General features: G+C 45.6%; 2 protein-coding genes across 5 annotated transcripts; both read right to left on the bottom strand.

Annotated features, from left to right (window-relative positions):
- Positions 1 to 25,263: 25,263 nt before the first annotated feature.
- Positions 25,264 to 125,726, bottom strand: RIC8B (RIC8 guanine nucleotide exchange factor B). Of its 4 annotated transcripts, none has more exons than XM_043965746.1 (11): positions 125,531 to 125,726; positions 112,215 to 112,262; positions 78,733 to 79,341; positions 66,845 to 66,939; positions 59,403 to 59,634; positions 52,549 to 52,644; positions 48,369 to 48,513; positions 46,746 to 46,890; positions 38,051 to 38,170; positions 34,422 to 34,529; positions 25,264 to 26,652 (listed from the first exon to the last, which is right to left on the bottom strand). In XM_043965746.1, exons 1-10 carry the CDS (start codon positions 125,612 to 125,614, stop codon positions 34,460 to 34,462), a joined length of 1,644 nt encoding a protein of 547 aa, XP_043821681.1. In that variant the 5' UTR covers positions 125,615 to 125,726; the 3' UTR covers positions 25,264 to 26,652; positions 34,422 to 34,459. The 4 variants fall into 4 exon arrangements, with proteins under 4 accessions (XP_043821681.1, XP_043821680.1, XP_043821682.1 ...); XM_043965745.1 differs by having other exon boundaries at positions 34,445 to 34,529; positions 125,531 to 125,725; XM_043965747.1 differs by having other exon boundaries at positions 34,489 to 34,529; positions 125,531 to 125,725.
- Positions 125,727 to 143,100: 17,374 nt separating this feature from the next.
- RFX4 (regulatory factor X4) lies at positions 143,101 to 274,264 on the bottom strand. The gene is given in 21 exon segments (XM_043967160.1): positions 143,101 to 144,008; positions 156,953 to 157,091; positions 157,788 to 157,950; positions 166,452 to 166,613; positions 168,721 to 168,840; positions 174,099 to 174,150; positions 174,152 to 174,186; positions 174,534 to 174,544; positions 174,792 to 174,910; position 176,690; positions 178,039 to 178,181; positions 181,899 to 181,957; positions 184,201 to 184,301; positions 187,156 to 187,319; positions 192,274 to 192,351; positions 196,162 to 196,375; positions 199,947 to 200,008; positions 214,559 to 214,682; positions 224,203 to 224,263; positions 231,743 to 231,829; positions 274,049 to 274,264. Coding segments are annotated over 21 exon segments (2,211 nt in total). The 5' UTR covers positions 274,092 to 274,264; the 3' UTR covers positions 143,101 to 143,735.
- Positions 274,265 to 288,358: the final 14,094 nt, after the last annotated feature.

Here is a 288,358-nt window from a genome sequence, read left to right as displayed (position 1 = left end):
TATGATCCTACAGTTGTATTTCAAGATTTGCAAAGCACAGTACAAATGTCATCTCATCTGATCCTCACAGCGATTCAATGACATGGATGTTTTTATTATCTTCATTTTACAGATGAGGAAACTGAGGCTGGAATGACTTTCCTAGTGTCATACAACTTTATGTCAGTATTCAAACTCAGATCTTCATGAGTTCAAGTCCAGAATTCTATACATCAATCACACCAATAGTTGCCTTTTGGCCCTTTCACCTAGGGTCCCTACCCCATCCCATCCCAGTTCCTCTAGGTGCAATGGATAGAGCACCAGCCCTGGATTCAGGAGGACCTGAATTCAAATCCAGCCTCAGACACTTGACACTTACTAGCTGTGTGACCCTGGGCAAGTCACTTAACCCTCATTGCCCTGCAAGAAAGAAAGAAAGAAAGGAAAAAAGAAAAGCATGACTACAGTCATTCTCTTTTTTTTGGTCCAGACCTGTGATATCATTTATGTAGGGGACGACCAGTGAGGATCCCCATCTCCTCATCACCAATGCAGATGATAGAATCATAGACTTAGAATCAGACATCATTTATTCCAACCTCCTCATTTTCCAGATGAAAGTTGAGTGGCATGGCCAAAGCCCCCAAGTAGAAAGCCTCAGAGGGGGGATATGAACCCTAGCCCTCTGCCTCCAGTGTTCTTTCCACCATCACAATGACCAACTTGAGGAGTCATCCTATATTATTTCAATCACCTAAACTTGTATCAGGGTGGCTAGTCTATTCACTGACACAGATTACCACCCCTCTATAACTTAGTAGATGATCTTTGAGAGTTGCTATGGAGTACATGTAATTGGAAAAAATAAAATGCTGTTTTAAAAAGAGAGAGAGTTTCTATGGAGAGAAAAAACCAATTCTTCTGTAGCCGATCTGATGACAAACTTCTTTGAATTTATCCAGGTCCTAGGGTAATAGGCCTACAGTTTATCCCTGGCACCCCTCCCTACTTGAAGCCTCTCCATATTGATTGCTGATGAATACTAAAATAGCTTTATATTTATAGACTCGGTGAATTAGGTCTCCACTGAGGAAGGAGTCTAGAGACAAGGCTCCCATAATTCATTAACTTCATGATCCTCAGTAAGTCACCATCTCCCCATGCCTCAGTTTCCCTATCTTTAAATTGGTAGGATAATCTCTTCCATCCTTCCCCCAGTGAGTTTAATAATAGTAAGATGATATCAATAGAAGCACTTTGAGCCAAATGGCATCCAAAAGGAGTCTCTGTCAATTCAAGATTCCATTTACTGACTGACTATGTGACGTTCAGCAAATCACTTTCCGTTCCTGGATTTCAGGTTCCCCATCTGTAAAATGGGGAGTTGAATCTGAAGAGGGTCCCTTGTACTGTGGAGAAGGGAGGGGCGCTTGGATAACAGATACTCTCCAAGCGGGGATGGGTGGCTGAGGATGAGGGTCTATCCCTTCCTGGCATGCCCCTGCTTTCTTCCAGATGCACCTGCAGCTTACGGAGGTTCTTGGCAGGTGAGGAGGATGGTGGAGAATGGGTTCTTTTCTAGAGCCATCCCCCAGAATAACATCTCTTGACATCTGGGGAAACAAATGGTGGGAAAGGCCTGCCGTTGCATGTTAATCCCCAGCTCCTGAATGCCCTGCCAGGCGGGAGGCAAGGAGAGGGCTTGATGCTGAAGAGTTCCTTGGGGAGCCATCCGCTTGGGGCTGAGCACGTTCCGGGTGCTGGGAATGAGATGGCTGATGCTTTGTAGCATTTTAAAGTGGCCTCTTTTCAGATTGCTGGCACGGGAGGCCGATGACCAATCAGGCCAGAGCCCAGAGTCTCTCCGGGATCTTGGCACAGCCAAATGGGTGGCACTGAATCGAAGCTCTGTTGCATCAGCTGCGGGGGCTGCTGAGGACTCAAGAATCCTCTTGTTTTGTGGACCCTGGGTCTGGCAAGAGAACTGACCTGCAGCATCACAGAATATCGGAGTAGGGAAGGACCTGAGAGGTCATCTAACTCAACCCCTTCTTTTTACAAATTAGGAAACTGAGTCTAGCCGTAGCGGCACAGTAATGGACTTGAAGGCTGGAAATCTGGGTTCAAATCCTGCCTCAGACACTTACTAGCTGTCACTCTCTGGGACTCAGAGACAAAAGTAGACCACCCTGCCCTAGAATTCAAGGGCACCGAGGAATAAAGGAAACAGAAAGCATGGGATAAAATAGGATGGGCTGGAGGACAAAGTTTGCAAGAAGAACAGATATTATAATAAATGACAATTGTGATAAGTGATAAGAGCTGAGATTTAAATAGCGATTTGTGGCTTGTCAAGCACAGAATGTAGTAGATATCTAGCCCTTGAGACAGGAAAACCTGGGTTCAAGGTCTGCCTCTAACACACACTGACTGATCATTTCTCTGGGTCTCAGGGGAATGGCTGCTATGGAAAGTAGTGAGCTCCCCATCACTGGGAGTCTCTAAGGACTGGCTGGATGATGGTTTGTTGGGAATGTTTTCAGGGAGAGCCTAGCTCAGTCATAGGTCAGCCTAGATGACCTCAGGGGTCTCTGCCAACTCTCAGGTGCCATGAGTCTGATTCTGTGAATGGAGAGGCTGGCCTCACTCATCCCTCCCTCTTCCCCTCCCAGACCCGAGGGTCTCCGGTGCCAAGAAGGAGGCACTAGTCAGGGCCGTGGGCGCCAGTTTGTCCGGCAGCTGTTGTGACCGCCAAACCGTCTCCAACATGATTAGCAGGGTTCCAGGAAGGGGCTGGAACTAGCAAGTCCTATCAATTCAGGCAGCAGCCAAGCCAAGAAAGCTAATGAGAGAAGTAGGGTCCAGACACAGGGAGGCGGGAGGTGCTGTAACCTCTGCCTCACCCGGACCATTTATGGAACACTGTGCTCAGGTCCGGACCCCACGTATGGCATCGGTAAACTGGAGCATGTCCAAGGGAGAGCAAACTGGGATGGTGTGGGGACTAGACACCATTCCCCGTGAGGGTCAGTGGACAGAAGACCCCACAAACAATAGCTGGGCCATGGGCCAGCTTGACCATCCAGCAGACAATCGTTAAACACCTATTGGCTAAACATGGTTGTCGGAGGAAATCCAAGTTGAGAGGATCCCCTCCATGTTAGCCTGGGGTAGTGTGACAAAGTCAGGAAGACCTGAATGTGAATCCTGCCTCAGATGCTTCCTTAGTTGTTTGTCCCCAGGCAAGTCCTCTGTCTAATCTCCCTCATCCCCAAACTCCTCATCTGTACAATGGGGATGATGATAGCACATATCTCACAAGGTTGCAGTGGGGAACAAAGGAGATAAAGCATATATTATACAAATATATCATATATTGCATAAATTATACAAATATGCATATGTATATTTAATACATAGAGCAACCTACATGCAGGATAAGCAGGAAATAATGAACAGAAGGAAGGCACTGGAATAATGAGGGGTTGGAGAAGCCTTATGGTGGGAGGTGGGTTATTAATCATTAGTATTATCTGTCTCTCTGTAATTTCTACCCATTCATTACTGCTAGTTTTGTTCTTTGATGTCAATCAGAACAGACCTAGCTTTCATTCTTATGACAATCCTTTCAAGTTTTTGAAATAGCTCTCATATGTGAACTATGAAAGTAGCTAGGTGGTTCAGTGAGTAGGGAGATGGGCCCAGAATCAGGAAGACCTGAATTCAGATCTGGTCTCAGACATTTAATTGCTGTGTGACTTTGGGCAAGTCACTTCATAAAGGCTGTCTGCTTCAGTTTACTCATCTGTGAAATGGTGATGATCATGGTACCTACATCCCAGGGTGGTGGTGAGGATTATGTTAGATTTTTGTAAAGAACTTAGCACAACGTCTGGCACATAGTAGGTGCTGTGTATTTCTTCTAGTAACCACTATTTCAGCACTGGAAGTTTTTGCAAAGTGCTTTACTTGTGTTATCTCATCTGTTGCCCACTACAACTTTGTGAACCATGAGGAAGCTAAGGCTGAGGGAGATTAGGTGACTTGCCCAGGGATGCATAGCTAAGTAGCTGAGGCAATCTAGCACTGTCTCTTCCTCCAGTTAAATTCTATTGTCTATTTGCAGTGTCTGCTCAAGATTCATATACTGATGGATGAACACTCTAGGTCGTCCATTGGACATAGGATACTATGGATAGAAAGTATTCTTCATCCACTCGGTTTTTCCTGCGTGGATAGTTAGGTCAAATACTTTAGAATGATCAAGGATCTCATTGCAGAGTTTCTCCATGGTTGGAGGCTGGATGGATTCAACACAATGGCATCTTCAATTAGGGGCATCAGGAAGAGCTCACCATCTTTAGGGAGTCCTCTCAACTTGGATCTCCTCCACGACAGTAGTCTTTACCATATGATATAGTCATTTGAAGCTTCATGAGGGCAGGGACCAGTCTTATCTCAACTTTAAATTTCACCCAGTACCTAACACAGTTCTAGATATTTAACAATTGTTTTCTGAATGATTAAATTGGCCCAGAAATTGTTTGCAGAGCCTCCATCAGTCTGTGGGGGATTGTTGCATAATTAATTCCATTAATTGAGTACCAAAAGTCCCATGAAGGGGGCAGCTAGGTGGTGCAGTGGATATAGCACCAGCCCTGGATTCAGGAGGACCAGAGTTCAAATCCTGCCTTGGATGCTTTCTAGTTGTGTGACCCTAGAAAAGTCCCTTAACCCTATTGCCTTAAAAGAGGAAGGAAGGAAGGAAGGAAGTCCATGAAGACTCAGTTGTGGGGGAAGAACAGAACATCCTGGAGTCCCGAAGAGCTGAGTTCAAATTTGGCCTCAGACACTTAGTAGCTGTGTGACCTTGGGCTTTAAAGGGTGGGTCAGTATGCACACGTCTGGGAATATTGGTTGGGGAAGAGAGTATTTTAGGTAAAAGGCACCATGGTAAAAAAAAATCCTTTTGGACCAGGACTAGGCTGACCAGTATCATCAGCAATGAAGGAATTGCTTTTTCTTCCAGTCCCTTCTGCTTTTTAGTCAAAGCTGGGGATAGTTCTTGTCCCCCTCCCAGTCAGTGCTGGTTTTTTAATGTAGTCAAGGCTCCAGAAAACAAGGGAGAAGTTTTCTGAGCTCCCCAGCCCTCACTCACTCCACCCCTAGACTCATTGCCATGCACCCTCTCCACCCACTCCAGCCCAGAGGGCTCATTTGCACAGCCCGAGGGGCTTCCGGCAGCCCCTGGCACTCTTTGTCCCAGCCAACAAAGGGCTCTGGGAGGTTATTTTTTTTTTTTAGGAAACCAGGGCCAAATTTTCAGAAAAAATCCTCCTCTCCTCTCCTCTCTTCTCCTCTTCTCCCCTCTCCTTGCTTTCTCTTCTTACCTTTCTTTCTCTTTCTGGCCCTTCCTTCCTTTCTTCCATTTATCTACCTTTCTTCTCTCCATACTTAAACAAACAGTAGTGAGACTATCGCTCATAGGAAAATGGTCCCATTCCCTCCCTAATCATCTTCCCCTTGAGGTGCATCACTGCTCCCACAGTAAGTGCACAGACCCACAACATACCATTTCACCTACTTCCTCTTCACTCTTATTTGGGACATGTGGCAGCTTCCTCACCTATTGGACCTTGGGAACCTTTACAACTCAGTCCATAGAATAGCCTATTTTCATCACTGCCCTTACCTTTGGCTGAGCTCAGGCATCCATAGCAGAGACTCAAGGTGTCTAGCCAGTGCTCCCAGGAAAGAAGTTCGAGCACTATAAGCAGGAACTAAAAAGGCTCCTGGATAAACCTGGAGCCAGGAAGACTTGAACCGCTTCTGACATTTACTGACTGTGTGACTCTGGGGAAGTCACTTAACCATTGTCTTCCTCAGTTTCCTCATTTGTAAAATGAGGGTCATAATAGTACCTCCCTCTTAGTGTTGATGTGGGGCTCAAATGAAATAACATCTGTAAAGCACTTTGCAAATCTTAAGCACTATATTATTATCATTTTCATCATTATTATTATTTTTTTAGTGAGGCAATTGGAGTTAAGTGACTTGCCCAGGGTCACACAGCTAGTAAGTGTTAAGTGTCTGGGGCCAGATTTGAACTCAGGTCCTCCTGACTCCAGGGCCGGTGCTCTATCCATTGCGCCACCTAGCCGCCCCCATTTTTGTTATTATTAAATCTACTCTTGTGTCTTATGTCCTGGCTCCCAAGGAGTACCCAACTCAACTGTGGATCCTTTGGGTAAAACAAGCATGCACACAAGCTAATGCCCAGCTATCCTCCTGAAGTGAGGTACCACAGTGCCATGAGGGAGGAGAGGAGGAACCCTGCCCACCTTGGCCAAGCTGCAGCCAGTTTCTTGGAGTCTTACCTTCTGTCCCCTTGCTGCTGGCTTATGTTCCACAAGAGAACTCACAGAAGAGTTGGGCAAATCTGACCAAGGGGAATCAATACCGAAGATAGTGCTCAGCTTGCTCATCTCTGGTTCGTGTCCTTGGTTAACTTTCTGTGTTATAGTTTAAAATTTTTTTTTTCAATTAACAAAGAGCAATTTTCTCTCCCAATCCTTACCTCCCTGGGGGGTGGAGGGAAGAAAAAGAAAAACATGCAACAAGCATGCTTGGTCAAGCTAAAGAAGTGAGTCCAGAGACTACCAGAGTCCAGACCAGAGTTCAGTTTTCCGGATGACATCCCACCACTCCAAGAAGACAAGATCTCAAAGACTTTGAATGAACAGTTTCGTTTTGTTCTTTTTCTTTTTTGCCTTCTGTTATTATATACACCATTTGTAATATGTATTCTCTGCAGAGGGTCTCCCTCTGCAGGCCAGTGTCAAAGTGCTGGTTCATGAGGGACCACCCCTCTGGACAAAATTCCCTCTTTCTTCTTTTCCTATATTGTTATTTACATATTGTTTGTTAGCACAGGGTGTGTTTCATCAAGAAACACCCCGTTCCTCGAAGAAACAAAGGGGGGAATGTGTCAAGATAATGGAATGTGATAGATGAGATTTAGCAGATACTGTGGGGCCCACCTGGAGATTACTAGATTGTAAGCACATCTGGCTGGTACTTAAGGGTACTTGAGAAGGCATTGTTCTCAGAAGCTAAAAACTTTGAACTTTACATTGAGAACACCTTCAGGTCCAGAGAACCAATGAATTTGAATGACACTGGCCAATCAGCTTGAAGAACCTCCCATTTCTGGGAGGGGAACGTGAAGGAGGAAGCGGACTCTGGCGAGAGGTTTCTTCCTCTTTTGGTGCAAGACTTCTGCGTGGTGGCCGAGAACTTCAGAAGTGAGAGGTTTAGGAAGGTGAGGATTTCCAGGCTATAAGAAATCTGTTCTCAATCTTTCTCTTTCTTTTACTCTCTTTCAATAAACCCTTAAAAAACCTAAACTCGTTTATCAATGATTTTAGTCAGTTCCCCCCAAAACTGGGGGGACAGATTAGAACCCACATTTAGAATTTTAAATTACACAGTTGCCATCTTCCTACAGAATAAAATCCTCAGATGAACTGTAGTTTGTACCTTTTCGCCCCAACCTCTATCTAGCTCTAGACTTGGGTTTAGTTCCTGGCTCATAGGACTGTAGTTCCAGAGTTGGAAGGGAGGTCATTCAGTCCAACCCTCTTATTTAATAGAAGAGGAAAATGAGGCACACAGAGGTTAAATGACTTGTTCTGGTTCACACAGCTAGTGGCATCTGAGGCACAATTTGAATGTGGGTCTTCTTGATTCCAACTCGATCCACATCACTTTTTTTGTTTTTTAGTGAGGCAATTGGGGTTAAGTGACTTGCCCAGGGTCACACAGCTAGTAAGCGTTAAGTGTCTGAGGCTGGATTTGAACTCAGGTCCTCCTGACTCCAGGGCTGGTGCTCTATCCACTGCACCACCTAGCTGCCCTACATCACTTTTTTAAGTGTCTTCAACATATGCCTACTCTCTCATCTCTACTCCATGGGAAACTTGGCCTTCACTGGTCTTCACTTGGTCTAGCTCTAACAGGCAATTTTTTTGCCTTATCTTGTCAGGGCCCAGGACCCCATTATGCTTTTCTAGTCTCCTCACGGCATCTCCCTCCCCTTTATATATTGTCCAGCATCCCATCCCTCCGCCAACTAGTCTAACCTCCTTATTTTCCAAAGGAGGAAAATGAGCAACAGAGAGTCAGGTGACTTCCTTGAGGCGCTGTGGGACTCGATTTGGGTTGACCCAATTTGGAATAGCTTTCCCTCAGATATTTTGTGGGGGAGTAAGGTTTTAAGGTCTTCACAAATCATTCTTCCTGCTCAGAACAGTTTACACTTCTTTCCTAAAGCTCTCAACTCCACTACTTAGTGTGATGCCTGCCCATAGTAGGCACTTAATAAATGTTGATTGATTTTTTTTGGTGAGCTAATTGGGGTTAAGTGACTTGCTCAGGGTCTGATTGATTGATTATTGATTGACCTAGTACTCTATGAGGGGCAATATCAGAGCCCCCCTTGGATCTCATCCTATCCAATGGATCCCTCCTCCAAGGTCTTCCCAAAGCTGACTTTCCACAAAGAATGGGGACCCAGCAGAAAATTCCTCTTGGGGAAAAACTGGAAGCCCCAAACAGGGGTAGAGCAGCCATGTGCACTTCCGCTCTTCTGCTGCCCTCAGTCCCTCCAACCCCCACCCTCCATTTCTTTAACCCGCAAAGATGCTGGTGGAGTTCGTCAGTGATTAGCATGCAGGGGATTGTCCCTAGGCTCCAGTTCACTGCTCTCTTGTTGGCCCATTGTGACTCCCAGCCCATTTGTCCTCATGAGCCATTCATTCCCCCGTAATTGGATGGGATTGGATTTCACTGCCATTGTGGGAGGCATTCAGAGCCCCCAGGGGGGATCAGACCAAGGTCGGGGAGGTTTCCCTGGAGCCCAAAGTTTAGATTTCTGTCAAAGAAGCTTGTATCTTTTTACAGAAGCCCCTTACTGTTGGACCCACTTAAACCTCATTTGCAAGTCTGTCCTGTGTCTTGAAGATGCTGGGGAGGCTGCTTGGCCTATGTATAGCTGCTCCAATGGAGAGTTTGCCCTTTGCAGACTTCTGGGTAGATGTATGTCTCTGACTGGTTCTGTCTCACAATAAAACCAGGGTTTATCTGGGTGCCTCTGTCTCTAGGCCTCTTTTTAGAGATTCCCTTCTTCCATAGTCACCATTCATTCTGTCAAACTAGTGCTTACTGTGCCCCTGACGTTGACACAGCTGGAGGTGTACCTAAGGCAGGAGAGAAGGTCTCAGCACCAGGGTGTCTGATTTAGTGGGAGCCAGTAGCTCTTGCAGAGAGTTGGCAGACTGGGTTCAGTATTTCCCTGCCCAAACCTTTTCTCCCTAAAGCAGTGACCTTGAGCCGGGGTCCTAGGGTCTCTGTCTTCTCCCTACATGGGGCAAGATTGTAGCTGGCACTCAGCTGGGGGGTGGATTAGAGTGAAATTGTGTTGTTTGCCTTCTGTATAATTTATGGCATTTGTCCCAGGCACAAAAATTCCTAGTTATAGCCCTGGGAACAGTGCCAGGTAAGTCCCTCAAAAGAATAGTCATTCAGGTACAGCCCTTGAGTGGGATAGGTAATCTCTACGTTTTTTTCCTATTCTAAATCTTTTAAAAATTTTCTTTTTAAATTAAATTAAATTTTATCTTAGTTTTCTCATTCATGTAAAATGTCTTTAAAATTAATTTTGTTAAATTTTGAGTCCCAAATTATTGTCTTCTCTTTTCTCTCTCCCCTCCCCAACCTTGCCTTGAGAGAAGGCAAACAATTTGATATAGTTTATACATGTGAAGTCATGCAAAACATATTTCCATATTAGTCATGTTACAAAAGGAAACACAAACCAAAAGAAGAAAAGAGAAAGAGTCTTTTTGATCTTCATCCACACTCCATTGGTTCTTTCTCTGGAGGTGGCTAGCATTTTTCATCAGAAGTCCTTTGGGATTGTCTTGGATCATTTTATTTTTAAGAATAGCTAAGCCATTCACAGTTGATCCTCATACAATACTGCTGTTACTTTGCACAGTGTTCTCTTAGTTCTGCTTAATTTACTTTGTATCAGTTCATGTCAATCTTCCTAGGTTTTTCTAAAAACATCCTGATTGTCATTTCTTGTAACACAATAGTATTCCATCACAATCATATGCCACAATTTGTTCAGCCATTCCACAGTTGATGGGCATCCCCTCCATTTCTTTTTTTTTTTAATAATAGTTTTTTGTTTGGTTTTGTTTTTAGTGAGGCAATTGGGGTTAAGTGACTTGCCCAGGGTCACACAGCTAGTTAAGTATTAAGTGTCTGACCGGATTTGAACTCAGGTACTCCTGACTCCAGGGCTGGTGCTCTATCCACTGCGCCATCTAGCTGCCCCCCCTCCATTTCTAATTCTTTCCCACCACTGAAAAGCTGCTATGAATATTTTTGTACATATGGGAACTTGGGGATTCCCATTCTAAATCTCTAGATCATAGAATCTATCCTAGATTGCCTGGTTCACTCCCCCATTTTTTAAAATAGATGATGAAAATGAGGCCCAGAAAGGAAGCAATTTGCCTAAGGTCACAAGGTTAATTATAACAGCTAATGTTGGTAGAGTATTTTAAAGTTTGCAAAGCACTTTAGGTACATGATCTCATTTGATCTTCATGATAACCCTTTGAGGTAGGTATCATATTTATCCCATTTGCAGATGATACAACGGAGGCTGAGAGGTTATTGTTTTGCCGGTAGTCACAGAACTAGTGCCATAAACAGGATTTGAATCTGGGTCTCTGCTGACTCTAAGTCCAACATTCTCTATTATAGGTAGTAGAATATTTGAACCTTGAGCTTCAGATTCCAAATCCTGGCCTCTTTCCATTATACAATACATCTTTTACTACACCACACTACCTCAAGATCAAATATTATTTTTACTCTTCACCTCTGTTGCTGACAGGTGCTATGCTATACTACCTTCCTCCTCTCTCTATATCCCATTTTTCCTTTCTCCTAGAAGGCCTTGTCATGTTGCTTACTAACCTGCTAGGTTTTCTCATCTGTAATTATGAGGAAATTGAAACAAATGACCCCCGAAGTCTTTTCCATTTCTGATACTCTAGTGTTCTAGAATACCAGTCTCATAAGTTATATCTCTCACCTGGACTATAATGGCCTCCTAATTGGTCTCTTTCTCTGCCGTCCCCTCTTCAATCCACCCTCCCCATAGCTCCCAAAATAATCTTCCTCAGGCACAGATTTAACTGTCATTCTCCTGTTCAACGAAACTTCAAGGATTCCCTGTTGCCCCCTCAAAAGCCATCCCCCACTTGGCTCTAGCCCACCCTGCCACTCTGATTTCATCTTGCTATCTTTTCATCACTCCATGTTCCAGGCAAATTGAGCTGTCTGCGATTACCCTGATCTTATCCTATATTCTTCATGCATTCATTCAGACTCGTCAATGCGTTTCCTTTTCATCTCTGCTTATGAAATCCTCTTCCTTCTGGACTCACTTCTGACTGCCTGCCTTTTTTTTATGTTTCCTATCTCTACCCCAAGCCAAAAGTGATCTCTCCTCATGTTATCCCAGTATATTTTCTCTGTCTCTTCTTTGTCCTCATCACACTTTATTGTGTTTTTTGTTGTTGTTGTTTTGGTTTTTTTGGGGTGAGGCAATTGGGTTTAAGTGACTTGCCCAGGGTCACACAGGTAGTAAGTGTCAAGTGTCTGAGGTCAGATTTGAACTCAGGTCCTCCTGAATCCAGGGCTGGTGCTCTATCTACTTTGCCACCTAGCTGCCCCCCATTCTATTGTAACTGCATGCAGAATACCACATTCTGGTTAGCAAGTAGGTTATTCAAGCTTAATTACAGACAGGTGGAGAATCACTCCTTTTGGAACCTAATTCCAAAATAGCAATGGACAGCTATGTGGTGCAGTGGATAGATTGCTGCCTTGGAGTAAGGAGGACCTGAGTTCAAATCTGACTACGGCTACTAACTAGCTGTGTGACCTTGGGCAAGTTGCAAAACTCTTGTTTGCCTCAGTTTCCTCATCTGTAAAATGAGCTGGAGAAGGAAATGACAAACCTCTCCAATATCTTTGCCAAGAAAACCCCAAATGGGGGATCAGGAAAAGTCAGACATCAACTAACCAACAACAACACTCTCATATTTTAAATGATTATATATATATATATATATGAGAAACTACATCAAATGTAGGAAGCAAGCAGGCTTTTAGGAGCATCAGAAGCAGGAAGGGGCGAACACAGATAAGGAGGACAGTTTTGAAATCTAAATCTATGATGCTATTGTCTGTACCCTTCAATAGGCTACAAATCAAGTCCTTCCTTGTGACCTCTTTCCTATTATTGGCCATAACTCATAAATATTTTAGCATTATTCAGTTTCTTGCTAGCTTAGGTCTTATCTCTCTAATTAGGCCACAAACCTTTCAAGGCCTGGAACATGTGTATATGCTTTATACTTCATTATATACCCCATCCCACCAGGCATCACCCTTCAGAGGAAGCAGGCATTCAGTAAATCTTGGCTTATTGGTTAGTTGGGTTGGTGGGTGGGTGGGTAACTGGAAGGGGATAGAGGAGTAAGGTATTTCTAAGCTGCCCTTTGACCTGTAGGCTTTTAACCTTTTCACAACACTGGTGTTCATTCCAACACTCTCATTATAATGGACTGATTCTGGAATCTTCATCAGAATAAGACTGATTCTACAATGAGAGAACATGGGTTTCTTTTGGAGGCTGCATCTACATGAATTCACAGGGAGAACATTTTCTTTGTTGGGATGCTAACAGGTACTGGTCCCTATAAGATTAATATCATGGCAATATGAAAGCATTGAGGGATAAATGATTCTAGAGAAATGAGTTTACTAGACAGATAGATTTATCCCTTCACCAATTCCCCCTCTATTTGAGGATCTTTTCTCCATTTCATTTTTATTGATGCCTTTTGTTTTTACATCATCCACATTTTCCAGTGTATCCCATCTCCTCCCTCTCCCAACAAACCATCCCTTATCATAAAGAATAAAAATAAATAAGACAGCTAAAAAAAATTAAAGTTAAAAAAGGGGGGCAGCTAGGTGGTGCAGTGGATAGAGCACCGGCCCTGGATTCAGGAGGACCTGAGTTCAAATCCAGCTTCAGACACTTGACACTTACTAGCTGTGTGACCCTGGGAAAGTCACTTAACCCTCATTGCCCTGCAAAAGAAGAAGAAGAAGAAGAAGAAGAAGAAGAAGAAATGATGTCTATCAATGCAAATCAGCTACTGCTCAGCAATTTATAATCTTAATAAGTTGCCACAATCACTGAGAGGTTAAGACACTTGTGCAGGGTCACACAGCCAGTGTATGTCAGAGGCACACATACCCAGCTCCTCCACTGGCTCTTTAATCACAATCTTAGGATCAAATCCCATTTTCTCCAGGGGGCCTCATGTGTACCTAGATATTTACATGTTGTCTTCCTCATTAGAATATGAGCTCCTTGAAGGCAGGAATCTGGGACCCAGGAATTACAAAGTTAAAGGTCCATCTAAAAATGGTATGATTCTTAGCAATCTCTGCGACCTTTGCCACCATCCTATCCTTGTCAATGTAGAAGAAAAAGAAGACTGCACAGGGCTTTGGACAATTATAGATTTGACTTAGTTTCCTGGGTTGCCATGGCTAAAGAATTCCTCATCAAATGGACAACCTACCTGTGATGAGCCCCTTTATATTTGAATGAATATAATCTATGGCTGGGACCATAGGTCAGTGTCTCTTAAACTTTTTCCACTTTGACCCCTTTTCTCCTGAGAAATTTTTACTTGACCCCAGGCATATAGGTATATAAAATAGGTTTACATAACCTTTTACTGTTGCCAAATTTTTTGCAACCCCCCCCCCAAATTCAGTTAAGCGACCCCATATGAGGTTTCAACCCACATTTTTAGAAGCTTTGCAATAGGTGAAGCTGATCTTGTTTTTGTTGTTCTATATTTCTTTTATTTTATTTTATTTTTCGCGGGTCAATACGGGTTAAGTGATTTGCCCAAGGTCACACAGCTAGTAAGTGTCTGAGGTCAAATTTGAAGTCAGATCCTCCTGAATCCAGGGCTGGTGCTTTATCCACTGCACCACCTAGTTGCCCCCAGGTGAAACTAATCTATCAATTTTCTGGTCTGCCTCAGTGGAAGGAATTTCCTCATTGATGAAATGGAAGAACTTTGTTGTATTCTTCTGAGAATGTCCTGAGGCTCTGAGTCATAGAATACCATACTCTCCAAAGGATGATACGTGCAGATCATTTAATATTCTTTTCTCAAATCTCATCCTCGAGTTGCCACATTTGAAATTGCCAATCATCCTCAGGTTCTAGAAACTCTTTGGGTCTTGTGACAATGCTCTCTCTTTGTCCTTTTGTTATTATTTCCCCCTCAATCTCCTTTGTTGGTTCATCATCCATGTTGCATTCTATAGCCATGGGTATATACCAAAGCCCTGGAAATATAGAGACAAAAGTGAAACAGTCCTTGTCCTCAAGGGGCTTACATTCTATTGACGTTATCATTCATTCATTCCTCCAACAAGCATTTATTGAGCACCTAGTATGCATCAGGCACTGTTCTAGGTGCTGGGGATACAAAGATGAAAGTAAGATAGTTCCTGCCCTCAAGGAGTTTATAATCTATCCAGGTGTTTTATTCATTCATTTATTTTGCACCTACTATGTGCCAGGCATTGTGCTAGGTGCTGGGGATAAAAAGACAAAAAAACCTAACCCACAACCCCTGCCCCTCTCTGGGGAACTGACATTCTTTTGGGAGTGTCACAGATCCTTGATGAATTCAAGTTGCATATAAAATTCAGCTCTCACCTTTATAGTATCATCACCCTAGGGTCTCACTGTGGCATGGGAGGACCCTGGGCTCTGGAAGGCTTTGCCAATGAAATGCAAGTTCTTCCAGGCCCCACCAAGCTGGAGAACCTTGAAGGACCCAGCGATGGACAAAGGACCAGCTCAGCTAAGTATGGATAGTCTCATCACTAGGTTGGTTGCAAGGGAATGGATTTTTTTTTTTTGGCAATAGCAACTCTCCAAGACCATCTACTTGGTGGCAGAGTAGCTGTGTTCTGTATCTAGGGAGAGGTCCTGCAGCAGTGAAATCACAATTCTTTGAAATTATCATTCTTATTAATTATCTGCTAGTCTTAGGATCAAAGGACAATGAAATTTAGAGCTTATTAGAATCTTAGAAGCCACTGGGTCAAACACCTTCATTTTATAGAGCAGGAAACTGAAGTTATTAAGTGACTAGTCCAAGCTCATACAGCTGATAAATGTCTAAGATGGGTAAGGAAGTGCTGAAGCCTGCTTGAACTGGCTTGAATAGAGGTGGAGTTCTTGTTTTGTTGGTTGTCTAGACTTAAGAAAGTGGTAGTCGTTGTTCAGTCATGTTGGACTCTTCCTGACCCCAGGGACCATAGCACTCCAGCACTATCCATTTCCTTCTCCAGCTCATTTTACAGATGAGGCCACTGAGGCAAACAGACGTTAATTGACTTTCCCAGGATCTCTGTGTCTGAGGCCAGATTTGAACTCACATCTTTTTGACTCAAAGAAAGTGATGGAGATGATGTTAATAAGCAAATTAAACTTAAAGTTGTGATGTATGTACATTGTTGGAGGGCTGTTTGTTAAACATTTCCCAGCATGCCCTTGGAGATGAAATTTGAACCCAAGTCTTCCTGACTCCAAGTCAGTACTCCATCCACTATGTTACCAGGCTATAAACTCTTTGAGGGCAGGGATCGATTCTTGTCTTTTTTTTTAATCTCCCTACAGTGCCTAGCACCATACTAGAGAGAAAAAACACTTATTGATTTCAGACTTCTAGGATGGCACCAAGAATGGTGCCCCTGGAGGGGGATGAAATTCTGATGTCTTCATTTTGGAAACATTTATTCTTTAAAAAATATTTTTACTGTTATCTTTTGTTTTTATATAACCTATGTTTCCCAACATACCCCTCTCGCCTCCCCCTCCCAAAAATCCATCCCTTAGAACAAAGATAAGAAAACAGGATGGGAAACAATTCAGCAAAACTAGCCAACATCAAAAAATTATACACACTGTTCCACACCTGTGGGCTCTCACCTCTGAAAAGAAGCGAGGAGAGGAGTCTTCTACTATCTTGCCCTTGGGGCCAAGCTTGGTCACTATAATTTAATTTTGTTTCCATTGTTCTATGGTGATCGTTCTTTCCATTTACACTGTTGTAGTCATTGGATAGGTAGGTAAGTGGTGCCATAGTGGATAGTGGATAGAGTGCATGTCTAAGCTTGCAAAGCGTGTCTGGGCAAACAGTAAACTGACAAGACGAACCAAATTTGCTGTCTATAGAGCATGGGTCCTGAGTACCTTACTATATGGCAGCAAAACATGGACTACATACACTAGACAAGAGAAGAAGCTTAACAGCTTCCACATGAGCTGCCTTTGGTGCATCCTTGGCATATCTTGGTCAGATAGGATTACCAACACAGAAGTGCTCCAACATGTGCAACTTCCTAGCATCTACATGCTACTGAAACAAAGATGGCTGTGCTGGCTCAGTCATGTGCACCACATGCAAGATGGGCGCATTCCTAAAAAACTACTCTATGGAGAGTTAGCCTCAGGCCAAAGACCTGCTGGACTCCCCCAGCTTTGCTACAGAGATGTATGCAAGTGAGACTTGAGGGCTCTGGGAATAGACACCGGCAGCTGGGAGAAGATGGCCAAGGACCAAGCCAGAGGGAGTTCAGTACTCAGGAGCAGCTTGCACGCAGCTGAGATGGGCCTCCAAGCTCTGGAGGAAGAAAAACGAATGAGACGCAGGAACTGACGGGCAACAGAGAGCGCAGTTTTCCGATGTCCTCCTTGTGGCAGGAGCTGTGGCTCCCATATCGGACTGCACAGCCACATTGTGGCCTGTGGCTCTTCAAGGCGCTGATCCATGGTTGTCTGCAACTGGCGGAAGCCTACTAGTGGATAGAGCATCAGGCTGAGCACAAGGAAGACCTGAGTTCGAATACAGACTCAGACACTTAGCTGTGTGACCCTGGGCAAGTCACTTAAACCTGTTTGCTTCAGTTTCCTCATCTGTAAAATGAACTGGAGAAAGAAATGGTGAATCACTCCAGTATCTTTGCCAAGAAAACCCCACATGAGGTCACGAAGATTCAGACACGACTGAAAAAGCAACTAAACAACAACAATAGTCATTGTATATGTTCTTTTCCTGGTTATATTTATTGTACTTTGCATCAGTTCAGATGAGTCTTCCCTTGCTTTTCTGTATTTTTCATATGATTTCCTATGGCATAATAATATTCCATGACATTCATGGGGACAAAAAAAGTATTTAGTCATTTCCCAATCCATGGGGGCTACCTTGATTTTTATAGAATGTTTCCAAATAGTAATAATAAGTCACATTTTCTATAGGATTTGGGGATTTGTAAAGCACCTTCCTTTTAACACTCCTGTGAGGCAAGTAGTATCAGCATCACATTCCTATTTAGAAGGATAATGGAGTCTCAAAGAGATGAAGGGACATACCCGAGGTCACACAGATTTTAAATGTCAGGGCCCTTTGGGCGGTCAGTCTGGTGAAGCACAGGCATCCCTTCTTAGAAGCAGGTTTTTAGATGTATAAAATAGACACAGGATTATGAAGGAAACCAGAGATTAGTGAAAAGAAGAACATGATTTTTTTCCTTCTCTGAGTTCACGACTCCCCTGAAATTTACCTAGGAATATTTCCAGACCTCAGGTGAAGAATCCTAGGCTAGATCTCTATGAGTTCTTCATCCTATGAGACCCTGAGCAAGATGGCATTTGTCCTTTCACACCAGGTCAGAGCAAATGCCACAGATGGCTTACCACAGTCCTTCCTGGAAAGGAAGATGTTGATGTTTGGATGGGGAGCCCAAGAAAGTGCCAAGGATTCTGGGAGTAGCTGTGGTTCTATTCTACCTATAATTCTTATGGGTTTGAGAACATAACCAAACTTACTGTGACAATATCAGAGCCAGAAGGGACCCTTGGGTACCATCTAATTTGCCCCCACCCCCATTTGATTCACAAAGATGCTAAGGTCCAGGAAAGAAAAATGACTTGCCCAAGGTCACACAGCAAAACTAAATCTCCATCCAAAGACTCTGGGCTCCCAGTCAAGTGTGATCAGGGATCTCAATCGATGACTGCCATTCATCCCTAGTCCCCTCATTTCCCACCCATGGCTATCGTGTACAGAGCTCTGTTGTTTAACCTGTGACCTTGGACGAATGTCTCAACCCCTCTGGACCTCAGTTGCTTCATTGTAAAGTGAAGGGATTGGCCTGGAGGATCTCCATGACCCTCTCTTCCACCTCTAAAATAACATGAACCTATGGGGGTGTGAAGTAGAGGTGAGTCAGTCGTCCCGGGCTTTCGTCGTCAAGCAGGGCACCCCCCCCCCACCTCTCATGCCCTCTCCAGCACTGGGGGAGCCTTGGCCACTGTCACAGTTTGCCAGGATGGGCTTCTGTTGTCTCCCTTGGCTGAGAACACCCAGCCCTGCTCCCGCCCCCACCTTGTCTGCGGTCACTTTTGCTCATTTCTCTTGAGATCTGTCTGGAGAGAGGAGAAGAAAGGCTCCCCCTGTGGGGCCCATCTCTTTTCAGCCAGCCTTTATTGAATTTGACCTCCATTTTCCCCCCCTTCTCCAAACAGGAGAGCGCCATTTATCTTGGGCTCCAAGTTACAGAAGAGGCCTTGGAGGGGGCTTCCTTTTCTCTTTTCCCAGCTGCATCAGTTGACACACGGTCCATCTGCTTTTGGCCTCCTCGCCCGCCCGTCTTCTCCCCCAGCAGGCCATAAAGTATCCACAGCTGCGTCCTTTATTACCCTTCCCATTCTAAGCTCCACAAGGGAAAGCCTGAAATATATTACAGCCATTACCTTTGTCAAAAAGGGGACAATTTTAAAACATTTTGGCTTTTCACTGGGAAAGCCAGTGGAACAAAAGGATGTGCTATCATTTTATTGTAAATGCTTTTAAAATGTGGGTCACTTGGCCATCATCAGCCAAAAGGATGGGATTGTTCAAAGCCTGAAAATGGGTTTGGCCAATAGCTGATTTTCTTTTTCAGAAGCTCATCTTTTAAAACATGTTAATTGGTACCACAGCAAAGGAGAGAAAAACAACAACCTCCCAACCATCACTCAATGGTGAGGAGGGTATGAAATAGGCGCGGCAGAACTGAAACTAGGGCGGGGCAACTAGGGCTGTGTCCCAGGATGTGGAAATTTAGAGTGCTTGCATTCCTTTAGAAATGGCTGTGGCTGGTGTTAAGGCAGGAGGAATACTTAGTTAAAACAAGAAACTAGCAGATGATGTATTTCCTTTCTTGATGGCTATATCCCAAGTAAGTTCCTTCTTCTGACTCCCCTCCTTTGGCTTTGTGTCTTGTATTTCCCTCTAACTCAGTCAATCAGTAAGCATTTATTAGTGCTTACAGTGTGACAGGCACTGGGTTAAGCACTGGGGATTCAAAAAGGGACAAAAGACAGTCCCTGCCCTCAAGAATCTCAGACAGACAAGAAGTCAACAAATCTAGGCAAAGCAAGCTAGAGGCAGGACAAATAGGAAATCATTAACAGAGGAAGGCACTGGGAGTAAGAGAGGTTGGGGAAAGCTTCCTGGAGAATGTGGGATTTTAGTTGGGACTCAAAGAAAACTGAGTGAATTTAGCTAAGCGTGGGTTTGTGCTATTTGCCCAGGGCAGCAGAATTGATAGCTATGGCTCTGGTAAGCCTTGAGAAAGCCCCTTTGCCTCAAGCTGTACAATGAAGGGGCTGGAGTAGAGGATCTCTAAGGTCCCTGCTGGCTCTTATTATATAATTCTACTTGGGGATGCATAACAGGGGGCCCTTCAACCACCTCCAACTTAAAAGCAGGCACCAGTATGTCCAACTTCTTCCTAAAAGCCATGAAGATACATTTAATTGGTTGCTGAGCCATCGGTCTGTGGCTAGACTAAAGGTCTCCCCTTTCTGGCAGCCTTGAGATCTAATTTCCTCCCTGTGTTTGATGCCATGATCACAGTCTAGGCTTCGCAACTTGGACCAATCTGAGTTTTTAAGCACATTGTCTAGTATGCAGTAGGCACTTAATAAATGCTCATGAAATTGAAATGTGGACAAAGGAGGCAATGGGTAGAAAGCATTTTGCGGCGGTAAGCTGTTATTTTATTAGCATGGATCTCTGATGGGAAACTCCCATGTGGAAACTCCTTTCACTGATAAAGATCATCAACTCATCTGTCATTACAATCTTAGCTGTCTAGGGTTGACCCTGAGATGAAAGGATTTGCCCAGTAGTCAGTATATGTTAGAGGTAGGCTCTGAACCTGATCCTTCTGACCTTAGGCCAGTGTTCTGACCAGCACCTCAGCCAGTCCGTCCATAACATATCATGTGCCAGGCACTTTGCACAGTGTTGAAGAAACACAGCCTCTGTTTTCAGTGAGCTCACAGTCTAATGGGGGAGAAAATATGGAAAAAAAAACCATGTCCAAAAGAGATGTGTACAGGATGAATTGGAAATAATGAACAGAGAGAAGGCATCAAATCAGGGGGGTTGGGGGCAGGCTTCTTGTAGAAGATGGGATTTTAGCTGGGACTTAGGTAGGGGAGCTGGAGGGTAGGGATGAGGAGGGAGACCATTCTAGGCTTGGGTGGGCGCAGCCAATGAAAATGCCTAGAACTAAAGGAGGGAGTGTCTCATCCAAGGAATGGCAAGGAGACCAGCATCCCTGGATTGAAGAGCTCGTGGTGGGTAGTGGTGGTGAAAGGCAAGACTGGAAAGGGGGGATAGGGCCAGTTCTGGAGGGCCTGGAATGCCAAACAATGGCATATTTGATTCTGAAGGTGATAGAGCTATGAGAATTTATGGATTAGGGTAGGAACATGGTCAGACTTTGACAGCTGAGTGGAGGGTAGACCACAGTGGGGAGAGATCCACCAGCAGGCTTTTCTGACAGTCCAGGTGTGTGATGAGGAGGGCCTGGACAAGGGTGTTGGCAGTGTGAGAGGGGAAGGCACACATCGGACAGATGACAAGCCTTAGCAGTTGTGTCCCATATCCTGTCATCATCCTTGTCACCATGACCACCGTCCTCTTCCTCATTAGATTTTCCTTAGGTGCATATCTAATATTAAATTTTATTTTTTTTTGCAGGGCAATGAAGGTTAAGTGACTTGCCTAGGGTCACACAGCTAGTTAAGTGTCAAGTGTCTGAGGCTGGATTTGAACTCAGGTCCTCCTGAATCCAAGGCCAGTGCTTTATCCACTGTGCCACCTAGCTGCCCCCGTGCATATCTAATATTAAGAAAATACAGCCCCATTCACCCTAAGGCTATAGGAGTTAGGAGTTGTCCCAAAGGTGCTTTCAGTGAGTCCCCAGATGAGCTTATGTCCTAAAATATCAACTATAAAAAGCAGTTATCTCAGCAACCTATGCATCTTAAATATAAAAGGAAACGAACAGGATAGATGGATGCTGAGATGCAGGAAAAAGACCCCAAAAAGACAAAAATAAGAAAATTATAATTGCTGATTTATTTAGAATTTGAAGATTTACATTTCCCCCCATCTTGTCTTATTTGTTATTCTCAACAACCCTGTGAAGTTGGCACTATCATTCCTATTTTACAGATGAGGAAACTGAGGCACAGTGAGGACGGAGCAATTAGCCCATGATCACACGACTAAAACAGATTCAAACAGAAGCATCTCCTTAATCCAATTCTAGCACTTTACCTACTCCCCATTCCACCACTGGCTTAAATGGAAATGAATTATCATTTTCCAATTGCTATTGTAACTGTTTGTGTATTGTCACATTCATCCTATAAGATGAAAGTCCCTTAAGTAAAGGTAAAAATGATTTCTTCTCTTTGTATGCCAAGCGCCCAGCCCAAGAAAGTCAAGCTGCTTGCTTAGTCAATATTTATCGAATGGTAAATGGCAATGGATAGTTCCACTTGTAGTGGGCATGGAGAAAAATACATATCAGATTTTTTTATGGTCTATTCCACATCCAATAAACACATTTTCTTCCTTTCATGAGTCTGGTTTTGGGACCATGAAAGTCTACTTTTTCTTGGTACAAGAAGAGAAACCAAAAGCAATAGAAAGTTCTATTAGGCAGGCTGGACTAGCATGGATTTCCTTTTTTTTAAACATCCCTTTTAAAAAACTTTCCGTTCCAAATTCTCTCCCTTCCTCCAGCTTCTCTCTCAACTGTTGAGAAAACAAGAAATGATACCCATTATACATATGAAGTCAAGCAGAACATTTTTTTCATATAATCTATGTCAGCATGGACTTTCTAATGGGTGATTGATGATGACCGATTAATTGACAAGCATATATTAACACTAACTCTCTGGAGATCTAGGTGGCACTGCGTACTAGGTCTTGAGTCAGGAAGAACTGAGTTCAAACCTGGCCTAAGACACTTAGGAGCTGTGTGACTCTGGGCATGTCACTTAACCCTGTGGGCATCAGTTTTCTTCATCTGTAAAATGAGCTGGAGAAAGAAATGACAAACCACTCAAGTATCTTTGCCAAGAAAACCCAAAATGGGGTCCCAAAGTCGGATCATGACTGAAACCACTGAATAACAATATGACAAGCGCTGTCCCAGGTGCTGGGAATACAATGAAAATAACATTCCTCTCCCCCTTCAAATGGTACATTCTCAGAGGTCCTTCTAGTTTTTTTTCCCCCCCAGGGCAATGAGGGTTAAGTGACTTGTCCAGGGTCACACAGCTAGTGTCAAGTGTCTGAGGCCAGATTTGAACTCAGGTCCTCCTAAATCCAGGGCCGGTGCTTTATCCACTGTGCCACCTAGCTGCCCCAGTCCTTCCAGTTTTAACAGCTTAGGGTCTTATCTTACCTGTTGCAACACAGAGGCTCTGGGTCCTTGGCCCCAATGGGTTCAACTTTTTCATCTCTAACTTGGATGAAGGCACAGAAGATTTGCTCATCAAATTGATGGATGACACTAACTGGAACAGCCAGGGCATTAGATGACAGAATCTAGACAGGGATCTTGGTAGGAAGAAACTAACCAGCTGAAATTTTATAGGGATAAATGAATAGTGTCCTGTTCTCTCTCTTCCTCTTGAAATTCTTGTCTCCACTCAAATCTTAGTTCATGTACCTCCTGCTTCCAGAGACCTTTCCTGGTTTCCCCTTGGTGTTGGTCCCACCCGCTCTATCACTTTTAATTTTATTTTGCATATATATTTGAACATGTTTTATGTGGATAAGCTCCGTGGGGGCAGGAACCATTTCACTCTCATATCTCCAGCACCTAGCATAGTGCCTAGCACACAGTAGGTGCTCACATGCTTATTTCCACTTAACATGTTTAAAAATGAACTGCCCAAGTACAGGTTGGAGCGGTGAGTAAAAGTCAAGATTTTAGCTGTTAACTCAATATGAGTAAATTATTCGGGGACTTCCTGCCCTCCCTCTCGTCTCCCCCAAATGGAATGAGGGCTGCGTTCCAGAACAGCAGCTTTCAGAACAAAGGAAGGGACAGTTCCACTCGATCCAGCCCTGGTGAGACAGCACCGAATCTGTCTGGGATCCTGTGGGCTACAAGGATGTTTACAGGTTAGAGCTCATGCAGAGGAGAGTGACTGTGATGGTGATGGGTCTTGACAGGATGCCATATGAAGAATGGGTAAAGGAACCTGAAAAAGAGGATGCTTGGGGGGAACAGAATGGCTTTTTGGAAATATTTGAAGATATGGAAGAGGATTAGATTGATGCTATGTCAGATCTGGAGCCCACAGGTGGAGTAGGGAGGGGGTCAATTTTAGCTTGGCATAGAAGCCTTCGGTCTCCAAACACTTTTGATCATTTAACTTTATTGGTAATCATCAGTATTTTTGTCTACTACGACACTAATAATTGTGTAATTATAAAACTTGTACAAAAATGGAAATTAAAAAGGGGGGAGATAAAGATGAACAACAGAGAGTCCTTGGAGTTTATTGAGGGGAATGTCATGTTCATTGGGAGATGACATTGCAATTTAGGAAAATCACTTGGGCAGCTGAATGGAGAATTGGAGATTGAGAGATGAGGTAGACCACTGCAATGGTCTAGGGGTGATCAGGGGCTGAACTCAGAAGTGATATGCAGGGGAGCAGCTAGGTGGCACAGTGGATAGAGCACTGGCCCCTGGATTCAGGAGGACCTGAGTTCAAATCCAGCCTCAGATGCTTGACACTAGCTGTGTGACCCTGGGCAAGTCACTTAACTCACTGCCCCGGGGCGTGGGGGGCGTGGGGGGCGTGGGGGGGGAGTGATATGTAGGCAGAACTGACAAATTCTGGCAGCTGATTAGAGATTGTGAGGTGAGGAAGGGTAAGGAGCTGAATGAACCTGGGTCACTAGTAATAGGAAGTTGGTGACTGGAGGCCCTGGATGTAAATAGGGAATTCGGGGAGAAAGGTGGTTTGGGAGAGAAAGAGAATAATAAGGAGACCTGAGATCCAGACCAGAATCCATCCATTCTGTCCCACCCAAAACTAAAAGGGAAGGTGAAACTCTCTCTTACTGGCTGCTGCACCCAAATGCAAAGCTCTCTCCAAGAGCTATTGCTGTCAGGAGGTGGCTTAGGGACAGGGGTGGGGGCATAATTTTGCCATCGGTATCCTCACCATTGCTCTGGGTAGTGGCTGATTTAGGTTTTAACTGGCCTCAGGGACCAACATCAGGCTTAGGAAGGGGGAGCTTGGGAGCTCGCTCATCAAAGGGGAAAAGTGGGGGAGCACCAGAGGGTGAAGGTAGATGTGGTTGTATTGGCTCTACACTTGGCCAACAGAACAAGGGTGGGATGCAACTTGGGGTCTCTCTCTCTCTCTCTCACACACACACACACACACACACACACACACACACACACCCTTCAGGGACTCCTGACTCCACTTCCTAACAATGACAATGTTCGAAGGATGGAACATATCACCCTATAAAGTGGGGGTCCCTTTCAGTGTAGGGGTTCAAGCCCAGACTTCAAGATCCTCTGGACCCTACAGATGGAATTCCTGTAGTCAGGGGACCCTTCTAAACTGAAGAACTTTTGACTCGACAGCACTAGCATTTCCTCTATCTATCCATAAAGAAAAACACCAATGGCCAAGCGGAATCAACCCCAACATTTTATTTAATTTAAAGTTTTAAAAGGCAGTGGTTAAGCACATTATCTATATATGTATAAAAAGGAAACCAAACTCCTTTTGACTTGATCTAGTAGGTCCCTCATCCTATGACATGATTCATTTTTCTACCCTTCGGTCCTAAAATCCTGACACACTCTAAAAATAAAAATGAACATCCCTAATAAAATCAGCAGTAACCAACAACTGTGTGGTCTTACTCGTTTTTTTTTTTTAAATATATAAAGTTACCATTAACAACCTGATTATGTACGGTAATGAATGGATCTCTAGGGACACAGACACACAGAGAGGCGGCCCCTAACCGAGACACCGAATAGGCCTAAGCCCTTGCCTTACTCCAACACCAAAGTTGGTCTCCCCTCCTCAGCCCTCCCCACCCCCAAGCAGCTGCCATTGCCAGAGACCCTAGCCTGAAGCCGCTGCTGGGGTGAGGCCAGCTGGTTTGGAACTCAGAATGCACGTTCCCCATAGGGGCAATATCAGCTAGAAACTAATCTATTATTATGTACAATACATCAGGGACACTGCAGGTTAAATAGATTTGGGGGATTAAATAGGGGTTGGTTGGTTTGTCTGGGCTGATCTAGGAACCTAACCACCATGCATAATGACCAGTCTATGGGAAACTGCATTCTGAGTTACAAACCATGCAGGTTGGGGGCAGCCCTTGTGCAATCCCGTGCATGTGCGTGTATACATAGATATTCATATGATAGATTTCAGTATAATTGAGATGTGTGAGTGGGGAGATGGTACTGGGGTCATGGAGCAGCCGCTCCGGCTTCACCTAGTCAGGCATGAGCTAACACATGTAACATGATTCGGTCCTCGCTGGAAGCCACTTTCCGAGGAGCTTGGAAGGGGAGGAACTTGTCTGACTGAGTGGACCGGCACCGCCATCCTTTCTGACCGGGCCCGTCAGACCAACCGTTCAGAGGCAGCCCGTCAGTCCCACCCTGATGAAATGCAATAACTTTTGTCCCTACACATCAACCCTCCCCCCCTCCCCAGCTCTTGGGTAAACTGCAGCCCACTGACATTTTGTACCAATGCTTATTTCAATATTGCAAATCCCACAGAATCACCCCTTTCAGTATCCCGGATGCTGGAGAAGTAAACCAGTTAATAATGTGCTTCCAGCCAAAGCAAGGGCCTAGATGTTGGAGAGAAAGGATTCCCCCTGGGGCTACAGAGAAAGATGCTGATGAAAGCGATATTGAGAGTGGAGCAGGTGATTCTTTCAGTCGGAGTCAGAGCTGTTCTCCTTGGTGACGTGGTACTGACAGAGAGTTTCCTCCAAAGGAGCCATTGTCCCATCCGGCCTCACACCCATTGGCTTAATCACCTCCTCTCTGGAAAAAGGAAAGAGAAGAAAGAGGGGGGAAAAGTATTCACCAGCGTCTCCTGCTTGCTTTCGCGTGGGCGCACACGCATGCATGCACACACACACACACACACACACACACACACACACACACACACAGCCGCCCCCACCCCCCACCCCCCACCCCCCAAATCCGCATCCTTTTTAAAAAAAGAAAGTCTTTAAAACCAAAGTGTTTTTCCTGAAGCTCTCTCTGTGTGTTTGGAACAAGAAAGATGAAAGGGATGCTGGAAAGGGGGTGGGGGTGGGGGGAAGGGAGGAAGATAAAAGGCTTCATTCACAGAGGCCAAACCTACTAAGCCAATTAAAAGGCATGAAAAGTCAGGGCCTAAGTGGGCTCTGGACAAGGGGCAGGTCTCTTCTATTTTCAGTAAAAAGCCACCTCCATTTTCTCTTTTGTGGATCTGTTTTGTTCGGGGGGGAGTGGGGAGGGAGCTGTTAAAGTTTCACCTGTCCCCCATGAACCAGGCACACCATTAAGTGGGGCCAATAGAAACATTCATCTGGCGAAATACATCAGCATTTCCCTGTCCAGTCTCTTGTGGTGCTGAAGTACCTGTTGCTCCAAGTTGAATTAGCCCCCTCCCCCCTGCTCACTGGGTCTTTTCACCCTCCTCCTCCTCCCCCCCTCTTTTTTTTTTTTTAAACAAGATTGCTTTTATTTGTGGTAGTTTTAATTATGGGATTGACAGCCATTTTAATCTCTTCAAAGCTCCCCAGTGGCCTCTCCGTGGCTAATCCAATTATATCTACTCCACAAGTTACAGCCTCATCTAAAGATGATTAATTATTGATTAAGCCAATCAAAAAGTATTAGGAAAGATTTATTTAATCCTTTCATATGCTCTTATTTATTACACGGAGATTATGGCAAAGAGAGTGCTGAGCTAACCAATTCAGATCCTTTCCCTACTTAGAAAACCAGCAGCATTTTCTACAATTCCCTTCAAATGCCCGAAAGCTGCCAACTCCCAGACAAAAAAAAATAAACAAACCCACTCCCCCCAAAACCAACCAAACCAAAAACCAAAAACCACATCTATAACCAGAGACTACATGGTAGCGGCTGAAATGATGGGGAAAGATTTGGAGTGGAGGGGAAAGAACCTTGCTCGGAAACCTGACTCAGCCCAACCTTGCTTTGTCTTGCAAGTGGACAAAAGAGGAGAGCTCTGACTCGGCTAAGCGACGAACAGTGGAACGGTGTGTTGCAGAAACAGCAGGAGCACAGTCCGTGGACAAGTTAAGAACAGCTTGTCAGCTGTCAGATACCCCAACAGAAATGTCACAAGGCAGCCGCCCACAGTCACAGCCCAGGGGCTGATTCCTGAAGTCTGTGAAAAACCAACTTGATTGATGCCAGTGGCAAAAACTCCAGCTACTAAGTTCAAGGCTCCAACCAAGACTCAATCCTCATCCTTCTTGAGCCTCCTGTAGCATCCGGCTCTTGGTCACCCTCTTCTTTTGGTTGTTTTCTCTTCCCTGGGTTTTCAGGACGCTGGTTCTGGTTCTGTGCCTCCCTGTTGGGCTGATCCTTCTCCGGCTCTCTGAAGCATCATCCTGCCTTTTTTCCATGAGTGTGTCCAAGCATTCTGTCACAGGCCTATCGTTTCTCCCTCTCCACCCTCTTAGTCATCTTTTCAGCTTGATGTGGCCATTACCTCTGGGCCAACGACTCCTGAATCTACACATTCTGCACTCCTCTCTCTCTCTCTCCTAAACTCTATTCCTGTATCTCCAACAACATGCAGGATATCTCTATGTGAATGTCCCAAAGGCACCTCAGACCCAACATGACCAAAAGGGAATTCATTATCCCTTCCCCCAAACATCCGTATTTCTGTCGAGGGCACCCCCATTCTTTTAGTCACTCAGGTCTGCACCCTTGATTCACTCGCTGCCCCCTCCACCAAATCCACTCAGTCTACCTCCCTCACCATTTCTCCCCTCAAAACTGTGACCACCCTAGTTCAGGCCCTTAATTACTTCTCACCTGGACCACTGCAATAGCTTTCCAACCGATGCTCTCTCCCCATTCCGTTTCATCCTCCACACTGTGGTCAAAGTGACAGGCAATGCGGTGGTGCAATGGTTAGTGTTGGACCGAGGGTCTGGAAGACCCAAATTCAACTCATACCTCAGACACTTACTAGATCTTGAACAAGCCACTTTACTTCTGCCTGCCTCAGGTCCCTGTCTACAAAATGGGGACAAAAACAGTGCCTGTTCCTCAAGGTTACTGGAAGGTAAAAATGAGACATTTGTAAAGTGTTTCACAAGCCTTAAAGTACCACATGAATGCTAGTTACTATATTCCTCAAGTACTTGGCGGATTGGCACTCCACCACTCAAGAAAGTCTGGCGTGGGGCATCCTTTCCAATGCGGCTCCAGTCTGTCCTTCCAGACACTCTGCACAGGGCGTCCCTTCTCTCACTCTACACTCCAACCAAAGGCCTTGGGGGAGGTGAGCCCTACTTGTTCCCTGTCCTGTATCATGCACCGGTGCTTTTGCTCAGGCTGTCTCACACTGGGCATGCCCTCCTCCTCTTGGAACCCCTTCAGAGCGCTGCTCAAGGGCCACCTCTTTGGAGAGGCCTTCTCCTGATGTCTCCCTTCTTTAAAGATCACTCTGCATCTCCTTAGTGTAGATCCTGCACCCAAAGGCCAAGGCAGCTTGGTGTAGGGGCTAGAGAGCTAGTCTTCAAGCAAAGAAGACCTGAGGTCAAGCCCCACCTGGCACATGCTGGCTGTGTGACCCTGGGCAGGTCACTTCCCTTTTCACTGCTACAGGCAACTAAATTGCAAAGTAGAAAGAAAATATTAGTAGAAAGAAATTTCCTCACCCGGGAATTCCCTATCCCAATGAAATCCCAGGTCTAGTGCTCATCCCTCTCCTTTCTTTCTTCCTTCCTTCGTGAGCCTCCCTGGCAGAAGGTTCTTAAGGGCAGGAACCACCTCACTTGAGTATTTATTCTCCTAGTGTCTGGCACACAGAAGGCACTTAATCTTTACCATTTGGATAACACTGGGATCGCACGATTATTAGGCACAAATATTCACGTGGTACATGGTTATGTTTGTGGGGAATTAAAAACTACACACACTGATCCCCCAGAATCAAAAAGAATTCTGCCTATTTTTCAGTATTCACATGAAGAACAGAGTCACGTTTGGCACAGTGGCCAGCAGATGACTGAAGTAAATATGGATCCATGCCATGCTACAGTGTGTGACCCAGGTGCGTGAGCAACAGGGCTCCCTATAAAGATGTAAAAGCATAGAAAACACATCACTTGATGAATTTTTAATTACTGGGAAGGGGCAGCTGCCAAAGCTCATTCACTACTATCATAGTAAAATGTAGTCTTCTTATGATTAAGATTTTCACATATTAACAACTCTGTCCCATCCAATTCATCTTAACCCAAAGTTATGGGAGAGTCCCCCCCCTTTATTAATTAGCCACAGAGAGTGTATGCTAGAAACGTACACTTGTTTGGATATTTTACTTGACTGGACAATTAGAAGCACAGCCTTCACTGGGCTCAGCCCAGAAAGCAGCTGTATATAGGGTGACCACCTTGGAGGAGATAAGCCTTAGAGGTCATCTAGTTCAATGCCTTCATTTGACAGATGGGGAAGCTGAGAGAGAAGTGACCAGATTCACCCCAAGCCACATCTGGGTAAAAAGTGGCAGAGCCGGGGATTCAGCTCATTCCAAAATGTCCCCTCTTGGGCATGATGGGAAAACCCCAGTAAATGTTTTCCTAGTAATCTAGGGACAGGGGGAACTTTTTTGTTTTCTGCCCTCGACAGATACATTTATTTCCTTAAGCAACTTTTCCAGCTCTGAATCTCTATTCCTATGATCTTCTGGGATGGCCTGTCCCTTTACATCTGCCAATCCCGGGGGCTTCTAGTCTTCTCTAACACGTGTACTGAAGATTGATGGGGGGAGAAGAGAATGGTAAGGCACCGTTTGTCCAGCATGGATTTGAAATGGTTTTCACTTTTTTTTTTTTTAGTGAGGCAATTGGGGTTAAGTGACTTGCCCAGGGTCACACGGCTAGCAAGTGTCAAATGTCTGAGGTCGGACCTGAACTCAGGTACTCCTGAATCCAGGGCCAGTGCTCTATCTACTGCGCCACCTAGCTGGTTTTCACTTTTTTTAAAAAAATGGTCTTCACTTTAAAAAAAAAAATGTTTTTCACTTTTGACCATTTTTCTAGACATCAGATGGAGGGCTCAGGTGCAAAGGGCACTGCTCTGTCCCCCGAGACAAGCTTATCAAACGCCTTACTTGACCTGGGAGAGGGAGAACAGTCTCGCCTGCAGCCTGTGTTTTCTGCTCTACACACAAAACACTTGTTAGAGAACGGGACACAATTAAGTGGCTGGTAAAATGCATTCTTGGGCTCCTCCCGCAGGTCTCCAAGAGTCCCCTTCGAATTTACCTATACAAGTCTCAGACTCTCGCTTGCCATTTAGCTTGATGACGACTCCAACCCGCTCCCTTGTTTTCAAGGGGGGAGCTTCTTTCTTGTCGGCGCGGTGAACGCCAGGGCAGGATCGACACATGCAGACTTAATGACGGGGGCCGTAACAAGACGGCGGTCATGCAAACACCAGCCTGCTCTTTTGACAAAGAAGCATGTTAGGGACCTATTCACCTCCCTCTAATTGAGTGCAGAAGAATAGTTCCGATCCTTTTATGTAACATGATTTTGTTCTATGATTAGAAAAGAAGAAAATGGGGGTGGGGGGAGAGAAAACTCTACTGCGCCACCGCCACCGCTTCCTTCAATCACTCCCTGATTAATTCTGTGTTTTTAATGAGCGTGGCTGCTATTTAGCCAGGTTCGGTTACATACTTGTTTTGTTGACTTCTGTTCAATGTCTAACAAAACCCGAGCCGGGATAATTGGGAATCATTTCATTGGCAGTGGGATTCTTGCTATTAATATGAGGTTGGCTTGGAAAAAGAGCCCTGACATTTTTAAATTAGGCATTTAATATTTAATTCTTCCTAACATTTGTAAGATGGGAGGGGGAAGTTAGTATAGAAAGAAGACATTTTAATTAATGCCAAACCTCTTTTCAACAATGCCCCATAAGAAACGAGGCCCCCATTGAATCCAAGAGGCACGGGGCTGGATGCACTTTGGTTGAAATTCCAGGTTGGAGAATGAAGATCTTATTCTGAGGGCTGAGTCCCAGGGGTCATTTAAAAAGAGATGCCTGAAATCCCCACATTTACAGAATCACAGGAATAACTCTGCCAAGTCTGGGGCTTGAGGCGGCCGGCTACAACCGGGCCCCTGCTTTTCATCCCATTCCCATATAGAAATAAAGAGCCCCACATGGCTATGCCAGGTTTTCCAAAGGCCCAGCGGTCTGTGAGGTGGTGTTAAGCAAGACAGCTAGTTGGGCCTGGTTTTCCAATCAAATCTAAAATGCGTTTATTAAGTGCCTATTGTGTGCTAGTGCCTACTAGATGCTAGGAAACCCAAATCAAAGTCATCCCTGACCTCAAGGAGCTGACTCTCTCCTGTAGGGGACACAAGATGCGAACAGAGTCATCTATTCGGATGAAAATCCCACATCAGACACTCAGTAGCTGTGGGACAAGTCACTGACCCTCCAGACACTTGAGTTTCCTCATGTACAAAATATGAGGGGGTCGGACACACCGTCCTCCAGGTTCCTTCTGTTCTGAATCAATGATCCTGCAATCCCGGGGGGTAGGGGGGGGGGGCCGAAAGACCAAGAGCTGAAGGGATCAGGAGAGACTTGTCATGGCTGTGGCCCAGAAGCAGAGACAGCAAGGGCTCCAGAGAGAGAAAGAAGGGGGTGTGAGGGAGGAGAGGGAGTGCAAGAGAAGGAGGATAGAAGGGCGAAGGATGAGAGACACAGAAGGGAGAGAAGTGGGTATGAGGGAGAGGGAGCAGAGAGAGATGAAGGGAGGGAGGGTGAGAGACAGAGAGGAGAGACCCAGCAGCTCCCGTTGGCATGCAAGGAGATTCTCTGTAGATTTTAAATCCCACACTAGCTTCCTTTTCTGGGCTTTGGGTCTCTTCCCTGACCATCAGTTAGCACGTGCACCAGGAAGATAAACTATTCTTCAGACATTAGCCTTCTTCTTCATCGTCTTCCACCTGCTCAGGGTGAATCGTCCCACCATAGACCAAGACCACCACTCTGCCCTTTGAGGAGCTGCTGAAGCTATGGCTCTGTGGGACCCTCTGAATGCAGATAGTCTGGTCCTCAGGTGACAGACACACCATCTGTTTCCTGGCTGCTGCTGGGTGTGCCCCAGCCTGGTGGGGTCAGCCACCCCTCGAGGGGCCGACAGTGCCTTTCCAGAGCCCAGAGTCGCTGCCACGTGAAGCTTCGATGGCTCGGTTGGGGCCTTCTTGGAGCTTGGCTCTGCAGAGCAGAGAAATGCAAACACATGCTCGGGGAAAATGGGTCACCTGGAGGGAGGTGGGGAGAGAGAAATGATTGGGATGGGACGACATCAACAAAACATATGAAAAAAGGGAAGAAAGGAAAACCAGCATGCCCGCTGGCACCGGGGAATACGGCAATGGCAGTAGTGACTGACCACGCTCTTACCCTGATGGGGGAGACTTAGGAACTGAAGAAGCAAAACAACCGAGTGAGTAAACATCCAGCGAAGAGCGTCCTCTTTGGAGATCTCTCTCCTGCTGAGAGAGCTCTGGAGCAGAGGCCTGAGATCAGAGCTCCCGGCAGCCACGGTCAGCCAAATGGGAAAGGACGCTGGTGGGCAATGCCCAGGGCATCCAACTTACCGGGCTCTGATGGTGGCATCGGCCTCAGCGGAGACCTTCACAGTCATTCCACCCAAGCCCCTCGTTGTACACTCACAGACAAGGGAGGCCTAACATCCTTGAGGGGGTCAGTGGCAGAGGCGGGACCAGAGTGCCCAGGCTTCCCGCTTCTCATTCCGATGCCCCTTCCACCACACACACTGTCTCAGGGACCCCTCTGGTTGGCAGAAATCAATCGCTAAACCAAGAAGTCTTTATTAAATGCCCACTGGGTGCCAGGCACTGTGGAGGTGGTGGGGATGCAGAGAGAGAATGAGACAATCCCTATTCTCCAAGGAGCTCATGTTCTAAGGAGACGTTATCGAGTTCAGATTAAGGACATGCAAAGACCAGTTTCCCCCAACTTATCATTCTCCTTCCCAGCAATCTGTGTGTCTCTCCCAAACAGAATAAAGTCACTTAGACTATAACTAGCCTTCTCTTCAAAGCCTAGCTTTACATTTTTCTTGAAAATTGCTATAAATATTGTAACAATTTATATTATTCTACATTTAACTACATTTTTAACATGAACTTTACAGTCGATTAACATGAACGTTTGTTTCCATATACAGAAGAGAAAAAGAGGCTTGCCTGTGAAACCACGAACCTACCATCAAATTTAAAGTGCTAGCACCGACCCTGCGCTTCTCGTGTGTGCCCCCTCTGACCTTGCCCAAGGCTCGGTGTGCCAAGGCTCACGCTCTCCTGGCCTGCTCTGATGCCGCTGCCCTCTGCCCTCTCACTCTCTAGAAGGGGACTGCGCTTGAGTGAGGGATGCTGAGCACAACTAGGGGTGGGGGACAGGGAGGAGCGGGCGTTTCTACATGCACCTGAGAAGCGGCTGCTGCCCCATCTTTGAGTCTGAACATGGTCACTGCTTTGTCACAGAGTTGGAAACTGAACCTCAGAAAGATGGAGAAACTTGCCCAAAGTTCCCACAGCTAGTCAGTGTCAGAGCTGGGATACGAACCCAGGCCGTCAGAGTCCAGCGTGATATAGTGGAGAGAGCATCTGTTTTCAACAGAAAGGATAGATTTTACTGAAAGAGTCAAATGCTGAAGAGCCACCCATACAACCCTCCATAAGGACTCGACCCGCGTCTACAGAGGAGGGGCATTTCAGAAGGAATCCTGGGACGGCAGGGAGGGTCGACAGAGGAAGCTGCCACCGCCACTGCCCACACACTACGAGGTATCTGGCCAAAGAGCTCTGGGAGCTGACCGAGGGTCAGAGATGGGGGGAAGCAGGGATGGGGATCCAACCGATCTCTGTTGGGGGGATGGGTGTTTTGGAACAAAGACGTTAATGGTACAACGTGTCCACGAATCCGCCTTGACTTGACTTTGTAATTCCTCTAGTCTCCAGGACAGCATTCTGCACACAGAAGGTGCCTAATAAATGTCTGTCCTTTTTTAAAAATTGGGTTTATTTTAATCCAATGATCGAAGCATTTATTAAGTGCCTGCTGTGTCCCTGGCACTGTGCCAGACCCCAGGACTACAGAGGCCAAATTCAAACAGTCCCTGCCTTGGAGGGGCCTACACTCTACCGGTCAAGCCTTTACCTGTCTGGGATTGGGGCTTACGGCATGAATTTACCCAAGACGAATACAAAAAAATGGAAGCTAAGAGGACTACTTGGGGGAAGAGTGATCATCGCCAGGCCCAATGGTCCCCCGCAGCCAGGGTGATGGGACTGGTGCGGGGCTTTTGAGATGAAAAAGAGAGGGGGTAAAAATAAAACAGTTAAGAGCCCCCAGAAAGGCCAACGGGCCTTTCCTTTTCGTCCGTTTACTCTGGAAGCCCATTGGTCTCACCATTTTTTTTTTCTGCAGGGGGTGGACAGTAGGGGGCATTAGGGGCTGTAGTCAAGGCAAATGCAATTGGATTAGCCACACTGGCTTTGCTGTCACCCCACGCAAACCCTGCGCCTGCTGGAGCTACGAGTGGCCTTTTCATCTCCTCGGATTTGGGAAGGGTGAGATGGGCTACAGAGGCAGAAGGCCTCCCCTCCCTTTCCCATCTGGGCCCCCTTCGCTGAGAGAGAAAGCATCTAGTGACTTGGTTTGTTCCTGTCTCCCACCTCAGGCCTGGAGATGGTAAGAAGGGCAATTGCAAGGCTGGCTAATAAGAGTCCGGCAGGGCAAGGATCAAAGGAGCCATTCATTGGATGAGAGTCTGTAGGCAGAGAAATAGTTCCCCCTCCCCTCCATAAAGCAAACCTGCAAGGGCTTTCCCACCTCCAACCTGTCTGTCTAGGATGCTTTTCAGGGCAGCAGTCTGACCTCCAAATTGAGGAATCAGTCACTCTTAGGACTTCCACCGTTACATACCACGCAATCCACAGGGTGCGAGGCATTCTTCGTGTACCGAGATAGAGGGAATACGAGTTAGACCACTGGCTCTCAGGCCTGCCCAGCCCCCTCTGCCTCATATCACCTTGGCACTGAGGAAGTTATGAAAGTGCAAGGCACAAGGTGCAAGGTGAGGAAGGTAAGCACGGGCCTTGCTTTCTGTAACACCCTGGGGATTCAATGGAAAATGAGGAGGGAGACTATCGGCTTCACAGGGTAGCACCCGGACCTAGGAAGAAAAACACTATTGCCCACGGCCAACTCTTGCTCTTTCCAGCCTGGAGTCCCAGATCTTTAGGCAAGAGGCAGGATCAATCGGCTTTCTTTGTGCAAAGTCCACAGGGGTTGGTCATAATCATCTTGGCCATTTCTTTGGTTAGTGCTTTAGCGAATGCTCAGGGCCCCCAGAAGGCACAACATCCCAATGGAATCCAAACTTCTGCCCTTCCTTTTCCCCATCTACAAAACTAAGATGGCGGCAGCTATAGCTGACTGAGGGGTGACCTGCTCTACCAGGCCCACGAGAGTGATGATGTTGTTCTCAGAGCACCTTGGGAGAAAGACACCAGAGTGAAATGGTCAGGGAGCTTAGGATTAGCTTAGTAAAAACTCCATTCTACTCAAGCTTTTAATCTTTCCGCCCCTAATTTTTTTTTCATAGCACCAATACTGATGACCTTTAAACTTAAGGAATTCAGCAGAGACACCTAGTTCATGAGGAATGATTTAAGCCTCTATGGTCTTTCCATACATCATCCCCTGTAGGTGGTCCCACCCTGTGAAGGATCATTCCTATTCCCCCACCCCACCCCCCACTGTTGATCTTTTAGTTCTGAGGACAAGTATACCAAACGTGGACCCCACAATGAGCCGGCAGAGAGTTTCCACTAGTACTAATCTAGGCCCCCTTATGCCTTTAACCTAACACCCCCAACTTGACAGGACCAACCAAGTGATGATGCCGTCAGCCTGGTGCCCACCAGGTGTTCTGAGCTGTGTAGTTCTAAAGACTACCGTCTCCATGGAAAGCCTGGTCTCATGAAGACTGGATCCTCCAAGACTAGGTGCCACCCCCGCCCCATACACACACAGCCTCTGGAAGGTCCTTCACTAAGGTGGAGAGGCAGTGAGTCACAAACAAGGTGACTGTGTGTCTGACCCTGGCAGACCAGCCTCGCTAAGGTGGGAGAGGCTCATCACCACAGCACTGCCCACCCCAGCACCGATTTCTTTGGCCACAGCAACTCACAAAGGCTATTCACTAACGCACACACAAGCTACAATCTGAACCAGTGGAGAAAGTGCCAATAAAACCTGAGGTCCCTCAAATATCAGAGTAAGCAGCCTCTGAATCAGATCCCCTAATGTCAGATGTCAAAAATGAAAATTAAACGTTATGATTGGAGGGGGGAGGGGAACTACTAATGATTAGCAAAAGCATTGGTTCCAATATAAGGCCCCTTCTGAAGACTGACAGGCTCAGATCAGTGAATGCTCCATTGAGCCGGTGGCCACCTTCACAGGCAAAATCAAAATAGCAAGAAGGCACATCCACCATATGCAGGGAATGGGAAGCCTTGGCCGATTTTCCTTATTTGTGCTCCCTCCCTCTTTTTCCAGTGGTCACAGAAATCAGGGATTTTTAACCCAGGGGCGAGGGGGAGGGTGACAGAGGGCTTGGATGGGGGAAAAATGACATCTTTATTTCAACATCATTGGCTTCCTTTGTATTCCTATGTATTATATTTGATGCATTTAGAAACATGATTCCGAGAAGAGGTCCCTAGGCTTCCAGACTGACTGCCCCAGGGATCCAGGACACAAAAAAGGTGACTCATTCTTTATGTATGCGCTTGCCTATTTATGCAGGTTGTATCCACAATGTAGAATGCAAACACCTTGCGGCAGGGGCTGTTTTTCATTTTTCTTTATAAAACCAATGCATACAGCAGGGGCTTAATAAATGCTTGTTGGATTAGCCTGATCCAGCAATTGCAGGGATGACAAGCCACAAGGGCCGTGAGAGATGTGGCCACCTTGTCCCCATTCGTCATGGAAGACTTTTGGAATCCTAAGGGCACTCTCGAGGAGAGACAAAGAGACGAATTTAAAAAAAACAAAAAACAAAAAAACCCAACAAAAAAACAACCCCGAGCAAACCCCGATGGGAATACAATACCTGGAAAGTTTATCAAGCATGTTGACAAGTTTCATGGCCTCGTATTCCTTTTGTTCTTCTGTCATTTCATCTATGGGGTTTGGCATGGGCTCCTCTAAATGACCAGTGATAAGATTAATGCTATGAAAAGAAAAAAAGGTTACGCGGCATGTTTTAAAGGAACGTTACTTTCTCTGGTCCTCGTTGTGAAAGTCGATTTTTATAAGAAAGAGTCTAATAGCCAAAAAATGTGGAAGTCATTCCCATACTGGTCTCAGAAAGACTCTCAAGTTAGGGCCATAGTACTTCTGTGAGAGCCTTTTTTTTTTTTTTAAATCTCCTTTGCGGGATTTGGTAAGTGATCTTTCATTACGAGGAGAAAAATTAAGACTGACTGGCCTACAGCGGGGCAAGGGGAATTGTGTGGCTGTTTGTTAAAGGCACACATTTTAATGGACTTGGGGCCGGCCATTACAAAGTATCATTCTGTATACACGAGTCTTATTTATTCATAAGGAGACACCTCATCTCACAGAAGGGAGAAAGGAGGGTTAGATTTGCAATACAACATAAAATATAAACATCAAAAAGCACACTGGAAAATGACAACAGAGTCCTTAATCAGGAAATGATAGCAAGCCAATTAGTAATCCCAGAAGATGAATTCATTAACTCTACTGCTTCAAAGAAAAGCAGTCATCAGTATTTAGTACAAGAAAAAGAAAAAAAGCAGAATGAGTTTTAGTGTGTTTGATTTAAATTAGGCGAAAGGGAATAGCATAAGATTTGTCAAGAGGTAGGTAACATGCTCAAGAAGTTGGGGGAGGTATCATTTTATTCAGTATCTAATTATTATTTTAAGTATTTAATTTTTTTTTTGAGGCAATTGGGGTTAAGTGACTTGCCCAGGGTCACACAGCTAGTACATGTTAAGTGTCTGAGGCTGGATTTGAACTCAGGTCCTCCTGAATCCAGGGCCAGTGCTCTATCCACTATGCCACCTAGCTGCCCCTTAAGTATTTAATTTAAATTTAATTTAATCATTTTATACAGTGTTGAATCCTAGGCATACTCTTGGGCTTAGCGGCATCTTCTAGCACCTGTTAACAGGTCTGCTTAGATCTCAGTCCCATCATTTTTTCAAACTGGGAGGGATTTTCCTGCCGGCCAGAACAATAATCTGAGGCCTAGAATGGGAAGAGTCTTTCCCTAAGTTACACAAGTAAGGAACAGCACCATTTGAACTCGAAACCCAGTTCCTCTTCCACTACACCAAAGCCTGGGCTGCTTTTTAGGGGGTGAAAAATAAAGGGACATAATTATTGTGCCCTTGAAGGCTGTTACTATTCTGTGTACTCTCCAGCTTTATTCGGGAGCAGGAGGAGCCAGAAGCAGGTTACACCGCCCTGTACTGGTTAGGCAGAGGTCAGTGGTGATAGATATCCCTCGTAATAACTGATAGTACAGTTTTTCCTTTCCTAATTAGGGCTCTTGTCTCTCACAGTTCTGATTTGGGCCCTTTACCCCCCCAACTTCAAATGTTCAACCTTCCTTGAAAACATACCTAGCAGGCACTCTTATTAGAAGGCTCAAGAGAAAACTGGCTTCTGGGTCTTAACCGAGTAAACTCAGACTGGGCCTAGAAGCATCTTTGGAAATGTTTCTCGTGGAGGGCCCAAATAACTCAAAAGTTAATTTTCTATTTCCCTTCTGTTCAGCTGCCCCAAAGAAACAAGATGAGAAGAATCCTGCTGTCCCAAAAAGGTATTCTCTGGGTCCTTCGAAAGATAATTTCAGTGTCCACAAAGGAAGAGTGAATGCAGAATTCATCCTTCCTTGATGCCAAGAGTTGGGAAAAGGGCCAAATTACAGGCCTTTGTAAGATAGTGCCTGAGAAGCGTTCCACCTCCACAATGGAAAATGTAGCTGCTATCTATCAAACATCTGCTTAAATATACATGATACCAACAGAGCAATTTCTCTCACTGGCGGAAGAGTCAAATGGAACAAATAATTATCTTTCTAACCAGAGAACCCAGAGTGGGAAGGGCCCTCTAAGACTATGCAGTGCAATCCCCTCTTTTTACGCAGGAGGAAAAGGAGCCCAGAGAGGGGAAAGAAAGGTCAAACCTGTAGACTCACAGGTCTGGAGTTAGAAGGGACCTCAGAGGTCATTTTGTACAATCCCTTCATTTGCAAAGGCTCAGAGAGGGCTCACACAGATGACATGTAGCAGAGCCAAGAGCAGAACCAGCAGGATCCTGCCTCTGACACTAGGTGACTGTGTCCAAACCCCTGCATCTCTCTGAAGTCTTCTGACTTTAGGCCATTCCATTCTTAGGCTGAGGCCAAGAAGTAGAGAATGAAGGAGTCAGGCCTTAGGTGAGGAAAAGTGAGGGAGGAGCACTGTATCAAATACATAAGATATGTTCAGAAAATGGCTGGCTCCAAGCCTGGCTTTGGTTACCAAGGAAGAAAGAGCATCCCATTCCCGAGCAAAGAAAATCCTGATTTTACCATCAGAAAAGTGGTGGATGTTTCTCCCACAGTGGAACACAATTAGCCCAACAGAAGATGCTGTCCCAGGGAGTCTGACTCATGAAAAACCAAGGGATGTGCCATTCAGCTTCATCAGTAGTAAGCACTATGTCATAGCCGAAAGGAAAATGGCAATGATGACGATAGAACATCAACACTGAATGAGGCGTGATCTAGAACCTCTGTGGGGATTCCTAAGAATCAAGAACTTGGGAGAAATAATGCCTAGCCTGGAGGGGGTCCCCTGAAGATCACAATGATTGTCATTTACAGCAACTCACTCATCAAGAGACTTTGGTCTTGAAGGGAGCTGTTGGCAGCTACCTTATAAAGAAGATGCCCGCGGTTAAAGAGAGAAGCCAGAAATGAAGTCCTGGAGAGTCGTGGCTTACTCTCTGACCTGTACTCTAGTGAGCAAAGAACGCTTGATGCTAAATGAGCGTGGGAGAAATGAATGTCTGCACTCAAGGAAAGAGCCACCATGGAGAAGTTGACATTCCAAACTTTTTCTGTGCATTATCTCATTTGAACCAAATAGCTTTGTGGGGGTGATACTGTAGGTAATACTTGCCCCATTTTAGAGATGAAGGGCCTGAGGCTCAGAGAGGGTAACGTGCTCCCGGTCACACAGCTGCTAAGTGCTGGAGGTGGGCTTCACATTAACTTCTCCTGACCTGACACCCAATCCTCTTCCCTACAGAGCCCAGAAGGACTGGCTTAAGCCTCAGCTCTTATGACCTTTAACTCTCTTGCTGCAGCAACTACTGATTTTCTAATAGAAAACTGTTCCCTCAACTGCCAGCAATGAATGATGAGTATGGGCACTGACGAGATCAGTCTAAGTCAGAGGGAGGAGGTAGGAAAGTTAGAAATATGTCCAAGGCAGCTGAGACTTCTTGATGTGGAGTCAGGAGACACCAGATTTGGATCCTACCTCTGCCACTGTGGCTGGATCCCTCCATTTCTCTGAGCCTCAGTCTCCCTCCTCTGTAAAATGGGTGTAATTGCTACAGGACTTGCCATACAGGACTATTATGAGACTCAAGAGAGACAGTGTGGGTAAAACACTAGAAAAATGGTGATCTTTTATTGTTCTTCAGTAAACGGAAATTTCAGGGATTGGTGGTAGGACGGCGGAAAGGAAACTAGAAGCCCTGGATTTGATTTCTGATTCTAACACTAAGTCAATTCACTTCTCGGGAACCATAGCTGCCTCTTCTATAAAGTGGGGGTAATGTGTAGGGTCTACATCTTGCCAGGCTGCTACAAGGCCAACACTTTCGTTTCTGTTTTTGTTTTTTTGGTGAGGCAATTGGGGTTAAGTGACTTGCCCAGGGTCACACAGCTAGTAAGTGTCAAGTGTCTGAAGCTGGATTTGAACTCAGGTCCTTCTGAATCCAGGGTCCGTGCTCTATCCACTGCACCACCTAGCTGCCCCTAGGCCAACACTTTCTATGTCTTAAAGCATTATATAAATGCAAATTATTATTTTGATGATCATTATGGCTACTGCCAACTCTACTAATGGACAGATCAACAGGAGCACACCGAGTGTGAGAAGAGGGCACTGGGAAATTTTTTTATGTGCTGCCATAAAATAAATCTACTTGTTCAGAAATCTTATTCCAAATGGCCCTGTCAAGATAAACAGTCCCTAGGAATGCATTCTGCCCAGGAGCCAGGTTACACCCTCACTGTGTGGAGCTAAGGGAAGAAGGGTCGTTCTAAGGAACGTGCTAACGCCCTCTGATTGTCAAGAGCTCATCACAAGGGCTTCTGGGGTCCCCAGAGCCGCACCAGATTTTCCCAGGGTTTTTCCTTCTGTTTTTACTACACGGGAGAAGGCAGATGGATGCTCCGAGAACAGCAAAGTTAAAAGGCAGACAAGTGCCTCTCACAAAGGCCGAGCTGCCCCAAGGGGCTCTGGCTGAGACCTTGGGGTACCTGGAGCACCCAGAGCCCATGCGGTGGCCCTCCTGGGGCTGTGACTTCAAAGGCTCAGCTCCCTCATGAGGCCCTGTAAAACAAAGGCTGATATAACAGCTTGATGCAGCAGCCCGAGGTCTGAAAGAACCCTGTGGCTGGGGAGCCCATTCATTAGCACTGCTCCACAGAAGAAGGGGGCTGAGTTATTAAAGCTTATACTAAGGAAAGGCTATTCAATTAGCTTTAGAAGAAGGGATGAAAAGTCATGGGTCTGATGGGAAGGGTACTTAATTGTACCAAATTAGTGGACTTATTATTTTTTTAAAAGCATTTCGTATCTACAATTATGATGTATGATAATTTCCCACATTCCCCTGTAGAACAATACATTTGATCAATGAAATGCAGGAAAATTCACAGTTATCATGCTGGAGAAACTCAGATCTAACGCAGAACGCCTACCATGGCACAAGGAGAGCAGAACACCAAGGGTGGCACAATGCTCAAAGTGTAGGCCCAAGCACTTAATTAGGGGGTTGGGGTGGGGTAGAACACTGCAAAACCAAACATCTCACAGACGGGTTAGCGGTTGTTTGGAGACTGCAAACAATATTCCATCTCAACCTTGGCCTGGTACGAGATACAAGCTAATAGTTAACTGCACTAAATCACCAGATTTGGGATTATGATTTCAATCCCATAACAACATGGATCATCACAACCCAAATTATGTCTAAGACAGGCTTCTTCTCAACCTCAGCAGATGGGATAGTTTGGGGAAGCAATATCCTATAAAGCACAAATACAGAATTTGGGTGGCTGGGCCTTGGGAGTTTTCTGTGTGGAGCTTACACCTTGCGGTAGCATCCTAATTAAAAGGATAATAGTGCTCTTATCCTAGCTGGGCAGCATGATATACTAGAGAGAAAGCAGACCCTGGGCCTAAGAAGGTCCCATCTCAGACCCATACTGACTCCAGACACTACTCCATCTGCCAAACAACTCTCTAAGACTGTAAATTGCAGAGGGGATGCTGACCTGCACTGGTAGATAGAATTCCCTCACCTGGGAGGGTCCCTATACCACTGAAATCAATTCCCTATTTTTTTTGGGGGGGGGCATGGAAATGAGGGTTAAGTGACTTGCCCAGGGTCCCACAGCTAGTAAGTGTCAAGTGTCTGAGGTCGGATTTGAACTCAGGTCCTCCTGAATCCAGGGCCAGTGTTCTATCCACTGCTCCACCTAGCAGATCCCCATAACACTGAAATCAACAGGCCAGTCCCTACCCCTATCCTGGGTAGAGGTTGTTTGGAGGAAGACAAGAGAACCAGCTGCAGGACACACTAAAATTAAATTAAAACAAACAAGAGAGAATGAAAAGTTTTAAGCCAAGGCTAGCGAGGTAGAGAAGTGAGACCAAGGTCAGTTATATCTCCTCCAGGGCATGAGCCAGGTCGTCTTGGAAGCACAGAACCTCTAGGTTCTGCTAGAATCCAGAATTTGTTGTTTCTCCCCAACACCCAACCCAGGGCTTTGGGGGAAAATTTTAAAAGACTGGGCTGGCCGGACACACACCAAATGCCTGTGTGGCAATGTTGCTTGAATTTGATTCTAAGCCTGTGATTTCTGCAAGTGTGCCAGCAGCAGAAGGCTGGCTTCCAGTCCATTAAATACATTTATTTTGACACAAAAAGGATTGCTGCGATATTAACTGTCCCCCGTAGCATGAATGTAAGCTTCACACAATTCGGGGTCTAGATTCCTCTCAAGGATTACAGGTTACCTTGGTGCACTAATCAGAATCCACTTACATTTTTGACAACTGGGCTCGGGCCGACTGGATGGATGGACAGATTCCCTACCTCTGCGTACACTAGCAACTGTGGGGAATGAATGTATAGTGTCGGAAAATCAGCCATGTTTGCTCTTGGGAGCTCGAAGGGAGGAGGGAACAAGGGGTACCTTGTGGATAGAGGGATAATCGATTCTACCCGAGACTGACTTTATAAGCTTAATTAGGTTGGCAAAGCTCCGTGGGGCGTCAACAAAGTTTTCATTTCCCCTGCTGGGGAGAAAGTTCCTGAGGTCCAGTGGGATCATTTCCCAGTGTATAGCTGGTCTGTTTCCTGGACAAGCCTTTGCTTAGCAGCTCTTTCAAAACGAGACTGGTTTAGGAGGCCTTTTCAAATTTTAGGCAATAAATAAATGAAACATCTAACCAGTGATTTCTTTTCCCCTCAAATAAGGGAAGGAGAAAACTTAAGATTAAACAGACACAGACCTATCCGAAGAGTAAAGCAATGAAGAGTCTTGAGGATTAGACAGAGAAGATTATTTTGTTTAGACAAAGACCCCAGTTCTAGGTCGAGACAGACCTTCAAGATAGGTCAGAAGTTTCTAGATATGAGGACTCAAGGGTTTGATCCCCAAAAGGATGTGAGAGACAATAAATACGACCACAGTCAACATCCTATTTTTTACTGTAAATGGGCTTTCTAAGAAAGCTTAATATGCTCACATAGAGGGGCCCTTCACCAAGGGCCAGTCCTGACCTGGGTTCTCTTTAAATTCTTTATTCCTATGTGGTTGTGGTGCATTCTGGATCTTTCTTTGACAATACCACGCAAGACATAGATCCCGTAGGAGATTTCGGCTCCGTTCCCAATGGCACACAGATGTGGATGCGAGATTACATACTGTAATTCTGATCACTACATCGTCATGCTGTTAGGAGACACTGAGAGATTTTAAACCTGGGACTCTCATCCCGGCTCACTGCTATATGTACCCTCCCGGGATACAGGCCTCCAGTAGTTTTTCTTTCATTTAAAATTCCTGGAATTCTTGATTGATGGATTCTAAGGCCTCACATTCCAATATGGTTTTTGATGAGTTTGGCATGAAAATGTCCTTCCTATGGGAACTGACTGATGGAATCCAAGAAACAAAGACTAATAAAGACTCTGACTTGTCTGTGCGCAAAAGACACCAACCAGGATCCCCTTGTCTCAGGGACACGATGCTTCAAGGGAAATATCCCTGGGAACTACTCTGGTGAGCGGAAAGGGGTGCTGATGGTTTCATCTGAGCAAGTTCTGTCTCTGAGTACACACCACCCAGGAGCCAGCTGGGGCTGACTGCTTCAGAACTCTGCCAAGAGCCCTTCAATCAACCCGCTCTTCCATAAGGAGCTAGCCACAAGAATCCCGAACAATTAGAAGCTTAGACACATTTTCACAGCCCACTTCCAGGGTGATGACTGAGAAGTTTGTGCTAGGAGGATTCAATAGGAGATAAACACATTCGTTTTAGTTTTGTTCTTTCTTTCTTTTTTTTTAAAAGGGGGATAAAAAAAAACCCATTCTCACTTGGCAGATGTCAATTTTCAATCTCCAGGCTCCCACTGTGTGTCCCCAGCAGTGTCTGAAAGATGGTAGGAGGGGACCCGAGACTCTGGGCACCGCTGATGATGGCCAAAAGGAAGAGCATCACCCTCCAACATTATCTGGGTCAGCAAATCCGAAAGACCAGAGAGGAGGTCATTCCCCAGTGGTGGAAGCCACAAACACCACAAGCGAGGAAGGCATTCGGACTCAGGATAAAATACTGCAGCTGGGTAGAGCCTCTAAATCTTATCCTCTGACGCCAGTGAGGCTCCCTGGGGGCCCTTGGTTTCCTTACCCGAGGCACGAATGTCATTTAGGGCATTTGGCAAAGATGATTCCCCAAGTTCTAATCTGATTAAAGCTCTTCCCATGGCAACTAGTGACCATCACTTCATGAGCCTGTCCGTACAGAAAGACTTTCCAGGGGAGATTCAAGAAAGGCTGGAAGTGGGGGGAGTCACCAAAGAAAGAGTTAAACCTGAAATAACCCAATAACTAGACTGTCTACTTTACAAGGGCTTAACGGATGGAAAGGAAACCAGCGAATGAGAAGAGGCTGCTTTCGGTATGAGATAATGGGCCTCTTGAATACGGGAGAGCTACATCGGGGACCACCGAGGAGAGGATGAGTCACTTATTGGAAAGGCCACCCTCTCCCTATCACCTAAAACCAGCAGTCCAGGGGAAGCCTGGGAAGCTGTTGGACGATCCATCAGAGCTAAGCCTGGATCACCACCTCCCAGTGCACATGAGCAAGGAACCATTTGGAAGATGAAAGAAAAAGCGAGAGAAAGAGACAAATAACCGAAAAACAGACAAGCTAAGGGCATGGGGAGGGGGGCTCCAGACAATGCTTGATACCGTACTTGGGCTTTGCAGACTTGTACTCTTCCGTGTCTGTGTCCTCATCATCCGAGTACCAGTGGTCTCCTCTTCCTCCCGCCAGGAGGCCCCTGGCTGCCAAAAGGCCTGCTGCGTTGCCGTATCCGGTGTATTTCAGGAGGCTGTCCACTGTAAAGTCACAGAGAGCAGGACGGTTGTCAAAGTCAAGTCAACCTGAGTGTGCACCTGTGCCCACGGCCATCTGCAGCCCTGCCCCTCCTGGCAGGCGCTTCCAGGAGGTTCTAGGGTGGGGAGTTCGGAGCCCCATGTATGCTGCCAACAGCAGGAGAAGGAAGGGGGAGGGGAACCAACATTTATCAAGCACCTACTGTGTGCTGGGCATTTTACAAATATTATCTCATTTGACCCTCACAACCACTTCAGGAGAGAGGTGCTATTCTTACCCCCATTTTACTGCTGAGGAAATGAAGGCAAGCAAGGTTAAGTGACTTGCCCAGGGTCACACAGCTAGTTAAGTGTCTGAGGCTGGATTTGAACTCCGGTTTTCCTGACTCTAGTCTCGACTGGCAGGAGGCAGGGCTGAGCTATTATTGCTGAACTTTTCAGGCCCCTCTGTGACAAAAGACACACACATAGGGATGCCCTGAACTTCCTGGGGGGCCCAGTGATCAATGAAACATATTTTTTAGGTCATAGCTCCCCACACAGAGAATCATGGAGTTCAGAGACGGCCATGTGGGGATTTTCCCCACATGTAATTCTGCAGATGGAGTCAACAGAACCTGCCTTTCACCTCTTTTCTGGGAAATGGAGGGATACATCATCAAGACTAAGAATAAATTGAGGAGTGTTCATAAGTAAAACCGGATAATCCCAGAACCTTGGGGCTGGGAGGGGCCTTAGGCCCTCTCTGCCAAACAGTCACAACACCCCTGAGGAGAGTTTCTCAGCCTCTGCTTGTAGATCTTGGAGGAGGGGGAGCCCATGACCTATGAACAAGGCAGCCTCTTCTCTGGGCCAGTGTATTAGCACTAATAATATTGAGCTTAGACCCTTTTCCACTGGGGCCTGTGGAATCAACTCTCATCCCCAGGGCAACCAAGCCTCCAGGTACTGAGGGGCTGCCGTCTTGCTGTATGGGAGCGGAGCATAATTGAATCGGGCCAAGGACCCTCTGGGAGCTTTGGTAGAAATCACAGCAAACCACGGGCACCAGTCTTGGCAGGCGGAAGAAACAAGGAGACAACAGTTACGGAAACCCTCTGGCGTTGGTCTACGCCAAAAGCTAACAAAAAGAAGGCTGTGGTAACGGATGGACTATTTTGTCATGCAGAGATGGGGCATGGGCTATGGGGCAGAAGGTGAAGCAGCCTGGTGCCCCCACCCCACTCCCCGCAGCAGTGGGAAGTCCCAATCAGCTGTGCTGATCTGCCCATTTTGTTAAATTCTGAAGCCAAACACAAATTATTACTTCAGCTCTTTGGTGACATCTGATTTCTATCTTCCATCCTTGGGGATCTGACTGTTGGTCTAGCCTCCTTTTATTCCAGGAGGACCAGTGAGGACCTCCCATTCAAAACTATGTTTCTCCTCTGTCCCCAAGGAAGAGAATCAGCTCAAAGCAAGGGCCAGCGGCTCCCACCTACCTCTCTCTTTGCAAAGGACAAAGAGGAATTCGGCTGCGATCTGCTTGACCCCAAGGTCAACATGAGTCATGAGGCGCACCAGCTTGTTCCGCACGGTGGTGCCGACTTCGGGGCGGTTGGTCACATCTCTCAGAGGAGGCAGGACCTGAAGACACAAACACAACACTGACTGTGGCCCGGGTTCCTGTGGGCATTCTCGGATACTAGAGGTGAAGAACCTACCTAATCAAGGCCTTTGGAGTTGGACGGAACCCGAGAAGCCATCTGTCCAATCAGCTCATTTTACAGATAAGGAAACTGAGGCCCGGGTAGGTGACAAGGTGGACCAAGGTCACACAGGCTGTACATGTCAAAGTCAGGATGAAACCTCGTGCTCTGTCTCCAGAGCCGTGTTCTCTCCACCCCTAATCACCCAACAACTGATGGGCTGGAGTGACCCAGGCAGAGGGGTAACATGGGACTCAGGCATAGCCAGACACAGGTTCAGTTTCCTAAGATCACGTGCCCCTACCTCTAGGATGAAAAGAGGGAGCACCAGGAACGATGTGCCTCCCTTGAGTCCAACAAAATCAGACCCCAAATAGTGAAGCTGGGGGGTCTGGGACACTTTCTCCCTTGAATGTGTGTCCCACCAATGTACTGAAGGATGCTGGGTTGATCATCTGGACAAAAGCTTCTCCCCAGGGTCCCCATGTCCTACCCCACTGGTAAACACACACACACACACACACACACCCCATCTTCATTCCCTCCTCGCCAATCAACACCTTAAGGTACCAACCTCTCTTCATCCAAGGCCAGGCCCAAAATGATCGTTCTCCCTTCTAAACTCCCCTAACACTTACAGACTGAACCACGGGATTTCTAAGTCACACTATCTGATATGTCTTTCCCAGTCTCCCCAGTGAGACACAAGTAGGAAAGCCAAGTATCAATACTTCTCTTTTAAGCTTGGGGGCCCGCACAGGGCAAGTGCTCAGTAAATCCCTGTCAGTTCTCTGAGTGGAACAAAGTGATTTTCAGTCCGATTTCTGGAGGAAGAAACACCAGAAGAGTGTGGCTTTGCAGCTCTGGGAGACAAAACTTACTTAAAATGGGTATCAGTTGGAAAAAAGAAATGGGAAAATTCCGTTAAGTCATCTGGAGTCAGCTTGAAAATGAGTTAATTTGGGGGCAGCTAGGTGGCGCAGTGGATAAAGCACCAGCCCTGGATTCAGGAGGACCCGAGTTCAAATCCCACCTCAGACACTTGACACTTACTAGCTGTGTGACCCTGGGCAAGTCACTTAACCCCAAATACCTCACCCCCCCCCCCCGCAAAAAAAAAGTTATTGATTGATGGATCCTGCCCAAACACCAAATTCTAATGTGTTTTTTCTCTACTTTATGATTCCAGCTCACCACCTTGTGGGTCATAAATAAATAATGGAGGCTTGATTTGTTTCCTTGATTAGATGTGTCAGCACGCCAAAATCTTGCCTGAGCCTGGCTCCTCACGTGAAATGTAAAGCATGTGGAAATTGACATATATGTTCATGCAGTAATGGCCACTAAGGCTCCTGAGAGATAACATTAACAATGATAACAATAGGAGGAAAGGCAGTGAGCTCTTGAATTCATGACATGATCGCTCAAAAAAATAATGATAATAATAAAAGTGTGAGATATGTCTCCTCCATATAGTCCAATACCTTCACTTCATAAATGAGGAAAAAAAAATCCAAAGTGTAGTACATGGTGTTAAATAAAGGATTTGAACTCAATTGCTTTGACTTCAGAACCGATTATCTTTCCATTGTACCAAGAAGCCTTCTTTAAACTGTTCCAATTGTTATTTTTAATTAAGTGCATCAGGATGTGAGTCATTATGCTATAGTGGTTTAGAATACTTGGCCTAGAATCAGAAAGATTTGTTTTGAAACCTGTTTCAGAACGTGTGACCAAGGAGAAAATATTTAACTTTTCTGATCCTCGGTTTCCTTATAAAAATTTCCATAGTACCCAAGTAGCAAGGTTGATTTGAGGCATAAATGATATAATGTACATGAAGGGTTTTACAAACTTGAATAGGTCATATAAATGTTAGTTCTAATTACAGCTTATCTAGATGGTATAGAATAAAATATTAACCTATCATGTTACCATAAGAACCGAATGATTAAACTCAAATTGGAGATGTCCACCATGATTTGGCAGCTCATGGTCACATTAAATCACCATTAATTGAGAAATAAAAATAGTGAAATTTGTCCTCTGACATTGTACAGGTTAACCAAGCTAGATGTTTGACTACATTTTACACTTTTGAAACTGATTTTTGAGTGTGATTATTTTGTAAGTGAGATCAATTTGGCTAGACACAAATTCTAAAAGTAGCTCAGTGCTTCCCTAAAGTGGTAAATAATTCAGGTAGAAGTCTCCCCAACTTGGGAAAATAAGCTTAGTTGTCAATTTAAAGCAAACAATCTTATATGACTGATTTTTTTTCTGTCAAAATCAATTTTATGAGAAAAAGCCATATAATCAATGACTACTAAAATAAATTTTGTAACACCAAAAAAAAAAAATTAATGATAATAGTGAGCAGTTACATAGCGCTGACTGTGTGCCACACACTATGCTAAGAGCTTTACAATTATTATCTCATTCGATCCTCACAACCACTTTGGGAGGGAGGTGTTATTATTACCCCCATTTCACAGATGAGGAAATGGAGGCAAATGAGGGTTAAGTTCTTCCTAGCTCCGAGCCTGGCATTACACTCCCTAGCTGCCCCACAGTAGATATTCTAGGAAAACAAGGAGTAGAAAGCGAGGTGTTTGTATTCCACTTGAAGGAGCTGGGGAAAGAAGGCTTCGCGTGGTAATTCTTTGGAGGATTTTTGCAAAAACATGAACTAGAGTCAGAAGAGGAGAAAGCATGGCTGGGTCGAGGAATGAGCTATACAGTTCATTTGACAGATTAAAGTTATCTCTAGCCCAGTGGGGAAGATTAGGAGTAGCTTTGCATGTGGAATTGCTAAAGGGAAAAACTTGTAAATTCATCAATGGAAATTGTTTCCATTTACTTTGAAAAGGTTAATCTTGGGGTGGCTAGGTGGCCAGTGGATTAAGCACTGGCCCTGGATTCAGGAGTACCTGAGTTCAAATCCGGCCTCAGACACTTGACACTAGCTGTGTGACCCTGGGCAAGTCACTTAACCCCAATTGCCCCGCCAAAAAAAAAAAAAAAAAGAATGTCATGAAAAGGTTAATCTTTTGTTTGAAGTAAGGCATGAGGGGCAACTAAGTGGGGTAGTGGATAAAGCACCAGCCCTGAGTTCAAATCCAGCTTCAAACACTTTACACTTACTGTGTGACCTTGGGCAAGTCGCTTAACCCTCACTGCCCCCTCCCTCTCCAAAAAAAGTTAAGTAAGGCATGGGGTGTTGCAGTGGATAAAGCCTCAGGGCCTGGAGTAAGGAAAACCTGCATTCAAATTCAGCCTCAGACACTTACTAGATAAGTCACACAACCTCTGTCTGCTTTAGTTTCCTCAATTATAAAGTGGGGTAATAAAAGCACCTCTTTCTGAGCATTGTTGTGAGGATCCTTAGCATAGTGCCTGGTATATAGTGTTATATAATGCTATTATTATTATTTTATTGTTGTTTTTGTTATTATTGTTATTGTTACCACCACTACTACTACTACTACTGACCTCTGTGCAGAGTAGGATGTGCTCATTATATATATATATATTTTGTTTTGTTTTGTTTTGTTTTGTTTTGTTTTTTAGTGAGGCAACTGGGGTTAAATGACTTTCCCAGGGTCACACAGCTAGTAAGTGTGTGTTAAGTGTCTGAGGCCGGATTTGAATTCAGGTACTCCTGACTCCAGGGCCGGTGCTCTATCCACTGCACCACCTAGCTGCCCCTATATATATTTTTTGATCTGGCAGATCCACAATTCCCTCACCTTCACTAACAAACAAAAAGGAAGAAGGAAAGGTGTGTTTGTCAAAGTGGCAATAGGTGTATGTTTCTCAATTGAGAGGGGGGTCAAAAGAGAAAAACAATGTTCCCTGGTGTTTTTTTTTGAGCTTGAAGAAAGAATCAGAGGCACAAAGAGAAGACAAGTAAGAGGTGACTGTTACCAGGCATGGGGCTTTCCCCATCGATAGGCATCCAGCGGTTGGTTACCTGGTCTTTAATGAATTTCCGGATGTTACGGTGAGCTCGGGAACATTCAGTTAGTAAACTGAGCACTGGAGTCAGGCCCTCCCGATAGCAGCTTCCCTAAAAGAGAACCAGAGAGGGCGAGTTAGCTGGTTTGTAGGATTGCCCAAAAGAGAGACAGACAGACAGACAGACAGACACACACACATTTGAGCTTCAGGTTGAAGAGGAGAGCCTCCAGAATTAAAAACCGAGGGGTCAAGATCAGCTTATGGAGGGGGAGGGGAACGTTGATGATGCTCCAGAGTCTGGAGCTCAAAGGGACTAGCAAGTCTAGCCTTTTCCTTGGACATCTGAGGCCCATGACTTGCTGGTGATCGCACAAACTCACAGCACGTTAGGGATTCAAACTTTAATTCTCTGAGCTCAAATCAAGACCTCTCTTCAAGGCACCGCCATCTCTTTCTTTGATGTTGCTCCATTCCCATTAATCCACAGTGATTTCCATCCTTTCTTGGAATCTTTGCCTCATTTTTTTCTACGTCCTCTGTCTTCAGCAATGGCTTGCCTTGGTTACAAGCATGGTGACCACGAGGTCCACGCTCATGGCCCTAGTGGCTGCTCTGTTTCACTCTCAGTCCAGCTGACTCCAGTAGAAGCCACAGCTCCAAAGGTGGCCTGAGGAGAGTCAGCCAGGGCACAAACAAAGCCACACTCAACACACGAGAGAAGATGGAAAGGCAGCAATTACATCTGCCCAGGAAGCTAACAAAACAGATTTCCCGGGATACCCCAACAAAAGGGAAAAGGAGAAAGAGGGAAAATTCATTTCCTTTAAGTTAACTGCCTCACTTTTTTTTTTTAAAAGTCGGTGTTTATTTTGAAGGGGAAAATAGTAAGAGTGGCCACTATAAACATGTATATGGTGCTTTACAGTTAACAAGTTACTTTGATCACAAGACCTTGATGAGGCAGATGGCATCAGCTTTATTATTTCCATTCAACAGATGAGTAAACTGAAGATCAAAAAAGTTTGGTGATTTTGTCTAGTATTACCCAGAGAGGTGGTTGAATTTACACTCAAACACATGCTTTTGACCAAGTATGGGGCTCTTTCTTTCTTTCTTTCTTTTTTGGCGAGGCAATGGGGGTTAAGTGACTTGCCCAGGGTCACACAGCTAGCAAGTGTCAAGTGTCTGAGGCCGGATTTGAACTCAGGTCCTCCTGAATCCAGAGCCGGTGGGCTCTTTCTTTTAAAAAACAATTAATGTCTTTTATTTTTATATAATGGTCACTTCAAGATATAGTACCAGCTCCCAACTGAACCACCCCCTTTAACAACAACAACAAAATAATAATTATTATAAGAACAGTCGACAGAACACCTGCATCTGACAATGTATGCCACATTCTGGCTTCCCTAGACTCTATCTTTCCGATGAGAGGACGATGAGTCCTGGGACCGAGACCGATTAATATATACTCTGTGCTCAGTGTCTTTAAATGACTGTTTCCATGTAAATTTCTGTACTTACTGTGAAGACTAGAATGTCTCTAGTTCTGCTTTCTTCACTTTCCATCGATTCAAACAAATCTCCTTATAGTTCTCTGAGTTCCTCATATATGCTGTTCCTGCTCTACAATTATCTTACATCTTTTTTTTTTTTTTTTGGTGAGGAATTGGGGTTAAGTGACTTGCCCAGGGTCACACAGCTAGTAAGTGGTAAGTGTCTGAGGTCAGATTTGAACTCAGGTCCTCCTGACTCCAGGGCCAGTGCTCTATCCACTGCGCCACCTAGCTGCCCCCTATCTTACATCTTAATTTGTGACCCAAGATGAGACAGAGAACATTATGAAATCTGGAGTAGATCATTTTGACTACATTAAATGAAAAGGTTTCTGCACAAACAAAACCACGGCAAATATGATTAGAAGGAAAGCAGAAAGCTGGGAAACAATTCTTACAGTGTTTTTAATAAAGGACTCATATCTAAAATACATAGAGAACTGCATCAAATGTATAAGAATACAAGTCATTCCCCAAGAGAAATGGTCAAAGGATATGAACAGGCAGTTTTCATATGAAGAAATTAAAGCTATCTACAACCATATGAAAAAATATTCTCAATCACCGATTAGAGAAATGCAAATTAAAACTACTCTGAGGTACCACCTCACACCTATCCAATTGGCTAATACGACAAAAAAGGAAAAGGATAAATGTTAGTGAGGATATGGGAAAATTGGAACACTAATGCACTATTGGTGGAGCTGTAAACTGATCCAACCATTCTGGAGAACAATTTGGAACTATGCCCAAAAGGCTATAAAACTGTGAATACCTTTTGACCCAGCAATACCACTACTAGGGTCTATACTCCAAAGAGATCATAAAAAAGGGAAAAGGACCCACATGTACATAGCTGCTCTTTTTGTGGTTGCAAAGAATTGGAAATTCAGGGGATGCCCATAAATTGCAGAATGGCTAAACAAGTTGGGGGTATAAGAAAGAAATGAAATACTATTATGCTGTAAGAAATGATAAGCAGATGGATTTCAGAAAAACCTGGACTTACATGAATCAGTGCTGAGTGAAATGAGCAGAACCAAGAGAACATTGTACACACCACCACCACCATTGTGTGATGATCAACTGTGACAGACTTAAGTCTTCTCAGCAATACGATGATCCAAGACAATGCCAGAAGACTTATGGTGAAAATGCTCTCCACATTCAGGAAAAGAACTATGGAATCTGATTGCAGATTGAAACATATTATTTTCACTTTTGTTGTTGCTTTTTTGCTCATGTTCTTATTTATTCTTTCTTGTGTTTTTTTCCTTTTGTTCTGTCTTTTCTCTTATAACATGACTAATGTAGAAATATTTTTAACATGATTGCAATGTATAACCTATATCAGATTGCTTGCTGGCCTTGGGAGGGGGTAGGGAAGGGAAGAGGGGGGGATAAAAATTTGGAGCTCAAAAAAATATCTTTAGATGTAATTTGAAAAAAATTTAAAATAAAAATAAATTTAAAAAAGAAAGGAGAATGTTTCTTGATCTTACATCATTACTCACACATCTTAAATATTATACTTTTATCAGGGATATGTGAGGCAAAGTTACCCACCACTACCCCTTGATGATTTCTTTTATTAGTCTCTATATGCATTGGCTGTGTTTGTGCAAAAGCTTTTTAATTTTATGCAATTGAAATTGTCTCTTTTGTCCCTTAAGGTTATCTACCTCTCTGTGGGTCAAGGATTCTCCCACTAGCAACACTTGTAAAAGGCAACTTTAAATTTTATGACGCGACCTTTTATGCTGAAGATGCACATCAACTGGAGATTACTGTAGCACATGGTCTAAGAGTCTGGTCTAAATCTAATTTCTTCCCAAAAGCTTTCTAGATTTCCTGGGAGCTCTTATCAGCTAAGGATAAAACTTTCCCCAGTAAGTGATGGTGTTAAGTTTATCAAACACTGTGTCTTAATTGTCCATTGCTTCTGTTTTTTACTTACCTAGTCTATTCCATTTCTCTGCTTTTTGCTTTTAGGCAAACAGTTTTGATAGTCACCACATTTTAGTTTATAACTTGAGTTTAGATACTGCTATTCCTTCTTCATTTCCATTTTCCCACCATATGAATTTCATTATTCATCTAATTCCTTTTGGGGGGGGGGGCGGGGCAATGAAAGTTAAGTGACTTGCCCAGGGTCACACAGCTAGTAAGTGTCAAGTGTCTGAGGCTGGATTTGAACTCAGGTCCTCCTGAATCCAGGGCCAGTGCTTTATCCACTGCGCCACCTAGCTGCCCCCTATTCATCTAATTCTATAAAGTATCTCTTCCCCCACCATCACCTTGGTAGTATTAGTGGTATGGAAATAAATCTAAAATTAACTCATGTAGTATCATTATTTTTATGGTATGGGCACTTCATACCTGGACTACTGCAATAGCCTGCCGGCTGGTCTCCCTGCCAGGTCTCCCCCCACTCCAGCTGTCAAAGTGATCTTCCTAAAGCACAGGCCTGACCGTGTCACTCTCCCCTATTCTATCAACTAGAAAGTCTTCTGTTTGCATTCAGAGCCCTTCACAGGCCAGGCCCCCTCCCACTTTTCCAGTCTTCTCACATTTAATTAGGCCCTTGCCCCTACCATGCTTTGATCCAGTTACACCTGCCTCCTTGCTGTTCCTGGAACTAGACACTTCATCTCCAGATGAGGTCTCTTCAATGGCTCCTTCATGTGGGAACTTCTCTCTTCTCCTCTCTCCCTTCCACCTTTCTTCCTCCCCCACCCCATTTCTGCCTCCTGACTTCCCCAGCTTCTTTCTACTCTAAGCTAAAATTCTTCCCTCTATGAGAAGCCTTTTCTAACCCCGCTTAATGCTGGTGCTCTCCCTCTATTGATTATCTCCAATTTACCCTGTCAATATCTTGTTTATACAGTTGTTTTGAGACCTTCCTCCCTCCCCCTCATTAGGCTGGGCAAGAACTGGCCTTTACCTTTCTTTATACTTCCAGTACTTAGCACAGTGTTTGGCACATAGTAATAAAGGTTTGCCGACTTGACTGACCACCAAACAATAAATAATGAGAATCTTTCCAGTTATTTACAAATTTTATTTGGGGGGAAAAAATGTATAGTTGTATTTGTGTAAATCCTATGTGTCTTGGTATGTTAACTCTCAGAGAGTTTGCGTATTCTGCAGGGTTTTTAAAAAATCAAACTTCTCTTCATTCCTTCCGTTTCTGTTAGTACTTGATAGAAATGTCAGCAGTCCCGTGAACACATTTTGTATCCTGCTGCTTTACTAAAGCTATTAATCACCTCAATTACTTTACTAACAGGTGCTTTCAGGTTCTCTAAGCAAATCATCATCTCGTCTGCAACTTTTCCCCCTCCTGGTCAATGTTTATGTCTTTTAATTCTCTCTCATGTCACGCTCCTACAAGTAGCAGTTAGAACTTTGTCTAACTCCCACTAGAGGGGAGAGAGGGGATTCCTGAATATTCTTGTTTGTCCGTGGAAAACTTCTAGTTTTGCTTTTTCCTTCTCTCATTCCAAATAATGCTCCCAATTGGTTCCAGATAAACAATTTTGATCAAACCTAAATACAACCCTTCCATATCTATGCTTTTCCAGGTTTTTAACACAAATGAGTGGCGGCTTTTGTCAAAAGGCTTTGTCAGCACCTACTGATATAATGATGAGGTTTGGTTTATACGTATAATTGTTCTCATTATTTTCTTAGTACAAAACCATTCTTGCATTCCTGAAATAAATGCCAATCCGTCCTGGTGAATCATTTTTCTGGATATCTCACTGTAGTTTCTTTGCTTGGGTTTTAATTTTTAAAATGTTGTATCAATATTCACTAGTGAAATTGATCTAAAGTTTTCTTTCTCTGCTTCGCCTGTCCTTGGTTTGGGTATATGGATCATATTTGTTTCATGAAAGGCATGCATCTCCTTTCTCTAGTTTGGAGGTAGAGGTATTAGCTCTTCTTTACACATTTGAATTTAAACATGGAATTTAAGCATTAGAATTCACATATGAAAAATCTTTCTGGATCAGAGGCTTCTTTCTCAGTTTATGCATACAGAATTTTTCTGAAATTGCACTGGACCACCACAACCTGTTTTATTAATTTGGGTACTTTATATCTTTATAGGTAATTATATATGGCTTTGAAGTCTCAAGTTCTGTTGTTGATATATTTCTGTACAGAAATTCACCATCTCTTTTATTTTGGTAATTTGATATTTCTATTAAAACATGTCAACTCATGTTTCATTAATTTCATTAGTCTTTAAAAAACCACTCTTGAATTGTCAAATTTATAACCTTTTTTGTTTGTTTGTTTTTGTTTTGGCAGGGCAATGAGGGTTAAGTGACTTGCCCAGGGTCACACAGCTAGTAAGTGTCAACTGTCTGAGGCCGGATTTGAACTCAGGAACTCCTGAATCCAGGGCCAGTGCTTTAGCCACTGCGCCACCTAGCTGCCCCCATAACCTTTTTAATTTTAAATTTTACCTATTTTTTCTACAATTTTCAAAATTCTGTCTCATATTACTTTTAGAATTGTCAATTTATTGATTTTTCTACTTTAAAAATGGCATCCTCATCCGGCCTCAGACACTTAACACTTACTAGCTGTGTGACCCTGGGCAAGTCACTTAACCCCAATTGCCTCACTTAAAAAAAAAAAAAGGCATCCTCAGCTTATTCTTTTCCTACTTTGTCTATATAAGTTTTCAAAGATAGAAATTTTCCTTTGAGTACTGCTTTAACTGCACTCTATAACATTCAATATCTCATTGGTATTCTTCTCTTTAACATAAATGTTTTTTGTTTACAAGACATTCTTTGGCTGGCTTATTATTCAGGATGTTTCCATTTAAGTCAGTACCTTTCCCTCCCATTTCCTTTACTGAACACTCTTTATTAAATTATGGTATGTAGAGAGAATGTGCTTATATTAGCTCTGCCTTTTTGTACTTGTTTATGATTTTATTATGCCCTAGTACATGTTCAATTTGTAAAAATGTCATGTGGGATACAAATGTTAAATTTTTGCAAGAGTACTGTGGGATGGGGGCAGCTAGGTGGTACAGTGGATAAAGCACCGGCCCTGAGTTCAAATACAGCCTCAGACACTTGCCTGGGCAAGTCACTTAACCCTCATTGCCCCACCAAAAAAAAAAAAGTTCTAAAAATGAAGTTATTGGCCTAGTTCATCACCAAGATCCCTTCCAGCTCAAAAGTTTATGAGTTGTAAGATTCATTTCCTAAGCTTCTGGTGATGTACATCCCTTAGCAAGCAGCTTATTTGGGGGCACCTCCCAAAGCCTCCCCACCATGGGTATTACCTTGTCAATTCTCTTCTCCATAAAGTCAAGGAGAACACGAATTGCCTCCATGTTCATACCATTGTATACCATGGTATTGTACTTCAGACTGGCTTCTTCTTCCCTCGTTTCAGCTTCTTGGGCTGACTCATCCAGAGTTGTTGCCTCCTGGGCAATTTCGTCCTGGGCTAATGGGCTGATGAGGACGTCCAAGCAAGAGACTGGAACATTGCTTAAAAGATTGACTGCATTGCTGGGTGATAAAAGAAAAAGGATTTAAAAATGTTTTGCTTTAAATATTTGTGAATTACACTTTAAAAGAAAAACCAGGGGCAGCTATGTGGCGCAGCCCTGGATTCAGGAGGACCTGAGTTCAAACCCAGCCTTAGACACTTGACACTAGCTGTGTGACCCTAGGCAAGTCACTTAACTCCAATTGCCTCACCAAAGACAAAACAAAACAAAACAAAAAACACCCCAGAGCACAATGAAAAGTTTTTAAGTGACTCTAAAGAGATAAACTAAAAACAAAAAACTGAAAAGGTGCTATAATATTTGATAATAAGTAAAAGAAGGGGAATAAAGGAACTTCCATCCCAATAAATAACCCATAAGATAAATAAGGAGGGTAAACAAGGAGGGTGGGGTGGGGCATTGAGGGTTAAGTGAATTGCCCAGGGTCACACAGCTAGTAAGTGTCAAGTGTCTGAGGCCAGATTTGAACTCAGGTCCTCCTGAATCCAGGGCCAGTGTTTATCTTCTGTACCACCTAGCTGTCCCTGAAAATGAGAATTTTAATGGGCTTTCATACATACTTTTCATCTTACTCTTTCTGAGTAAAACGGTTTTCTAAATGAAGGGGCTTTGCCTCCTTTTCCTTCACCCAGTTTGTAAGAGAAGCTGATGTGGCTGCTTCACATCTCTTTCGCCATCATCTCTCCTTTCAAGAATACAGAGCAGACATGAGCTTGGGCCATACACCAGCAGGGGGAACTCACACACAGTTTTTGAGCCATCATCGACATGCTGTGGGTGATTCATCCTACAAGTGAATTCACTGCAAGGATGGTGTGAACTACTTTTGCATTAATTTGGCCTGCTCTCCAATCCCAGGGTAGCCTTCTCACCAGAAAGGGAAACTATTCTAGATGCTGCCTTAATCTGCAGGAACTTCAGAAAGAACCCGGAGCAGAAATAAATCACATTTCTGGCTTTGGGCTTCAAGCTGCGTCCTGAATAGCTTAAATCCTGAGTAAAAAATCATCCTCTCCTCTTGCTCATCTTGGGTTAAAGCTCAAAAAGCACAGGAGAGTTCAGGACATGATCCCAATTAAGGTGACCAGTAGTTCCTTTAATTAAGATACCCCCCCAAAAAAAAAACCCCCCAATTTTTGAAAAATGTTTTTCTTGCCCTTCTGAATCTTGATGTTTCAATTTCCTCCAAATAGGAGTTTTACCTTTCTTTCATCATCAGAGATTTCATTTCTTAGTGGGTGTATTTTATAAAGAAGGAAAAAAAAATTCTAATTGAGGCATCGCAGCCAGAACCAGGCTAGGAAACAACTCAAGGCAGTAGATGGGGGCCTGCAACCTGCCCCGAAATGAACTGCTCTCATCTTGATTTGCCTGCTCCAGACCTGCCTGACCAAAGATCTTCCAACTGTGGCTATTTATTAGGAAAGAAAACCTACTAAGAAGGAATGTATTTTTAAAAATCCTTTCCCCACCCTTTACTTCTACAAATGCTTTCTTTAAAAAAAAAAATGTAGCTTAGAAACCTTCCCTGATTAAACAAGTTTCTTTTTTCTTCCGAATTTGACAAGCATTTCCATACTGAAGAGAAAAAGGATTTGGATGCAAAACTGTCAATCTATGATGTTCAAATGGGTTTTTTAAAGTATACAACTTAAACAACATTGCCCGACTGGGTCTATCTTGTTCTGAATTTCCTTCTGCTTTTTTCCTGTGAATTTTCTAAATATTTCAATGATATTTAAAAAAAAATAGAATTGTCACTGCTTCTTGTAATCCCCTGAGAAGTCCTCCCAAAAAATCCCTTCCCTTGTTTTTTGTTTTGTTTTTATCCCTTCCCTTGTAACAAATAAATATGGTCAGGTAGGACAAATTCAGACATTGGCTATATCTGAAGATCTATGACTCATTCTCCAACTTTGGGGTCACCACCTTTTTACCAAGAGGTAAAACTACCCCTACTGGCTTTTTTCTCCTAGATTCAACAGGTGGCAGCTGGGATTGAGCCTCATATTTCCAATGGAAATAAACAGAGGGGGGTAAAATCCCCTTAAATACTAGAACCAAGAGGGTAATCTCCTAGTACTGGCCCAGAAATCTCAAGAGCTGCGCTATTATTGCTCTTCCACTATTAGGGTGCTGCTAGGTTACAGGGAGGGTGGCTGGGATCCCAGGACTCTGATCGACCACCAAACATCCCTGGGAAATGGAAGACTTTCAAATTGGCTTCTTCCTTGACTTCATCTTAAAGGACCATCTCCCTTTTTTAAGCGATGTTAAGTAACCAGTTTCCAATGGTAAGAAACCAAATTTGGCATTCGATTCGACAAATATTTGGTGGGTATTTTTGGCTTTTCAAGGAAAAGCCTCCTGTTTGCTGGTTTCTTATTAAAGCACCGAGTCCCCAAACAACTACGAAATTAATTTTCTGGATCACTGTGTCTGAGCTATTCTTTTCAAGTCACAAAGTGTGGCTTTCTGATCTCGTCACTTTGCTGACGGTTTCATTTGTGGTCAGAGAGGGTATGAAATTCTCCAGCTACCAGGAAGTCGGTGAGTGTGCGGAGAGGAGCACAATGGGGCTGGAATGCCTCCTCAGGGGGGAGAAATCCTGTGTATCTTACTCTCCCCTTTCTGGCTGCCGGGAGATCATTAATCACCGGGACAGGACATCCTCCCCCTCGTGCTCCCAAGCCCCTCCTGCTATGCAGACTCCAAAGCAGGGCCCATTTAGACAGACAGGACTCCTCAGTGCCCGCTTAAGCAGGCCCTTGTTTGCGGAGGGCTGGAGAATGGCCTTCTCATGCATAGTCCTGGGTTCTGAATCAGAGACACTTTACTAACCAACGGAGGGATGAATATTGCAGTGAGTAACAAGGACGGGAAAGTAGCAATTCAGGCTCTCTCCTTTCTCTGCTAATTCTCTACTGTTTGACTGTATTCTTTTTAAAACTGCAGCTGAATATGTCTTTTCTCCATCACTGCCATCACTGCTCCCCCTCCCCCTCCCCCTGACCCCTTGGACACAACTGCTGATTCTGGCGCTTTCACAGGGCGCTGCTTCTACCAAACCACTGCCATCTACAGCCCCCCGAAATGGCTTCCTGACTCAAGACCAGGCTCCTCCACTGGAGGTGACACATGGTGATTTTTATAGAACATAATATTTTTATTTAAAAATTTAGAAAAATGGGGGCAGCTAGGTGGCACAGTGGATAGAGCACTGGCCCTGGAGTCAGGAGTACCTGAGTTCAAATCCGGCCTCAGACACTTAACACTTGCTAGCTGTGTGACCCTGGGCAAGTCACTTAACCCCAATTGCCTCACTTAAAAAAAAATATATACATATATATAAAATTTTTTTTTAGAAAAAAAATGTATAAAATTTATACCAATCCCAGAATGCACTTGGAGCTTTTGCTCAGGTGACTTTGCCCATCTGGAATGCCTTGCCCAACCTCACTCACCCTTTCTAAATCAATCCTGTTCATCAAGTGGAAAACCTGCTTTGGGAGCCCAAAGGCGTGGCCTGAAGTTCCAGCGGCACCACTTACTAGCTGGGTGATCTTGGACAAGTCAGTTAATCTGTCTGATCTTCAGTTTCCTCATCTAAAAACACTCCTTAAATTCTATGTAATTTGACATCTCTTTATTAAAGACCTACTGTGCTCAGTAGCTGAGGTTAGAAAATCTGCAGGAGGGGGCAGCAACTAAGTGGTGCAGTGGATACAGCATTGACCCTGGATTCAGGAGGACCTGAGTTCAAATGAGGCCTCAGACACTTGACACTTACTAGCTGTGTGAACCTGGGCAAGTCACTTAACCCTCATTGCCCACCCTCCCCAAATCTGTAAGAGCCAAAACAATGGCCTTGCCCACATGGAGCTTATAGTTTAGTGAGGGGAAAATCAGGACAATACGAGATCTTACCATGCCTACAAAAGTAGAGAGGGGCTGTGCTCTCCATCTTGAGGGGCACTACCTACCCAGAGATGCTAGCAGAAGTATTTGTACCTAAGGCCTAACTTGAACCTCACCTGAGCAAGGAAGAAGTGGTCCTTTGCTTCCCTCCCACAGCAACTACTGTCTGTGCCTTCTTCTACTGGGGACTTTGAATCATTCCATCATCTCGGATTCTAGCTTTTGATATTTTTAGTTTTCTTTTTTTAGTCTGAATTTAATAAACACCAAAAAATGCTTTCCTATACCTAAGTATGGGAGAAAATAATTATTGATGACGGATTTCTTGTGGGGGGGCCCAGAGATCACTTTCTCAGTCCCCACTCCAGAAAGTCAGTTCTCCTGGAGAAACTTCAGCAAATCTCATCTGAGACAAACCAAAGGGAACAAAAGGAATGGAGAGGGGCAGCTAGGTGCCACAGTGGATAAAGCACCAGCCCTGAATTCAGGAGTACCTGAGTTCAAATCTGGCTTCACACACTTGACACTTACTAGCTGTGTGACCCTGGGCAAGTCACTTAACCCTTCATTGCCTTGGAAAAAAAAAAAAAGGAATGGAGAGATTCTTTGGTCTACATCTGGGAAGGAATGGTGGGACTAGACCACACCCAGATAATGGGCTTTTGCCTTTGCCCTTCAGCAAGGGTCTTTGACATTCTTCTCCCTGACATCATCTGTAGAGTTCATTTTAACGTAGACCACCTTCAAGTCATGCCAACCAATGGAATTGAAGGATGCTAATCAATTAGCTTTGATCAATGTATAATGACTCGCCTCTATCAAAAGAGTTATGATAAAAAAGCCCTTGACAGACACCACGAAAGGTCTTATGGGGCATCTTCAGAGCTGAGACCACGCGCTGTCCCTCTGGGAGACAGACTGCATCTTCTGGGGCTTTTCTCCTGCTTGCACTAACCACCATGCTGAAGCTCTCTCCCTGCTTTCTCTTCCACAAGGTCTGAGACCATAAGAAGTTAGGGAGACATGTGGTCAATCCTTTACTGGGATAATATTGATAAATAAATCCCTTGAGACTCCCCAAAGGAAGTAACCGCATTTTATTCCTTCTTGATTCTTTGTACCTGTGCAATGCTGTAACATAGGGAATGAAAATCCTAATATTCCCACTTTACAGGTGAGAAAATGGAGGCCCAAGATCGTGCATGGGGGCCACAAACTCAGATCCTTTGGCTTGCAGATCCAGGACTCTTTCTTTCCACAACATGCCGACCTTCTATGTAAAGTGGTGGTGTGTGTGTGTGTGTGTGTGTGTGTGAGAGAGAGAACCCCCTGCTATTACAGAAGCACACAATTAGCAGAGGTCATCCTGTCCCACCCAAACCCAAAGCGGGATTTCTCCCCCACTCCCACCCCACTAGAACAGTGCAGACACATGGTCACCTAGCCTTGGCTGAAGCCCTTCATTGAGGGGAACCCACCACGTTACAAAGAAGCCCCCATTTTCAGTGATTGTTAGAAGTTTCCCCTCCTATCAAGGCCAAACCTGTCTCTTTGGAACTTCTAGTGTGGAGTTTTTGTCCTCTGGGGACAAAGAACACAAGTCTCTTCTGTCTCCTGTGCAGCAGCCCTTCACCTTTCTGAAGACAGTGATCAGGGGCTGTCTGTACCCCACCACCAGGAGTGCTCCCTTCTCCAGCAAACACCCCTTCTCCCCATAAGTGAAAAGTAAGTACGAGGCCCTCCCCTTTCCTGGCTCCCCTCCCCCGGAAGCTGCCCAGCTAACCACTCCCCTTGCTAGAATGGGGTGCCCAGGACTGACCACCATATCCTCACTATGGTCTGACCAGGACAGAAGACAGTGGGACTCTCGCCTCCCTGAGTTTCCCCCACATGGAATAACATCTTCATTATGTACCTCGGAGGGTTGTTTCAAGGGGAGTTTGTAATTACTGTCAGCAGCATTCCCTCTAAGACCAGCCTCCTAGAAAAGGGCCACACACATTCTCTGGCAAGCCTGAGAGTCCAGCAGCCCCAGACTTAAATAGTAACAATAAATGATAGAAATAATAACAACGGCACTTTCAGGTTTGCAAAGTGCTTTACGTATACTGTCTCATTTGATCCTCACAACAAGGCTGGGAGGGAGGTACTGCTGTTGTCATTCAGTTGTTTTCAGTTGTGTCTGATTCTTCATAACCCTATCTTGGGATTTTCTTGGCAGAGATACTGGAGTGGTTTGCCATTTCCTTCTCCAATTCATTTTACAGATGAGGAAACTGAGGCAAGCAGGGTTAAGTGGCTTGCTCAGGGTTACCCAGCCAGTAAGGGTCTAAGGTCACATTTGAACTCAGGTCTTTCTTGAGTCCCGGCCCAGAGCTCTCCACTGCACCACATAGCTGCCCAGGTGTTCTTATTATCCCTAATTTTACAGACAAGGAAAATGAGACAGATAGGGGTTAAGTGCCTTGCCCAGGGTCACATAACCACTAAGTGTCTGAAACAAGATTCAAACTCAGGGGGTGAGGGGATGGCTAGGTGGCACAGTGGATAAAGCACCAGCCCTGGATTCAGGAGTACCTGAGTTCAAATCTGGCCTCAGACACTTGACACTTACTAGCTGTGTGACCCTGGGCAAGTCACTTAACCCCCATTGCCCCGCAAAAAAAACAAACAAAAAAACAAACTCAGGGGGTGTTGATTCCAAATCCAGGGCTCTACACCAGTCAGATCATGGGTAACTCACAAGCAGGAATTCATTTTAATTTGCTTAACTCTGATGGTGATAAATCTTACTATACTCCATCAAAAAAATTCTGAGGAAAAATTCACAGAAAATCAATGTGCTTCTAGTGGCGACTTGATCTTTTAAAAAGTCCTTTATGAACCACAAATGCTCAATCAAACCCATGGGTAAATAATTCTTATGCTTAAAAAAGAAGAATTCTTAAGGCTAGCATCAGTTCAGTTCTTCAGTTCTTGATCATTTTGGAAGCAGCAAACAAACTCATCCTTTGCTACTTGGTGGTAGTCACCATGGTTACTAATCAAGGAGCCTGGGTGAAGCAGCTCTTTTATATCTTCCATTGGGCCACTGTAATGACTTCTAGCCTGCTGGTGACTTTGTGTTTATTTGCAAAGCTGAGGATTAACTCCTTGTGGTGTTAGACTTACCTTAACCAAACAACCACCACCAAAAAAATCAAAGCAAAGAAAAAAGAAAAGGAATGAAATCTAGACTCATCTGAGCCAGCCCCAGTGAGGAACAGCCTCTCCACCCAGAGCTCACCCACCTGTGAAGCTCCTCTGTTTTGTCTTCAGTTGGACCCATGGTGAGTAGGCAGTAGCGCAGGACCGCGGCCATGACACGGAACTGGTGAGAATCACTCTACGGCAAACACAAGACAAGAAGGAACAAAGACAAGTTTTTATTTGGAAGGTCTGTCCTTTGCTCCTAAATAATACAGAAGTGGCCTCTATGGGACACCTGGTGAAACCAACCATGCCTTCAGGTCTGGTCATGGGCCAGTGGCCAAGGTGACCAACTCCAGCGAGGAAGAAGAGCTAGACAGGGCTGGTACCAGCCCCTCCCACTACAGCTTACAGATAATTCCCAGAGGGCTGGTGGAGGCGGAACCAAGAACCAGCAAGGTGGGAAAAGACAAGAAGACACATATTTGTTAACTGTCCCATGGCTTACAAGTATTTCAGGCAAACACGATAATTCTCTCCAAATACTGAAAGGGCTGCCTTGTAAAAGAGGGAGGGATCAGACGTGCTTTGCTGTGATGCAGAGGGCAGAAGTAGGAGCTGTGTATGGGGGAAGGGTTTGCAAAGAGGAGGATTTAGGGTTGACTAAGGATTAACTTCCTCATAATGAGAGCTAGCCAAAAGGGGAAAGGGCTGCCTTCGGGGTTAGGAGGTTCCTTCTTTCTTCAAGGAAAAGCTCATCCATCCATTCAGCACTTGTTGGGGGTGTTCACACTCACTGAGCTCCCTTCTGCTTGAGATCTGATGACTCAGGATCCCAATGAGATGGGATGATGACTCAAGCCCTTCTGGGAGATGCTTCCACCATCATGCCGCTAACTTCCAACTACTAAGAGCAACTGTGACGAGGGCTAGCCCAAGTCATAGAAATTCACGGAAAATCTCCCAAACTCATCGTGACCAATGTCCTTTACCTGCCTCACTCAACCAAGGCTGATGGTCAAGGCATTTCTTGTCCGCCAGCTTTGGGGAAAGCCAAAGGTTGGGTGAGTGAGCAAGAGCTCAGTCCTTCTTCCTTGGTCTCCCTGATTCCTACAAGATATTAAAGAGCCACCACATGCTCCAAATGCTTGGTTTGGGCCGTCATCATTCTTCATCTGTTAGAATACCACAATTCCTTTATTCCTCTTGATCGAGGTACAGACTTCCACAGTTACTTGGGGCTAAAAGCTTTTAAATGGGGGCCTTATGAGTAGCACCCAGAGCGGATTGAGGATTACAAAGACATTATGATTTAGGGGCAGCTAGGTGGCGCAGTGGATAAAGCACGGGCCCTGGATTCAGGAGGACCTGAGTTCAAATCTGGCCTCAGACACTTAACACTTACTAGCTGTGTGATCCTGGGCAAGTCACTTAACTCTCATTGCCCTGCCCCCCCCCCCAAAAAAAAAGAATATGTGGAAATACTTCTATCTTTTTGTCTAGACCTGCCCAGGACACAGTGAACCCTATGGGGCAGCCTGAAGCATTTGTAACCCCAGTCTAATGCCCTTTTGCTTGATTTCCTTGGACCAACCAGGGAATATATTTCCCCTTATACCAGATGTTCCTTTACTCTTAGAAATTACCAGGAAAAAAAAATGATCTTTCCCTGTCCCTTTGCCTGATTCTGTACACGCAAGCTGCTTGCAAAACAAAGCAATTTGGCTTTCCCCCACTTGGCAAAGTGCATCTGACATCTAATTTTTCCCTTCCCCACCGCCCATTCCCAGTCTGGTCTATTTCCAACATGGTGGAATTGTTCTCACATCACAAGGCGCTGCTCAAGGAGCAACATACAACTTACTTACTCATCAAGCCTTCCCCTTGTTTGAAACAACTCTGGAAACCCCACCTCCCCAACCACTTTGTCAATATGGTGATGATTCCCCAGGAAATCATTCGCCATTCCAGCAGATGATGCATGGACTTGTGCTACCCTTTTGTTAAGCTTTACTGGAAGATGTTTAACAGAGCCCTGGGTCACTGCAGTTTTAAACTGTATGGTAGAGAGCATGCCCAAGCCACTAGGTGTGGTATCTGGTGGCACGTCTCTGGCAATATCAACATCAGATGCCTCATATTTCCAGCCAACTCCTAGACGCCATCTACTAAAGCCTCTACAGGATGCTGGTCAAATGAAAGAATGGATTCAACTTGTTCTGCTTGGCCACATAGGCCAAGACCAGGAGCGATTTTTGAAATATTTAAAAGAGAGAGAGAGAGAGAGAGAGAGAGAGAGAGAGAGAGAGAGAGAGAGAGATGCTTCAGCTTGATAAAGGTCAAGCTTCATAATAATTAGAACTATCTAAGTATGGAATGGGCTGCCTCAAAACACAGTAAGTGGGGGCAGCTAGGTGGCGCAGTGGATAAAGCACCGGCCCTGGATTCAGGAGGACCTGAGTTCAAATCCAGCCACAGACACTTGACACTAGCTGTGTGACCCTGGGCAAGTCACTTAACTCTCACTGCCCTGCAAAAAAACAAAAACAAAAAACAAAAAAACCCACAGTGAGCTCTCCTCCCTGGAGGTCTTAGGTTTATTCAGGCTCAGGTTGAAGTAAATGACCTCTAAGATGCTGTGATTCTGTACACAAAGGGAGATTAAATCTTCGATAATGATAATGACAACAACTCTGATGGTGATGGTGATGTGATGGTGACGTACAGGGTTTAATGTTTATTGAAGATGACACCTCACACTCATTTCCTGGACCACATCCAGAGTTCCGGTATCTCTCAGACCAGATTGGCATGGTGGAGAAAGCACTGAATTAGGGGTCAAGAGTCTCTCTAGGGGGCAGCTAGGTGGCACAGTGGATAAAAGCACTAGCCCTGGATTCAGGAGGACCTGAGTTCAAATCCAGCCTCAGATACTTGACACTTACTACCTGTGTGACCCTGGGCAAGTCACTTAACCCGCATTGCCCGCCCCCCTCCCCATCTTGTCAGCAAATTTTCAAATATCACAAAATGCAAACTTTTTGGATTAAGCAAGATTTCCATTTGGCAGATATTTACATTTTTATCTTCTCCACCCTTTTGTTTTCCATTCCTATGGAAAGCCATCCCTTTGAAAGATCCAAGATCATGTTATTATTGAAATGTGGCTACCCATTCAAAGGCACAAAAAGTTAAATTAGACAAAGCATTGAGATAAAGAGGAATAAAAATGTCCAAATAAAACTTGAGTGGAAATATCTATTTCTTAAATTCCCCCTAACAATATACTTAAGAGTCAGCAGTTCATTCTGTTGTCCTGTGGCCTATACCAATAATATCTCATTTCAAATAAGAATAACAGACAATTAGGAATCAGCCATTCCATATACAAATTAGTACGCATGCTCCTTGTAGTTGGTGAATAAAAGGCTGAGAGCCCCTAAACAGGGAATCATCCCAGAATTTGGGGGACAAATTTAGAAAAAAATGTCATCCTCTGAAGCTAGGGTGAGTCAACATCAGATATGGGGTATTAGCAAGCTGATTGTTTACTCTTAACATCATTGGGGTGGGGATGGTCCCAGAGAATTTTCTAAGTGAAATACATGAAACTTCCCATATCTGTTAGATTTGGTCATTCCTTAAACATCTTCCTTGGACCAAAGTCTTCCCCTCTTGTATCTCACCCAAATCCTGTCCTTAAACCTCTCAGATATTTGTGGTTGGTACTTTGTTCTTTGGAGCTGGTGGTTGGCTTGGAAAGACTGTTTGGTCCCTGTGTTTTGCCTATTTTAATGACCATCTTTAAGGTTTTAAGTTTTGCAAAGCGCTTTCCATAAGGCTGTCTCATTTGATCCTCACAACCACCCTGGGAGGTAGGTGCTATTATTACCCCCATTTTACAGATGAGGAAACTGCATCTGAGAGGCCACATGATTTGTCTGTATGAAGCAGGATTGGGACCAAGGGCTTTCCAAGTCTAGGTCCAGCACTCTATCCCCTGCTGCTGTTTGTTAGGGGATGGAGTGGCAATGCCAGGATGCTGGAAAAGGTAAACAAAATCCAGAGGCAGAACTGAAAGACTGATATAGCCTTGGACTCAGCAGAGGCCTGGGTTCAAACCTTGCCTTCTCATTTTACGAGCTGGGTCACAAGCAGGCTGACCTTTCTTTCTTTCTTTCTTTCTTTCTTTCTAGGGGAATGAAGGTTAAGTGACTTGCCCAGGGTCACACAGCTAGTAAGTATCAAGTGTCTGAGGTCAAATTTGAACTCAGGTCCTCCTGAATCCAGGGCCAGTGCTTTATTCACTGCATCACCTAGCTGTCCCTAGGCTGACCCTTCTGAATCTTGGGTTCCACGTTTTTTGTTTTTTGGTTTTTGCAGGGCAATTAGGGTCAAGTGACTTGCCCAGGGTCACATAGCTAGTAAGTGCGTCAAGTGTCTGAGGCCAGATTTGAACTCAGGTCCTCCTGAATCCAGGGCTGGTGCTTTATCCACTGCACCACCTAGCTGCCCCTTGGGTTTCTCCTGTACACAGCAGGTGTAATGATACTCATAGTACCCACCTCCCAGGGCTGTGCTAAGGATCAAGCAAAAAGCATAGGTGTCCTCCAAATGCCAGCCTAGCCCTGAGGGCAGCTTTCGGGCTCTTCTTGGTGGGCCGTGGCCAGGATCCCCTGGCATTCTGGTCTGCCCCTGGGCACATCCAGAGAGAAAACTGATCCTGCCTCCTGGGGAGCGCTCTCTGCCCTGGCAGTGGCCCCCATTTCAACAGCACTGGACAGTTCACCAAATGCCAACACCTTGGCCTCTCTGGCCTTCAGTTTCTCCAGCAGTTGAATGAGGAGGTAAGACTGCAAAGCCCAGGGCAGTTCTAAGCCTGACCTGCTGCAAGGGTGTTTGTTGGTAGAGGCTGAGAGTGAGCAGGAACTCACGGAATAACCCTGATGGGAATGAAATGAAAGCCGGGCCCCGGGCCCCGCAAACACCCAACATATCTGGCTATCTGCTTTAGGAGATCTGGGCCAGACCTCTGCACCCCACCTCCCTACAGGAGGACAGACTATCTCTCTAAGAGACAGCTGACCTCTCCCGGATTCATTTTCGGGAGCCTGGGAAACATGCCTGAATCCAACCACAGCCCATCGCCAAATTTAGCACAAGAAAGTTCCTAGGAGATGACACCAGGTCCCCAAGCTCTCTCCCAGATCAATTACCCAACCAGTTATTTCTGGGGCACCAATGTGCCCAGGACTGTGTTAGATTATGCTTGGCTGATTACACTGTGAAGATGGAAAGTTTAAGCATGTTGAAAAAAAGAAATTCTATGAGCTACGGGACATAACGCAGATGAGCACCGGAAAGCAACAAAGAAGGGAGAAGTACAGAACACAGACACGGTTCGGAAGGTCTCTGTTTACAGACAGCAGAGCTACCGCGAGAATTTCTCAGCTTTTTCCACGGATGAAGTGGTAAAGGCTCCTCCTAACGAGGGTAGTTTTAACTTGTTCAAAGGGCAGCCACCTCCTGCTGTAACACAGCCCCGGGAGGTCAGACATTCCACGGGGAATAAGAGAGGCCCTGTCTGCTGAGGGGAAAGGGTTGCTTGGAGATTTCCAGGAGTCTCCGTGGACTGACGAAGAAACAAAATAACAGCTTCCCCAGTCACACTCGCCATTCAGACAAGAAGCTGCAGGCGAACGGCCAAGTAAGGGGATGTGCCCTGAGGCAGCTCCAGCGGCTGTGAAGGCAGAGCAGGGACCCCAAAATGTTGGCCAATGGAGCTCCAAGGGCACTCCTGATGAGACTGGCATCAGTCATGATCGGGGCGGTGCCATTTCTCAGAAAGGTCAAAGAAATAGACGGCAAGACATAGAGTTCCAAGCCTGGAGACCATCGGGATGATCAGCTTGACAAGGAAGATGGTGGAGCCAAGATGCCGAGAACAAACTTAGAAACACCAAATCCACCACCTGCAGGCCAATCGTAAACATTAACTACAGTCCTCAGCGTGGATTAGTTAAAATGAAAATGGAAGAAATTACTAAATTCTGAAGGAGGGAAAGCTGAAGAGCCTCGATTCACTGAAATTCTTTCTTCAATGTAATTTCTAAAACTTATACCTAAAAATGAAGGAGATGACCCCCTCCCCCAAAGAAGTCTTAAATGATTTTGAAAAAAGGAAAGGGATACTTAGAATGGAATTCCCAAAAGCTCCTTTAGAGTTTGACAGCATGAATCTAACTAAAAGATAAATTATACTAATTTATACTAAATTATACTAAAAGAGTAATTTTTAAAAAGTATCTCTACTGGGACAGCTAGGTGGCGCAGTGGATAGAGCACCGGCCCTGGAGTCAGGAGTACCTGAGTTCAAATCCGGCCTCAGACACTTAACACTTACTAGCTGCGTGACCCTGGGCAAGTCACTTAACCCCAATCGCCTCACTTAAAAAAAAAAAAAGTATCTCTACTCCTGATGAAAGTTTACCACATTTAGGCACCCTCGCAAATATCAAACTGTACTTTGGCCATGTCCCTGGCAGGCTACTACCACTAGACATATCTACCTTTTCCTCTTCCTCCAACCAGAACCCAGTGTTCTAGTTCCTATCCAGGGGCCTTGAACTCCTAACTGGTGAGAGTTCACTACATCTAGGTATCTTCAGACCCACCACAATACATTCTGGCCATCTCCAGATGTGTCAGACCACAATGCACAAAACCACACCCCACTTCCCATTTAAAATAAACCACCAACACAATAATGTCAAGAACAATTAATATAAAAGGCTGCACGTTTCAGAAGATAGTTTAAAGCCATGGTGGCTCAGACCAGTCTTCCCCTATTAGAATCTCTCCTAAATAGAACTGAGTATGGCTCCCTAATGGAAGGAGTTGAGCCAAAACATTTTTTATAGAGATGACATCAAACTATGTGGTTCTAGGGAAAACAGATTAAACAGCTCTTTTATCTACTGATATCTCCCTTTAATGATATCAAAATATCATTTGCACTTGGTAAGTGTAAAAATTCTGAATTCATGCCAAGGAAAGATAAGAGAATGAAGGCTTGAACCTGGAGGTCACAGGTGATACCTGTGAATACCTTGGGTCTCTTTCAAGCAGAACACATAAAGAATAAAGCTATCGGGGCAGCTAGGTGGCGCAGTGGATAGAGCACCGGCCCTGGATTCAGGAGTACCTGAGTTCAAATCTGGCCTCAGACACTTAACACTTACTAGCTGTGTGACCCTGGGCAAGTCACTTAACCCCAATTGCCTCACTAAAAAAAAAAAAAAGAAAAGAAAAAAGAATAAAGCTATCAAGAAGACAAATGTCTGAACATGTTAAGAGACTTGCTGGCAACCTGAAATCAAAGATGAATGAGATGAACACATTTAAAGAATGGATTTGTCACATGTAAATGAAAGAGGTTACAGCTTATGAAGAGAATGAGTTTCAAGATTGGAATTAAAAGGCCGGTGGGAGGGGGCAGCTAGGTGGCGCAGTGGATAAAGCACTGGCCCTGGATTCAGGAGTACCTGAGTTCAAATCCAGCCTCAGACACTTGACACTTACTAGCTGTGTGACCTTGGGCAAGTCACTTAACCCCCATTGTCCCACCAAAAAAAAACCAAAAAAAAAAAAAACCAAAAAAAAAAAAACATAAAAGGCCGGTGGGTGACATCTGCACAAACTCAACCAATACACTATGTTGATAGAGAAACACTGAACAAATGGCTGAATCAGGCAGGTTTGCTTGTGAAAACAGAGAGGGTTATGACAGAAGTTTAGAACCAGGTCACTGCTGTTACACCCTACAGAAGGATACCTCAAGGAGTCCTGACTCCATGATTGGTTTAAAAAAATTGTTCTGAATTCAACCCACAACTACACATACATAGCAGAAGAAAAAAAGAGCATTGCGTAGGAAATCACAAGCTTGATCAATGTAAATCATGCAAGGAAATGAAGACAGTACCACACATCACTGCAGACTGTGAAAAACCTACGACCTACTCAGTACTTAAGAAGAATTAGCCTGGTAGCTAGACTTATACATCAGGAGCTCATTATATTTCATGGACTGCCTGACAGATGAAAAACCCCCCATTCTACAAACCCAGACCACAAGATAACAGCCAGAGATACCAACAAAACAATAAACTGTACCGGGACCGAACACCATCAACACAGACCTAACTCTTGTCCACAATCAGTCGGACATAACATTGATTCATAAAAATTTAGGAACCGTGTTTTTGAACAGGTGACACCATCCTAATATCCATAACCCCCAAGGCTTATGGAACAAGAAGTTATTAAGACAGAGAGACCTGGCAAAAGAGATCAAAACCACGTGGGCTCCGCCTCAGGTCTGTCTCGATCCCATCATCCTGCTGGCCACTGGAGTTGTACAGATGACGGTTTCAGCGAGCCACAGAAGATGAGCCTTGATCCAAACAAGAGTCCAGTCTTCCGAACGAAGCCCTTCCTGACCCCTGAGGCCAGCGCCCTCCCTCTCAAATGACTGGGTTTATTTAACCACCTCCTATCTATTGGTATTTAATCACTTTATATTTATGCTGCTTTTATGTATATAAATAAGTGCTTGTTGTCTCCTCCATTAAAACGAAAGCTTCTTGGGAATAGGGACCATTTTGCTCTTAGCTCTTCTCTCCTTAGTGCTTGCTGGGCATACATGCATGACAAACATTTGCCTTTGTATCAGCTCGAGAAGCCGTGTGGAGTGCTAGGCAGAGCTGGCTTCCAAACCAGGAAGACGTGGGCTCAAGAACCACCTTAGCTCCATCATGGCCGTGTGGCCCTGGACAAGTCATTTAACCTCTCAGCGCTCTAGGCACGGCTCAAATACTGTTTCAGAGAAGGCCAGGACACACTGAGAGAGAGAGTTTCTAAGCTCATGAAATCCCAGGGCCCGTTCAACCCCGACAGCTCTACCAGGGTCTCATTCTGCTCTTGGTCCTGGGCCAGACGGACCCTCGGATGTCTCCAGGATACACCTGCATGGCTTCTGGCAAACCACTAGGGCCTTCCTGTTTTGCATGCCGGAGGGAGCCAGGCAACTGCAAGGAGAGCTAATGACAACAACGGCAGCAACAAAAATCCCCAAACAAATGATGCAGAAGGAAAATAACTGTGACGAGGACACTGAAGACGTCAAATCCTTCCCAATATCTGTTTTCAAAGAGTAAAGAGAATGGCCTCCCAGGCCATCCTTTCCAGCCAAGGCTGAGTGTGCCATGGCCACCCCTAACAGCTACTGGAATGTATCTTTGAATACAGGCTGCCAGGGCAGGGTGGCTAGGAGGTGCAGTGGATAGAGCACTGGTGCTGGAGTCAGCAGGGCCTGGCTTCAAACCTGGCCCCTTGCGAGCTGGGTGACCCTGGACAAGTCACTTAACCCTGGTGGCCTCAGCAAAAACAAAACAAAACAAAAACCCAGCTGCCAAATGCAAACCAATTAGCGCTGCAAAATCCAGATATTTACATACTCCGAGACATCCCTGAGCTGAGCCGATCCTTTCAAATGTAGCCTGTTGGGAGAAACGGACCTTTAATCATGGGCAAGGATGATACAGAGTAACACGTGAGCAAAATTCCTCAATTCCATATGAGGAGAGCTGATATGTTACTGTGGATAAACTGCCCCGCATTATTTAGGCCAAGATTCAAAGGGCCTGGGCTCCCACTGCTCCAGAGGTTGCGGGGGAAGGAGGGGTGGAGAGGGTTCAAGAAAGTGAATGAGACAAAGAGGAACAATCCAATAATCACAGGAGGACGTAACAGAAGTGTCTATGACGACCCTTCTAAGCAGAGCTGGCCACTTAACATCTCCCACTTTCTAGCACTCACGGCCACTGTCGGCCACACTGTGGACTCTGATCCTGAAATGTCGGCCCTGCGTTGGCCTGGGCTGAAGGGATCTGGGAACACGAGAAGGGTTCCTTGGCCCATGAAGGAAAGGGGCAAGTCAGCGGCTAAAAACCAGAGTGGAAAGAGAGGATAAGCAGACTTCTGTCTCATGGCTATGGATCAGATGCAAGCGGCCAGCCAGTTCTGGTCACTCTTCCAGGGACAAAAATCCCTAGGCTGGAGAGAGTGATCTCCAAAGTCCTCGAGCCTAACTCAAAAATGAGCAAGAATCCGGGGGCAGATAGGTGGCTCAGTGGATGGAGCACTGGCCCTGGATTCAGGAGGACCTGAGTTCAAATCTGACCTCAGACACTTGACCCTTACTGTGTGACCCTGGGCAAATCACTTAACCCCATTGCCTGGCAAAAACAAAAAAACACCAAACAAAAAATGAGCAAGAATCCTCTCTAGAACAACTGACGGGTGGCCCCTCGGGCTCTGCCTGAGGACCCCCAGGGAGGGGACTTCTGACAGCAGTCACCCCACTTTGGGCAGCCTAAACAGGCAGGTAGGGAGCCTTCCCTTACACAGAGATGAAATCAGCCTCAGCGAATCCTGCACCCCCTGCCCCTAGCTCTGGACTCTAGGGCCAAGCAGAGCGGGGCTCTAGAGCGCTCCATCTCTGCCATCTTAGTTCGGGCTCTCACCAGCCCTGGTCTCCTTTATCATGTCAGCCTCCTAACTGGCCTCCCCGCCTCAAGTCTCTCCCCACGCCAGCACAGGCTGCGAGCACTGACTGACCGTGTCACTTGTCCACCCAATTAACTAACTGCAGTGGCTCCTAACTGCTTCCAGAATCCAATCTAAACCCCTGTGCTTAGCTTTGAAATCCCCACACAGCCTAGTCTCCCAGCTTCCCCCGACGTTACTCTCCCAACACACGCTCAAGACAAACCAGCCTTCTTCTTTCTCTTGTTCCTCACACAGGACACACCAGGTCTTGGCACTGGCCATGGCCTCTGCCTGGGATGCCTGCCCTTGTCCCCTCTGCCTCACAGAATCCTTCTCTTCCTTCAAGATGAAGTCAGGCAAGAGGGCAGCTAGGTGGCGCAGTGGATAAAGCACCGGCCCTGGATTCAGGAGGACCTGAGTTCAAATGTGACCTCAGACACTTGACACTTACTAGCTGTGTGACCCTGGGCAAGTCACTTAACCCCCACTGCCCTGCAAAAAAAAAATTAAAAAAAAAAAAAGATGAAGTCAGGCAGCCTCTTCTACATGATCCCCCCCACTGCTAGTGGGCTACAGTGTCCATATTTGTTCTCATTCACTTGATACCGGTGTTGTACACATGTATAGCTGTCCTCGTTGTCTATCCCATTAAAAGAGAAGTTCCCTATGAATAGGACCTGTCGCTACCCTCGTAGCGTCGGCACCCAACACAGAGCCCTGCACACAGGAGGGGCCTAATAAATGCTTGTGGTTAGTTGGTTGAGCCTGATCCCCCAAGTCTTCTCTTGTTTTTTCTTTTGTTTGTTTTGTTTGTTTTTTCAGGGCAATGAGGGTTAAGTGACTTGCCCAGGGTCACACAGCTAGTAAGTGTCAAGTGTCTGAGGTCACATTTGAACTCAGGTCCTCCTGAATCCAGGACTGGTGCTTTATCCACTGCGCCACCTAGTTCCCCCAAGTTTTCTCTTCTTAAGGCTAAGTGCATCCCGTTCCTCCAACCAATCCCCGCTTGGTAGCCCCAGCTCCCTGCCCAACTGGTCAGGCTCCTAGGGATCCCCTTCCTCCAAATTCATCGGTGCTTTGGCTCTTTTGTTCCTGTTTTGTCAAAGATAACGCACCCTCAACCCCTCAGGTTGGTGAGATTTTTAATCCCCTTCAAAAGATGCACCAGACAAACCACATTTAAAGGGGGAAACAAGCATGCTGGTGACAAGCTGGTGAAACAGGCCAAACTGGGCATCTCACAGAGCGGTCAGTGGCCTTGGCAGCCTCCATGGGGCGAGCAGAGCTTTACTGAGGGAGACGGAAATACCCCCCAGGTTAGGAAGCCGACTGTGGCCCTGGAGAAGCCCGAGCTGCCTCCGGGGGCTGGGCGGCCTACCTCGCTGTGGACGTTCCAGCTGTCGACTGTGACGTTGAAGAGGGCCTTGAGGGCTTCGATGGCACAGTCCGTCTCCTGCGGGGACAGGGGCGGCCCGTTGTGATCTATGGCGGCCTCGTACTCGTCGGCCCACTTGATGCTGAAGGCACTCTCGAGGGCCTGGGTGAGCAGGGGCAGCCCCTGCAGCTCGTAGCGCAGCTGGGAGCGGATGTCAGCCTGCAGGAGGGACAGGAGGAAAAGCAGACGCAGGTCGAAGCACTTAATGTCGCTGATGACCTGCTGGTCCTTACACTTGCGCAGCAGGTTACACAGCATGGCGGCCAGATTGAGTTCCAGGCTGAGCTTTTGGGCCATCTGGCTGTTGAACACTATGTTGCACAGGCATTTCAGCGACTCCACGATGACGGGGAAATCAGCCACCTCCTCCAGAGAAGCCTCCGAGTCGTCCAGCTTGGCGAGCCGCATCAGGATCTGCATGTTCTCCTTGGTGGTGACCGGGACGAGGACCTTTTTGTCTCGGGAGAGGATGCGCAGGGCTTCCAGGCAGGTCACCTGGCATGACGTCGAGATGTCTTTCTCCAGGACCTTAAATATCCCTTCACACAGTTTCTGAAAAAAAGAAGAGAGAGGGGAAACAACAAAAGCGGAATGTCAGACAAAGGATCGTCAAAGAGACTTTTCACCTGCTGAAGCTCAGCATCCACAGCGAAGGGCTCTCATTGTCCAATTTCAGACCCATTTCTCTTGGTTTTAACCCAAAAAGGAAAATTATACGTGGAATAAGTGGGATCGATATAAAACATAGCTCTGTGTTTTTCTCCCAAACCTCACCAGGAAAGACAGACATCTCTTTAGTGATAAGCCAGGAATTTCTATGCAGAGACCTGCCTCATTGTACCAACCAAAGTCGCTTCACACTAATACAGTATAACCAATGTCAATCTCACCACCAAGAGACCTCGTGTGGCTCATCACCCATTTAAACTGTGATTGTCATGTAGTAAACTTCACCTTGTAATGTTGTTTCATCTTATGCCATATTTCCATGGGCCAGTAACAAGGTTAGGCTGTCTGTCTATGGAGACAAAGCTTCCTCAAACTAGAGGTGAAAGGGACCTTAGAAATTATCTAAGTCAACCCCTTCTTTTTTTTTTTTTTTTTTGGTGCCCAGGGTCACACAGCTAGTAACTGTCAAGTGTCTGAGGCCAGATTTGAACTCAGGTCCTCCTAAATCCAGGGCCGGTGCTTTATCCACTGCACCACCTAGCTGCCTGCCCCCCAACCCCTTCTTTTTACAGAGAAGGAACTGAGGCCTGCAGAGGTAATGCAGCTTATCCAAAGTTACACAGGCAGTAAGCATCAAATGCGAGACTTGAACCAGAGCCAGAGTTCAACATATTAGCACAGGAAGCAAAACTATTCTTGGTCACATGAAGAAACCTCCAGAATGAAGAGCTCAGATGCCCTGTGGTCCAATCCCCTCGTTCTTACAAAGGAGACATCCGGGGCTCACCAGGGAATCATTGACATCAGACTTTTTAAAAAAAATCTATAGTCTACTTTTCTGTTATTCTTGTTTCTGAATGAAACTTGGGAGCCCTTTCCCTCTTTCTGCTAGAGTAGAAACCCCTCACTTAGAAGGAAAGCAGAAAGCTGGGAAACAATTTTTACAGATGGTGTTTCTGATAAAGGCCTCATATCTAAAATATAGAGAGAATGGAATCAAATATATAAGGATATAAGTCATTCCCCAACTGAGAAATGGTCAAAGGATATGAACAGCCAGTTTTCAGATGATGAAATTAAAGCTATCTATAGCCATATGAAAAAAATGTTCTTGATCATTACTGATTAGAGAAATACAAATTAAAACTACTCTGAGGTACCACCTCACACCTATTAAATTGGCTAATATGACAGAAAAGTAAAATGACAAACGTTGGTGAAGCTGTGGGAAAATTGGAACACTAATACACTGTTGGTGAAGCTGTGAACTGATCTGACCATTCTGGAGAGCAATTTGGAAACATGTTCAAAAGGCTTTAAAACTGTGCATGCCCTTTGACCCAGCAATAACACTACTAGGTTTATATCCCAAAGATATCATAAAAAAAGGAAAAAGGACCCACATGTACAAAAATATTCACAGCTGCTCTTTCTGTGGTAGCAAAGAGTTGGAAATTAAGGGGATGCCCATCAATTGGGGAATGGCTAAACAAGCTGTGGTATATGAATGTAAAGGAATACTATTATGCTATAAGAAATGATAAGCAGGGGCAGCTACGTGGTGCAGTGGATAAAGCACTGGCCCTGGAGTCAGTAAGACTCCTGTTCAAATCCGGCCTCAGACACTTGACCCTTACTAGCTGTGTGACCCTGGGCAAGTCACTTAGCCCCAATTGCCTCACCAAAAAAAAAAAAAAGAAAGAAAGAAAAAAAAAAAGAAATGATAAGCAGATGGATTTCAAAAAAACCTGGAAAAACTTACATGAACTGATGCTGAGTGAAACGAGAACCAAGAGAACACTGTACACAGTATCAACAACATTGTGTGAGGATCAGCTGTGATAGACTTAACTCTTCTCAGCCATACAATGATCCAAGACAATGCCAAAAGACTTATGGTGGAAAATGCTCTCCACATTCAGAAAAAACTGTGGAGTCTGAATGCAGACTGAAGCATGCTATTTTCACTTTTGTTGTTGCTTTTTTGTCATTGTTCTTGTTTATTATTTTTTGCATTTTTTCCCTTTGTTCTGCTTCTTCTCTTACAATGTGACTAATGTGGAAATATGTTTAACATGATTGCAATGTATAACCTATATCAGACTGCTTGCTGGCCTTGGGAAGGGGAAGGGAAGGGAGGGAGAAAAAATTGCAACTCAAAAAAATAACTTTACATGTAATTGGAAAAAATTTTAAATAAAAGAAAAAGAAAGGAAAAAAGACGTGATTAGTTTATTACTGAATCCATTTACATAAGTGAAAATGAAACTCCATATGCTTCATAGCACACCTATGATCTCTTTCCTCTTCAAGTTAAAAAAACATTTGCAGGTACCTTATTTGTTCTCTTTCTCCCCTTTGCTGCTAGTACCCCAAAGAAAGGAAGATTAGACCCAAGTGGCAAAGGCAAGAAATCTAACGGATGGCAACGCTCTTGAACAGAATGAAGAAAGAGATGAGAGAATCTTCATGACCCCCACAAAAGTGACGGTCAAAGGCCGGCCTGATCTCAAGAGCTCCTACTAGGGACATTACCCAGCAACCAAAGGCGAGAGAGGTCTGAGTGTCTGTCTCTCAGTAGCTGCTCCCACCTGTTCTTACTTTAACATGCAATCTCACAAACTTAGTAAGGTATTCAACTTCAGACTCCCATAGGTTGGGACCTTCCAGTGATGACAAGAGAGGAAGAAAATCCAACAGAAGAATCTCTTCAAGAAAAATATACTTGAGTCCTAAGGTCCACAGCAGGGGCTCCTGACCTTTGTGCAGTAAACAGCTACTCTGCTGGCCACCTGGAGACTCACAGTAAGTTAGGCTCCATGAGTGCTGACAATCCATCATGGAGGAAGTCCAACTTGGGGGGGAGGGAGGAAAGGGGAAGAGAAGTTCCTGCTTGGGAGGGAATGGTTTCCAGCTACCCCATTTTCCTGTAGCCCAAGCAACAAGAACAACATCATCGTCACCATCATGATCATCATGATAATAATAACAGCTAACGGGGCAGCTAGGTGGCGCAGTGGAAAAAGCACTGGCCCTGGATTCAGGAGGACCTGAGTTCAAATCCAGCCTCAGACACTTGAGTGACTCTGGGCAAGTCACTTAACCCTCATTGCCCTGCAAAAAATAAAAAATAAAAAATAAGAACAGCTAACATTTATATAGCACTTATTATGTGCCAGGCACTGTGCTGAGCACTTTACCGTTAGCTATTCTCTCATTTGTTCCTCACAGGTAGATGCTATTATCATTCTCGATTTACAGATGATAAAACTGAGGCAAACAGAGGTGAAGTGATTTGCCCAGGGTCACACAGCTAGTAAATATCTGAGGCTGAATGTGAACTCAGGTCTTCCTGTCTCTAGGCCTAGAGATCTATCCTCTGGGGACAGGCAATAGCCTGCAGCCAAACAGGTCACACTCTGCAAGTGACCAGTGAAACCTGGTCAACCAGATGGGGAAGGCTGCTCTCTGGGAGGATGCCCCAAGCTTTGGGATGGGAGAAAGTAGACTTCTAAGCTAATAATGATGATAGTTCATATCTTGTGCCTCAGGCTTGTGAGGCTTCTAGGGACACAGTGGAGACAGGGCTGGCCTGGGACCTGAGTTCAATGTTGGGCAAGTCACCTGTGAGAAAATAAGGATTAATAATGGATTTCATGGGGGACACAGAGATCATTTTCTCAGTCCTTTCTCTTTCCCCACTCCAGAAAGTCAAGTGAAACTTCCTCAAATCTTAGCCAAGGGAACAAAAGGAATGGAGATAGATTCTTTTTTCTAGATCAGGGAAGGACTGACCTGATTAAACCACACCTAGATAATGGACTTTGCCTTGAGCAACTTCAGTGGGGGTGGGGGGATCTTTTGGATTCTTTTCCCTGATGTCATCTGTAGAGTTCATTTTAATGTAGACCACCTTCAAGTCATGTCAACCAATGGAAGTGAATGATGCTAACCAATTAACTTTGATCAATGTACAATGACCCACCTCTATCAAAAGAGGATAAAACCACAAAAGGGCTTTTAGGACAGCACAGCTCTTGGGGGCTGGGTGGGGGCTGGGGGTGTCTTCTGAGCTTCTCTTGGCTCTCTGGGACCACCCGATGGGTCTTTGGGGGCTTTTCTCCTGCTCTTGCTAACTGCCATGCTGAAGCCCCCTCCCTGTTTTCTCTGCCACACGGCCTCACGTAAGAAGTTAGGGAGACATGTGGTCAATCCTTTACTGGGCTAATGTTGATAAATTAATATAACTTGTGGATATAGGAATAGCAATAGCATTTAATTTCAAAAACCACACCTAACCTCTGACTGAGTTTCCTAAGGTTTGTATGTTAGCACAATCAAACCTCAAAATAACCTTGAGAGGCAGATTGCTATTAAAATCATCCCCATTTCACAGGTGAAGAAACTGAGGCAAACAGAGGTTAAGAGACTTGTCTGAGACCCAGGGGTCAAACTACTATTCCACAGCCCCTCCCTAGGAGTTTGGGGGAGGCTGGGCTCACCCACGTGAGACAAAAGACAATACAGAATCCAGGGGTAAATTGTGTGGCAAACCTGCTAAGTACAGACCCCTGGAGGGCAGAGAGGGGGAGATTGAGCAGAAGAAATGGGAAGGAGCTGAGGCATGAGGAGGCATTTGGGTTGGGAGGGGAGGGGTTCGGGAGACAGAAGAAGGCTGAGCATTTCAGGCTGAGGCCAAAGGAGGCAGTGGTCCATGGATTTCTGCACCTATTTGCATGATAATCGGCTTGGACTAGCTCTGGTCCCTCTTAGAGATGGGAGCATTCAGTCTACACCAGCAGCATACCAATTTGGCTTAGGCACTCACTCCTACACCCCCCTATTTGCTTCTAGTTCCTTACTGACAAGTCTCAGAAAGATGAAGAGTGAGGCTGTCAAACAAAACCTGAGGCACGGAAGAAATCATTGAGACTTTCTGGCCTAGCAGATCACCATCCAGTAGATGCAATCAACAACCAGCCAGGGGCAGCTAGGTGGCACAGTGGATGGAGCATTGGTCCTGGAGTCAGAGGACCTGGGTTCAAATCCCACCTCAGACACTTAGTAGCTGTGTGACCCTGGGTAAGTCACTTAAACCCAATTGCCTTAGACATCTGGGGGTGATCTCCAGTCATCCTGAGTATGCATTTTGCCACTGGACCCAGATGGCTCTGGAGGAGAGAGTGAGGCTGGTGACTTTGCACAGCCCTCCCTCACTTCAATACGATTCCTTGAAAGTCACAACACCACCTTCAGATGTCATGGTCCTCTTTGAGAATGAAGGACAAACAACTACAGTAGGGTTGTGAGAATCCCATGGGATAATACAGACCATAAAGCCCTGAGGAAATTATTAGCAGACCTCTGTCTTCCTTCCCAGTGTGCTTACTGAAAGGAAACTTTATTAACTTCAGTCAAACATGAAGGAAGTGAAACAGCTGTCAATTCCAAAAGTAAACACACAAACAAAAAAGACAGTCAAAGGAGGCGCTCAGGGTGTCCGGGGTACATCACTTTCCCTTGCCAGACCTCCAATTCCTCATTTGGAAAAACGAGGGCATTGCCCAGTGCCAGGCACAAAGTAACAGCCTGGAGCTGTAAATCCCCTGATCCGATGACTTTTGGAATCTGAGCTGCTTTGAGTGACTTGTTCCATCAGCACCAATAATGAGAACTAAGCCACGAGAACAATCTTCACTATTTTGTTTTGGTGTTGAATTGTTTGCAGTCTTGTCGGACTCTTTGTGACCCTATTTGGAGTTTTCTTGGGAAAGGCACTGGAGTGGCTTGCCATTTCCTTCTCCAGCTATTTTTGACAGATGAGAAAACTAAGGCAAACAGGGTGAAGTGACTTGCCCAGGGTCATACAGCTGGTAAGTGTCTGAGGCTGGATTTGAACTCAGGAAGATGAGGCTTCCACACTCCAGAAGCAATGCTCTGTGCACTATGGCGCCACCTAGCTGCCCCTTTCACTATTCAGACCCATGAGGAGATGAGCTTAAACCCCAGTTTGGTTCAGTCTTGAAGTCAAACTTTAGCATGTTGCTCTTAAAGCCAGAGCAATATAAAGGGAATAAAATAGTCCAAATTCCATGTACTAACAGAAGCCCAGGGACTAAAATGCTAAATTCTTTACCAAGTTGAAATTTTAAGTAAATGGTTATGTAGGGTTTGGGTTTTTTTTGGTTTTTTTTGCGGGACAGTGGGGGTTAAGTGACTTGCCCAGGGTCACATGGCTAGTAAGTGTCAAGTGTCTGAGGCTGGATTTGAACTCAGGTACTCCTGAATCCAAGGCTGGTGCTTTATCCACTGCGCCACCTAGCTGCCCCTTGGTTGTTTTTTTTTAAAAAGACTTACGCTAGGGAGCCAAGATGGTGGAGAGGAAGCAGCAAGCTGCCTGAACTCTCCTTCTGCTCCCTCAAAAAGAACATTAAATCAAGCCTCTGGACAGATTCTGAAACTACAGAACCTGCAAAGAGACAGAGAGACACAGTCCTCCAACCAGAGATAATTTAGAAGACTTCAGGAAAAGGTCGGTCTGACTCGGGCAAAAGGGAGGCCCAGCGCAGGGCAGCAACCCAGCGCCGAGGGGGTCAGGGCAAGTCAGCAGGAGCTGTGGGCCACAGCCGAACAACTGAGGCCCCTGGAACCTGGTTCAAAAATCTGGTGGCCAAGAAGGACAGTGGAAAAACCTACCTGCACCGGCCGAGAGGGCCACGAACGGCGGGATCAGACGCCAGGGTCTGGTGCCTGGCTGGCCGAGCACAATCATACAGGAAGTGCAGGGCGGGGGATCTCCACACACCATAAAGGCCTCAGAGTAAAAGCCTGGTCACACAGCACCTAGACCCCTGCACAAGAAGCCCAAAACAGGGACCCTGGTGCCCCCAGAGCAGACCTCAACTTAAAAAATAAATAAATAAGCTGCAATAATGAGTAAGAAGCAAAAAAGGGCCCTCTCCATTGAGAGCTTCTGTATCAATAGGGAAGAAGCCAACACAAACTCAGATGAGGACAATAGCCTCAAATTGTCTACATCTGAAGCCTCACAAGGGAAGGTGAATTGGTTGCAAGAACAAAAGGCCCTCCTGGAAGAGCTCAAAAAGGATTTTAAAAATCAATTGCAAGAGGTAGAAGAAAAAATGGGGAGAGAAATGAAAGCAAAACAAGAAAACTATGAAAAAAGAATCAGCAGCTTGGAAAAGGAAGCACATAATTTCACTAAAGAAAACAATGCCTTAAAAATTCACTTGGCCAAATGGAAAAAAAGGTGCATAATCTCATTGAAGAAAAGACTGCCTTAAAAAATTCACTTAGCCAAATGAAAAAAAGGTGCATAATCTCATTGAAGAAAACAATGCCTTAAAAATTAAAGTGGGACAGTTGGAAGATAAGGATTCCATGAGACACCAGGAATCAGTCAAGCAGAATAAAAAAAATGAAAAAATAGAAGAAAATGTGAAATACCTCATTGGAAAGACAACTGATCTGGAAAACAGATCGAGGAGAGACAATTTGAGAATCACTGGACTGCCTGAAAGCCATGACCAGAAAAAGAATCTAGACACCATATTCCAGGAAATTATTAAGGAGAACTGCCCTGATATCATAGAATCAGAGGATAAAATCATCATTGAAAGAATCCACCGATCACCTCCTGAAAGAGACCCCAAAAGGAAAACTCCAAGGAATATTGTAGCCAGATTCCAGAATTATCAGGTGAAGGAGAAAATACTCCAAGCAGCCAGAAAGAAGCAATTTAAATATCATGGAGCCACAGTCAGGATTGCTCAGGACCTGGCAGCTTCAACATTAAAGGACCACAAGGCTTGGAATATGATATTCCGGAAGGCAAAGGAGCTTGGATTGCAGCCGAGAATCTATTACCCAGCAGAAATGTGCATTTTCTTTCAGGGGAAAAGATGGACATTTAATGACATTGGGGACTTTCAATCTTTCCTGGTGAAAAGACCAGAACTGAATAGAAAATTCGATCTCAACATACAAGACTCAAGAGAAGTTTAAAAAGGTAAACAGAGGGGGAAAAAAAAGGTTACCCTATTAGGTTAAACTGTTTATATCCCTACACAGGAAGATAATACTCATAACTCTTAAGAACTGTAAATGTATCTGGGCAGAGAGAAGGACTTTACATAGAGGGTATAAATATAAATTGTCTTTGATGTGATGATTCAAAAAAGAATTAAGGGGTTAAAAAGGGAGTCTATGGGGAGGAGAGGAAAGGGGAGGTGGAATGGGATGAATTATATCATATGAAGAGGTGAAAAAAAAATCTATTACAATAGAGGGAAAGAAAGGAGGGGGGAACATTGTTTCAACCCTATTCTCATTAGATTTAATTCAAAGAGGGAATAACATACATTCACTGGGATAAAGAAACTTAACTCATTCTTTAGGGAAGCAAAAGGGGAAGGGAAAGGGGAGGGCACTGATAGAAGGGAGGACAAAAGCAAGGGAGAAAAGGGTAAAGAAAAGAGAGGGGGGTGATAAAAAGGGAGGGCAGATGGGGGAGGCAGGGGTAAGAAGTAAAATGTCAGTGAGGAGGAATAGGGTGAAAGAAGGGGGGAAAAGTACAAAGGGGGTAAATAAAATGGAGGGGAATAGACAGTCAGTAATAATAACTGTGAATGTGAATGGGATGAACTCTGCTATAAAACGGAAGCAAATTGCAGAGTGGATTAAAAAACAGAATCCTACAATATGCTGTTTACAAGAAACACATTTGAAGTAGAGAGATACACACAGAGTAAAGGTAGAAGGCTGGAGCAGAATATATTATGCCTCAGCTAAAGTAAAAAAAGCAGGGGTAGCAATCCTTATCTCAGACAAAGTGCAGGCAAAAATAGATCTCATTAAAAGAGATAAGGAAGGAAATTACATCTTGCTTAAAGGTACTATAGATAATGAAATAATATCAATATTAAATATGTATGCGCCAAGTGGTATAGCATCCAAGTTCTTAGAGGAGAAGTTAAATGAGTTACAAGAGGAATTAGACAGTAATACTATACTAGTGGGGGATCTGAATCTCCCCCTCTCAGAATTAGATAAATCTAGCCAAAAAATAAATAAGAAAGAAGTAAAAGAGGTGAATAGATTACTAGAAAAGTTACACATGAGAGATGTCTGGAGAAAATTGAATGGGGATAGAAAGGAATATACCTTTTTCTCAGCAGTACATGGCACATTTTCAAAAATTGACCATATATTAGGGCACAAAAACATCATAGTCAAATGTAGAAAGGCAGAAATAGTAAATGCATCCTTCTCAGATCATGATGCAATAAAAATTACATGTAAGAAAGAGCCAGGGAAAAGTAGAATGAAAATCAATTGGAAACTAAATAATTTCATTCTAAAGAATGAATGGGCCAAACAAGAAATCATAGAAACAATCAATAACTTTATCCAAGAGAATGACAATAATGAGACAACATACCAAAATCTATGGGATGCAGCCAAAGCAGTGCTTAGGGGAAAATGTATAGCTCTAAATGCTTACATGAATAAAAAAGAGAAAGAGGAGATTAATGAATTGGGCATGCAACTTAAAAAGCTAGGAAAAGAACAAATTAGAAATCCCCAATTAGACACTAAATTAGAGATCCTGAAAATTAAAGGAGAAATTAATAAGATTGAAAGCAAAAAAACTATAGAATTAATCAATAAAACTAAAAGCTGGTTTTATGAAAAAACCAATAAAATAGATAAAATATTGGTTAATTTGATTAAAAAAAAGAAAGAAGAAAACCAAATTACCAGTATCAAAAATGAAAAGGGTGATGTTACCACCAATGAAGTGGAAATTAAATCAATAATTAGGAATTATTTTGCCCAACTGTATGCCAATAAATTTGACAATCTAAATGAAATGGATGAATATTTACAAAAATACAAACTGCCCAGGTTAACTGAAGAAGAAATAAAATCCTTAAATAAACCCATATTAGAAAAAGAAATTGAACAAGCCATTAATGAACTCCCTAAGAAAAAATCCCCAGGGCCAGATGGGTTTACGGGTGAATTTTACGAAACATTTAAAGAACAATTAATTCCAATATTATACAAATTATTTGGAAAAATAGGCGAAGAAGGAATTCTACCAAATTTGTTTTATGACACAAATATGGTGGTGATACCAAAACCAGGCAAAGCAAAAACAGAGAAAGAAAATTACAGACCAATTTCCCTAATGAATATTGATGCTAAAATCTTAAATAAGATATTAGCGAGGAGACTACAGCAAGTGATCACCAGGATAATACACTATGACCAGGTGGGATTTATACCAGGAATGCAGGGCTGGTTCAACATTAGAAAAACTATTAACATAATCAACCACATCAATAAGAAAACCAAACAAAATCATATGATTATCTCAATAGATGCAGAGAAAGCTTTTGACAAAGTACAGCACCCATTCCTAATAAAAACACTAGAGAGTTTAGGAATAGGGGGAGCTTTCCTTAGAATAATAAACAGTATCTACCTAAAGCCATCAGCAAGTATTATATGCAATGGAGATAAATTAGAGGCCTTCCCAATACGATCAGGGGTGAAACAGGGATGTCCATTATCACCCCTATTATTTAATATTGTCCTAGAAATGTTAGCTTTAGCAATCAGAGAAGAGAAAGGAATTAAAGGAATTAGAATAGGCAAGGAGGAAACAAAACTATCACTCTTTGCAGATGATATGATGGTATACTTAAAGAATCCTAGAGAATCAACTCAAAAATTACTTGAAACAATTAACAACTTTAGCAAAGTAGCAGGATATAAAATAAATCCACATAAATCATCAGCATTTCTATACATGACCAACAAAGTCCAGAAGCAAGAGATAGAAAGAGAAATTCCATTTAAAGTAACGGTAGATAATATAAAATACTTGGGAGTCTACTTGCCAAGACAAACCCAGGAACTCTATGAACACAACTACCAAACACTCTTCACACAAATCAAATCAGATCTAAATAATTGGAAAGATATCAATTGCTCATGGATAGGCAGAGCTAATAGAGTAAAAATGACAATACTGACTAAATTAATTTACTTATTCAGTGCCATACCAATCAGACTACCTAAAAATTATTTTATAGAGCTAGAAAAAATAATAACAAAATTCATCTGGAAAAACAAAAAATCAAGAATATCCAGGGAAATAATGAAAAAAAATTCACAGGAAGGTGGGTTAGCGGTACCAAACCTGGAGCTCTACTATAAAGCGGCAGTCATCAAAACTGTCTGGTACTGGCTAAAAAATAGAGTGGTAGATCAATGGAATGGGCTAGGCTCAGGAAATGCAGTAGTAAATGACACTAGTAATGTAGTGTTTGATAAACCCAAAGACTCCAGCTTCTGGGATAGGAACTCAGTATTTGACGAAAACTGCTGGGAAAACTGGAAGATAGTATGGAAGAAATTAGGCATAGACCAACATCTTACACCTTATACTAAAATAAGGTCAAAATGGATACACGATTTAGACATAAGAGGTGATACCATAGGTAAATTAGGAGAGAAAGGAATAGTCTACCTATCAGATCTTTGGAAAGGAAAACAGTTTTTGACCAAACAAGAGACAGAGTATATTATAAAATGCAAAATGGATGATTTTGATTACATTAAATTAAAAAATTTTTGTACAAACAGAAGCAATGCATCCAAAATTAGAAGGCAGGCAGAAAGCTGGGAAACAATTTTTGAGGCCAGTACTTCTGATAAAGGCCTCATCTCTAAAATATATAGGGAACTAAATCAAATTTATAAGAACCCAAGTCATTCCCCAATTGAGAAATGGTCAAAGGATATGAACAGGCAATTTTCTGATGAAGAAACCAAAGCTATCTATTCCCATATGAAAAAATGCTCTAAATCTCTAATGATTAGAGAGATGCAAATTAAAACAACTCTGAGGTACCACCTGACACCTATCAGATTGGCTAAAATGACAAAAAAGGAAAATAATAAATGTTGAAGAAGCTGTGGGAAAATTGGAACACTAATTCATTGTTGGTGGAGCTGTGAACTGATCCAACCATTCTGGAGAGCAATTTGGAATTATGCCCAAAGGGCGATAAAGCTGTGCATACCCTTTGACCCAGCAATACCACTTTTAGGTCTTTTTCCCAAAGAAATCATGGAAAGGGGAAAGGGACCCACATGTACAAAAATATTTATAGCTGCTCTTTACGTGGTAGCAAGGAATTGGAAGTTGAGGGGGTGCCCATCAATTGGGGAATGGCTGGACAAGTTGTGGTATATGAATGTAATGGAATACTATTGTGCTATAAGAAATGATGAGCAGGAGGAGTTCAGAGAAACCTGGAGGGTCTTGCGTGAGCTGATGATGAGTGAGATGAGCAGAACCAGAAGAACATTGTACACAGTATCATCAACATTGAGTGTTGATCTACTGTGATGGACTAGATTCTTCTCACCAATGCAATGGTACAGAAGAGTTCCAGGGAACTCATGATAGAAGAGGATCTCCAAATCCAAGAAAAAAAAAGAACTGCGGAGTATAGATGCTGAATGAACCATACTATTTCTTTTGTTTTTGGTGCTGTTGTGTTTTTTTCTATTTTGAGGTTTTTCATCATTGCTCTGATTTTTTCTCTTATAACAGGACTAATGCAGAAATAGGATTAATGTTATTATGCGTATATATATATATATGTATATGTATATAGATATATAGATATAACCTATATCAGATTACCTGCTGTCTAGGGGAGGGAGGAGGGAGGGGAGGGAGGGAGAAAAATCTGAAATTGTAAAGCTTGTATAAACAAAAGTTGAGAACTATCTTTACATGTAACGAAAAAAAATAAAATACCTTATATGTAAAAAAAAAAAAAAAAAAAGACTTACACTAGGTGGTGTAGTGGATAGAGCACCAGCCCTGGAGTCAGGAGGACCTGAGTTCAAATCCGGCCTCAGACATTTGACACTAGCTGTGTGACCTTGGGCAAGTCACTTAACCCTCATTGCCCAAACCCCCCCCCCCCCAAAAGAGAGACTACATACAGGTCACTGTCCTGGAAATATCCCCTGCCTGCTTAGGACCATGGGTATGGATCTGGAAATTTACAAGAGAAGTGGGGACAAGACAATTCAAGGGCAAACAGAGGGTAGCCATAGAGTGATGGATGGAGAGCTGAAAGGCATCAGCTCTAGAGAGGAAAAGGTGAAATTCAAATGGAAATGGGGCCATTAAACTATATCCCTATGGGATCCCTCTGGGCCCCATATTGACTTTGTTTTGTTTTTTTTTGCAGGGCAATGAGGGTTAAGTGACTTGCCCAGGGTCACACAGCTAGTAAGTGGCAAGTGTCTGAAACTGGATTTGAACTCAGGTCCTCCCGAATCCAGGGCTGGTGTTTATCCACTGCGCCACCTAGCTGCCCCCCCCCATATTGACTTTGAAAACATGTATTGATATTATCCATATTCCATTGCCTTTGTATTTACCTGGTCGGATATTTCCTGATTATATTTTAATCTGTCATGGGCTAGATTTAGGAGTATTGCCTACAATTAAAACTACTCTGAGGGGAGCTAGATGGTGCAGTGGATAAAGCACCAGCCCTGGATTCAGGAGGACCTGAGTTCAAATTCAGCCTCAGACACTTGACACTAGCTGTGTGACCCTGGGCAAGTCACTTAACCCTCATTACCCTGCCGCAAAAAACCCAAACAATTACTCTGAGGTACCACCTCATACCTATCTAATTGGCTAATATGACAAAGAAGGAAAATGATAAATGTTGGAGAGGACGTGGGAAAATTGGAAAACTGATATACTATTGGTGGAGCTGTGAACTGATCCAACCATTCTGGAGAGCAATTTGGAACCATGCCCAAAAGGCTATAAAACGATGCATACCCTTTGACCCAGCAATACCATTACTAGGTCTATATCCCACAGAGATCATAAAAAAGGGAAAAGGACCCACATATACAAAAATATGTATAGCAGCTTTCTTTGTGGTGGCAGCATTGTGTGAGGATCAACTGTGATAGACATAACTCTTTTCAACAATACAATGATCCAAGATAATTCCAAAGGACTCATGATGGAAAATGTTCTCCACATCCAGAAAAATAACTATGGAGTCTGAATGCAGATTCAAGCATACTAATTTCACTTTTGTTGTTGCTTTTTTGTTATTGTTGTTGTTTATTCTTTCTTGTGTTGTGTTTTTCTCTTTTGTTCTGATTCATTCTTCTCTTAGAACATGACTAATGTCGAAATATGTTTAGCATGATTGTAATGTATAACCTATATCAAATTGCTTGCTGGCCCAGGAAGGGAAGGGAGTGTGGAAGAAAAATTCAAAACTCAAAACAAATCTTTTCGTGTAATTGGGGAAAATTAAAAATAAAATAAAAATTTTTTAAAGTATTGCCTGCCATGGGCAATGTTTTTGATACCTCTGATCTGGTCCAACCCCATAACTATACAGACGAGGAAACTGAGGCCTATGTAAGTGAGATGACTCGCTCAAGGTCACACAAGAAGAATCAGAGGAGGGAACTGGAACTCAGGTCCCCTGACTTGAGTCAGTGTTCTTTGGCACTGCTCTATGACACCTCCCATACGATGGTAGAGAGAATGCCAGTTAGAGCCCAGCTAGTTCAAAACTGTCAGATGAAGAAACCAAGGCCCAGAGAGTGTCAATCTGCCCAAACCCGTACACCAGTCTGATGGAACCAGGGACTGAGCCCAGGTCAAATGGCCCCAAAGTCAGGGCCCTTTTCACGGCCCCCCAGATTGAGGGGTTCCAGTGACAGTACAGAACCTCAAGGCTTACAGAGCAGTTTTCACCAGCATGGGAAGGGGGTTGGGAGACTTCTCCAGGACAGTGATTACAAATCATTATTGTTTGCACAAGCTGCAGTATTTGCAAAACCAAACTACCCCCTACACTCCGTAATGCTAAAATATCATCCAATTAGACTCAATTGAGCAGAATTTATTAAACCTCTGAGTTCCGGGCAAAGCAACAAGAAAGAAGCAGTCCCTGACTTCAGAGCTGCCATCCTCTGCAAGAATCAGGAGCTGATGGGATTGGGGGCTGGGGGAGAACAGGGGTCTGAGGCAGTCTCGTACCCCCCGGCTCGGGCACCAGGCCCCGTGGCTTACAAATACATGGCCTTTAAAAAATTGTTTGCAGATGAGGAATATTGAGGGCACATTCATAGAAAATCTAAAAAACAAAAAAAGGGAAGTGATCCCCCCCCCACACACACACACACCCCTGAAAGTCACTGGTGGATGGGCCAACAAAGCCAGAGGCCTTCTTTCCAGGGAGACAAGTGATGGTGCACATATGTTCCTTGGGCTAGGAGGGGGAGGGGAGGTGGTTCCCTCTAATCTCCCATTAGCATTTGGGCAGGAATTCTTTCATCAGATTAGCTGGTTATCAGCTTGGAAGGCAGCAGGATCTTGACCCAGTGGAAGTCTCAAGGGCTCTTAAAGGTTAATCTAATCCAGTGGTCCTCAAAAATTTTGTGGTCTCAGGACCCCTTTATAGCTCTTAAAAAACGACTGAGGGGGCAGCTAGATGGCGCAATGGATAGAGCGCCGGCCCTGGAGTTCAAATCCGACCTCAGACACTTAGCACTTACTAGCTGTGTGACCCTGGGCAAGTCACTTAACCCCAATTGCCTCACTAAAAAAAAAAAAAAAATATGACTGAGGATCCTCCTGGCAAAAGAGCTTTTTTGTTTATGTGGGTTATATCTATAGACGCTGCATTAGAAATGAAAACATTTTAGTGTTATTATGAAAAAAGGATCTCCTCTGCCCAGGACCACATTTGTTATGCTCTTATACTCTAACCCGCACACTCTACAGATGAGAAAACTGAGGGGGGGGGGGGGAAGTGACCTGCTCAATTGCATAAATGCACAGACCCTAAGTGTCTTGATGCCCCCAGGCCAGTGCCCTTTCCTTTCATCCAGGGACTTCATGGAAAAAGGTTCCATGTGGGAGCAGATAGTGATAGGAAAAAGCAAGCAGGGAAGCCCTTGGGATGGAGCAGAGACTAAGGGGAAAGAAGGGCAATTGGGAGCCAGAGAAGAGTCCCAGGAGGCTGTGTGGTTGGGGGGCGGTAAACAAAGGTCCAAATAAATGGCAGTCAAATTCTTCTTCACCTGAGTCAAATGCTGTGGCCATTTGTTTTCTAAAAACACACTGAAATTTGGGTTTTGCATATGAAGGAAGTTACTTTGCTTAAGAAGGCAGAAACTGTCAGTGAATCAGATTACTGGGAAACACTCAGATTACCCAATAAAGGGTGTCCCAATCAGAGATTCTGATCTGATGGAATGTATGTCTACTGACCTCATTCACGGGAAACTCAGGCCCAGAGGGGTGGGACATGCCGGTCTCAAGCTCTTCTCAATGCAATGAAGAAAGGCTGGCTTTTCCTAATATCCCACCTTAGAATATCAGAAACTCAATGAAGGCAGGTCTCCTATCTTAGCCAAGTGACCCCGCTCTGACGGGTGGGAGAGGAGGTTACAAAGACATTGTTGCTAAACTCTGGGGACAGGCACCCTCTCTCAAGTTCCCATCCACTTTGTCAGACAATAGGAAGAATCCCGAGTTCAAATCCTGCTGCCATTTTTTTTTTGGATGGTCAAAATGACAGTCATTTTTTACCATCAAGTCTGAGACCCGGATTTTTAAAATGAGGGAATGGAGGGCCAAAGAGGAGGAAGTGACTTGCCCAGGGTCACACCTAGTAAGTATTGGAGATAAGGTTTGAACTCAAGTTTTTCTGATTTTAAGTCTACTCCCTAACCACTATTCCACACTGCCTCTCCTGGTTTCAGGGCCAATTTACTAACTTAATAACGATAACTAACCAACTAACTATATATATATGTATGTATGTATGTATGTATGTATAGACACACACACATGGCTGATCATAAAGTCACTTGACAAAGCATAGATAGATGGGAAATTCCATTTCAATTAACTGGAAAAATAATACCAGTGCATGTTTCCCTAAGAGTGCAGAGACGGTGACAGCATCTATGTCTATAGAACATAGCGCATCTGGGGGGCAGCTAGGGAGCACAGTGGATAAAGCATTGGCCCTGGATTCAGGAGGACCTGAGTTCTAATCTGACCTCAGACACCTGACATTCCTAGCTGTGTGACCCTAAACAAGTCACTTAACCCCCATTGCCCCGCAAAAAAACAAAAAAAACCCAAAAAACTATTGTTAACATTCATTTTTAAAAATTTTGAATTCCCAGTTCTCTCCTTCCCTTCCCTCCCCCCTGACTGAGAAGGCAAGCAATTTGATATAAGGTTATACATGTTCAGTTATGCAAAACATATTGACATATTAGTCATGTTATAAAAGGGAAAGATTAAAAAATCTGCTTTGATCTACATTCAGACTCCAGTTCTTTCTCTGGAGATGGAAGGCCCTTTCATTATGTCTTAGATTGTTGTATCGCTGAGAAGAGCGAGGTCATTCACAGTTGATCACTGTAGTAGACAGCGCCCTCTTGGTTCTGCTTATTTTACTTTGCATCAGTTCATGTAAGTCTTTTGAGGTTTTTCTGAGAATATCCTCCCTATCATTTATTTTAGTATAATAGTATTCTACCACAACCACATCATACTTGTTCAGCCATTCCCCAGCTGATGGGCATCCCCTCAATTCCCAAATCTTTGCCACCACAAAAAAAGGTGTATTCCTGTAACTAAAGGTTCTTTCCCTTTTGTCTGCTCTTTCTCCCTTCATTCACATCCCAAACCCCACAAAAACCTCAAACCTGGGAAGACTGTACCCCTGAGGGAGAAGAAGTAACAGAGAGAAAAAGAAAAGGAGGGGAGGGAGACAGAGAGAAAGCAACAATCCTTTATTTATTTATTTGGGGGTGGGTGAGGCAATGGGGGTTAAGTGACTTGCCCAGGGTCACACAGCTAGTAAGTGCTAAGTGTCTGAGGTCGGATTTGAACTCAGGTCCTCTTGAATCCAAGGCCAGTGCTCTATCCACTGCGCCACCTAGCTGCCGAACAATCCTTTATTTATAATAAAGTTTGGTGTGAGTTCTCTCTTAATTAGGAATTCCAGCTCTAGACTGGGGGGAAGCATCTACTGACCAAGCTCCCAGCCATAAATGCCTCCTCCCCACCCAGGCTCTGGGGCCAGTGGGTGTCGGGCCTAAGAGTGGGAAAGCACTCAAAAGCGCAGTGTTATTAGTATCACACTGCAGGAACTAAGGTTCCTATCCTGACCTTGTCATTAAGGAAAGGTTAGATTATATAAATGAATAAGGGTTACATTCTATCTGTCTGTTCAAACCTCCACTAAAAGGCTCCTTTCTACAGTGGGGAAGACAACGTTGAGTTCCCCAAGGGTGGCTGGGTCAGGAGGTGTAGACTCTGACAGGTCCTACCCCAAGCGCGAGAGGCCGCAAGCCCAGATCCAGCGACAATGCCCTCCACGTTTGTGGTGAGGACCAGTGGAATTGTTTTATTATATTAACTCCTTGTTCTGGATTCCACCATTCTTCCAGGCTCTCTACATGTGGCCAAACCCTGACCCTGCACACACACACTGACCATTTCTGATCAGCTCTACCTCCTACCCTCAGTTTCCCCCTCCTTTAGGGAGGAATAATCAAACCAACACAACTAAATCAGGGAAAGGAGGCATCAATCCATTCTCCCATGGCTACACCGATCTTCCCTGTGACTTCCTGGACCCAAATCTCTCCTCCTTGGTCACCAGTCCCATAGATGAGTTGTCTTCCCCTAACAGAATTAAGTGACTTGAAGGAAAGGGGAGTCTTGGCTTCACATGTGTATCTCCAGTGTTTAGCACAGGACCTGACCCATAGCAGGCACCAAATAAATGCATTTTCATTCATTCATAAAAACCATCGACTAAGATGCGGAAGACGTCTGCTTTGTCTGACGGTACTTGAAATCATAGGTCCTTGGAATACTGAAGACAAGGACCCTTCTGGATTCACAAAGGCTGGAGTTAAGCAGAATTTGGGGGCTTAAAGGGGCAAGCTTCAGGTATATGGAAAGGTCACTTCTAGGTCACAACCCAAAGATGCTGGATAAACGAAGCATTCCCAGGAGTGGCAAAAGGAGCTGCCCATCTCTCTTTGTGCTGCTGGTTGGTGTCGTGATGGCTCATGCCAAGAAATCCACCAGGCTATTCTGACAGGTAAGTGGCCTTTTATGAGACATGTCACATAACATGGTTTCTAGGTCTAGAATTCTGAAGATGGGCAGCTCTCTGTCAAGGGCAACACCACATTGTGGCCTGTTTTCCTTATTCAAATAAGCCCTGTCATCTGTTTTTATGGTCTAGATCACAGGTGCTCTTGAATGTTTTTAATTAGCTGAGATTCTTTCCCCCCTTTATTATTATCCTCACTGGGCCTGGGAGAGTGCTGTAAAGGATTACAAAGGTCAACTGCAGAACAAAAACAGACCAAGGGTCAAACGGAACCACCACATGGCGGGTGATAAAAGGGAATATGGCACAGGACACCAAGAGAGGGAGGCAGGCTTTAATTTGCCCCCAGGAGAGGACAAGTATTTCCTTATCCAGGCCAGACACAAGGCCCACCCACGAGAGGACAGTCATGGGACGCATAGCAAGGCAATGCAGTTTACAAATCAAGTAAGTTCTGCTCAGTGTTGAGTACCAACTAGGTACCTGGTATTGGGCCAGGCACTTCGGTTAGAGAGAAGAGAAGGGTGAAATAGTACCAGGGCCCAAGAAGCTTATGATACACTGTGAGAAACAAATTATGTTATGAAATGATCAGTGAAAAAAAAAAAAATCACCAACCACCAATCGTGGTAGATAATGCTATAAAGTCAATGGATTTGTTTCCAGACAGCTGGGAAGCACAGTAGATAATGCTAGGTTTGGAAAGCTAGCTGAGTCTCCTCGGGCGAGTCACTTAACCTCTGTCAGCCTCAGTTTCCTCATCTGTGAAATGGGAATAACAAGAGCACCTACCTTACAGGGCTGTGAGGAGCTAAGAAGCTAAAACCTTAAATGCCAACTAGACGCCAGCAGCTGTTGTTACTGCTATAGTATTGGTCACGTGCAGTGTGTGTGTTCAGTGAGGGTAAAGAATCATGGGGTCAAAAAGATGATTTCTAAAAAAAAAAAAGATAACTTCTTAGCATGGATTCAAGAATGAAATATGCACCCAGTCCCCCCTTCCTTCTTTCTCTGTCACCTGAAGGGGACCCAAATCCTACCTCAGGGGTGAGGAAGAGGAAGTAACAGAGAGAGCAAGAAAAGGAGGGGAGGGAGACAGAGAGAAAGCAACAATCCTTTATTTATAATAAAGTTTGGTGTGAGTTCTCTCATAATTAGGAACTGAAAGGCATGTTGCAGCAACAAGTGCCCCTTAAACAGATGGGAGTTTACACACATATACCCCCCTCCTCTTCCTCTCCTCCCCTAGAAATGGGCTGGTCCATTGTTACTTCCCTCCAGTCCCCTGTCCCCTCCCCCCCAGTTCTGCTGCTGCCTCAGTTGTGCTGAGCTGATAAATGTCTTTTTACTAAGCCCTTTCTGGGCTCCAGTGGACACAGATTTATTTTCTGAGGACTCACAAGCAATCTGTTTCATAATCTGCTCTGGAACTCTGCCAGTGAGAAGCACCATGCCCACAGGTAGGTCAAGTCAGTTTCTGGAATCTACTTTTAGCCCCATTTGGAATCACAGAATCACAAAATCTCAAAGTTGCCAGAGATTCCTGAGGTTGGACAGCACAGCCCAGACTGGCAAACACTATGACGACCGCAGGGGATCATCCAGCCTTGAATTGAAGGCCTCTGGTTTGGGGGACGCCACAGGCTCCTGAAGCAGCAATGCACTGTGGGGCAGCACTAACTGGCAGGAAAGTCTTCCTGAAATCAGGCTGAAGTCTGTCTCTTTGCTGAACACTCACGCAATGCTCCTAGTTCTGGTTTCCTGGAAACGAGTCAACTCTCTTTCAATACTTGAGGGAGGGGCCAGCTAGGTGGCGCAGTGGATAAAGCGCCAGCCCTGGATTCAGGAGGACCTGAGTTCAAGTCTGGCCTCAGACACATGACATTTACTAGCTGTGTGACCCTGGGCAAGTCACTTAACCCTCATTGCCCCCACTAAAAAAATTTTTAAAAAGGAAAAGAAAACAAATACTTGAGGGAAGGCATCCTATCTAAACATCCCTGGTTCCTTCATCCAGTCTCATACAGAGTGATCTGGGTTGTTGGTTTGTTTTTTTCAATGAACAAACATTTATATTCTCTCTCTCTCTCTCCGCCCCCCCCCCATCTCTCTATGTGTCTCTGTCTCTCTTCCTTCCCCCATCTGAATAATAATAAAAGCCTTTTGTCACATGCCATGAACTGGAGACCCTTCATCACCACCCAGGCAGTCTTGTTCCTTGGAGCAAGGATGGATCCATCCATCCATCTATGTGACTTCTCAAAACTCCCCAACAGAATCTCCCTGATCATACCCAGCAGTCACTTGAGCATCCCGGGCAGGGAAGTCATCAGGGCACTAAAACTCAAAGAGGAGAAGTGTTGTCTTGGGGTCTCCTCACCTGGCTGAGCCTTTAAGCCTCCTTAATGATGCTTACCCCCTTTTTTTAGAAGGTGAAGACGACAGAAGGTAAACAATGTGATCGTTCAGCTTGCTCTGTCCTCTGGGAACACGACATAACGTTCCCTCTTCTTCCTTTGTGGATCATCTTGCATCAAGCATAGCTTTTAAAAGTCCTTTTTGAGGCCACCCTCTCCCCCCTTATTTACAAGGCTCAGCTCCTTCAGGCCTTACCCTTTCTAACAATATTCTTACAGGCCCTGGTTCACTTTTCTGTATTCATCCTTTCATCTTTTTTTTTTTTGGGGGGGGGTGAGGCAATTGGGCTTAAATGACTTGCCCAGAGTCACACAGCTAGTAAGTGTTAAGTGTCTGAGGTCGGATTTGAACTCAGGTCCTTCTGAATCCAGGGCTGGTGCTCTATCCACTGCGCCACCTAGCTGCCCCTTATCCTTTCATCTTTTATCCATGTTCTTTGACAATTTGACCTCAAAAAAGCTCCCAGTGAAGCCACATTAGTTTCCAAGACACCCAATTTTGTTCATCAGGCTCGTTCACCACCAAACAGTCCAAAGTGCGTTCATGCCTCTCGTTCACCTTTAGCATATTTCCTCAATATGATCCTATAGGTATCGTTTTTACCTTTTCTCTGAATGTGTGGGAATCTCTTCTGAAGTCTGGGGACATGTCTGCCTAGGACTGAAATTCCTCTCCTTCACTAGTTATTACAATTTCATGACAACACAGATGTCTTCTCTCCAAGTTCCGATCATTCCTACATCACTAACTAGTCTTTCCCTGTTGGTAAGAATTAAACCCCAATTAGTGTATCTCACTCTTTTTATGATTATTATTCATTTAATTACTAATTGCCAAATGAATGAATAATTTAGCTAATTATAATTATTATATTGTTAAATAAGATTGCTAATTAGTTACTTACTGACCTATGAAACTTTCCACAAGATGTGTCAAGAATTTATAAGATGCTCTTTTCGGAAAATCAGACTTCCACCAGATGTGCAAGCAGCTAAAATCTTTGTATTACTATTATGTACTAGTTTTATAATCCATACTTTGTATTAAGAAAACAGTATCGGGGGGCAGCTAGGTGGCGCAGTGGATAAAGCACCGGCCCTGGATTCAGGAGTTCCTGAGTTCAAATCCGGCCTCAGACACTTGACACTTACTAGCTGTGTGACCCTGGGCAAGTCACTTAACCCTCATTGCCCCACAAAAAAAAAAAATAGTATCGGGGGCAGCTAGGTGGCGCAGTGGATAAAGCACTGGCCTTGGATTCAGGAGGACCTGAGTTCAAATCCAGCCTCAGACACTTGACACTTGCCTAGCTGTCACTTAACCTTCATTGCCCTGCAAAAAAAGAAAAAAAAAGAAAACAGTATCCATATCCCCCACCTGACCAGTGGGCTGTAGCAAACTTCCATGATTACATCCCAAAGCCTAACACTGTGCTTCCACCCTCAGGTTTGCGGATTTCTTAGACAGCATATATCATTCAGTATGAATCTCTCTTCTGCATACACCATTCAGTATCACTCTTCCCCTCTATCAGATCTGCTTCTAACAAGCAAAGAACACCCCTTCCATGGCCTTATTCCAGTCTCGAGTCCATGTCCCAACAAGTCCTATGAGACTTTGTAAGTTTATTTCATTACCCATACTCCATGCATTGGCAGCTGAGGCCAAAGGTATTTACTCCTAACCCCTTTAACCCCTTCTGTTTCTTGCCAATAATTGCTTAGTACTTTCTCTAACTCATGCCTGTCAACATACTACAGTGGAGGGGGGGGGGGCAGCTAGGTGGTGCAGTGGATAAAGCACCAGCCCTGGAGTCAGGAGGACCTGAGTTCAAATCCGATCTCAGACACTTGACACTTACTAGCTGTGTGCCCCTGGGCAAGTCACTTAACCTTCATTGCCCTGCAAAAAAAAAAAAAAAAATTCCTTCTAATATACTATAGTAGGTAGTGGTAGCTTTGTCTGAATATTTCCTGTCCTCCTTACATTTTATATGGAAGGGTGATAGATTTGTCTGATCAATCATACATTCCCTAGGAGGTTCCTGATAACTTTCAAGAGTTCCTAAAATAGGAGAAGCTAGGTGGCACAGTGGATAGCGCACTGGCCCTGGATTCAGGAGGACCTGAGTTCAAATCTGGCCTCAGACACTTGGCACTTACTAGCTGTGTGACCCTGGGCAAGTCACTTAACCCCAATTGCCTCACACACACACACAAAAATAAATAAAAGAGTTCCTAAAACGTCAAGATCACCTTTTTACTAGAAGGACATATTATCAAAGTGGGTAAAACCACTGAACTATAGGAAAAAGACATCTGAAGTTAAATGGGGTGGGTAACCCTGAAAGAATCAATCACCAGTCTGATTCAGGAAGGATCAGTACCCCAAGGCCACCCATTTGATTTCCCGCAGAGAGAATTAAAGTCTGACCTTGGGACTTTTTTCCCCTGATAATTTATTGTCCAGCCCCCACCATCCTCTCCAATGGAGATCCCGGTCATCCGCGTCACTGTTAACGTGGGTTCTCAGTTTGGCATCCGAGCTTCTCTTCCTGCTCCGCATCAAAAGGCTCAAAGCTTTGATGTCTAAAGCCGGAACCTGCCCGGATTCCCTGAACTCTCTAGATCAATCCAATTACTATACATGAATATTCTATTTAAAAAGTCAGCTTGGGCCTCCACGACCCCACAAGCACTGGCATTTAAGCAGATGTCACAGCAAAACAACATGGGCTTTAGGAGGACAGAGCAGAAGGCTGACGATAGCACTAAGCCCCCTATCTGGGCTCATCTGTGACACTGCTAAGTCTCTCCAAGCAAAGTCTTTGAGTGTCTGGATACAAGGACTTTAGGGGAAAGGAGGGGATCACTGACCACCCACCTGATGAGCAGGGTTATTATGGGATATGACTAAGTAGATAGCTTACAAACCTGAAATTCTATAAAGAAAAATGACAAGGCACCAACCACTGGTTTAAAAGGGAATTAAGGGTAGCTAGGTGGTGCACTGGATAGACCACTGGCCCTGGATTCAGGAGGACCCTAGTTCAAATCCAGCCTCAGACACTTAATAGTTACTAGCTGTGTGACCCTGGGCAAGTCACTTAACCCTCATTGTCCAGCCCCCCCCCCAAAAAAGGAATTAAGAGAACAGTCAACTAAAGCTGAACAAAATCATCTTCCTTTATGTGAATCATAAAAGCCATCCTCCCTCCCTCCCTCCCCCAAGAGTCACCCGATTGAAGAAGCTGCCAACAAAGTTTCTCTGATGTTAAAAAGAGCTGCTTCAAGGATAAATATCATAACTACCTCTCTTATAACGTGCTTCCTGATTGGCTCAGCTGGCGATAAATGGCAAAGAAACGGGTGTATCTGCTCCAGGAGGAAAGGCGCTAGACTAGGGGCTAGAAGAAGCGCCGCCAACACTGGCTGATGGGACACTCTACAAGGGTTTCGCCTCTAAGATCTCCCTGGTTCTTGACAGAGGGCCTGGAGAAGGGAGGAGAGAGATGGAGCGAGCCATTGAAGTCACACTGAAGTGAAGCCCAAAGCGGGCTCTTCTAAAGCCTAGGGCCCTTTCCACTGTGCCGCACTGCACTACAGCAGGGGGGAAGGAAGCCTTTCAGAGGAAGAAACGACAACCCTGTCAGAAATCAAGTGGCTTTAGAATAATTATCGAGCCACAAGACAGTATGTTAGCCAGAGTAATTATGATGAAGTCAAACTGAATACTTGAATAGGCTAGCTGCTACAGCCACAGACGCTTCAGGGAAGATGTGTCTTTTGTATGAGATCTCTCACCTTGGCCCTTTATCTTCTTTTTCTTGTTTTGGTTTTTTTATAGGGCGATGAGGGTTAAGTGACTTGCCCAGGGTCACACAGCTAGTGCCAAGTGTCTGAGGCTGGATTTGAACTCAGGTCTTCCTGAATCCAAGGCCAGCGCTTTATCCACTGCGCCAGCTAGCTGCCCCGGCCCTTTATCTTCTGAATAGGACAGACCCAGAACACTGGATTTGAGGCAGAAGAGGCCTAGGTCCAAATGCCGGCTTCCCTGCTCACTACCTACCTGTCCGAATCACATCACTTCCTATTGCTGAGTCTCGGTCTCCTCTGTGAAAATGAAGCAGGTGGCCTTGATGGTCCCGTCCAGCTCTACATCCTGGGGTCCCTGTGATCTCTCAATAAGGGGAGATCCCAGCATGCTGCATGCAGAAGGTGCTTTGTAACGAGGGCCGGCTGCATGACCGAGGCCTGCCTGGCTGGCTCGTGGGTTAAGGTAGGGTAGTGGCCTGGATTTTTCAAAGTAACTTCTACCTATTTGTTACCCAGAACCACTGGGCTTTAAAGATCTTGCCAAAGATCTGGAAACAGAAGCCAATCGGGCACCAAGAATCTTTCAAAGGCTCTAGGTCCAATCCCTGGTGACCATCTTTCTGTGCGTTTTATACTCAGGAACAATAATTAGTAAAAGAAGCAAAACCTTCCCGAGTTACTTCTTGCTCTCCCTACCCAACCCAGCAGCCACCACACAGGGGCCAAGAATCTGGCCAATAAAGATTCAACGGCCTTTGAGAGATTTCAAGGCTTACTGGAATGAAAAAATCTCCAAGCATGAAAGCTGTGCAAGTGCAACAGGCTCCTCCTCATTCCGGGAGGCCTTCAAACAGAGGCTGGATGACCACTTGTCAAGGACGCTGGAGGCAGGAGTCCAGTTAAGACAGGAGCCAAACAAGATGGCCCCAGAGGCCCCTGACAACTTGGATGGAACCGGATTGCATCCAGAGGGTCACTCACTTCAGTTCAATGACAAAAAAACTTGGGACTTTATCTCAATGAGGCCTAATCAAACATCCAAATTCTCCCACTGAAGGGACATTACACTGGCTAGTTGACATTTCTATAACCCTTTGTGGCCTATAAAGAGTACAGCTATTATTCTCCCCATTTACTAGACAAAGAAACTGAGGTTCACTCTTGGGTGCCTTGCCCAAGGCTAGTAGCTAGTGCAGACCTTCAAACTACAAAGCTGGGGCTCTCTGCACCAACCTAGCTGGGGAGGTAGTTAGTGGGTTCCCCCGTCCCCCATGGAGGTCTTCAAAGGCTACTTATCAGGTGGACTGCAATGGAAAAGGCCTTCAGGTAGAGTTAGTAGCAAAGTCTCTGCCATCCCTTCCATCTCAAAAGCTCAGTGTTTTTGTTACAGAGGAGAGGTGTGTGAGTGTGAGTATGAGTGTGTGTGTGACAGAGAGAGAGAGAGAGAGAAGGAGAGGGAGAGACAGAGAGGAGAGAGTTTATGTTTGTGTGTTTGTGTTTGTGAGAGAGAGAAGGGAAGAGAGGGAGAGAAAAGGGGGAGAGACAGAGAAAGATTGTGATTTTGTGTGTGTGTGTGTGTGTGTGTGTGTGTGTGTGTGCATGTGCGTTGAAGAGGTGCTGGGGCTTCCGACTTAGCACCTCCATGGAGCAGGGGAAGCTCTCCCTGGGGTGAAATCAATGAATAAATAGATTCTGAGTCAAAATGGGGAGAGACCTGAAGATGGCATTAGTTCTGGTGGTAAATCGAGCCACGTCTAACATGAGCCCAGAAGGATTTTATAGCAAGCCGCCGTCTCTCGGGCTCTAGCTTGGCAGGCTCCCAGTGGACCCGGAATAGAAAGTTTCCCCATTTCCCATGGTCCCCTAATGGAAATCTGTGGCACCTGTGTACACCTGGGACCACAAAGCCAAACACTAGAGGTGAACAAGCACTTACCCAAGCAAGGGCTTAGAAAAACAGGTGTTTGATAAATGTGCTAATGAACCAATTGAAGGCTCCTCAGAAGAAAACAGGAAGTAAGGGGTGGGGAGGAATGAGGAGGAGGGGCCTTTTATTAAGCTCCTACTAATCTGCTTCAGTGAATTTAAAGAAGCCCCTACTATGTGCAAGGAACTATGGCTACAAAGACTAAATTAAAAACAGCCCCTGCCCTCGAATAGCTCACATTGTCTGGAAGGAGAAAGTGTGTGAAGTCTGCAGCTGGGAAGGCCTAAGGGCCACTGATAGGAGAAAATAATAAGGCCTCCTCTGAGAACCTGCTAACCAAGACTTGCCCAGGCAGGCGACTGCTCCCCTGCCGGAGCTCTCCGCCTTTGGTGAGAGAGACCATCCTCCCATCCTATTCTGAAATCAGCCCCTTTCATGAAACACTTGATGTCACACGGGCTCCAATATACCAATATTTTCGATAGGTCTGCGGCAGTTTGGGATTAATAAGGAATCTCTGTGCTCCCACTTCTTCAATTTAACTTTTCAGGTTTTCTTTTTTAAATTTTTCTGACCGCCCCCCCCCTCCCCAGCATCAATCACCCCAGGAGCTCTGATGGGGAGAAGGGCCTGACAGCTGGATAAGCTCAGGTGTGAACAAGCCAACGCCCAATGCGAAGCCCACTTCCAATGCAAAACCACTGCCCATTCACAGACCCACAAGCACCAAATTTCATTTTGCTTCACACCAGGAGTTTCGGTTAATTCTCTTTGACATTTCCCAGCTTCCTGAACACCATAGGCTGCATCCATCACTCAGGATAAAAGGTCTCTCTCTAGGCTCTAGCCCCCTTCTAGACTATAAATGCCCAGAGGGCAGGGAACACCTACCAGTTCCTCTTGGTCTCTTTCTGGGTGCCTAGCACGGTGCCCTCTGTATGCAGTAGGTGCTGAATGTTTGTGGAGATTGGTGTTAGAGGTGATAATTCCATGCACGCAAACACGGCCCCCCTTGGGAACACTGATTTATGCCACAACTCACAACACGACGCAAGTCCCTTCACCTTAAGTCTGAGGCCCTGCTCAAGGTTACCTTTTACCAGCTTCTTGTACAGACTATGGGCATGTCTCCCTCCTTAAACAGAAGCTCCCTGAAGGCAGGGGCTGTTTTGATTCTTCTGTGTAGTGCCCAACCCCCACCCCCACCCCCACCCCCACCCCACAGTGCCTAGAACAGTGTTTAGCATCTAGCTGAGATCTAATGAATGCTTGCTGATGGATGGATATCCCCTTTCTTTTTTTTTTTTTTTTGGCTGGACAATGAGGGTTAAGTGACTTGCCCAGGGTCACACAGCTAGTGAGTGTCAAGTGTCTGAGGCCGGATTTGAACTCAGGTCCTTCTGACTCCAGGGCGGGTGCTTTATCCACTGCACCACCTAGCTGCCCCTGGATCTACCCTTTATAGATTGCAGATGCCCTGTTTGATTTCTCTGACAATGAGAAGTGATGAATGGGAAGCAGCAGGGGGAAGCCTGAGGTCGAAAGACCAGGGTTCAAATCCCACCTACTACCTGTGTGACCTTGAGCGAATCACTTCACGTCCTGGGCCTCGATTTCCTCATTCATGATTTCAGAAGGCGAGACAGAGGGCAGGGCACTGGGTGTCTTCCAAGGGGCCTTCCAGCTCGAGTTCTGGTTTTGTGTGTAGGTGAGAGTCATGCTTTGCTGAGATTTGCATTAAATGGCTGCCTGTGTCCCGCGTCAATGGAAAGAACGGTTTAAAAAGCACAATGAGTGGAATCTGCGGGTTTTCAAACTAGCTCTACAGGAGACTTATTTCCAAGTAAGCACAAAGGTCTTAGGAGCTTGTGCAAAGAAGGTTATGCTGGTTCTCTTGTGTGAGGGAGGAGAGAAAAAGAGAGAAGGGAGGGGAGAAGAGAGAAAAGGGGGAGAGGGAGAGAGGGGGGAGAGAGGGGGGAGAGAGGGAGAGAGAGAGGGAGAAAGAGAAAGAGGGAGAGAGTGGGGGGAGGGAGAGGGGGGAGGGAGAGAGAAAAGGGGGAGAGGGGAGGAGAGAGAGAGAAAGAGAGAGGGGGGAGAGAGGGAGAGAGAGGGAGAAAGAGAAAGAGGGAGAGAGTGGGGGGAGGGAGAGGGAAGGAGAGAGAGAGAAAGAGAGAGGGGGAGAGAGGGAGAGAGAGAGAGGGAGAAAGAGAAAGAGGGAGAGAGTAGGGGGAGGGAGAGGGAAGGAGGGAGAGAGAAGGAGAGAGAAAGAGAGAGGGGGAGAGAGGGAGAGAGAGGGAGAAAGAGAAAGGGGGGAGAGAGGGAGAGAGAGAGGGAGAAAGAGAAAGAGGGAGAGAGTAGGGGGAGGGAGAGGGAAGGAGGGAGAGAGAAGGAGAGAGAGAAAGAGAGAGGGGGAGAGAGGGAGAGAGAGAGGGAGAAAGAGAAAGAGGGAGAGAGTGGGGGGAGGGAGAGGGAAGGAGGGAGAGGGAAGGAGGGAGAGAGAAGGAGAGAGAGAGAAAGAGAGAGGGGGAGAGAGGGAGGGGGAGAGAGGGAGAGAGAGAGGGAGAAAGAGAGGGAGAAAGAGAAAGAGGGAGAGGGGGGGAGGGAGAGGGAAGGAGGGAGAGAGAAAGAGAGAGGGGCAGAGAGGGAGAGAGAGAGAGGGAGAAAGAGAAAGAGGGAGAGAGTAGGGGGAGGGAGAGGGAAGGAGGGAGAGAGAAAGAGAGAGAGAGGGAGAAAGAGAAAGGGGGGAGAGAGAGAGAGGGAGAAAGAGAAAGAGGGAGAGAGTAGGGGGAGGGAGAGGGAAGGAGAGAGAGAGAAAGAGAGAGGGGGGAGAGAGGGAGAGAGAGAGAGGGAGAAAGAGAAAGAGGGAGAAAGTGGGGGGAGGGAGAGGGGGGAGGGAGAGAGAAAGAGAGAGAGAGGGAGAAAGAGAAAGGGGGGAGAGAGAGAGAGGAAGAAAGAGAAAGAGGGAGAGAGTAGGGGGAGGGAGAGGGAAGGAGAGAGAGAGAAAGAGAGAGGGGGGAGAGAGGGAGAGAGAGAGAGGGAGAAAGAGAAAGAGGGAGAGAGTGGGGGGAGGGAGAGGGAAGGAGGGAGAGAGAAAGAGAGAGAGAGGGAGAAAGAGAAAGAGGGAGAGAGTGGGGGGAGGGAGAGGGGGGAGGGAGAGAGAAAGAGAGAGAGAGGGAGAAAGAGGGAGAGAGTGGGGGGAGGGAGAGGGGGGAGGGAGAGGGGGGAGGGAGAGAGAAAGAGAGAGAGAGGGAGAAAGAGAAAGAGGGAGAGAGGGGGGAGGGAGAGGGAGAAAGAGAAAGAGGGAGAGAGGGGGGAGGGAGAGGGGGGAGGGAGAGAGAAAGAGAGAGAGAGGGAGAAAGAGGGAGAGAGTGGGGGGAGGGAGAGGGGGGAGGGAGAGAGAAAGAGAGAGAGAGGGAGAAAGAGAAAGAGGGAGAGAGTGGGGGGAGGGAGAGGGAGAAAGAGAAAGAGGGAGAGAGGGGGGAGGGAGAGGGAGAAAGAGAAAGAGGGAGAGAGGGGGGAGGGAGAGAGAAAGAGAGAGAGAGGGAGAAAGAGAAAGAGGGAGAGAGGGGGGAGGGAGAGGGAGAAAGAGAAAGAGAAAGAGGGAGAGAGGGGGGAGGGAGAGGGAAGGAGGGAGAGGGAAGGAGAGAGGGGGAGAGGAAGAGCAGAGCCAGAGGCTGCCTGCAGGGAGTGTGGTGGCTGTTACTAGGGAGTCACTGGCAGAAGACTCCAGGGAGAGGCCACAGGACAAGGACAACAAAAGCAACCTGTATAATCTGAGCATCTCTTCTGTCCAAGCTGAGTTCCTCGTCAGTGCTTTTTGGATGACTGACTGACTGACTGACTGACTGACTGACTGCTGGGTAGGCCAGGAGAAAAACACAGCAATCGCTTTAAGGGTTGATAGAGCTCAGCAAGTAAAAAAAACCCAACCACCTCAGGAAGAATGAGGACAGAGAAGAGACCATCCTGTTTGGCGATCTGGGACTCGTCTGGTCATTCTGAGGGAGATTTTGAACTGAAGGATGTGAGATCAGAAACCAGACTACAAAGGGATGAGTGGAGAGTGAGAGAGGAGAAGAAAGGAAGGCCATGGGTGTGGGTGCTAGCGTTTTCTGGGAGTTTGGTCAATAGATGGAAGGGAGATACAGGCCGACAGCTTGAAGGGATGTTTGGGGTTAGTGAAGGCTTTTTAAGGATGAAGGAGACTTGGGTATTTTTGAAGGCAATGGGTAAGGGACTGGGAGGGAGGGAGGGAGAGAAGGAAGGAAGGAAGGAAGGAAGGAAGGAAGGAAGGAAGGAAGGAAGGAAGGAAGGAAGGAAGGAAGGAAGGAAGGAAGGAAGGAAGGAAGGAAGGAAGGAAGGAAGGAAGGAAGGAAGGAGGGAGGGAGGGAAGGAGGGAAGGAGGGAAGGAGGGAAGGAAAGGAAGGCAGGCAGGCAAGGACATTAGGGAAGACATGGCAATGACCTTGGGGCTTGACAGAAGAAAAGGACTTTGCTCAGAAATGGAGGAACAGGAGATGTCACAACGAAAGAATGACACGCAATAATAAGCAGGCAGGATGAGAGACACGGAGGCCTCATGAGGATTCCCGTTTGGCCCAGGTGTAGAGCACACTAGGGAGGAATGAGAAAGTCCATGACACCCAGAGACCAGGCTGACTGTTTCCAGGGCCTTGAATGATAAGACAGAATTGCTCCATCCGTCCATGAAACAGCCTTCTTCTGCAATCTGCTAAGCCACAAGGGGAAGCAAACCTGGGGAGGGGGTACGCTGGGGGTACCACCAGCTGCTGGCCTTGGCCTTGCCACCGTCCCTAGGATCACTAAGGCTTTATGAGAAGCTGGAGGCCCCACTCAAAAAGGATCCAAACTCTGCCTTCAAAAAGAATGGCTTGCATTTTTCAAAGCCTGTAAGGTTTCCAAAGTGCTTTCCTCATTCAGGACAACCCCATGAGGTAAAGGCGTGCCAGGATCTCTGCCCTAAAAAAGAGGACCTGAGATATTTGTGGGTAGTGAGAATGCCTTCAAAGCCACAACCCATGGAGATCTGACTAGCAGAGAAGTCCTAGGCATTTATCTGAAGAACAGAGAGATTAAGTCAGATGGTCAGTAAGTAACAGGAAGGACACTGAGCCTCCCCAATCATTCATTCCACTGCTGCACCACCTGGCCTCTTGGTGGAAGGGGGGCCCATGGGGGTTCCCCCCATTTTCAAGAGGAGCCCACCTGTAAGGAATGTTCCGAGAGGGGTCCTTTTGTTCAGAGGTTGGAGGACAAGGCCTTTCTACTGCTCAAATTCTAGGCATCAAGCACCCCCCCGCCCCAAGCCAGGCTCCTGCTTACCTTTCTCTTCTCTTCATCCTCAGGGTCGAATTTGAAAGTAGCTCTGTGCTGTGAGGGAAAGAGTATGATACAGCATTAACTTCTGTTGCTGCTGCTGCTGCTGCTACCAAAGAAATGCCTGAGACGGGCTACTGGTAAAGGGCTACCTCTCTCTTTCCTATGGGGATAACAACAGGAAAATTCCGGGACTTTTCCTCTTCCCTTTTTTGGGGAAAATCATTCTTTCTCCTATGACAGTTCTCAGGATGAGGTGAGTGGGAGGGAGTCTGGGCAATTTCAAAACAAAAGATAGTCATGAAAATCTGCTGTTGTTTTCAATGTAGGAGAAAGGACAGAAAACCAAGAACTTCCTTTTTAAAAATGTTTTTATTATTATTTTAAAAAAATTTTTAGGACTTCCTTTTTAAAAAATTACTTAATAGTAGAACATTTTATTAATTATTAGTTTACTTTTGGAGGGGGGGAAGGGCAATGAGGGTTAAGTGACTTGCCCAGGGTCACACAGCTAGTAAGTGTCAAGTGTCTGAGGTCGGATTTGAACTCAGGCCCTCCTGAATCCAGGGCGGGTGCTTTATCCACTGCGCCACCTAGCTGCCCATCCACACTCCTCTTTCTTAAATACCTACTGTGTGCCCAGCACTGTACCAAGGGCTTTGGAGATACAGAAGCAGCAGTAGAAGACAGGGGTCCAGGCAGCTAGGTGGCACAGTGGATAAAGCACTGGACCTGGATTCAGGAGGCCCGAGTTCAAATCTGGCCTCAGACACTTGACACTTACTAACTGTGTGACCCTGAGCAAGTCACTTAACCCTCACTGCCCTGCCAAAAAAAAAGAAGACACGGGTCCTGCCTTCAAGGTTCTTAAAACTGATGGTGAGAACAGGTCCAGAAAAATGAAGTCCTACATCTGAGATCACTTTCATGATCTTGCCCTTTATGGGTTGTTCCCAAAGGACTTAAGTCTATGTGTCTATGAATGGACTTCTCAACTCCACGGGGTGTGCAGATACATAATCCCACAGCTCAGTGGGAAGGGGAGCAGCGGGAGAGCTGTTGAGCACTGGGAAAACACGGTGGATCTGAAGTCAGGAGAGCTGAGTTGGCTGTTGGTGCCACCACCAATGACCAAGGTGACCTGGGTCAAAACATCCCATTGATATGGGCCTTGGACTCCTTACCCACAAAATGAGAGGGCAGGGCACTGGGTGTCTTCCAAGGGGCCGCCCAGCTCTAAATCTATGGCCCTATCACCTTCTGGATGCTTCCACATCTCCCTCTCCATCCTACTGTTGGAGCAACATGAAGAACCAGCGATGGGTATGGGTGCTCACCCAGAATCACAGTGTGTGATGGGACAGAAAAGAGGACATGAGACTCTTAAAGCCAAGCCAAAGGCTTTCTCCATATACCCAAAACTCTAGGAATTCTCAAGTACTTCAGACTTTCAATTGAAATTTCCATTGGTTCAATTTCTATCTTTCCCTTGTGTTTTGTTAGTTAGTTCAAGGACAAGCATTTACTGACACCATCTTGGATGTCAGGAACTTGGCAGATGGTAGGTTATTGTCAAGTCAAGAAACATTTATTAAGCACATGTTATCTGTCAGGCACTGTGCTAAGTGCCAGGGAAACAAAAAGTCTTTTGGTTCCTGCCCTTAGGGAGCTTACATTCAAACGGGACAGACAAAATGCAAACAATCATGTACAAATTATACACATACATACACATACAATAGAAACTAGGGCCAACCAAGAGGGAAGACCTGGGAAAGGTATCAGAAGAGAAAAGTCCTGGAATTATGTTCAGTGCCGAAGTAACACCTCCTTGGAAAACAAAGCCAGTTTTTGAATAGATGATCCAAAGTCAAATCATCATTACAAGACTTACTGGTGGTATGACCTTGTGTTGGCCACTTCCCATCTCCTCACCTCAATTTCTTCACTTGTAAAACAAGGGGACTGGCTCAGAGAGAATCCCTTCATTCCCTCCTGGTCCTAAGTCTATGACCAGAGACAAAATGCTACAATGGGGCAATCAAGCTGTATGAGACATCACCAGAAGGAACCAGGAGGTAGGAGATCAAGACCATGTGTGGGAATCCTCGAGAACAGCTTCGATGGATCACAAACCCCACATCTTAATCAACTGTTTTGTGAGAAAATGACAATGAAGATGATAATGAAGAATTAAACGAAGTTGATGATAATTAGGAGATGAAGAAGTAGAAGTAGAAGAAAAAGAGGAAGAAGAGTAAGAAGGAGGAGGAGAAGGAGAAGGAGAAGGAGGAGAAGAAGGAGAAGGAGAAGGAGGAGGAAGAGGAGAAGGAGAAGAAGGAGAAGGAGGAGAAGAAGGAGGAGGAGGAAGAGAAGGAGAAGGAGGAGAAGAAGGAGGAGGAGGAAGAGAAGGAGAAGAGAAGGAGGAGGAGAAGGAGAAGGAGGAGGAGGAGGAAGAGGAGGAGGAGGAGAAGGAGAAGAGAAGGAGGAGAAGGAGAAGAAGGAGAAGGAGAAGGAGAAGGAGAAGGAGAAGAAGGAGAAGGAGAAGAAGGAGAAGGAGAAGGAGGAGAAGGAGAAGAAGGAGAAGGAGAAGGAGAAGGAGAAGGAGAAGGAGAAGGAGAAGGAGAAGGAGGAAGAGAAGGAGAAGGAGAAGGAGAAGGAGGAAGAGAAGGAGAAGGAGAAGGAGAAGGAGAAGAAGGAGAAGGAGAAGAAGGAGAAGAAGGAGAAGGAGAAGGAGAAGAAGGAGAAGGAGAAGGAGAAGGAGAAGGAGAAGGAGAAGGAGAAGAAGGAGAAGGAGAAGAAGGAGAAGGAGAAGGAGAAGGAGAAGGAGAAGGAGAAGGAGAAGGAGAAGGAGAAGGAGAAGAAGGAGAAGGAGAAGGAGAAGAAGGAGAAGAAGGAGAAGGAGAAGGAGGAGGAGGAGGAGAAGGAGAAGGAGAAGAAGGAGAAGGAGAAGGAGAAGGAGAAGGAGAAGGAGGAGAAGGAGAAGGAGAAGGAGAAGGAGAAGGAGAAGGAGGAGGAGGAGGAGGAGAAGGAGGAAGAGAAGGAGAAGGAGAAGGAGAAGGAGAAGGAGGAAGAGAAGAAGGAGAAGGAGAAGGAGAAGGAGAAGGAGAAGGAGAAGGAGAAGGAGAAGGAGAAGGAGAAGGAGAAGGAGAAGGAGAAGAAGGAGAAGAAGGAGAAGAAGGAGAAGAAGGAGAAAGCAGCAGCAGTCTGATTTTCTGGCCGGTCTGAGCTTGGATAGGCTAGTCCTAGACAACAGACACATAGTCTGATATCTCTAAATCAGTCCCACTTTTAGGAACTATAACAGCTTGTACTCTCTTGGCAAAGCCTTTGAGAACCACAAAGAGGCACAGGGAGGTGAACTTAAATAGGGGAGCAGAAGAACACGGCAGAAATAGGCATGTCCAAATATTAGAAGGATGGGCAAAAATGTGTTCCCCACTTCCAAGATGACTGACAACCAACAAAGGGCACAAGAGAAAAGACCAAAATGCTCTGTCTCAGGGATGAGTGCCATTCAAGCTGGAAGAGAGGCAAATGAGACTAGAGAGAAAGACAGAAACTTGGAACTGGACCCAAAAGGCATCCAGGTGTGAGGGGACAGGGCCTATAAGAGGGTTCTGGCAAGGGGAAAAAAAAGAGCAATTTGGGAGTCTGAAAGGTATTGTAATACAAGGATCAATGAGGCTTGGAGAAGGGCTTAGATGGGAGGGAAGTACACACAAGGAGGCACCGAAGATCACCCCAAGGTTACTGGCTTGGAATGGGGAAGTATGGCTAGGATCCATATATAAAAAGTTAGCAATAATAGCTCCTTCGAACCCAGGCCAATCTAACCCCTCAGTTATCACAGTGTTTGTTTTATTACCACTAAGCAAATGGCTGTCAATTCAAGTAGCTATTAGACAGAAATGTGCGCAAATGCCAAGTGAATGGGTTTTTTCTGGTTTTTTGTTTTGGTTTGGTTTTTTTTGGTGAGGCAATTGGGGTTAAGTGACTTGCCCAGGGTCACACAGCTAGTAAGTGTCAAGGGTCTGAGGCCAAATTTGAACTCAGGTCCTCCTGAATTCAGGGCTGGTGCTCTATCTACTGCACCACCTAGCTGCCCTGTGAATGTTTTTTAATAGAACCTTTTGGCATTTGGAGAGAAGGGACAAAGAAACACAAGACTTTTGAGAGAGGAAGACACCTGCTAGGTGAGAAGAAACATCGCACAAGCATTCGCTATACACTATTTGGGATCGTTCTGATTCAGACAGAGGACTCGTTTCCTTCAGTTGCTTTTTCAAAAGTGAGGATGGGGGCAGCTAGGTGGTGCAGTGGATAGAGTACCAGCCCTGGATTCAGGAGGACCTGAGTTCAAATCTGGCCTCAGACCCTTGACACTTACTAGCTGTGTGACCCTGGGCAAGTCACTTAACCCCAATTGCCTTACCAAAAAAAAAAATTTTTTTTTAAAGTGAGGGCGTTCCTTTCACATCAGTATGAACCACTGGACACACAGGAGGCGATATAAAGTCTCTGACTCCTATCAGGAAGACTCAATTTAATGAAAAATATATAGTGCTATGTGAGACAATACAGAGTGTATTTTGAATGTACTAATCCATTTGCCAAGGCTGTACCCAATGCAGAAGTTTCTGGAGTCCACATCTGGGCTTCTTTCTGGGGCCAGAGGAGGTTAGATTCCAAGTCTGGCTTGCTTTAAGCATCCTCTGCCCTTTATCTCTTAAGTGGCTCCCTCTCTTCAATCCCTGCCCACGTCCGAAGAGAGGAGAGGGCAGGGGAGGGTAAAGGCCATTCTCCCTGTGAGAGCTTGTGGGGCACTTTAGCCTGTAACCACCAACCACATACATGCCCTCAATCTATCCGAAGCTTTGAGATGAATTGGGAGGGATCACAGAGAGAAAAAAAAGAGGGACTTGGGACCTAATCATTGCTCAACTGGAAGATGAGCCGGAGCCCACCCAGAGGGAGACCCTGCTGTAACCCCCACTGCATTTCCCACCAAGCCCCAAATGAAATCACTTCGGGGCTCCTGCAGTCACTCCATCTATACAACGTAAGAGGGTTATTCTTCTGTTTTGCTAAGAAGCCCCCAAGGCAGAGCTACTGCCTCTGTTTTTCCTCATTTCCCAGTGTTCTGAGCGAGCAGCCTGTTTAAAGATGCCAGGTAAGACCTGCTTTAGTCACTGCACGCAGCCACCTTCCCCTGTGGATTTTCTTTCGGCTCGAAGCAGGTGACACCAACAAACACACCAACCCATCTCCCAAGGCCCAGGCCCAGAAAGGTGACAGACCCCCAAAAGATGAAAGAATGAGGTGAGCGGCCCACTAGGCCCGCCTTCACATGAGCCCCTGGATTCAGTAACAAAGCTGGGAAGCAGACGCCCCTTGACATAGTTATCTGCATCCGGGATGCTCCGTCCTGTCAGAAGCTGTTTCCAGGGCTAACCCCCAGATGAGTGTTTTCCAAACAGTGAGTCAGAGGCATCAGCAAAGACCTGGCTCTTATCATGCAAGGAGGGTTTCCCCGTGGTCCAGGTTCTTCTAAAAGATCAGCCCCTAGGCAGGGCACTGCTGCCTGAGGCCTTGCTCTTCCAGACCAGAAGGAGATCCCTTCTCCTCGCTTGGCACCTTACTGGCAAGCAGGAAGAAGACGTGGGTTCAAATCCTGCTTCTGATGCTTGTTTGGGTGAGTCACCCCCTTGGTGGGCAGTTTCTGACTATATAAAATGAGAATTGAAACAGGACCCTTAAAATACCAAATCAATGATCCTATAATAATCCCTGCTGGGGAAATCCACAGACAATCAACGATGTGCCCCTCAGATGCTACCAAGTGTCTCTTAGGAGACAGGGTTTAATGAATAAATGAATGAATGAAAAGACACGCATTACATTCTTTCTGTGTGCCAAGCACCAACTAAACAAACAGGAAAACAAACAAACAAGAAAAGACATTCTCTTCCCTCAAGGAGCTCACATTCTAATCGAGGGAGATAGCAACAGAAGTGGGTTGCACTACAGTGGGGATGGAAAGGCCCAAGAGAGCTTGGGGTCTTCAGTGGCATGAAATCCTTCCTAAAGGGTTTTATTCTTCTCTCCTGCTGCATCAGCACCTACCCAGCTTCTGAAATAACACCAATTTCCCCCTTTACACAAAGTCTGGGTTCAAGAGCCCTTTCCTTGTTTCAACAGACATATTTTCAGGGTTTAAAAAAAAAAAGACCCACATATTTTACCAGGCAATTGGGAGAAGGGGGGTAAATAAACTAAACCAAAGAGAGTGAAATGTAGAACTGCTCCCTTCACAAAAGTACACAGAGATGCTCAGTTACGCCCCAGCTGGTCCTGTGTCTAAGGACTAATTCACCGCAAGATGTCCAAGGAACAGCTATGGCAGCACCTTGACTTCCTGGTTGTGGAGCCAGAGGCTCAGCCACGTCCTGTGTAGCCTGGGCAAGTCACATCCCCAAACTGGGCCTGTTTTCTCATCAATAAAATTAACAAGGGGGAGAGTTTGGACTCAATGATCATCCCATCAATGTACACAAAAGTATGACCCTCTTTCTCTAATTAGGCCTGTACTCAAGCATTTTTTTCAAAGGTTTAAGGAAATCCCCGTGTTCTGTCTTAGCACCCACCCACCCTTGCAGGATTCTATGTGAGAAGGGACTATTTAGAGGCATGCTCTGGACATGTGAGACCCCCAAATGTGCCACAGAATGGAAGAATCTAGGGGAGAACCTCCCCTCTAGATTACAAGGTTCCCGAGGGCAGGAGCCAGTTGTAACCAGACATGACAAACCCAAGGGCATCTACCATGTTCCGTAAATAACAGTACTTGTGGTCGATGGCAACCCAGAGTTAGCACCAGGCATCCTTTACTGGGTCTGTTTTCCTAACAGAGGCTCAGAGAACAGGAAGAGGAGGAGTCCCAATGATTTGGAGCAAGAGGCTGTCGTCACAGGGATGACGTGCTTTGTACCATCAATGTGAATGACCTGTACTACCCGAAGCCAAAGGAAAACACTTGGGTCTCCCTCAATAAACCTCTTTCATTTCTCTGTTTTTTCCTCTAGCAGACCGCTAGAAGGGAAAAAGAAGAACAAAGCTCACAGGAATCATTAGACGTAAGCTCCTTAAGGGAAGGACCTCTTTCTGCTTCGCTGGATTTTGGCAGCCCCAGGTTTGTCACATCCGCTTACAACCAGTCCCTGCCCTGAGGAAGCTTGCAATCCAGTAGCAAGCTTGGGGAGTATCCACCCAGCCCTTTCCATAATTTGGCACATTTTTGTTCTTTTCTTTTCTTTTTTTTTTTGTGTGTGTGGGGGGTAATGAGGGTTAAGTGAATTGCCCGGGGTCACACAGCTAGAAAGTGTTTAGTGTCGGAGGCCGGATTTGAACTCAGGTCCTCCTGAATCCAGGGCCAGTGCTCTATCCATTGCGCCACCTAGCTGCCCCGATTTGGCACATTTTTAATGAAAAGTCACAGTGTATGGTATGCCATCGGTGCTTAATAAATGCTTTCTTGATTGATTGCATCATAGATTTAAAACCAGAAATGACCTTGGAGATCATTTAATGGAGGATGAAATTCAAAGAGGTTTAGCGACTGGTCCGACATCACCCAGATTACTGCTGCAGTAATTTCTGCGGAAAAAAGCTGAGTCAGGAACCCAGGGCCTTCAATTCCAAACCCAGTCTTCCTTCCAGGGCAAATGGATTCCCAGAACTAGTGCTCAGAGGATCCTAGATTTAAAGGCTGCAAGATTCCACAGAAATCCCCTAGTCCAGTCCATGATGACTTGTTGAGGATGTCAGAAAAGGGTTTTCATAGACTACCCAGGACTTCTAAAGGCCTGAGATCCTGTGAGCTAGAATGGAAGATATAACCAAGCAGGTTCCATTGCTTTTAGGACATCTCTGCTTCAACCAGGGACAGTAACACACCCATGGCCAAAGAATAACGTCAGGTGACTTGGAAACTAGTCAATGACACAGTCTATATGGCACTGCTGAAATCCATAGCTTCCATTCCCCAAGCCCCCTGCCCCACCAGGCAGAGCTGCCCGACATTCAAAGCTCAAGTTAGTTGGCCAAGCTCCCTGGCATCCATTAGGCTCTGATGAAGGGGTGGGGGCACCAGCAAACATACATGTTCATTAGCTTATTTCCAAGGACTTGGGGAGGTGATGCCATTCAATTGTCCCCCCTTTTTGAAGCTAAGAAAAATAAGATACTAGAATATCGCCTACCATGAAAGTCAAACAGTTAACACTAATCTCCCCCACATTGGCTCCAAGTTACCCTTCCCTACTTCTGTTCATTATCATCAGGCCCTTTCTGCTCCTCCTCAAACCTCCAAGCGTCTCACCTAAGGGAGAGGACACCTGAGGGGCAGCACAATTACATGGATAGGGTGTCTCCCCCAATAGGACGTAAGCACCACCAGGTCTCTGTATCCCCGGCACTCTGCACAGTGCCTGGCATATAATAAACACTTCAGCGACACGTGCTGATTGACAGGTCGATGGGCAGTTAGCGCCCACCCCAGCCAGTATGGAACATGGTGGGAAGCTGGCTCAGCATCCCACAGCTACTCAGTCAGTGGTGTCATCTGACCTCCTGAGAACATCTTTATTTATGCTCAGTCCACGAAAGACCACGGATGTGGGCAATCTCCTAATGCCACAGAAAGAGGGCCTGCCCACCCTTCCAACTACTTTCATTTTAAACTTTAAGAAGGATTCCAAAGGCGGGAAAGGGAGTTAGAGATGACCTGGAAAAAAGCTTCTACTTGGAGCCAACTAAAGCTTTGAGAGGAGACCAATTTCCCTGAAATTGGAGGGATACTGGAGGCAGGAAATGAGAGTGTAACCATGAAGGATCATGGGAGCTTAGATGGGAAGAGAAGGGGGGGGGGCAATGGGAATGGTTCTTGAACAGAAGGAAAGCCCATGATGGAGAATTTCTCTCCTCCCTGCCCTTCAAATCCATCCATTTAAGTTCCTCCTCTAGAATGATAAATGGTGAGAGCCACAAGCCCCCTTGGAAGTCTCCTGGTCCAAACCCCTCACTTTACACAGAAGGGGTCGAAGGCTTGGAGGTGGTAGGGCAGGAATCTAAATGCAACCCTTCTGACTCCAAGAGCAAGAGCATCGGCCCCGTAAAGAGGTCCAAGAGGTAGCACTTCTATTGATGCTCCCACGGGCCTCCCTATGGTCTCACTGATACTCATCCCAAGGCTGCCACTCACAGTATGCTCGTTCATGGACTCCCGAGAAGACGCCCAGCAGTGTGCTCGCCTGAGGACTGGCCATCTCTTTTGAGCTCTCACACACAAAAGCACCCTTGACCCCACTTCTCTGGACTTCCTTGCTTGTGATGTGCCCGTCGTCATTCTCTCCAGGGGCACTAGGGAGACCTTCAAATGTGATTCTTTCCAGACTGTAAAGCCACAATATGGCACTGGGAGAACCTCGGGGTTAGAGAAAGATGGGAGGTCTGGGGTCATTAAAATGACAGTGCAGTTTCCCAAAAGCGAGGCAGCCTTTGGACTGAGAAAGGGATTGAGGGCAGGTCTAGCTCCTCTTCATTTCACTGTGGGCCTGATGGACAAGTTCTACAAGGCATCTATCCACTATATACAGCAGTCCAAACCAGGGGAATCCCACTTGTGGCCAGCACCAGATTAAAGTAGAATTGGGAAATATTTAACAAAAGAAATAAAAATACAGGGGCAGCTAGGTGGCACAGTGGATAGAGCACCAGCCCTGGAGTCAGGATGACTTGAGTTCAAATCTGACCCCAGACACTTGACAACTTACTAGCTGTGTGACCCTAGGCAAGTCACTTAACCCCAATTGCCTCACCAAAAAAATTTTTTTAAAAATAAAATAAAATAAAAACACAATGCAACATAGATGTTAATGTGTGGTTTTCTAAGTTAATATGCAGCCCCTAGGGATCACTTCTATTTGAATGTGACACCAGTGGCCTTGGAGTCCATAGACTTTCAAGGATTCTGTAGAAAGAGTTCAAAGACTCTTTTGTCTTGGGTGGAAAATATAAAAGTTGTACATTTTTATTTCATTTTATTGCTTTCTTTCTTAATCTTACATGCATTATTCAGAGAAGGGGCCCATAAGCTTCACCCAACTGTCAAGGAGGTCCAGGACATAAGAAAAGTTCACCACCCCTGGTCTATATATTCTTCAACCACTTGGTTTTTCAGTGTTGAAAGGCAAGCCAAACTCTTGAGTGATTCTACATCTCCGGGTACCAATTTCATCCAAGGACAGGAGCATTTGAAGGACCTCAGAGGCTATAAGGACTCAGCGCTGGCTCTCTCCATGCCTGCAACACACTACGGACAAGCACCTGTCTCCCTGCTTTATGCCTCACTTAGAATGAAGGCCCAGGAGCTTGTGAAACAGTTATATCTGTGGTTAGCACTTTCAAAGACTACTGTGGGCATATGCATGAGCCTTATCTCCTTGGAGGACCGTCTAAAAGGTGGTGCTTTGTTTTACCAAATCAATTTTTTTTTAAAATCCTCAAGAAACAACAAGCACAGTGGGATCCCATATTTGCTACATTCTCCAGTCAAGTGAAGGATGGTTAAAAAATGGGTTTGACCAGGGCAGCTAGGTGGTACAGTGGATAAAGCCCCAACCCTGGAGTCAGGAGGACCTGAGTTCAAATCTGGTCTCGGACACTTAACACTTACTAGCTGTGTGACCCTGGGCAAGTCACTTAACCCTCAATGCTCCACAAAATAAAAAAATGTGTTTGAGTGCAGTACACAGCTAGTCTATTCTGTTCTAAAGCCTTCATTAAGGAGGCCCTCATCATTTGTGTAGCTAAGTCTCACACAGAGATGGCAGAGAAGTACATGTGTGTGGATGCCATGCTCCAAAAGGAAGGGAAAAGATACAAAATGGAAAACGGTGTGCCCAAAAAAGCAAAGCTCAGCTGTAGAATATAAAGGGCATCACCATTTAACCAATCCAAGACAGAGAAAGATTTGACATTCAAGGTGTGGGAGTATATGTTTTCACACGAAGTCAGATCTATGTCGAATAAAGAAAAACAAAAAGCTCTTGAAATTACCCCCCCCCCCCCAGACAAGCTGGTTCCTAGAGAATGCTAGGTTTGGAATCAGACAACCTGGATTCAAATTCTGGCTCTCATCCTCTTATTACCAGTGTGACCTTGGACAAGTCACTTCCCTGGCATTCATTTTCCTTCTCTGTAAAATGACTAGATGATCCCAACTCTGTGCTCTCTGACACCTACTAGCCAAGCTTGCTTCAAGCTATTTCACCTTAATGATTGTCAGTTTCAACTGTGAAATGACTTGATTTTGCTTTTACCTGCCCCACCTAGAACCTTCCTATGGTTCTGGTGAGTTTCAAAGGAAAGACATGAGGAGGAAAACAATCAAGTCAAGACAAGACTGCTAATAGATTTTAAGGGTGTCAAAAGTCCAATTTCAATTCTACTGAATAAATATTTCCTTGGTAGTTTCTATATGGGAGGCCCAGGGCAATAAGGAAGGCCCTGGGAGCACAGAGATAAACAATCCATAATCCAGTCTAGAAAGACCATTATTAGGTGGGGGAAAGTCCAGGACGTAATTCCTTCTAGAAGCTGTAGATGATAGGGCAATAAGAAAGATTCAAACAAAATGCTGGGAGACTCCCAGAAGGAGAGATTGTATCTGGAGAATGGGAAGGAAGATAAAGGACTCCAAAGGAAGTCCTGGGCCCTGCAGGGTGGGATTCTCCCAAGTGAAGCTGGGCAAGGGACAATGTATTTGAGGGGTGTTGAAGGACACCCCAGGAAAAAGAACACTAACCCTGAGGCCATGTGGTGACCAACCAGAAGGCTGGTTGGACCTGAACCTAGGGTCCCAGTAGAGTGTCCCCTTCTCACATCACTTTTCATCTTAGCTGGGAGATCTCTTGAATGTGCCAGGTTATTTCCCTCCTGGACAATGCTCGATCCTTGAGGAAAGGAACGATTTTTGCCCTTTTTGTAACCCCAGATCTTAGCACAGTGCTTGGTACCTAGCAGGTGCTTAATGCTTGTTGACAGGGACAAGGGCTCAGAATTTGTAATGAAGAGGACTTGAGTTCAAATCCCACTCTGCTACTTACCTTTTTCAGGACAACTCACTTAACTTTTCTAGATCTTAGTTTGCTCTTCTGTAAAACGAGGGGGAGGGGGGGGGATTTGAATAGATCAGGGTTCTTAACTCGATGTCCAGGAATTTTAAAAAATATTTTGATAACCATATTGCAATTTAATTGATTTCCTTTGTGATTTTATGCATCCAAAAACATGATTGGGGGAGGGAGTCCATAGGCTTTCCTAGACTGACTGTCAAAGGGGTCTGGACTAGGTGGTATTTAAAGTACCTTGGGACCCTACCCTACCCTAGTGAGATAAGGCTTGTAGATTAGAATCAAAGGAAGAAATGTCCACACTAAATTTGCAGTCTGACACCCCCAGTTTGGTTCTGTTATTCATTCCCTGTGTGACCTTGGGCAAGTCCCTACTCTTCTGGGCCTCAGTTTCTTCATGTGTAAAACGGGGGGGGGGGGGGTCGCGCAATAGCTGGACTAGAGGATCCCAAAGGTTCTAAATCCCTCAGATTCAATAAATCCTTGTTGATTGCTTGATCCGACTGGGAACCTGGAGTTTGGGTTTTATTTCGGGGAGCAGCAGGGAGCCGCTGAAGGTTTCTGAGTAAGGCAGCTGCTCCCTGAAGCTGTGATTGGGGAAGATTGATCTAAGCAGGGGAGGGTGTGCAGCGCAAGGAAAGACTTGGGGGGGGGGGTGCGCGGAGGGTGGAGGGAGGGAGGGGTGATTTGCCATCCTGGTTGGGAGAGGTGAAGACGGCCTGCACTAGGGTGGTGGCGGGGGGTGGGGGGGGTGAAGAGGGGGGGACTGATGGAGGGGGAGAGTGATGGAGGGATGGAAAGCGCTGGAGCTTGCAATATGAATCAAGGAGAGGGAGGGAATCGGAAGGAAAGGCTCCGTTATGAGCAGGGGGGGCCGCTGGGGAGGCGTGCATGGGGGAGGGCTGGGGGAGATCGCTGGGGGTCTGGAGGGGGTGGGGAAGGCGGAATCCCGTGCATGCAGAAGGGGAGGTCAATTGCACGGATGGGTAGATGGGTACACCTCGGCGTACACTCGCGTGCCCGCTCAGGGCCAGTCTGGGCTGGGAGCGTTTTGGGGAGGGGGGCGTTCTCAGGGGGCTATGCGACACGGCCCGGCCCTCCCGGGGAGGGGGCCCGCGCTGGCTTTACCTCTTCGCTGTACTCCCGCAGGACCCTCTGGATGGCCCCCGCGTCGCCCCCTCGCAAGGTGTTCAGCGCTCCCTCCGCATCCATCGCCGCAGGTGCGGGACGGCCGCGTGCAGCTCCGGGCTCCGGGTCAACGCCTCGCGCCCCCTCCCTCTCGGGCCGCTTGCTCGCCCGCTCTCTCCCCCTCCCTCCCACCAGCCAGCCTCCGCCTGGCTCGGCCTGACGTCACCGCCCCTCACCTTTCACCTCGGTGACGTCAACGTCCCCATAGCAACCGCCGCGCTGCGCCGCGCCCGCCCGCCGAGGGAAGGAGGGCAGCGTTCACCGCGCGGATTGGCTGCGGGCTGGGGGTGGAGCCCTGAGGCATCTCCCTCGGCAGAGCAGACGGAAAGTGGGACTGCAGACAGAGCACAGAAGGCAGACAGTGCTCCTCGGCGCTTCTTCCCACCGGGCCCGTTCTTTTTACATGGTCCGGTGGGCTCCGAACCCTTTTTTTCGGTTGCCGCGGCTTCGCTGAACTACTTCTCCCAGCATGCATTGAGGCAGAGCTGTCGCGTTCTTCGTCAGCCACCCCGCCCACTCCCCTCAAGTTGATAGGGTCCGAACTGCATGCTGGGAATGGTAGTCTCCCTGACCCACGGAGAAGCTTCGCCTTCTCGCCGCAGGGCATGCTGGGAATTGTAGTCTTGTTGGGAGCCTGGGGACCACCTGGGCAGAGGGAGGAGCCCATGGCACCTCGGGGGGTTGGGAAGGCTGGAGATGATCCCCCAGGAAGGATTTAGGGACCCTTTACAACTCCATTCCTCACAGGGTAGCTGCTGCCCAGGAATAGCTTTGGACTGAACTTGTTAGGCCCAGGGTGTTAACCAGGACTGATCCCAGGAACTGCGAGAGCTGGGCACTCAGGGCTGGTCTGAACCGGTTTGTTCCTCTTTTTTTTTTTTTTTTAAAGTGGCTTTGGATCCCTTTGATTGTCGCTCTCAGAGGTTTGGATTTGGGGTCCGCACCAACAGCCCTGTTACTAAACTGCTGTGTGACCTGGGAGGAGTTGCGCAACCTCTCTGGGCTCAGCTGTAAGACAAGCTCAGGGGGCTCTGAGTCGTCGCCTTGCCTCCCCGGGCCTCAGTTTCTTCCTATGTAAAATGGGTGAGATTGGCATACACGATTTCTCCAGTTCCAGTCATTCCCCTTGTCTAGAAGCTTCAAAGGCTCCTTATTTATTACCCTAGGATAAAATACAAACGCCTGTCTTTGGCACTGGAAGCCCTTCACCACCCGAATGGACTACTGTCCATCTTTCCAGACCACTTCCACCTGGCTCACCTCCGCCCTCCTCCATTTCAGCCAAGCTGGCCCCACCCCCACTGCTGCTTCCCCCATCCTGCCTCTATGCCCAGAATGTTCTCTCTTTTCATCCCCCAGCTACCTCCTTCAAATGTGCTTCCTGCGGATCCCCCAAATTATGAGCATTCTGGGCTCCCCCGGAAGTTGTATCTATTTTGTATCCTACGGATTTCTGCCTATTTCTTCTGAGGGGTTTGGACTAGGTGATCTCTAGGGTCCCCTCCAGTTCTACATCTAAGAAGGTATAATGGCATCAAGACCGTTAAGGGCCAGTGTTGTTTTCAGGTTTTGCCTTGGTACCCCCCCCCCCAGCCTCCTAGGGTGCTTAATAAATGCTCGTTAACTTGGGTTGAATGGAATTGAATTTCACGTCTAACAGGCCTTGACCCTTTAGTTGCCGCGCCCCCCCCCCAAACCTCCATCAGTGGAGGGGTTGGTGGTAACTGGTTTGGGTGTTGTGGCCAGGATTCATTCTTTAGGGGGCCGTCAGGGAGGGAGCAAAGTACAAAGGAACCTTGAGATCACAGATTTGGAGAACTACTGCTCTACACCTTAGAAAATAGATTTTTTGTTTGTTTGGGTTTGGGTTTTTTGTTTTTTGGCGGGGCAATGAGGGTTAAGTGACTTGTCCAGGGTCACACAGCTAGTAAGTGTCAAGTGTCTGAGGTCATATTTGAACTCAGGTCTTCCTGAATCCAGGGCCGGTGCTTTATCCAGTGCCCCACCTAGCTGCCCCCTTAGTAAATAATTTTTGTAAATTATTGTAGCTCAGACTTTTGTTACCTGGTAGCCAAGCTCCTGGGGATCAGTTTCTCCAGATTTGCCTTCTCTTTTACATACCCATTCTTTTTTTTTTTTTAAGTGAGGTAATTGGAGTTAAGTGACTTGCCCAGGGTCACACAGCTAGTAAGTGTTAAGTGAGGTCGGATTTGAACTCAGGTCCTCCTGATTCCAGGGCCAGTGCTCTATCCACTGCGCCACCTAGCTGCCCCTTACATACCCATTCTTGACACCTTTCCAGCATGGCAGGATCTACAGAGAGTTTATGCTCTCCCGGCATGACCTAGAAGGACCCAAGATCATATCCTTGCCAAGATGGATTTTAGTGAGGGCCACATGTATGTGACATGATTAATTTGTCCAGAATTTCAAAATTTTAAAGTAATCAGCCTCCTGGGAAGCACACTTCTTAGGAAGGAAGTAGATAAGTCAAGTGATATAGCAAGTGTAAAATTAAAATGTATCATTAAAAATTCTTCATAAGAAATTAGTCAAAGATATTAGCATAATAATGTAACCCGAGCCCCAAAGCCTATTGGTAAGTGTGCCCCATGTCCACCTGTGGGGCAAGGCAGAATTAGTGAGAGTAGGAGAGAAGAAGGATCTGGTCTCTTTAGTCTTTGGGGGGTTTTCTGGCTTCCAGCTTTGACAGAGAAAATGTGTGATGCTAACCTCTCTTCAGGTCACTGGAGGGAGAGAAGGTCTCTGAGAAGAAGCCTACATGTAAAACTTTGATCATGTCTCTTTCTCAGCTAAAGACGTCATGGAATTTTCCCTTTGGGTGAGATCTGAGACTCTGTCTTCATGGAGCTGAGATATCTCACTCCCAATGGGAGAGCACCTTCAGTCTGTATTGTCTCTATGTGTGTATGTGTGTACATGTATGCACATATAATAAATGTGTGTATATTTGTATATATGTATGTGTATATACATGCATGCCTTGCATACACACTTTCTCCAATTTCTGTATTGCTATTGACTTGTTAAATGGGCTTCATTACTAATTGCTATCTGTGTTCATTGTGGAACTGATATTTAGTGGGCCTGGATATAAGACTTGGGGCCCTCCTTCCCCCATTAATGAATAGTGATCAGGAATTTAGCTTGAACCTTACAGTTGTTTCTCCTAGACTAGTTAAGGGAACTGACAGATCTAATTCTAGCCCCGTAGCCCCTCTCTCTAAGGATGGCAGAGTAGCCAGCCTCTGGCTGGAATCGATCTCCCTTAGAGAAGAGGGGTTGCTAAAGATGTTTATTCTTGTTTCTGCAAGCCACAGAAATCAGCCACATTAAACTGACATATGCAAAAGCAGTTGTTGGCTTTCTTGGCAGTTTAATTTCATTCCCTCTCTATCATACTTTTCTATGCTGATTAATTACATAATGTAATTCATTAAGACTTGGAGTGCTTACTTTGTGTCCAGCAATATAAGCAGTGCTTAATAATGACTTTATTTATGCCTAAGAACCACCTCCTTACTATTCCCAGGGAATGAATAGATTAGGGACTGACTTCCTGACTCCACCTAAGTTACTACTCTTTGGAAAGAGCCTCCAAGGATCTGTTTTCTGGAAATAGACTGACTGACTGCAAATTCTTGGGGTCCAAGAGTTACGCTTTTAAAAAAGGCAAAACAAATGATAAATTGTTACCTTATTAAGGATCCCGTATACAGAACTGAAAAAGATGGAAGAGACCAACTACTCCAACATCCTTATTTTATAGATGAGGAAACTGGGGCCAGGAGAGATTAAGCAAATGTCTCTACAACATTTTTTACATGTTCACCCCGCTTTCTTTTTCTGAAATCACATAGCTATTGTATGATTCCTCATCCTTACGGCCTCTCGCCAGGATTGTTGGAATAAACCATTATTTGGTTTGTGTCATTTGACTGTGTATGTGTGTGAGCGAGAGATCGTATGTTTGTGTCTGTGAACGTATATCTCTGTGAATGTGTGTTATGTGTGTGTGTGCGGGGGGTGTATACAGGTCTTGGGGCCCAGCCAGAGAAGCCAACATGTGGGGCAGGGAAAGGAAGGAGGATCTTCAGCAAATGCCCTCATCCTGGGGAAGGACCAGCCCTCAGACCATTATGTATAACTGCAAAAACCTGGAAGCAAAATCACTTTTGTTATAGTAATGAATGGGATGGACAAATATGAAGAATACAAAAACACCAGGGTAAGCTGGAAGGTCTGAAACAAGCCAAGGCAGACAAAGCAGAGGCCCCACGGCAGTGGGCTCAACACTCACTATGGTCCCGAAAGGAACAGGGAGGAGGACTGGGCAAAGTTTCCTTTTGGTGGTGGGGCCGGGGCAGGGGGTCCCTAAGGCTACATGGACTGAATCTCCTTCCCAGGAGACATTGCTTCTCTGTAAGCTGTGGGGCCACTGGGGCTCACCCATCCCTGCCTGCCCATCTGAAGCTCCTTTGTGGGCAGTGATGGGGGTGGGGGGAGGTGTGAATGAGTCCTAAAGTCCTACCCCACCCCTCCCCCAGCACTCTGTAAATGAGGTTCACATAACAGAAAAAACAGCCTTGCCCAGCCCCCATTTTCTCCCTAATTTACTTACCAACATTTGATTAAAGCTTTAAGGCTGCAACCTAGGTGGAGGTGTCGGTGACAAAAGATCATTGTCATTTGTCATCACCATGTTTTCATCTTCCTGTTGGGCGAGAAAAGATTAGATGCTGGTGCAAGGAGAAAGGGATAAGTGGCAGCCAGGGCCAGAGAATGACCAAGCCCTTTCAGCCAGGGAGCTGCTGGTATGCTGGGCGGCTGGAGCTCGGCCTTCTGGGCAGGCCCTGCGTGGGAACGCTAGGGGCTGCAGGGGCTGCAGGGGCCACAGGCACAGCCCACCTGGAGGGTGTGGTGGGGGTCAGAGGCCACAGCTGTCAAAGGGTAGTGACCCTCCTGGCCAGGGAGCCTGTTAGAAAAGTGACCACTCTGTGAAAGCACTGCCTGCCCACTGCTCCCTCCTACTGGGCCTTTTTCTACCTGTTAATCAAGAAACATCTTTATGGGACCTAGTTCTCACACACACACACTATATATATATATATAGAGAGAGAGAGAGAGAGAGACAGAGAGAGACAGAGAGAGACAGAGAGAGACAGAGACAGAGATAGAGAGACAGAGAGACAGAGGCAGAGAGATGCGGTTATGTTGTTACATTATGTCATGGCATGTAATATCATATCATAGAACGTATCACTATTCTTTTGTTCCTGCTGCTTGTTCTAATGGTTGAACCTCGCTCTTTAATAAGACCTTGGCTTGTAGCGTTCTCTGAACAATGATGAATGAGCCCAAGGCAGGGAATGGGAAGGCGGCTATCTCAGACTGTTGTCAGATTCCAGATCTGGAGGAAGGGAACATGGAGTGTTCAGGAGAGGAATGGACTCTCTCCAACATATAAGACATTTCCCCGAATTTCTGCAACTCTCCAGGTCCCTAATTTATTTCTGCCAAGTGTGATTTTCAAGTAGAAAAACAGTCTAGGAGGAGAGTGGGCAGGACTGAGGGGAGAGGTGAAGAGGAAGACTCCACGTGGCATAGAGGGGAGAATGCCAGACTGGAAGTCCAGAAGACCTGGCTTTGAATCATGCCTCTGAGGTTTCACAGCTATGTGATGTGGGTCATGTGACTGCTACGAGCCTCAGTCTCCCCATCTGTAAAACAAGGGCATTGGATTGGATGACCTCTGCAGTCCCTTTCTGCTCTAAATCTGTGATCCTAAGATTGGGGCATGGGGTGGGGGTGGTAAGAAATAGTGTCCTATGAGGCAAGTCTGTCTCTCCAGGGTGTCTGGTCCAAGTCAGAGCCAGGGCCTTTGGAGAAAGCGGTTTCTGAGTCAAAGATTTTCCATTTGCCTTTAATTTGCCTCTTGCCCCCACAGAGGTTCACGATGTTCTTATATTCTTTGGACCTCATCCTCATTCTCAAGGGCACAGTTTGGCAGCTCCTCCAGGACTTGTCCTGCCAAGCCTTCCAAGACTGACCTTTCTCTTCCATTAGAGGAATGTCCTAAAAATCAAAGAATCATAGAGAGAGCCCCTCGTTTTACAGTGGAGGAAACCAAGGCCCAGAGAAAGGACCCATTGTCCATGGGGCACATGGTCAGTGTGATGTGGCCACCGGGCCCCTTTAGAGTCCATTGTACTTTCCGTGTAGCCCTTGCAAGCATAAGGGTCACATGGATCAGCAAATGAACAGGTTTACTTGTAGCTCAGATTAAACAAGCAAGGCTCACAATGTTGCTTATGGCAATAATTCCCTATGAACATCCTTCCCAGAGGCCAACTTAGCCTTGGTCCATTGTATTCTTACTCTTGGTAGGTTCCCATCAGGCACCACCTCTAGTGTGGCTTCTCAGTATATGTCTCTGAGGGAGGCTCTCAAGGCCACTCCTTGTCAGTGTTCCCATGCTCAGTTCCCCTAGGTCTTTGCTTGGGTTTGGTCCTATATGTTGTTCTCTCTATAGTTTGCAGCTCAGAGTACCTGGAGGTATCGTCATTACCTGCTATGTCCTTTTATAGCTCTTCCATGTTCCTGAGTGGCATTTAATTGGTCCATAATTCTCGAGTAAATGGCATTTTTCTCTTCCACCCCTCCTTGTCAAAAGCATCCTAGTCAGAGGTCACTTTTTTTTTTTTTTGGTGAGGCAGTTGAGGTTAAGTGACTTGCCCAGGGTCACCCAGCTAGTGTCTGAGGTCATATTTGAACTCAGGTCCTCCTGACTCCAGGGCCAGTGCTCTATCCACTGCGCCACTTAGCTGCCCCAGAGGTCATTTAAAAGAAAAAAATTCAGCATTCTCTTTTTCTTATGGAGATGCTTGGCCTCCTTTCAACCAGCTCTGAATGTAGGGTCCTAAGGGGTTTTGCTCCTGATTCCTCCCTTCTGCTTTAGTTCTGTCGATCTCTGACCCCACAGGAGATACCCTTCAGACCTTCCAAGTAGGTTTCCATCTCTAGTATCAGGTTGGGTTATGTTTATGATAAGGTCTGCTGTCCCTTCTCGATAACCCCTAGAACAGGCAGCCTCCTGCCCACTTCATTCACCACCTTCAAGTCAAAAGATTTAGCAAAGCTTCCGATTCAGTGTGCTTCCCAGTTGTCCCTTCTGGACCTCAAGATCCAGCTAAGAGATTTGTTCACATTGACCTAGGGTGACTCACTTGCCATTCAGGGGAGAGGGGTGGAACTGGGAGAAGCTAAGACCCTCCCCATCATGATCACGAAGACCAAGGAAAAGAAAATTGTATTGCCCCATCACCCATTTGGCAACCACAGTCTTAATAGCTCTTTAAGAGTTTAAGATAATGAAAGGAGGAAAAAAACTGGGGAGGCTTCATTCTATCACCCCTTCTCCAGAAAGCCACACTCTTTCCCTAATCTCCTCTGTCCTACTCTTCCTGTCCAACCATATCACCAGCAACACAATCTGGCCAATGACTGGGAGTCATGAAATTGGAGAGGGGCTGCTCAGTGAGCTGACAAAGCACAAAAGGGGGTGACCTCCTTGGAGGGACCTCGGCCAAGCTGCCTGTTCTAAAGATATAGCCAAGGAACCAGAGCAGAGGAGACAGGCTGGAAGGGCAGGAATGCTACTGAGAATCCACACAGGGGGAAGGGTAGAGTGAAATGCAAATGAAACAAGGAGGTAAAGGATGGGGAAGGGTCAGGAAAAGCAAATGAAACAGTGTTGTACTGGTTCTAGAAAAGGAGTAAGAACCCTCAGGGAGAAGCCTTCTTAAAAAGGCAGTGTGTGCGTGTACATATGTTTATATACAAATGTATGTATATATACAAATGTGCCTTGATATATAATTACATCTGTAAGTATACTATCATCTGTCTATGTGTACATATGCTTATATACACACCCATATATGGATATATGTATAAACATGTGTATATATGTATATCTATGAATATACACATCTATAACTATATGTATACATGTCTATGTATCCATAAACATATATATGTGCATAGCTTTAGATACATAGCTCACATATATTTGTATATGTATATATGCTCATATATATTTATACACACATGTACATATATGTGTATATGTATACACATACATACACATATGTATGTGCATGTATGTGTGTGCATGTATATATATACACACACGCACACACACACACAACGAGAAAGAGCCACATGTATATAGAGATATACACATGTCAAAGAAGTCAGACAAATGACTGTCATAAGGATTTCTTTGTGGACATAGAGGGGTTCACAATAAAGAAGCAAAGGAAGTTATCTTTAAGAAGTTTGATTAGAGATTGATGTTGATTAATGAAGGAAACAGAAAATATGCTACATATTTCACATCAGACTATAAAAACTTATTCTTATTCAATACCTAGACCACCACAATCTGGTGGCTAGGATTACACATTAAAAGCTCTAATACTGTAAATACAGACCTCAAAAGATCCTGGAGGACTCAACCAATAAACTCTATTGAACTGGAGAATTATCACAAACCAAATTATTGCACTTGATCTGTAAATTTAGATAGTATTGTTGTTTTTACTATTTTAGCACAGCCTAACCATGATTCTCTTCCAGTTATTTATCTTCCTTTATTTCTGTAAAGAATGATTTCTAGTCATAGTCATTTAATTTCTGTGTGCATGTTTCTTGGTAAGTGAACTCCCAGGTATATTAGATATTCTGTAGAAATTTTGAATGGACTTTGTCTATTTGTGTTGGGTTTTATTGGTAATGTACAGAAGGGCTGATGGTTTTGTGAGTTAATTTAAAATCCTCCTACTTTCCTGAAGTTTTTAGTTGTTTCAATTAATGTTTAGTTAAATCTTTTAGATTTCTCTAAGTGAACCATCTACAGAAGGGAACATTTCCTTTCTTTCTTTTTCCTTTTTCACTATCTTTTTTGGGGGGGGAGGGGCAGAGCAATGAGGGTTAAGTGACTTGCCCAAGGTCACACAGCTAGTAAGTGTCAAGTCTCTGAGGCCAGATTTGAACTCGGGCCCTCCTCAATCCAGGGTCAGTGCTTTATCCACTGTGCTACCTAACTGCCCCCTCTTTTTCTTTTCTTCCTTCCTTCCTTCCTTCCTTCCCCTTTCTTTCTTCCTTTCTTTCTTTCTTTCTGTTAAAACTGCAGCCTAAAGACCACAGAGGCCTTTCCATATGGCTTGTAGCTAAAACCCTTAAGTATCATCTCCCTCTTTTTGAATATGATCTTCCTAACTGCAGGGACTGTCTTGTTTTCCTTCTGGTATCTCCAGTGCCTAGCACAGTGTTTTGTACACAGTAAGTCAGGTGGTCAAAACAAGCATTTATTATTCATGTATTATGCTGAGTATTTGGGGTACAAAGCAAGGCAAAAGCACAGTTACTTCTTTCAAGGAGTTCACATTCTCTTGGGAGAGACAACTTCTAAAGAACTCTGTACATTCAAATTATATACAGAATGGGTGGAGAGCAATATCGGAAGGAAAGCGTTTGGGAGGTGAGGTCTGGGTGAGGCCTCCTGTAGAAAGTGATTTTGAACTGAGTCTTGAAAGAACCAAGATATCTAAGAGGGAGAGGAGGGGAGGGAGAGCACCCCAGGTATGGGGAATGCCCTGGGCAAAGGCACAGAAATGTGAGATGGCTGAATCAGAGAGTGTGTGGAGGGGACTAAAATGTAAAAATACTGAAAGGGTGGAAGGGGGCCTGGTTGCAAAGGGCTTTAAATGCCAAAGAGAGTACTTTGTATTTGATCCTATTAGTAACAAACAGGGAGCCACTGAAGCTTTTGAATAGGGAGGTGACATGGTCAGAAATGCACTTTAGGAAAATCACTTTGGCAAACAAGTCAAGTACATCTTGGAGTGGAGAGAGACTTGGAGCAGGGAAACCAATTAGAAGGCTATCACAGGGGCAGCTAGATGGCGCAGTGGATAAACACTGGCCCTGGAGTCAGGAGGACCTGAGTTCATATCCGGCCTCAGACACTTAACACTTACTGGTTGTGATCTGGGCAAGTCATGTAACCCTAGTTGCCTCACACACACACACACACACACACACACACACACACACACACAGAGAAGGCTATTGCAATAATCTAGACAAGAGGTGATGAGGCTTGGATTAGGGCAGTGGCTGTGTCCCTGGAGAGAAGTGTCACAGAAGACTTTTGTGAAGGTAGAAACAAGAACATTTTGCAATAGATTGGATTGTGCAGTGAGTGTGAGTGGGGAGGAGAGGATGATACCAAAGTTGCAAGTCTGGCTGAGATGATGATGGTGCCTTGGAAATGTACATTTATATACATATAAATATACACATTTATATTTAATAAGAGATCCCTGGTAACTTTAGAGAAGGCAGTTTTCAGTTGAATGATAAGATTGGAAACCAGACTGAAGAGGGTTTAGAAGCGAGTGAGAGAAGATGAAGGACAACCCTCCTGTATAAATAATGTTTTCAAGTTGGTTAGAAGAGAAAGGGAAGATATGAGACAATGGCTATTGTGGCTAATTAAGTTGTGACTAGATTGTTTTTACAGAAGATCATCTTACAATATTGCTGTTATTTTGTATACAATACATTTCACTTTGCATTAGCTCATGTAGGTATTTCCAGGTTTTTCTGATAGCATCCTGCTCATCATTTTTTTTTAATAGTAAACTACATTTATATAGTACTTTTATTTTTTTCTTTGTTTTGTTTGTTTTTTGCAGGGCAATGAGGGTTAAGTGACTTGCCCAGGGTCACACAGCTAGTAAGTGTCAAGTGTTGTGAGGCCGGATTTGAACTCAGGTTCTTCTGAATTCAGGGCCAGTGCTTTATCCACTGCACCACCTAGCTGCCCCCTATATAGTACTTTAAAGAGAGATTTCCTTAAAATAAACCTATGAGGTTGATTATTGTAACAACAGTAATAGATAACATAGTTTTTTTTTTTTTTTAAGGATTAGGGAGACATGGGTATATCTGCAGGCAGCAGGGAAGGAGCCAGTAGAGATTGAAGATTAACTGCTTGAAAATATTTTTCCATTCATTCATTCATTCATTCATTCATTCATTCATTCATTCATTCCCCTCCTCTGCATATTACCTCAATTTATTTTTCTTATTGCTCTAGCTAGTATTTATAGAACTATATCGCATAATAGGGATGATAGTGGATATTGTTACTATAAAACTGATCTTACTAAGAAAGAGCTCTAGTATAAAAATTAAATGTAAAAGAGAGAGAGAGAGCGAGCAGATAACAAGTGGGGAAAAGAACAAGATTTCAAGTTTTTCTTGGTTATATGTAATGCTAGCTCTTGGCTTTACATGTATGTTGTTTACCATATTGATGAAAGGGCCATTTTTCCTATGCTTCCTGGTGTTTTAAACCTTAAAAGGTGTTGCATTTTGTCCAGAGCCTTATCTCCATTTATTGACATAGTCATATGATTTTCAGTATTTTTATTAAAATGTTCTTTTATGCTTTCAGCTTTCCTAATCACGAACCAACTCCACATTCCTGATGTAAACCCGCCTGGTCATAATGCATGCTCTTTCATATGTTGCTGTATCCTTTTTGCCAATATTTTATTCAATATTTTTGTATAGGCATTCAAGATATTTGTATATAATTTTCTTTCCCTGACTTCTCTCTCTGTTTTAGGTGTCAAGACCATATTTGTTTCATAGGAGGACTTTGGTAGGATGCTATCTTTGTTAGAAAAATGTTTGCTAGAATTTACTCATAAATGGTTCTGGAGTCTTTTTCCTTGAGAGTTCATTTATAACTTTTTTCTATTCCCTTTTCTGTGTTTGGATTGCTTAAATTCCCTATTAATAATTCTTGTAATCTGAGTGTGTTATTTTTTGTAAATATTAATCCATTAAAAATAACATTTTTTCATCATATAATTGGGCATAGTTTCTAGCAGTTTCCGAAATTTCATCTTTGTTGTTCTTATTGTTATTCAGTTTCAGTTGTGACTCTTCATTACACCTCTTTTGGGTTTTGTTGGCGGAGATGCTGGAGTGGTTTGTCATTTCCTTCTCCAGCTCATTTTACAGATGAGAAAACTGAGGCAAACAGAGTTAAATGACTTGCTCGGGGTCACACAGCTAATAAATGTCTGAGGCCATATATGAACTCAGTTCTTCCTGACTCCAGGCCTGGCAGTCCATCCACTGTACCACCTACCTGTCCAGCCATTTGTTATTTGTTCTCCTCTTATAATTTTTGACATTGGCAATTTGGTTTCTCTCTCTCTCTTTCTCTCTTTCTCTCAAATTAGCTAAATTTGTGCATTTTATTTTTTCTAAAAGACTAACTCCTAGATTTATTAATCAACTTAAAATATTTTTGTCTTCAATTTTGTTTATCTTTTCTTTGATTTTCAGAATTTCTGTTTTTGAAAATTTATTGCTTTTATATTTTTCTTCTTAAAAAATTTGTAGCTTCTTAAATTTTGAACTTAAATACAAAATGAGAAAAGAAAAAAAAAACATGTACCCAGCAGAACATAGGAGAAGATTCAGTATAAAAAAATATATTTCCATTTCAAGAAAACCTATATAATAAACACTATACATTGTTTTCAAATCTGACCAGCTTTTCTTTGCTTCTTTGTTGGTTTTCTATTTATTTTTTTATTTTTTAGGATTTACTTCTGTGTGTATGTGTTTGATTCTCCTAATAGAATGTAAATCTTTGTATTTGCAGTGCCTGGTGTGACACTTGACACATAGTAGGCTCTTTTTTTAAAAAAAAGTGAGGCAATTGGGGTTAAGTGACTTGCCCAGGGTCACACAGCTAGTAAGTGTTAAGTGTCTGAGGCCGGATTTGAACTCAGGTCCTCCTGACTCCAGGGCTGGTGCTCTATCCACTGCGCCACCTAGCTGCCCCACATAGTAGGCTCTTAATACAAGATTGATTGATTGGTATAACTGGAGTAGGCCAAGTTGTTCCCCATTTTGTTCTCATTATCCCACTGCATTTACACCTGAAGTACAGACACAGGGCCAATGGGCTCTGGACACTTTGGAAGAACATTTTGGCAAGTAAAAATTGTTCATACACGGGGTGAGAGAAGGATGGAACCACAGGAGAAGAGGAAGACAGGCTTCTGATCCTGTCCCAATCTTCTGAGTCACCAGTCAATACAGAATAAAAGCTCTGCTATTCCCTAACGGACAAATGGACAGACGGTATGAACAGGAAATATTTCAAGGAAGACTGCTCCGAAACACCGATAAGAAGTCAAATAAAGTCCACAAGCATCACCAAGTGTCTCCCCCGTGCCATGTACTGAAGGTGAAAACAACTCTGGGGTTTTACCTGATGCCCATCAGATTGCCAACCAAGGCCTACTGAGCTGCCAAGCCCATCAATTCTAACCCCGGGGTTTTCTGCATGGGATAAAAGCCACTGCATGATCACCATCTGGGAGGCCCTTTGAGAGTGGCTGGTCCAATCCCCTCATTTTACAGAGGAGAAAGCCAAGGCTCAGAGAAATTGTTACTTTTTAGGGTTATTCGGGGAGTAAGAAGATGAGCCAAGATTCTATCCCAGGTCCTCTATCCAGGGCTTGTTCCCACAGACAGATGCGCTCTGTAGGTGAGTCATCCAAGCTAGAATTCCTCTTTTTTCCACTAGGTTGTGAGCTCTTTGAGGACAAAGACTGTCTTTTGCCTTTCTTTGTACTCCCACATTTAGGAAAGTGTGGTGCGTAGTAGGTGTTTAATTGTTGTTGTGTGTCCTTTATTCTCAAAGAGGACCATGACATTGGGGTGATGTCATGACCTACAGTAAATTGGGTTTAAGTGAGGGAGGGCTGTGCAAGGTCACCAACCTCACTCTCTCCTCCAGAGCCATCTGGGTCCAGTGGTGAGATATATATTAGTATGAGTGCAGATAGCCCTAGATGTTTAAGGCAGTTGGGGTTAAGTGACTTGCCCAGGAACATACAGCTAGTAAGTGTCTGGGGTGAAATTTGAACTCAGGTCCTCTTGACTCCAGGGCCAGTGCTCTATCCACTGTACCACCTAGCTGGCTTATTGACTGCCTGGCAGGGATTCTTTTCAGGAACAGCTCCTGGCTTGTCTGTAGCACAGAGCATACCTCTACTGTCAGAACTCCCCAGCAATTCTTTTAATGAGTGATGGACCCCAAGCAATGTTTGCCATTCCTATTGACCATCATATAACAATATCTGATACCAAATGCATATTATACCTAATATCTAATTATATCTAGTTATAAGAGGGAAAGAAGGTAGATGCATGAGATTTCTCTGCTACCAGTGACCAGTTCTCACTCCATCCCTATCCTAAAGTCAAAAGTTTTCCATTGGGCAGCTAGGTGCTGCAGTGGATAAAGCACTGGCTCTGGATTCAGGAGGACCTGAGTTCAAATCCAACCTCAGACACTTTAACTCTTACTAGCTGTGTGACCCTGGGCAAGTCACTTAACCCTCATTGCCCTAAAAAAAAAAAAAAAAAGCTTTCCATTGTTGGTGGCTTATTGTGGATGCTTCCTCTAGCTCTGATGGCTACTGACCCCACTGCAGTGAGCTAATGTTGGGGATGAGGTCTTAGCCATCAAAGCATTGGTTTTCCCTTTTCAGGTGGTGCTGGAATAGCTTCTACCCATCCTCTGTGTCTACCATCTTTGTAAAACTGATAGAGTTGGAGATCTTTCTTTGTTCATTTACTTATTCGTGCATTTATTTATTTATTCCCCTATTTGTTTATTTACTTATCTATCTATCTATTCATTCATTTATTTATCTTGTGGGGCAATCAGTGTTAAGTGACTTGCTCAGGTTCACACAGCTAGCACAAATCAAATGTCTGAGACCAGATTTGAATTCAGGTCCTCCTGAATCCAGGGCTGGTGCTCTATCTGCTGTACCACCCAGCTATCCTGAGATCTTTCTTTTTAAACACTTTGCATCAAACTGATTGCAGGACTAGTAGTAGTCAGCCAAACCTTTGTGGACAAGTGAATGTCTGCCTTCTTGGGAATTTCTCGTGTTTATAGCATTGGTCCTGAATTAGCAAGAGGGTGTTGCTTTCCTAGCTATCAGTGTTCTTCTCTGATGCCTCATCATGGCTGGGATGAAGGGCCACCCTGGGGGTTCTCAAAGGCTGTGGCTACAGTGCCAATGCCAAGCTGCGAAGGCTTTGAGTCCAGGCATGGCTCCAGACTCATTCTGTCAGCTCATGGCCAACCTAGCTAATGTGAAAGGACTCAGCACCAGAAGTTTGGTCCCCAGGGGATGAATTGTCTTTGGACCACAGCAACTCATGAAAACTGTTCACTGAGGCATAGCAGGGACCATATACCACACTGGTGAGAAGAAGACCACCGACAGTGAAATTAAAACTCTCAGAAATGTCAAGGTGCCCTGTTGCCTTCTACCATCACTGGGCATGCATGGGTTATAGAGTCTCTTGGTTTAGTCTCAAAGTTTTAGGAAGTGGAATCTCTTTTGAAACCATATATCCCAAATGTTGCTAAGCCTGACAGCTGGTGGGAATGAGCACCAAGTAATTAATAAAAATAAGAAATTAAAATAGGTATTCTCACTTCATCACCCACCATGATATAGCTAAATATTTTAAGTGGATTCTATGTGCAGATATCATAATGTAATCTAGAGTTGATTTTTTAAAAATTATAAATTCCAATCGAAATGGAAAGCCTTAAAAATAATTTCACGTTAACACCTCTCCTGATGGGTTTCAGAATTCTTATTCCTTTCCTAGCTCCTAGGATTGTTAATGAGGATAAAATGAGATAATATTTGTAAGGCACTTATGTACTTGGCACATAGTAGGTACTTAATAAAATGCTTGTTTCCCTTCCTCCCAGGCAGTGATTTTCGACAGTCTGAATCCTTGCTCCAGATGGGTCAAAGGTTCTAGATTCTTCAATCCCCACCCACCCTCAATGATTGAAGAACTTCAGATTATACAGCTCAAGGGGACCTCGGAGGTCATCTGGTCCAACTCCCTCAACTTACACATAAGGAAACTGAGGCAAGGTCAAAGGACTTGCCCAGAGTCACACAACTATTATGTGTCAGAGCCAGGATTTGAACCCAGTTTTTCCTGACCTGGAGGCCAGTTCTCTGCTATTGCTTTTTAAAATGCTAAACAGGATTTTGCTCTTCTCCTCAACCTTATGAATGTTTTCAGACTATGAATTTTTTTTATCTTTTTCAATTATTTTAATTGGTAAAATAAGTGGTTTTTAGAAATTAACCAATCACATACCCGCTCCTTGACTGTTAAGACAAAATGTACTAAGTAAGGGGGAACCTCGTTAGGACGACCCGGTGTTAAAGAACAAGATTAGCACATGTCTGATAGGTCAACGATATTGTGTCAGGTTTTGTGTGTAAATGGCAGATAATGTTTCTGGGGACATCTTGGGATGGGTGCCAGTGCCCACTCTTTTGTCATAATTAGGGTAGTAACACCCTGCGATCTAGCGATGCTCAGAGATGACTTTATCTTGTGCTCTCTGTCCACCATCTGAGCTGCCCCAGCCAAAGGGCTGTCGGGATTATGTACAAAAACCAGCTCATGCTTCATGCAGGTGGAAGAATGAAGAAGTGATTGAATCTCAGGAGGTTTTTATTATTATTATTATTATTTGAGTGTGAAACCCTAGCTATCTTCCACAAATAAAACTGCTGCCTTGGATTTTAGTCACACGCACACACATGCATGAATGTCACCCTGGGTGGTGCTATCAAAGATTTTATTTACACAACAATTGCTACAACAGCCGGTGTCATATTTCCATTTATGTGTTTCTTACCCATAGGGTAATAGGTCCACCATAATTGTTCGGTGCATTTTATAATACAGAAGGAATGCCTATGTTAATAACCTCTAACAAAGTTCACAGACTACTACCAACTGAACAAAAAAAAGTCTACGGAAAGTTCTCCCGGGAGTATGATATGCTTTGTTTCCACACATATGCAGGACAGTTGGGGCTCAAAGGCACATCTTTGAATTTTTTTTTTCCTACCAAAGTGTCGGAAAGTGTTACAGTCTCGTGAAGGAACGAGAGGAGCCTTTGTCACCCCTGGTGCTTGGCAAGGCCGAGTTGGCTTCACTTCATTTGCTGGAGTGTGACGTTCAATGCCAAACCCCTGCGATCTCAAAAAACATCCAAGATCCCTCTTCTTCCCTTCTTTCCCTGACTGACAATAGCAGTTGTGCAAACTTGGGGCCAACACATGTAGAAGAATCTTCTTCAACTTAAGGCAGGACAGAGCAGGCCTCTCTCTCTCTCTCTCTCTCTCTCTCTCTCTCTCTCTCTCTCTCTCTCTCTCTCCCTTTCTCTCTCTCTCTCTCTCCTTCTCTCTCTCTCTCTCTCTCCCTCCCTCTCTCTTTCTGCCGTGTGCAAACCCTCCCCTCCCCACCCCATCCCCCCAGAAACAAGACAATGCTTACAATGAAAGATAATGCAGGTGCTATCACAAATAACAGTGTTTAGGAGAATATGAAGGTTTCAAATCATGCAGTTCCATCCAGGTGTAGCAGAAGGGAAGACACCATGGGACTCTGCAGAACACCTTTCTCAAGTGCTCACTGGACAATAAGTAAAATGAAGGACGAATATCAAGGCTTCTCTTCTTGGTGAACGTTGGCCAAACCGAAGAAGACCACGTTCTGTCTCCAGCATCCATCCCTCAAGACTAAAGAGTGTTTGTCAATATGGAAGGGAGTGGTTCATTGGGCTAGGCACCACACAAGACACAGTCCTGGCACAGAGGGAGCAGGCATGGGTTAGCCTCCTGCAGACAGAGCTCTACAGAGATAGTCCCAGCTGGCTGATTTACAGGAACGCTGCCATGCTGGAGTTTAATGAGTCCTGTTCCTGAACTAAGGTTTACTCATCGACAGTTCTAACCCAGCTTCATGTATATTAGGAAAGCAGACATCTAGGTATAGTCCCATGAGTTCTAAAAGGTGAAGAGATCAAGTCTTCTGGTGTTGGTTGGAGTTTTAATTATTATTATTATTAATTATTATTAATATTAAATATGGGTTCATACTCTACCAGTCATTTTCATTTTGCCCAGCCTGTCGAAGCTTCTCCATTGATATAAGCAAAACCAGGAAAGTGTTGCATGTGCTCATACTCGGAATTCCGGCGGGTGGTCAGTGGGGTATACATGTCACTAGAGCTTCCATATCTTGTGGAATGCACTGGTGGGCTTGGGTAGCATGTGTTGGCTGAGGGTACTTCTGGCCATCGGGGAGTGACTGGCGTAGGGTGTAGTCTAGGGGCACTGCTCATCAAACAAGGCTCCATCCGGGAGGTGGGGCTGTTGAAAGGATACTTGGTAGGGTAGAAGAAAGAAATTCAAGGTTAAAAAAATAAGCTGTGCTTTAATAACCAGGTTAGTCATATTCACAGTCTGTTTCAAATTTGATTATTTTAGGATGCCGCAGTGAGGAATCAATGCTCTTTAAAAGACACTGGAGGGAACCATTAGCAACAGGCAGGGGAGCATATTCACAGCCTGAGAAATCCTGGTGATTTGGTTCTCCTAAGGAGCCAGGCCCTGTTCCCTTCTGCTGGCCTGTGGTGTTTGGAGTCCTGCCTTCAAGGAAGAAGGGGAGGTGCTGTGTTTTTGAAATATTTTAATTGCTATTGGTATAGACACAAGTTTTGGGTGAGCATTGATTATTTATCAATATTATCCCAGTAAAGGATTGAGCACGTGTCTCCCTAACTTCTCATGGTCTCTGGCTGCGTGGTAGAGAAAGCAGAGAGAGAACTTCAACACGCCAGTTAGCTCTAGCGGGAGAAAAGTCCTAGAAGACCCAGAAAAATCAGAAGATGCCACGAAGACCCATGTTGTCCTAAAAAAAACAGCTTTCTGGTGTTTTCCAAGGGTTTTTTATCCTCCTTTGATAGAACTTTGATCAAAACTTATTGGTTAGGGGGCAGCTAGGTGGCACAGTGGATAAAGCACTGGCCTTGGATTCAGGAGGACCTGAGTTCAAATCTGGCCTCAGACCCTTGACACTTAACTAGCTGTGTGACCCTGGGCAAGTCACTTAACCCTCATTGCCCTGCAAAAGCAGAAACAAACAAACAAAAACCAAAAAAACTCTTATTGGTTAGCATCATTCAATTCCATTGTTGACAGGATTTCAAGGTGGTCTATGGTAAAGTAAACTCTAGAGATCTAGACATCAGGGAAAAGAATGCAGAAGACCCTCCCTCAAGTTGCTTAAGGCAAAGTCCTTTATCTAGGGGTAGTTTAATCCCATCCGCCCTTCACTGTTCAAGAAAGGACTGAGAAAGTGATCTCTGGGTCTCCCCAAGGAATAACTTTCTCACAGTGCTTTGGATCTAAAGGAAGGGACATGGATAAGGGGAGCTTCATAATTTATGGAACCAACTGCATTCCATTCCCCCCCTCCACCCCCAAAAACAAGACTTCCAAATAAAATACAGTGACCCTCTTTAAAGCCACATTTCCCAGTTGAACTCAGCCGCTGTATGAACTGGTGCTGAAAGGGAAGATTTAAGAGGATGAGGATCAGCAACCCCAAAGTTCCCCCTGACGGTTTTTGCTAGAGATGGACGATATTCTTGTTTAAAGAGATGGCAGTCCTCGGCAGCCAATGGAATAATGAGTGACAGCTGCTAGGGTTTGCTGTTAGGATGAAGGAGGAAGGATATGACAGAGGAAAAGGAGGATCGTAGGGTGGAGATCAGATTATCTTGGGGGCCGTGGTTGGAGATCGGAAGTATAGGTAAAATGGCTCCTAGGAGAGATTTGTTTTAAGGACAATAGACACTGCTGGGCTAGGCTCCCATTCGTTCTCCTCAGCTGCCACAACTGCTATGCAAATTTTTGAGCACCAGCCGAGGAGAGGGAAGGGAGGAGGTGCAGGCTCCCCTGGAAGGCTCTTGCACCAGTTGGTACAAAACTAAGCCTTGCTGTGCTAAGGGCCACCCCAATGTGGAGGGGAGCCAATCCTACAGGGTAGAGGGAAGGCAGGGAGTAAAGGAAAGTGTTCGAGTGTGGATTCTTCTGCTCCCCATCTGTCTTTGCTGACAGTTGGAAAGTAGGGACCAGAGAGATTAGGTAGGGGTCTACCTCCTGTAGGGGAGACAGACAGGCTGAAGGCTGGACAGCGGGAAGGAGAGAGAGAGTGACAACAATGGCTGCTCCTTCCACTCAAGGCAGCCAAAGGGAATCGAGTCTTTCCCTTTGCGAGGAGCCCAAGGTTGGAGAAAACCTGGAAAGCAGAGGAAGAGTGTTCGGGCCAAAGATGGTGGACGGAAAACTAGCCACTTGTGGCTCAACATCGAAAGGAGGAGCTCGGCCTGGGGATGGATTCCCAAATGGGGCTAAGCCCACCTGACCCAGCAAGCCTGCTGGCAAGTGAGCAGCTGGGTAGGAGGGAGGGCGTAGGTGGTGACTGGGAGCACCCGGGAGAGAGAAGCAGGGCTGTTGCCAAGGAGACCGGAGAAGAGCAAACCCCATCTCTTGGGTCTCTCCGGCAAATCTTTAACCCTGAGAGATGGCTGATCTCTTTTTCCTCCTTCTCTGTGCTGCGACAGAATTATTAACGTGCTGTGGCTTCTAGGGAATTGCAAGGGCCCACAGAGAGGGCAGACCGGCACACCTCCCAGCCTCCAATAGTAGCCCCCTAGCCAGGGAGCCCGGCCGGGGCAGCCTTTGCAAGGTGGGCCTCGCTTTCAGAAAACAAAACTCCAAACAAGAAAATGAGAGATTGGGGTCTGTCACTGACAGTTCCTTGTGCTCCTCCAAAAGCCTGTTTCTACTTCCCAGTCCGTCCCAGGTGCCCCCATCCTGCATTTTAAATGGAGAGGATGAGCACAGGAGGTGCGTCTCCTTCATTGTCATTTCAGCAGCCCTCGCTGCTGCTCTACACAGCCTCGGAGCCTGGACAGGGGGATCCCCTTATCCAGTGGGTGCCTCTCTTATGAGCTGGACAGCCTATGAATTATGACTAGGCCTATCCCTGCCAATGCGGGGCTAGTTTGTTCTCACCCTTCGGTTCCTCGGTGGACTTGAAATGTCATCCATGAGGGTACTGCTACCACCAATGTAGATTGCAAATATCTCCATAAACCTGTGGATGGTCTTGGAGAGTTGCTGTGGCCAAAAACTTCATCCCCCTGAAGGCCATTCAAATGGGTCCAATTCAATAAGCCCACTATGTTTCAGGCACCACGCCATACACGGCGTGTACAAAGACAAAAAATGAAAGTTGCCTGTCCCTGCTCTCCATGAGCTTACATTATACCAGTCAACTTGATAATGAAACTCTCTGAACTAGGCTGGCTCAGAGAGCAGACACAGCCGGTACTGAAAGCATTTCTGGCTTGGTGGGTATCACCTTCCATCAGGGACTCAGTGCAGCAGTGGCAGTGCCAGGAGAGGAAGGGGAAGAGAAGAGCCAACTTTAGAGCTGCTAAGGGCCTTAGAAATCGCATAATCCAACGAGGTGAAGTTATGTGCACAGAATAGAAGTTCTTGCTTGATGCTTGTGGGTGGATACTTTGCCCATGGTGGTAAGGAATGAGGCCAGCATTCACACTGAGGTCATCAGATGCCATATCTAGCGGAGACTTCCCCCAGCCACTCTGCCTCTCACTGGTAACATACCTGGTTGTCATGTTAGATGCCACCTGATGCACCAGAAGCGCTGCCAGAGCTCTCATTCTTTTGTCTTTGACTTGAAGGACTGAGAACCACTTGCTAACCTTGATTTGACCTCTGCCTCTGCCCAGAATCCCTAGCATCTTCAAGACTCAGCTCAGCCCAAACCCTCACCCTGTCCCCCTCACTGCTAGCACCTCCTCCTTTAAAACTACCATGTCTATTCAGTGAGTGTTTATATGCCTGATGCCTTCCCCACTAGACTATAAACTCCTTGAGGGCAGGGACTGGTTTATCCTTTGTATTTCTATTTATAACATTTGGCACAGTGCTGGTACATAGGGAGCAAAAGCTCATCGATTGACCAGATGACTGATGACAGGGCTTCGGAGGAGGACCCTAGTAGAGTTACCATGTGGACTGATTGCCACCAGATGGAGTGTTTTCCTCCAAGGGAATATGACACAAAAATTTGTGGGTTTTGTCCTTGACCAAGCATCCTGTATGCAGCTGTGCCCAGGGGTTGGGTCATGAGCTCAAACAAGAGAAAAACAACCGGGCTTTAAATATCTCCTATGTGACAATCAAATTCTGTTACGGCTTCTTTGGACATGGAAAGTTTTGTCCTGGTGGGTCAGCTAATTGCAAATGAGTCAGTGACTTATTTTCCCCATAGTGAAGAGACCATTGAAAGACAATATTTGTGAAGTGCCCATTGGCCCCTGCCTAGTGATTAACTCAACCAAGGAAGCCTCTATTCAGCCTTGTTCAAGTATCTGCAGCAAAGCCATCTGCACGGATGCCGACCCGGGCCGCCTGCATCACCTCTCACACTTTGCATCCGGCTTTAATGAAGGGTCCTGTAGCTTGCAGAACTCCAAACACTGGAGCCTGGAGCTCGGGGCCAGGCATAAAGGCCATACTTGTTGGAGGGCTCTTCACAGGAAATTGCCATTTTTCTGGGTCAAATCCCACTTGTTGCTGGGACCATGGTTAAAGTGAGATGAGATGCACGGCTTCCTACCCCTGGTAAGTGCTGTGTGTGTGTGTGTGTGTGTGTGTGTGCGCGCGTGTGTGTGTTTATGGAAGATCAAACAGTTAGAATTAGGTCCTTCCAAACTTTAGAATGAATTTTGGCTTTTTTGTGGGGGGCAGGGGGATGGGGGAGCCATCTTAGAACATGCTATTTTCAGAGACTATTTCCAGTACCAAAGGCTTCTTTTTCTCCACACAGAGGGAGAAAGAATGACTCCTTTATCCCTGTCCTCTGCCAAGCTGGCTGCTGCTTGTGCAACAGGGTGAAAGGTGCCCCTGTGAGCACTGCAAATTGTTTTCCTAATGAAAGCTGTGCTAACATCCCCTGACATGTCACTTAAGGACTTAGGGATAATGGACCGTCCAAGATCAGTGACCAGCTGAGCTCTCTTAGGTAAAGATCAAAACCCTTACCTGGTGGAAGGGGATGGGGGTTCATGGCATGGCCCTACCAAAATGGGGAGCTGCTCGGTGTCCACTGGATTGGAGACACTCTGGCTCCTGGTTCTAACTGATCCACTTTGCCAGACCCTATCTGAATGCCACGTGAAAAGTGACATTGGAATTTATGGGTCCCAACATGTGGCACAGCCATAAGGACAAGTCATAGGGAGTCTGGTGGGCTTTATGTTAGAGTCTCATCTGGTTTGGAGGTCTTTGTGCCCATGTAACCTTTGTTGATCCAAGACACCTGCACAGTCGATGGTCCACAAATATGGGTTGAATGGCGTCCAAGAAGAAAGATATTTACCGCGTGTGTGACTCTGCAAAGTCACATCCACTCTCTGGCTCTTAGTTTCTTCTTCTGGAGAATTAAAGGATTGAATCAGATGATCGCTGATGTTCCTTCCAATCCTCGCTTCCTGTTTTAACCCATCTGGTCTTTTAGTTTTGATATTTGTTGTTGGAGACAGAGAGTTGCAGATAAACGGCTAGAGAAGAGACTTCAGAAGTCATCAGCTCCAGCTACGTGCTACCATAGTGCACAGAGTGCAGGTCCTGGAGTTAGGAAGAGCCAAGTTCCAATCTGGCCTCACACATTTACTGGTTTATGAACCCGGGAAAGTTACTTAACCTCTGTCTGCCTCAGTTTCCTCATCTGTCCTCCCAGGGTAGCTGTGAAAATCAAAGATTATTTGCAAAGTGCTTAGCACAGTGCCTGGCATCCAGTAAGTGATGTATAGATACTTATTCTTTTCCCATGGCACAGAGGAGAAGACTGAGGTCTGGAGAGATCTCTTCCAGACTTAACATTCCACATTCTAAGGTTCCACTAAGTTCTTACATTCTAGGCTGGAAGATTCCTTTCAGTTCAGACTTTCTTTTATCCTAAGGCCCCTCCCAGCTCTAAGATTCTATGTTTAAGTTTCTCTTCTAGCTCTGATACTCTAGGTTGTAAAATTATATATTAAAAAAAAGGTCCTAGAGAGTAGAGATCAATTGTTTTTTAGTCTCTCCAGCGCTGGGCACAGGGCTGGACATAGAGGAGGCACTGGTGAGTGCTTGCTGATTGAATTCTCGAGAAGTTTGCAATAGCCATTCCTTTGGACACCGGCAAAGAGAGAAAGACATCTCAAATGCTCTGACTACTTAACTCCTCGGTTTATCCGTCCTCCTCCATTTGCTCACTTTCAAACAAAGCTGCTATTGAAGTGATGAAAAAAGACCCCGGCAGGGGAAGCTTTTCGGCAATCCACAGCAAAGCCAGCCCAAAGGACTCTACACTTCATCTTTAGACACTGGCCTGCCAATCCTCATGGCCATCCATGAAGGTACCATCCATTGCTTGGTAAATGGAGAAACCATGGCATGGAGGGCCTGGTCTTACAGTCACTGAGGCGTCAAGGGAAGAATAGGGACCCACTTCTCAGCCTCAGCCCTCTAAAGGAGATTTGATGAGTCGGCCTCTATCGGTGACCTGGAACCCTCTATAACTATTGGTTATTAAATAACATCGTTCAGGTATATGTTTTCTCAGTTTAAAAAAGGATTACTCATTTGGGGGTAACTCCTAGCTACCATTAAAAAGATAGCCTTGGGGGCAGCTAGGTGGCACAGTGGATAAAGCACTGGCCCTGGATTGAGAAGGCACTGAGTTCAAATCCGGCCTCAGACACTTGACACTTACTAGCTGTGTGACCCTGGGCAAGTCATTTAGCCCTCATTGCCTGGTCAAAAAACAAAACAAAACAAAAAACAACAACAATAGGACAACCTTGGCAAAATGTGACTTCAGGAGCCTTAGAAAGCTGCCCATTTCTCCCTGTGTCAGTGAATTAAGCCCCAATCCAGGTCAGCTTCTGGGATTTCATAAAGGAGGGAGGAGGAAGGCAGGAAGGAAAAAAGGAAGGTGGGATCTCATTTTCCCCTTCATTTTTTCTGGTTTTTGTTTTTAAATATGAACTTTTTTGGTTTTTTTTGTTTTCTTTTTTGGTTTTGTTTCTTTCTTTTTGCGGGGCAATGAGGGTTAAGTGACTTGCCCAGGGTCACACAGCTAGTAAGTGTCAAGTGTCTGAGGCCAGATTTGAACTCAGGTCCTTCTGAATCCAGGGCCAGTGCTTTAACCACTGTGCCACCTAACTGCCCCCTCCCTTTCATTCTTAGTGCATCCATCCAGCACAGTTTTGATTTCACTGACAAGCTGGACCAAAACTCAAAGAGGTTCTGTTCTCCATTACCGGTGGTCCTCACACGGAGTCAGGAGCATGATAGAGGGGAGGGACAGGTTGGATTCGACGGCCTCCAGGGCTCCTCTGAGATCCTGTGATCTTTCACAAGGCAATGCCCAGCCATCATGAGGATCTCTGATCCCTGGAGCCACAGCACCTCGGCTGCCAGCCTCTCCCCCTGACGCAGCCAGAAGCCTGTAATGAATGCCCCAGGTGATGACCTAGTGGAACCGATGCCCACACTCATCTGGAGATTCCCCAAAGGCTCTCCCTTGGCACTGCGGATGGAAATCAAAACACACCCATGAGCGTTGTGGCCGTCTTCTCCTGCCTCTCTCCAGAACATGATGTCATCAAAGAAGCTTTTCGTGATCTCTCCCAGGCTACACAGATGTGAAGCCTGGATCCTCCTTTCTCATCCACATGCCCTGATAGTTGCCAGAGGGAAAAACCAGGCACTGAGCGATGAGTGGATGAATGGAGAGGTATTTATCAAGCGCTTACTATGGGATGGTAGAGGTCTGGAAAAAGATGGTCAGACCCTAGCCCAATACTCCTTCTCACTTATCTCACACAGAGATGAGAAAATAGACAATTGGAAAGGCCATGAAGGAAGAGAGGAGTGGGTTAGACAGCCCCCCCCCATTACTGTAAGTTCCTTGAGGACAGGGCTGGCTTTCTGCTTTGGTTTTGTAGCCCCAGAACCTCACAGGGCACCTTGAACATACTATAAATGCTTATTGGAGTGGAGTTGGAAAAAACAGAAATGCAACAATAGGTGATGGAACTTTGTCGACTGCCTACTGGCAAAGACTCCTGGCCAGATGTGATTCTCACATGTGAAGAGCCAAGGGAGTTAATTTAGCAGCTCAGCCCATGAGACATCCTCGGGGAAATAATGGACAAACAGACACAATCAGATGGTGTGAGCCAGTCTGTTTTCCAATCTATATTTAAAGGTAAACCGTAGGTTTACTCAGCAAGCCCATTTTAAGCTAGATTAGTGGAGGTGCTTGTTTTTGTTACAACAGAATATATAGAAGGATGGCCCTGGAGCTGGTTCATATTGGCTTTGGAAAGTTGATTGGTAAATTTTCAGCGTTATACCTTGGAAGTCAGCAAATGCTACAAGTAAGGGCTTGATTAATTCTTTTGTTGATGGAAGAAATGTGGATAATGAAGATGAAGCTTTAAAATGTAGGTCCTAGGGGCAGCTAGGTGGCGCAGTGGATAGAGCACCGGCCCTGGAGTCAGGAGGACCTGAGTTCAAATCCGGCCTCAGACACTTAACACTTACTAGCTATGTGACCCTGGGCAAGTCACTTAACCCCAATTGCCTCACCAAAAAAAAAAAAAAATGTAGGTCCTAAATTTGGATTTGTTGTTGTTGTTTTTGGAGAGCCAGTTAAACATTTACCAGCATACTCATGATGTCACCTGACCTAGTGATTGCAGCTCCTGGGGGGCGTGTGGTAGAACGAGCCGGTGTAATACAGCCAAGGTCTTGAGCTGCTCACATCAAGGGGCATCAGGTAAAGAGGGCAGTTAAGGGGACTGAGGAAGGGGCATTACAGGGTCAGTTCCATTGGGATTGGTCAAAGGCACAAAGGAGACAGTAGAGAAGGGGATCTTCTGGAAAAGGGACAGAATGCTCACAAGATGAGACAGCTTAGAGGCAATCCCATCTAGTGCCCTATCATCTCTGATAAGGAGACTAAATTTGAGATTGGGGAAAATAATCAATTGATGGGGCAGCTAGGTGGCGCAGTGGATAGAGCGCCAGCCCTGGATTCAGGAGGACCTGAGTTCAAATCTGGCCTCAGACACTTGACACTAGCTGTATGACCCTGGGCAAGTCACTTAACCCTCATTGACCCACCAAAAAAAAAAAAGAATCAATTGACAAGGATTTACTCAACCCTTACTATATGGGCAGCTGGGTGGTAGAGTGGACAGAGTGCCAGGCCTGGAGTCAAGAAGACTCATCTTCCTGAGTCAAATCTAACCTCAGGCACTTACTAGCTGTGTGACCCTGGACAAGTCACTTCACCCTGTTTGCCTCAGTTTCCTCATCTGTAAAACGAGCTGGAGAAGGAAATGGCAAAGCACTCTGGGAACTCTGCCAAGAAAACCCCTAACGGGGTCATGGAGAGTCAGACATGACTGAAAAACAGCTGAACACATGCCCAGCTCTGCAGGGTGGTCAGACCCAGCTCCAGGGAGTAGCAAGCTGTCGTCCCTCCAGCCTACCTCTCCATCTTCCCCAGGCTAATGGAAGGGGAGGGGTACTCATAGGGAACCTGCCTTTCCTAAGCTGCTTTGTTAGATCTTCAGCCCCTCCGAGCCCCCCAGATTGCTGGCAGCTCAGTCCCATGATCTCTCCAGTGCCCAGGTTTCTCCATTTACAAAATGGTGGGCTGTACCCGTCACGCTAGGCCTCAGATATACAAAACCAAAAATATAATACCACCTTCTCTCAAGGGGCTTGCCTTCTGCCTCAGGAAACTCAGATGTGTACTCATCTACAGCCCTATCTCAGAATTATGCAGAAAGCACGTATAACACTGAGGTAAGGTGATTCCAGGGGGCAAATGGCAGCAGTTGGGGCAGGGGGGGGCCTCTCATGCAGGAGGTGGCGTTTAAAGGAAGCCAGGGGTTTAATAGGCAGAGGGGAGGAGGGAGAACATGAGGGACAGCTAGACAGCAGAGAGGCAGCAGGTAGAGATTCACACATGAAGAACAGGGACCACTGTTGCCGGAGATCTTACTAGTCATGCTGCTGCCTGGAGCAAACACCCCCAAATGTGCCTGAAACAAGCAGCAGGAAAGACAACCTTCAATCAGCTTTTTTTTGGGGGGGGGCAGGGTAATGAGGGTTAAGTGACTTGCCCAGGGTCACACAGCTAGTAAATATCAAGTGTCTGAGGCCGGATTTGAAATCAGGTCCTCCTGAGTCCAGGGCGGGTACTTTATCCACTGCGCCACCTAGCTGCCCCTAGTCAGCTTTTTTTTTTTTAAGTGAGGCAATTGGGGTTAAGTGACTTGCCCAGGGTCACACAGCTAGTAAGTGTTAAGTGTCTGAGGCCGGATTTGAACTCAGATACTCTGATTCCAGGGCCGGTGCTCTATCCACTGCGCCATCTAGCTGCCCCTCCCTAGTCAGCTTTTAAAGACAAATTCTGTTAAGGGGCGGGGGGAGATCTTTAGGAAACAACTCATACTTCCAAACAAAAGGTCCCATGGGGGGTGAAGAAAGACCCCCCAAGACATTTCCCAGTAGTGTAGAGAAAGATCCTGTGACACAAGTCCCTGAAGGAAGAGACCCTGGAGACACTATGAGGCTACTATCAAGGGAAGGGGGAAGGATAGGGATGGGTCACAGAGGATCTAGCCTGAGCTGGGTCCACAGAGGGTAGAATGACGCATACCATCCAGTACCTTCCTATTTTATTTGTTTGTTGGTTATTTTTTGCAGGGCAATGGGGGTCAAGTGACTTGCCCAGGGTCACACAGCTAGTAAGTGTCAAGTGTCTGAGGCTGAATTTGAACTCAGGTCCTCCTGAATCCAGGGCCAGCGCTCTATCCACTGCACCACCTAGCTGCCCCCCTATTTTAACTTATTATTCTTGATAACTAGGTGCTAAGTCAGTTCTTTCTATAAGTACTATCAGCAAGTTCTAAATGTCAGTGTCCTGAGGCAAAGTCCCAGTTGCCTTCCCCTAGTTATGGCTCAGCTTGTCACAGGTTGTTAATAACACAGATGGGCCTAGACCCAAGAGGACTCGCCCAGTGATCTTTCCATCACACCATGCTGCTTATTAATGAGAGACATGGAGTTAATGAGGATACCATAAGAATGGGGATAATGAGATGACTCGTCCAAACATTATTTACAAGGCTTTGGGTGGAGGAGAGGATTCCGTTGCTAAAATGGTATTCTATACCACCTCTTCTTTCACCAGGGGAAGAAGCAGCAAGCCTCGTCTGTGAGGACATAGGAAAGCAATGATGGGAATGGAAGTAATGTTTGAGAATACAGGGAAATGATATCAGGGAGGAAGTTCTGAATGGAGAAAATAATGTCCCCCTTTGTGTAACTGGGTTGCTTGGGGATTCTCTAGCTAATAAGCAGAAAATTCATCAGTCCTATCAATGAATAAACACTGACTAAGTACATAGTGGGTCCTGAACTGTGGGAATACAAAGATGAAAAAGTAAGCAGGTCCTGCCCTCAAAGAGCTTACATTCTATTGGATTTGGGTATTGAAAATCTTTCTGAAATGTCTTTATCTACTCTGGGGCCTTATCAAAAATGTCCCCATTGCCTTCTGGGGGTAAGGATTTCTAGGTACTATAGACACAAAGATAAAACATTCTATATTCTCTGCCCTCAAGGAGTTTGGGGAGGGGGGTGGTGGTAATAAAGTGCACACAGGAATGACACCAAATAGAACCCATTAAGTGCACAACCTAGCAAAGTGCTACAAGAAATTTGAGGGCGAAGGGATCCTAGTCAGCCACTTTTTATGGCTTAGGTTAACAGGAGTGATTGAGGACCGATGGAGTAGAAATTCATCCAGTTTGGGAGCAGCCAATGTAATAACTAGGCTTCTTTTAAGTCACTTTGAAATAGATAATCCAGAGAACCAGCAACACTGGGCTCCTAACTCTCAGTGCCCACAGATCAGAGACCCTGGACTTGATATGGCATTCTGGGTATACTGAGTCAGGGCCATGACTTGATAAGAAGCAGTGTTTCAGTCTGGCAGGGGACCGGCAGGTTGGGGGAAGGGAAAGGAGAGGGAGTAAGTATGTAAATAGAATCTACTATGCTCCAAGCATTGTGTAAGCACTTGGATCCTCACAACAACCTGTGGGGTAAGTGCTTTTTATCTCCCCCATTTGACAGTTGAGGAAACTGAAGCAAACAGAGGTTAGGTGCCTTGCTCAGGATCACAAAGCCAGTAAGTGTCTGAGGTTGGATTTGAACTCAAGTCTTGATGGCTTCAGCATTCTAAATTGGATTGGAAAGGACCAAGGCCTGAAGCAAGAAAAATAGCTTTAAGCATGAAGGATTGAAGGCACTGGACCTATCTAGAGTAGTCAGGAATACTTTAAATTTTCTGTCTTTTTTTTTTTTTTGTGGGTCAGTGAGGGTTAAGTGATTTGCCCAGGGTCACACAGTAAGGATCAAGTGTCTGAGATCAGATTTGAACTCAGGTCCTCCTGAATCCAGGGCTGGTGCTTTATCCACTGAGTCACCTAGCTGAACCCTAAATTTTTTTTTTATTTTAGTGATAATTTATTTACAACACTAACACCCCAATCTAAATTTTCTTTTAAAAAAAGTACTCTGTGTATCACTTTTAAAGTAGATGTTAATTTACAAAAATTGAGTCAAGTTTTAGTTTTTTTAGTTTGTTTGGGGAAAGAAATAGTGTCCTGCTAGATTTGGAATCAGAGCCCCTAGATTCAAGTCCCAGTGATGACATTTACAAGCCATGTGACTTTGGGAAAGTCACTTGCCCTTTCCCAGCCTCAGTTTCCCCATCTGTCAAATAAAGGGACTGGATTCAGTGGCCTCTAAAATCCCTTCCAGTTCTAAATCTATGATCAGTTTTGTAGGGATTTAGTAAGTTCTTCGTTAAAAAGAAATGAATTTCCTGGTTGTCTGCACTGATGAAATACGCTGGCTAAATAAAAATGGGTGACGAGTGGGTCAATGGAAAGGGAAGCATCAAAGAGAAGCATCAAGGTTTAGAGCCGAGGGCCTGAAAGAGGAGCAGGTTAAATTAAATACGTCATCTACTCCTCTTGTATACCCAATGACACGACGCTGAGCTCTGCCCATGCTAGTAGGGGCTCAATAAACACATGTTATCATTATACACCAAACATACAAGGTTTGTAAAGAAGGAAAGTCATCTTACCTGGGAGGAGCCCCTGTGGTACGGAGAGTAATGGAGAGGCCCAGAGATGGCCGTGTCGTGTGGTAGGGACGGGTACTGACTCTGCATTGGGTGGGGATGCTGGTTGCTGTAGGTTCCATAGTTATAACTCCCTGTGTAGCTAAAAGGCAATGAGGATTGTTCTGTGAATCATGCCATTGTAGCCAATCAGGTTGAGATTTCAAACATCTAAGACCATCCATCCACTCTAGGCTCTCTGTCTGTTGTCCATCCAGCCTGTCTGGCTTCTCTTCCTCACCATCACTTAGCACACCCCAAATTATGTGTCTCTACCAGCCAGTCCATCTTCAGTGACATGAACACTGTCCTGCTCCTTGGCAGGGCCACAATGTGGTGTCTGTGGGGCAGAAGACCAGCCATGGTGGGGAGCAGCTCACTTGCCTTTTACATAGATTCATAAAGACCCCAACAGCGAGTGAGCCTTTACAAGCCCTTCTTCCACAGGGGACCCCAAACTGCAAGGGTGTAAAGAACAAACTAGAGGGAAAGGACCAGTGGGAATTCTAAGCTCATTTCCTTAGAGTAGTGGTTCTCCAGCTGTGGCCCCTGAGATCCTTCTTGGGGATCTGTGTGGTCAAAACTATTTTCATCATAATACCAAGAGGTTTTCATTTCAAATACAGTAAATAGCGATAGATATGACCTATTGAAACCAAAGCTCTTTGGGATCTTCAATGGTTTTTAAGAGCGTAAAGGGGTCCTGAGACCCAAAAGTTTGAGAACCACTGCCTTAGAGAAAGTGATGGATGTAGAATGAAATGATAAAGCGGGACGGGGGCCTGGGAAAGTAACCTACCTGTGTTCCTCTCTGTGGGGATAAACTGGTATCCGATGGGTGACGGAGGAAGAAGGCACGTGAGTGCTTCTCATACAAGGCAGCTGTTGGGAGCTTTCAGCAGGAGATCCGGCAGCTGTTGTCACGGTGTATGTCAGGGACCAGGTGTAAGACTGCATTGCTCCTGCTAAGACAAAATGGTCTCTGTCACCGAGCTAGATCATAGAGTACCAACGTCACCTCCCCATTCTCTGCTATGGGTCCCAAGGTAGGGACATTCAGCCAAGTCAACCCGAGTGAGGCACCATGAAAATAAGTGTGATGAGAACCTGTAAGTAACTTTAAGTCAAAAATTGAACAAGCTCACTTCGGTCAAGGTCATAGCACGTAAGACAATGATGGGTGCTTTTAAAAAAATTACCTTGCCTTGATCTAATAGGAGCAGAGCTTTTAAGCTGGAAAGAACAGAAGAAAATTTAGGAAAGTTTGAGAATAGAAGGACACAGTATCAACACTTAGCCTGAGTTATAGGCCAAGGTATATCTAGAATAAGGCAGCGGAGGGAGTGAAGAGACTGGGCTCAGTGTCCTGAGAGGGTCAATGGGAGGAACTGGGGGTGTTTACTTTGGAAAACAAGTTACAGAGAGGACACGGTCAGTGGTATCAAATATGGAAGGCTCTGCTCCATGGAAAAAGGATTCTGGCTGGCCCCAGTGGGTGGAAGCCCCAGGGAGACAGACTTTAGTTCCATATAAGGAGGATCCTCCTCACAAGCAGAGCTGTCCAACAGCAGAATGGACTCTGCTATGGGGGAACAAGGCCTCCATCAGTGGAGGTGTATAAATAGAAACTGGATGAGCATCCAACACGGGTGTCTTAGAGCCTGTTCCTATATCAGGAAAGGGGCCCTGAGGTCTCTCCTACCTCCAAGTGCTTATGCTTTGATTACATTTCTCCTTTGAGTCAACAGTGACCACGTTTTTCTCCCCAAAGGCTGACAACAGGATTTGTCCTAAGTATAAAGTATATGTTTAAATGACCTTAGAAGTTCAGATTTACTGGGATGGGGTGGGGAATGTGGCATGGCATGAAAACATGCAGAAGGATTAGAATACATCCCTTGGCTGTCAGGTATGGAGAACACCTGGCCTGTTTCTCTTCTAGAAGCCATCAGAATCATATCAGATTGCTGGCTATCTTGGGGAGGGAGAAAAATATGGAGCTTGAAATCTTACAAAAATGAATATTGCAAATTATCATTGCATGTAATTGGAAAAAATAAAATACTTTTTCCATTAAAAAAAATGATCAGAGTCTTAAGCCATCCACCCCTTTAAAGGATCTGAAAACCTAGGCTCAGCCATTGTCACATTATGTAACATTTATCCTTTCAGGAAAAACGGAGAGCACTAGTAACTTTACAAGAATCGGAGGTGGGGAGGTGGGGAGGTGGGGAGGTGGGGAGGTGGGGAGGTGGGGATGAGAATGAACCAACCATTAGAAGGCAAATGAGAGCATCTGGATTTCCCTTAGATTTTTTTAAAAAAGGAGTCAGACAATGAACAGAAGGATGTTTTTTCCCCTCTAAGTGGTGGGAACTGTCAATATCTGAGAGAAGATAGGAGAAATCAGGCTATGAAGAAGGGATTGCCACTGGAGTTGGGCATTCCAAAACAGAAACATGATGAAATCTCTTGAAAATGGACTCCTGGGGGCAGCTAGGTGGTGCAGTAGATAAAGCACCGGCCCTGGATTCAGGAGGACCTGAATTCAAATCTGACCTCAGACACTTGACACACTAGCTGTGTGACCCTGGGCAAGTCACTTAACCCTCATTGCCCTGCAAAAAAAAACAAAAACAAAAAACAAAAAATGGACTCCTGTGGCTTGGGTATGGGTTTCTGCTCTGCCATTTACTGGATACACCACCGTTAGCAAGTCATTTCCTCTTTCCAGGACTCAGTTTCCTTTTCTGTAAAATGGGATAATAATAATAATAGATGGGATATTTTTGGTGAAGAACATCTAGAAGGGACCTTAGGGGTCATCTAATCCAACTCCCTCATTTTACGGGTGAGGAAACTGAGGCCTAGAGCAGTCCAGTGACTTGATCAGAGCAAGGGCACTAAGCGGCTCTTCCCACTTTTTCACACAATCTCTCAGGATCCTAGACTCAGAGATGAAAGTGACCTTAGAGGTCACATGGGCCAATGGTGTCAAACTTAAATAGAAACAGATCTCTGGGCCTCCTACTGACTTAGAAAGTCACACATTAACATTATCTATGTGGTATTGTATTTTTATTGATTTTATTAAATATTTCCCAATTACATTTTAATCTAGTTTGCTAGATTCCTGCCCCCCCACCCCCCACCCCTGGAAAATGTTTTAGGGAAACATCCAGGCCCAATCCCATGCCCTGTCAAGAGGTCAGAAAACTCATGTTGAAATCTCTGAGAAGGGAACAAGTATTTTTAATGCTGGGATAAATTTCCCACTTTGATTCCCTGCTAAGACGGGATAGAATCCATCCGTCATTGATTAGTAAGCAGGGCACCGGGCCTTGGGAATGCTTTCCCATCTAAGGTTTGTAAGGACAATCCCATTAGCAGATGAGTAATTGCCTGGCCCAGGGAGTAAACTGCATACTTATTATTAGCGGGATGACCATTGGAATAATCATTGATGGGCCTTTTGTCATTTAGAAAGAATGAGGGTCTGGCACCCTTTTGGAATCTTCTTCAATTGGGGAAGGGGCCCCGTGGGTTTGAGGTTCTGCCAGGGGACCATTTATATGGATCTGCTTTTCCTTAAGCAGGCATCATCTAATCACCCCCAATTTCATTTGCCCTCTTTGTGTTGGGTGAAGTGAATGGGGACAGTTTAAATTGCCAGATGAATGGTTAACTTTTATGGCCAATGCCGAAAGTAAGGAAAGACTTAAGAAGCCTATAAAAGGTATCAATGTAACATCCTCCAACCCAGGGGTGACCCAGTCCAAAAGAATGAGGACTAAACGGGTCAATTCTTCAACTTTAACAGAGGTGAAGGAATTGCATCCCTGTGTCATGTTAAACGGGCCGCTGATTTGGCACCCAATGTCACGTTCCATTTTCTTGAAAGAAAGGCGGAAATTTAAAATGCAGTACAGGTCTGGAGCCGGGGGACGGGGGTGTAGGAGAGGGAAGGGGAAAGCTGAGAAGTATGGTGGTGTTTTCCCTCCCTTTTGGCCTGAAAGCATAGAAGAAAAAAGACAGGAAACCAACGAACTACACGGTTCCCCTGTGCAGCTTGACTGAAAAAGTCCTGCAGATTGGGGAGGGGAGGAGAAGGGGAGGGAATTTATCATGAACCTACTGTGCTGCAGGCTCTGGGCTAAGCCTTTTACAAACATCATCTCATCTGATGCCAGCAACAACCCTGCAAAGTAAGTATTATTATCTCCATTTTACAGTTGAGGAAACTGAGGCAGGGAGCAATTAAGTGACTTGCCCAAGGTCACACATCTGGGAAGTGTCTAAGGCCAGATCTGAACTCAGATCGTCCTGACTACGGATCTGGCTCTTCATCCACTGAGCCATCCAGCTTCTGATTCTGGAATTTTAGGATCTACATTTGAATCCTGTCTCTGCGACTTACCAGGTGTGTGAACTTGGACAATTCCCTTCTCTTCTCTGGGCCTCGGTTTCCTTATCTGTGAAACGAGGGGGTTGAACTAGATAACTTTTTTTTAATAATACCAGGATCTTTTATTCTCAGAAGATTTTTTTTTTTAGTGAGGCAATTGGGGTTAAGTGACTTGCCCAGGGTCACACAGCTAGTAAGTGTCAAGTGTCTGAGGCCATATTTGAACTCAGGTCCTCCTGAATCCAGGGCCAGTGCTCTATCCACTGCGTCATCTAGCTGCCCCTAGCATACAGCCTTTTTTTTTTTTTTTTTTTTTTAGTGAGGCAATTGGGGTTAAGTGACTTGCCCAGGGTCACACAGCTAGTAAGTGTTAAGGTCTGAGGCCGGATTTGAACTCAGGTACTCCTGACTCCAGGGTCAGTGCTCTATCCACTGCATCACCTAGCTGCCCCTAGCATACAGCCTTAAAGAGAAATATTTTGTGTGACTGAACCACACATTTGTCTATAAAACTGGAACTTCCTTAAAACTATGCCCTTTAACAGGATATCAGAAAAGACGCAAAGCTTTATGAACATTCAGAATATGCTCAGACAAGTGGAAGGATTTCACTGATGGAAACTTCTTTATGCAGAACAGAAAAGGCATATGTGTCCTGATGGATACACCCATCTTCATAAGGCCACAGCTATTTGGAAACTGCCGTATTGCTGGCTCACCATTAGACAGCCAACACCACAACTCATCAGCTCTGGGATCACAGGTCCAAGGCTGGAAGGGATCTGAGACATCCACCAGTTCAACAACCTTATTTTAAAGAGGAGGAGACTTGTCCCTACAGAGATTAACTGACACAATCAAGGCTGTATAGGAAAACAGCAGAGCCAATATTTTAACGTCAGTCCTATGTCTCTGAATCATCTACGGTTTTTGCTCTGGGTAAATAAAGTCTCGCTGAGTTGTGTCTGGAAAACACTAGCTTTGTCACTTGAAAAGAGGACACCAGATCATCAAAGAAGTGAGATCTTCCTTGGTGATGCTACCGAGAAAGATTTGCCCAAGAAATCAGCTTCATACCCATGTTCTCCAAACCCAGGTCAATCGGACTTTATCCATAAGCAGAAAACCAACGTCCACATTAAGAAGACATCCAAGACAATAGAAATCTGACATAATGCCTTTCTAAAAATTATCCCGAAGAGTAAGCCGTCTCCTTCACAGAACAATCATGATATTGCTTTATAAAAGAAATCTGCCATAGGTTCCTTGATACTGAAGGAGGACGTTGTTTTAGCTTCCCCAATTTATTTCACTATTAGAGTCCAAAATGGGATTCTAGATAACCCCCGTTTGATAACTGTCTCCTAGCAGGTCTGTACAGTCTCGATAACCCAAAGGAATGAATTCCTTGTTCTCTTCCAAGAACATGTTCTCATTCTGAGTACTAAATGCCGCCGAAGTCTTTCATAAACGGTGCTAGAGGAAAACATTTGGCATCGGTTCACGCACGATGAAAATTTTTAATGTTTCCTGGAGACATCCAAGAACAAAGTCAGAGTGCCCTGAATCTTCAAAGGTTACCGACATCTGAAGGGAATCGGTTCCATATTTATATTTCGGAAGAGATGCTTTTACGACCTTTTAACGTGTTGCATTCGAGTCTCTCAGGCTGTTGCAGGCGGCTTCCCTCCCCCTAGCACACCTGCCCTTCCCAGGCATCCCACTCATGACATACACCAGAAGGAAGTCCAACAGGCTCATAAATCAGATGAGATCTACAAGCAGGTAGAAAAACATTCCTTTCCCATTCCCCTTTATCTCCTTGTTTCATATGGGAACACATGCTCCAAGGAATGATGCAGTCATCGAACTCTGAGTGAGGACTCTCCTCTGCAAGCTACTTCTGAAGACAGCCACCGCCAGTTTTGGAGGGAACATAAGACTGGGACCCGAGAAATGGACAACAAGGGGAAATATGCAGAGCAACATAGAAATCTCCAAAGGAAAATTCATAAGGAAAAAGGCTCTCTCTGGCTGCTCCCTCCCAACAGCCAGGAGGTTCTGATGACAGGCCACCAGGACTTGGTTTCCATGAAGAATCTCATAAATTCCTCGGGACCCCAGGGGTCCCATCTTTACAGGAACAAGATTCCCTCCCCTCTGCAGTGTTCCTGGTCATTCAGCTTCTTTTGGAAGCCTTCCAGTGATGGGGAATTCATCACCTCCTGAAACAGCGTCCATACTTTGGGACGGTACCTAACAGTCAAGCGGTTGCTTTGTTTTCTTTCCATAGGGGTGAAGTGTGCCTCTTTCTAGGTTCCACTGAGCCCTGGGATGAGCTCTGGGAATGAGTAGAATCACCGAAGGTCTTCCACAAGACGGGTACTCTACAGGTGCTAGAGAACACCACCTGCCCTCAAGGGGCTTTGCCTCCAACTTTAAAATATTAATGACACCATATCCCAGACAAGAGCAGAGTGGGGGCTGGGAGAGGAGTGGGGGTGTGTGGCACAAGAAGGGATGTAGGGGGAGGGGGAAGGAAACCTGAGCTGTAGAGGACGGGCCCCTAGAAGAAAGACGTCAATGTCTTTGTGTAGCCAAGTTTCCCTCTGAAAGCCCTGTAGCTTACGTAGAAAGGAAATACAGGGCAATTAGCAAATGGGAGCAATATTGCTAATTGCTGCCCATCAGAAAACACTTAATCTCTAGGGCTGTTTATCATGTCCTCTGATGCCCTTGGTGATGAATCTGAGGAGAGTGTATGGAGCTGTTGCTATGGATTCAAGCAGCAAGTGCCCAGGAGTGGGGAGGGGTGGGCAGTTTGGCCCCCTGGGTGCTCTGGAACCCTCTTGCTCCTTCTCTTGGATCTGGGCAGCCCCCCCCCCCCCCCCCACTGAAAGTCCCAACAGCACTCAATTGGGATCACAGCACTCAATTGGGATCACAGATCGAGAGCTGGCGGTGGCGAGGGGGGGGTGCAGCGTGCAGCTAGGTGCTGCAGTGACTTGAGCACCAGCCCTGGATTCAGGAGGACCTGAGTTCAAATATGGCCTCAGACACTTGATATTTACTAGCTGTGTGACCCTGGGCAAGTCACTTAACCCACCAAAAAAAAAAAAAAGAGCTAGGAGGGAACTCTAAGATCACCTCTCATTTTATAAAGGGAGAAACCAGAGCCAGAAAGGTTAACATGCAGAGCCTGGGGCCTCTGATCCCAAATCCCAAGACTCCAGACAGTCTTAGTGGTCAGGGGTTCACACTCTTGCTCTGAGACTAACCCCTTTTACAAGTTCCTTGAACCCTCTCAGCCCCATCTCCCTCATCTGTAAAATGGGATCCGTAACGATTATATGAAAATGGTTTTATTTTTCTTGCTTCTCAATAGGTGTGGGAGGAGGGGAAGAAGAGAATTTGGAACTGAAGATAAAATAAAACTGAAAGAACGACGTTTGGGCTTGAGGCTGTGTGGCCCAGCAGATAGCGTGCTGGGCCTGCAGTCAGGGAGAGCTGGCTCTGATGCTCGCTATCTGGGTGGCCCTGGGCAAGTCGCTTCATTTCTGTGTGCCTCCCTAGGGCATAATTACTAAGTCTTTGGCAGTCTGGATTCTGCCCCGCAAGGAACAAGGTGGGAAGTCCCCACTCTGAATAAGAAATGCACCTTCAGAGTATAAGGCACCTTACAGGTCTGGGGCTTTTTTGTGGGTGCCACTGTGGACATGAGCTCTGGGGAGTCCAGTCCAAGGACCCTGGCTGGGTTGAGGGTGTGATCGTGAAGGCACACTGAGATAGGCTGTAGTGTTTGGTCAGGAGGCTGCCTCTGGCTCTACGCTGACACCCCTGCTTACTGTTTTTTTCTCCTTCCTTCCTTCCTTCCTTCCTTCCTTCCTTCCTTCCTTCTTCCTTCCTTCCTTCTTCCTTCCTTCCTTCCTTCCTTCCTTCCTTCCTTCCTTCCTTCCTTCCTTCCTTCCTTCCTTCCTTCCTTCCTTCCTTCCTCCTCCTTTTCTCTCTCTTCCTTCCTTCCTTCTTTCTCCTTCTCTTCCTCCTCCTCCTTTTCCTTTCTCTCTGTCTCTGTCTCTTTCTGTCTCTCTGTCTCTCTCTTTCTTCCTCTCAGCTCAACTCTTACACTTTTCCCAGCCCTCGTAGGGAAGGGAGAAAAGGAAGAAGTCTAGATCTGTGATTTCATCCATGTAGGGAAGTCCCATGTAAATCAGAAATTTGTCTTTCATTGAGAGTCTTATAGACTTGCTGAGGAAACAGGAGATTAAGCGCCTTGCCCAGAGCGTCCCATAGGCAGTATGTGTCGGAGGCAGGGCCTGAACCCAGGTCTGTCTGTCCATGCCTGTACCTTTAACCATGACCCCCTCCTGCTGCTCCTGCCCTCACTGGTGTCTAGCAGAGCCCTTTACATAGAGTCTGAAGGTTCTTAGTACAGGGTGTCCCAAAAGTCTTAGTGCAGTCTAAACTGGCACTAAGACTTTTGGGACATTATCCACATCTCTTGAATTGAATGGACATGGGGATCTTGCAAGGGGACTGGAGAACAGCAAGAGATACAAATGTCCGCCTGTAAAGAGGCCCAGGAAGATGAGAGTGATGGTGGCTGGCATTTCTAGAGAGCTTTAAGGATGGCAAAGGACCAGATAAGATTATGATTGTAAAGTGCTTGGCACAGTACCCAGCACACAGTAGGTACTATATAAATGTTAGCCATTATAATTCTATTATCTCACCTGATGCCCACAACAATGCTGCGAGACAGATGCAATGGTATTATTGCCCTCATTTTACAGAGGAGGAAACTGAGGCTAAGCAACTGGCCAAGGTCACAAAGCTAGGAAGCTTCTGAGGCCAGTTTGGAACTCGGTTTTTCCTTTGCCAAATCTAGGGCTCTACCCACCGGGTTACTTGGCTACCTGGATCGACTACTGCTGAGCTCTCTCCTGTTTAAGGAGGGTGGTGGACAGACGTAAGTGCAGCCTGGGTATCTGTTTGCTTGAGAATCAGCTCCTCCTTTGGGTCTCCCAGTTGGCCCGGGGTGCCAAGGAGCAGGACACCTACCTGTTGTGGTGAGGCCGGCATACTCTGGGGAGGGGTTGCTGACAGGCGAGGAGGGGGGTGGTGCCTCTACTGACGTGGTGGACTTTGCCGGCGAGAAGGAGGGCACGGGCGACGGAGTCGGCGGGGCGGGCTCTGCCAACAGGATCTCCTCTCTGACCTCTGCTGTGGGCAAAGAGACACGCACGCTAGGAGGCAGCCTGATGACTGGATGCCAAGGGGTCAGGCTGGGGTCACCTTCGGGGGATCGGTTAGAAGGCATCCCATGGAAAGCCAGCAATCCAGGCCTTGGAGTTTTCTGAAGGCCTATGGAAGCTCCCCTCGGTCCCTTGGAACACGTCCCGAGGGGTGCTTGGGAAGCCACCCGGGGCAGTGCTCTGGGAGGGCATGAATGAGCAGGATGGACAGGCGTGGGTGGCTGCATCAGTGGAGGGACAATCACCCACCTCGAGGAGACCACAGGTCCCTACTGTATCTGAGTGCCCGGAGGGGGCAACAGGCTTCAGTGTTCTCAGCTGAGGAAATGAGGGAGGGAGCAGGGGCCTCAGAGCTCCGCAGGGCACCTCACCCCACAGCCTACCACTGACGGAGGAGTCTGAAGCCTGGAACTGATGTTAATGGGAGAGAGGAGTAAGGATTAGTGCGGGATCAACACCTGGACTGTTCTTGTTCTCCTTCTCATTGACCTCGGGATCTGCGGATCTCCAAGGTGCAGCTGACGGGGACCTTGGAAATGATTTGGTCCGACTGCTTCGTTTCACAATGAGGGACTGACTTGGCGGTGGTTTAGTACCATGGAAAGCAGAATGACTGGCATTAAAAGGGCCAAGAGTCCAATCTCGCTTCCAATATTTGGTATCTGTATGACCTCGCACAGTTCCTAGAATAAGTCCACTCCTTGGGCCTCAGTTTCCCATTTGTAAAAAGTGTCTCAGTGACCTCTGGGGTCCCTTCCATTTCTAGATTAATGACTCCTATAATCCTCTAGCGAGTAAGGTTCAGAGGGTTTAATTGACTTGTCCAGGGTCATAGAGCTGGATAAATGTCTGAGGGGGAATGTGAATCCAGGTTTTAGTGCCATCCTGTCTCATCCAGATCGTTTTTGGGCAGATTGGGAAAGAGGGGTTGGGGTAGGGGGTAGTGTGGAGGGTGAGGAATCGGATTTCACACATAGGACTGGTTTTAGATCTGGAGGGGACCACAAAGACAGACAGACAGACAGACAGACACACCCCCCCATCATTTCATAGAGGATCACCTGACCTAGAGAGTTTCAGTGACTTGTGCCACATATTTGAGGGAGGGAAAGAGACTTGCCAGGGTCACCACCTCCACTTCATGTTTCCTCAGCTTCTTACTACATGGCCACACTGTAATATCTTCTTGTGCTTGTATCATGTAATAGTCGTGGTAGTAGTAGTAATAGTAGTAGTAATAGCAGTAGTAGTAATAGCAGTAGTAGTAGTAGTAATAGCGATAGTAGTAGTAGTAATAGCAGTAGTAGTAATAGTAATAGCAGTAGTAGTAATAGTAATAGCAGTAGTAGTAGTAATAGTAATAGTAGTAGTAGTAGCAGTAGTAGTAGTAGTAGTAATAGCAGTAGTAGTAGTAGTAATAATGATAGTAGTAGTAGTAATAGTGATAGTAGTAGTAATAGCAGTAGTAGTAGAAGTAGTAGTAAAAGTGATAGTAGTAGTAGTAATAACAGTAATAGTAACAGTAATGGCAGTAGTAATAGTAGTAGTAGCAGTAATAGTAGTAGTAGCAGTAATAGTAGTAGTAATAGCAGTAGTAGTAGTAGTAGCAGCAGCAGCAGCAGCAGCAGTATGCCCATTTTATAGATGAATATATGGAGAGCACTAAATGGCCCACTGAGGCACTGAGAGACTGAATGACTCAGGTCACGTAGCTAGTTAGTGGGAGAGCCATGAGTAGAGCTCCAAGTATCCTGCCTCCAAATTCATTTCCATGATAGCACACTTACTTCCTGGGGTTATCCTTTATGCAGCAAATTCTTGTCCACAAAAAGCTTCTCTTTAAAAAACTTCTTAAAGACAAGGCAGAACCAACATATACATACATGCATATAGGCACACACTTACACATACATACGTACATACACCCTAAAAATGAAGAAGAGTGCCGGCCTCACTGCCTGGGGCACACTCATCCTCAGGTCTGTGGGTAGAGAAATCTCAGAGCCCAAAACTGAGGCGTATCCACTCAGTGGAGCTGTCCCCTACACCTGCCCTTCCCACCCATCCAGCCTTACCAGTGCTTCCTTCCCCCTTCATGGCCCTCATGAGCTCATTGGCTCTCTCCTGACAGTGGAGCGACTCCAGCAGGTACAGCACATAGTCATCGAACATCAAGTGAATGAGGTGAAAAGACCCTGGAGGTAAAAAGAAAAGAAGAGGTGACCCGCTGCCCAGGACAACCACGATGGTGCCTAATGCCAAAAGGCTCCTGAGATCTCCTTTCTGCTACATCAGAGAATGGTCACCATCTGCAGCCTAGTATCTTGATCTCATGTCTATGACTTCTTGTATTTACAAACAAAGGCTTAAGAACAAAGCTCCATATTCCACCTTCTTTCTCTCCTTCCCCCCAGCTCCCCCAACTACTTACTACTGCATGATACTCAGGAACAACTCAATTATTGTTTTGTTTGTTTGTTTTTTAAATTTAATTTTTTTTTTCTTTGATTGCAGGGCAATGAGAGTTTAAGTGACTTGCCCAGGGTCACAACCACTAGTAAGTGTCAAGTGTCTGAGGCCACAGATTTGAACTCAGGTCCTTCTGAATCCAGGGCCAGTGCTCTATCCCACTGTGTCACCTAGCTCCCCCGAGGAACTCTAATAGCCTCAGTTTCCTCACCTGTAAAATAAGGGGTCGGACTAGAGGTTTCTGTGAGGTCCTTCTAGCTCCAGATGTAGAATCACTAGGAAACTGTAAGTTACTGATCTTCTCTAAGCTCAGTTTCCCTCAAGGTCCAGCGTATGATCTTACCCTCCCTGTGAAGACTTCACCAGTGGGGCCCAGTCCTCCCCCACCCCAGCTCTAAAGACTTGCTTCCTTTATAGTCAGCACCTTGGACATCTATTGCTCAATTGTCTTCTAAGGCTCAGCTGTTTCATGTGCAATGCTTTTGTGTCCCCAAAAAAGAAACCCTTTAGTGAAAAGGTGAAGGGCAAACAATTCCTCAAGTTCTCCCATTGATGTGGGGGATGGATTTAATTGAACAAATTGATAGTGAGGAGCCCAAAGAATTACAAGACTCAGTGACTCAGTTTTCAAGTTTTATTGAAACACTGTGCTGACCACAGGAGACACCAAGGAGATAAGTGTGTCTCGAATAGGGAGAGAAAAATGGTTATATTTATAGTGAGGAAAAAGTAGGTTATTTCCTCATTATCTTAATCTCCTCCTTAAGGAGGTACATGGGAGGTCTTTTCCTAATTTGGACTTCCTGGAGTGTTAAGACAACCCCCAAGGCAGGTACCTTTTTCCTTGGAGGTGAGTTTTTGGGGTTTACACATCATAAGGTGGAATCCTAATGGACACTTTGGCTCTTCTGTGCATGTTCCTGAAGACATGCTTAAACTTGTCAGACCAGAGGGTCTCTGCATTTATGAGATCTCTTTACTTTAAGATCTGGTTTCTAGGTGTCCTGTCATCTAGGGATATTAATGGATATTAATGGTTAATGGCTACCTTGTCTAAGCTTCTGTTGATATTATTGGTTTAAAGGGACCCGAATCCTCTTGGTTACAGTTGATAAAAACTCAAACCTTAGTTTCTCTGTTAACCCTTTTTAGCCTCCTCCATCACCATGACAGCAGATTGTGTGGCATAGTAGAGAAAATTCCAGCTTTGGCATCAGGAAGACCTGATTCCAAGTCTTGCCCCTGTCGCAGGGGACCCAGGATTTGGGGATTGGAAGGTTCCTTAGAGGGCCATCCCTCCAACCCCCTCATTTTTCAGAGAGGAACCAGGCTCAGAGAGATAGTGTGACTTGCCTATGATTGGTACCTAGTGTCTGAGACAGGATTTGAAACTGAGTCTTTTCTTTCTGACGTCAAAACTCTGACCAGTGCATCACTTATTCTGTGTGACTGTAGGCAAGTCACCCGACTTCTCGGTAACCCCAGTCAACCTCTCTAAGGCAAGGAGTTGCCAATATCATCAGATGAGGGGGGTTCCCACACCAACGGAATCCCAGGTCTTTAGCCAAATTCTCTAAGGTTACCAGTTGGCCATGATAGAGCACATCAGTACCATTCCGTCCCTCATTCTAGAAAACCAGGTGTGTCTCATCCTGCACCTTTAGGAAAGTACCCTCTGATACCGCATTTTTTTTTTTTTGTGGGGGCAATGGGGGTTAAAGTGACTTGCCCAGGGTCACACAGCTAGTAAGTATCAAGTGTCTGAGGTCGGATTTGAACTCAGGTACTCCTGAATCCAGGGCCGGTGCTTTATCCACTGCACCACCTAGCCGCCCCGATACCGCATTTTTAATGACAGGGAAGTGGATGGACACTGGATTATAGATAAAAACATGGCATGTAAATACTGGCTGAAGGCATCAGCCTGGGGTTTGCTGGGAAGGTGGTGGCTTTATTCCAGTTGGGAACGAATGCTGCACTGATTTTTTTTTTCATTTGTAAAGAAACCTCAGCTTATTTAACTCTCTTAGGAACCAGAGCATCTCATGTGCCAGCCTGCTTTGGCCGACTCACATCATTCTTGCTCTGCTTTTCCCGACTGCAGCACACACGAATGCCCAGAGACTTTCATCTGCAACCAGGCTCCTTTATGGAGAAGGAATTATGAAAGAGAACAGAGCTGATTGTCATGAATCATAGCAGAAAGAGACTTTGGGGGGAAGACTTCTTGGAAGAGACTTTTTTGGAGAAGAGGTGGAGAGAGGACAGCAGTGATATCTCACATGATCTCAGCTAAGCCAACTGGCCAGACCTGGCCCCAATGCCCGGGACGATGACGACATGGAAAGGGATAAGATGGCAAGAGCTGGCTAAGGTGGTTGGGGGAAGGGGAACTGAACAGAGGCCTCTCTTCTTTCCTAATTAGCTGTTTTCATACAGGGGAGACGCATTACCAAAACACAGCCACCAACTGTGCCTTTGACAGATCCAGGCAGAGACAGGGAGCTGGGCTTTTGTCTGCTGGGAATTCCTTTCAACTTGTCTATCTCCCCATGCTTAACAACTCAGCAGTGTGGCCAATGAGGAGAGTGGCTGAGGTTTTTTTTGCTACGTGGGCCCAGACAGACGGTAGTATTCGAGGCTGCCCAGGGCTGGAATATACTCTCCCAGGGAGTTGGACAACTATCTCACTCTTCCTTTTTCTAAGCGATATGTGACGGCTTTGACTTCCACCTTGGCCTTGAATTCATCTTACAGTAACACGTGACTTCAAAGTCCTCAAAATAAAAAGCACCAAGTTTGGAGTAAAACTCTGGGACTTCCTGCCTGTGAGGCTCCTTGAGTGAATCAATTACTAACAATAATGATGGTGATGACAATAAGAAAATGGTGGGTTCCAGGGAAGATGAACTTAGATCTTAATTATGTTGATTTGGTTGCTAGAGGCAAGCATCTTAACCGCCTGTACCATGGTCCATCAAGCATTGCACACAACCAGTCATTCAACAAGCATCTGTTCTGTTCTACGCACCATCCTAGGTGATAAGGACACTATGACCCCCCAAAAGAATAATAGTAGAATAGCAGCTAGGGGATGCAGTGAAAAGAGGCATGAGGCTTGGAGTCAGGAAGGCTCATTTTCCTTAGTTCAAATCTGGCCTCAGACATTCACTAGCTGTGTGATCCTAGGCAAGTCACTTCACCCTGTTTACCTCAGTTTCTTACCTGTAAAATTAGCTAGAGAAGGAAATGCAAACCACCTCCAGTATCTTTGCCAAGAAAACCCCAAACGGGGTCACAGAGAGTCAGGCATGAGGAAACAACTGAACAAAATTAATTGATTGATCTAAACTTTGTACCTTCCCCAGCATGTCTTTGCATGCAGTTGGTGCTTAATAAATGCATTCTGGGGGGGGGGGGCGAGGCAATGGGGGTTAAGTGACTTGCCCAGGGTCACACAGCTAGTAAGTGTCAAGTGTCTGAGGCCGGATTTGAACTCAGGTCCTCCTGAATCCAGGGCCAGTGCTCTATCCCCACTGCGCCACCTAGCTGCCCCCAATAAATGCATTCTTAATAAATTAATTAGTGAAATGCAGCCCTTTCCATACTGCTGCAGATTCAGACTATTTAGCAACATGGAATCCCTTAAAAAACCCCACCCCCCTGCCCAGAGCTCCCACGGTATTTGTCTGTATCCCCTCCCAACCCTTATACCTCTGTTATATAATCTGATTATTTGTGTCCGTGTCTACCCCTTGAGACTATAGGTTCCATGAAAGCAAGACTTAAGGTCTTAGTCATCTTTCTGTCCTCCCCTAATGCCTAGGACAATGATGTGTAAGGAGTAGGTGCTGTATTTGTTGAACTGAATTGAATTTCTTTTTTGGGGGGTTTTTTACATTTTATTTTTGGTGAGGCAATTGGGGTTAAGTGACTTGCCTAGGGTCACACAGCTAGTAAGTGTAAGTGTCTGAGGTCAGATTGAACTCAGGTCCTCCTGAATCCAGGGTCAGTGCTTTATCCACTGTGCACTCAGCTGCCCCTTGAATTGAATTTCTAAATGCATTTTTCTGAGGGAGGGGGACATTCATAAGATCCAAGGATTTAGAAGTGGAAGGGTCTTCAGAGGTTATTTAGTCAAATTTGTTATTTTACAGATGAAGAAACTGAGGCTTGAAGGGGTAAAGGGGTCTGTCCAAGTTACCCAACAGCTGAGTAGCAGAATTGGGTTATACCACATTGCATCTCTAAGGCAACTAATTGTAATTGATGACCCTTTGGAGGCAGATGCTCAAAGGACTGGGCTGACAACTGTACACAGGTATGTCTGCAAGCTGACTGCACAATCATAGAGCCTCACCAGTCCTGTCAGGCTCAGGATTCACGCAGCCTTTAGCTCACATACACAGTCTCAGACCCCCAGGCTCAGCCTTGCCTCTGGGTCAATATTTCAAGGCTCTTTGACATCATTAATGTGGGTCCTTCCTGGGGTTATATAGGCGAACTCTTCCTTGACTGGGGAGATAGGCTTAAGAACTGCTGAGTCTGGGAAACCCCCCATCTTGTGCTCAAGCTGGAGACGACTCAGGCGAATGTAAGCGCTTCAGGGACTGGTTTTGGTCTTCCGTTTCTACCCTCACAGAGCAAGCACAACTCCTGGCATGTTGTAGGTGTTTAATAAATGCTTATTGACAGACTGACTATTGGATTAATGCATCAATGAGCCTTTTGGAACTCAGCTGGGCAGATTGGTTGTTGACCATTATTTAGGCATGATTCATCCCGTTTCAGGACCATCCAACCTTAGTTCCCTTCTTCCTAGAAAGGTCTATACATGTCGAGTTCCCCTAGAAGTCAATATTTCAACCACTAATGTTCTTTGTGCCCCATAGAGAACAAAAGAGAGGAGGAGATCTAAGCCCGGATCAGGCGGGCTTTCGGTGTCACACATCCGTGATGCACACATGCATGGATATATACACACCGAAGCTGGGGGCACTGTGCAAAAGTCAGTATCGGATCACCCGGGTACCAAAAGCAGGACCACATCAGCAGGAACTGCTGGGCGACTTCTTCAGGACCCTGGTCTCCTTGGCAGCTACCTACAGGAAAACAAGTGACGTTTAATATGAGCAGAACTACAGTTGGCATTTTTCATGTCTGGGGCAAGCTTTGAAATAAAAACCTTCAAATCGACTATTTAAACTGACGAATGTAAAGATGAATTTTTAAAGATTGTTAAATTAAAAAATTTTTAAAGATGAATATTTAAAGATGAATTCCTCTTGGTACAGTGGGGAAATGGGGGGAAGCAGGGAACCTGGGGACACATTAAGGTCATTCCACCATAGGGAAGCTACTTTGGGAGCTACCCATCTGGTAGCCTCATACTTTAATTATTCTACTAACTGGGTGCTACTGAAAAGACTTCTCAATTCTGATACCCCAGCTGCCCTAGTTATAAAAATGAACATAGATGTGCTTTAAATTTCCCTACAGGTTGTTAAAAGTATAGATATAGATATATGTATAGATATTAATACATAAAAATAATACAATTAAAATATATAAACAGAAATCCACAGGCTGTGTCTCCAATGGAAGAGCATATTGTTTTGTTCATTTGTGGCATTGTTTGGGGGTCAGTTCAGGGTGGGGGTATCCTGGTAGCCCAAGCCCCGCCTCTGGCTTACCAACCTTCACAACGCATCGATCCACCATGGTGTCCAGCCACTCGATGTAGGATTCAATGGGCGATCTGCTCCTCCTAGGAGCATGGTCAAATTCTTGATAACACTGTCATATAAGAACCCAAAGTTACAAGTGATGGGCCAAGTGGGAGCCAAGAGATTAGTATTCACAGTTCCAGATACATTTGCTGCCACCTTTGTCCCAACCTCAAACAAGAATCAGGTGATAGAAAAGTTTCTGAATTGGCTCTATGGAGGACCATGGGATTTTAGAGTTGGAAGGTATTTTAGAGATGATTTGCTCTGAGCCCCGCATTGTACAAAGGAGGAAATTTAGGTAAAACAAAAGTGATCTGGGGCAGCTAGGTGGCACAGTGGATAGAGCACCAGCCCTGGAGTCAGGAGGACCTGAGTTCAAATCCGGCCTCAGACACTTAACACTTACTAGCTGTGTGACCCTGGGCAAGTCACTTAACCCCAATTGCCTTACTAAAAAAAACAAAAAACAAAAAACAAAACAAAACTACAAAAGTGATCTGAACAAAACAGAAATTCCACGTGGGCTAGACCACGCCGGGCTAGATACTTAAAATAATGACAATGATGAGACCTACTGGCTCACTGACTATTGACTCTCTCTCATCATTTCTACGGCACAGGAGTATTCTATTATATCCATAGACAATAATTTGCTTACACATTCTCCAGTTGATGGGCACCTCCCAGTTAACAACAATTCCTTGACAGTCCATGAAGAGGTTGCTATCAAGTTTTGTAGAGATAGAACCTTTTGTATGCATAGTCTTTTCCTCCCTCTTGATCCTTTTTGGTGTAGTGGTGGTGCCCATGAGCCAGACAATCTGTACAAGTTAGTCATTTGAGGGGAGGGCTCCAAATTGCTTTCCTGAACAATTAGACTGATTGACAGCTGCCCCGAGAGTTCATTAATTCAACTGTTTTTCCCTCCGATGTTTGTCATTTCTCGTTTTTGTCAGCTCTGCCAGTTTGGCGGTGTGAGATGGAAGCATTTCTCTGTTAGTGAATTAGAGTGGTTTTTTTCTTATGGCTGTTGATTAGATTGGATTTCTTCTCTTGAGAATTGCCTGCTCATATCCTTTCACCATTTATTAATTGGGGAATGGCTTTCATTCTCATAAATTGGAAACTGTTCTTTATATATTTTGGAATAAGACTTCATCAGAGAAACTTGCTACAAAGATTTCCCGCTCCCCATTGTTTCCCTTCTAATACTTAGCTACATTGGATTTATTTGTTTAAAACTTTTTTTAAAAAACTTAATGTCATCAAAATTGTCCATTTTGTTTTCTGTGATCATTTTCTATTCCATTTGATGAACTTTCCCCTATCCATAGTTCGGAAAGGTAGAGTCTTTATTCATCTAGTTACTCATGCAGTAACCTTTTAAGATATATATGTATATGTATATGTGTGTGCATGTGTATAGCACATGTACATATATACACATATATATTCATAGGGGAGCTTTCTTGGTTTGTATTGGGTAGCATTTATATAGCTCTTACTATGTGCTAGGCCCTGCACTAAGCACTTTACAAATATTTTCTCATTTGATGCCTCCACAACAACCTGGGAAGTGGGTGCGATTATTATCTCCATTTTATAGGGTAAGTGACTTGCCCAAAGTGACAGAGATTGTCAGGGACAGAAGCAGAATTTGAACCTAAGTCCTCCAGTGGCACAAGAAAATTTCTTAAATAATTAATTAAAATCTTAAATCATTAATGGAAAATTTTATTAATTAAAATAGCACAATGGATAGAGGAGCCCTGGCCTGGAGTCAGGAAGGTTTGAGTTCAAATCTGGCCTCAGACACTTTACTAGCGGTGTGACCCTGTCACTTAACCCTGTTTGCCCTCAGTTTCCCATCTGTAAAATGAGCTGGAGAAGGAAATGACAAATCACTCCACTGTCTTTGCCAAGAAACCCCAAAAAAGGGGTCATGAAGAATTAGATATGACTAAAAACAACTAAACAATAACAGGTCAGTAGCTGGGAGGGCCCAATGCATCATGGCATTTTAGACCACGGAGGCTCAAAGAGAAGTAGTTCATTGGCCTCCTATTAAATTATTGAAGGGCTTGTTCAAATATTGTTGTGTAGTTTGATTGCCATTGTGTCATTAGTAAATTTTATTCTCAGTATCCTCTATGGTAAATTGACTTTCTCCTTAAAAAGGAACAAGGGGAGAGTTCCCAAACTGTATTATATTAGCAAACTGGACCACAGCTTAGAGAGCATATAGACATTCCCCCCTCCCCCTTAGTGGCGATGAAACCCAACTTGTCCCTGGAGTGGCTTGGGTGACTTCAAGCTGTCTGGTTGGGAGGTAGAAGGATGAGGTCCAGAGCATCATCTCCCCCAAGTCTGGAAACCTCCCCCTTTTTTCTGCGGCCCTTTTCCAAGGGTGCCTACTTCTTCCCTCTTAGAATGGAATCCTTCATTTGAGGAATTCAGAGAAGCATGAGAAGCCCCCTATGAATCGATGCAGAGTGAAGTAAACAGAACCAGGAAAACAATCAAACACAGTGACTGCAACAATGTGACTGAAAAGAACAAAGAGCTCAAACTGAAACACTATGTAACTATAATGATGCACCTTGGCCTCCTTTCCTCCCTTCTTTCCATAGATGAGGGTATAATGGATATGAGATGTGACATACACTGTCATTCATTCATTTTTTTCTTTTTTTGGTGAGGCAATTGGGTTAAGTGACTTGCCCAGGGTCACAACAGCTAGTGTTAAGTGTCTGAGGCTAGATTTGAACTGCAGGTCCTCCTGAATCCAGGGCCAGTGCTTTATCCACTGCGATACCTAGCTGCCCCTGTGACATACACTGTCAAACTTGGTGGGTGTGTCCACTGGACAAGGAAAGCTGACTGCAGGGGCAATGCATTCGGAAGTTAAGGCGACATCAATGGAGAAGCGAGCAATCGAAACAGTTAAAGAAGAGAGTTCAGAGCACTAAGCACTCCCATCTGTTTTGCCCTCAGCCTCACTTGTTAAAGGAGGCTGAAGGGGGGGGGAAAGTCGCATCTTTGAAAGGCCCCCGGTGTCTAGGGAAGCACTTTATGCTGGTTATCCCAAGGGAAGGGAGAATCTGGTTTTTCTCCAAAAGCTCCTTCCTCATTCTGTCCCCCCCCCCAAAGACAAAGAGGAGGGACGTGGGTTGTGGGGGGGGGGGCGCCTTACACTGTATGATGAGTTTCCGGTGCTCCTCCCGGGAATCTTCCATTGTATACAAGGTCTGCTTGGTGATGCTGTTCAGGTCTACATTTCTCCAGTCCTCCAGCATTTGAAAAGTAATGTCTGCACTGTGGATCACAGTCCTTGATGCCTAGAAGTCAAATCAATCAACTCATTAGCTCATGGCTTATTAGGTTAAAACCCCACTTTGTTTGATCTCCTTTTCTGCTTCCTAGTGTGTCTGCTTAGGGAACTTCTTAAACCACTCGGAAGTTCTAAGTGCAGGGCAGTAGAAATGAAGATAAATTGCTGTTCTCTCCATCCCATCTCCCCCCATCTAATTTGGGTTTGCCATCCTGGATAGGGCGGGGGTGGGGGAAGAGGGGGGAGTTTTCTTCCCATACCTAAATCTGAATGAGATTTTTCTCTAGTGTGTTGGTCTCTCTTCCCATGAACCCCATTCTCAAAGCAAGAAGCAATTGGGATACCCCAGTCCAAGGGCCCAATATTTTTACCTTGCGTGGGCATGGAACCTAGACCTGCTAACTCTGGGGCACAGACACAGCAATGGATCATAAGATCCATGTAGGCTTAGCATCTAGAGTGGACCTTATGGAGGGTCATCTATTCCAACCCATCATTTATAGATGAGGAAACTGAGGCTCAGACAGTGACTTGTCCAAGTTCACACAGCAGGATCCTAGATCTATAGTTCGAAGGGGACTTTAGAGACCATCGTGCCAACCCCCTTATTTTATAAATGAAGAAACCTTGAGACCCAGACAGGTTAAGGGACTTAATCCAGGTTCCTGTCCCCATGGCAATGCTCATGTTATAGTAGTGTAATGACTCCCATTTATGTGGGAGGACATTTAGAGTCAGACAAGTCAATCAGGTAATAAAAGTCAATAAGCATCCATTAAGCACTTGTTATGTGCCAGGAACTGTGTTAAGCACTGAGAGACAAAGAAAGCCCACCCCCCCATAAAACCCTCCCAAAAATTAAAAAAAACCACAGTTGCTGCCCTCAAGGAGTTCACAATCTCATAAGGGAAACTAGCAAATGAACGAACAAGAATAATTGCAGAGTATATGGATGATGATCTGAAAGGGGAAGGCATTAGTACCTACAGAAGGGGAAGTCACTTGTCCAAGGTCACACAGCAAGTATGGCACAGAATTGAGACTTGAACCCTCTGCCACCACACTGAGTGGGCTTCCCACTGTACTGTACTGCCTCAAGGCATCTCTGTGTGCCTCCAGAAGGGTGGATGTCACACCCAGATGTGAACATGAGTCTGCTGTTCTTATGTCCATGGATGAGTGGTTTTCAGAACTAACTTTACTCTTATCTTCCATGTAGATATTCTGCTTTCTAAGGGATAGTGTTGTTGTTGTTTTAAGAAAAATTAATAGTATCAAATCAGGAAGCAGATCAAGAGAAGGAATAAGGGAAACTCGAGGGACCAAAACAATGAACCAACCACCAACATTTATTAAGCACCTACTATGCGCCAGCTACTAGCTAGGGGACGGAGACACAAAGAATCACAGTCCTCACTCACAATGAGTCCATTGAGAAGGAAGGTTCATCTTTTGTAGCTGCATCTCCAGCCCTAAGCATGGTGCTTGGCATATAGTAGGTGCTTAATAAATGTGGGTGACTGGTTGATTGCAGAGCAATAAAAGCTTTCATGACAGAGCATCTCACAGCCTATAAATGCTTTACTTCCACTGGGTCATTGGATTCTCAGAGTATGCCTATAAGTTGAAGAATGATTCCCTCAACTTATAGATGAGGAAACTGAGCTCAAAGTGGTGGTGACTTGCCAAGGGGAACATCGGCTTCTTTAGGGGGGATAGGGGAAGGGGGCTTGTGTTTTGTATTTGTCCTCCTGTACATCTAACCCATGGCCTGGCACAGGGAGGTGTTTAATGTGTGTGTTAGATGGCAGTGCCCAAGATTATCCAGGGAGTAAGGGAGACCCAGACCTTGAAGCTTCACCTCCCAATGTAGAATAACCATGGTCTAAAGGTCCCCTGACCAAGACTTCACATTGCCAGAGGTTTGACCTGGCATCCCCAGACACCCAAGCACTGCCATGCTGGACACCCAGAGGACATCTTAGCCAGGTTAAGGAGGCTTCCTTTTTACATGGGAGGGTTCTGTGAGTGACGAGGGATTGGGCTCAGGGAAGGTGGAAAGAGGGGCCTGGAGTCAAGCTCTGTCTGAGGAAATTACAGCCCTTAAAAAACTCCAATAAACCTTTCCTTTCTCTAAAAAAGGCGAGCACATTAACCTCCCCAGTGCTTGAAGGAGTGACTGGCTCACAGTAAGCACTGAAGAAATGCTTTGGGATGCTTGAGTTACTCATTCATTGGAGAGATGGGGGAATACAGTGTGCAAGGCTGCATGCACGCTCACATTCAGCTAATGTACTGCTCAAGCTTTGGCAGGACTGCTTTCTGGTCTTTTTTTTCCTTCCTTGCCACCTTGAGCTGAACGAGCTTAAGCCCCAGCTTATGTATGTGTTGTTCTCTCTATCTTGTTGTTTCAGTTGTTTCAGTCATGTCCGACTCTTTGCGACCCCATTTGGGGTTTTCTTGGCAGATATTGGAATGCTTTGCCTTTTCCTTCTCCAGATCGTTGTACAGATGAGGAAATGGAGGCAAGCAGGATGAAGTGACTTGCCCTGGGTCACACAGCTAGTAAGTGTCTGTGGTTGGATTGAACTAAGGAATGTGATCTTCCTGATGCTAGGCCTGGCACTCTGTACACCATGGCTCCCCCTATCTGATTTGGAATTATTATCAGGAACAACAGCTGATGGTGCCTTCTGGTTTACAAAGTCCTTTCTTTACAAGCACTATCTTGTTTATCTCTGAACACCCTATGTGCAGTACTACAAGCGATATTCCCATTTTCCCAGATGAGCAAAATGAGACCTGGAGAGGTGCAGTACTTGCTCCTGGTCATACAGCTGGTTAGCATCAGCTGGACTCCCCAATCTAGTGACCTTTCTGCCCAACTCTTCAGCCTCCTAGGATCAGGGATAATCAGTGATTTCCCTGTGGCTATACTATGGTGAGGTCTCTGGTGACTATAAATCTGGAGCTGGGAAGGACAAGCAGGTAGAAGTGATATGTGGCTAAGCTAGGACGGAGCTCAGGTCCCAAACTCCAAGGTCAGGGTTCTCCTCCCCTGCACCATGATACCTCCCTCTCAACCACCACCCCGTGGGTTCAGACTGCTGGGCTCCTGTGGGTACCATTGATAGCTCTTCTCTCTTCTCCCTCACTATCAAATCATTATGAAATCCTCTTACATACCTGATGCAATGAGTGCTCTCACCTATACCCTTTCTTAATCTGTTGTGGCTTTGCGAATCAGACACCAGCCTTGTTGGAGGTCAATAACGCGATCTGTCCTGTGTGTAAAGTATATATGCACTTCCATACACGAACTTTATGCAGTCTGATTATGTCCATGAGGTTGAGAACACTTGAACAATTGGACCAAAGTCATCCAGCTAGTGTCAGAGCTTGGATTTGAACCCTGGTCTCCTCACTCCAAAATTCAGCATTTCTTCCACCACTCCACACTACCTCTCAAGAGCCGCCAATCACAGACGTTCTGAGGCAAGTGACTGGTTATTCAATACACGTTTTCCTTGTGAGCGTTTAGCTCATTGGCTTTTTGACCCCTTGTCTCCAAGAAATCATAACCACCCAGCAGATGAATTGGCCAAGAGACACACGGAATGACCTCTGAAAGAAGAAATCCTTTTTGTAAACTGGCCAGTTGGGTACAAAGCAAAGCCCATAGATTGGATGGTGAGCAAAATCCAAAAGACATCATTCTAACTACCTGGCAGAGATGGTTTAGCGATGTTTGCCGCCTCAGAATTTGGGAAAACCTTCTTGACACTGCAGATAAAAAGAATTACAGTTTGAAAAGGTCACATTCTCAGGTCACATTCTGGTTTTCTCAAGGGCAAATCAAAAACCAGAACCAAAGTAATCAAAACACCGATGATATGTTAACATCTTATAAACCCAGTGGCTGAACACATATTGTACCTATTTCTTTGTTCTGCCCCTCATCAATGTCAAAAATGTTCAATGACAATTAGACTTAGGCTCCTTTTAGACTCCACTCTGACAACCTTGACAGGTCTAGGAAATATGGTAAACAAACGTAATTATTCTCCTGTGTTGATTTTCCTTTCCTGAATCATAAGTTCCATTGCTTCTACCCTTAAATAACTGAGGATAGCAAATGAAGGTCTCAATAATTTGCAAATTATCTCTCCTGTATCTATTTTAAATGAAGGTCTCACAGAAATTCTCGTGAAAATAATTTTTCAAACATCAAACCTCATTGAGCCACACTATTATATGTGGTGGTGGGAAGTCCTGTGTACATTAGGCATTTAATAAGTATTTGTTGACTTGGATTTGGCATTAATATAAAGCGGAGATGGTTTTGGCGTCAAAGTTTATACGTACAGGTGGTATGCTAACCTGAAGGACAGCGTTCCTATGTTTAATTAAATGTCTTTGTTTTGAACAAATGTGTTCACTGACTGGCGGGTAAGGGGACTCCATTGATGGGGGCTTATGAGCTATGGTTTTTGACTGGATGGTGACCAAGATTGTACCTCAAACCCCAGATGGCCTAAAGGAAATATGCAGGAGAGTAGGGAGTGACGGAAGCAGCCATCGGTGCCATATTGGTGATGGACAACCTCATTAATACTTACATTTTAGCAAGACACATGTTGTTCTCAGTTGATAAAATAGATACATATAAACACAACATGACCTATTACATGAACTGAGCTAAAGTATTTCTTTTAAAAGGTTCAGTTACAATCAAAAGAGGATGATATTTCACAAGAGAAAGATCAATGGAAATATCCAGAGCTCTTTGACCAACCTATCTTTGCCCCCTGGGGTCCTTGTTCCCACTGGGCCCCATGAAGGGGTTGATAACCTGGCTCTTTCTATTTATGATACACATTTTCTACACTTCATTTTGAGACTCTTTGGGGATAATTGCTTTGTTCACAACCCAACAGGTACTAAATCTGGAGTCCACCATCCACATCACAGACTTTCCGCATAATTAGAATGTGAACAGGACCACTATTCCGATTAATCTTTGAATCAGTAAATAAATAATCAAAAATGTTCCCGGGATTATTCTAATTGGTGTCCAAAGCCAGCTCCCCAAACAAAGAGAGAGAGAGAAGAAAAAAAACAATGGTGCCCTACCCCCATCCCACCAACTTCTAATTTTCCAGGCTGATCAATTGTTAATCCTTCTCCTTAATTACTTTTTTTTTTTCTTTAACTTTGTGATGTGGAATCTAGTGCTCCTGAAAAGAAAGGAGCCGGGACCCTGAAAGAAAGCCGGCTTCATCAATAGGTAGTGAGCTCCGCAGGCAGCGGGTTTTGAAAGGCTCCCCTTGGCCTGCCGAGAGAGGGTAATTTGATCCTTCATTTTCCATTCTTGCATTTCTTTGGAGCAAGAATGCTGAGCTGTATTCAAATTGTGCAGGACTTTTTTTTTTTTTAAGGGAAAACTTTGTTTTTCTTAAAATCATGTGAATATTTGTTTAATATCAACAAATTAACGGTGCACGAGTCTCCTCAAAAGTACAAGGGGGAAAAAAAAACCTCATCTGGATAGGAAAATGGGATCAAACCTATTGTGGATTTCTGGTGGGTGCGTGGGGATCACAGGAAAAGGCAAGATTTACGGCCCGAGTTTCAGGCGAATGCCGTCATTGGGTTTTCTCATTAGTAGGACCAAGAAAGAGGATAGAATGTTGGAGCCAAAGGTATCTTAAATGGAGAGCTACAAGAGAGTTCAAAGGTTGTTTAGACCAACTCTGTCATTTTACATGTGAAGAAACCGAGGCCCAAGGAGGTTAAGTTACGTTCCCAAGGTCACGTAAGTGGTGTATCAGAGGTCCTCTGATTCCAGAACTTGGGCCAGCTCTGACACTGAGAACTAGGCAGGCCAATCAACTTGCCAGGCAGAAGTCAGTCAGATAATTGGTGGTGGCACTGGGCTGGCCACCACACAACATGATGTCTTTCATACACCCTTCCACGATCTCCTTCCTTCCCCACTAACCATTAAATGTCCTTTAGTAACTTACATTCAAACTTGATGTTTCGCAAATTCTCCGGGAGGTCATGAAGGGCGACTTTGAGCCACTCGTCCAGCTGCTTGGCAAACTTTCGGATCACCTGAGTCAAGCTGCAAAGGGAGAGGATCGATTGAGAATGGGCGGCTGTGGCTCTCTGGGTCACTCCCAGGAAAGCAAGTCATCAAAGTCTTATTTCAGGTGGACCTTTTATAGGTGGGAGTGAGGCCAAGGTGAAAACCCAACTGATCTGTCTTGAGGGGAATCCAGCCAGGTGCCCCCCTCATGACACAAAGAGAATTGTTGGCTTCTTTGAAATCCCAACGAGAATGCCACCTCCTACAGGAAGCCCTCCCCTTTTCTGCTTTCCTTCCATCCCCTGATGAGGTCGTACAGTTTCATTACCCCCAGTTTATGAATGAGCAATCTGGGGCTCAGAGATAAAGTTGAGGTTCATGTAACTCAGTAAGTGGCAGGGCCAGAATTCTGGCCTGAATATTTTCACTAATAGGCATTCTTTCCTCTACCCATATTGCCTCTCCCTAAAGTGAAGATCTCATTCATTCATTCATTCTTTCCAGAGTCCTCTCTTCATACACTATCTACTGTGTGATCAGCACCAGGCCAATGTAGATGAGAAAAGGAAAAGCTCCTAGAACGCATCACAGGTTCCTAGACCTAGAGCTGGAAGGGACATCAGAGGCCAGCAAGTCTGACCCTCTTGTGTGGTAGATGAGAAAACTGAGGTCCTGAATGGTGACATGATTTGCCCAAGATCACGCACAGCTGATAAATGACAGGGTCAGGGTTTGAACTCAGATCCTGTGACTCTCTTTCCACTGTACCATGCTGTCTTCTTCCTGCCTAGCTGGGATAGGAATAGAGGAGAGTCCTACTTTTAAGTTTAAGCCCATCAAATCATCAAGCATTTATTAAGCACTCACTGTGTGCCAGGTACTAGGCAAAGCCATCAGATGGGAAAAGTCTTGTCTTGTGGCTCTGTGCTTAGAAATGACCCTCAGGGGTTATCTGTAGAATGTGGCAGTATGATCCCCAGACAGTCCCTCTCCCCCACATCTGGATAAATAGAAGGGGTGGCACTTCCCGGTGGGCCATACCACGAATAAGCACAACTTTTCTGATTCTTCTGTCAGTGTAAAGTTGGATGTAAAACATCCCTGGCTTGTGGACAGGAGTCCCAGACCCCAAAGCCGTGGCCTGCCCAGGGGTGGAAGGGCTGTCCTAGCTCAGTTCCTGGGAGAGGGGACTTTTCTAAGCCTCTGCCCACTGTTCACCTCCGTGGGTCAAAAGCTATGGAGATTAAAGTAAGCCAGACCCCTCTGTGGCTGCTGTCCTTTTCACTCCATTTGAATAACATTTGATAACTATGAGGCATCCGGACTTTGGCCCAGAGCATGAGATCACCAGCAGAGACGACTGCGGGTTGGGTTTGCGCTGGGTTTCCCATAGTCCTGCTGGTTTTTTGTGAAAGGGAGTGGTTCACATAGCACCAGAGCTTACCCGGGAGGGTTTTTGTTCTGTCCACTCCTGCTCAAGGATGCCAGGCTTTCAGGAGGAGCCCCGAGTGTGTCCCAGCTAATGGACTGTAGCCAGGCCAGGGCAATTCTCACTTCAAATACTGACTGGAGTCACAGAAGAGCTAGGTCAATTTAGTGCAACAGATCAGTGTGCAATTATTAAGCACCTATCCGTGCTTTGGGGGATGCCCTGCCCTCAAGAAGCTTATACTACATGCCAAGTATTTCAGAGTTCATCAATGACCTTCTAGTCATAAATGCTCTTCCTCTTGCATATCTCTGACTGGCCTAGTATACAGTAAGTTCCTAATAAATGCTTATTGCTTGATTGATAGACTACTTGTTTCTTGAATTTCTCTTCAGCTTTGATATGCATGACAACTTATTCTTCCATTTCTCTGGTTATGCCACCTCTTTCCCTTTGATGGGTCCTTCCTCAGCCCCTACCCAGAGGCACCCCCAAAGCTGTCTTTAAGTCTTCCTTCTATGTTGTCTTCTTTTGTTACTATAAAGTGCCTTGCACACAATGAACATTTAATAAGTGCTTGTTGAAGGGCTTCAACCAGGAGCTCTTCGTGGGTGACCCTAACAGAAATATTTCCTGTCTGGACCTCCTGCCCGAGATAGGGCCCCACATTTGCTCTGCCTACTGCACAGCCCACGGCCATTCTTCCTCCTGACTTTTCTGTTTAACTTAAGACAGTCATGGACCTCTGACCTTTGACTGTTGGGAATGCTAGACTTCTGGCATAGACTGTCCCAAAGAAAAGGAAAGAGCTCAGAAGGTACGATCGTGGATGTGGCTCAGCTAGGTGGCACCAAAGTGCACAGAGCACCAGGCCTGGAGCCATCAAGACATGAGTTCAAATCCAGCCTCAGATATTTCCTAGCTGTGTGACCCTGGGCAAGTCACTACATCTTGTTTGCCTCACTTTCCTCATCTGTAAAATGAGCTGGAGAAGGAAAAGACAAACCACTCCAGAGGGCAGGGAAGGGCTTCATGGAGGAAACTCAACCATCTAGAAATGTCCATGCCCACCACATCTATCACCTCCTCTCAACACACACCCTGAGGACAAGGAAAGCAATTCTAGGTGGCCCATCTGGCCTAACACCCTGAACAAGGAGTTGACATGGCTCAGCTGTCCCTCACGGGATCTCCAGGTGAGCCCGGCTTTCATGTGCAGCTGGGAGAAGAAGAACAATCCCTACTCCTTCCCTCATCTGCTGTTGTGGCTGATGCCTCCAAGGTGTCTGGGGGACGTTTTACTACTAACAGAGATTAGGGAAGAAGAATGTGGTTAAAACTGAAATTCCCAGGGCAGGAGCAAAAGAGGGTCCCCAGAAAGGCCTTCTTTTGCCCTTGGGTTTGCTTAGGGGTTTCCATTCCCCAAGCCAGCCATCTGTGGCCAGAGACCCGGGCACTGACCTGTCCGGTAACGCCTGGAGCACCGTGGGCATGAGCACTCCAGAAATTGCTTTGTACAGAATCGAGTCGCAGACTCCTACGATGTTGACCACCGTGGAGGAACCGAGCACGGGCAGCATGTGGGGGGGCATTCCTTGCCAAAAGTGCAGAAGAAAACTTTGAACCTGTATGGGCCCAAACCGAGGAGACACAAGAGAGAAGGCCTCATTACATAGGAGCTGTCCTAGTGACGATATCGGCAGAGATCTGAGCACATGCTGGCTACCACCCGGCCAAGACTCCCCCCCCCTCCCCTGGGTGGGGGGCGGGGGAAGCCCGGAACCAAGTTGCAAGTGACACCTGTGTCCCAAACAGGACCCCCCCCCAAGCCTCCCTCCAGCTCATGGTGACCCTCAGTGGAAGACCTTGTCTCTGCAGGGGGACTCTCTCAAATGTAAATGGTCCCTGGCAGGGGTAACACATTAACCTCATTAGCACCCATTGTCATGGACTGATTTAACAGATGAACTAATTAGGACACAAGAAAATGGTCACTGATTAGGGGTTAAGGGGTGGGAGGTGACAAAGGTCAGAAGCTTGGGGGAATTATTGGTAAAATAGGTCTTAAGCTCATAGATTCTGAGCTGGAAGAGACAGCTGAAGAGATCCAGTCCAATCTCCGAATTTTACAGATGGTAAAACTGAGGCCCAGAGAGGGGCAGTAACCTGCCCAAGGTCATATAAGCAATAGCATTTATTATGTACTTACAAGAATTATTTTATTATTTCTTATTTTATCTTCCCATTGGGTAGGCAGGGGTCAGGGAGGATGGGCAGGGGGAAGGTGTGGGGTGGGTAACTGCTATAATTGTCCCCTATTTCACAGATGGGGAAACAGAGGCCAATAAAAGTTAGGTGACTTGCCCAGGGTCACACAGATAGGAACTGTCTGAGGAGGGATTTGAACTCCCATCTTCCCGATTCCAGGCCCAGCGTTCTGTGCACTCTGGTGCCCCCTAGTGTTTTTCAGTCATTTTCAGAAGTTTTCAGTTATGTCTGACTCTTCCCCACCCCAGTTAGAGTTTTCTTGGCAGAGATCCTGGAGTGGGTTACCATTTCCTTCTACAGCTTATTTGACAGATTGAAGAAATGGAGGCCAACAGGGTTAAGTGTCTTGCCCAGGGTCGCACAGCTAGGAAGAGTCTGAGGCCAGATTTGAATTCAGGGAAGATGTGTCTTCCTGACTCCAGGCTTGACTCTCTATATACTACAGCACCACCTAGCTGCTCCTAAGTAATAAACAGATAAAATTTGAACTCAGGTCCTGACTATGCCAGTTACTACCTGTGTGACTTTGGGCAAGCCACTCAGACTCTCTAGGCCTCAGTTTCCTCTTCTGCAAGATAATAATAATAATAATATAGGTGTTCTGCTGATCTCACAAGATAGCTATAAGAATCAAATGGGATAATTTATGTGGAAGAGGTTTTTAAATAGTATTTTTCACAATAAAAATTAAGGGCTAGAAGGGAATGGGCAAAGCTCTTGTCTGGCAGAGGCAGAGGCCTAGAGGGGCTGGGTCATTTGTGTGAGGTTTCCCAAGTAGCTGGGGGCTGACCTGGGATTTGAACTCAGGACCTCTGGTACCTAATACAGCATTCTCTCCACTGAGCCTTGCGGCTTGAGCTCGCCGGGGATGGCAGGTTTTCAAGGCCCCTCATCTCCCTGAGACAAACTCCAGTTGGGCCGTGTTCTTTCCAACATGTGGCTGCCAGCACTGAACCCAAAGTCTCGGCCTGCCCAGGCTGGGGTAGGGAGAGGCTAGCAGCAGGGGCTGAGAGCACCTTTCTTCTTCGGGATCCAAGGCGTCCCAGTCCTCTGCAGGAGGGGACAGCTGAGGGACCTGGAAGGCTGGATTCCAGGGACCCTTCCAAGCAGCCTGGGGAGTCACTTTTGCCAGGATGGTGAAAAACGGTCGATCTGTTCCCTGCTTCTGAGCAGGATAAAACCCAAAATGGCAGAAACGTTGCTGTGGTGATGCTGTTTCCCAGAGCTCATATTCATATCGTGCTCGGTCATTTGCCAAGCTCTTTACATATGTTATGTCATGTGGTCCTCATAACTACTCTGTGATAAAGACCCGATTATTAGCCCCATTTTACAGATAAGGAAACTGAGCCCGAGAAGTCCAGTGACCTGCCCAGGGCCACACAGCTGGAAAAGAGTCCGAGGTAGGATGTGGAAGTAGGTCTCTGACTCTCATAAAGACCCTTCAGCTGGGGGTTCACCGACTGCAATGTGACTTTAGACAGGTCACGTCACTCCACTGGGCCTGTTTCCTCATAGGTAAAATGGGGCTGGATATCCTGGCTATGCAGTCCTAAGAGGATGGTCAGAGGAGACCGTGGGCAGGAAAGCACTTTGGAAAAAGCCCCATAAGCCATACTAGAAAGGCAGGGCAGCCTCCTCCTCATTCTCCTCTTCTCTCTCCTCATCGCTCTTCCCTTCACCACCATAATTAGGAGCTGTCCCATAGCAGAGGAAGGAGAATGAGCCACCAGGGGGTGGGGCAGAGGAGGTAAAAAATGGGAAAAGCTCAGCAGGCAGAAGGTGCCCCTGGCATCATCTAGTCTGACTCCCTCACTCCTTTGGGACTGAACCTGGAGGAAGACTTGGGTTCAAATCCTGCCTCGGACGGTTTCCAGCTGGGTGACCCTGGGCAAGTCATTTCATTTCTCTGGTCTTATTTTCCTCATCTGTAAAACGAGGTGTTTTAACTCAAAAGCCATGGACTTTCTTTCCATCTGTAAATCTATGACGCTACAAAGAAAGAAACCAAGGCTCAGAGAGAGGAAGTAATGGAGACAGGAAGGCCAGAATTCAAAACCAGGACCCCCTGACTCCAGAGGCAGCACCTTCTTCACTGAGAGGTGAGAACTCTCCTTGGAGCCAGTGCAATGGCTGAATTTGGTGGGGGCTCCTAGCTGAGCCCTCTGCTGAGGAATGTAGGTGAGCCAGATTGTGGGAAGGGGCTGGGTAATCTTGGTTCTGAGCAGCTTCTCTGAGGTGTTGAGCAGGGCCTGTGGTAAGTGAATATGGGCAAAAGGCCCAGTGGAGGCTGGGAGAGGCCCGGCAACTCCAGAACTCTGAGTGCTGGGACCCGGGTCTCTCTCCCTGTAGGCATTCTTTGTGATGTGGCAGGGGGGCGTTCTTGGGCAGGGCTCAAAGCTTCAGGCTGCCCCCACGCCCTCCCACAGCACGCTCCCAGAATCAGAGGAGTGAGCGGTCCCTAAACTGTGCTCGGATCCCCATTAGGTTTGCCTGGCTGTGCCAGATGAGCTCACCCCCGAGAGGAGGAGGTGCCCCCGTGGTGGGCACAGCTCCACCAGTGCCATCTTCGAATAGACAAAGTAACTCATTATGTTCTGTTGTGACAACATTTTAATATCAGGAGACAGAGGAGGGCAGGAAAACTAAAGGGGATCCAGCCTCGGAGTTGAAAAGCCCCGGTTACATCCAAAAGGAAATTTTCATATGCTTGTCTGAAATGCCAAGCAAGCATCTTCCTGAGGAACTCAGAGAAACCACACACACCGGGCCTCATAAAAGTGAAGGCATTCCTGTCCAAAGAAAGCGTCCCCCTGGGGCCAAAAGCCCCCCGAAGGGGGGAATTCCATTGCAGGGAAGATAATGTGGCTAATAAAAAGCCGGGTGGTGGGAAAGCAGTGAGCCCTGATGGACCGGGTGCCAAGGACTTCCACACAATGTCTCGCGACCTCTGAAGAATGCAGGTTTCTTTCCCACCGCTGAGTGTGAGTGCAGAGAGCTTCCCCAGAAACACAAAGACCCACGGGAGGCCTTCATCCTCTGGCTGCCCAGCATCCCTTCCCGTCCAAGACTAGGTGCTGCCCGTGGAGAGTGGGGTCTGACAGAAAGCCACACTCCACCTGCCGGAAAACCGCTCCCTTCACCCTTTAATGGCTGGACTCGGGGATTATTATCTGGGTAAGGACTTTAGGATCCCCAAAGGGCCCTCGGGAAATCGAGAGAATAAGTGTAAAGAGGGGAGGTGCTATGGCAGAGACGGGCTTGGGAGGCAAAGGAGATTGGCCCTGTGTGACTGAAGCTCTCTGGGCCTCCCCATGGCCCCTGAGGACCCTTCTGGCTCCACATTTGGGCTGCTGTGAATGAAAGAATGCCACTCTCTCCCCCAGTGAAGGAGAACCACTGCTAGGGTGGACTCACGCTCATCCAGGTTCTCCTGGCCTAGTCCTACCTGGCCAACTCCAGCAGGTAGGAGTCAGGGCCACCCTGAATTCAAGGAGTGCCTCCCTCACTAAGGATTTGGGGGTCAAATCCTGACTCTCCTATTTTACTGCCTGGGACAAGCCCTCTCTGGCCTCAGTTTCCTTCTCTGCAAAGTGAGGCAGTTGGTCTAGAAAACCTCTCCAGTGTATTCTGGCCCTAAATACGGGATTCTCTGCCCCAAGGGCACGGAATCTTCTCCATGCACATCCATCCTCAGTGACCCATTCTCCCTACTATTATGAGAGTGATTATTGGGATTGTCAGGCAAGGGTGAGAAACCAGCTTGGAAAATACCGACTTAATGGAATTCTAAACCACTCAAGGGATTTCTCTCTCTGCCCTCAGTTTCCCACTTTGTAAAAAGAGAGCGTCAGAGCGGCTGACCTCCAATGTCTCTCCTAGCTCTGCCTCTATGATTCTACTCCTTTGGCCCTGGATGAGTCATCTCCCTTCCCAGGACCTCAGTTTCCCCCTTTGTAAAATGAGGAAGTTGAATTCTGTGACTTCTAAGACAAGTTCCAATTTGGTAAAGCTCCGAATTCCCCTGAGAGAAAGGACTCTCCATAACCAAAGTGGGTAAAAAGGTAAGCTGGAGTATGGCAGACATTTTCTGTCTCTGTGAATAAGCATTTTAATTATATCTATTAATTACAATCCCCTCCTTGCCTTAATCCTCTGATAATGATCAGAACTTAGTTCACCAATTAAGGGAATAGAAATGGAAGTGCTCTTAAAAATGCATGAAGCCTCCCTCCACTGCTGAGCATCTGCTATTTTCTTTGGTGCATAAATTTGCTTCGCAATATTAGACTTGGCCATTTCTGGACCTACCTCATCAAAGTTGGCTCTTATCACAGTGTCCAGTATCCTCTGGCAGTGGGTTCTGTACATCATAATAAAGGTGGAGACCTGAGGCACAAACACAAGACCACCCGTTAGACTGTTGACAACACTTTGGGGGCACTGAAGCTCCCAGACCGTTCCCCTCCTCCTGGGCTGATGGAGAGTGCCGAGGGCTGACAGCAAAACGGGGGGACCATACTTAGTCTCCTCATCTCTAAAACGAAGGGAGCTGCTTTTCACCAGATCGTAGGGATCAACTCTTAGCTTCTCTTCTTAGATCAAGACATCTGGAATCCCAAGGAATCCCAAGGATGGAACATCTGGAATCCCAAGAATGGGACATCTGGAATCCCAAGGATGGGACATCTAGAATCCCAAGGAATCCTAAGGCTCTGGGATCAAAATATATAATTGATCTAAATTTTCAAGCAATGGATTAAAAAAACCCAACCACCTATGAAGGTATTTTCTTGTTTTTTCTTTCTTTTTTTTGAAAAAACAAACATTTAAATCTATGTCATGATTCAGGAGCAGATTCAGGAAGATGTGGGCTCAAGTCCCTCTGACACACACCACCTGCAAGTCCCTTTTCAGGGCCCCAGCGATTCTTGAGGAATATAAACTATAGGGGAGAGTCTGGTCTGCCGGAGCGGAGGAGTTTCTGCACAGGAAATTCCCCACACTGATGAAATCATAACTCTGGACTTTAAAAACCCAACATGTCTCTTTACCGAAGTGCCCCTGGTGGATCCCAGGTCATTTGTGATCTGGAAGAGGATGTGAGCCAGACCACCCAAAGCGGCCGATGATCCAGACGTGGCTTCTGGTCCCGTTGCTGCCACTAAGTCCCAGTGAGACCTTGGACAGGTCCCTTCCCCTCCTTGGGACAGAGTTTGCTCATCTGTGGAATGAGGAGCTCAGGCTGCTTGGGGGCTTAAAAAAAAGTCCCTTCCAGATCATTCCAACTCAGAGTCACAGGATGTTACAAGCTGAAAGGGGCCCATCCTTGATCCCAAGCTCCTCAGTTTGACGACGGCCAGAGCTGGAGTTCTTTCTCCCCGTTCCCCCGATTCCTCCTTCAGCCCTTCCTAGAATATGAGGCTTTATCCTAGGGGGATGAAAAAGGTCTCTCCTCAATTCTGCAAAATGGGCAATTATCACAACGAATCCAGAGAGCTGACTTTACAAATAGGAGTGTAACCAGGATAAATCAACCCCATCCGAATCTGTGATTTTTGTTTGTTTGTTTGTTTTCATCAAGTTGTGATTTCATTGGGACCGGGCCTCGGAAAAAGGAACTACCTTCTCCCAATGTGGACGGGCATCTGCTCCGCAAGAGACTGACTCGGGATGCCGAAAAGCTCAGTGGCTGATTGAGGGTCCCACAGAGCTTGGCCTGCGTCTGCCTGCCTCCAAAGCTGGAGCTCTAACCATCAGGCCACACTTCCACTGTCCTCATCACACCCCTCCCTGGCTTTTTCCAGGTTTTAGAGCTAGAGGCAAGAACTTGGAAAACCACAGAGGTGGGCAGTTGTGTAGCCCCTGGTTTCCTATAAAAGGTGCTACCGGGGCTGGCATTTTACATCCAGCTGACAAGGAAGTTGTAGAAGGGTCACTGGATTTAGAGTTAGGAGGGACCGGGGCTTGAATGCCTGATCTGATGTTTACTAACCAGGAAATGCACATCAGTTTCCTCATCTGTAAATGGGGATCCAAGATCTTGAGTTGGAAGGGGCCTAAAGATCACCCAGGCCAACACCCTCATTTTACGCATGAGGAAACTGAGGCCCAGAGAAGTGAAGTGATTTTGTCTAAGGTTGTAGAAGCAGGAAGCGTCAGGGTCAGGATCTGAACCCAGGTCCTCCGTAGAACCGACATGGGTGACTTGTATTCCTGACCTGATTTAATTCATCACAATAATTCATTAAGTCATCGCTAACGCACTCCATAAACCTGAACTGTTAGACTCAGGAGAAGTGACCATATTGTTTCCCCGAGGCAATGGGCTTGACCACAGCTATTTCACAGGGGCATCTGTTTCATAATCTACCCTGGACATGACATCCCTGCCCAACGATTGCTTTGCTATGGGCCCTACAGCTCCCAAAGCCCAAAGGCCTTGGGTCCACCTCTACTTTCTTCTCTACCCAGCTCATCTCCCGACGCTTGCTCCTCACCTCCCACAAGTTTGGGCAATGACCATCCCAGAGACCTTTCTCTGGAGCAGCCCATGCTGCAGAGATATTTAAGGAACAACTCCAAGCCCCGTGGGAAACTGGGGTCTGGTGGGGGAGATCTGGGGAGATGACCAAGGGCATCTCCAGGCACTGGTAGGTTATGGGTTTAAGTCTCCTTCTAGAATCTTACATTCATTCCCCAATTGAGAAATGGTCAAAGGACAGTCTTCAGATGATGAAATTAAAGGTATCTACAGCCATATGAAAAAAGGTTCCCAATCACTACTAACTAGAGAAATGCGAACTAAAAGTACTCTGAGGGACCACCTCACACCTATCCAATTGGCTAGGATGACAAAAAAGGAAAATAATAAACGTAGGAGAAGATATGGGAAAATTGGAACACTAATGTACTGTTGGTGGAGTTGTGAACTGATCCAACCATTCTGGAGAGCAATTTGGATCCATGCCCAAAGGGCTTTAAAACTGTGCATACCCTTTGGCCCAGTGATACCACTACTAGGTCTATACTCCAAAGACATGAAAAAAAGGGGAAAGGACCCACATGTACAAAAATATTTATAGCTGCTCTCTTTGCTGTAGCAAAGAATTGGAAATTCAGGGGATTCCCATCAATTGGGGAATGGCTAAACAAGTTGTGGTATATGAATGTAATGGAATACTATTGTGCTATAAGAAATGATAAGCAAATGGATTTCAGAAAAAATCTGGAAAGACTTAAGTGGACTGATGCTGAATGAAATGAGCAGAACCAAGAGAACACTGTACACACTATCAACAACATTGAGTGATGATCAACTGTGATAGAATTACCTCTTCTCAGCAATACAATGATCCAAGACAATGCCAAAAGACTTATGGTGGAAAATGCTCTCCACATTCAGAAAAAGAACTATGGAGTCTGAATGCAGATTGAAGCATGCTATTTTCACTTTTGTTGTTGCTTTTTTGTTATTTTTGTTTATTCTTTCTTGCATTTTTTCCCTTTTGTTCTGATCCTCTCATGGCATGACTAATAAAGAAATATGTCTAACAGGATTGTAATGTATAACCTATATCAAATTGCTTGTTGGCCTTGGGAGGTGGGAGGGAGGGGAGGGTTGGAGAAAATTTTGATATCTTTACATGTAATTGAGAAAAATTAAAAATTAAAATTAAGAAAAATTACATTCCTCAAGGGCAGAGGCCATGTCTTAGTCATCAGAATGTCATCAACGCCTAATACGGTTTTTTATGTAACAGATGCTCAGCATATGTAGACCTGTTGAAAAGTATCTCTGATGGACTGGATCCTCCCCATGTGGAATGGTATCGTTCGACATTTTGTGGTCATTGTATGTCAGCTATAGTTTAAATGAACCCTTTTGCAATGAAACAGAGAGGAAGGAGAGATAGACAGAGACACAGAGAGGTCCAGAGACAGAAGAGATAGAGATAGAGAGAGGGAGGAGGGAAGGAAGCAGAGCCAGAAAGAGACAGACAGAAGAGACAGACAAAGGAACAGAGACAGAGAAAGGGACAAAGAGAGGCAGGAGGAAAGGAAGGAGAGACGTTGAGAGAGACAGAAAGAGACTCGAGAGACAAAGAAAGACAGGAGAGGGAGGAGGAAAGGAAGGAGAGACAAAGAACAGATAGAGACAGAGACAGAGAAACACTGATTTCAAGTGTGGTTACCCACCTTCTCCTCTGGCAGACTGGCCGGCAGGTTCAGGTCTTTGACATTGGGGAACTCGGGCAGCAAAGTGCCCAGCTTAGACCGGGGGGAATACGCCACCGTCTGCTTGCTCACTTCTTTCTTCCCCGACTCACTGACCCAAGCAGCTCCTTTCTTTGAATACATCACGTCATAATACTGAGAGCTCTCTTTCACAGCGATGCCATAGTAATGATACCTGGGACAGAGAGGCAAAGACCTGAGTGTCCCATCATCAAACTGACTTGCCAGGAGAACTTAATCTCCTTGTGGGCAGGGACCATACAAGGAGTTTAATTGAGCACATAGTAGGCATTTTAAAAATACTTGCTAAGAACCAGAAGAACATTGTACACAGTATCATCAACATTGAGTGTTGATCTACTGTGATGGACTATATTCTTCTCACCAATGCAATGGCACAGAAGAGTTCCAGGGAACTCGTGATGGAAGAGGATCTCCAAATCCAAGAAAAAAAAAAAAGAACTGCGGAGTATAGATGCTGAATGAACCATACTATTTCTTTTGTTTTTAGTGCTGTTGTTTTTTTTCTATTCTGAGGTTTTTCATCATTGCTCTGATTTTTTCTCTTATAACAGGACTAATGCAGAAATAGGATTAACGTTATTATGTGTGTATATATATATATGTGTGTATAGATATATCTATATGTATATGTATATAGATATATAGATATAACCTATATCAGATTACCTGCTGTCTAGGGGAGGGGGGAGGGAGGGGAGGGAGGGAGAAAAATCTGAAATTGTAAAGCTTGTATAAACAAAAGTTGAGAACTATCTTTATATGTAACGGAAAAAAAAATACCTTGTATGTAAAAAAAAAATACTTGCTAAATTGCAATGAATTGAAAATGGTGCCGTGAAAAGAGGGTTGAATTTGGAGTGAGAGGGCCTGAGTTAGAATCCAGGTCTGTCCATGTGACCTTCAGCAAGTCACTTAATTCTCTGGGCCTCAGTTTCCTGATCTGTAACAGAAGGGGGTTAGGCTAGATGATCTCCTAGCCCCACTGTGAGCCCAGATGTAGGATCTCATAGAATGGAGCTTGGGACATTTAGGGTCTGCCCTGGCCACTTCCCATTGGTACCTGGCTAGCCAGATAGTCCAGATTTACAGCGGGACCTCCCTCCTGGCTACAAGGCATAGTCTGGGGGGCAATATGTGCCCTTCTCCAGGGGATTCGCAGGACCTTACATCTAAAGCTGCAGGAGCCTGTCTGGCCCAACCTCCCTGTCTTACCGATGAGGAAGGTCCCACAGGGAGCCAAGGTATGCTTTGGCTCCAGATCAATCATGGCTCTTTCCATTATGCAGGGACCCAAAAAAGTGCTGAGTCTGAGCCTGGCCCCTCTCGGTCCTTAGCCCCATGGTCCACAGCAAGGCAAGAAGCTTCCCTTCCCTGTCCTTCCCTCTCCTGAGGGGATGGAGCCTGGTGGTCTCTGGGATTCTTTCCAGGACTAACACTCCACCTTCTTCTCTTGGAAAATGCCTTGGGAGTTCAACGGGAGCCTGGGATCAGAGAGAGGTGGGCTCCAGATGAACCCTCCTCTCCGTACAAGGACTCGGGGAAACAGATTAAGGACTAACGGGCTTCTGCTTCTAATTGCAGCCGGACGAAGACCAGGTGGACCGAGGCAAATCTTCTCATGTTTCTTCAGGATCTGGTGAGTCAGACGTCGGCTTCTCTGCCAATGACCGCTTTGGAGACTTTGGCGCACAGGTCTCCTTGCCTCCAGCTGAATACTAACGGGCATAACATTAGCTGCTTTTACCTACAGGGGAGGAGGCTTTATAAAGTCATGCCCAGGGGGTCAGTCTGGGTTATGGAAAAGACTCAGACATTTAAGGGAAGATTGGAGGGGACCTGAGGGCAGGGGCTGTTCCACCGTTGTCTGGGTATCTCTGGCACATGGAGCTGGCCATCACGCAGCTGTCTGTGCACCTGGCTCAGTGCCTTCCACACAGCAGGCCTTTAGTATATAACCTTAGTGATCGACTGACTGATGGATTGAGAGCAGTCCTTTCCAAGCCAGAAATCAGGGTCTCAAGACCTCAGGCTCTGGTACAGTGACAGCTGAGAGACCAGAGGAGGCACGGAAAATGTTTTCAAGGCCTCGGCACGACCCCTGTCTGGTTCTTTGGTGGCCACTGCGGCTCAGGACCTCCTGAAGAGGCTCGCAGAACATCCACTACATGGAATTCTGCCCAACCGTGCAGACAAGAGGCAAGCAGTTTCATTGTCTGTGCGCCCAGCACCTAGGACAGTGCCTTATCCAGGTATGAACATACAGACACACGAAAGGTCGCCAGACCCCCTCAAGCCTTCCTTCTCTGCCACACAGAGGTCTCCTTCCTGATGGCAAAGCATGGGGGCCAGTTTAGAAACACCAGCTCACAAGGCTAGGCTCGTTTTGCTTTCAAAGGCTGGGCACGGGCCACCCCAGTGGGCAAGAGAGCCTGGTGCCCTCATTGGGATTTCTGGCAATAGCTGGTCCCTTGTCAGTGGCCCCTTTATTGATCAGGGTAACATCAAACCATGTATGACTCATCATTTGTATGCCACTGCTGTGAGTCAGAATCAGGGCCTGAGCTGACTTCATAACCCACAGATGTTCCATCGGCTGCTACTCTTACAGGAAGAGCCACATTCCCCCAGGCCCATGGAAACCACAGAGAAGCTCCACATACAAGGTGAGAGCACCCCCATCTGCAGGCTAGAGAAGAGATATCCCTTTCATGCCATGTCCAGCTCAGTGCCCTACACATGGTGGATACTTGCTAAGTGCCTGCTGATGGGCTGATTGAATTCCTGGTGGAATCCATCACCTCCCTCAAAGGGTTGATGCCGAGAGAATCTCCAGTGCTGATCACATAGGACTTTGAAAGCATCTCCAGCCCCTATGTCCAGCCCGTGGGCCAGAGAGCAGACTACCCTGACAGCAGGCAGAGGGCAACCCTAACAAATGTGCTCTGTGCCCCTGTGGAGGGGCTCCCTGCACACCAGCCCAGCCCCGCTGCTACACTCTGGAGCAGCTAGGGACAGCCTCCTGGATGTGTCCAATGCAGGGATGCTGGGGTTCTAGGCTTGAAGACAATTCCTAGGAGAGCTCCAAATGGTAAATCCCAAGAACCTGATTACCTGCATGGCCTTGGGCAAACTACTCTGCTTTCTGGGGCCTCAGTTTTCTCATCTGTAAGATGGGGGGCTAGTCTGGATGACTTCTGGGGCCCATTCTAGTTCTAGATCTGTGATTCTATGACTCGGGCTTGAGCCTTGGCTCTGCCCGCTTGTTAGTTATGTAACCTTGGATAAGTCACCTCTCGGGGCTGGATGGGGCGGCCTCGTTTGGTTTCCTATGACGTATTTTGAAGGTTGATGGGATGAATGGCCAGCCTCCTGGGGCCTTCTTGGTGTTTTTCTAGTCCTGGGCTGGGAAGTAGCTGCAGCACGAAGGAGAGAGGTCTGGTTTGGGATCCAGGAAGACCTGGGTTCCAGTCTTCCCTATGACACACACTGGCTGGGCAACTCTGGTGAGTCACTCAATGTCTCACTGGCCCAGGCAACTTTTGGACGATTTTCAGAAAGGGGGCTGACCCGAGTTGACAAAGAGACCCCCCCACCCCCATTAAGGAGTTCTCTACAGGAACAAAACGTGGGCCTGGGCCTTCTGTCAAGGGCCCAGCATGGTGTCATAGTCACAGCAAGTAAGTGAGGACCGCCTGTTAGAGTGAGGAACATGGGCTACTCACTTTGACTGTCCTCGCGTGCCGAGTCTTCTTGTGGTTAACTGCGGGAACTGCTGTCTTATGATCTGAAAACAGACATCAATCGGTCACCCGTTAGGAAATGTGTGTACATGTATGTGTATGCATGTATACATATACACAACACTTATGAATGTATGCATATATGTGTATATATTAAATATTTCTACACACATCTATACATACCTATATTGCTTTGTGTATATATGTGCATATACACACATTTGTGCTTATGTGTATATTGTATATGCATGCACACATATATTAATACCTATATTGCTTTGTGTATGTGTGTGCATATATACACGTGTGGTTTTGTGTAAGTTATGTGCATACATCCATATTTGTCTATTTAAGCACACATGTATGCACAAGTGTGCACCTATGTGTGTGCTTACATACACACACAAACACACACACACTCTGTACACATATTACACCCAGTGCCCTTGGAAGCTAAGACAAGGGTTCTCAGATTTTCTGGCCTTAAGATGTGGTTAGAGTCTAAAAATGATTGTGGACCCACCTCCTGAAGAGCTTTTGCTTGGGTGGGTTATAACTACCAATATTTACTATATTGGACATTAAAACATCTTGTGACTTTTGTGCAAACAGTTTTGACGCTGTGGATCACACTTTGGGAAGGGTGCCCCAGAGCAGGCGAGCCAACAGAGGACCTTTGCTCCCTGGGAGCTGCCTAGGCCATTGAATTCATGGGTCTTGGGCAAAGAAGGAGGAGAGAGGCAGAGGGGACTTGTCCAGAACTATGACGAAAGGATGGATGTCAGGGGAAGAGCCTGGGGATGAAAAGACCTGCCGGGAGGCTCCAGCCAAAGTTTAGTAAGAAGGGCTTTCAGTTGGGAGGTGGTGGTGGGAAAAGAGAGGGGGGAACATGGGAAGGAATGTAGCCCCTTGGTGGACTCTGCCCAGAAAGCTGCTGCTTCCCTGAGATGCCAGTATCTATTTTCTCCAAGGGTAGCTGCGGAAAGAGACCAGGGAAGATAAAGGGAGGCAGATGTGGCGTGTGAGGTGGCAAAGAAGTGTCAGCCATGGGTAGCACATGAGAGATGTGTTTTTCTTAGCTGGTCTCCCTGTCGAAGGAAGTCAGCCAATCAAAGCCATTTTAAAGTCTCCCCTCCTCAGTTTACCTCATCCATAAAATGAGAGATGTGAAATGGAAGCTCTCTAAGGTCACAGACCCCTCTCAATCCCGTGACCCTCTGCTCTGCCCAATGTCCCATGGCCAGTAAGTGTCAAAGCCAGGATGGGCACCTGAGGAGTGGCCCAAGGAAAGGATAGTAGCAGAAATTCATCTGGGGAAAGAGAAGGGAAGCAGGAGGTGTCCCAGCGAACAGAGAAGGTGAAGTACCAGCAGGAGGCAGACCCTTGGGGAAGTTGGCTGCAAACCTGAGGACTCCCAACTGGGTCCTAGATTTTTGACTTCTAAGTTTAGCTCCCAGGGTGCGAGACAGCAGGTGGCCATGGCGGGGATGAAGGTGATGGTCCCGGATCCTCCGATTCTTGGTTGTTTTTTCCTCCTTGGATAGTGATGTTGCAACAAGTGGCCAGATCAGATCGCAAGTCACAGGATTGAGAGGGGTCTAGGACCTTGGAGAGCTTCCATTTCGCACCTCTTATTTTATGGATGAGGTAAACGGAGGACGGGAGACTTTAAGTGACTTGCCCCCAAACCCACAGGGGTAGTAATTAGTAATATTAAGTAGTAATATTAAGCACTATTAATATTATTAATTAACAGAAACACTATTAATCCGTAATGTTAATAATGTTACATCCTAGTAATTAGTAATAAGTAATTGATCATTAATAATATTTATTAGTAATATTACTATTACGAGCAGGCATTTGATCCCAGATCTTTGGCTTTCACTACCAGCTTTCTTCCCACTCCCCTATGTTGCACCTGACCTTTCTGAGCCTCAGTTTCCTCATCTAGAAAACAGAGATAATAATTTAGCAGATATAATAATAGATTTAACAGAGAATTAGACTGAGAAGCCTTGGGTGCTTCTGACCAACCAGAAATTGTCACTTTGGACTTTGCAGTACTTGCAGCCTTCATCACGGAGAAAATCAGTCCTAGCAATACCCACTTTAAGGGAAGTGCTGGGAAATATTTTATAACCTGCTCTCCAGGACAAAAAATGTACATGACATACACTTTGAAGCTGAATCTTCATCATCAACATTTTCTCCCTCACTTTCTTAAGTCTATACAGTCAAGGAAGCAACAAACTAAACCTTGATTTTCAGTATCTGCCAATTTCTGAAGTTCCCGCTGAACATTTAACAAGCAGCTCGTAGGAGTTAGTTCAAGCTGGTCCCAGCACACCCCTGCATTTGTGCTGTCCTTTCCATCTTCCAGTGTATTTAAAATATCAGTAAGAGCTATGAGATCACTTAGCTAACAGCTCAGACTGGGAGAAATCAACCCAAATGTTCCCCTAAAGTGGACGATTAACCTACTGTGGTATCTTCCTTGGAAAATCGTTTAGCATGAGAAAGTACCTCATTTATTACATGCCTTCATTATTGTTGGTCAATTCGACTGAATCGCTTTTTTTCTCTTTATTTTTTATTCTCTTATAAGGGATGGCTTTCTGGGTGGGGTCCACAGAAGGAGACATTTGGAAATGAAGGTGAGGTAAAGATCAAAGATAATAATTACAATTTTTTAAAAAAGAAAATCATTTTGGGGCAAGATCATTTTGAGAGGCAAAGTCAGGTTGGCTACAGTTGGGGAGGGGAAGTTTGTGATCCCCTCAGGGTGGGTTGCCCACAGCCTCTAGATAGGGGTCAGTATCTAAGGAGGTGGAGGGCTCCCTCATCCCCTCCCTCTAGTAAAGTCAACAGCACACACTTGACAAAAGGGGAAGGAGGTATAACAGGGAGGGAATTCCTGCACCTCTGAGGTTATTTATTATTTCTTTTATTTCATAGGCTATATTTATTTTTTATTATTGCTGGTAAAGATGTGTGTGGCATAGGGCAGCTAGGTGGAGTAGTGGATAAAGCACCAGCCCTGGATTCAGGAGGACCTGAGTTCAAATCCTACCTAAGACACTTGCCACTTACTTTAACCCTCATTGCCTAACCAAAAGAAAAGAAAAAAAAAAAAGGATGTATGTGGCAAAGAATCTCCATCTCCTGTTCATCATGACCCTGGACTATGTCCCTGGGAGCTCTTTGGGCTCAGATTGGTGGCCCTATCTCACCCCATTTCTCTGGCTCTCCTTTATATACCTTCTTCCTTCCATGAGAATGTAAACTCCCTGAGGTCAGGGTCTGTCTTGTTTACTCTTCATTGTATTCTAAGAGTTTAAGACTGCCTGGTACCTAGTCAGTACTTAATAAATGCTCTTTTTATAATTTGAGAATATACCTTCTTCATTCAAAGGGAGGAGAAAGAGAAGGGAAGAAGCATTTATTTAGTGCCTACAGTGTACACTTGGATCACCAAAGGGCAATGAAGAGCGCCACAGTGGTGTGAGTGCGCTGCAGAATATCACCCACAGTCCTTTATCAGCAAGAATTATCAATAAGTTATTGCCTAGGACATATGGGACTGGAAAAGTGGCTGAGCCAAGAGCAAGGAATGAGATTACTACGCATTGAGAATCGCTAGGTGGTGACATGGATATAAAGCACTGTGCCTGGAGTTAGGAAGACCTGAGTTCAAATCTGGCCTCAGACACTTATTAGCCGTGTAACCCTGGGCAAGTCACTTAACCCTGTTTGCCTCAGTTTCCTTGTCTGTCAAAATAGCTGGAGAAGGAAATGGCAAACCACTGCAGGATCTCTGCCAAGAAAACATCAAACAGGGTCACAAAGGGTCAGAAACAACTGAGCAACAACAACAAATCCATTGAGCGAGGGTCTCCAGGGCACTGGGCCAGTCCTCTTTGGAAGATTATGGGAAGCCTTGGACAAGAATAAACACAGGATGAGGCTGAGGACAGGTTGGGATCTGTACTCTGGGAGGGAGGGAGTCCCCAACAGATGAGCTCAGAGATTCAAGAAAGTATGGAAGCCCATGACCTTGGAAAACCACTTCATCTCCACAGGACTTAACTTTTTCATCTGTAGAATGAAGGAATTGAATTAGATGATCTTTAAGTACCTTCCAGCTCTGGATTTACAATCTCCATTAAAGTCCCTTTGAGCTCAAAATCTATTACCCTGTGAGTTTATGAGTTATCCCATAATCTCCAAGAACAATATAGCCATGTGTTAGCCTAGGGCAAGTCAGTTTCCTTCCTTATGCCTCAGTTCCCTCATCTGTAAAATGAAGGGGTTGGATGAGTGTCCATGTCTAAGTCTATGGTCCTGTGATCCATGATTCTAATAAGAGATGAAATGCTGAATGGACAGGGTCCAGATTAATGTACATGGAAATAAATTAATCTAACGCAATATACACAGAGACACCACCACCAATAATAATGGCCTCTGAGGCCATGAGGGATATTAAGACACGCATAAAGGCTGTGGGATAACTCAGAGGCTCATAGATTTTGCACTGAGATCATAAATCTAGACCGGGAAGGGACCCCAGACATCATCTATTGAATAAATCCACAGGATGGGGCTCTTTGAGTCAATTTATGGCACCCTCCTTTCCAGAACACTTGTACCTTGGCTTTAGGAGAAATGCCAAGTCCTGGATTTGGAGTCAGAGGTTTGGGGTTCGAATCCTGCCCCTGAAATTTCCTAGCTGTGTGATTTGTGCCAAGTCACTGCCCCAATTTGGGCCACAAGTTCCTCATCCATAAAATGAGGGGGTTGGAATAATCTCTGAGGTCCCCTTCAACTGTAGACTTAACGATTTAATGGGATTTGTGCCCATCAAGGGGGGAAAAAAAACTACAGAAGGCAGCTAATTTTAAATAATCATTCCAAAGTCAGGAAGTTTGTCTTTTACAGCTGGGGAAGGAAAGAAAAGTCTATCCACATCAAATTCTGTCCCAGTTAAGGTCAAGACTTTTCCACCAAGAGCAAAAGAGAGAGTTGTATCCCGGTTAGCACCTCCTCCTTCAAGTGATTCCCAAACAAAAAGGGGGGGGAGGAGGAATGGAAAACGGAATCTATTTCCTATTTAACTCTTCATAAGTGCTCCTCTTAGCTCTACAAACCAGAAATACTTCCCCGGCCTCCTCTCCCAGCTCCCAAACTTTCCTGTGGTTCCGAAAGCCCATGGGGTGTGGTTTTGGACTCTCAAACCCAGTGGTGTCAGCCTCGAAGCTCGGGCCAAACTCAGCCAACAACTCAGAGCCTTTGTGGGGCTGTGAGAGCCCAGCCTGGCTGTTTGATAAATGAGCAGACAGCCAGGCAGCTCCCCCTTTCTTGTTTTGTGTGGGCTCAATGGAGCCTGTCTAAAGAACACCACATGCTGTCCCAGCAACTGATCTAACATTCCCCAACATCTCAGCCTTCCAAATTCCCTTTAATTACGCGGTAATCCCACCCCTCTCCCTTTCAGCCTCCAGTGACGGGGCCAGGGGCTCCACAGGGCTGTGGGAAAAACAGGGCCTCGAGGAAGATCTGCGAGCCCAGGGTATTGGAAGGGAGCTTTTCTGAGCTGGGGCAGGAAGGAGGGGGGCAGGGAGGGAGGGGCTCTTATTCCTGTTCTGCCATCCCAGACTCAGCTGGGTTGGCTGCTGTCTTCTCTGAGTCCAGGAAAATCGGTCCAGAAGGAGACCAGTTGCAAAGTGATCCTTGTGATTTCTTCCCACAACAAGCACATTAATATAATTCACATGAGCTTTGTCCCTGGAGGTTGTCCCCTTAGGAGGCTGTGCCCCTTCCTCCAAACATTTCCAGAGCATCCTCTGTAGCTCTTTTATACACCACACAAGGAAGCCAGTCTCCTTAGGCTGGACCTCTGTGAGAGCAGAGGCCATTTTGTTTCTTTCTTTGTGTCTTCCCCATCCAGAATCCTCTCTGGCACACAGTAGGGACTTAATAAATGCTCACTGAGACTCCACTCTCCTTTGCACACTTATCCATATACTTGTTTCTATCTGTAGGTTTCCCTATAGATTGTAAGCTCCTTGAGGGAAGAGACATTTTGGGTTTGAATTGGGGGGGGGGTATTTTTTGAGTCCCAAGGCTTGGAGGAGGATGAGATTTCCCAAGGTCGAAGTTCCTGTGAGTGGCTGATGGAAGCATCCAAAGAAGTCTGAAAGTCCTGGAAATGAAGACACAGCTGTTCCCAGAACTGCCCTCCAAGGCCAAGCAGAATGAGTCAAACCCCCTTCTCTGATATGTGTAAGGTCACCCTCCCCAGTGGGACCCCCAGCTTAATCATCAAAATCATTCACTTTATTTGCTTCTTCTGTGTGACTTTTGGCCATCCCTCCCCACCTCCCCCCCCACAAAAAAAAACCCAATTTAGGGCAAATTGTTGCCACCATTGAGGAGATTAAAAGTAAAACATCAAAAAAATTTCAAAAAAATAAACAATTAATAAAGAAAACATCCCTCACTTTGAAGATAGTTCCTATAAAGGATCTTGGGCCTGTGGCTGAAAGGGACCTCAGAGCCTATCTATCTGGACGCTTCATTTACAGATGAGGAAACCGAGGCCCAGAGAGGGAAGAATATACCCAAGACCCCAGGCGTAGCCAAGCTGAGTCCTCAGACCCCAAGCTCAGAGTTCTCCCCCTTACACCAAGCGGAGTGTCCATTATTCTGACAGAGTCAGTCATTGGTGAGAGTGTCCACGTCCAGCAGGACTCCCGTGGAGAGGACCACGCCCATTTGGAAATGGCCTTTGAATTATTGTTTAAAAAGTCCTGTCCCATCACTTGGGGAGCGGGGAACCTCTGCATCTTAAGGTATCTCTTAGGGAGGGAACACAAGGTATGGGTCCAAGGGCATGAGAACCTCTCTGTGGCCATTACCTCTGATGTGTGTGGGCTGGGGGGGGGCGAGCAGTGATCTAGGTTCGAAAGTGACCTGGGCTTTCCAAGGCAGGGCTGCATGTGCTCTGGGGCAGACCCACCATCCTGGGAAGCTCTTGCCTATTGCCCCAAGATGGCCCCAGAGATGCCACCTGGGCAGTCAGGGTGGGGCTCACCACCAGAAAATGTCACAGAGGGATGGATTTTTTTTCCCCACAGTATCTCATAAAGACTTGGACTAAGGTAGAGAGGCAAAGACCAATGTAGTGGTAGACACCTGCTCCACTGAGATAGATGCCCATTGCTAGAATGGAGGTACAGCAGCAGGGGAAAGGGTAAGATTTGTACCCCAAAGACCTAGTTTGTAATCCTGACTCTGCTTCCTTCCTTCCTTCCTCCTCCTTCCTTCCTTCCGTCCTTCCTTCCTTCCTTCCTTCCGTCTTCCTGCCGTCCTTCCTCCTTCCTTCCTCCCCGCCTCCTCCCTCCCTCCTTCCTTCCTTTCTTTGTTCTTTTTTTGCAAGGCAATGGAGGTGAAGTGACTTGCCCAGGCACTCAGCTATAATGTCATGGGGTTTGAGGCGGGGATTGTGATCTCATGTCCTCCGTATCCATGCTGGTGCTTTATCCACTGAGCCACCTAGTTGCCCCCTGCTGCTTATTTTTTGGTGACCTCAGGTAAGGAATCTTTTTTTTTTTTAATTCTATTTTATCATCAATTTGCAGAACCACAACCTGCATTTCTATAATTCCTTGAGTAATCTCTGTAAGCCTCAGTTTCTTCATCTGTAAAATGAGAGGCTTGGATTGGAAGATCTCTGAGATCCCATCCTATGATCTTAGGATCTCTCTGTGCCTCAGTTTCCCCATGTGTAAAATGAGGTGGACTAAATGACCTCCAAGTTTCTAGCTCTATTTTTATGATTCTAAGTAGGAATAAGAAAGGAAGAATAGGTGGCACAGTGGATAGAGTATCGTCCCTGGAGTCAGGAGGGCCTGAGTTCCAATCCAGCTTCAGACACTTAACACTTACTAGCTGTGTGACCCTGGGCAAGTCACTTAACCCCAATTGCCTCACTAAAAAAAAAAAAAAAAGGAAGGAAGAATAATTACAGCCTAGAACTGGGCTCTTTACAAGCCACATTCTAAGGGGGTTTGGAGAGTTTTTTAAAAAAAATACACATCACAAAACATAGTGTGTTTTTTTTTTCCTTTTTACAAATGATTAGAACAACAGCAAGACAGAGGACGACAATGAGGCGTTTACACTTTAGAGTCCAAACATTGAACAAATCTCATATACCAGACTTATCATGTTCCTTCTGGCACTGTCCCCAGGTCTGGCCTTTCGACGAGAGAAACAAAGCAATGAAATCTGGTGCCACCTGGAGCTAAGCCAAGTCCATCTCGGGCCATGCATGCATCGTGCTTATCAAATCCACAGATGACAGAAAGCAGGGAGAGATAGCGAAGGCCCCGGATGACGGAGTCGGGACTCCAGAAAAGACTGCGGCAGGTTGGGGTGCCGGACCCACACGAGTGAGAGGAAATGAAGGGGGACAAAGCGGAAGGTTCAAGAAATCAGCCTGGAATGGATGACAGACTCAAGGCAAGTCCCCAGTGGGGCACGGCAGCTGTGAGAACTGAATCTGTTATAGGATGGAGAGAAGGCAGAATGTCCAAGATGGGGGAAGTTATGGTCCCCCCTGTATCCCACCCAGTCAAGCCACATCTGGAGCATTTGGGGAAGAGGGCAGCTAGCATGAAGACCCTTGACACTGGCAAGGGTAGACAGGTAGAAGGAAATGAAAAAGTACAGACTGGAGGAGAGAAGATCTCAAAGGGGCACAATAGTTATCATCCAGATGTGAAAGGTTGTGTGTAGAACCTAGGTAGCAAAGTAGATAGCCCACCGGGCCTGGAGTCAGGAAGACCTGAGTTCAAATCCAACCTCAGATACTTCCTAGCTATCTGACCCTGGGCAAGTCACTTCACCCGGTTTGCCCAAGTTTCTTTGTCTGTAAAATGAGGTGGAGAAGGAAATGCAAACCCTGCCAGTATCTTTGCCAGGAAAACCACAACTTGAACAACAACAACAAAGTACAGAAGAGAGTAATTAGACTCATCCGGGTGGCCCCAGGGGGCAGAACCAGGAACAGTGAGCAGAAATTGTAAAGAGGCAGAAGTAGACAAGATGTCAGGATCTTAATAGTCAGAACTGTCCCAGGGTGGAATGAACTGCCCAGGAAGTCTGGGGCTGCCTGCAGGCAGATGCCCCGGGATCACCCCCATCCATGTGTGCCCAGGCATCGGGGGAGGGGGAAGTTTACCCAGTGGGAGGCAGTGCCATGATCAGAGCTTCCCTTTGGTAGCCTTTCTGGCTATCCCTGGCTAGAAGAGATAGCCTTTTCTCCATCTCAAAACCATCTTTTAGGAAAGAAGCTGGCCTGTGGTCCTGGCTCTGCCACTGACCAGCTGTGTGGACACTGGTCAATTCCCTCTCCTCTCCTCATCTGTAAAATGAAGGAGTTAGGCCAGAAGATCCCCCAAACCCTGAAACAAGTATTATTCCTATTTTACAAATGAAGAAACGGAGGCTGAGAGAGTTGAAATGACTTGGGTACGGTCACCTTGTACACCCTGGCCACCCCGCCTCCCTATCTGTTGTCTCCTTTCTTAGGGCATCTTGGGAGACAGGGCTTATCTCTGATTTTATTCTTGTATCCCTGGCATTTAGCTGACAGTAAGTGCCTGATGGCTGATTTTTAATATTTTATTCATGTCCCCCCCCATTCTAAGTCCCCCTCCTCATACACACACACAATGCCATGCTGCCTTTCATTTAAGATTGCTGTGATCTTCCACAGGTCTAGATGGGGCATCCTGGGAGCTTCGTTTGGGCATCACCTCAATAACAAACCGCTTCTACTTGAGTTTGCTACGAAAGCCATTTCTGCTGTTGTACCAAAACACAAAGCGGAACCTTGAGCTGGAGATGTAAGATTCTCGGTCAGAATTGTTTTTTCTTCCCTTTACTAAGGTGCAAAGATTCATCTGAATCACCCGACCATCCGGAAGATTCCAGGGAACTGCCTTTTAGGATGAACTCCTATCGAGTTCTCAGAGTCACACACGAGTCTCTTCTGTCAAGTAGGAAGCATGGGCTTTGGCAGGATGCCGAGAACATGAGGCTGCGCAGATGTGCCTGAACAAACCTGGATTCCCAAAGCACAGATATCATGGTTACTCACCAGCTTAAGAAAGTCCAGTGGCTCCCTCCCTCTAGTCTCAAGGATCAAATACAGGCACCTCTCTGGGGCATTTAAAGCCCTTTAAAACCTGGACTTGGGAGTGGGGAATGCATGAGTTCAAATCCTGTGCCAGAAACTAGCTGCGTGGGCCTGTAAAAGTTACCTCAGTTTCCTCATCTGTAAAAGGACAGGGTTGGCAATGGCAGCTACGTTCCCCTCCTGCTCTAGACCAAGGATCCTTGGGGTGTCACAGGTCCACCATTAGCAGGCCAAGCCTGGGCTTTAGAGTTACTTTTCCAGTCCAAGTAAAGAGTTTAGACTAAGGTCTCTATATATCTCTATATCTCTTGCCTGATGGAGCCAGGATCAAATAGCCACAAGAAAAAAAAAACCAAAAAAACAAAGTGATGACAGCCAGCATTTAGACAGCAACTGAAAGTTTGCAAAGACCTTTGGTACAATAACCCCGTGATGTAGGTGCTATGATCACCCCCATTTTACAGGTGAAGAAATCGAGGCTGAAAACGATTAAGTGAAGGAGGAGGATGTCTCTATAAGAACAGCTGGCCAGACCCAGGAGTCTAGAACATTCCTTTGTGGCCCGTGACTTCAGCCTCTATCATAGACTGAGAGCTGGAAGGGCCCTCTGAGGCCGCCTTTTCTAACCCCCACGTTTTACAGAGGCCCAAAGAACAACAAATGACAGGGAGTAGAGCAGGATTTGAACCCAGGCCTCTGCCTCCAAACCCAGCATTCTCTAGCACAAATTCTGTTTTACTAAACAATTCTTGACCCTATTAACAGTCACTGAGTGACCACCACTCCTTCTTGAACAGCTGCATCAAAAGTGGAAGTCAGTCAGATGTCCTTTATCAAACTGGAAAGCCCAGTCCTAAGGTTCAGACTTCTCTGCTGTTGTGGTGGCAGCCAGGTGGTGTCAGAATGAATAGAGCCTAGCCTGGGCTTAGGAAGACCTCAGTTCAAATTTAGCCCAAGAGACTTATTCATTCATTCATTCATTCATTCATTCATTCATTCATTTATTTATTTATTAGTGAGGCAATTGGGGTTAAATGACTTGCCCAGGGTCACACAGCTAGTAAGTGTTAAGTGTCTGAGGCAGGATTTGAACTCAGGTACTCCTGACTCCAGGGCCGGTGCTCTATCCACTGTACCACCTAGCTGCTCCCCAAGATATTTATTAATCACTGTTTGTATGGAGTGAAGTAGAGGGGAGAATGGCAGCTAGATAGTGCTGAGAATAAAATGTTGGGCCTGGAGCCAAGGAGACCTGAGTTAAAATTCAACCAAAGGCTTTTAATAACTATGTGACCCTGGACAAATCACTTCATTTCTATTTGCCTCATATATAAAATGGGGATAATAATAGTTCCTACTTCTTAAGAGTTGTTATGAGGATCAAGAGAGATTATACATAAAATATATAATAAATATTGTATCACATATAGTAATATAATGCAATAGCATTTCTATAGTTAATACTTCATATGTATATAGTAATATATTTATATATGTCTAATAATATATATTTTTATATATACATGTAAAATGTTAACTATTATTTAGCATCAAGGATGCTCCTAGGTTGGGAAGGACAGACATACCCTCAATAGAAATAGGGGGGCTCTAGATGGCCAGTGCCCTGGAGTCAGATACCTGGTTCATATCCTGCCTCAGACACTTAACACTTACTACTGTGTGACCCTGGGCATGTCACTTAAAACCCATTTGCCTCACCAAAAAAAAAAAAAAAAAAGAAAATAAGGAAGTTACATGATGGATAGAATATTTTGTGCGATGATAATATCCCAGAAAGTCACTGTCCACTCATTTCTTCCCATCAATGACCTCCCAAGTTCACTGTAAAGAACTCTCACCAGTCCAGTTTCTTTTTCCTCTAAAACTTAAGAAAAAGGCACACCAGAGTTAAAAGTTCACAGATGAATCATCAAGCCTCAAAGATCTCTCATAGGGGGTCTGTCCATCATGATTGCAGTAGGGTTTCCCAGAACAACTGAACCCTTTCTCTAAGGAATGACAGCTGCAGTGACTGAACAGCCCCCTAGAAGGGCAATTGGCGGCAGTGTGGGATCAACAGGGCGCACGTGGATACTCTCTGTCAGCACCTTCGGTATTCTGCTCTTGGAAACCTAGCCCAGATGTTGCCAGGGCAGCCTGGAGTACTGGCAAAGACTCTGCGATCTCTCATTTGTTGAAGCAGCTGGGGGCTATGAAAGGGCACTGGGACAGGTCTCGGATGCTTCTCCACTTCACTGTTGCAAATGAAGCAGCTCTGGGTGGTAGATGGAGTGCTGACCTTGAAGTTGAGAAGACCCCCTTGACCCAGCAATACCACTACTAGGTCTAGATCCCAAAGAGATCATAGAAGAGGGAAAAGGACCTACATATACAAAAATATTTATAGCCGTTCTTTTTGTGGTGGCAAAGAATTGGAAATTCAGGGCATGCCCATCAAGTGAGGTATGGCTGAACAAGTTGTGGTCTATGAATGTCATGGAATACTATTCTGCTGTAAGAAATGATGAGCGGGCGGATGTCAGAGAAACCTGGAAAGACTTACATGAACTGATGCTGAGTGAAGTGAGCAGAACCAGGAGAACACTGTACATAGTATCGATAATGCTGTATGATGAGCAACTGTGATGGACAGCTCTTCTCAGCAATACAATGATCCACATGTGAAGGAAATGACAAACAACTCCAGTGTCTTTGCCAAGAAAACCCCAAATGGGGTCACAGAGAGTTAGAAACAACTGAAATGGCTAAACAATAACATAAGTAGGATTTAGAGTCAGAGGACCCGGGTTCAAATCCAGCCTTGGGCAAGTCCCTTTATATCCCTGGGCCTCAGTTTGCTTATCTGTAAATAAGGGATTTGAACCATCAAGGCCCATAAGGTCCTTCCAGCTTAGGATTCTCTATTGGAATAGTGTCACGGTATTTCTCCCACTGATTCTCTCCTGATACCTCTCCATGAATGGGGGGGGGGACCCTGAATTATTATAGAAGAAGAGCTGAAGCTCCATAAGGTTCCCCCCACCTAGAAGGGCTTCAGCCCAGTGATGGACCCTGTGTCCTGGGACCAGCCTAGCTAAGTTCAAGGAGGCCAACATACCAACATCTTCCTAAGCCATCCAAGGCCTGTGACCTACACTGATAGGGAGATTCCTATACATGTGGAAGGAACTGGAAGCCTTGAAGTACCTAGATGCTTCCCCATCACACCGGTGAATGAGGCTTTTAAAGCACACAGTGGGGTTCCCTTGTAACCCTGTCTATGTTATTCTGTTCATTAAAAACAGGATTGAGAGAAGGGGTCCCCAGGCTTCCCCAGATTGCCTGCCAAAGAGCTCCAGTCCTCTAGGACACACACACAAAGCTGAAGAGCCCCTGCTCTAAAGGAGCATGCCAATCGTCTCTCTCAGGCTGTCCACCAGAACACTCGCTAAGAACATCTGTCTCTGAAAGAAAGGACAATTGCTCCACTAATATTGACCAGCCAGAAATCAGGCTTCTAGCCCATTATAAATGGTATCTGGAAGCCTCAGCTCTGATGCCTAAGTCTAGGGGAGGGATAAGAGGCAGACAGCATTTTGGGCAGGGGAGGCAATCAGGGTTAAGTGCCCAGTGTCACCCAGTTAAGTATCAGGTCAGATTTGAACTCAGATCCTCCTGACTCCAGGGCCAGTGTTCTATCCACTGCAACACCTAGCTGCCTCTGAGATAGCATTCTTCTATTTGGGCTGATGGCTGCAGGTGTTGGAATACCACAGTGTCTGAAGGATGTAGGTTGAGGATCATTCGCTGGGCAATGGACAGGAGTGTGGTGGGGATGGTCAGGATTTGATGTATTGCAAACAAGCAATCATGAAAATAGAATAATACCAAAAAGATTCTTCAGAGAAAGATAGAAACCAGAAGTAAATGATGTGCTAGTCAATAGAAAGCAATGGACAACAGACAAGACAGCCGCTGTACCATCTACAGCATGAAAGGTAAGAGACGGTGAAAAGGCACCCAGGCCAGGATAGACCCAGGAGAAGTTAGTGGAGGACTTGGGCAAGTCGCATAGATGGGTATGGTGGGCTGCATTATTGGTGCAAATTCCCAAACTGATGAGAGCCATTGGGAAGACTGAGTAATGACCTCTAAAGACTCGGAGCTATTAAACCAACCAGCTTCCATATGTATGCATTGGTGTATCATGTATATATACGTGTACATGTGCACATACATACATGTATATGCATACAGATTATATGTATATTAGTCACCTGATATTAACCTTCAATACCCACCATTAGCCTCTGGTAGTGTGAAAAGTTACCTTCACACACACACACACACACACACACACCAGAAGCTGTTGGGTTTGGGGACTCACCTTTCCGAAGCTGGCAGCATTAACAGGTTGTGTGTCATTTTTCTCACAGAAATCCAAGTAGTGCATGTAGAGAGCGCTCCTAGGAATGCAGACTCCTTCTGCAATCTCATAATTCTCCTCCAGCCTGGAGAGACAATGACAAACCGACCCATTAAGTATCAACAGATTGGCTCCTATTTATTGACCATCTATCGATCTAGAACAGAGGAAAGAGCTCTGACTCAAGTCAGACAACCTAGGTTTAAATCCCATCTCTGATACATATTACCTCTGTGGCCTTGAGCAGGTCATTTTCCCTACTTGGCAAAATGAAGGGATTAAACTAGATGACCTTAGACTTCCTCTCCAGCTCTAAATAATCTCTAGAAAGATACACAAGAATTGGACAAGATGAGATGTTGTAGAGGGGAATCCATTGAAATATCACAGATTTGAGCACTAGAGTCCTCAGAAGTGTTCTAGTCCTACCCCTTCTGTTTCCTTTTGATCCCTATAGGCTAAGTGTGATGGTCCTGGCAGAGGTATGCAGTGTGCTATGGGGTGGCAGGGACTGAGGCAGGCATTGAGGAGTGCTTGCATTAGCATGGTAGTAGGGAAAACAAGAAGCAAGGGGAATCTGAAAGATTATGAAGCAATGGGGGCAAGATTTGATATAAGGGATAAAGATAGGTTGAATCAAAGGTGACACTGACATTTCAAATACTTATTTGGACAACTGGATAGAGGTTTAAAAAGCACCAGTCTTGACAAGGTCCCTCTGCATTCCCACATCACCCCCACCCCATGTCCTCAAGGACTTTTTGTGTCCCCTGTTGCCTCTGAGATAAAAGACAAACTTTCCAGCTTTGGCATCTAATATCCTATACCATCTGGCCCCAGCCTACCCTTCCAGACTTGTTGAGTATTGCTGACACACTAGCCTATTTGCTGTCCCTTTTCACTTGATAGGTCATGTATGCCCCATTTCTTTTGCATAAACTTCTGCCCAGCCCTAAAAATCACTCCTCCTCACCTTGTAAAACAGCACATAGTCCTTTAAGTCTTAATTCATGTTTCTATCTCTCTGAGAGATTTTTTGGCTCCTCAGGTTGTATATGCTTGTCTCTTCCTTTCTTCTTCTTTCTTTCTTTTTTCTTTTTCTTTTTTTGGTGAGGTAATTGGGGTTAAGTGACTTGCCCAGAGTCACACAGCTAGGAAGTCATCAAGTGTCTGAGGCTGGATTTGAACTCAGGTCCTCCTGACTCCAGGTCCGGTGCTCTATCCACTGCGCCACCTAGCTGCCCCATGCTTGTCTCTTTATATCTTATATTTTCCCCCAGTAAACCCCTTGGGGGCAGAGAAATGTCTTGTTTTGGTTTTGTCTCTATGTCTTCAGTGTCTAGAACAATGTCTAGTACTTAATCGATGCCTGTTGAATTAATAAATGAATGAATTTATGACCTGGATAGAAAGTAAAGTCCTTGAAGGTAGGAATTGTTGGGGTCTTGTCTTTGTACCCCCAGTGCACAGCATAGTGCGCAGCACATAGTAGGTGCCTAATATATTTTTGTTGAATGGAGCCTTTCCAATAGTGTTATAATAATTTTGTCTTGGAATCACAGTACTTTGCACAGGATAGGAACTTAGGTGATGCTTGGATTGGAATTAAATTTCAATTGACTTTTCTTTGTTTTTTCTTTTTGGTTTTTTTTTTTTTTTTTGGCAGGGCAATGAGGGTTAACTGACTTGCCCAAGGTCACACAGCTAATAAGTGTCAGTGTCTAAGGCCGAACTTGGATTTGGGTCCTCCTGAATCCAAGGCTGGTGCTTTATCCACTGCACCACCTAGCTGCCCCTCAATTGACTTTTCAACCCAACTGTACCATTTGGTTTCATGCTTACCTGTCTAGTATGCTTGAATATACAATTTGGGGGCTAAAGCGGTTTGTTAGGGACAGAATGCACGAGTATGATTTTATCCTTCCTTTACGTATTGAGTTCAGGATCATTCTCTACAATGTACTGGGATAGAAAATCCATATGCACACACAATTTAAAATATTAATTTATCTATATAACTAGGGGAAGTTAGGCTGACATTAGTGAGCATCTGCTATGTCAAAGCATGGTGCTGGGCACTATGGAAGAGTCAGAGCTGAATAGCATACAGTCCCTATATTTCCACAAGGAGTTTACAATCCATAATCGCGCTATTCCTATAGCTCGTTTAGTTACTAAGCACTTTCCCCAAAATGAATCTACAAAAGAGGCAGTAGACAAGTATTATTATGCTTATTCCAACAGGGGTAATTAAGGCTGGAAGGGGTTAAGTGACTTAGTCCAGAGTAAGTGTGGGAGCCAGGGTATGAACCTGGGTTTTCTAACTACAAGTCTTCCATGGTCTCACACAGTCTTTCTAATCTTATAAGGGAGCTAATAAATTCAATCAACAGGCATTTAAGTGCCTAGTAACTGGAACATAATTTTTAGATCAGGAACTCAGAGATCATCTGGAATTTCCTCACTTCCAGAAGAAACAACTGAGTCCAACAAATTCAGTCCCTTCATGGAGTTACTCAAGAGGAGTAAGTGGGTCTATCGTTGGGGATGTGCAGATAAAACAGTTCTTGCCTTAGGATTTTACATTCTTTTTTGTTTTGTTTTGTTTGTTTTGGTGAGGGCAATGGGGGGGGTTAAATGACTTGCCTAGGGTCACACAGCTATAATTGTTAAGTGTCTGAGGCCGATTTTGAACTCAGGTCCTCCTGAATCCAGGGCCAGTGCTCTATCCACTGCGCCACCTAGCTGCCCCGGAGTTTACATTCTAATATCCACCTTAGACATAGATGCTAAGTAGATAAGAGAATGAGATAGATAGAAAAACAGATAAAAGAAATGAGTTTCCTCCTTGGCCAAAGCCTCAATGAGGCTTTGTCTCAATGAGAGTCAGAGTCATTCTAGGAGTTGAGCCATCAAAGAAGAAATCAATTACCAAGGATATATTAAACACCTACGGTATACCCCACAGGTTCCATGCCACATTGATGTTGGGAATACAAGACATAAATGAAGTCTGACATCCATCTGTGATCTAGTTAAAACACACAGAGAGAACCCAGTGATCACATGAAATATTATTGTCAGCCCTTTCTCAAAGAAGTTTAAATGACCACATCTTTTGTTGACCCCAATTATGGCATCTGTTGTGAAACAAGCCCCCAAGACTCATGAGGAAAGGTTAAATTATACTATTTTCAATATCCCTGCCAGCAGCAGCAAGCTATTGTTATCAGATCTGGGCAATTGGTTTACAGACTCTGAGCTCATTAAGCAGTTACCTGTAAAAGTCGCATTCCGCCCCCCCCCCCTCCAATAACCAGATTTCTATGTGTGTTTTGTCCCTGGGGCTGACCCAGCTTCCATTGGAGTCATTTGGGTGGTTTATGACCATTTTAATAAGCTCTATGGACAAATGAATGCAATTGATTTGTAAGGGAAACATCTCTCCTTTGTGAGTTTCCACAGGAATATTATTGCGGCATCTTTTCCCCAAATTCATAGGCCTTCAACAAAACCTCTTTTCAAAGCCCAGAGAGTCTGCTTGTGTCCCCTTGTCACTAATTGGGACGTCAGCTCCCCTGGCAGAATGAAAAGCTGTTAATTATTTCTCTTCATATCTGACGAAATTGCCCCTTTCTCCTCTCTTTCAGAGGGGGATCATTAGCCTGACATGGTGAACAAAGCCACATTAGGACCGTCAACTTCTTAATTGATCTAAAAAAGAAATAAATCTCCCACTCGGCCCATTTTCTTATCTTCTATTTAACAACTTTATCATATTTGAATTTGGCCTCATCCTATTATGGAAAGATAATGAGGCTGCCGGTCTGCAGGCTAACAGAGCGCCTTCTCCACAGGATTCGTTTTTAAAACCTCACTGACGGTACAGACAGTGACAACCTGGAGTTGTCTGCACCAATGTTTATAATAAAAAAGTCACAACATTGAGAGTATGTTTTCCTCTCTGTTTTAATGTTAAATCTGTGCTTTCCTTAAGTACATACTTAGTGGGATAATGGAAAATGCTCTGCACTGGGCGAAGGCCTGGGTTCAAATTCTGCTTCAGATCAACCCTGTGAGCCAGCTTTCTTTTCCATAAATGGGGGTAATATGTGTCCTAGTTACTTCAGGGGTCTGCTGCAAGGAAAGCTTCTTCTAAACCTTAAGAAGGCATGAGAAGCAGGAAAATACCCCAGTCTTAAAGTAAGGAAGACCTGAGTTCAGGTCTTGATTTGGAGATATGTTGGTTTCCTTCTAGGCAAGTTAGATCCTCAGTTTCCTTATCTACAAAATGGAGATAATAATCCTATAGTGAGAAGCAACTTGGCATCTTAGATAGAAAACTGTTCTCAAAGCCTGAAAGACCTGGGTTCAAGCCTCATTTCTGACACATAACTGTTTGTGTGACCCTGAGCAAGTCACTCACACCGGTCAATATTCCAGGCAATTCTCTAAAATTCTAAGTAACAGATAAGTAGCAGATCTATATAATTGGAGGTAGCTTCCACCCCAGAAGTTCCCAGAGATCCATGCCCGGGCCCCCCCCCCCCCGCAAAAAAACGAATGGCCAGAAATATGAGGTCTTATGCCATTTTAAAGGTTTCTGTTATTCATATCTTTATAGAGTTATCTGGGCCATACATTTTTTAACAAAAGAATAATGAACAAAATTTCATAAAACATTTCTGAATCAGAATACCTATTTAAGGCTTTTGAAAAATCTGAAAAACAATGGAAATTTTAGGAAAAAACTGTTCTTGGAGATAGTTGGGTAGGCATAGCTGGAAGATCAATCAATCAACAAGCATTTATTAAGCACCTCCTATATCCCAGTCTCTGTGTGAGGTGCCGGGGATAGAAGTACAAAGAATGAATATATTTCCTTGGATCTTTACATAATTCTTCATATATCTCTGTAATTAGAAAAGTATTTCTGTGAGGGCAGGGATTGCATCAAATACATCTCCTTACTGATGGACTAATAACGTATAGTTGAGACTTTAGGCCAGTGAGTACAGTCAATCCTCACCATCCATGAATTTAACTTTTATGACTTCAAGCATTCAGGTAATTTTATTGGTAACCTCATTTTCACTTTCACGCTGGTGACCGAGCACCTTAGTGGCTCTGTGCCATGGAGAAAGAAATGAGAGGAGGATTCGGGCAAGTGTGGAGAGGCAAATAGTAGGCACTTAATAAATGCTTGTTTCATGGTGCTTCATCGGTCTTGTTCACCCTCTCATTGTAAAGTTAAGAAGTCTCTGAGCATTCATTGCATACAACACTGTCACATCACCACTTGACGCACTGGAAGGTAAGATCCAGCTTAAGAAATGTTTTCCTTTTAAAAAATTTATTTACAGTACAGTATTTATGGTACTGAAGTTTCCATGTGTTATGAAAAGTGAATATTATCTGAAATCAATGTGTTTTTTTTAATTGAGATACCAGCACAAAAGGTCACCGAATTCTAAGGAATTACTAACAAGCAAAGTGTTTTGCATGTTACCAGTTTTATTTTGTGTACCACGTTTTGTGGGGCATTGCCTGGTTACTGTGTCAGTGAAAATGCCAATTGTCAGAATTAATGTTTTGTTCTAAGGAATCATTTGCAGTTTTCACCACTCTCTAGTAGAATCCTACAGCTTTTGGTACTTGTGGAAACCTACCCCCTCATTTCCCATAGGTTCAGTGTATCAGCATTGGTGCTTTTGAATTTTCTAGGAAAGTTATCCCTGAAAAAGCTGAGGATGGACTGTTTTTATCTTTCACAACTTCTCCGCTCTCAGGACTGTGCAAGGAAGGGTATTTAGGGGACACAGAAATATAAGGGATGGCCCATGTTCTCAAGTATCTTACAATTGGATTGGGAAGACATGTCCATGCAAGCACACACATATAAATAACCAGAGGAGAGTAGGAGATGGCTCTCTGTGGCCACCTAAGCTAGCCATTCCCTAAGCATAAGTACCGTCCAAAGGATACCTGACAAGGGTTTCTCCAGCTGCCGCTTAAAGACCTCCTGAGGCATCCCATTATCTCTTTGTCAGAAAGTTGTTTTCACCCTTTATATAGACCTGAAATCTGTCCTCTGGCAATTTCCACCCACTGGGTTGATGGTCTCAACTCACTGGTTAAGAAGCTTTGCTCTAAGATAATCGAACACTTTCTCTCAAGGAGAAGTAGTTGAGTATATCTGGTGCATTATCAAAAGTTGAAGATGCTGATGAAGGAAGGAAATAAACACTTATTAAGCACCTACTGTATGCAAAGCACTGAATTTAGCATTTTACAAATATTGGGACTTTACAAATAGTGGGACAGGGCAGCTAGGTGGCACAGTGGATAGAGCACAGGCCCTGGAGTCAAGAGGACCTGAGTTCAAATCTGGCCTTGGACACTTGACACTAGCTGTGTGACCCTGGGCAAGTCACTTAACCCCAATTGCCTCACCAACAAAAAAAATAGAATTAGGAATAGAAAAGGGAAAATGGCAGAGACAAGTTTTGACTACACACAAGAACTTCCCTAACAGATGTCCCAAAGTGGAAGGGGATGCCTTAGAGGGTAATGAGTTCTCCGTCCCTGGGGGGGGGGGGGGCGAGTCTTCGAGCAAAGGCTGCATGACTCACTACCCATCAGGAATAGAGGGGATTCCTATTCCACAAGGTCCTTTCCATTCTAAGGGTCTGCGGGTCTAGGATGCGATGAAAGGCTATATTATGTCACTTTGGAATAAAGAGTTGAACTGTAAGTGGGAACCAACCTACACTTGCTAATTTCCCCAAATGGAGAGGATCCGGGAGCAGTGTCTTCCTAGAAGAATCTGTGTTTCATGGAAAAGATGCCAAGCCCAGTTTTCTTCCTGCATGAATACTACAAAGAGGAACCTAAATTGGGCTTGTGAATTTCTCACTTTGGAATTTGAAAAAAAAAAATCAGATGAATTACCCTAGGGTTGAATTAAATATATATATATATATAAAGAAAACTCAAACCGAGAGGCAATGAATGACTATTTAATCTCCCCTTTCCTCCTTTTTGAGAAGGCCGTCCCACACTCTGTAAACAGCTGAAAAGAAAAATGCCTCCAATTTGACAGGACACAATGAATCTAACACAACACGGAAATGCCAGGAGATGTGTGCGGGGGATGGCGGCGGCCGGGGGAGGAAGGCTGTCCTTGATGGGCTGGCACAGAGCAGGCCTGAATGATCCGACGTTGCCATTTCTAAATTTTCTCCCTGAATAGAGGCCATTGTACGAGCAGGATTCCAGCGGCGCACAGCGTCCCCAAGAGTGTTGGGGTTTACTAACCCTTGTGCTGAGGACGCCGGAAAGTATTGGGCAGAAGGCGTTTCACAATATCTGCCTGTTTTCTTTAGGGAGAACCACGTGGTCTGATTATTGTAGGCCTTCTGGCTGACATATTAGTTGTTCTTTACATAGGACGATGCAAGTGGGGTGGGGAAAAAGGAGGATGGGTGGGCAGGCGCAACAGAGGGTTCTCAGCCCAAGGAATAGATGCTGGAAGAGCCAGTGGCTCTTGGGCTATATTGTTCCAAATCAACAAGCATTTATTAAACTCTTACTGTATGGGCAATGGGTATACAAAGTCACAAACAAAACAGTCCCTGCCTTCAGGGAGTTCCTGTTCTATTGAGGAAAATAAGTCATGGGGATCATGGAGTCAATCCTTAAATTAATTAAACACTTCACACAGCAGTATTTGATATCATTCATCCATCCCTCCCTTGAGATAATCTGTGGAAGAGAGAAAGTGCTAGACCTGAAGCTAGGGGGATCTGAGTTCAAATCCTGGCCCTGACCCTTACTGACTAGGCAGCCCCAGCATGGCATGTAGCATCTCAGAATGTCAGCTTCAGTTCTCACATGGAGACACTGATGCCCCATTACCTCCCAGGAAAAGGGGAGAGTGCTTTGCAGACTCCTCAGGGCTGGAGAAAGGAGAGTTCTCATTATGTCATCTTCCTTGTCTTATATTTTTCGCTTTCTTTGGTCACTCCCCCATATGTACCCAAGGAGCTATTGGTGAATGATTAAAGACCTTTCGGAACACTCTATGTGGTCCACAGAGTCATAGATTTGTACTTCCTCCCCCCAAAAAATCCAATGGGGAGGCCAAAAGCAAAGAATGGCCTGAACCAGTTGGCACGCACAATCATTTGGGGTTGTGAGGGACCAGATAGGGGATTCCTAGTGAGGAAAATCCCTCCATAGATACAGCTCAGTATCTGCTAAGTAAGTCACAGTGCTAGAGAGCTACCCTGGGACACAAAAGGGGAATTTGCACAGCGTCACACAGCTACCCATGATCCTCTTCACTCCACTCCACCATTTGTGTCTCCACCAAATCATGGAGCTGAACCAAACGATTTCCCAAGCTCCCTTCCATCAAAACTGGTGCGAGGGAGAGGGCCCTGAATTGAAAGTCAGAAAACCTGAGTTTGAATCCCAGATCTACAAAATACTATGCGGGCAACTCACTCCCCTCTTTGGAGTCTCAGTTTCTTAATCTGTTCAATGACGTGGTTGGAGTAACTCGCCTCTGAGATCCCTTGCAGACCTAAATCCTCCGCTCTATAAGAGACACATGCTAATAAAAATGAATGTGCCCATTCTTTGCATCATCAGGAATCCCAACTCCAAAGCATCTTCCAGGGGTCTGCCAAAATGGGAAGCGTTTTAGCTAAATGCAGAGGAGGGGGTAAAGTCAAGCCTACTAAAGAAAAAATAACAACCAGAAACAGTGAGAGTGGGCTAATGCTAGAGTAACCCCTCCTAACCTTAACCCAGTAACCTCTAACCCTAATACAGAGAATGAGCAGCAAAGCTGGGGTCTATCTATCCATCCATCACATCATAGATTTAGAACTGACAGGGATCTACCATAGAGGTCGTAGAGTTCAATCCCCTTGTTTTACAGATGAGCAAGGCTCAGAGAGGTTGTGATGGGTTGGCTGCTCCATTCCTGGCATGGGGAAACTGTGAGCAGAGACACATAAGAAAGTCAATAACAATGAAATGAATCATGGAAATACAGATATGGGTTATCCACCACTTATGACTTAGTCTACTTTCACATTTTGATACTGAGAAATGTGCCAGTAATGGGCTTCACAAGACACAGCAATTCTCTGGCCCAGCTAAGAGGCTAGCATTTGATACGCAAATACTTATCATGTTTTTCATGTAAGCTACATGATTATCATTAATAACCACAACCGCAGCTCAAGTCACATAGCCCCTGAAGATTTATAAAGTATTCATTTAAAAGGCACACAATAGGGGCGGCTAGGTGGCACAGTGGATTAAGCACCGGCCCTCGATTCAGGAGTACCTGAGTTCAAATCTGGCCTCAGACACTTGACACTTACTAGTTGTGTGACCCTGGCCAAGTCACTTAACCCCCATTGCCCCGCAAAAAAAAAAAAAGGCACACAATTTTTCTAAATTTAAAAAGTTTGATTCAAAAACCCATTCTCTTTTCATTTCAATACTGGTAAAATGCTTCAGTTGGTACCATGGGCAAATAGATGGTGACACATTAGGGCTTTATCAAGGCCTTCAAAGAGGACACTCACCACTGAAGGGTAGCAGGTGTTGAATGGGGTTTGGACGCTCTGTTATTTTCTTTTTCCTCATCTGTGAAAGGAAAGAGAAAGAATTAGATTTGGTAGGAAAAGGCAGAGGGTCTTAATTCTCCCAGGTGGAGGAATCGTGTGTGTGCCTGTCTGCTTGGGTCCCCAGCCACAATTAGAATCCTGTCATGGACAGTTCATATCACGGGGGCAGTGGGGAGAATGTTGGAGTTAAGAGGACTTGGATTTGAATGCTGCTTCTGCCTCTTCGTGGCTGTGACCTTGGGCAAGTCACAGCCTTTCCGGGCTAAGGTCTCTTCATCTACAAAGGGAGAGGGCTGCACAAAGGGGCCTGCAAGAGCCCTGTCACCTCTGACCCCATGACCCCATGATTACCTGATACACTAGGAAAGCTAATAAAACTTAATTAAATTAAACAGCAACAGAGAGTAACTCATAACCACAGGCCTCTGGAGGTTCTTTTACCAGCTGGCCCACAAGATTAGATTGTGTGCTTCCTGAGGGCAGGGATTATTTCTTGCCTCTTTTTATATCCCTAGCACTTAGCATTTAGTGTCTGGCACACAGTAGGTGCTTATCAAATGTTTACTGACTATTGATTATTGATAAGAGATCATTAGAGAAGAAAGCTGTCTAAAACTTTTCTTTGCCTTTACAAGAGTCCAGGGGCACTTACATTAGATGCTAAGCTTCTTGGGGGGCAGGGATTGTCTTTTGTCTCTTTTTGTATCTCCGGCACTTAGCACAGTGCCTGACACATAGTAGGTGCTTTATAAAAATGTTTGCTACTAATTCCTCACCATCTCCAAATGTGATCTCACGAGACACTGAAATCCTCTGGTCCAGCTAAGCCCCTAACATTTTCCACACTGATACTCAACATTTTTCATTTAAGTTACTGATCACCATTCATAATAACAATCATAACTCACATTCATGGGATGATCAGGGGTATCTAGCTGGTGTCTTAAAGCAGTAGATACTGGTTCTGGGTCAGTGTCCAGCCTTACACCTGGTTATCATCTTTCCAGGCAGACCCCACCCTATGTAATAGCCCCCCAAACACCACAAGATCAGAACAGCTCTTCAAGAAAAGGAATGTCTAAATGGGACCTTGCTCTTTCCTCCTAATTTGCTTGCTTTATTCGAATGTAGAATTTATAGATATAGGAAGGACCTGCTGCAGCCTGGGGGAAGCCCAGTGTAGGAACTCCCTCCACCAATAGGTCAGAGCTGGCTGTGCATTAGCAGAGCACCCTGTAAGGTCAGTGGATCATAGATCTCAGGGGCCTTGACTTGTTCAGTTGTTTCAGTCCTGTCTGACCTTTCGTGACATTTGGGCTTTTCTTGGCAAAGATACTGGAGTGGTTTGCCATTTCCTTCTCCAGCCCATTTTACAGAAACTGAGGCAAACATGGTAAGGTGACTTGCCTAGGGTCCCACAGCTAGTAAGTGTCAGAAGCTGGATTTGAACTCAGGCTTTCTTGACTCCAGGTCCAGTGCTCTAGCCACTGTACCATCTAGTTGCCCTAGTTGACACCTAGTCCCACCCTCCCATTTGACCCCTAATCAGGACCTCCTCACTTCCTCCTCACTTGATGCCACACTCCACTGTCCTTTTCCTGGCCCGTAAATGGCCTCGCTTCCCCTGTTTTTGTCAGTTTTCTCCTTCCTCTAAGGTCCGCTCCGGCCCCCCACTGTCCTGTCATGCAGGTGACCTCTCTCTTCTCTGAATACCCAGATACCCGGAGGACTGGAGAACCTTGTGGCATGCTTATCATTGCCCTTGGCATGCATATGTCGGATGCCCCAACTAGACCACAAGCACGGGGAGAGGAGAGCCCTGTCTTACACGACCCTGCCCCGTTCCTGCCGTGGGCCTTTGCCCAGACCGGACATGCACAGGAAAAACCGGTCACTCACTGGACAGGACGTCCCGTCCCACCCTCTCATTTCAGAGATGAGGAAACTGAGGCACAGGGAAGCAACAGGTTCAGAGATTTGGAGCTGGAAGGGCCTCATAGGTCACTGAATTCAACCCTTTTATTTTATGATGAGAAAGCTCACGTCTGGAAAGATTAACTGACTCACTGAGGGTCATATAGCTAGTAAGTGGCTCAGGTGGAATTTGAACCCAGGTCTCCTTAACATCACGGGCAGCTAGGTAGTGTAGTGGGTAGAGTGCTGGGCCTGGAGTCAGGAAGACTCATTTTCCTACGTTGGAATCTATCTCCAGATACTTAATAGCTACGTGACCCTGGGCACGTCACTTCACTCTATTTGCCTCAGTTTCCTCATCTGTAAAATGAGCTAAAGAAGGAAATGGCAAACCACTCTAGTATTTCTGCCAATAAGTCTCAAATGGGGTCATAGAGAGTAGGACAAGACTGAACAACAACAATCTTTTCATCAACAAAGGGGGAGGACTTTTAAGTTCTTCGCAACCTGACCATTTTTAATACATCATTTCTACTCTACAACTAATCTGGCCTTTCTTCTGATCCTCACACCTGCAACTCCATCTCCCACCCCCAAACCTTTGCCCTGGCTGTTACCCAAGCCTGGAATTCTCTTCTCCCTCACTTCTATCTCTTGAAGTCCTTGATTTTACTTCAAGGCTCAGTTTGCCATCTTTTTAAATGCCCCAAGGAAGACAAGAAAAATCAACCCAACCTCAGGGTAGGGCTACCACTCCTTGCTGGGAAGGGGGCAACAATCTGCCTGTGGCTAGGAAACTCCCACCTGCTCTTCTCATAGTCCTGGTGATAATGGAATCCCAGCCACCTAGGCAAAACACCCCATCTACACATTCTCATCTCCCATCTGCCCCAACCCTGTCACTATCCTAATGCTATCAGATCTGCCCTCTCCCATTCCATCATGCCCTCTGGAAGCTCATTCTATCATTAACAAACAGCCCTTCCTATCAGAACTCTTCCCTTCACCCTCCTTCGACCTTCTCACAGTCATGGAAACCTGACTCTCACCCCCCTTCCCAAAGACCCTGAATTCCTGACCTCCTTCCCCAATGCTGATTGTGCCCCTGGACACTGATCCAGGAGAAGCTGGTCTGCTCCTTGGTCTTCTCTGCTATTTGGAGACCCTCAACATGCCTCTGATAACTCAGCAAGTTTTTCTTCTTTGGGGTTCTTTCCACTCAGATCTTTCACCCAATCCAAATCTCAGTTGCCATAATCTACCCACCCCTAGTTCATTCCCTCTCCTCTCTCAGCAGGTCAGCACCTGGCTCACAGTCATCCCTTCCACTACAAGCCTTGGTTCCCTTTCCTGGGAACTTCAATATATACATGACCTTGGAGTACCACCACCACCCACCACCCGCCATCTACCAGCCAACTAAAAAGAATAAGTGGCGACAAGGGCAGGAAACTGAGGTCAGACGGATGACAATGGTGTCAGGAGAGCTAATGATTCAGAACGAGAGGAGGTTTGCAATAGGTGTAGACAATAAAAGAGGCTTCAGGTGGCTGAGGCAAAAGGAAGAATTGGATTAGTGTCATGGAAAGAACTCGGGCTTTGCAATCAGGCAAGCTGGGTCCAGTTCCCATCACTGACACTGATAACCTGTGGCACCTTGGACAAGTTGTTTACTATTTGTGTTTCTCAGTTTCTTCTGTTGCCCAATGAGAAGTGAATTAGACTAGAGCAGGGAGAGTCCTTTTCACCACAGAAATTTTTACACAACTCTGGGTATATGGGTATATAAAATAGGTTTACATAACCTTTTACTGTTTGCCAAATTTTTCACAACCCCCACATTCAGTTACATGACCCAAATGGGATCGAGACCCACAGTTTAAGAAACTAGGGGCTAGATGACCTCTAAGGTCTTTTGCAACTTTCCATCTGTGATCCCAGGAAGACCAAAGAAGAGATAGGGCTGCTGTTGAGAGTGAACGCAAAACTCAATATTTTTCATGTAAGTTACTGATCACCATTCATGGGATGATCAGGGGTATCTAGCTGGGCTAACACTGAGCATTAGGAGAAGTGGTGCATTGCCACTTAGGCATCCCAGAATCGTGTTCTTCTCTTAACATCACTCTGCTGCCTGGGTGGTCTCACAGAGGTCACCCAATCCTTTTAAAAATGACTCTTACTAAAAACCAGCCCTTGGGGACAGTTAGGTGGTGCAGTGGATAAAGCACTGGCCTTAGATTCAGGAGGACCTGAGTTCAAATCCAGCCTCAGACACTTGACACTTTCTGGCTGTGTGACCTTGGGCAAGTCACTTAATTCTCACTGGCCCCAAAAAACAAACAAACAAAACCCCCCAGCCCTTGCCCATCTTTTATTTGAGAGGCTCACTTTTTCCTCCTTTAGTGGCCCATCTCCACCCTCCATGGCTCTCTCTACCTATTATGATTTCATCTTCCGTTCACCTTATTCTTTCTAATGATTTCCTTACATTATAGTCTGGTGGGGAATCTCAGCCAAGCTGGGATGACAGACAAGACCACAGCTAGAAGGGATCATTGTTCCTCTAGTCCAAATCCATGATTTTCCCTGACCAGACTCAGCATGTCCAGACAGCAAAACCTATTGATTGCACCTCCATCATGCCTTCATCCACTCCACTTTCTCCACTCATGCTCATTGCCACCACCCTAGCTCACATCTGCAGCCACTTCTCATCTGGACTATTGTAAGAGCCTTCTGACTGGTCTCACAAATTCTAGTCTCTCCACCCTCCAATCCATCTTCCACACAGCTGCCCCCAAAAAACCCCTCAAAAGCCAAAACCAAAAACCTTTTCAAGCCATTGATTTGCCCATCTCTGTATCCTGCTCTAAAACCATGAGTGGCTCCCTATTGCCTCCAGAATAAAATACACCTGGCATTTACAGCCAGCCACAAATGACTGGCTTCCTGTCTAACCATGTTCCACAAGTCCCCTCATATATTTTACATTCCACCAAAGTGGGCTACTAGATCTTTCCTGATCCTGTCCTGGGCTGGGCAGGGACCACAATCCTTATTTTATAATTTCTTGACAGTGATTCAATCTTGTTTCCCCAACTTATTCATAAGTGTTTCATCACCAGAAAAGGAATAACTGGTTTTTTTTGGTCAGACCAATTCATGAAGTGTGAAGGGGCTGCCATCATCATTGATTGTGTTAGGAGGTAGTAAGTTCTCCATCACTAGAGGTCTTCAAGTCATAGCTTCACAACTAGCCACAGCTCTTGTAGAAGAGACTGTTGTCCAGGTAGAGATTAGATTAGGTGGCCTCTGAGGTCTCTTCCATCTCCGTGATGAATCTTTCTATCTTAGTGATGAAGACCAGAGAAATATATCTCAGGGTTAAAAGTCCATCTCTTTCCATGTGCTAGCGTCCAATGGCCAAAATGGATAGGATTGGGCAGTTGATCACCGAAGGCGTAAACTCTGATAATGAGTGTTTATGGAAAGGAGAGTGTAGGCATGACCTGCCACTGTGGCCTACATCCCAGAGATGGAGGGACAAAACTTGTCCAAATCTCTAGCCCAAGAGAGGGGTTGGTGTTGCAGAAATGGGCCAGGAATGAGGAGACCTGGGCGGCCATCTTAACTCTTCTATGACTAGGTATGTGACCTTCTCCTGAACCTCAGTTTCTTTATCTTCCATGTGAAGAAATTGAACAAGCTGATTTCTAAGGTCCTTTCCAGTTCTAAGAAGTGATCCCCATTTAATAGATAGGGAAACTGACACTAGAAAAGTATTGCCCAAGAACATGCAGCTGGGCTAGTGACAGAGCGGAGTCTAAAGGGTCAACCATAGGCTAGTAGAATTAAATGTTAAATGTAGAGCCAGGAGAGAGCTGGCTATGTCTCTGACTAGCTGTGTGATCTCAATCTCCAAAAGCCTCAGTTTCCTCTTTTGTAAAATAGAGATGAAATAGACTCATGACCTCCCAGGGTTATTGTAGGGAAAGCACTCACTGTGAGCTCTAAATTTCCTTAGCAGTTCCCAACCACCTCTGCAGTCCAGGAGGGAGGGAGGGAAGGAGGGAGGGAGAGAGAGAGAGAGAGAGAGAGAGAGAGAGAGAAACACATATGCAAGATAACTTGAGTGGAGAGGGAGCATAAGCCATTGGGGAGAGACCAAGAAAGACCTCCTGCTCATTCTCTCTTTTCCTTTTAAGTTTATAATAGCTTAGAGGTGTAACTTTCAATGGTGTCCTGAGAAAAACAGGGACAGAGAGAGACAGAGAAAGAGACAGAGAGAGAGAGAGAGAAAGACAGAGACAGGGAGAGAGACAGAGATGGAGAAACACAGAGAGAAAGACAGAGAGACACAGAGAGAAAGGCAGATCTCATTTGGTCCTCACAACAACCTTGTAAGGCACTCACATTTTATCGAAGGCAAAAATGTGGCAAACAGACTTGCCCCGGGTTACCCAGTGAGCACAGAGCTCAGGCCTCCTAAGCCCCAGTCCGCTATTCTTTCCACTCTACCAATTAGCACTCTCTGGCCACTCTCCAGGACTCCTTCATTATCCATCATGACAAGATTTGAATTCAGATCTTACAGCCCCAAGTTTAGTACTTGAAAGTCCTGCTGAATCTAGCTGCCTCTCTTCTAAAGGAGAGCCACCTTAAGGAACAAGGAGAAAAGGAAAATGGGACAGGCCTCATCAGGCCTCTCCTTTCCTGTATCTCTCTGCCTTTAAGTCAAGGCAACAAGCATTTATTAAATGTCTACTGTGTACTGTTACAAATACCTTTTGCGATTTACTATTTGTATTCCCTTTCCCTGGGGTTACAGACTAAAAGATTTCTCCATCACTCAAAAAAATAAATAAATAAAAGTACCCATTTGAATGAATCGACTGCCGATTTTGTAGTCAGCCATCATTAGATATATCAGGGAGGCCATGTAGTCTAGTGAATAGAGAGCCAGCCTTAGAGCTAAGTAGACCCAGGTGATGTCATTGGCTCCCAGGGATTCAGTTACCCTCTCTGTGCTGCTCATTCTCAGATCCACTTAACCAGTTGGAAGTTCTCTGCTGATTCCCAGGCTTCTATCTCCAACTGCCTAATGGACACCTCGACCTAGCTGCCCCAGAGACATCTTAAACACATCCCGTCCGCGGCAGAGCTCATTATCTTTCCCCCCAAACCCTCCCCTCTTCCTAACTTCCCTATTTCCACCACAAGTGCCACTATCGTCCCGGGGCCCTCAGGCTCATCCCCAACCCCTCAGGACCTGGCAACTGATTGGATTTGGGAGGGGAGAGAAACTGAAGGAAACATACCGAAGGTCATCGCTGGACCTTTCCGTGAAGGTTACCTAGCTTGCAGGTGCTTCTAGACATGGGGCTCCCCAAGGGCACCTCCATAGGATGACAGGACATCAGAGGAGAGTTCATGGGAAGTTTCCCCTGGGTTCTAAAGCCCATCCCAGCAATATTTGGATGGAATGTCACCCCCCACACCCCCACACCCCCCCCCCGGCCCATCAGGCTGTTGGGCTCTGCTATGTAGAAGCAAATTGGGCCCAAGAATTCTGGGTACTTACTTTCATCATTAGAAACATTCCCCAGAGACGTGTGGCTGGAATAGCGCTTGTTTTCACTTTCATTGAGACATCTTTCAATCCAGCTCTCTGAAAAATAAAATTTAAAAAGGCTTTGTTAGCATTTGTGGGCAAATTCAATTAATTATTTAATTGTGTTAAAAAACTTCACAATTGCCTTCACTTGAAAGTTAACCATGCAGAAATGTGGCCTCTTGGAGCAGCTAGGTGCCACAGTGGATAGAGCACTGGCCCTGGAATCAGGAGTACCTGAGTTCAAATCCGACCTCAGACACTTGACACTTACTAGCTGTGTGACCCTGGGCAAGTCACTTAACTCCAATTGCCACACCAAGAAAAAAAAGAAAGAAAGAAAGAAAGAAAAAAAAAGAAATGTGGTTTCTCCCATTATAGATTTAGAGGGGGAAGGTGCCCCAGAGGCCACCCTGCCCACCTTTTTAGAGGAAGAGAATGAGACCCAGAGAAGTCAGTGACTGGACCAAGGTCACACAAGCAGCCGGCATTTGGGCCTCCAGAGCTTTTGTCTGTAAATCCAATAAGAAAAACCATTTGTTCCAAATTTAATGCACATCTGGGGGAGTTTTTCCTTCATTGTTGTTGTTTTGGATAAGGACTCAGGCCTCATTAATAGTAGCTAACATGTATACAGCCCTTACTATGTGCCAGGGGCCTTTACTATTATTCTCTCATTCGATTCTCCCAACAACCCCCTGAGGTAGGTGCAATTGTTATTTCCCTTTTACAGATGATGAAACCAAGGCAAAGTGACTTGCCCAGGGTCACAGAACTAGTTAGTGTCAAAGACATGAACTTGGGTCTCTCTGACTCCAAGCACAGTGCTCTATCCACTGCTCCACCTGGCTACATTAACTGAGAGGCATGGAGTTGTGGATAGAGCTTGGAGCCCAAATCTATCTCAGCCACTTACTGGCACCATCAGTACATCAGCCTCTCTGTGCCTCAGTTTCCTCAGCTATAAAATGAGAGGACTGAACTCAGTGGTCTCGAACGACCCTTCTGGCTCCAGGGCTGTGCTCCTATGGACCTGTGAAAACCATCTTTCTAATACTCCAGGCATTTCAGCTCCTAAGAAACACGTCCCAGTTATAGATGGATTTACCATGAGTTATCAGTGTATTTTATCCCCACTGGAATGTGAATGCCTTGAAAGTAGGGATTATTTTATGCTTTGTATTTGTATCCCCAACACCATCAGTGTTTGTTGTTTGTTCGGGTAGAGTTCTTCATGACCCCATTTGGGGTTTCCTTGGTAGAGATACTGTGGTGGTTTGCCATTTCCTTCTCCAGCTCATTTTACAGATGAGGAAAGCGAGGCAAACAGGGTTAAGTGACTTGCCCAGGGTCACACAGTAAGTTTCTCAGGTCCTGCTGCCTCCAGGCCCAGCACTCTATCCCCTGCACCACCTAATTGCCCAAACAGGTACTGAGTAAGATGCTTGTTGACTGACTGAGTGACCTTGTAGAATAAGAGGAAAGCATTTCAAGAATTATTATCCCTGATTTACAAAGGAGGAAACTGAAGTTGAGGATGATCCAACATAGTAAAGGTAATGCCGGAATTTTGTATGCTAGAAGTGCCTCTGAAAAATGAACAATGTGAATAATGTGAAAACGCTGTAATTAACCTGTTTTAGATGCCCAGATTTTTTTATATAGAGAACAATCTTAAAGTAGTGTACACCTGTAACCCCAATCCAATTGAGTCAATCAACAAGTACTTATTAGGCACCTACTATGTGTGGGGCACCGGGCAATCACAAACAGCTCACAGTGACAGGTATCACATGCTTTCTTTGCAAAACAAATTTAATTAAATTGATCCCTCACCCAATAACTGTTCACCTTCTGTTAAATACTAGTCTGATACTTGGAGATAAGTCTAGTTTGTAAATATCCAACCTAACAGACACACACACACACACACACAGGGAAGACAAACAAAAGAAGATAATAATTTGTGGCCATTAATCAGATCCAAGCCAAATATATAAGCATCCCCAAATAAAAGGATCACAGGACAAGACAGAAATCTAGACACATTTTTGAAGGTTTTAATAGATGAAAAGGAAGAGAATGTTGACTATAGAATTATCTAGATACCAACCACATGAATTATCTCTTAATTAATCCTTCATCTAACCTCAGAGGTTGACCCAAGCTTCTCAGATTAACCTCAGGCCACCATCTTATCTTACATCTAGGTCTAGCCCTTCCTTGTGACTAACTACCACTTTGCCTTGGGAGAAGAACTTGTATGTTCTCTTCCTAGTGCCTAGGCCATTGGTTCTGTGTGGGTCCCAAGTGTCTGAGGTCTTTAAATTTGTGTGGACACCATGCTTTGTTATTTTAATTGGATCCTTACAAGCCAAAATGAAATTCCAGCCCCTAGTTCATTGAAAGACTCAGTATAATAAATAAACAAACATACTGTCTTCAGGCTGAATAAATGTCTTTCATACATATAGTAACATTTCCAAATGTTTGTAGAGGATTTTATGATTAACAAAATATAAATTTATTTAGTGCAAAATAAAACGAGTGTGGCTGGATATAATTGATAGACTCACAGAATCAGAGTTGAAAAGGAACTCAAAGTTCATTTGGTCCAACCTAGACCTAACCAAGATTCTCCTCTGAAACCTCTCCCACCAAGTATTCACCCAGCCTTGGTTTGTAAACCTTGGAGTGGGGGTGGAGTGAGAAAGACAGGAAAGGCATATTATTATCATTATTAATTTTGCATTATAAAATGCAAGGGGATTATGATAATTGATTCATGGATTTAGAACCAGAAGGGACCATACAAGTGACTTTGTCCAACCCCTCATCTTACAGTTGAGAATACTGAGTCAGGTCAGTGAGCATTTATTAAGCCCTTATTAGATGCCGGACACTGTTGGGGATACAAAGAGAGACCGAGAACAAAAACAAAAAATGCCACACCAAAACCCCAGTCCTTATTCTCCAGGGGATCACAGCCTAATTGGGGAGGTTCAGAGAAATTAAGAGGAATACTTGGGGGCAGCTAGGTGGTGCAGTGGATAAAGCACTGACCCTAGATTCAGGAGAACCTGAGTTCAAATCCAGCCTCAGACACTTGACACTTACTAGTTGTGTGACCCTGGGCAAGTCACTTAACCCTCATTGCCCCCCCCCCAAAAAAAAGGAATGCTCTTGGTCTCTCAAGCATCGAACTCAGTTTTTACTTCAAAAGTGTCAATTAAACAGCCAGTAGGTGCAAAGCACTGTGCTAAGTAAATGTTTGAGGATGGAGCATGGTTGGTGGGGCAAGTTTTAGAGAGGAAGCAGGAGAATTGAGTGTCAAATTTTCTAGACCATGAGACTCCTTGGGTCCCTTTCTTGGGCAACACTTCCTAGGGACTGGAACTAGAGGAAGGGGTTCCCACGAAGTGGGAACCAGGTCCAATAGTTCCATTCTTCCCACCAGAAAGTGCTATGGTACACTGATGGGGAGGGCATCAAGGAGATGGAGAAGATTAAAGAAGGAATGTGGGAGAGAGTGAGTGTAGCTACCCATACTGACTTATTTACCATGCTTATATTTTGTATTAACCCACATCCTGATAGAATGGAAGCTCCACAGAGTCAAGGAGTGTTGTTTGGCTTCTGTCTTTGATTTGCTAGTGGCTATGACAATCAATGGGACATAGAAGACAGGGCCAGTCTCAGAGTCACTTCTCATTTTTAACACATTCTGGGTGTGGAACCTCAGGTATCCCTTCACTTCTCAATGCTCTGTGAAATTCTTTGAGATGATAGGTTGCAGAGGGGGCGCTGACCTGTATTAGTGAAGAGATGTTCCTCACCTGGGAGTCCCCTATACCAGTGCTGCTCAAAGTGTGATGTGGGGGAATCCTGGGTGGGTCATATCCACAAGCTTAAAACTACTTTCATGATAACACCAAGAGGTTTCCATTGTTGATATTGTAAATCTGATAGCGAAAATGCATATCAACAAAAGCTCTTTGGGATTCTCAATAGTTTTGCAGAGTATAAAGGAGTCCGGAGATATCACACACTCAGGCCCTGTCCCCAGTGCTTGGTCCATTGAAGCTCCTCAATAAATAGTTGGTGGATTGCTGGATGCCTAATGCCCCTTCTAGCTGGAAGATTCTGTGAGCACTGATTTAGTTCAACATCCCAATTTCATAGAGAGATAATGTCAACAGCCAAGTATGAATGATTCAGATGTTATATCATATATCAGAAGGCCTGGAGGAGGCACATGGTTTGGATCATCTATGAAAAATTTGTGGAAAGACGGGCTCTACTAGGCCTGCACCCCAAAATGACCAAAGAAAGGAAGAGGGCTCACATGTGCAAAAATATACCAGCTCTTATTGTGGTAAAGAACTAGAAACTGAGGAGGCACCCATCATTTGGGGAATGAATGAACAAATTAGGGTATATGAACATGTTGTCATTGTTCTCTTGTTTCAGTTGTGTCCGGCTCTTTGTGACCCCATTAAATTGTAAGCTCCTTGAAGACAGGGGCTATCTTTATTTTTTTTAAATTTGTATTACTAACTCTTAGCATGGTATCTTGTACATAATAGGTGCTTAATAAATGTTTATTGAATTGAATTCAAAGTGGAGGGGAAAAGGTAAATTGGGATATGGTCCCTTCCCCCTCCCCCCAAAATGAGAAGAAAATAGAAGACCAGAAGGAATCACAGTAGAATGGCTTTGAATGCTACATGTTGAATTTATCATATACTTTTTAGAAACGCAGAGTGTGCATTATAGAGATCCAGTTTCGTGTATAAATCCTCTCCCGCTCTACAATGTATATGGAAATGTTATTTGGTATTTAAGTTTATTTTTTAAAAATTTTAAAACATAGGATCATAGATTCAGAGCTGGAAGAGACCTTAGAGTCAACCTGCTGGTTTTACAGATAAGAAAATACAGGCACAGAGAGAGGTTAAGTGATTTGTCCTGGGTCGCACAGCAGCAAGATTTGAACACTGGTCTCCCTGATTCTAAGTCTAGTACATGATGCCACCCACATGGACAAGAAACCCTCTGTATAAGCAAGCACACGCCCAAGAAATCATGGATCCATTGACACATCAATGCCACATGAGCAGACGCAGCCAAAATCAATTTTATCCATTTTCATTCAATTGGACACATCTTTAAAAACATAAATCCTGGGTTGGTCTCAAAGAAAGTATGAGAAAATACACATTCTTCTCCTCTTTGCAGAGGCGGGGGGCTATGGAGATAGAACATTGCTGTCAGATTCACGTGATGTGTTAGTCATTTTCACCCAACTGCTTTTTCCCCCCACTCTGTTTCTTTTTATTCTATGTTACAAGAGAAAGCTCCCTGGGCAGGGGAGGGGGAGGAGGATATTTTAGAAAATGAAGGTTATCTAAAAAGAAAAGAGCAAAAAAGGGGAAACTGGAGGGGATTTAGAAATATTCTACAAAACTGAATATAATCTAAAAATACTTTATTGCTGTATCTGCTTACAAAGGTACATGGATATTAACATGTATATCATACACACATACACACACATATGGAGAGAGAGAGGGAGAGAGAGGGAGAGAGAGGGCAGCTAGGTGGCAGAGTGCACAGAGTGCCAGGCCTGGAGTCAGGAAGATTCATCTTCCTGAATTCAAATCTTCCTAGCTGTGTGACCTTGGGCAAGTCACTTAACCCTGCTTGCCTCACTTTCCTCATCTATAGCATGAGCTGGAGAAGGAAATGGCAAACAACTCCAGTATCTCCACCAAGAAAACTCCAAACAGGGTCATGGAGAGTCGGAAAGGACTGAACAACAACAAAATAGATAGAAACACACATACATAAACTTGGGCTCAAGGTGGCATTTACCTTTTTTGTTTTGTTTTGTTTTGCAGGGCAATGGGAAGTTAAGTGACTTGCCCAGGGTCACAAAGCTAGTAAGTGTCAAGTGTCTGACGCCAGATTTGAACTCAGGTCCTCCTGAATCCAGGACCGCTGCTTTATCCACTGTGCCACCTAGCTGCCCCCAGGCATTTACCTTTCACAAGACCACACAAAGCTGGCCAAGAATGTCGGTGTTTATTTCTGCCTATTAGAGATTTTCTCCCAGTCTGTCCTCTACTGATAAAGAGGAAAAAACGGGGATGAGGAATCCTAGCAAAGCATCTTACATTAAAGAGAGGGGCAGCTAGGTGGCACAGTGGATAGAGCACTGCTCCTGGATTCAGGAGTACCTGAGTTCAAATCTGGCCTCAGACACTTAATACTTACTAGCTGTGTGACCCTGGGCAAGTCACTTAACCCCAATTGCCTCACTAAAAAAAAAAAAAAAGTGAAGGAGGGGGCAGCTAGGTGGTGCAGTGGATAAAGCACTGGCCTTGGATTCAGGATGACCTGAGTTCAAATCCAGCCTCAGACACTTGACACTTAACTAGCTGTGTGACCCTGAGCAAGTCACTTAACCCTCATTGCCCTGCCGAAAAAAAAAAAGTGAAGGGAAAATAATGATGACATTTTTCTATAGAGTAATGTGGGAAGACAGAGCAAACACCATGGAGAGATGCCAAATGTATGTTTCCACCTGGTTTGGCTCCCACTGAGCAGCCCATCTTTTAGCTCCTTCCTATTCACTTAGCGGAAGGATAGGTGATGCCTGGGAGAAGAGGAAGGACTAGATGTTCAGAGTTGAGTGGGATCTGCTACTTTTAAAGTAGGGGTTCTTAATCTGGGGTACATGAACTTATTTTTTTTAAATGCAACTTTACTTGTATTCTTATACAATTGGCTTCCTTTATAATCCCATGAATTTTACTTTATGCACTTAGAAACATGATTCTGAGGAGATGTGCCGAGGACTCCCAAGCTGGCTAAAATACACCCAAGTGGTTAAGAACTCCTGCCTAGGGGGCAGCTAGGTGTCACAGTGGATAAAGCACTGGCCCTTGATTCAGGAGGACCTGAGTTCAAATCCGGCCTCAGACACTTGACACTTACTGGCTGTGTGACCCTGGGCAAGTCACTTAACCCTCATTGCCCTGCCAAAAACAAACAAACAAACAAACAAAGCTTCTGCCTGAAAACAGACATCAGGCAGCTAGCCCGTGTCTGTCATGGTGAGAATGTTATACTTGAAACCAGGGCATGGGGCAGGGGGGGGGGGGGCGGGGAGGGCTGAGTTTGAATCTTGTCTCAGACAGTTGTAGATCCCTGTGCAAAATCCCTTAGCCTTTCTGTGCCTCAGTCTACTCATCAGAAAAATAGGAAGAACAATAGCACCTACTCCCCAGGGTTGTAGTACTTGCAAACCCTATTATTGATCTCCTACATAGAATGTATAGAAAATGGAAAACAGCCCTTCCTGTTATCTACCAATGCACCACATTATCTTAGCACAAAGATCCATGTCTCCTGGGAGAGGCTGGTACAGATGTTTCCTGGGCACCAATTTCTTTAAGGAATCTTCAAAGTGGCTTTAAACACTCCAAAGTTCTTTAATAATTAGTGGGCTCCATATATGTGTACACACATTTATAGACACACATATTTATATGTGTGTCTATAGACATAGATATCACTTACAATTGTTGCTCAATTGTAGTCTTGTATTTGTGTTCATTTAGAGCAGGAATTTCCAATTGGTTTTTTATACCACTCTCTAATCAGTACACACATACACATGTGTACATATATACACATGCATACATATATATATACACATACACACAAACATACACATATTTCTTTCTCCATGTGTGTATTTGTACCTAATAAACAGGGTTTTTTAAATTAGTGAGTTCAAACCCCGCCCCCCGTTTCCAAAAAACTTTACATAATCTCATTTGATCCTCACAATAGCTCTACAAAATTATAGAGGACTCGCCAAGGAGGGAGTTTCCACACCGGAAGTTTCCCAAATCAATGACATTGATCCTTCAGACTAAAAATGACGACAGCAACAAAGAGCTCCCACCCAGCTCCACCACAAAATGACTTCAGGGAAGAGTTAAGTCATAGAACCTTAGAACGATAAGGAACTTTGGAGGCCTTGAGTCCCACCTGACACTACATGAAGGCGTTCTTGTCACGCTCCCCCTGAAAAGGCAGCTCACGGCTTCCTTTGCTGAACAGCTCAAACTGGTGATGGATGAGGTGACACTTGTCACCCAGTTACTTCCCTTTATTAGTCTCACTTTGCCTCCAGCAGTGTCCAAGGATCGCCCCCTTTCCTAGGAGATGACCCTTAAAATATGTGAAGATGATGACTCTGTCTATCCTCAGCCCTCTCTTCTCCCCAGATAAACATCTCCAAGTCCTTTTGACAACAGGACACCATTTTGACACCCCTCACCCTTGCCATCTTGTTCCTGATTCTTGGAACATTCTCCAGTTTGTCAATCTCTCTCTCTTCAAATGCTAATACACCAAGTCTCAATTCAATTTGCCAAACATTTTTTAAGGGCCGACTAGGTGCTTTGTGAGCAGTGCTAAGGACTCAAAAAGGAAATACTCCCTACTTTCAGGGAGCTTAAAGTCTACACGGGGAAATAGCATGTCCTCTGTAAGTATCAACATCAGGGGGCAGCTAGGTGACACAGTAGATAAAGCACCGGCCTTGGACTCAGGAGGACCTGAATTCAAATCTGGCCTCAGACACTTGACACTTACTAGCAGTGTGACCCTGGGCAAGTCACTTAACCCCCACTGCTCCACCAAAAAAAAAAAAGTATCAACAAGAATTAGAAATAGAGATGAGACCTGCGATTTCATTGGCATAGGGAACTCCCAGGAGGGAAATTCTCTCTACCAATGCAGACTGGCACCTTCTTTGCAACTTATAGTCTATAAGAGTCACGTGGGGCACTGATGGGTGAAGTCACACGCCTAGAATCACACAGCCAATTTCTGAGCCAAATGGCTGTTTCCTCATCTGCACAAAGGGGATAATCACAACACCTGCTTCACAGGGTGGTTGCTGTTAGAACTGAGTCAGATTTCGAGTGTAAAGCCCATGGTAAATGTTAAGTTGACATAAGACATGAACTAAATTTTTATGAGTTATTCTTCCTATAATAATGAGAATCGCAATGGACATTTATATAGTTTGTGGTGATTTATTTCTCATTGGATCTTCCCCATAGTCTTGCCAATTGTCTCTAATTTATCCCATTGATTATTTGTATGGAGTTAACTTCTTGCTGACCCCATTAGTCCCTGAAAACAGGGACTAGTTTTTGCCTTTCTTTGTAGTCCCAGCACTTGGCACATGGTAGGAGCTTAATCTATTTTTCTCAATTCCCAGATTAGGAAAAGGAGGGGAGAACTTGCTCAGGGTCACCCAGCTAGTGAGTGTCAGAGGCCGGATTAGGAATTAGGTCATCCCTCACTGCCATATGCACAAGCCCTTTGTCCTCTAAAATGTCCTAATACATCTCATTCCCACTTGGCCTCAGCATGGGCCACTGGCTGCTTCTGTCCCAGACAGAGGCAGATGAGGTGGGTATCTCCTAGAGAACCAGGCTGGCCCTGGGAACGAGTTACCTCCGCCATCTTTTCAGCTTAGTCACTTGGCTTTGGTCACTTGGGTGTCAAACACTGGCTGACCAGGATGATTCTCCATTTTACAATTTCTTTTTTTAAAAGAAGCAGCCAGGGGCAGCTAGGTGGCGCAGTGGATAAAGCACCAGCCCTGGATTCAGGAGAACCTGAGTTCAAAATCTGGCCTTAGACACTTGACACTTACTAGCTGTGTGACCCTGGGCAAGTCACTTAACCCCCATTGCCCTGAAAACAACAACAACAACAACAACAAAAATATATCTTTAAATGAAGCAGTCAGTGGCCACATGGGCCACCAGATGAGAAGCACGGCAGGTCCGGGAAAGCTTTGGCCTGAGAACCTGCAGGCTTGGGCAAAGACATCTGGGTGCTTTGGGGCAAGTCTCTGTCCATGCTTCCTCCTGGTGAAAAGGCACTGGACCAAGTGACTTCCGGGGTACTGGGGTAGCAGGATTTAGATCCGGAAGGGGCCAAACAGATCATCTAGTAGAAATCCTTTATTTTACAGATGAAGAAACTGAGTCTTGGAGAGGTGAGGTCACTTCCCTAAGGTAACATGGTGAGTCAGTGACAAAACCAGAATTAAAACCCAGATTAGGGGAGATCACAGGCTATCAGCTTTGAATGGTGGAGTACTACAGGGCACAGTCGGAAACCCACTCTCTGTGTCTGCTCTCAGCCTGGTCAGCCTCATTTATGTTTTGTTTTGTTTTGTTTTGGTTTTTGGTGGGGCAATGAGGGTTAAGTGACTTGCCCAGGGTCACACAGCTAGTAAGTGTCAAGTGTCTGAGGCCATATTTGAACTCAGGTCCTCCTGAATCCAGGGCTGGTGTTTTATCCACTGTGCCACCTAGCTGCTCCCCTCATTTATGTTTTATGTACAAGCTATGACTTCTGTTTTGTTACATGCACTTTTGGTAGTGTCTACCTGTCTTCCCAATATAGACTATAAGGTAGGGTCCAAGGGCAGCTAGGTGGCACAGTGGGTAGAGCACTAGCCCTGGAGTCAGGAGGACCTGAGTTCAAATCCTCAGACACTTACTAGCTGCTGTGTGACCCTGGGCAAGTCACTTAACCTTTTTGGGCATCAGTTTTCTCATTTGCAAAACAAAATAATTGGATTAAATTATCTTCAAAGTCTCTTCCAGCTTTAGATCTATGATTCTGTGTGTGTGTGTGTTTGTGTGTGTGTGTCTGTGTATGCACGCACACGCGAGACTCTCACCTATACATGGTACAATGACAGGAACACTGGATTTAGAATTAAGGGACCTGGGTTCAAATCCCAGCTTGGTTATTCTCTACTTAGGGCAAGTCATTTGTCCTCTGGGGCTCAGTTTCCTATTTTGGGAAATGAAACTAAATTCTCCACATGAGGATCCTTCTGGTTCCAGATCCAGGGATGCTATGAAATGTTGCTGTCTGTAACCTGTGGCATGATGCCGTTTTTTGGCATAGAAATGTATCTGTCCAACCATATAACTTTTTTTTTTCAAGACAATGAGGATTAAGTGACTTGCCCAGGGTCACACAGCTAGTAAGTGTCAAGTGTCTGAGGCCGGATTTGAACTCAGGTCCTCCTGAATCCAGGGCCGGTGCTTTATCCACTGCACCACCTAGCTGCTCCCAACCATATAACTTTGTAATTATTTTCATTTCTCCCCATTTTATGTAATGGTGCTACATTTAGAAACTCCAGATCATCCAGTTCAACCCTCTAAATGTACAGATGGGGAAACTGAGGCTGAGGGAGAGTCGGCATCAGAGATGGGATTTGAACCTGGGGCCTCTGATCCTAGATCCAGGGCTCCTTCCACTGAATCACACTGCCTCCTACCTCAGAGCTCCCTTGACCAGACTCTCTACCCAGGCAGCGTCTCTTGAACTTGTCTCCTTTCCATCACCCTGCTTCAGACCCAGACCATCGCTCACCAGAACCCTTGTCACTGACTCGTCTCCCCCCCATTAGACTGAGAGCTCCCATCAGTATCCAGGTGGGGGCCTCACACCCCACTTCTGATGCCGATAAACCCAAGTTCCTGTTCCTAATGTAAAGTTCTTCCCAGTTTGGCTCCAAACTACCTTCAATCACCTCCCCTCCATGACTCCTTCATTCCATTCAAACCAGCTCTGGGGGCAGCACTCCGTCTCCCAACTTTGTCTTGCCTGGGTGGTGTCTCACATGTACCTGGAATCCTTCCCCCTTTCCCCTCTACCTCTAGGCACACCCATATTTTGTGTTGACTTCTCTGTGTATACAGTCTGATGCATTGGGAAGAGTGTGGACTTCTATTCGAACTCGAGTTTGAATCAGATCTCTGCTATTACTACTGACCTTTGAACTAGGTTCAAATCCCAGCTCGAACACCAACTGACTGGATGACCTGTGGGCTAGTCACTTGGAAAGTCCCAGCATCAGTTTCTACATCTGTCAAATGGGACTATGCCACCAGGACTACCCACGTCATGAGAGGAGACTGAGCTTTTGAAGGCACAAAGTGCTATAGAAATGTGGGGTTCATACAATAATCTTTCACTATAAGAAACAAGGAATGTGACAGAGAGGCATGGGAAGACATTTATAGAGTGCCTACTATGTGCCAGGCGCTATGCTAAACACTCTGCGGTTTTTATCTCATTTGATCCTTACAACAACCCCAGGAGGTAGGTGCCACTATTATCACTATTTTACAGATGAGGAAACTGAGGCAAACAGAAGTTAAGTGACTTGCCCAGGGTCACACAGCTAGTAAGTGTCTGAGGCAGGATTTGAACTCAGGTCTTCTTATATGAACTTCTTATGAGATCTGATGCCAAGTGGGACATGACAGACAAGAACTGACACAATGTCTGTGACCTAAGACATCAGGCACATGTGCTGCCTGACACCTGGCAGGTCAGATCACTGACAGTCAGTGTTGGACCAGATCTTGGAAGTCTTGAGATACTCCCTTATTGTGTAAACGAGGAAACCAAGTCATGAAGGAGGTGAGGGACTTGTCCAAGGTCACACAGCAAGCCAGGATCAGAACCCAGGGCTCGGGACTCCCCTTCTCCAAGCATCTTTGCCTGAGCTCCTTAAAATTTGTTTGGTTCCCTGGCAAAGAAGACAGGCTGTGAACGGCCCAATTGTTCCCTTTTTGGTACTAACAGAGCAGGCTAAAGAAACAGCTTCTCTTTAGCGGTAACCCTGTGACCCAGATTCCAGCCCAGCACCGCTCCCAGGCCCCCAGGCCTTTGTATGTGCCTGCCCCTGTTGGCAGCAGGAGGGACCCCTCCCAGCCCACCATCCAGCTGCAGTTTTTTTGGGCTTCCTCCTAGGGCTTTCAGCTCAATTCAATCCAACCCATTGATTTATGACGGCCCTACTATGTGCGAGGCGTCCTCTCCTCCTGTTCTTGCTCACTCTCTCAAAGTCTATTTTGTAGCTGTTAAAAGGGCCCTGCCCACAACCTGAGTCTGTCCCGTGATGGTGGAAAAAAGACTCTAGAACTGGGAGGCTGGGCTTCAGACCAGCCTTGGCCCCTACCCAAGTGAGCCTGGCATTAGCCACTCTAGGCTCAGTGACTCACTGGCTGTGTGACCTTGGATAACTTAACTAACCTCTCTGGGCTCAAGTGTCCTCATCTATAAAATGAGGGAGTTGAACTAAATGACCTCTGAAGCCCCTCCAGCTGCACATCAATGTTCTTACAAGTATATCTTGGTCAAGTCAATGTATTTCCCTGGGCCTCAGTTTCCTTGTCTATAAAATGAAAGGAGTGAACCAGACAACCTCTAAGGTCCCTTCTAGCTTCACATTTTTTTTATACTACTTGTGTGACCTTGGGTGAGTCACTTGCCTTTAGTTTCCTTATCTGTAAAATGGGAATAATAGTCCTTATTCCAATTACCTCACAGAGTTCTCATAGACTTCTTCAACAACCAGAGAGTACTCAGTTGTCTCTCCCTTTGCTCCTCTCCTGAGCCTACTTTCTGTCTGTTTCTCTCTCTCTCTCTCTCTCTCTCTCTCTCTCTCTCTCTCTCTCTCCTGTCTCTGTGTCTTTCTGTCTGCCTTTGTCTCTGTCTATTCCTTGTCTCTGACTCTCTGTGTGTCTCTGTCTCTATGTATGCGTCTCTCTGCGTCTGTCTGTGTTTGTGTCGTCTCTATTTCCTGTCTCTGTCTCTCTCTGTCTCTCTCAATCTCTCTACCATCAATTCTACTGAAGAAATATCACTATATGCCAGACCCTGTGCTAGACACAAAGACCAAACAGAAGGATCCCTTCCCTCGGGCAGTGGACCCTGTCTGTTCCACACACATGGGTAAGTAAACTATGCCAACAGCTAAGTCAATCCAGCCACGTACAAAGTTATCTCAAGTGAACTTTCCTCAGGCAGAGTGCTCATACCTGGGATGGGGAGGTGAGTGGGGAGAGGTTCCCAAAGGCTTCCTGGGAAATAAGCCCCTGGGCCCTGGGGTTTCAGGGGAAGGCAGGGTTTCTCCAAGGCAGAAAGACATACTTTGCCAGCCTCTTCCCAGGTGTGCCTTTGGCCAGGTTCCCTTCCCTCTATGGCTTCAGGCCTCTGATGACCAGCCTGGCTCATTTCAGAGCCTCCTTACCAGGTAGGCTAGCCACAGAGGGGTAGACATTTCCACCACATACTCTTTTTTTTTTTTTTTGCAGGGCAATGAGGGTTAAGTGACTTGCCCAGGGTTACACAGCTAGTAAGTGTCAAGTGTCTGAGGCCAGATTTGAATTCAGGTCCTCCTGAATCCAGAGCCGATGCTCTATCCACTGTGCCACCTAGCTGCCCTCTCCACCATATACTCTTTTTTTTTTTCTGGGCAATCAGGGTTAAGTGACTTGCCCAGGGTCACACAGCTAGTAAGTGTCAAGTGTCTGAGGCTGGACTTGAACTCAGGTACTCCCGAATCCAGGGCCGGTGCTTTACCACTGTGCCATCTAGCTGCCCCTCCACCATATACTCTTGAAGATCATTTACTGAGTTATGAGGGAGACTAGCCATGATGCTGTCAAAATCATTGATTCTCAAAGTATGAGGTAAGTGAAAACCAGAGCTAGGGGCTGGCAGGGGGGTGTGGGGGGCAGCAGCCTGTGGGGAAAGATTCAGGGACCACTACAAAGCAACTTCTTTAATTTTGCTTTTTATAAACACACATATTCTTTTGGGGGGCAGGGCAATGGGGGTTAAGTGACTTGCCCAGAGTCACACAGCTAGTAAGTGTCAAGTGTCTGAGGCTGGATTTGAACTTAGGTCCTCCTGAATCCAGGGCCGGTGCTTTATCCACTGCGTCACCTAGCTGCCCAACACACATATTCTTAATGTTGGAAAATTCTGCCCTCTGTGGCCTGAAGCCGTTTTAGCCTCCATTAATTCACCTTTGGCAAAAGCAGCACCAATGAGCACCCGTTTCACCCACTGCCCGTGTCACGCTCATGAGTGGTCTTTGATCCACTGGTGCTAAAATATCTTCCCTTTCCTTAACACAAATCCACACAAAGGAGATGGCAAAATGGACAGAGGGACGGCCTCCTGGCTGGGAAGCACTGGGTTCCAGCCCTGCCTCTGACTGTGTGACCCTGGGCAGGTTACTTCATCTCCGAGGGCCCGGGATGACTCTCTAAGATATAAACTGCAGAGAAGGCACTACCCTACATTGGCAAGAGGAAGTGACCTTATCTAGGAGCTCCCTATACCAACACAGTCACAGATCTGGTCCCTATCTTTAGCAATACACACCCAGCTCATGAGGTCTTCTGCTAAGCACTGAAGAAGCTAATTATGAGAAGTCACTTCTCACAGCCGTCAGTGAATCAGAATGCCTATTTCACGGGCACTTCATGATTTACAAAGCAGGCACTCCACAGCCCTTCTCAAGGGTAGGTGGTGTGAGTGTTATAACACCAAAGTGATTTGGCCAGAATCACACAGGCAGGAAACACATCATGAGATCATAGCCTGATGGCTGGAAGGATCCGGAGGCACCATCTGGTCCAAATCTCTGTTAACAGATGAGAAAAATGAGGCCCAGGGAGGGTAGGTGACTTGTGGTCAGTCATACCAGCTCATAGGACCACAGATTTAGGGCTAGAATGGACCTCAAAGGCCACCAATAAATCAGTCAGTCAGCAAGCACTCATTACACACCTACTGTATACCAGACATTTGGTCTACAAACACACAAATGACACAGCCCCTGGTCCCAAAGCAGGTTAAAGTCTGTCCAGAACAATCCCTACATTTTACAGATAAGAAGACTGAGGCCCAGGGAGGTAAAATTATTTGCCTGGGAGTAAACAGCAGAGGCAAGATTTAAACTCGGGTCCTCTGACTTTGGAGCCCTGCTATTTTCACTGTACCCCACTGCCTCTCTCATTTTTGTCTTCGTGTCCCCTGCACATGGTAGGCACTTATAATTATTTATTGAATTAAATTGAATCCAAGTTCCTAAAACATGCCAAAATAGGAGAGAGAAGTCTTTAGATATTGTGGAGTCCAGTCCTCCTGGTTACAGATGAAGATACCAAGGTTCAGAGTGGTGTCCCTCCTGGAGGCCTTTCAAGCAAAGGCTGAATGACTGCTATGTCCTGGAGGTCATCCCTGGCCTGTGGTAGCTGTGATGATGGTCTCATCACCTTGCTCCAGATCCTTGATCCCAGAGGCAGGCCTGGATTGCAGGTTTTGACTCCCTAGTCCCATGATCTTTCTAATAAACTATCATTGTCTAGTCATTCTCCAAAGTCCCTTCCCTTCCTTAGGCCTTTCTTATTATAAACCAAGGAAGAAGGGAAGTCTGGTGTTAAGTATCAGCCTCAGGGTGAGGAAGACCTGGGCTTCAGTCTTACTTCAATGCATATTAACCGTTGACCTGCATTGATAAAGGGAGTTCCCATACCTGGAGTTCCCTTGACCAATGAAAGTACAAATCTGGTAAAAAAAAAAGAAAAAAGAAAAAAGGAGGGAGGAAAGTAGGAAGGAAGGAAGGAAAGAAGGAAGAAAGGAAGGCTAGATTCTAGCTAAGTCCCCTCCCAGCTCTAACATTCCATTCTTTTACAATTCTCTTCCCTTTCATCCCCAACTTTCTTGTCCTCAAATATCAGCCTGAAACTTCCACTCTACAGAAGGCAATCCTGAGGACCTGCTGCCCTCCTGGATCCCCTGGCATTAGGCCCTTTCACTTTGTGCAGGTGGGCCATGCTTTATGACCACTCCTTAGATGAAACCACCAACTTCTAAAACACATATTATAGCTCATTATTTGAAATAGCAAAACAGGACTGTTTATCCACAGTTTACCAGGATGTTATTTGTTTACAGATTGTTTACTGGCTTGAGGGGAAAATGACAACACAGAAAAATCAGAGCTGACTTATTAACAGAAAGGGTACAGGAGCAAAACTTTTGATTTCCTGGGTCTGAGGAAACCCCTTCCTTCCGCCAAGGTGGACAGACACCTGCCAAGCAATCAACAATCTTCCTGAGGTGTTTGGAGCCCTGAAGAGGTCACCCAGCCGGGATGTGTCAGTGGGGGGCGGGGAGGGGTAGCTGAGTCTGGTCTTCCTGATTTGGGGGAGCTCTCTGCCCTTAGGCCAAGCTGCCTCTCAGTGACATCTCTCAAAGGAAGTTAATTAGGGACTGGAATTTAATTGACAATATTTTATATAATTATATATAACTTATGTTATATATAATTATATATTAATAATTAACAATATATTAGTAATATAATATTCGACACTGTAATTAATAAGATTGTATTTTATATTTATATAATTATATATAAGATCATACTTTATATCATTAACAATTTTTTTTGTTGTAGTTGCTCAGGCAAATCAGCAATCCACTTATTGCCAGGTATCTCAGTTTTGTCGGAGAGCACAGAGAGGTTATGAGACCCGCCCATGGTCACACAGCAAGTTTGGGTCAGAGGCAGAATTTGAATCTTGATCTTCCTGACTGAAGGACGAGCACTACTCACTATGCCCTGCTGCTTCTCAGTTGTAACTTTAAAAATATGGTCAAGGTTAGTACAGGCTAATAATGACTTCATATGTGTATTGGGTATCAAATTTCTTGCCTTCTCAGTGGGTGGGGGAGGAGCTGGAGAAAGGGAGAGAATTGGGAACCAAAAATCAAATTTAAAACACACACACACAGAAAAATAACAATTGGCAGGCAACTTTTAAAAAGCCCATCTTCTGCCTAAAGCGAGGCACACCCATGATGATGACGCTCAGGAGTCTCACAATGAGTTGCTGTTTACAGTTATCCCTTCCACATCGAGGGGGTTAGGGGCACAGCATCCCCCTCCTCCATCTGGAAAATCTGCATAAAATTTTTTGGCCCTCCCTTTGTACCAAAGAGGCTGAATTATTATGTAATTAAAAGATAAAAGATGTTGATATTATACAATACTATACATATATTTTATACATTTCTGAGTTTCTAAACTTTGTGTCACCTTCAGCTTCCACAATCACCCCCCCAAAAAAGCCACGTCCCATTTAATTTCTTAGGCCAACCCGCGATATATCCGAGCTGAGATGTGGACAGGATAATTGTACTCCCCTCTATCTGTGAAGACGCTGGCTCCTTCTGCCTTTTCTTTTAGCTTTTCGGCAATTGGGCCTTAAATTGAAGCCTTCCTCTTCTTACAGAATGAGTCCTTTAAGTATAAATGCCCCATTGGGCTTGAAGTGTTGTTTACAATTCATTAATTTCTAGACCAAGGGTGGGAGAGGGGAGGGGAGGAAGACCGAGAGTTAGTCTTAAAACCCGATTAATTGGTGGTGGATGAACTGAGGTAGAAACAGAGGTAGAAGATCTCTAAGATTTGATGGAGAGCAAGGGAAAGAGAAGTTGGTACCCAAGGACAAGGGACTGGATCTAAGAGTTCCCAGGTGGGGAAGCTCCCCCAACCAGCTTAGGTTGGCACCTTCCCTACAACTTGTAGTCTTCTGAGAGTTGTCTAAAGCATCGGTTCCCAAAGTGGAGGCCCCCAGACCGTTTTTCGGAGGTCATAATAGTATTTTTCACCCGCTCATCCACAACCACCATTTCAGGATAACAGAACTGCAGAAGTGCCCCTCGGTTTTAAGAAGACAGAATGTCAGGGCGTAAGCCAGCATGCTGGAGAGGGTTCTGTCTACAGAAGGAGCATCATGGAGTCAGGGTGGGCTCTGCCAGTTACCCACTCCTGGAGAAGAGCCTCGTGGTTTAGACCCCGGAGCTGCAGCACAATAGCAGGCTGTCACCCGTGTGAAGCCAAATCTAGAAACGGGTAGTCAGAGCTAGGTAGTCACCCCCAAGTGTCTCCTCGTGGCTCCTTATTCTACCCCCCACCCCGTTCTCTCCCAAGCACTGACTTCAGAGGGAGGGGAGAAGGAGGGAGGGTTGTGGGATGGGCCTGAGTGAAAAGGAGGCGCAGATGCGCCTCTCACTCTGAGCAGTCAAAAGAATCTCTGCTCCTCCCACCGACTCTTCTATGGGAGTCCCAGAATTCCAGCCCTGACCAGTGGAGAGGGCACCGGACTTGGGGCCGGAAGGAATTGGGTTCATAACCCACCTCTGATACTTACTAGCTGTGTGACCTAGGGGAAATGACCTCATCTCTCTGGGCCTTCTTTTCCTCATTGGAAAAATGGAACGGGATATGTGTATGTGGGGATGGGGGGGGCAGAGAAAAGGGGGTTGTCCTCATTGGCCTCTAAGGGCCCTCCCAGCTCAAAATCTATGATCCTGAGACCATACCACCCCCCTTCGGCCCAACCTTACTGGCCTTTGACCCTTTTGGGTTACAACAACCCCGAGAGGGACAGAATTCTGAAGAGCTGGCCTTCTTGGGAGGTCCTATAGAAATGCACCGTCTTTGTTCTAAGACAGGGTTCAGTTTAGGGCAGGGGGAGGAGGAAGGCATTATTTCTATTCATCCCTAGCTCTTCTCTCTCCCTCACCCCTCATATCCAATCAGTTGCCAAGTCTTGTCAGTTCTGTCTCGAGTCCATCTTCCTCATTCTCCACCTTCTCTGTGCTGAGAGGGTCACAAGCCTAGCTCAGCTCCTCCCCCACCCCATTGCCTCTTCCCTACTACATTAGCCTCCAAGGGGTCCCCCTGACTCAAGTTGTTCCCCTCTCTTATCCACCTTTAGTCACAGCCGTCCAACTGATATATCTATCCCTATAACTCAGGTCTGACTAGATCACTCCACTGCCTGAAAAGCACTGGTGCCTTCCTCTTCCCTCTGGAATAAAATATAACAATTTACACAAATGACTATGATGATGGTCAGCTGGGTGGTGCAGTGGATAGAGCCCGGGCCAGGCCCTGGAGTCAGAAAGACTCATCTCCCTGAGTTCAAATCTGGCTTCAGACACTCACTAGCTGTGTGACCCTGGGCAAGTCACACTTCACCCTGTTTGCCTCGCTTTCCTCATCTATAAAATGAGCTGGAGAAGGAAATGGCAAACCACTCCAGTATCTTTGCCAAGAAAACCCCAAATGGGGTCAAGGAGAGTCAGATGTGATTAAACAACAACAGGATGACAAAAAAGACTACATTGAAGACAGCAGAACTCTGCTTCTTGTGCGACCAATCTTGACGAAAACAGATGTTGGAAAGCACAGTGTTTGGGGAAGTAGAGGACCTAGGTTCAAATCCTGCCTCTGATGCTGACTACCTGGAACCTTGGGAAAGTCACTGAACTACCTTTCCTGGGCCTCAGTGTTCTCGTCTGTAAAATGAGGCAGCTGTAGATGGTCCTGTGATCCAGTGGGTTCCTCCCCTGGATATAGTGGCAGACTAGGGACCCAAAAAAGCCCGAGTTCAAATTCTGCCTTAGATAATTTACTAGCTGTGTGATCCTGGTAAAATCACTTAGCCCTTCTCAACCTCAGCTTCCCCATCTATAAAACGTCAAAACTATGTGTGTGTGTGTGTGTGTGTGTGTGTGTGTGTGTGTGTGTGTGTGTATCTATAATGACAGTGTGAATGTTTGGATACTATAGCCTCTGCCTGAGCCCTCGAGGTCAAAGGCTTCCCCACCCACTATCCTCTCCTTGCCATAGAATACAGCCTAAGAAAAGCTGAAGCTGTCTCCTCAACTAGATGGTAGCTTCTTGTGATGTAATCAGGAAGACCCTTCCTCCAACACTGACTAGCTTCGTCAGCCTGAGCAAGTCACAGCGTCTATGAGTCTCAGTTTCCTCATCTGTTAAATGGGATAATAATAGTACCTACCTGACAGGATAGTGTGGGGTTGAAATGGAGAGATTTCAGTGATTTATAAATATGAGCGATTACCTCCCTCCCTCCTTTTAGGGGGGTACATTGTTGATCTGCTGGCTAGTTTTACTGAATTTCTTTTTTCTCTTTTAGTTTTGTCTTACATGAGATGGCTCTCCGGGAAGATTAGAGGAGAAGGAAATATTCACAAATTGAAATAATGTAAAAATGATATCAATAAATACTTTAGAAATAAATAATATATGTGTATATATATGCATATATATACATATTTGTGTCTAATGGTAGCCATCTCTAGGGCGGAGTGGGTAGGGAAGTAAAAATATAAAATATGCACAGCAGAGACTGAAAGAAAATGTCAACAGAAGCGCAGAAAGCAGAGTAGCTTTGAAAATGTTGCGTGGTGCTTATAGAGTTTTTCCGAAAAGAGTAAAAAGTATGCAGTGTAAATTCATGGTTTTATAATGAATCCTCTTTTTATGTTGTGCTTTTTATGTTGTACGAGGAAATGTGAATTTTTTGTCTTTATGTATCTCACTTCAAAATGAATTTTGAAAAGAAAAAAGAAACTAGAAACAGGAAAACTAAATATGTTTTAAAAATCTAAGTATATGCGCTAGAAATATCACACCCATTTTACAGATGAGAGAGCTGAAGCCCAAGTGGGGAAGAATCTTGCCCAAGCGTCACAGCATTTAGAGAGAGAAGACAATTTAGAAGCCATCTAAGCCCAAGTCCCTCTTTTTTACAGATGAGGAAATGAAGGCTTACAAGGGTGGACCAACTTCCTCCTGGTTTTCTAGGTGATAAGAATAGGTCTACCATGTACACAGCAAGCACCTGAAGGTTAGGAAAACACTTGCATGAGCTATTTCAATTGAAACTCAGAAGAAGCTTTTTTTTTTAATTAAAAAAAATTTTTTTTCAGAAGAACCTTTTAAAGCAGGTCTAGCCAATGGTAGTAGAAAGAGAACTGGATTGGAAGTCAGAAGACTCAAGTTCTAATCTCTCCTCTGCTACTTTATGACTTGGGTGACCTTAGGTTAGTCACTTCCATTCTCTAGGTTTCAGTTTCCCCTGAGGTAAGATGAGGGCACTTGACTAGAAGAATCGTGGCATCTAACAAATAAGGAATCTGAGCCTTTGAGCTGGGCAATGACTTGCCCATGGTTACAAAACTTCTAAGTGAAACTTGAACTCAGGTCTTTAATGATTACCCTTTCTATCAAGTCTCTCAAAGTAAGCACCAGGACAGAGGTATTATTACTCTCACCAAATGCCTTCATGTTGAAGGACAGAGGCAGGGTTTTTCCATTGCCCATTTCCTGACTTCTCAGAGCAATTGATCAATTAATCAATACATTAATGAAGTACCTACTATGTACTGTGCTAGGCAGTGGGGATACAAAGATGAAGAATGAAACAAACAATCTTCACTGTCAAAGAACATACAGTCTATAGCATCGATTGGTCAGTCAACAGATGAACAGAATCTCAGAATTCAGGATGTGGAAGAAACCCAACTGGTCATGCCTGGGCGTTTTGACCGAATCATTCATTCCCCAAGACTATTCAGATAATTTCATTGACTTCAGCTGCAAAATCAAGTGGAGAACACAGAAATTCAATCAAGTCCAGCCCAGACACAAAAGGAATTCCAACAAGGATCATTCAGCCTTGGCTTGAAGATACTGAGGAGTGTGGAAACAACCATGCCTCAAGGCAGCCTGCTTCATGGGGAGATGCTTTGAGTTGTTAGGAGGTTTTTCCCAAAGTGAGCATTTATTAAGCACCTACTCTTTGTCATGCACTGTGCCAGGGCCTGGGAATACTTCAAAGACAAAAATGAAGCAAACCCTGCTCTCAAGAAATTTATATTCTATCAGGAATATCATAGTATCATCTATTTAGAGGAGAAAACAGGTACATAAATAAATACAAATATGATAAATAATAAATGGATATTAATAAAAGCATTTAGTAAGTGCCTACTATGTACCAATCACTGTGCTAAGCTCTGGGGATACAAAGAATAGCAAAAACATCTCCAGCTCTCAAGGAACTCATAGTCTAATGGGGGAAATAACATGCAAATAACTGTGAACAAACAAGATGTGGCCAGGATAAATTGGAGAGAGCCTCAGAGGGGAGGCACTGGCATTGAGGGGGAGTGGGAAAGGCTCCTTGTGGGAGTGGGGTTTTAGCTGAGATGAGAAGAGGGCCTGGGGAGCCAGGAGGCAGAGGGAGGAGTGAGAGTATTCCAGGCATAGGGGAGGGGAAATGACAGTGCCAAGAATCAGAGGATGCAGTGCCCTGTTGAGGGGGTCAGGGCCCCAGTGGTAGATTAAGTGGAAGAGAGGGAGAAGGTATAAGAAGCTGGCTAGGAGGGGCAGCTAGGTGGCGCAGTGGATGGAGCACCGGCCCAGGATTCGGGAGGACCTGAGTTCAAATTTGACCTCAGACCCTTGACACTACTAGCTGTGTGACCCTGGGCAAGTCACTTAACCCCAATTGCCTCACTAAAAAAAAAAAAAAGAAGCTGGCTAGGCAAGAAGGGGCCAAATTACAAAGGGGTTTTTTTGTTTGTTTTTGCAGGGCATTGAGGGTTAAGTGACTTGCCCAGGGTCACACAGATAGTAAGTGTCAAGTGTCTGAGGCCGGATTTGAACTCAGGTCCTCCTGAATTCAGGTCCAGTGTTTTTATCCACTATGCCACCTAGCTGCCCCCATACAAAGGGTTTTAAAAGGTAAACAGAGCATTTTATTTTTCATCCTGCTGGCCAAAGGAAGCCACAGGAAGTGATATCATCAGACCTGCACTTCATTATGATAGCTAAGTGGAGGACAGATTGGAGAAGGGAGACCCTGTGGTAGGGAGAACAACCAGGGAGACTTCTGCAGTAGTCAGGGGGAAGGGGGATGATGGGAGTGGGGGTGGGGGTGGGCAGTGTCACAGGAGAGAAGGAGGCAAATGCTAGAGATGTTGCTGACGGGCCTTGGCAACAGATTAGAGATGGGGGGAGGTGAGAGACAGATGGTGAGGAGTCAAGCCTGGGTGATTGGGGGGGGGGGGCAGTGGTACTTTCAAAAGTAATAGAGAAGTTAGGAAAAGGGTGGGGAAGAAAGATAACGAGCTCAATCTTGGACACGTTGAGCTTAAGATGTCTATTGGGCACCCAGTTCGAGATGCTTGAAAGGTAGGTGGAAATTCACGACTGTAAGGCAGCAGAGAAGTTGGGGCAGGATGGCTAGATTTTGAGAATCAGCAACATAGAGACAGTCATTAAATTCACAGGGGCTGATGAAGTCCCTCAGAGTCGTGGGAGTGCCTACAATGTGGGGAATGACCTGGATGAAGAATTTGGGGGAGGAGGGCACAAGTAACCAAGGGATCAGAAAAGGCTGGATCAGAGCACAAGGACCACATATTTGGAGCTTGGTGGGAACTTGGAAACCCTTTCGCTTTACAGAGGGGGAAACTGAGGCACAGAGAGGTTATGTGACTCACCCAGGATCAGGTAGCTAGTGTGGGGCTCTACTTTCAGTGCCCCATCCATGGTGCCACATAGACTCCTAGACCAGTTTCTGCTCCCCCACCCCACAGTGGCCCTGCGGGGCTATGTCCTGGTGGGAACCTAGCCCAGGCCTGAAGGAGGGGCAGTGTAGAGCAGCCTCCCCCATCTTCATGGTCCCCTGGCGGGGGCCCCAGTAGAAATGGCAACCATCGCTAGAGAGCCCCACAGCCTGGGCACCGAGAAGAAACCCCAACGACGGCCGATAAATAACGCTTTCTTCTCATCAACAGCCCAGTTTCCAAACTTTCCGAGGAGCGCTCGGGCAGAAGAAAGCCCTGTTTTCTCTGAAACGCTGGCATTTCTGAAAGGGGCTGCGACTCCAGGCCCAGCGGCTTCCAATAGTCTGCCCACTGAGTGGAAGAGAAAAGTTCAGGGAAGGCGCAATGTCTCCCCCCATGCTTTAGAATTCGTGTGGCCCAGGCCGAGGGCTTTGAGAGTCGGAGTCGGGCGCCTTCTCAGAGAAAAGGGGCCTGTTTCGGAGGCCGCTGGAATCTGGGCTCCTTGTCCGTTTCTAGGCCGCTGCCATGGCCAGCCCTTATTGCCTCGGGAGAGCCAAAGGTTTTATGGAGAAGGGATCTCTGCTCAACCTCCCCCCTCCCTCCCCAAGGTCACAGCACAGCCGCAGAGGAGGAAACTGCTCAGTCTTTTTGTGGGGGAGAGCCTGGGCTCTCATGAAGGCTCCTCCAGACCTTCACCCCATTTTTGCTCTCACAAGCTGAAAGAAAGTGCTTCAAGAAAACCTGATCACTGAACAGAGCCCGGTGAGCCAGAAAGCTTGTGGGCACCTGGGTTTGGATCTTGGCTCGGGCTGTAGGACTGTGGGCAAGGCGGCTCTCTGGACTGCGGCTTCCTCCTTAAAACTAGTGGCCTGGGCCAAATGTCAGTCACTGCGCAAGCATCTATCCAACACCCCAGTGTGTGCTTTGAATAAACCACCCCCAAGGTCCCTTTCAGGCCAGTCTGTAAATCCTATAAGGCTCACATTCTTAAACAAGTAGAGGCTGGCTTCTCCTGTGTCCTTTCAGGGTATGAAGTAGATGCTTTTTTTTTTTTTTTTTTTTTTTTGCGGGGCAATGGGGGTTAAGTGACTTGCCCAGGGTCACACAGCTAGTAAGTGTCAAGTGTCTGAGGCCAAATTTGAACTCAGGTCCTCCTGAATCCAGGGCCAGTGCTTTATCCACTGCGCCACCTAGCTGTCCTGTGAAGTAGATTCTTATATGTGTGGCTAGGGCCACAAGATCCATGCCCTTATAGCCGGAAGCGCCCCAGGATTCATACATCTATAACTGAAAGGGTCCCAAGAGGCCATTTAGTCCAGCCCTGTCACTTTATGCATGAAGTAACTGAGGCCTAGAGAGGTTAAAGGACTTGCCTGCAGTCACATAGTTAGTAAATGTCTGAAATGAAATTTGAACCCAGGACCTGTGATTCTCAAGGCAGTGTCCTATCTCCCATGACACTCAGTCACAGGGTTCAGTGAGGAGGGAAGGCAGGGGAGGGACTAAAATTATTGTGATTAAAATTCTATAGTATCCATAAATGTTTTATGTCCTAACCTAGGAGAGAGAAAGGGACAGAGACAGACAGAGACAGACAGACAGACAGACAGAGACAAAGACACAGAGACACAGAAAGAGAGACAGAGAAACAGACACAGAGAGACAGCAACAGAGGGACAGAGACAGAGACAGAGAGTCAGCCACTAGTGGATAGTGCAGTGACCTCATGGATAGGAGACCTAGTTTCCTATCCCACCCTGGGCATATCCTACCTGTGTGACCCTGGACAAGTTGCTTTCCTCTCATGCCCCAGGCAATGAGATGAATTCTTGCAGGGCCAGTGTGCATTCATGGTAGGAGTTTCCCTATGCCAGTGAAATCATAATGAAATTATTACTTTTCTAAAATAAGGAGAATATCTGGAAAACCCAAACCCAGGAGTATAGGCTTTAAAAAAATTAAGTGCAAAGAAGCACACTACAGTCCCCAACTCTAGTTTGCTGTTGTCATTAAGTGCCAGGAGTAACAAGGCCCAGACAATCACAGAGCCCTTTTCCTAAGTACGGATGCACATTCCTATGCTAGCAGTGCATGGGGCTAGTTTGAATCTAGAGTCACTCATGAATTTTCAGCTTATTTCAGTGACTTCAGCTGGAAGGAGCTTGGTTCACCTGAGCTGACTGTGCTCCAATGGAGGCAAAGGGCTCCTGATCTCCGATGCTGAAGCTTTCTGCTCTGACAGAAATGCTGGTGAAGGTGGGGAGGAGTCCGGCTGTGAAGCACAGGTGCTGCTCTGAGCAACTCTGAGGGCAGGGGTACTTGCAGGGCTCAAAGGAGCTGGCCACAGCTGGGGACCTTTGCTAAGGCATCTTTGTCTTATAACAATGGTACACCCTCCTGTACTCAATTGATGGGCTTTGCCCATTTATTAATAACTGCATACTGTGCACAGAGCAGCAGAATGTGTCCCCAGCACTGAAAATGAAAAACTTACCTGGTAGATGGTTTGTTGTTGGATTTTTATGTACTTTAAAAAACAAGTTATCCCTGCTATGAAAATTAAAAATGAGACTAGAGAAACTCAGCAAAGTTTTTGGGCCAAATCACCTTAAGTAACCTCCAAAAGTTTGCTAGCTTGCACAATATCAGTTTAAATTCATCTACAAGTAAAATGAGAGAAAGATAAAGACTAAGACAAAGATACAGAGGAAGGAAGGAAAGGAGGAAGGAAGGAAGGGAGGGAGAAAGGAGGGAAGAGAAAGAGAAGAAGGAAGGAGGAAGGAACAAAGGAAGGAGGAAAGGGAGAGAGGAGGGAAGGAAGGGAGAGGGGAGGAAGGAAGAAGGCAAGGAAGGAGAGAAGGGGAAGAAAGGGAGGAAAGGAAGAAGAAAGGAAAGGAGGAAAGAAAGATGGAAGGAAGGAAGGAAGAAGGTAAAGAGAGAAGAGAGGGAATACCCCTGCCTCTGGCTGCCCTGATTTCAAATCCCATTCAGATATTTCACCGGATGACAGATTTAGAGTAAGAAGAGATCTTAGGCCATTAAATTCAACACTCTTATTTTACAGATGAGAATCTATTTTTTTTTAAAGCATTTTGAAGGTTTGAGCATTTTACAAATATGGTTTCATTTTATCCTCTACCCCCACCCTCAATTTTCAAAAATTCTGCAAGACTATAAGCCTGAGAATAAACAAGGAAGAATAAACATCTGGCTGAGTAAATGTTTCCTGCCAACACCCCACCCTCTACCCATTTAGTTGCCCCACAACTGCCCTTTGAGGGAGGAAGCCCAGCCACCAACATCCCCATTCTACACACGAGAAAGCTTAGACTCACTCCAATCAAACGCAAGCAGGAGGCCACACAGCTAGTAGATCCTAATAACAACTGATGATATTTATAGAGTAATTTAAGGCCTGCAAAGGCCTTTGCAGGGAATGGCTCATTTCAAATGCAGATGGCCATTTTCCTGAACAAACATGAAGGGGTTTAGGCTTGGGGATGAGGCTGTCCCCTCTGCAGCACAGTAAGGAGGGGGAAAAAAGAGAGCAGAAGAACGACCTCTTGGGAGTTCAAAAATGTCATTTCAATTTACATCTCTAAGGTGGAGTGGGTGAACAGGGCCCTCCTTCTCCAGGCAAGGCCCTCTGGGGAGGCACCATGCTGGCCTGAAGCCCAAGCCAACTGGAGCTTCCTCTGCAAGAGAATGTCGATGCTCTCATCATTGAATGGATGAGAGCATCGACATTCTAAACACTGGTGTGTCCCTCCTTCCAACAACAGAGTCAAAGGAAGCCATTTTGGAGACAACATAGACAAGCTGTCCTAGTAGGGCCCCCAAGGAGCAGGGCCCAAGTCCCAGTTCTTGCACCTTTGGGCAAAATCGCTACCAACCTCGGAGTCGAAGTTTCTTCATCTGTAGCATGAGAAATTGGACTAGAATCAAAGAGTTCTTAATCTGGGTTCCATGAATTTTGGTGTGTGTGTGTGGGTGTGTGTGTGTTTTAAAGATTTTGGTAATATTTTAATAGAATTGGTTTCTTCTGTAATCCTATGAATTTCATTTTATACATAGAGGCTTCAGGCTTCATCATGCTGACCACCAAAGGGGTCTGCATGTGACACAAATATAGTTAAGAATTCCTAGACTAGATAATCTTCTAAATTTCCTTTAAGCTCTAAATCCCATGAATTTGTGACCCCATTAAGAAAGACTTGGGAATGTGGATGAAGTGAGTCCCTCAATCTAAATCATTTGGGGGAGGGGAGTGCTTTTTATACACCTGGTTCCTGAAAAACAAAGACTCTATCCTTATGGTGCAGAAACCTACCAGTATTGAGTGAGTTACCCAGAAATTGAAGATGATAGAATGTTCCCATTGTTTCCCAACAGCTGGGGTTGGGTAGACATATGCTAATTAATAGAGAATGATTGGGTTGCTGTCCTTAAACAAGATACCCCATCTGCCGACTCCCCACATTTCAACTGGCTGTCCCCCAGGCCTGGAATTCTCTCCCCCCTCATCTCTATTTCTTGGCTTCTTTCAAGTCCTAGCTGGGCACATCTGTGCCCATTTGAACAGTTTTGAATTTGTCAATTGTGTTGTGAAGTATTGAAATCTAAAAGTTTTATGTGATTATATCAACCGACCAATCAAAAAACATTTACCAAGTACCAGGTAAAGAAATGACACCTACATAGATATGGAAATGCAAAATAAATATAGGCGAAATTCGTGCATAAACACCTAAGGTAATGAGGGAAAGGGTGAACTCATCCTTGAAGGAAATCAGGGATTATAAGAGTGGAAGGTGAGGAGAATAACTGGGGGTGGGGGGTGGGGAGGAGGGGCACAGCAGTGTATAGAAGTCAGGAAGAACTGGGTTCACATCCTTTCTCCAGGGAATGGTAGCTATGTGATCGTGGGCCTAGACAGGTAAGGTCTCAGTGGCCCAAGGTAACTCTCTTGTAAATTACAAATGACTTGACAGTCTGGAGCAGTAAATGGAGTTTTCTCCCTGGGAGTTCCCCACCCCGATGAAATCACAGGTCTGGATTCTCCCTACTCCCCCAAACTAATCAATCGACAAAAATCTAAGTAGGCAGATGGGGCTTACAGCAATCAGCAAGGTATATCAACTCTACTGGACTTTCTTAATAAAAACTTAAAACCCCCAAACAAACCCTAAACTAAACTACATGCTAACTCTGAAATCCATCTCCAAAATTCTGGGAACTGTAGAATTCCAGAAAGACCAAATTTGCTTTTTTTTGAAGCCATATTTTTTTTTAAAAAGAAAGTAGGGAGCAGCTGGGGGGCACAGTGGATGGAGCACCAGCCCTGGATTCAGGAGGACCGGAGTTCAAATCCAGCCTCAGACACTTGACACTTACTAGCTGTGTGACCCTGGGCAAGTCACTTAACCCCCAATTGCCTCACCAAAAAAAGAAGGTAGATGAAAATAAAATGAGGGCACCCCAAACTCTCCAGAGACCGGTTTACAGTTTTATTTAAGAAATGTTCCTCAAATCTTTTCCCCGTAGGCTAATATGCTCATTATGGTGGGTAAGCGAAGCTTTGGCTGATTAGGTGTTGCTCTTTCACATGGTCAGACCATTCCAAAGCTCTCGTCCTTGAGGTAAAGGTGATATGGGGGTGATAGTTCTTTCCCTCTACAATCAGACTCTCCCTTCCTCCTGCTCATCTCCTCCCTGCATTGGTCCTGCTTAAGTATATGGGATTAGATGAGTCACTTCCTGCCTGGATGCAAACTTCAAATAACAGCGTATTTCTATGTTTTGGTATTAGATTTCTTCCTCAAATAAGTTCCCCATTCAGCATCCTAGGGAAACGACAGATCCAGGGGACCCAAGCAAAGTTCCTGGAATTAGAACTGAGAGGAGATCTGGAAAATGAAGAAATCTGAACCAGAGGGTAAGATCTGAGTCTTGATATCAACTGGCTGCATGACTGTGGCCATGTAGCTTGGTCTCTCTGACCTTCTGTCTCTTTATCTGTAAAATAAGGGGAGATGATCTCTAATCTTCAAAGGAAGCCCCTTTTGTGGAACAAAAACAGCTTATATACACAGGGTGTCCCCAAAAGTCTTGGAGTCGGTTTTAAGCTTAAAGCTGTCCTAAGGTGTTTGGACCATGCTGTACTGTGGCTTCCTTTATCATTTCCTTTGCTCCTCACCTCAGAAACTTAGTAGCTGTGTGTCCCTGGACAAGTCACTTAACCCCAATTGCCTTAAACATCTGGGGCCATCTCCAGTCATCCTGATGTACATTTTGCCACTGGACCCAGATGGCTCTGGAGGAGATCATGAGGCTGATGACTTTGCACAGCCCTCCCTCACTTAAACCCAATTCAATGCAAGTCATGACTTCACATCCATGTCATGGTATTCTTTCAGAATGAAGGACAAACAACAGTGCTCCTCACTGACCACTGTATGAGGTGGCTGCTACTATTATATCCATTTTACAGTTAAGATCAGAGGGGGCGGCTAGGTGGTACAGTGGATAAAGTACAGGACCTGAGCTCAAATCCAACCTCAGAACTTGACTCTTAACCAGCTGTGTGACCTTGGGCAAGTCACTTAACCCCCATTGCCCAACCAAAATAATTTTTAAAAATTTAAAAAATTTAAAAACTTGCTACACAAGTAGCAAGTAAGTGTCAAGAGCAGGATATGAACCCAGGTCTTCCTAACTCCAAGTCACCACTTGAACAGTCTCATTTAATGACCCATGAAGCAAAGGGTTTGCAGGATGGGAGACAGTGCCTTCAACAATGTAAATAGCAACAATAAACAGCAACAAACAACGAAGTAATCAAAACAGAATACTGACTGAGTTGTGGTTCCTGGGCCTAGACACGCCATCTGCCAACTCCCAGCCTTGTTACTGACTGTCTCCCATGCCTGGGATTCTCTCCCTCCTCACCTCTATCTCCTGGCTCCCTTCGAGTTCCAGCTAAATCCTTCTTTCTACAAGAAGCCTTTCCCATCCCCCTTAATGCTAGTGCCTTCCCTCGATTATTGTTTTCAATTTATCCTGCATATGTTGCCTTCATATGGAGTGGTTTGCATGTTACCTCCCTCATTAGACTGTGAGCTCTTTGAGGGCAGGAACTGTCTTTTGCCTCTTTGTATTCTCATCACTTGGCACAGTAGCTGGCATGCAGGTGGTGATTAATCAATGCTAATAGACTGATAAGTGATAAATTAGCATTTGTACAGTGAGTTAAGGTTTTCTAATCATGCTGACCACATGACTGAATGACCAGACCTTTTGACCCAGAGATTCTACTGCTAGGCATATGCTCCCCCTACTCCCTGCCACACGTCAAAATATTTACAATGCCACCTTTCTTGTGTGTGGTGGCAAAGAACCAGAATTAGTGTAAAGAGAGTGGACAAGGGGCTGAATTCTGAAGGTATGGAACATGGCATTTTTTGACGTCTCAATCAGTTTTAATAAATCTTTTTTTCTATTCTTTTTTTCTTATAAGAAATGGCTCACTGGGAGGAAGGGGAAGTGGGAAATGTAGGTAACATAAAAAGACAGTAATAAAGCATATTTTAGGGGCATCTAGGTGGCACAGAGGATAAAGCACCGGCCCTGGATTCAGGAGAACCTGAGTTCAGATCTGGCCTCAGACACTTGACATTTACTAGCTGTGTGACCCTGGGCAAGTCACTTAACCTTCATTGTCCTTCAAAAATAAAATAAAATAAAATAAAATTTATTTAAAAAAATAAAGACAAATGAATTAATAGTTAACATTTGCGGGGCAGCTAGGTGGCACTGTGGATAAAGCACTGGCCCTGGATTCAGGAGGACCTGGGTTCAAATCTGACCTCAGACATTTGACACTTATTAGCTGTGTGACCCCGGGCAAGTCACTTAACCCTCATTGCCTGACCAAAAAAAAAAAAAACCAAACAAAAAAATTACTTTGGGGCAGCTAGGTGGTGCAGTGGATAGAGCACCGGCCCTGGATTCAGGAGGACCTGAGTTCAAATCCGGCCTCAGACACTTAACACTTACTAGCTGTGTGATCCTGGGCAAGTCACTTAACCCCAATTGCCTCACTTAAAAAAAATCGTTAACATTTGCGTGGGTTTCCCAGGTTATTCCCCCCATAATTACATTGGTAAACCAATCGATGATGTTATCTTAGAGAGTTTCCTGGGGTACTAAAGAAGTTAAGTGACTTGTCCAGGGTCATACAGCACTGTATGCAGCAAAGACAGCATTTGAACCCTGGTCTTGATGGCTCTGAGGCTGGCTATTAATTCACTAGGCTAAGATGTCTCTCATACATTATGTACATTACCTTATTTGTCCCTCACATTAACACTGGGATAAAGACAATGGGAACATTAACAGGTGAGAAAATTAAATTTCAGGAAGGGGAAGTCATTGGTATAAGATCACGTAGCTACTGAGAAAAGGAGCAGGGACTCAAACCTAAGTCTTCTGATTTCAAAATTGGGGCTTTCTGGGGCCCCAAGAAAACTTTGGTTGTTCCAGTCCCCAAAGTGTCACAGAATCTCAGTACCCAGAAGCCATGAAGTCCATGGAACAGGACCAGCTCAAGGGATGAGGTCTCAGAAGCCAACCACTGGACAATCCATCCCAGAAAGCCCTCTGTTCCCTCCTAGAGCACCCTCGTCCTCAGCCCTCCAGGGTCCTGAAGAGCAGCAGATTTCTAATTTGACTCTCTGATATCTTAGCGATTGCTTTGATTCTTGCCCAGTCTCCGAGTGGTCGTAGAAATACAGAGCACTGGGGGTCGGGAGGGTCCTTGGCACAGAGATAAGCTCACTAAATTGGAACCTACTTCCTAGTCCTCAGCTTTCCACTAGGTTGATAAGTGACTGCTGGCTAGTTTCTTCCCCTCTCCGGGTATAAGTTTACTCATTTCTAGAATGAGAAGAATGGACTGGGTAGAAAGAACCTCACCAGTCATCTAGTTCAACCCACAAAGGACAAGAATCTCTACTATAACATTCAGCCAAGTCCCTCCCAGCTTCGACATTCCCTGTTCTAAGCTCCCTTCCAGATTTAATGATCTCTAAATCGATGAGATACATCACATGGCACAATCGTCCCTGCCTCCTAAAGTGATGATTGCAAACCAAGCAGAAATACTGAATGTACTCTGGTTGGTTAGACTATCACAGGCCTTTGGTGGGGAGGGGTGGGGGGGTGGGTCTGGTCCCCATCAGAGTCCCAGGCTTGAGGATGCTGGAGGATGAGGGACTAGCAAATAGATCCCTTCCCCCCAGCAGAGCTAGAAGCAGGCAGACTACTCTGTCATCCCACCTAACACATGTGTGTAACTTTCTTCACAAAGGGACTCAAATCAACCCATGAGGGAGAGGGGAGAAAAACACAGAAAGACTTCTCAGCACCGTCAAACCTGGGAGTCAGTAACTGGGCTGGAAGGACCTAAGAGATTCTGAGCGTTGCCCGTGGAGTCAAGAGACCAGGATTGAAATGGCAGCACCAGTACTTACTGGCTGTCAGGCCCTGGATAAAATTCCATAAACTTTTAAAAAGCCCAACTCAAAAAACTTAAAAAAAAGTTTCTTTTTGAAAATCACTTTAAGTTCCTAACAGTAGCTGACATCCATAGTGCTTTGTAATATACAAAATACTTTGTATTCTTATTCGATTCCTTATAGCCACGGAGAGGTAGGTACCAGGGGCATTATTGATTATGCTCATTTTATGGATGAGGAAACTGAGGTGCAGAGAAATCACTTGCTCAAGATCATATGACCATCACGAGACAAAGCTGAGATCTGAACCCAAATCTTTTGGCTTCTAGTCCCACTTTCTTGCCCTACTCTCCTCTGACTCTATCACCCGTCATCGACTTGAACCTGGACCAGTGTAATAGCCTTCGGGGCGCCCTTTCAGCCTAACATCTCTTTCCACTCCAATGCATCGTCCACTTAAGTAAGTGATCTTCCCTAGAGTTCAGGTCTGAACACATCACCCCATTCCTATTCAATAAACTTCAGTGGCTCCCTATCACCTTCAGGAGGAACCATCAACTCTTCCATTTGACTTCTGAAGTCACTCATAACTTAGTTCCTTCCCATCTTCCTAATCTTCTGAAACCTTATTCCCTTCAAATTACTCCACCATACCTTAACACCGGCGTCCTTGCCATTCCTCCAACAAGACAGGCCATCGGCTGCCTCCGGGTATTTTTGCTGACTGCCCCCCAACCCTAAGAATGCTCTCCCTTTCCACCTACCCTGAAGGCCCAGCTGAAATTCACCTTCTGAAGGAATTCTTTCCCACTCTGCCTATCAGTGCCTTCCCTCTGAGTTTATCTACTCGTGTATGTAGCTTATTTGTACTGTAGTTCTTTTCATGTAGTCTCCTCCCCCCCATCCCCCCCCCCCCTGGAAATAGTAGAGATTTCAGGGGCAGCTAGGTAGTGAAGTGGATAGAGTACCGGCCCTGGATTCAGGAGGACCTGAATTCAAATCTGACCTCAGACACTTGACACTTACTAGCTGTGTAACCCTGGGCAAGTCCCCAATTGCCTCACCAAAAAAAGAAAAGAAAGAAAAGAAAAAAATAAATAGTAGAGATTTCGAGGTCTCAGAAGGCAGGGACTTTTTGTCTTTCTTTGTATCTTCAGAGCTTAGCACTCTGCCCCCCCCCCCCCCCCCCCCCCGCCCCTAGGAGGGACTTAATAAATACTTGTTCACTTTACTTTGGGGAGAGAAGGAAAAGGGAAGGGAATAAGCATTTATTAATTCCCACCACCACCCATGCCAGGCACTGTGCTAAGCGCTTCATAGTTATTATCTTTTCTGATTCTCACAACAACTCTTCAAGCTAGGTGCCATTATTATCCTCCCATTTTACAGTCGAAGAAACTGAGGTAAACAGAGGTTAAGTGACTAGCTCAGGATCACCTAGCTGGAAAGTGAGCTCACATCTGTTCTCAGATCTTCTTGACTCCAGTCTAGAGCTCTATCCACTGAGACACATACCCTCCTGAGGAAAGAGCCAACCAGCAAATACCGACCACTGCTAAAGTCTTGAGGGTTAAAATGAATCAAGACCCAGCTCCAGGGCCACCTCCTCCAGGAAACCTTACCAGATCTCCCATCCCAAGCCAGAAGTGATTGAAAGAGATCAGAGGACCAAAGATCTAGGACTGGAAGGAACCTGAAAGGCCAATTCGGTTTTACAGAAAAAGGAAACTGAGGCTCAGAGAGACTGAGTGACCTTCTCAAGCTCGAACAAATGGGATAGTAGGTCAAAAGCTGAAAGGAACCTGGGAGGCTCTCTGGCCCAACTGCCTCTTTTTACAAATGAGGAAACTGAGACCTACAAAAAGCAAGTGCCTTGCTCAATGGTACACAAGTAATAAATCCATCTAGCACACAGTAAGCGTTGTTTGACAATGACCAGAATGCTTTGGGCTTTTTCCTCTCCAAAGAATCTTAGCCTGCCACCCCCTTTCCTTCTCATAGCGCCCCATCTCACCTCTCCTTTATTCAGCTAAAGAAGGGAATGGAAAGGGGGCTTCCTGGCCTAAGGGGAAAGAAGTTGGCCTGGGAGTCCCGCCCTTGTCTTGCTCTGCCTGAATTCTCTGTGTAACCTTGGGCTTCCCCGCTTCCCCTCGCTTTCCTCTTGTGCGGAATGATTTCGAAGGTTCCCTGCGACTCTAACATTCGATCATAGCAGGCGCTTCTGGGAGTGACCCTGAGCCCCGGGGAGGAAAATGTGCCTTTCAGCTGGGGCCTCTAAGGGATGGGGCAGCTTGCATACATATACATCGAATCAGCATGGGGCTGAAAGAGAAAGCCGATGCAGTACAGGACTCCGGACGGATGAAGTGGAGCAGGGGGTAGGAGAGCCGTGTGGCTGAAGGCAAAATTAGAGACTTGGGACATCTCTTCCTAAGGAATGCTCATAGCCCGAGGAACTGGCCCCCTTTTACTTAGTGGCTGGGAGGCCCTAATGCAAACTTAGAGATTGCTTCCTCTCTCCTCCTAAGTCTCTTTGTTGTCCCGGCTTTTCATTTCAGGCTCCCGCCCGATGATACCCTCTGTTTTCCCCTCCCCCTTTAAGTTCCCCAAACTGCAAACACATAATATTTGGCTTTTCGCTTCCTTCTCCCTCCCCTCCTCCATGGTGTAACCATGGCGATGTCGCCTAGGAGGAGGGGTGCAATGGAAATCCCAAACTGCAGTTACCTCCATCCAGAACAGACTCTCCACCCCCAATCTCTGCTCAGCTCACCCCCCCCCCAGTCCCAACCCCTCCAACCTACTACCAATGAGCCTTTCAGCTCTCTGGGCGAGGGAGCGCGTGAGCCCCAGAGGGCACCGACTTGGGATTTGAGGTCCTGGGGGTGTAAATGAACGGGACCTGCAATTCAAGGCCGGACGGGGGATTCGAACGTTAGCCCAGGGATTTCAGGCCGGGGTCCCGGCGGGCATGGGCCGACCTGGATCTGGCCCAGGCCCTGGCCCGAAGCTAGCCTGGGCCCCAAGATCTGAAGCTGCCCGTTTTCTTGGGCGCTCCTCGCAGACTGGGAGAAGAACCCGGGGGCACGAGATCAGAAGGGTCTGGTTTCAACCAACTCTTGCAGAGTCGGCGCTTAATAACTGTTAATAACTGTTCGTCAAATTGAATGAACTCAAGCAGACCCGTGCGGAGGCCGGAGGCCGGTTTTCCCAGCAACCTGTTGCCTCGGCTTGGCAGGTGGTTTAGGAAGAGAAGAATACCCTCTGCCCAACCCCCAGTCCTAGTCCTCCCAACACACACAAGCTCAGGAGGAGGGCGAGATGCACCCCCTCTCCTTGTCGCCAGAGCCCGGGCCCCCAAATCCCAGCCCCTCTCTTCTCCGCCTCTCCTCCCGCCCCCTCACTCCTCCATCCCGCCCCGCAGCGAATAGATCCCTTCCCCCCAGCAGGAGAAAGGGGATCGGAATGAAGAGAAAGCGTCTTCCCAGGGGGCACGCCCCGGGGCCAGGAGGTTAGAGGGAGGCGGGGGCCGGGGGGTGGGAGCCCAGGCTCCGGGAAGAGGTCAAGCGCCTCGGGAAAGGGATGGGGAGGCCCGGCAGCTCTTGGCTCCTCACACAGTGGGCGCTCCATAAATGTTGACCGTTGTGCCTGTTAAGCCCCGAACCTTAGCCCAGCTTGGGATAGACGAAGCCCTCCCTCTCTTCGGATGGGGGCTCCAGCTTCACGGGGGAAAAGCCCCTAGCCTTTCGGGGCTTCCCTGGAGTCACTAGTCCTGCTCGCTTTTAATCGACACAAAGCCCTGGGAAGTTAGAGAAGGGAAGGCGCGTCCGGGGCAGTGGGGCCGGGCTGTGGGGGGCGGGGGGTGTGAAGACGTCTCATCGAGGTTGATTTTATTAATGCCTCTGCAAAGTTTTGCAGGCCTTTTTAACCAGGAGGCTCCCGTTTCACAAGAAATCGTTTTGTTTGTTTGGGGGTTTTGTCGTTGTTTTGTATTTTAAAGACACCAGACCGACCAACTCTTCCCCTTCCCGTAAGGCAAACCAATCAAAATTGGTCCTTAAATTATCGTTCCGTCGGTCAATTCCCTACATTTTCGAATTTCCAAGTTAATATAGAGAGGGGCTCGGGGAAAACTCTGTCCTAATTCCTCTTCGCTTATTCTAACTGCTTGGCACCTAAGTAAACACGCCCATCTTGTACGCTTAGTTTTTTGCAAACTGGAGGGGTGGTGCTGGTGGTTCCTATTTTGCTTCCCTGGGCCTCAGTTACCTGGAGGGGGCAGCTTGATGGTGCCAGTTGGAGAGGGGCAAGCGAGCACAATTCAGAGCGGCCTCGCCAAACCCACCCGTCTAGCTGTTTGCCCGTCTGTCTGTTTCAATTAGATTCCAGACCGAAGCTCCCGGATCCCTGCTGGCAATAAGAAGTGATCTTCTAAAGGGTGTTTCTTTGTAAACCTTGGACTAGAGTTGGGGGGAGGAGGGAGGGCGAGGTTTCAGAAGGAAACACAGCTTGTCTGCGTCTTCCTTCGTCCTCTCCCAGGCCTATTCTTTGTCTTAGCTAAACACTTGTTGGGCATTTTTTTTCCTAATAAAAAGTTTCGAATATATTAAGCGGCGCCCTCGGTGGGACGCAAACTTGCCTCCCTGTAGGGTCACAGTGAAGCGAGTAAAAGGGAATAGAGAAGAAGATGGAGCTTTGGCTAGAGTTGGCCACAAAGAGATGAACTTTCTAAAGTTGTGAGCTGGCTGCTTTGGTTTTGTTTTAAAGATTAGGGAACAAAGCCCGGGGGTGGGGGGAGGAGACTAGCCAGGGCCTGATTAGCCAGTCCCGACTGAAATCCGTGCCCTTCCACCTTTTTCAGTGGCGCTAAACGGTTCCCAGCCAGAGACCCTGGTGGTGAATGGGTTGGCCTCGCTGGCCTCTGCCGTCCCTTCCAACGCTGACATTTTTTCTGATTCTGGGTTTCTGCGGATCGCACTTTAAAGTTTTCTCTGAACTAAAAAGGAGTCTGAGGACGGGCAGGCGGGCAGGCGGGCAGGCAGGCAGGCAGGCAGGCAGGCAGGCAGCCGGCCGGCGGGCGCGCAAGCTGCTCTACCCCCGGATTTAAAAGGAGGCCGCGTTGAACGTTCTGGGAAGCGATATTTCTTCCCCAAATAGCAAAGGAAGCTTTACATAACAACTGAAACTCAGAAGGACAACTAATTGGATTAAGCCCCCTGAAAGGGAGGTGAAGGTTCTTGAACCAGCCACAGCAAATCTCCACTTTCCTGGCCATCTGCTTGGCGCGGCTCAACTGCTACCTGGCTGGAGGCTCGGGGCGCGGCCGGCCGCCAGTTCTCATCCCCACCCTCTCTCTCGCAAATTCCCAAGTGGGACCTGAGGAGCAAGGAGCTGCCGGCGACAAGGGAGTCGGGGCGGGGGCAGGACTCCCGGGTGGGGAGCTATGCAGATGCACTGATGGACGGGAGGGAGCTGCTCCCCTCCGGGGAGGGGGGGCAGTGCACTGGGAAGGACTAGGACCACTGAGCAGTGTTATAAAACTTCTTGGCCAGTAGGAATGAAACCTCGGGCACAGTGAGTCTCAACGTAGGCCAGATAACAGAAGGCGGCTGAAAGAGTCTGCGAGAGAGAGTAAGCCCAGAGGTTCCAACAGGGCCTTGGCTCACACCGACTGTTTAAGCTAAGCAACCCCCGCGGAGCAGAGGAAACGCTCTGGCCTCCGGGCCTTTGCCACCTATCTCCGCACTGCCTGAAACTTAGTCGAGAAGTTTGGGGGTATACTCCCTGCCCCGACACACACACAGTCACACTCACATTCAGATTAGCGTCATGGTCTTTGCAAAGAATTACCAAGATCTCTTTAGTTAAAAGTTAACCACTCCCCCCCCCCCATTATTAAAAGGAAATTATAGGTTGGGGGCAGGAGAGACACACAGAATGACTGAGAGGGGAGGAAGAGGAAGACAAGGAGGAGGAGGAGGAAGGAGAAGGAGGAAGAGGAAGGGGAAGGAGAAGGAAGGAAGGAAGGAAGGAAGGAAGGAAGGAAGGAAGGAAGGAAGGAAGGAAGGAAGGAAGGAAGGAAGGAAGGAAGGAAGGAAGGAAGGAAGGAAGGAAGGAAGGAAGGAAGGAAGGAAGGAAGGGGCACGTGCAGATAGATAAATTTTCTTTCCGGGAATCTGAAGTAGAACTCGCTCTGACTTCCTTCTTGCCACGTCTGTGTGCAAAGGGCTCAGAAGCAACTGGGCAATAATGTTTCAGGGAACGATTGAGTGTCAGGACAAGCCGAGTGTGCCTCCCGCAAACTGTGCCCTTGCAGACCGCTGGCTGCCCGCACATTCTCTCGGCTGGGCCCGCATCACCAACAAGCCCCGTTTGTTCCACTTTCCTCTTGCCAACCGACGTGGGCTGGGCAGCAACTGTTCCTCCTCCTAATGATTTCGCAAGTTTCCCAAGGAGCGGATACTCTACTATGCAGCGGGCTCACTTCGACTCCCCGCCGGCTGGGGTGCGGCAGCACGCGCGTGTACCCCCAACACACACACACACACACACACACACACACACACGTGTATTCCCTAGAAGTTAGACTGGCTTTTGGGGTCCCTTCCAGTCCCAAACTTTTGGGATCCCGGGAAGGGATTCGCAGGACGTTTGTTCCCACTAAACTATCACCTGAAGGCTCAAGGTTGGGAACCTCTCAGCAGGGGTAGTACACGAGCTGCGACCAGGTGGTATTGGAGGCTAGCGCTGATAGAAAGTTCCTTTTGCCTCCAGCCCACCCCCGCTGCCCGATGTCCTTACAGGGTATAGAAGGACCAAGAGCCACTGGCATCCAAGGATGATTTCTACCCCATCCATCTCCAACCAAGAGAAGCAGAGACTTCGGGGCGGGGGGTGGGGGAGAATGGGGGAAGAGGGAGGAGGTGGGATGTCCAGGGGTCACTTGCTCTGTTTCTCCACTTGTATATTTTGCCCTGGTTTTGAATACTTCTGAATAGTTTTGGGGAGCCGGGCGTGAAGTGTTTGGGGAGGGAGGACACTTCTTCGAAGGGGCCATGTGCTATGGTGCCCGGGTTGCACTACTGTTGTCCCTTGTCCCCGTTCTTCCCCTCCTCCCCCGCTACGGCGTTCAGCAGTTCCATTCAGGGGCAGGTCCGGATCTTGGGGACTCAGCATTGGGATCCTGGGATCCAGTGGGGGCGGGGGGGGGGAACCTGAGCTGCCAGACAAGCCTTTCCCCATAGGGAAGAAAGGTGGAGAAACGCAACGGGAAAAGTTGGGTCGGTTTGAAAGGCGCTTAAAAGGGGGTGCCCTTGGGGATGGGAGGGAGTGGGAGAGCGACCCTGTCTTCGTGAATGGGAAAAGGCAGTTCGCCGCAGTTTTGGGGACAACCTTGCCTTTTCCACCGTGAACTGCCCCCCACCAAAAGAAACCAAAATCTTAAAAGTGCCACCCACCAGCCGTAGAATTTTGAGACAGAGACAGCCAGTTCTGCCTGTCCCCTGTCCCTGTCCCTGTCCCTGGGAGTTGGCGTGTCAATAATCTGATCATCATCCCCGCCTGCCCCCCAGCCGGATTTCCTTAACCGTACTTCTTGGACTCTGCGCCCCACTTCCCTGGCCCTAGGGAGTTCCGGAGGGGATGCTTAAGGAAACTAGCGAAGTGATTTCCTCCGGCTTCCTGCATGTCCGAAAACCCCCGCTTCCCCTAGCGGTCCTGGCCAACACACAAACTCCCGGGAAGCACCTCCAGCTGCCGACGCCACTTATACCGGGACTTCCCGGACCGATGTGAGCATTCCCCATTGCCTCCACCCCACTCCACACCCGCCTCGTTCCCGCCCCGGCCACCTTTCCATCCTCCCTCTCTCGGCAAAGTTGCCTCCACGGTCCTGCTCAAACCGAGCAAACCGAGGAGAAGCCCCCTAAAGAGAGGAGCTCAGGACGGACCGCTATTCACTTGCAGCAGAACGGTTTGCCTGCAGCTTGGAGGTGGGGTGGAGTGGGGAGCGGCCGGAGGGGACGGGGCGACACGAATTCTCTCAAAGCATCTACAAGTAACACCTAAAGTAAGTCAACACATCTCTAAGAAACTTTGTTGCCTACGGAGCTCAGCGCGCGTTCCCTCTTTCTCTAGGTAACATGCGGGGTGCATTGCACATCATAAGAGTTTGGTCTCTATTTCCTTGGGTCTCACTGTCAAGTTGACCCTTAGAACGTTTCACAACTCTAAAATTCTCATTCTCTCTCTCTCTCTCTCTCTCTCTCTCTCTCTCTCTCTCTCTCTCTCTCTCTCTCTCTCTCTCTCTCTCTCTCTCCTTCTCCCCCTTCCCATTACCCCACTCCACGTCCCCCCTCCCCAAAGTTGAACTAACCTGTAGAATCCATGTCAGGTTCCTCCAGTAACCCACAATGCATGCTCTTCCCATGGACAGTACCGAGGCCCCCCAAAAAAGTCCTGAGGTTTGGAGATCCCCTGTCTGAGAGTTGCAACGGTAGGGAGAAGGGAAGGAGAGAGGGAGAGAGAGAGAGAGAGAGAGAGAGAGAGAGAGAGAGAGAGAGAGAGAGAGAGAGAGAGAGAGAGAGAGAGAGAGAAGGAAGAAGAAATATAAAGGAAGATAGAGAGGAGAGAAAGAAAGTGAAGGGAGAAAGAGAGAAATAGGAGAGAAAGGGAGGGAGGGAAAGAGTAGGGAGAGAGAAAGCGAGAGAGAGGGGACACTTAGTAATCCAGCAGGGCAAAGCCAAACCCGTCAAAATGTTTGCGGATGTTCATGGGAAAAAGGATCATTTTATAGGAGCCCTGATGGGAGAAATGTCATTGATAGGCCGGCCAGCCTGATGAATGGCTGCTAGTCAGATGGGGATGTGGCCCGGCTCGATGTGAAGCCCATTGTGGCGCTGTTTTGAATAAGAAAAGCTGCCTCCGAAAAGGGGGGCTTAGATCTACGCAATCCCAACCCTTCGACTTCCCCCTTCTATTACAGCATTAAAAACGTTTTCTTATTTAAAGTTCCAGAGGCCTGCCCCCCCCCACCCCAGCCTTAGGCCCGAGACTCATTATAGTCCAAATCAAAATTGGCTTAGATCTGGCCCCCTCGCCCCCTAGTCCCCCAAAGTCTCTTGCGCGCCGGCCTTTAATCAAATGTAGGGGAGTGGATCCCAGGGGCTGCCCCCCTTCTGCAACTAGGAAGCTGAAGAAACCAGGCAGGGTCCCTCCTCCCTGCAGCCCGGACCTTCTCGCCCCCCCCCCAAACCTCTGAAGTTGGGTTCTGAGACCACGGCACGCCCCGGAGCTAGCTGGCCCCACACTGCCCCCGTCTACTCCAACACTCCCGCCCCCCCACGTTTGTACGTGAATGGAGTAAAAGGGGGGCAGCCTGCAGGACCCCCAACAAGAGCGGGAGAGGTTTCCCTGACTCGAAGCAGGGGCGCCCACCTCTGGGCTGAGGCTGCCAGGCCCCTCGTGATGGTGTGGTTCGGAGGCAGGAGGGATGAGGGAAGGCCCGAACCCAGGGCCCTGGGGGAGGGAGAGTGGCCCCAACAGCGGGGGAACCTCACTTCCCACCTTGCAAAGGAAAAAAGAGACTTTCCTCCGCCTTCTGCGGAAGCCGGGGATCTCCCAATCTCTTTTCCTTTTTCTATGCCACCCCCCCCCCGCCCCCACGCCCAGTCTAGAAGTTTGTAAGGAGCACGGACCGTTACCTTAAGTGGGGAGGAGGGTTTCCCAGGCACTGGCACTGGCTGCCTCCCTCCCCCCCTTCTCTTCTCCCCCCTCCTCCCCTCCCCCTCCCCTCCCCTCTGCTGCCCAGCTCAGCGAGCCGGGCTCCAGGAGTTGAATGTGCAGAAAAGGGGATGGGGGGAGGGCTCAGGCCGGGCGGGGGACGGAAAAGGGAGGGGTGTGTGTGTGGGGGGGTACATGCTGGAAGTGGAAGCAAAGTGCAAAGCCGGGATCTCTGCAGCCTAGGATAAAGTGGCTGTTTTAGGGAAGGGAGAGCTGTGATTAGAATATGAATGGAGCTGCAGGAGAGGAAGAGAAAGGGGATTACAGCTGAATTACTTTGACCATGGACAGAGGCAACGTTTTCTAGGGCCCCAGACTCTCCCCCCACCTCGCCTGCCTCCGCCCTCGAATAAAAAGGAAGAGAAGGGGGAGGGTGGGGGGGAAGAGGGAAGCACCCAAACCCCAACCCAGCAAAACAGAGCCCGTTGCTGCCGCTAAACAGGAAGAGTGTGTGTGTGTGTGTGTGCGTGTCTGTGCGCGCGCGTGTGTTTAGGAGGTGGAGTTTTTTTTGGGGGGGGGAGGGTAGTAACTGGAAGGAGAGAAAAGGGAGTTGGGATTTTAGCAAACCACCAATTGTTTTTAGTCCATTTTCTAAACAGGAAAGGCAGCCTAGTTTCATGTCAAGTGCCCTGGACCTGAAGGAAGACTGGGGACCTGGGTTCCAATCACGGATTGGCGCGCGTCCCGGGTCTGGGCCTCAGTTTCCTAATTACAAAACCAGGGATTTGGATTAGATTTGCCTTCAAACCCCTTCCGGCTCTCCAGCAGACCTGAGGGACCCGGGAGAAGGCTTTGATCTCCGAGCCTCACTTTCTCCTCCTGCAAAAACAGGTTGGGGGGCGGGGGCAGCTAGATGGATAAAGCACCGGCCCTGGATTTACGGACATGAGTTCAAATTCGGCCTCAGACCCTTGACACTTACTAGCTGTGTGACCCTGGGCAAGTCACTTAAACCATATTGTCAGAAGAAGAAAGAAGAAAGAAGAAGAAGAAGAAGAAGAAGAAGAAGAAGAAGAAGAAGAAGAAGAAGAAGAAGAAGAAGAAGAAGAAGAAGAAGAAGAAAGAAGAAGAAGAAGAAGAAGAAGAAGAAAGAAGAAGAAGAAGAAGAAAGAAGAAGAAGAAGAAGAAAGAAGAAGAAGAAGAAAAAGAAGAAGAAGAAGAAAGAAGAAGAAGAAGAAAGAAGAAGAAGAAGAAGAAGAAGAAGAAGAAGAAGAAGAAGAAGAAGAAGAAGAAGAAGAAGAAGAAGAAGAAGAAGAAGAAGAAGAAGAAGAAGAAGACCAGGTTGGGTCAGATGAAGTCTGATCCTGCAGCCCTGTCATCACTGCCTGCCCCTCCACCCCCACCCCACTCCGCCCTTCTCTGATTCTGAGCCCCAACCACAGACAGGGAAAGCGGGGAGTGTGTGTGTGTGTGTGTGTCTTATGGGAGGGAGGAGCCAAAAGCCAAACAATGGCGGGGTCGGGAGCTCTTAGATTTAAGGACGGAGAGTGGAGAGAGAATGAGGTGACCGGAATTCGAATCCTGTCTACTACCTACAAGCTAGCCGGCAATAAGGATTACACCTCTGATTTCACTAATTAATAGGCTATGGAGCTCCCAGGTGAGGAAAGTCTCTCCACCAGTGCAGGTCAGCATGTCCTCTAGGAGTTGCCCGGATCATTGAACTGTTAAGTGACCTGTCCAGGGTTCCGGAGGTGGAGTGTGAATCAGGGCCGGCCAGAAAAGGCCAACTCTTTATCTACCACATCATGTTGCCCTTCTCTCTGCCGACCTAGATGGTCAGGAGCAAATCATCCCGCTGTTTCAGGCTTATTTCCTCAAAGGTTTTAGAGGCAATATAGCACACCGGAAGCAACACTGGTGCCGGTGAAGTCAAGGGAACCCAGTTTGACTCCCACCCCTTATGCTTACTGCCTGTTACATTGGGTAACCCTCTCTCTCTCTCTCTCTCTGGGCCTCAGTTTCCTCATCTATAAAATGAGGGGTAAGATTAAATAGTTTCCCAGGTCCTTTCCAGCTCTGGGTCTCTATTTTTATTGTTTCAGCCAACTGGCTTATTTGTTGTTTCCTGAAAGGAACACTGTTTCCCATCTCCAAGCCTTTGCACTTGCCCCAGGACAAGTTACTGCTTTGCTCAGCTGTGAAATGGGGATTTGCAATCATTGCAGTCCCAACCTCCCAGGACTGGTCTGAGGCTCCAAGGAGATCAGAGCTGTGAAGCACTCTTCCACTTCCAATCACTTGTTGTTGCTGTTGTCCTTATCCACTGCACTTCAGTAGACCAGTGCATTGTCATGGGGGGGGGGGGAGTCCCTTCCCTGTGCCTCAGTTTGTTTGTTTGTAAAATGAGGGAGGTGAGGCTTCCTTTCACCTCCAAGCCTACCGCACCATTAGCCAAGTCCCCAGCCTTGACGGGTCTCTCCCATAGAATCCCAACCTAGCTCCCTCAATCCCCTGGATCAATGGAGATAACCCTCTAGAGCCGTTTGTAACCTCAGCACCTGTTTCCCGAGGGGGCCCCTCCTGCCACGTCTCTCTCTGTCTCCTTCTATCTGTCTGTGTCTGCCTGTCTCTATTTCTCTGTCTCTTTGTCGCTTGGTTTAGGGTTAGGGTTAGTTGGAACTGAGCTGATATTTTAAAGCAGATCACGAGCTTCAATTTCTGGAGCTAGGAAGGGCCTCAGGGGACTCCAGGTCCCATGGATGGCGCAGTGGGTTTGGAATGAGAAGATCAGAGCAACTAAGGACCTTAGTAGCCACGTGACCCCAGCCCTCCAATCTGTAGGTGAGGAAGCATCAGAGGACCTGGATTTGAATCCTGACTCTGTCGCTGGCTAGCCATGTGACTCAGGGCAAGTGTTTTTACCTCTATAGGCCTCAGTTTCCCCTCTGTAAAATGAAGTGATGAGAAAAAATGGCCTCCTTTTAGCTCTATATTTCCCCCCTTTTTTTTTTAGTGAGGCAATTGGGGTTAAGTGACTTGCCCAGGGTCACACAGCTAGTAAGTGTTAAGTGTCTGAGGCTGGATTTGAACTCAGGTCCTCCTGACTCCAGGACCGGTGCTCTATCCACTGCGCCACCTAGCTGCCCCTTAGCTCTATATTTCTGACTCAAACGACCCAGGATCTTCCAGCTGCTTTTGTTTTTCTGGCCTCCCTGAGGTGCAGGGCAGCAGGGTAACTCACATATCATAGTGCTTACAAACTGGCTTGTTGATTGAGTGACTGATTGAATACAGCTATGAAGGGCAACTTGCAAAGAGAGCCTGCCTTGGAATTAGGAGGACCTTGGTTCAAGTCCTGCTTTTGTGTGACCTTGGGCCCCGGGCCACTCTCTCTAAACATCAGAAGTGGCAATTTGCATTAATGGATGAAAGTTTCCATGCCAGGAATTCCCTAAACCAATGAAATGCCAACCTCCCTTCCCCCTATGCCAGGGCCTATCCCAAGGGCTGTGGACAGAGATGAAGATCCTTGTTGTTTGAAGCTTACAGTCTAGCAGAAGAGACAAGATCTGGACACAAATCCATAGAATACAAGATAAATTTCAGGTGCACTGGAAATGTGTGGAGGGAAAGATTTCAGGAAGGAGAGAGAAGCAATGATTATTTTTTTATACCTCTGATATGCAAAGTCCCATAGGAGATGCCTGGATGATCACATGCACATCTATACATCTAGATTGGCTTATAGACAGGAGCAGGGAGGAATCTTAAAGAGTTTCCAGACCAAATTCCTAATTTTTTCTTTCTTAAAAATAAAATCCCTTCATTTGTGCAGATGTGGAAACTGAGACTCAAAGAAATTCAACAGGACCCTCCTCGGGGGACTCCTAAGCCAGAGCTGTTTCCATAGGGCCATACCACCAGAGACACTGGCTCTGCTCTCCAGGAATTTACAAGCTGTTTAAGGATGTTAGATGAGTACCGTGTGAACAGTAAATGATAAATGCTTAACAACAACAAACTGTGAAGAAGTGGTATTGGAGTCAGGAAAGAACAAAGCAGATTAAGAGAAAAGGAAATGGGGCAGCTAGGTGGCATAGTGGATAAAGCACTGACCCTGGATTCAGGAGGACCTGAGTTCAAATCTGGAACTTACTAGCCGTGTGACCCTGGGCAAGTCACTTAACCCTCATTGCCCTGCAAAAAAAATTTAAAAAGAAATAAGCTATTTTGACTGGAGGGAAAGAGAGGCTGGTGCAGGGGAGTCATGGAAGGTTCCAGGAGCCAGCAGGAGGCCTCTGGAAAAGCTGATTGTTAAATTTTCAGTGTGAATATTTAGACTTCAGAAACGGGCAAACCATACACCAGAACTTGATAGGGCTTGCTTTATTGTCTTGTTAACTGTCTCAACTTGAGAAAGTAATGGGGAAAAGCAGATTAAACGTAAAAGTGTGTTGAGTATATTTTCCCCCATGGAGAGAGTTAAACATTTACTAACAAGTCCTTGGAACAGACCCAACCTGGAATATTTTGGATGCCAAGATAAAGAATTTGAACTCTTTCCTCTGGGTATAAGGGAGCCATTGGAGGTTTAGCAGAAGCAGTGTGGTAGGTGGAGAAATCATGTATGTTGACTAGGTATCAGAAGCTCTGTGACCTGAAGGGGGCAGTGTGGGAATGAGTGCTGGGTTCAGACTCAAGAAACCTCCATTTGAACCTTGGCTCTGAAATTTGAAAGCTGTGTGATCTCAAACAAATCACTTAACGTCTCTGAGCCTTTCTTCCTCTTTAAAATGAGCATATATATGTGTGTATATATATGTATATATATACACATATATGTATAAACATATATGTGTGTATAAACACACATTATATATATATATATATACACACACATACACACAAACACATACATATATATCTACACAAGGTACAGGGCATCTTAAGGTACACCCTGTCTTGGGTAGATGGGCGGAATCAGGAATTTTATTTTATTTTTAATATATTTGTATTGATATCTTTTGTTTTTACACAGCCTAGATTTTCCCTTTTTATCCCTCCCCCTCGGTTTCTCACAGGGAGTCAGTCATTCTATGTAATAAAGAATTTTTTAAAAAAATCAGCAAAGCTGATCAATACTTTGAAAAAAAAATCTAACATTATATGCAATGTCCTCCCCTCCCCCCACAAATGGCCGAGGCAAAGTGTCTTCTCATATCTCTTCCTTAGGGCCAAATTTGATCATTATCATTTCAGACATTTATTTTCTACTGGATTGTGGTTATTGCTCTTTCCATTTTTCGGCAAGTTGTAAGTTAAATGCCAGTTATGTTGACCCTTAGTTTCCCATCCATGAAATAGACACACTTCAACAAGGCCTCTCACAGAGTGGTGAGGATCGAATGAAATCTACATGAAGTTCGATCTGTAGATGAGAACTTAACTTTATTTCTGGATCACTCCTTTCAATTCCACAAAGGTGCAGTCCTTCCTATTGTTAGGCGCTCTGCTAGGTTCTTTGGTTACCAGGACAAAAAGAAGAAAACAGTCTTGTCTTCAAGGAGCTTATCCTCCCCTGGGGAGTGGGGGAGGGTCATTAAATACACAAAGAAGTCAATAAAATGATCAACAAGCATCAATAAAGTGCTTAATATGGGCTGGGGGTTGCTCTGAGTGTTAAAGATACAAAGTGAAAGTCCCTGCCCCCCAAAAGCTTACACTCTAGGGAGACTTTTATGTGTTTGCCAAGTTAATAGAAAGTTTATACAAAGTAGCTTCAAGAGGGGAAAAATGCCAACAAAGGGAGGGATGAGGGAACTGCTCATCAAGGAACCAGAGCCTGAGCAGGGTTTTCTGTCTGCAAGGACCCATTCGCCTCTCTCTGCCTTAGTTTTAGCATCTGGAACATGAGGCTATTGGGCTCATTGAACCCTGAGACCTCTTCCAGCTGGAGAGCGAGGATCCTCTCACGTATGACCAGAAGTGTTTTCTGAGGAGTTTGAGTTGGGGGTTAACCACTCTCACCCCGTCCACAGCAGCTTGCCTGCCTCTGGGCCAGCCTTCACCAGCCTGCTGAGGGCACTGGCCCAGAGGGGCAGGGAAAGGGTGGCGGCGGGCGGGGGTGGGGTGGGGGGGTGGGAGGGTGGTGGTGGTGGTGGTGGTGTGTGTGTGTGTGTGTGTGTGTGTGTGTGTGTGAGTCATCTCCCAGGATGCACCAGGAAGGGCAGCCTGTACTGGCAGGTCTGAGGACAAGAGTTTGCTAGGGAAGCAATTGCCAAGACTCTCCACTTTCAACATTCCCACACTCCAGGACCCAAGTATTCATTAGCAGGAGGCCAGCAAAGAATCTTCATATTCACTTTGCAAAGCCACCCCAGCCAGAGAGGCATCCCTCATGTTCCATAATATAGCTAGATAACTAAATAAAAAACTTAAGCTAGTTCTGAGTCACTCACTCTCACACACACACACACACACACACACACACACACACACTTATTGTGCATTAGTAAACAGAGGCTCCTGACCCGCCTGCATTTCCTTCTCCCCCCAACCCCAACATGCTCACACACTCCCATCAGAGCAGTGCCCATGGGCAGCATGCCCAGACCCTACCCCATCCCAGCTCAGGCCTATAGCCTCTGATCCAGTCAGCCCAGAGGAGTGCAAGGAAAGACAGAAGACCATAGGTTTCTCCCAATTAAACACAAGTAGGAGAAACCTTGATGAAGCAGGTATCTGGGTACAGGCACTGCCCTTGATGGTCAGGGAAAGGAAAGGTTTTCATAAGACGAGGCCTGCCTTCAAAGAACTTCTAGTTTAGGGGAGTCTTTAGAGCAGAAATCCTTAGGTAAGCAAGCGAGAGCGGCTTTATTCCTGTGCTCAAGTCACCTCCCGCCCTAGCAGCAGTTCAGGATTCTTTGGGTCCTATGAGAAGGGCTTTGGAAAGATGTTTAGGCTAGATAACTCCACACACACCAACCAAGTTGGTGCTGAGCCTCACTGACACTCAGAGTCCGTCATCAGGCCTCACTTGAAGCCTTTGCAGCTTGGGAAGGATGTAGCAAAGCTTACACTCTGCTAGGGACAAATGACTGTCTCTGGGCCTCAGTGTCCTGAGGAAATGAGGGGACTGGCTTCCACGGCCTCTGGAATCCCTTACAGCTCTAAATCTAGGCTGCGTAGGGATTGAATTCCAAGGTGGGAACCCCCTGGCATCTATACCTGGGCATCAGAGAGGGAGAAGGTGCAGCAACTTCAGGAGAGATTCTCTTGGCAGTGGTCCTTTTTGAAGCCTCGGTGTGCCACAACATCACAGAAAGATACACTCTTGGCTCCCAGGTCCTTGTCTAGGGATTTCAAGGACTAGGAGATGAGAAAGCGGAGGCTTGACTCCTGCTCTAACTATGTAACAATGGACCAGTCATCGAACCCCTCCGAGCCTCAGTGTCCTCATCTGTAAAATGGGAGCAATCGTGCCTATAGTATCTAGAATATGGGGTTGTTGTGAGGCTCAAAGGAGATTGTGAATGTAAAGAGGATTGGGAACTTTAAAGCACTGGGTAAATGCCAGTCATCATTTGGAGGTACTTGATAGGCCTGTTAGTGTAGGGGAAAGAGAATTAGATTGGAAGACAGATGGCTGTTTACTTATTATATGACCATGGGCAAATCCCTGAACCTCTCTGGCCCTTGGTTTCTTTACTCTTCTCTTTGTCAGCCAAGGGTGCTAGATTACAGAGTCAGGAAGCCTTGACATTTCCTAGCTGTCTGACCACAAACAAGTCACTTAACCTCTCCCAGCCTCAGTCTCCTCATCTGTAAAATGGATATAAGAATGGTACCTACCACACAGGGATCAGGTCAAACAAGAGATCTTTTGAAAAGCACTTTGCAAACCTTAAAACGCCACATAAATGCTAGCGACTATTATTATCCATAAGGCGAGAACTAGATGAGCTGAGGTGCCTTCCAGCTCTAAGTCTCTGGTCCTGTGAGCTGAGAAACAGGAACAGTGGCACTGCATCACACCCAAGTCAACCCATGACATGGATAAGCAAGCAGCTGTTCAGGACGGGCAAGAAGCCTCTGGGTCCCATGTGATGGTCCCAATGTGACCTGGCTGTTAGCACTACAAATGACAGCTTCTTGTTCAATGAAGAAGGGAAGGAGCATCCTTTCAGATGCTTACTATTATTATATATTGTGAGAAATTGATATTTCTCTCTTATATTTAATAACTAATTATTTTATTAGGACCAAGGTTTCCCCTCTTTTCTACTTCCTCATCTAGAAATCAACCAGTGAGGGAAATGTCTCTTCGACATTTATGCAGGCCAAAATCTAATCAGACAGTAAAAAAAAAATATCTAAGTTTAGACTAATGTGTGTATTCCTGCTCGTTGTGTTATTTTTAGTGGAGTGGCCCAGGGCCACTTTGATCCAGCAATTCCACTACAAGGTTTATATCTCAATGAAACCATTGATAAGAAGAAAGTTACCACATACACCAAAATATTTAAAGCAGCGCCTTTTGTGATAGCTAAGAATTAGAAATAAAATTGTTCCCATCAGTTAGGGAACGGCTAACCAAATTGCAATACGTCAATGCAGTGGAATGTTACTGTACTGTAAGAAACAGTGATTGTGATGAATACAGAGAAGAATGAAAAGATTTACATGAACTGAGGCAAAGTGAATTATGCAAGGCCAAGAAAACAATATAAATGGTGGTTATACAACAATGTAAATGGAAAGAACAATCAAAAGTGAATTTTGTAAAATTACAAAGAATAACCATAGCTCCAAAATGAAGATATATGAGAAGACACCCTACACACACACACACACACACACACACACACTCTCCACTTTTTTGCAGAGGTGGGAGGTAGAGGGATATGGTACACTGCATATATTTTCAGACTTTTCCTGAGGAGTTGATAGGTTTTGCTGATCTTCTCTTTTTTCCTTCAAAAATATTGTTTGTTAAATAGGATAGCTCCCTGGGAAGGGGGAGAGGAATAATACAGTGGAAATTTTCGATAATATAAAAAAATCAATAAATTGTTTTTGAAATTGTCTTGGATGAAGAGATTATAGGTGGCATGTTTGTCAATTTTGTGGGGTGGCATGAAGATGGGCGCTAATATATAGGGTGACTCAACTGGGATCCAAATAGATCTCAAAAGGCTAGAAAGTCATACCGAAACTAATAAGGTCAGATTTAGTATCTATGAATATAAAGCCCTACATCCCAAGTACAGAACTTCTCTTCTACCTATCAAGTCTCTCCACTGACTAACTGACCTCTGTGGAAGGTCCAAGCTCTTGAAGCTTTTGATATTCTGTGGGTTGGATACAGAACCACCTCTGAGCAATTGGGGGGCTTGGAGACCACCTCTCTTCCCCCTGCCCCAACATTTTTACACAGGCAAAATCTAGTTATCCTGAGTTCATAGGCAGGTTCAAAGAAAGAGGTTTTGTACCTATTCCTGAAAGTTAGAGGGCACATCGATTGTTAGCAGGTCAGATCCCTCACAGCCATCCTGAGACAAAGAGGCCCTAGAACATTGGGTAGCCAATGACAGTCATAAACAAATTCCTCTGACTCACAGCCATTGTTACTTTTCCAAATCATCAGCTGCCCCTACTCAGAAAGTGAAGTGTTGCTAGAAGACCTGACAGAGGGTTAGTGACTGTGATCATCTTTTTCCCAGGTTGATGGAGAGTTAAATGAAGAGCAATAAGCATTATGAAGCACCTGCTATGTGCCAGGCACTGTTATGTCCTGAGAATACAAAGAAAAGCAAAAGACAGCCCCTGTCCTCAAGGGGCTCACAGTCTAATAACGGGAGAGACAACATGCAAATAACAAACTTGCACAAACAACATATGGACAAGATAAATTGGAGATAATCAATGGAGGGGAGGGCACTAGAATTAAGGGGGATTAGGAGAGGCTTCTTGCAGAAGGTAGAACTTTAGCTGAGGTTTAAAGGTAGCCAGAGAAACTAGGAGCTGGAGGGTTTCAGGCATGGGGAGCAGGCAGTGAAAAGTGGGAGATCGAGTGTCTAGTGCAAGGAACAGCAAGGAAGCTGGCATCCCTAGATTGAAGAAAAATGCATGGTGTGTGTGTGTGTGTGTGTGTGTGTGTGTGTGTGTGTGTGTGTGTGTGAGAGAGAGAGAGAGAGAGATTCATTCATTCATTCATTCATGAAGGCTGAAAAATGATCAGAGATATGTCCCTGTGCCTGGGATGAGCAAAAAAGTAGCAAATTTGGTATCCCAAGGAACTCCCTCTTTGAAGCTCCCCTTGTTCAGGGTAGGTGTTTTCCCCACTGGGTCAGTGCTTTTGACTTTATTCCAGAGAAGAGGATTCTCATCCTCTGTGACTGGAAAAATGAGACTCTTTGGAGGGATGCTGCTAATCTGCATGTGTAGGTGGTGGCATGAATGAGATCTGCTGGTTCAACCTGGGTTGGTTTACAAGGGGAGGAAACCATGGATGAATGCTGGCCCCAGACTAATCTAGTCACGTCTGAGAGTACAGTTCTGAGCCCCTAGCCCTTGCTAGTAGTCAGAGTTTCCAGGGAGGAGAGGGTAGCCTAACAACATTCTCACTGGCTGTCTGAGCTGTCTGTCAGCTTGAGGCCAGGCGATGAAGGTTTTAATTGACTGTTATTCAATTGCTGTCTAGCCCAACGCATATTGGCAGCTGAACTAGCCAATGACAGGAGGCAGAATTAATTCACTATGTTGTAGACCCTCCCTCCACATTCTACTCTACACTGATTTATTTATCCACAGGTCTCAGGGAATGGTGTGAGAATGAAAAGAGCTAGCTGCTCTAAAAACACCAGGGCAACAGTGGAGATGACATGACCCTCAGAGGACCACTTAGGGCCCCACTGACTATCTCATAAGTAGTGATGAAGGTAGGGGTTGGAAAGGGTTACAACTGTCCCCAAATGACAGTGTGTGGCTGCTAACTTGTCTCCAGAACATTGGTAGAGGGAGCAGCCTTTAGGAGATTACAGATTTGGATTGGAAGTCATAGGGGCATCCTAAATTGCCTCGGTGATGATAAATGAAAGGTAGGGGCCCTCACACCACTTCCCAAGGTTGAGTCTCAGAGAGGTGCCCTGTCAGAGGTATAGCCAGAGCTAGCTCAGAAAGATAACCATAGACTCACCTACTACTGGAAAGCTGAAACTTCATGTGCCACCCCATCCTGACCCCTCAGCAAGTTTTCTGTGTTTGAAACAAGACAATCCCTAGAGGCATTTGGGGCACAGAGTGTAGGTTAGATCCTAGGAATATTTGGTACCAGATGCTACAAAGTACAGATTCTGCTCAGAGGAGCAGTTTTCCTCAGGGGTGGGGGTGGAGGGCAGGAGCAAATATCTCCCACAATTCTCTTGGCTGCCTCCCCATGGTTTGGTATCCCAGGAGAGACACCCAGAGACAAAGTCAGTCACAAGAGGTTCTGGGGAATCCTGAAGATTTGAGTTTGAATTTGAGATTTGAATCCTGAAAGTTTGAGTCACTCTCTGAAGCTGCTACCAGGTCCTGTACTGCTTAGAGGTCTATGAATATTAGCAGTAAAGTTCACTCTTACTTTTTTTTTTAATATGGCCCATCTCAGTACTCCTAATTTCCCATGGTGCACCATGACTGAACTGTGAGAGATTTAAAGCTGTCCCTTGCTTTGGTGCTGATAGATTGCTCCTTGGGACTTCCCACTGGCCCTGGCCAGGGTGCTGACAATGATGGCATGCATTGTACTTCACTGTGCGTGGCTTCTTTCTCTTCCTCCTTTGTCCCTTTTGTTAACTACGGGTAGCCCCAGTGGCCCTGATCCCCAAAGCTCAGGATCCAAGATTACTGCCATAGCCTGGGGACAGCTTTGGTCCCATAACAGAAAATCACACAAGAAAAAGCCACCTCCTTACCCCCGTAACACACAACCAGAGCCAGTTTCTGTAGAAACAGCCACGTGTCGGGGTAGCTTAGATGGCGCAGTGGATAGAGCACCAGCCCTGGATTCAGGAGGACCTGAGTTCAAATCCAGCCGCAGACACTTAATACTTACTAGCTGTGTGACCCTGGGCAAGTCACTTAACCCCAATTACCTCACTGAAGAAGAAGAAGAAGAAGAAGAAGAAGAAGAAGAAGAAGAAGAAGAGAAAAAAGAAACAGCCACGTGTGGCCCCAACTGTCACCCTTCTCTGTAGTTTGGGGGCCATCATGGATGCTTTGGACTTGGCAGTTGTTTGCTTATGGTGGTGGTGATGATGCTCAGGAACCTTAGTTTTAAGCTCTTTAACAGCAGGGGTATGGTAGATGTGACTGGAGAAAGATTTAGGATCAGAAGTTCTGGTAGGAGTGGGAGGGGCCACATCCTGGATCTCACACTTAATGAGTCACATGACCAAGAACAAATTCTTCATCCCGCTGGGCCTCAGTACAGGCTCTGTCCTTAGGGACCTCTGCACATGTGCACTGCCTTCCTTTTCTTTGGTACCTCTTGTTCCCTTGAATCATCCTTGTCTCCCCACTCCCTATCCAGTGTCCTTCTGCCTAAGTACATCCAGGGAAGCCCTGTCTCTCCCTCTTCCTTGACTCTCTTCTACCAGTACAACCCTTTCTAATATCCCCACATGCCCCAGACCTTCCTAACACTTCTTTCCCTCTTCAAAGAGATCTGGATTCTGTCTAATCCTTCTGAGGCCTGGCCAATCTGATAAATGAATCCCTATTTATGGGAATTCCGTATTTAATGTCTTGCTTAAGGGGGACCTTCTGGAGACAATGCCTTTTACCAAAGAATGAGATAATGGAGGGAAGCTTAGATGCCAAGGAATGCCGGCAGGAAGGATGCTGTGTAGCTGATGGGCCTCTTGGTGACTCTCACATCACCCTAGGTGTCATCCTATGCCTCTTCATGGGTTGGGCC

This window comes from Dromiciops gliroides, chromosome 5 (genome assembly GCF_019393635.1).
Source record: "Dromiciops gliroides isolate mDroGli1 chromosome 5, mDroGli1.pri, whole genome shotgun sequence".
NCBI lineage: Eukaryota > Metazoa > Chordata > Mammalia > Microbiotheria > Microbiotheriidae > Dromiciops > Dromiciops gliroides.
This window is presented reverse-complemented; position numbering and strand designations above follow the sequence as displayed.

Bases quoted from the DNA above. Each gene is read 5' to 3' on its own strand.
- RIC8B (XM_043965744.1), bottom strand. From the start codon at position 125,614: ATGGATGCGGAGGGAGCGCTGAACACCTTGCGAGGGGGCGACGCGGGG. The intron at 112,263-125,530 runs GTAAAGCCAGCG...TTTCCCTCACAG, and splicing joins TGCGGGAGTACAGCGAAGAG to CACAGAGCTACTTTCAAATT. The intron at 26,653-38,050 runs GTATTGTATTCC...TCCTTTTTCCAG, and splicing joins ATGCTTGATAAACTTTCCAG to AGAGGAGGTGATTAAGCCAA.